The sequence below is a fragment of the Ursus americanus genome, chromosome 19 (assembly GCF_024610735.1).
Source record: "Ursus americanus isolate L20-20 chromosome 19, mUrsAme1.1.p, whole genome shotgun sequence".
In the NCBI taxonomy this organism is placed as follows: Eukaryota; Metazoa; Chordata; class Mammalia; order Carnivora; family Ursidae; genus Ursus; species Ursus americanus.
In genome coordinates this window covers 15,627,834-15,880,177 of record NC_142145.1, presented here as the reverse complement: position 1 = coordinate 15,880,177, position 252,344 = coordinate 15,627,834, and the positions used below count along the sequence as shown (strand labels likewise).

General features: G+C 46.0%; 1 protein-coding gene and 1 pseudogene across 1 annotated transcript; one reads left to right on the top strand and one right to left on the bottom strand.

Moving 5' to 3' along the window:
• Positions 1–23,008: 23,008 nt before the first annotated feature.
• On the bottom strand, positions 23,009–249,341 carry CCBE1 (collagen and calcium binding EGF domains 1). The gene is made up of 11 exons (XM_045790202.2): positions 248,061–249,341; positions 247,582–247,662; positions 58,128–58,180; positions 53,391–53,525; positions 51,001–51,153; positions 41,049–41,152; positions 34,758–34,878; positions 29,528–29,667; positions 29,393–29,428; positions 28,644–28,679; positions 23,009–26,950 (listed from the first exon to the last, which is right to left on the bottom strand). Exons 1-11 carry the CDS (start codon positions 248,189–248,191, stop codon positions 26,717–26,719), a joined length of 1,224 nt encoding a protein of 407 aa, XP_045646158.2. The 5' UTR covers positions 248,192–249,341; the 3' UTR covers positions 23,009–26,716.
• Positions 94,809–95,858, top strand: LOC123787545 (glyceraldehyde-3-phosphate dehydrogenase pseudogene; annotated as a pseudogene).
• Positions 249,342–252,344: the final 3,003 nt, after the last annotated feature.

The window sequence follows — 252,344 nt, the reverse complement described above, 5'->3', positions numbered from 1 at the left end:
AATTTACTGGGCTTGGTCATTGTTGAAATGGCCATGGTGTGTTTTGGATCAAGACCCTTATTTTCTTGCCGTGGAAACATGAAACGCACTCAGGTTTGGAATAGCTGGAAACACCAGATCTTCACAGGGAAAGCATCCTTCATGTTGGCTGCTGTGAAATCATCACAGCTTCCTGTTCCTTCCCTATTTATGGTCGCTGTGTGTGTGTGTGTGTGTGTGTGTGTGTTACTGAAAAAGGTTAAAATCTCAACTGGCTTGGACTGTGAGCTTTCCTATCTTCCTGACATGTCGAGCACAGTGATGTGGACAACACACCTCATTAAATGTTGTTATACACAAGGGCATGTACAGGATGGCCGCTCCCCTCTCCCTTACTCCATTAGTGCAGTTTTTAGACATGACCTCAGGCTTTTTATACTAAAAGAGAAGGATTTGCAAAGTATCTTTTTGCGTATTTCCTCTTCATTTAGGACTTTCTGTGGGCACATTGCTAATATCAATAAATAATTACAAACCAGTGTGATTTAGTTCCAGAATTAGAAACATATTGTATTATATTGGCAATGTATTCCACATAAGATACCAAATTGCTTAAAGGCCATTGGAAAATAGGTGCTGTTGGGGCACCAAAGATAGCTGGTCACGCCTGAAGCCAGGACAGACGCCTGGGGCAGATCCTCTCCCAGAGCCTTCAGAGGGAGTGTGGCCCTGCCAACAACTTGATTTTGGATTTTGAGGCTCCAGAACTATGAGATAATGAGTTTCTGCATTTTAAGCCACCCATTTTAGGGTATTTTGTTTTGGCAGCCCTAAGAAATGAACACAGGTGCAATACAAATGTTCTTAGAAATGATTATTTAACCTCATTTTAAGTAATGAGGCTTACTCTTCTGTCATCACGATTATGACTAATACAGTGATTTACTATATAAATCAGGTTCATATGTTCTTATATGAACATAAATATGTTAGTATAATATTTATGTATTTTTTTGTTCATATAATCCTTTTCTTCAAAGATCTTCGAGCAGTAACAGTTCAATCACTGGTGGATATTTATCGGAAAACAAATTTTCCTGAGGCACTTCTCTGACATTCTCCCTTCCCCACCCCCCAAATAAAATATCCTACGTATAGGCCTCTTCAACGTCTTGCCTTTACTCTGTGGTGTTTTCAACCATAGGGAAACACCAGATGTCAAGGTAACCTTCTCATTAAGGAAAGTCATTTTCATCTCTCATTGTTAAAATGAAGATAATATGTACATTTCAAAAATTTTAAGAGAAATTACATACTTACAGCATCGACAGAATCAAGAACCATGGAGTAAGTGAAAATCTTTTCCACAAATAAATGAGAAACAAAGTTGAAAGTGTCTAGTTCAATGGCTGTTATATAGTAAGAGCTTAATAGATATCTCTTTCTGTCCTCCCACTAAGGGCATTAGTGTAATAGAAACAGGGAAGTTAGGCAGCAAATCCACTTTTTGGAAAAAAGATTTATTTATTTATTTATTTTAGAGAGAGCGCGCGTATGCACGCACACGTGAGGGGGGGAGGGGCGGAGGGAGAGAATCCCAAGCAGAGTCCGTGCTGAGAGTAGAGCCTGATGTAGGGCTTGATCTCATGACCCATGAGATCATAACCTGACCTGAAACCAAGAGTGGGACGTTTAACCGACCGAGCCACCCAGGTGCCCCAGGAAATCCACTTTTAATCAAAGAGCTATGTGGGAGATACTCAGAGACTTTTGTAAACTCTTAAGACATTTGAAATATGCATGGTGTGAGCTTTATAGGTGCATCAGAGCCATGAGCTTGAAGCAAGGCTTTAAAAACATAGATTAGACATACCCAGCGTCCTTGGATGTGACTGTCCCAGCTCTGAATATCCATGTTGGCTTGTTTTTTTAAGCACAGTCTGCCTTGGAAGTTGTTTGTCTGTGAACGATCTCATCTAACAGACTCCTGGAGGAAAGGAGCCCTTTTATTCAACATTTTGTTTTGGCCCACAATGACTTTACTTTGCATGTTGCCCCAAGGATCGTCATTCCTATCTTTTCTACACTGTTTACATGTCTGCCTTCTCCAGTAAGCTATGAACTCAAGGGCAAGTGCCAACACACAGACACATTCTTACCACCACTTCCTGCTCCAGGGTGCTGGCCAAATTCACGTCTGTTTCAAAGCCACTCTTGTTTCTGACAAAATCCTCTTGGACCTGAGCCGGTTTCCTCCCTTGGGTCCAGGCCAAGAATTTTAACTCCGTGATCTTATTCCACACAGCGTGTTTCTACAACAGGACTCAGTATGGTGCGCATTGTAGGTCCATACGTAACTGTAAGAATAATGCTTTAGCATATTATAGTTATAAATTGTGCCGTCCCGTGACATCGGATCTTCATTAAAGGTCAGCTTGGAGATGGAGACAAATGCCATTCTTGTACGGCAGTGGAGAGACCAGTAGTGATTGAAGGCCGGTGATGTGTAAAGCTTTATTTCATTCTTTGGGTCCTCATCTGAACAATGGAAACACGAATGCCAGTCACCGTTAAAAATACCGTATTCATTTTACAGGGGGTAATTTTCCAATGAGCAAATAAAATTGTGAGCCTTCAGGAGTATTCATCTCCTTTGATTGCGGGCTCATTTAATTCATGCTAGACTAAGAGTCTGTTTTGAAGAACATAGAGACAGTTTGTAATTATGCCCTGGAAAGTACACAATTTCATTTTCTTCGCCGCGGTTGTGCTGGAAGGAAAACTGAACACAAACCCCTTCTTCTCTCTCCTTCTTTCCTTGTTGCATCTGGTCAATTCTAACAAACACGACTAATGACCAGGCTATATCAGCATCACCTAGTCAAGTAGCCCATTCAGTCTGCTCAAAAGAGCACAGACATCATCAAGCATTTGGCTGAATGCACAATTCGTGCTGAATAGGGCAAATATTTGGATTCAAGTATAGGTCAGCAGCAACCAATTGAAATATTGATAAAGGAAGCCTGTGGGAACTAAATGTACATAAAAGAAGGAAAGAAGGTAAGGGAAAAAAGGAGGTTCTCAAGGGGCGAGCCAGGGCACCGAGACCGCAGGGGTGATTTGTCTCTCCCACAAGTAGGTTGGTGGCTTAGCTCAGAGGCGAGCAGAGCCAGCACTGGACGCCTGTTTTCCGAGCTTCAGAAAGCGCTATGTTCAAACTGTGCCGTTTGGTTCCAACGTGGAATTCATAGCTTACCACGAAAGTACCACGCAGCTTTCCAATAGGAACCCTCTGCCCCCACTCACCCAATTTTATTTAAAAAGTGAATGAGTCCGGAGTCTCTTTGAGGTTTGTTTTTTTTCTTTTTAATTGTCCTATTTAGCCTCCAGATCACACTGGGGTAGGTTTTATTGACTCGAAAACACTCCAGAGCAGGGAGGAGCCCCGGTAACCTCCTGGCTCCGACCCCCATCGTGCGCTCACCCGTGTCGCTTAGCGAATCCAGACCTCTGCGGCTCAAGTAAATGTTTGAGGCCGTCACAGCCCATTTATAACGCTTCGCTTTATGGGTGGTTTAATTCTCAAACATCCACTCTGCATGGGGGCATTAACGTGTCCCAGCCCCACACTCAGCCACATCCTTTTCCTCATACAGGGGTCAGAAATCCCCATCTCCCGCTTCACCAGAACACTCAGCTTTCCTGCATTGTCCGACCTGCTAGCCCCAGACTCTGCTGCTGGGCTAGCCTAATTCCCCCAAGCTTTGAAATCCCCTGGTGAGCGCGGCGATTGGGACAAGAGCCCCCAGTCCCCGTGTTCCAGGCCTTCTCCCCTGCTCTTGGAACTGCGGTGGCCAACAGGAACACGGGGCAGCAGCTTGATCCCCAGCACCAAGGCAGCTCGGCTGAATTTGGAGGGGGGGGGTGTGGTTAGGTATCCAGGGGTCAGGCCTTGGAAATGAAGGTTCTACCTGCACCCCATACCCCCGGAGATGGTACTGTGCTTCAGAGAGGAGGGAAATGCGGGTATTCTCAGCTCGTTCAGCCTCACGAAGAGATTAAGGGAAATGACTTTTGTACTTTTGTCCTCACCATTTTTAGAGGAGATACCAAACTTGAAACCAATGAAAGGCACAACTAACTTCTCAGCAATTTCTTCCAAAACCCAGAGAGGAAATGTTGGTTTATTTAACCTTCTATGGATGAGGCTTCCTTATCAAACCTGGAGTTTTAACTCTATAGGATAAAGACAATTGATATAACAAAGAACCGTAACATCTTGCAATGTTAAATTGTGCTCAGAATAAAGTGTTCTCGTATAGTTCTTTGTATTTTTATTTGTTTATGGAGCGTATGATATTTATCTAATAATCAGAATGTTTATCTAAATAGACCACGCCACACTCAGTCACTTCTGATCATTTTTTGGTGTGTCTTATATTAAATGGTTATTTAAATGCTACTTGGAACTTTCTCACCCCAAACCATAGGCCAACCAATGAGGAGGGCCAGGGTGGTCGTGGATAGTGTGTGCACACTGATCTCTCATGCAGAAGATTCTCACCCCCTCTGGACCGCCACCTGTGTATCTTGGGCTGTTAGAAGCTTGGACAAGGAAGTGGGTGAGTCAGTAAAACTCATGATTGCTCTTTAAGAAAGAGGCTAAGTCCGAACTGGAGACGTAGACTGGTGGGTGAGGGTATGTAGGCAGCACTCAGGCCTCAGCAAGACTTTTACCATTGTAAGAGCAGAATCCAATCAATGAGGAAAGTAAAAAAGGTAGGGTGAGTAAAGGGTGCCTCAAAGTTGGGAGAGCAGTGGGCCTTGCAAGCAAGAGGGATCGTGAAAGGCAAAGCCATCAGGAGGGAAGGCAGAGGTCCCTCCTCTGCCCCCCACTCCTTCTGGGGCAGGGTGGTCTACTACTTCGCCTCTCATGTGATCGCTGGATATGAGAGCAACTCCAGAATAGAGACAATACTCACATTATGCTGATTTCACTCATTTTCTTTAAAAAAGGGAAAGTACCATGCCTTATCAATTCTAAGATGCCTTAGATTATAAGACCCATCATTAGCTGAAGTATCTCTAAAAGAGAAAATCCACCGCCCACTAAACCCTGACACCATCTTAACAATAGTCCTTTGCAATGCACAAATTGATGTCACTGGTCTGTCATTGCTTTGACGTTTCTTTCATCCATTCTGCGGGATTGGGCCCTTTCTTCTGCCTTCTGCTGCATTTCTGGGTAAGCAATCCTTATCCCAGTAAACAAAAGGTGACACAGCTTCACTGGCTCGTGGGTATCTACATCTCTTAGACCTTTTGAAATGATTTGCAAGAAAATATAGAACTGTGGTTTACTTCCACCGAAGAATATTTGCTTTACTAACAGTAAATTCACACCCCCTTGTTCTAGTTCTGTGCCTCTTGGTGGACACAATAACGTTTTGTTTCCATGTTGAATCAGAGAGGAATTTTCTTGAAGCCATCTTAAAGGCAGCGTGAGTACCAAAAATGCTCGTAACTCAATGGAAGGGATGATAACATGGTCAGCTACGGGTAATGGGAAGACGCACAGGTGATGGCAGGTACATGGAGACTGTCGGCTGGTTGACAGCGATTATAAAATGCCTCTGACTTCTAAGATGCATTTGATTTGTAGATGTTAAAGTGGGAAACACTGTGCATGTCATTACAGAGGTCATGACATTTGGTATTTATTCGCAGGGTGGGTGTTGAGAATAGAGGTCGTCAAAGGGGGTAACGACCAACGTTCTTTCCAAAGAGAACTTTCCAGGGCTGTGAGGGTGTAGCTAGCTAGGACGCAGCATCCACTCCTGGTGTCCATGTAACTCAGGAGCTTTAAAAACCTGTCTCCTGTGAGCCTCATGACAGGACCTAGGAGTAGGCATTAGATCTTGATTTAGTGGCGAGGAACGGGAGCCGCAGGGAGGCAAAGCGCCTGCTCCCGTCACCCCGTCTGGGTGGCAGGGAGAGGGGACGTGGAGATCCTTGTGGCTCCAGAGCGGGTGCTTTCCTCATACCAGGGGGTGCGGCTGGGGCAGGTAAGCGTTTGTAGGCAATTCTGCATGGATGGCAGAACCGCATGGAACGGCCTGGATTGGAGATGGGCCTGGACAAATCCAATTTTAAAACCAATGCTTCTGGGGCGCCTGGGTGTCTCAGTGGGTTAAGTGTCTGCCTTTGGCTCAGGTCATGATCCTGGGGTCTTGGGATGGAGCCCCATATCAGGGCTCCCTGCTCAGCGGGGAGTCTGCCTCTCCTTCTCCCTCTGCCCCTGCCCCCCCATGCTGTCTTGCATGCACTCTCTCTCTCTCAAATAAATAAATAAAACCTTTAAAACAAAAAACCAATGCTTCCTTCAGCAGAGAGCTGAATTACAATGTAGGTGAGGGCTCAATATTCCCTAGCATGTCTTGGACAGAAAATATATGGGACAATAGAGAAACGCTTTGGCTGATTTTTTTCCCTTTGGGGCCTAAAAACTTATGCCGTATATATATAAAATGTCATAAAATATATGTATACTATATTGATATCTGTGCCAAATACAGATGTGAAATCAAAGTAGGCCATTAATGATTTCAGCAAGGTTCTAACACCCTTCTTAACAAACATTTATGAAATGAAAGGACCTAACCGTGACGCTAAATTGGCCTTCACAAACTCGCTCCAGCCCAGGCACAGCTTGTTCTTTTCATTATTATCCCACATGTAAAACTTCGTGGCAAAGGCAGCTGTATTGTATTTAACACATGTAGAAGCCTCCCGTGGTCAGGAGTGGTTGCTTGGTTCATTGAGAAAGTCCATCAAACCAGACTTTAAAAAAGTAAACATTTTCATTTAGCTTAAAGCACAGAAATGTATACTCACACCGATCTGAAGACATAAGCCTCTTGCCTTCTCTTTGCACAGGGTCCGCTGGTAAGCGCTCTCATTTGTTTTGCACAAATCACACCCTTAACACATTGACTCTAATTTCCAGTTTTGGATTCTTTACATTGCAGAGACACTGTAACACAATACAAGTGTAGAATTCTACCAAGCGTTAATAAATTTCCCCTAAAGTTCTTTTTTTTTTTTTAAATGATCTCTATACCCGGCATGGGGCTCAAACTCATGACCCCAAAATCAAGAGTCGCATGCTCTACCGACTGAGCCAGCCAGGCGCCCCTTCCCCTAAGCTTTTAAAGCAATCTCACCCATACCTGATTGGATAAAAAAATATATGCTTCAATGATTATTTGTTTTTACCAAGTCTCTTCAAAGTATCCAATTTCATTTTCTTTTTGTGTGTACTCTCTTGTTCATAGATCTAGCCAATATTTTATCAGCTACGTAAGTACCCTAACGGGCACTTGGCGTGCCTTGCATTCTGGCCTGACAGCTTCCAGCCAGGCCTGGCTCCTTCCCACCGTCTCATACAGGCCTTTCCTCTAATACAACCCACGCACATCGGAGTCTATCTGCAGCTGCTTCTCGGAAGACCCCAACAGACACGGCACACATTACATTTATTATAGGAAAAATTCACTGTAGTAGAAAAATATATAACAACTGAAACAAAAAATGAATTAAGCGTTCAGATTTCCTGAGATCTGAATCTACGTGAAACACAATCTTTGATGCCGGCCTAGGCACCATCAGTGGTGAGGAGAGAGGGGCCCCGAATAGTGCAGTAATCTTAAAGGCTCAGTTCTCTAGTTTGTACGTTTAATAAGCTAGGAAACAGGACTTGTGTGTTTACTAAATGCATTTCTATTGATACAGAAATATTATAATTCCATTATGGGAAATTGGAAAAGAGATGAAAGAAGGCATCTCGCCTGCTAGCAAAGCCATTGCTGTTTTGATGAAGGGTGAATTCATGAATTTTAGAACATTTTCACAGGCATCGAAGCAAATAGGGTTGTGAATTAACTATCAAGTAACCAGAACATTCAATTAACTAGAGCCCAAACCAGGAACTTCTCGACACCCCAGATTGCCAAATAATCCCAGAGGTGGTCCAGAGCTGGGCCAGCCTTGTTCTGTGAGGATCTGCTGTGGGCTTAGCTTCCAGGCCTTTCCTCAGTAGCCTGACAAGGTGCATGGGATGGAAGTTGGCTCAGGAGAATGAACCAGGCGTCACTTTTCGCCTGCATCTCTCAGGCTGATTGTGGTGGGTTGTTCCATCAGAGGTCAGAACTAATAGTCACATCGTCTCGCAGGAACCTAGCCACCTGCGATAGGTCTCTACCTTGTGATCAAATCTGGTACCAGGTGGGCAAGGCTTGGATTTTGCGGTTGAGAGAGGCGTTAGGTAATTACCCGGAGAGCCTGATGCTTTCTAGGCGTGCTGGAAGGCAGCTAAAGGCACTACCCACGCTTTGGGGGCCCTCCCTGGTCTCCACACCAATAGTTCTCAACAGTGGCAATACTGCCTCCTAGGGGTTGTTTAGGAAATGATGTGTGGTGTATGGTGTGTGTGCGTGCGCGCGCACGAGAGTAGAGAGGGCTTGCTGTCGCCACGAGTGAAGACCCTACAGCCTCACTCTGCTTTCCACAGCAACACAATTTGTCTTTTAAAACTTTATAATTATACATAAATTAAGGAAAGATTATACTTACACTTGATTGGAATTTTGCTGAGAGTTATTCCCCAATACAATGCAGCACGGGGTATTTAGTCGCCAGCACTTCCTGGGCTCTGCAGCTGTCATATTTGGGTGAGTGTGTGAACAGGTCCAAGCATCAGACTACTCCCTTATGTCTTCTGGCTGCTGGAATACATATTAGTTTATGATGACAACTTCTCTTTTATTTATTCTTTATATATTGTTAGGACTTTAGAGCGAGGAAAATAATATCTGTGTCGATAATTATGCAGTTCATTTTAGGAAACAATAGGCACGAACTGCAGGATATTTGCTATGAAAGGGGAGGGCGTTGGGTCTCATAGGATTGGGAAGTGCTGCTCGAATTGAATCTACAACGCCCCGTTATTCCGCTGCGCGGCAATATATGGAAGTCAACTGTGTTCTGGAATATGACTGCTATGGGCTCTGCCTGACACACTGCAGTGACTGTTCACGGGCTAGACACTCTGATGCTGAAACACAGGTGCCCCCGACTCAGTCCTCCCCACATTGTGTTGGTGCAGCCCTAACCTAGCCTCTTGGAGCTAGGCCAGACCAGGCCATATGTGTCCGATCCTGGACAGTCAGGTGCTGGCGTGAAAGGCATGAACTCCTGAGCGCTTCCTCTGCATGGCTATTCCAGTCTCATATCCCACCGAGAACATCGGCTTCTCTTCACCCAAGCAGACAGAACAATGGAGAGCCAACACATTCTCCTTGATTCCAAAACCAAAAAAAAAAAAAAAAAAAAAAATCTTCCTTAAATCCAGGCAATGAACAGTCTTCCTCACAGACAGAATATTAATGTGATCAGGAGTTGGCCCCTTACGAAGCTCCTCTGGAGCTCACCTGCAGGAAAACAACAGACACCTGGCTTAACCGCCCTTGGCATGAAAAACAGCAGTTTGCATCTCCCGGGGGTTGGGGGGTGGGGGCTGCTCCAGGCAGCTCGGCTGGGTGTTTCCGTGAAACCTCAGACCGGATAGCGACACTGCTGTTTCAGCCTCCCGCCAGGACCGCTGCCCTCCACTGAGGAACGTTCAAGAAGGAATGTAGGTCCGTCTCCAATGAAAGCAGCGCGGGGTTAGCTCCTTCGGGAGACGTGACTCCGGCTCGCTGTGCGGTTCAACTGCTCCCCCTGCCGAGCGAGCTGGGAAATGCAGGAGGGTGTGCGGAGGGAGCTCTGGACAGGAGGGATGCGAGGGGTGACCTGACGGCTTTGCGGTCCTCAGACTGAGCCGGAAAGCTAATTTCACGTTCGATGCTTATAGTCTCCATGCACGTGCTAATTTCCCAAGTGCTGCATATGACAGAGGATTTGTATCTGTTTCTGCTCAAACATCGTTTCACAGCTCTGTTCTTTAAGGAACTGATTTCTTTCTTTCCTACCCGCTCTTTCACATCAGCAGAGCTAAACCTTAGCATTGTACCCAAATTCCTCCTTCCCCTCCCAGCCTCACTGGGCAGCCTCTACCAGGGCTGCCTGGTCTCTTGGGCCATGCCTATGCAGAGCCTCCTCCAAAAGACCCTTTGCCTCCTGTTCCCCTTGCTTTTACAGAGATGGCTTCGGAAGGAGTTTTTCTCTTTTCATTCATCCCTCTCTTCTTCAGTTCTGCTTTTGGGTAGAGTACCTTGACACCTGTTAATTATTTTTTGTCTGGTTACACTTCCCCTGGTCAAAGAGAAGACCAATATCGAAAGGATATTCTATGTATTTCTATATATAATCTAATGTAGGGGGTTCTGAAAGTGTGGTTCACAGAACTTGTTAGAAATGCAGGTGTTCCACCCCACCGCAGACCTGCTGAATCACAAGGTCTGGGCATGTGGGTGCAGCAAGCTGCTTTCACAAACCCTCCAGTGGTTCTGAGGCCCACGCAGGCATGAGAACCACAGGGCAAATGTCTTTCTTCTCTAGTTCCCCCTCTCTTCTTGAGCAGGCGTACTCCCCCTCCGATGGCCCTGGAGGTCCTGACGAGCACTGGGGTCTCTTCTAACAAATGCTGGGGCTGGGAAAGCAGATTGCCAAAGAGCAAGCACGCAAACACTTACACTGTAGTATTTAACCACCTCCCTTCCAAGGTGAGAGTCTGGGTGGGAAGTCTGCGAGCAAGCAGCCTCTCAAAGCTACTCAGTGCCCCAGCCAGAGAAAGTAGGACAGTCCCCATCACTTCAGAGTTAATGTCACGAACCCTGGGGCGAGGGGCTCTCATTTCCTCTGAAACATGTTATATCATGGGGTCCATTCCCGACCTGAGGCAGAGTTGAGTTTTGGAGGGTCTTCTATTTTTTCTTTTTTTATTTAAATGCAATTAGCCAACATATAGTACATCATTAGTTTCAGATGTAGAGTTCAGTGATTCATCAGTTGTGTATAACACCCAGCGCTCATCACGTCACGTGCCCTCCTTTGTGCCCATCCCCCCGCTACCCCACTCCCCCACCCACCTCCCCTTGGAGGGTCTTCTAATTGGGTTTGAGGATTTGCTAATTTTCACTCTCAGGGAATTTGTTTGTTGAGGGTTTTACCAGATCAGATTGAGTTTGACTGCATATTACAGAAAACTAAAAACTACCCATAATGTCAGTGGTTAAAAGAGGCAGAAGTTCATTTTTCTCTCACATGCAAGGCCAGAGGCAGGCAGCCAAGCATTAGTGTAATGGCTCCATGATCATTAGGAACCCTGGCTCCATCTGTTTCTGCTTTACCCTCCTTAATGGTTCAATTCGTGGTACACAATAGCTGCTTACGTTCTCAACATCACATCTAAATTCCAGGCAGCGGGAAGGAGGAAAAGAGCACATGCCCTTTCTTTGAGGACACGTTCTGGAAGTTAAACACACCATTTTGCTTACATTTGTTGATTGGCACCTAGTCACATGGCATCTCTAGTTGCAATGTTGATTGGCACCTAGTCACATGGCATCTCTAGTTGCAATGTTGATTGGCACCTAGTCACATGGCATCTCTAGTTGCAATGTTGATTGGCACCTAGTCACATGGCATCTCTAGTTGCAATGTTGATTGGTACCTAGTCACATGGCATCTCTAGTTGCAATGTTGATTGGTACCTAGTCACATGGCATCTCTGGTTGCAATGTTGATTGGTACCTAGTCACATGGCATCTCTAGTTGCAATGTTGATTGGCACCTAGTCACATGGCATCTCTAGTTGCAATGTTGATTGGCACCTAGTCACATGGCATCTCTAGTTGCAATGTTGATTGGTACCTAGTCACATGGCATCTCTAGTTGCAATGTTGATTGGCACCTAGTCACATGGCATCTCTAGTTGCAATGTTGATTGGTACCTAGTCACATGGCATCTCTAGTTGCAAGGGAGGCTGAGAAATGCAGCCTTTATTTTGGATGGTCACAAGCTCAGTGAAAAACCGGAATTGTTATTATTACTAAGGGGGAAGGTTGAGTGCAATTAGCGAACTGCCTCAGAGGTTCAATTTTAAGGGCTGTGGGTCACACCTACGTCATTTCTAGCCTCCTGGGCTACCCCAGAGTCTCTTGCCTGAGTTTTTGGGGCCAGTTCTGCTGAAGGATTAACTCTCTGTTTTTCTCACTCCCTTTCCCCTCTTTTTAAAAGCTTTTCTTTCTTTATTTGACAGAGAGAGAGAGAGAGAGAGAGCGCACCAGCAGGGGTAGGGGCAGGGAAGAGGGAGAAGCCGACTCCCGGCCAAGCAGGGAGCCCAACGTGGGGCTTGATCCCAGGAGCCTGGGATCATGACCTGAGCTGAAGGCAGACGCTTAACCGACTGAGCCACCCAGGTGCCCCCCACATTCATTTAGAATTAGAATTTACTGAGTAGTCCAGTGGAACAGAAAAAAAGAAAAAAAGAAAAAAAAAAGTCTTTGGTATCTTTTCCCATGAGACCCAGAGTCCCATGCCACTCCTATCTCTTTTGTCCAGGGCGAGAGGAAGTGGAGAGAAGCTGGTACAAATTTGTGGGGCCAGGTATTGTGGAAGGAGGCCTGAAGGGAATTCCATGTAAAGATTTTTAGCTTGTTGGGGCTTGGAGAACTCTTCCCCCTGGGGACCAAACCTAATCCTAGCACTTTTGCCTGTGGCCAGGGGGATGGTCAGGAAAGGACTGTGACAAATCCCCAAATTGATGAGCCCGCTAGAAAATTTTAGAAGAAAAACCTGGCTCAGAAATGGCAGCGGAGGGCGTATGACTCAGCTTCTTCCACGGACTTTGGGCCCATTTTGTCGGGAAGGAACAGCAAGAGTAGAAAACAGAGAAATGGGATTTCATTCCATCCAAAGTGTATGGCTATGATTTCTCTGGGCCAGAGCCAGTTCTGTACAACGGGGACTGCTCCAGGGAGGCAGGCTCAGAGCTTCCGCTCAAGGTGGACACTGGACTGTGATCTTGACCTTAGGATAGTAATGCTTCCATTTGAAAACCAGCCAATTATTTTTCCAAGCTACTAAATCTTCATGCAATTTTGAAAGGCTTTTAAAAAAAGACATTTTCATGGGAACATTGTAATGAACATCCATGTACCCATCAGTCAGCTTTCAGTTACCAACCCATGGACATCTTGTTTTATCTTTTTTTTTAATTGTTAAAATTTTTAAAAAAGATTTTACTTATTCATTTGTCAGAGAGACAGAGAGAGAGAGAGAGAGAGCGAGTGTGCACAAGCAGGGGGAGCAGCAGGCAGAGGGAGGAGAAGCAGGCTCGCTGCTGAGCAAAGAGCCCAATGCAGAGCTTGACCCCAGGCCCCTGGGATCATGACCAGAGCCAAAGGCAGACGCTTAACCAACTGAGCCACCCAGGTGTTCCTCTCTTGTTTTATCTATACTCCCACCCATTCCCTCTACCCCATGGGATTATTTTAAAGCTATCATTTAACACATCATAAGATTTTAGGTAACTATTTTTTTAAAGATTTTCAAAAATCATAAAACGCATATAAAATATTTTAATGGTGTCATGGGCTGACTTCCACAAAGTCAAAAACCAAAATTAGATAAACATGCCCCCCCATTCTGTTTTTATCCTTCCCACCCAGCCATCTGCCCTCCCCCAAGTGAGTCACTGCAATCAAGACTAATTATGGAGCTATTTGGACATCCTTATGCCAATAGCATTGTCTCAATTATGTGCCCCAGGTCCCAGAACTGGGAATCTTTGCAGGCGAATCTGCACATGCTTGTGTTTCTCCCTCCCGTTTGGAAACCAAATGACCTCAATGTTTGGTTTGCCATGCACGTCTTTCATTTTTCGCCTCCCTCGGTATTTGAAGGAAATCTCTGCCTAGGCCTGGATTTCCTCACATGCATTCCCCGAGGCAGCAGGAGTTGTGAAATGCCAGAATGGCTACAGCGGAGATGTCTCCCGAAGACAGAGTGCAGAGTTCTTCCTGGGGACGGCGCTGGTGGAGGCGGGGGGCTGTACCTCACGGAGATGAAGGCTCATGCCTCCATTTCCAGATCCACAGCTCCTCGGGCACTTGCCTTGGATTGGGATCGGACCCATGCAGATTTAAAAGATGGAAAGAAAAGACGATCTTTGGGCATAAATAAAAATAAATGAAGTAGAGCCCAGAGTAAATAACTCTATAAAGTGAATTTGGAAGTGCTAAGTAAAGAATGCGTCTCATCTGTAACTGGTTTATTGGAAAGTCTCAATTTGTTGAGGATAAAAAGTGGTCTTTAACTTTTGTTGAACTGTGTCCCCCCCCCCCCCTTTTTCGGTTGTGGTTCCTTTCATGAAATTTTGGCCAAATTCGAACTTTCTAGTCACCTTTGGGATTTAAGACCAAGTCCTGTTCATTTAAAATACCTTAACCTTGAACTTGATTTAAATCTTGGCTCTTCCCTGCTCCCCAACTGCAGTGGGGGCTAGGGCTGTGGGCCTGGCTGTTTGGAAAGGAGCTGGGGTCTGGAGCTGCGGGTCCTCCTCTCCTGGCCTCTACCAGTTCAGGCTTGGGGGCGGGGGGGCTGGAGAGAGGCAGCAGGGGTGAGGACCAAAACTGGTGATGGCTCATGTCTGAGTGGGGAGGGGTCCCTCGCTCTCCTCTTACTTCTGTGCACCTTCTCACGCAGGTTGCCCTCCTTGCAAACTCCTGTACGGTCTGGCCCCATCTTCTTCCCAGGGACAAGAAACCATGGTTCCTCAGGCTCCAAGGGAGAGGCTACTCTCACCGAGTCTCTGACTTTACCAACACAGGTGTTCCTTTTTAGGTGGAAGTATTTCCCCTGTCTTCCGGGCATGCATGCCAAGCACCCCGTCTTCTTCCGCATGGGGGTGGGGGGTGTAGGTGGAAAAGGAAAGCAACTCCTACTCCTGGACTCTCAGAGCATCCTCCCAAGGGTGCCCGTACCTTGGTCTTGTGGCAGTAACCACGCACACCTGCGAGTCCTGCGGCTCAGCACGCACCCAGCGAGGGAACAGCTGCCCTATTGCTGTGAGCACCCCACATTGTCATAGGCATTCCTTTTGGAGCTCCCTCTCACTTGGCTTTCGGATGGGGAGCTCCTCTCCTCATCCCTGCACTTAGGGAATCATCCAGAACTCCGTCTTCTCTACTGGCTCTCTGTGCCTCCCTTCCCCCAGCCCAGTTTTCCCATAGCCCGCGTTGGGTAGGGAGTGCGGGGCAGGCACCGTTCTGAGCAGGAGCTGCTCATGAGGCCCCGTGGGGAGGTGGCTGCTGTCTAAGGACTTGAAGCTGCTCACTTTAGGGGCATGTGGGCGGCTCAGTCAATTAAGCGTCTGACTCTTGATTTTGGCTCAGGTCATGATCTCAGGGTTGTGAGATCGAGCCCCATGTCGGGCTCTGTGCTCAGCACGGAGTCTGCTTGTCCCTCTCCCTCTGCTCCTGGCCCCCCCCCCCCGCTCTCCCTCGCCCTCTCTCTTAAATAAATAAATAAATAAATAAATAAATAAATAAATAAATAAAATCTTAAAAAAAAAAAAAGATGCTTACTTTAGAATGAGGGGGTTCCTGATGCATTCTGTTCAGCTTTGGGCCAGAACACGATTTTGGCTTAACAGGAAAATTCCATCTCCTGGCCAGGCCTTGCGGCTTGCGAAAGCCACCTGTAAATACAAGCTTCGTGCAGAAGAGGCAGCAGAAAGTTTGTAAGAGGCCTGTTTTATTGGCTTGTGTGGGGTGGTTAAAAGGGGTGAGAGTCAAAGTAAACAGGTGGTGTTATCCAGCATGAAATTTCATCAGCTTGACCACAATCCCGGACACCGACCAGGACCGGTCTTGAGATCTGTTCTATTTGCAGTGCTCACCACAGTGTACGTCACAGAGGGAGCAGTCGATACAGATTTTTTGAAGAATTGAATGAACAGAAGTGATTGGGGCCCCCCAGTGGCTGTATCCTTAGAGACCGGCTGCTTCCTGCAAATGTTTCTGAACTCTACGCCCCAAGCACTGTTGTAGGTTCCCCAGGAGCTATGAAGATGGTTAAAATTCCTGTCCCCAAGCAGTTTTTGACAAAGGGTGGGAAAGAGAGTGGCACAACTCCCTACCTTATAAAGCCTCTGGATTCTATTTGGGAGAAAGCTCGCACCCTGTCTTTGAAGCCAGCAAGGAGTCGGGGGGGGGACCCCCTGGCATGACTCCTACGATCCGAACTGTGTCAAGTGAAGCCGGGTCCTTCATGTTCCCTCAGTATGACATGGGGGGGTCACCCAGCTAGTAATGGCAGTGACTCAGAAACCCTCGTCGTCACGTTGACGGTTAGCGGAGACCACATTCACCGAACTGGGAGACACGTTTCATTTGAGATCACAAATGGGTTCTCTTGACTTCTCATAACCTGCCCTTCTTCCCGGAGGACTCCCGTCATGCCTACCTTTGGCTCGCAGGTTAGATTTGTTGTGGTTTGTTTCCCCCTCGTTATATCTCACCAATTCCCTCAAAATTGTTTTCTGTTGCATCTTCACGTGGAATCAGGTGATTAATTTCTCCACGCACCTGCTGGTTAATGAAGACTCCAGCTCTCACAACTGGAAGCTGTAGCCTGAGGCAATGGTCCTTAGGAAGGGAAATTAGTGGTGAGGATTTCAGAGTTGAGGCAGACCCGTGGGGGTGGGCGGCTTGACATTTTGGGTTGTCAGTCGCCTATCCCCACTCTCTCAGAGGGTGGCCCTTCACTCCTCAGAGGTCCTATCCACACACCCAGAACCTCCTCCTCCCGCCAGCCCCTTAGCCTTGAGTGAGCCTGGGGCAATTCTCCCCTGAGAACAGTAACCAGATGCCTTGGTCTGGGAGGGGGGTGCTTTGGGAATCAAGTAAAAGGCACAAAAGAGCCTGAATTGCCTGAAGAAGGGGTGCCTGGGAGTTGCTTATGCACCTTTCTGCAAACTGGGTGTAGCCCTCCAGTCCCATCTGACCCCGGACAGGCCACTGAGAGCAACTTCAAGTCCAAGAGTCAGGGAACCGAGCAGAGCAAGACCCAGGTGCCCCCAATGGGTCAGTTACCCAAGAAAGACTAAGAGACAATTCTCCCCTACACCAAGCACGGATCTTATCTTTGGTAGAAGGACGCGGAAAGCCAATCCCCTGGGGCTACTTTTGTTTCCTAGGAGCAACCAAATCAAATCGTATCAGTCCAGAGGCTTTCCTTCTCCCTTGCATGAATATTTATACATAAAGCGTGTACCAATGGGGCGAGCGGCCCCGGATCTCCGCAGCCGACAGTGCCATAGACGCAGCCCTGGAAGAAAAATGTACTTGGCAGCTGCCCTTGGAAGGCTCTTTTTGAAATGTTTTCCAGCTGTTATTTCCTTTCTGAATAATCTGAGCCTAATTCAATTTGTGGCACCTCTCTCTTTTCCAGATTTTTGCAGAAGGCAAATGACCCACATCTGGCTCTCTATAACCATGTATATGTTCTGCTGGGTTTGGCTGAGACTTTTACGGAGTTGTAACTGAATGACCTCGCTGGAACACTGGAGAAGGACTCCACGTTGCCTGGCATGATGGCAGCCCAGCAAGATGTTGTGCATTATCTCCGGAATGCTGCGAGTAAAAAGGTCCACAGCCTTCTCTGAGCTGACTCAGGGCAAATGCAGCACATGACTTTGTTCCTGTTGGGGGGGAAGGCAAAGCAGAGAGAGCCAAGAACGCCCATGGATTCTAGTTGAAAACCAAACCAAACCAAACACCCAAACAACAGAACTTGACTTTGGAAACAGTCCCATCCTCCTATATCATAAAAACTATTTATAAAGCAAAATATGACTCCCTAGATAGGACTTCTCTTCTGGTTTAATAATTTCCCCACCCAGCTCCCATTCCCAGTGTGGTGGGCAGTGATATTGGAGACAGATGATGAGATAAAGCCACAGGAAAGCAGACGTGAAAATATCATCCCCTTGCTGGAAATGGACGAGAACTGGAGTCCCTGAATCATGTGGGGATGCTGGTGCAGACCACCCCGTGTGGCGCGGGAGCCCAATCACACTTACCCGGGTTGACGAGCTAAGTGGTTCATTATTTCCCTCCCACATCTGGGAACCAGCCTTCCAAATATTAGCGACCCGTGCCAAGGCCTGGGCCCACGGAGGGAGGGAGGCAATAAAATGGGCAAAGCTTGTGTCTGCTGCCCTCCCGTATTCTCTGCCAGGGCATCCCCTCCCTCCCTCCAGACGTTTGCTTTCCCCCTCAGCTGGCCATCGACTTGATTCCTGATAAACCGTTGATGCAGAGATCAGTTTTAGTTGACACTATCTCGGGCTGTGCCAGTTTCCAGGGAAACCACATCTATGTGTATTTAAAAAGTATCAGGCACAAAGGATTGGATAATTGAACTCTACAAGCCATATCTGTGCTCCCGATTGTCGCTGGAGTTCTCAATGGCTGATTCTCTGCTGCTCCCACCCAGAGTCCAGAGCAGATCCTCCCGCGTGACAAATGAGAGTCTTTGCTGGCCACGCTGCGGTTCGCGGATCGGCAGCAGCGACCTCCCCCAGGAGTGTGTCAGAACGCAAACCCAGACCCCACATTGCCCACGGGCGCTGAATGAGAATCCTCACTTTCATGAAGTTCCCGGATGATTCTTGGGCACAGTCACGTTTGAGAAGCATTGGTTAAGCAAGTGGGTTTGCAATGGTGGGCTGCCACCTGTTAGTAAGTCATGGAATCAACCTCGTGTTTGTGACCAGGATTTTAAAAAAAAGAAGACATCCTACAGAGAAGGTACAAGAGTGCATCATACGTAGGGAGGGTAAATATCGTGAAATGGGTTCCAGTTGTAAATATCGGGCCACTGTGTAACATGTATGGTGCCTGTCCTCCCTCACCCCCATGGATCATCGTCAAAAGCACATCTGGTCTCACGGTCTGGTTGGCTACCTGTGCAGGCTAAGCTTTACCTTTCCATCAAGTTCGTGCCCCAGACAGATACCTGCAGCTCACGAACTTACTCCCTCTGCAGACACGCCTTAATGGAAACGTGCTTCCCTGTGTTCCCTTTTACCATGAACTTATATAAGAAATGGTCATGTATGTTGATCAGTGACTATTGAATAAGGACTCATTGGATATATTCCTTCTAGAAAAAAAATCTCTCCTGAACAACAGTGTTTCCTTTTATTAATGTATTATTTAATTGATTATATATAATTTTTGAATCTTGACTCCTAGTTTTCTTTGGGCCGTATCTAGCACTAACTATCATAACTTTGTTATCCTTTCATCATTTCCTTGAGAATATATCATATCTACATCTTATGTATATAGTCTGTGCACATTTGCCAGTCACCTCCTATCGGAAGGTCAGAAAGGTCAATCCAGTATAGATTACACACAGCCCCGGCCTTCTGTACCACGGAGGCCGATTCTGTGAAGTCGTGTGTGATTCCAACATGAGGGGAGAACGTGGGGCTGGGCGGCTGTGTGTATCCTACAGGGTTAACCTGACAGTGAACTGATGTTTGTTTTGACCTATGCCTCTGTTTGTTATGAATGTTTTAGCTTTGTGACCTCGGGCAAGCTCTTTTACCTCACAGCGGATGCATAAAATAGGGATAATATAAGTACCCACCCTGTAGGGTTTTGTGAAGACAAAATGTGTGAATTTTATCAAATTTGCTATAAAAAAATATTGGACTCCCACCATCTACTGGGCATGGTGGGAGATGCTGGGAATACAGTCGACAGAGACAAAAAGTTCCTGCCCCCGAGGGGTTTCCAGTCTCTCCAGAAGAAGACAACAGACGGGCAGCAAGTTCTCACAGAGGCAGTCAAGAAACAAGGTGCTTGATTCTACAGCCTCCCAGGGAGTTTCCCTTCCTCCATTCTTGCCTCTTCCAGAACATTCCACGGGTCCAGAAGGAAATACTGAGTCCTAACGGAGGGCCTTAAGGTTCTACCCAGACTGTGGCTGCCTCTCCAAGGCATTTCCTACCACTTCCTGGCTTGCGTATTTTGTTCCCACCACGATGAGCTCCTTGGTACTTTCTGAGGACACCAGGTAGGTCCGCCTCAGGGTCTCACTCAGATCTCTGTGTGGACCATTTCCCCCAACATCTCCCTATGGCTCACCTCTCCCTTCATTCTGCTCACAACCCCTTTGTTGGTGAGATCTTTCCAGAAGAGCACGTCTAAAGTATAGCTTCCCACCCTCCACCACTCTCTAGTCCTCTACCCTACTTTGTTTTCCCCCATAGCTCTTTCTAACATAGACATACCTTGTAATGGTAGATTTTATGTGTCTACTTGGCGAGGCCCCAGGACCCAGATATTTGGTCAAACATTATCCTAGATGGTTGCTGCAAAGGTATTTTTTTTTCTTAGATGAGATTAACATGTAAATTGGTAGATTGCACAAAGCAGATTGTCCTCCATAATGTGGGTGGGCCTCATCCAATCAGTTGAAGGCCTTAACAGAAAAACACTGACCTACCCCAAAGAAGAAATTCAGCGAGCAGACTCTTTGGAACTGAACTGCAACATCAATTCTTTCTGGGGTCTCCAGCCCGCCAGCTTACCCTACCGACTTTGGACTTGCCAGCCTCTCCAGTCCCATAAGCCAATTTTTAAAGTAACTCAGTAGAAATTCATACACATTTATACTTCTATACACACACACACACACAATCAATATCTACCTATCTCTACACATACATTCATCCTATTGTTTCTGTTTCCTTGAAGAACTTGGACTAATACCTACTATTTATTTGTCTTCCTGAACCTAAAGGCATCTCAATGAGAGAAGGTACTTTCATCACTACTCTGTCCTTGACCCTCAACAAATTTTTGTTGACGTGGGCAAGAATTTCAGATTTGAAAAGAGGCTATTAAGGAAATAAGCAGGGTGATAAAAGCCAGAGATTAAGTTGAAAATTTCCTTCTTGTACTCAGCTGAGTGGTATTCCTCCCCACTTCCCGAACTTCACATGTACCCGGGACCTGAGAATGTGACCTTATTTGGAAATAGGGTCTTTGCAGATATAATTGAAATGAGGCCATTGGACGGTGGGCCCTCATCTAATAAGTAGTGTCTTTACAAGAAGAGAAAACAGGGGTGCCTGTGTGGCTCAGTCGGTTAAGGGTCGGACTCTTGATTTCAGCTCAGGTCATGATCGATTGCAGCGTTGTGAGATCGAGCCCCACATCGGGCTCCGTGGGAAATCTGCTTGAGATTCTCTCCTCTCCCTCTGCACCCCCCCCAACTTGCACTCTCATGCACTCAAAGAAAAGAAAATACAGACACAAAATGCATGGACAGGAAAATAGCACGTGAAGACAGAGACGTGAAGGGAGAGCAGCATGTGATGCTCGAAGCAGGAGCACCAAGGACGGCCAGCAGCTGTCAGCACCTGCGGAGAAGTGTGCATGGCCGGTCTCGCACAGCCTCCAGGAGGTACTGGCCCTGCTGACACCTCTTGGAAGCCCCACCTCCAGAGGGGCGAGAAGAGCAATCATTGGTGGTTCAGCCCCCGGGTTCAGTGCTCTGCTTCAGCAGCCCGAGCAAGTGACCACGTCCCCACCTCCCATCTCCACCAGCTCCCCAGAACCCTACCGGTCAACTGCAGCTGCCCCCACATCCCCTCGCAGAGGTGCCTTTCCCTGTGCCCACCCCGGCCCCCCAGCTGCTAAGTTTAGGTGCCCGGCTGGCCATCCTGTAACCATGTAGGTGCCCGTGAACAGGTGATGAAAGTCTGCTCACGGAGCCAGGTTGGGGGATAGGGGTGGGGGCGGGGGTGGGGGAGGGGGCGGTGTTCCAAAAACACAGCAAGCCTCTTCAAAACTTAAGGGTCTGGGTCCGGAGGCAACTAGCTTCCAGCTGTGCCGGCACCAAGACCCGAGCGCACAGGGTGACCAGCTAATCGTATGGATGGGCTGTCCAGAGGCAGTGAGGGGGAGCGGTCACCCAGCTCTTGGTTCACAAGCTGCTGTTTAAATTAAGAAGGCTGGAGAAATCGTATATGAGCAGTCTCCCAGATTGCCCTGGGTTTGTTTCCCCTGGAGGATTCGTGAAGTTTCTCTCCGCGGGGGCTGGAGGGCGGCCGTGGTGTGGGTGCTGCTGGGTGCAGAGCGCTGCTCCGGGAGGGAGGCAGCTCCGCTGGCACGGGCTGGGGCTGGCTCTTGAAGCCCTTTTCCTTCCCAGGGCTTATCACAGTTTGTAATTGCATATTTTCGTGATTAATTGATTGTGCCTGGGAGGATCCTTGTCTGTGTTGCCAGAGATTCCCCGGAGGGAGGAGATTAGGGCTTTTCGCTGCCTGTTGTGTCTGCAGAGCCTAGCACAGCGTGCAGCTTACAAGCAATTGATAAGTATTTGCTGCAGGAAAAGGAGACGTATAAATACAGGCCAACTTCTGGATGTTAAAAGCATCCTGCTAATGAGTGCTAAAAATCTCTTAGAGGCATCCTCCCTTTTGATTACGGAACCCACCTCCCCTAGGGCCTAACTGATGACAATTCCCTTTTTCTTGTCTTCACATAGAGGAACTTAGCAACCAACTCAAGAAGATTCCTCCCCACTCTCTCTCTCTTTTGTAGGTAGTCAACTTTTTTTCTTTTTCAGAGGCAACCTTATGTAGAATTCTAATCCAGAACCAACCAAAACCAGAGTTGCTCACAGTACAATAGGAGTAGGGGGCTGGTCCCTCACAGACCTCCCCTTTGTGAGTTCCTAAGGCCTCTCCGATGATCCCCAGAGAGTTCTGGTTTGAAAAGCCCACCCCGGGGCAGGGGGTGTCCCAGAGAATCCTCCCCAGCTGGAGACACGGGCCTCTGGGACTCAGATTCTAATGTTGGGTCCACACTCGGACCCCAAGAGGTGGCCTCCCCAGAATGTAGGTTCCAGCTCTTGGGAGAAATGTCTCCATCACCTCGTCTTCACCTCGTAAAAAGATAGCTTGTTCCCCAAGACCAGGAATCAGGACACAGTACAACCACATAAGAAAAATAACTTTATTATTAAGCATATATAATCTTATTAAAAGTACTTCATAGTATCACATCCATATTTGTTTGAATCTTAGCTCAACTGTGATATGGTCCTGTTATAAATAATGAACCCAGCTACTGAAGTATAGGACTAATCACTGCGAAATAAAAACAGTTGTGACACACAGAGAATCCTCCAGGGCACGTGCTTTCAGGGTCTTGTAAAGAATGCCGAGGGTCTCTGGGGGATGCGTTGAAGGGTCTTTCTTCTATGCTTTCCCTAAAGTAGTAATATATTTTTTTAAAGGAGCCCATGAAGTCCAAGATTTTATGCTTTAACAATTACAGTCACGGGGTTTTTTTTTTTTTCCTTCAAATGGAAAATTATTTTTTGATTTGTTGGGAAATACACATGCTGACCGTGCCAGGAAAAACTTCATCTATTTCCCTGAATTCATTATTAATAACTTGAGATGGCTCTATTCTATTAGTCGTTTGGCCTGGATTCCTACAAATAAATTTCCTTTTCAGGAAGGTTATCTGAAAGATGTCAAGGTTGCACAATGAGGCTGCTGTCTCTCTGTGACAGGCCGGCCTTGGGGGAGAGGGGGAGGGACTGTGATACCCAGAGTATGATGAGGGACTTACTCTCAGTGCAAAGAGATGCCTGGTGCCTTGTCATGGCGACGTCTCCCCCTGTCTGCCTGGAAAAAGCCATCACAAGGCAAACAGTAGTGTGAATCCTGGAGAGGGAGCATGACCAGAACCCGGGTGCCCTTCACCTGGTATTTGGTGGGGTAATACTCCTGCCCCCGTGCCAGTCTGGCTATGGACCCGCCTGTCTGGGTTTATACAGTAGAAATGACTTCAGTTGGTCAGTTCACTCAGTGGCGGGTGCTGGAATTAACACAGGACAGAGAAGACAGCTTGGCCTTTGTACCCCCATGCTCTTTGGCATAGTAAAGCTTATAATTTCTCCTTCCGGAATTGGGGAGGGAGGGAGGATTTTCCTAAACGAAAATGGATGCCCCTCCTTGCACTATTTTCAGCAGCGTACTTTTATTTCCACAGCTTTCCAAAAACAAAAGCAATGATTAGGTCCTACTCTAAATTCTAGTTATCAGGGTGCAAAAACCAAAAGTCAACATTTCTACAAAGGTCTTTTTCCGCCGTGAGACACGGAGTGGCTTAGCTAAACTGTGGCGAATTTTATCCCCCGCTAGGTTTTGAGAAGCCCTGTTAGGCAGTGAGATTTGACTTTCTAACTTAAAGCTACGATAGGATTAACAGTGATTGTGTCTTATCTTGGAAAAGTAACTGGGCACACAGAGTACCTATTTGGTCCTGGGTAGCAGTCCAAGTTTCGAAAATCGGAGGATGAACAATTATACACTGCCCTCCTCTAGCCGACTGAAGCTAGACAATTCAGGCTATTGGGGGTTTTGCTGGAGAATATGGTAGAGAATAGGCTCATGAACCCCAGATATTACTGCTTTCAGTTCCTTTTTAACATATGATCCTAGCCTCTGGTCAAACATGCCGTTAGATTACATTTTAGGAGCATTTGATAATAAAGAAGTTTATATTTCTAAACAAAAATCCTCATTAAAAAAAAAATCAAAGATGGACCTAATCATTTTTCATGAGGCCTGGAAATGACTTGCCTTAGCACTCATCCATCCACACCCTTTAAATATTGTGTTCTGCAAACAGGCAACGTTAAATGCATTCCAGATGGGAATCAACGGCTGCTTAGCTCAGCTCTCGGTGAAACTGAGGTTGGTGAGGCCCCCGGCTGCGAAGGTGGGACTCTGGAGAGACTGATGGGGGCGGGAAAATGCTAGAAAAGGAGCACTGAGAACACGGTTGCTTGCTGCTGTGACCTTCTGGCGGGCTGGCACCGGGGATTTTGCACGAGGAAGAAACAGCGGGGCAAAGGGTCCGTGAAAAACCCAGCCAGCGGTTGCCCGACTGGAGTCCGTGCTTGTACCTTGATGGCAACAAGGGAAGGCAGGCCGTTGTCACGGGGGACTCGCAGGTGGAAGCCCTTCCTAGGCTTCTGGAGAGAGATGGTTGCGAGGTGGTGGGAACCCACGCACCAACAGTGCTCTCTTAACCAAGCTTTCCCAGGACGAGAGTTAATTGGCGGGCAAAAAGGAAAAAGAGAAGTAAACACATACCTCCCAGAAATACAGGGAGAAATCGCAGGGAAGGGAGACCCCACCATGAGCAAGCATGTGACCGTGATTGTCTGTGAGGCTCAACATGGGGGGGGGGCGCCCCCGAACAGGTGGTTGCCTTTCTGGGTGGCAGATGCCAATGTGGACTTTAGGAAAACTGTGCGCACCCCACCAAAACCAAGAGGTTCCCCGACGATACTGTTGGTCTCTCCAGGGTTACTCTTGCTCCCGCTTCCATGGAACCAGAGGAAGTCTTTTCTGGAATATGCTTCCTTCTGGGACCCAGAGGTGTATGGGTGACCACAGACTCAATGGCAGGTTTGAGAATACAACCCTTTCCCAGCTGCTTCCCACCTCTGCTGAGGAAGGAGGATCGAGAAGAAGGCCTGTGAGAACTAGAACTTGGACTAAATGATGGAAAATTAAGGAAAAATGGGAATAGTGGGAAGGAAATTTCTGCCAAACAAGAAAAATTGTTATTTCCCTCTACGTCCAAGAGAACTTCCAATAGCGTATTACTCTCTGTGTTGGCAAGCAGTGCTGGCCCCAGACAAGGACTTCCAATTCCTAAGGAGAGCAAACTGACCTGTCTCTACAGATTCCGTGGGGACCCTCCCTGCCTGAGGCTCTCCTTCTCCCGCCCCAACGACCCAAGCTAGTGACCTCCTTCCAGCCTCCAGCTCCAGTGCCCACTGAACTAACCAGGATCATGGCGTAATGGCCCCTCCTGGGCACCCAGTCAGAGCCAAGCCATTCAGCACGTCTTCCTAAGGGTCAGCCACCCTTATTTAACAATCCGTGATTTGCTGAGCAAGCCCATTCATTTGATCAAGTAGCTTTAAAATGTCTTGGCAAAGCAGGAGCCCATTATTCTAACGGGAATCCGGGTACTTCATTCATTTACTTTGAGAAGAGGATTTACTCCTACAGCTAGCGTAACAATCTTCTCTGAATAGGAAACGTACAGATATGCATTATACAAACCCTTAATAGTCATATTTGAATTTAGAATGTGGCAATGTATAGGACAGGAAATACAGGACCCTAATTTTCCTCCATCTTCCCTAACCTCCTTCCTTTAATCAAAATTGGGAAACAAGATTGGACAAGAGGATAGACTATTTAAAATATATTAGATCGACAAGGAAAAAGAACTATCCGCCAAGGTGAATATACATTGTTGTTTCCCCCTTTTAATTAAAGAAGGCTAATTTTGATATTGAGTAATAGTCTATTTTGGACACATACTTTTTTTTTTTTTAAATAAGTAACCTCACATCTTCTCAGAGCTCACCTTGCCACTTTTCCCTTTTGGATACTCTGCCAAACTTTAAGACACTGTGAGAGCACTTAACTCCGAAATTTGTGACGAAGAAGTGAATAAGAAAGCAGGAAAGAGTTAAAGAAATTAAAGATGTATCTTTTCTAGGTCTCCAGTGGGTTGTTGTTGTTGTTTTTTCTTCCTTTTTCTATATATGATTTAACTGCAGGTGAAAACTCTCTTTTCTCCTCCTCTGGCATGACGGTGATGGGATGTGCTAAGGATAAAAGTCTCGGGCGGGTCCCAAGTCTCTCATCTCGGTTCTTTTTGGGTACTCGTCTCCAGAGCCAAAGTCCATGGTTTCCGGATAGCTGGAAAATTCCTGAGGTGAAGGGAACTCCTCTGCTGAAGAGTGTGTCCGGTGCCCAAACACCTTCTCCTGCAGCTCGGCGATGTCATTGCGGATGTCAGCCAGCATAAGCAGCAGGAAGTCGAAAGACCCAGGGGGTCCCTGTGCACAGGAGAGGAATCAAAGCTAGAGGACCACAGACTCGATCCCGCGCAAAGCCATGGCTTCCACGGGCGCCATCACTTGCTACTCCCCCTGCTTGGTGGCAACTACTTAGTTGATAACTCTGTGTCCCCAAAAATGGAGTAAACAGAACAACTACTACAGTAGCCAGGTCGGGGGGGGGGGATATTCTTAAGATTGCCTTCTAATTCCTTCCTCTTCCGTATGAGCTAAGGTGACACCTTCTCTCTCCTCCCTCCTAATTCTCAGCTACATCAAATCTGGTAGAATGAAAGCTTAGAAGAACCCTCCCACGTTACTTTCCAAAGAAAACGGGGAGGTGCTCATGGAGGTGAAGAGTAGGGGCTAAGGGGTTGGGATTCTGTTGGGTTCGAATCTCAGCTCCATCACCTACTAGGTGCTCTTGGGCAAGTTGCTGTTTTTTTGGGTTTCCATCTCCCTATCTGTAAAATGGAGATAATAACAGCCTCGACATCATAGGGTTTCATAAGTGAGGATTTAAATGAGTTAATATATATAAAGGGCTTAGTGCATCATAAATCCTCTAAATATTATCTTTTAAAAAAAGTAAAGGATTAAAATGTTTATAAGGATCATTGACTATAACCACGACCTGAATGCAGTTCAACGTATGTTGTGAAGACATCCATTCCCCGTTGACCGGGAAAGGTCCAAGGCCTTCCTCATTTTTCTATGGATTGAACATTTAAAAAAAATCATTGTATGGTATTTGGTAAGCCTTAATTTCTCTGTAGGGCTGTGTGGGGCACGTCAAAATAACGCGTGAACGGGCAAGGTCTGGGCTTGTTAGAGGCTTGCAGGAACATCCTTACCACCCCCCAGCCTCCGATGCCGTAGCTACCGCCTCTGAAACCACAACTCGGTCTGCAAAGCACTTAGTGGTGGATCGTGCTTTGATAGTAACTGATACTTATTTGGAGAGGGACAGCTCAGATGCCATTGGCCACTGCCCAGGTGAGTGGACAAACACCCAGGGGTGCTAAGGATGGCCAGGATCAGATGGCTAATTGGTGGAAGCGTTGAGATGAGAACCCAGACCTCCTACCGCTAAGCCGAGGCCGTCTGTCTGTCTTCAGAAATGACACTGATCTTTTCAAAAGCAATGGAGTTGCTTGAATTTTCTGTGGTTTGGATACTACTAATTTTCATTTTTTAATCTCCCAGACACCAACATATATCCAAGCCAATTTATTCTCAACGGTCCCAAGCAGCCATGCACGTCTCTGCAGTTTTTTGGGACGGGCTGGCCGTCTTATCTGCTAGAGTCGCAGCCGTGCTAAACTCGTAAGTGTTCAGAGTTACGACAGTCCCGTTGGATGTTTTAGGGCATACTTGGAAATAGACTCACGGCATACTGGTGGTTTTTTGTTTTGTTTTTTTTTTAGTCTTAAGAGAAGACCTTCCACATAAAGATTAGCCATGATAAAAGAAAAAAAAAAAAAGCAAACCAGAAAACAGATTTAAAAAACAAATCCCAACAGGTCTTAAAGTCTCCCACGATTCTCCTCCTAACCACTGAGTCCCCCTCGGGTAGGCTGAACAATGGCTAGAAGGGGCTGGCTGCTGCTGGTAAGATCAACTTACAGGCTCATCAGACCTATATCCCCGAGAACATTCCCCCCGAGGGAGCGGGGCAGAGAGTGCTACTCACTGGCGACCCTCTGGGTCCAGGGGCTCCTCTCTCTCCCTGTAAGCAGAAAGGTCAGATTAGCTGGGTGGACCACGTGGGATGCCACCATCAGTCTCTATGCAGACCGCCCCCCCCCCATCATCACTGCCCTGCACAAACAAGTATTTTCTATCCGAAACAAATAGAAGCTTGAAGCTGGATTCAAGAGACCATTTGTTTGGACAGAACTGCTGGGGTCAAGTGTCTCTCATTCCGATTTCCCCCTGGGGCCGTGTATTTTCAAACCAGATCTGACAAGAGGAATGCCTGTATTTCCAGGCAACGTGTGCAGTAACTTACCAACTTTCTAAAGTAACGCACATGGACTTATTTGCAGGGCGAGCAGCTCTGGAAGTGAAAGCACTCACTTGCAGAGATTGGAGCTTTTCCTGTTCTTGACGTAAACACGTCAAAGGAGTGGGGACACACCACACAGCCCTGCAGAAGAACACTGGCCCCAAGAGAAAAAGCCCTGCTACACAGGGGCTTGTTTAAAATGTACAAGGGTGCTTATTCTTAGGGGTGGTTTTGGTGGTTTTTTGTTTTTGTTTTTTTAATTACAGTTGTTTGCATCTTAGATTTTTTTTCCAGCTTGGTGGGGGGCGGGGAAAGTATCTCAATTTTGCTACGTGCAAAACGAGGAGGAAACAGAGCTTGGGCTTTACTTGATGCCTGCCCAGTAGGCTGCAACTGGGAAAACTTGGGCTGTGAGGACGACTCATAACACTGACCTTAGAGCCGTCTCTTCCTGGCGCACCTGGCGGACCCTACAAGACAAAGGGATTTAGTTCAACAGAAGGAAAACACACGGGACAAGAACACACTGTCCCCAACGACAGTAAGTGGATCTCTGATAAAATACTGACCACAGGGCCCCTCCGGCCTTGTTTAATGTGGGACAGATCAGGAGATGGTCCCATGGGTCCCATTGAGCCCCTTGGGCCGGGCTGCCCGGGAGGGCCTGGCATACCGGGGAAGCCTGGGCTCCCCTTTGGTCCCGGTGAGCCTGTAATCAAAGAACAGCTCATTAGCTCCACATCCCGTGAGGAAGATAAGGGTTCTGGCTGACTAGAGAGTCTGGGAGCCCTTTGCAGCCATTTCTCTTTGCAATCTGCCATTCGCCTTCTGATATCTCTACTAAGATGCCCCACAGGCATTTTAAACATGATCAGAATTCTCCATCCTTATGTAATCATTGTAGACCACACTTTTCCAAAAACATCTCAACAGCCCTTCTCTGTAAGAGAATTAACAGTTTACTTCACTGTGTACCATAATACTATATAGTGTGTGTGTATGTGTTTATTATAAATATATATTATACATTAGTTATATATCAAATATAGATTTGATATATAAACCCACTCCATATGGGTTTATGTAGTTGTTTCTGGAGACTGTTGTCTTCTGAATATCCTAACATTTAAAAATTGGGAGATTCCCTACAGAAATCTGGATTTCTGGCATCTGTTTGAAGACAGGAAGAGCTAAAGCCTGGACTGCTACTTTCCCATTGGCACAATGGCTTAGTTTACTCCCCACTGCTCACACCCTGCCCCTTTATTCACTCTGCCACCTGCCTGGTCCCTGTAGACATCGTGGGTTTTCTTTCTTTCCTGAGGCCTAATGTGACAGAGCACTGGGAGTATACGGAGTTTAAGTACAAGCTCTAGGACTGCTTTTGTGCCCGCTTGTTAATAACTGTATGCATGTCAGCATTGGCCATATTTGTCATGGCAGCTGATGGGGAGTGACCGACAGGCCTCATCTCCCTTGAACTACACACACAGAGAGCTGGAAACAGTCACTCTGGCTCGGGCTGGGCTCTCGGTGCAGGGTAGCGTCTGTCACACAGGGAAGGAATGCCCCACTGGCTCCTGGGGAGCGTAGCTGCTAAGTTGTGGGGCAGCACCTTGGTGCAGACCTCAGGATATTCGCCTCTGCCTTAGACCCTGAATGTCAGCCGGGGCAGGGGGATGAGGGAGAAGGGGGTGAGCGCTAGGACAGTATTTTTGTTAATTGTAGTAAATGACATATAATATAAAAGTCCCCATTTTAACTACTTTAAGATGTACAGTTTATTGGCGTTAAGTACATTCACCTTGCTGTGCAACAGATTTCTAGAATGTTTTCATCTTGCAAAGCTAAAACTCTATACCTACTGAACAGCAAGTCCTCATTTCCCTTCCCCCAGCCACTGGCAACCACCATTCTACTTCCTGTCTCTATGAACGTGACTGCTTCGGCTACTTCCTATTAGTAGAATAATATGGCATTTGTCTTTTGTGACTGGCTTATTTCACTTGGCATAATGTCCTCAAAGTTCACCCGTGTTATAGCCTGCAATAGGATTTCTTTCCTTTTACAGCTGAATAGTATTCCATGGCTGTATATACCAGCTTTTGTTTATCCATTCATCCACCGATGGACGCGGGTAGCTTGGCTCTTGTGAATAGTGCTGTCATGTATGCAGGTATGCAAGCATCTCTTTCAGATTTGCTTTTGATTCTTTTGAATATTATACCCATATGTGGAATGGCTAGATCATATTAGTTCCACTTTTAATTTTTGAGGAACCTTCCATCCTGTTTTCCATAGTGGCTGCACCAGTTTGCATCCCGCCAACATGGCGCAAGGGACCCCTTTTCTCCACATCCTTGCCAACACTTGCTCTGCTCTGTTCTTGATAGTGGCTATCCTAATGGATACGCAGGGATACCCTGCTAGTTTGCATCTCTGATGAGTGATGTTGAGCATCTTTCCATGTGCTTGTTGGCCATTTGTTTACCATCTTTGGAGAAATGTCCATTCAAGCCCTTTGCCTATTTTTATACTGAGTTGATTTTTTTATTGTTGGGCTGTAGTTTTTTTTCTTTCTTATTCTGGATATTAACCCCTTTCAGAAAAATGATTTGCAAATATTTTCTCCCCTTTGTAGACTGCCTTTCGCTTTGCTGATTGTGCTCCTTGATGCAGTTTTTAAGTTTGATGTCGTCCCCTTTGTCTATTTTTGCTTTTGTCATCTGTGCATTGGTGTCATACCCAAGAAATCTTTGTCAAATCCAACATCACGAAGCTTTTCTCCTATGTCTTCTTCTAGGAATGCTGTAGTTTCAGATCTAACGTGTAGATCTTTAATCTATCTTGAGTTAATTTTTGTATGTGGTGAGAGAGAAGGGTCCAACTTCTTTCTTTTGCATATGGAACAACATGAGTTTTTAACCTGCTTTCAGCTGTTGACTTCGTGAGGGTATGGGCTACGTCCTAAATGTCCACACACTCGCAGAGTCCCAGGTACATACAGGCTCTTTAGGAAAGCGAGCACACTGAAGATGGTGGGCTGAGTGCTGTGCTAGAATTATTTGCCAGTGATGTCTGTTTCAAATGCACACAGTAATACTTGTTGAAAATACCTAGCTAGCACTAGTGACAGAACACAGCGACCGGATGGAATAATTTTCAGGCACCGGAAAACAGAACAAATCAAATCAAAGAAACAAAGACTTCAGATTTTTGATATTTGGCGGAGTCTTTTCTAGCTCGCAGAATAATTAGGCCAAAGTTAAAGGCAGTCAATGTTCTCTCGAAACGTGTTTCACACCCTTACTCTCAATGCTGCTTCCAGCCATATCCTGAAAGAGTTTATCTGGGAAGGGGACCAGATTCCTCCTGTAACTAAATACTTCACCTCCAGTAGCAAAAGGACAGGCCAGAGATAACATTTTGCCTTCATTTACACAATCAATGAACTTCAGAGATCACTGTATGTCAAGTGTCCTTAGAATGTGGGGCTTTGATGTGCGAATGGCAACATCTTATACACAACACTGGGGGGTCGGGGAGCAGCAGCCACCCCTCACCACCAAAGCCAAAGGATTCCAGCCCAGTGTAGTTTCCTGTGCTGACATCTCAGTCTGTGATTCATCATAAGCCCTGGGACTGGACTTCCAGTTATGGATAAGAGAAACCTTAGTATCTAGCTGCCCCAATACAGCTCAATGGAGGACATTACAAACTGATGCTGGAATTAAGGAGAGAGAAAGGAAGGATTAGAGGACAAAGTAAGGGCACAGTCCTTTGCTAAAGTTAGTCCTCTGTTACTATCTGCTCCGTCAAGGACCCTGGACAGCTCAAACTCTGTTAGAAACCAGATGGCAGAATTGGAAAGGAAAGCTAGCAAGTCATTCATTAAGAAGAGAGACAGCCAGTGGTACCCTTGTTTCTACTTCACTTGTCCTTGTTGGAGTGATCTGTAGACTGGCCTGGAGATGACCTTCCTCCAGGGAAGCAGAGCAAGAACACACTCTTTAGAGAAGGGTGGGGAACTCTGAGTTGGGAATCAATTTGCAAGGAGACCTACATCTACTTAGAAGCAGCAAGAGGCTGCCTGTGGGAGGATCTGGAGAAAATTCCACCATGGCCCAGAGGACCTCGGGCCAAGGGAATGAACAAGAGGATAAATCAGGCCCTAAACCAGTTCTTGTTCCCGGTACAGACTGAGACCCAGTTTGGTATGTTTGGTAGAAACCAGTAGATTAAGATATAAGTGAAAAAGAGAATAAATAATCTGGAAGGAATTTGGGGCCTCTGTTGTTGTTGAACTTCCAACCTCAAATCTGCCCATATTCTTCCTGCTTGAACAAATCCGCCTACTCCTCCACGTGCCGGTCAAACCCAAGTCCTGGGATCACGGCAGACCATCACCACGGTCTCTCCTGTAAGCCCCCACAGCAAGAAACGCCTGCTCACTTACTTAAGGGGCATGCGGATACTGTTTTCTTCTATTTGCCTTTCCTCTCTGTCTTGTCTTTCTCATTATATGGCCAGGAGGTCCTTCATAACACCTAGCACCTACTAAGCAATGATAATCAGGGAGAAGACACTCATGTTTTAGAATCATCCGCTAACACTAATATCATTTCCTTTACGGGTGTGGATAAGATTCTGTTGATCTATCTTATCTATGGAAGGACATATAATAAAACATAAAACATCATGGAACTATTTTTTACAGTTCTCATTGTGGGGCGCCTGGGTGGCTCCATCGGTTAAGTGTCTGCTTTCAGCTCAGGTCATGACCCCAGGGTCCTGGGTTTGAGTTCCACACTGGGTTCCCTGCTCAGCAGGGAGTCTGCTTCTCCCTCTGCCTGCCACACACCCTGCTTGTGCTCTCTCTCTCTCTCATAAAAATAAAAATCTTAAAAAAAAAAAAACCCTTCCAAACATTTGTTAAAAAGAAAAATAAAGTTCTCATTGTCTATTTCCTGACAGAATGATAGGACACTTGGGATTTTCTTCAAGCGATGAGGGTGGATCTCTAAAGCAAAATGCTGAATTCAGGAAGCCAGACAAAAACCACACCCATGGTGAGATTCCATTGCTCTGAAGTTCTAGAACAGACAAAACTAGTGATAGAAAGGTCAGTGGTTGCCTACAGTTCGGACAGGGGAGTAGACTGCAAAGGGGCACAAGGGAACTTTTTGGGGTGATGGAATATTCTATATCTTGATACAGGGTAGTGGTAAGTAAGAGCTTGATGTAGGATATACACATTCGTCAGAACTTGTTGAACTGGATTAAAGGGGTACATTTTACTGTATATAATTGTATCTCAGTAAAGTCAACTTCAAAGAAAAATATACAGATCTATATATATAAAGAAATATAGATGTGAGTGTGTTCACAAACAATAGGGGAAGGAGGAAGTAAGGCTGAGGAATGGTGGAAACGAGGCTGGCCACGGGTGGTTACGGCCAGCTGATGGGACCCCACGGGTTCCTCACCCAATTCTATTTTTGTGTGTTCACATTAAAAGTAAGTCTTCATTTTGTTTCTCTGTAAAATGATCTCTAAGAATCTTACCCAAGTCCAGGACAATGACCTTCTTCTTCCAGATTTCCCCCAGTTATAAGGGTTTCTCAGGCTCAAGGACCCAACGCTCCCAAGCTTCTCATGACACGGGTGTGGGAGCTCCCCGGACTCCTGCAGCTCCCCTCAACCACGGAGTGTGAACCCGGTCGAGCCTGCACCCATGCGAGCTTCCGGCAGGCTGTGGCTGGTGGCTCCGTTCCCCTCCGCTGCCCCTCCCCCACTCACCAGGAGGGCCCTGGCCCCCAGGCAGCCCAGGAGGTCCCGGAAGGTAGGCGTTTGAGGCCAGCACCTTGTTGCCAGTGATGTACTTGCCCAGGTCGGCAGCACTGTTGGGGAGCAGGGCAATCTGGAAGGAGAAGAGGACCCCCGGTCAGGAAGTGATGACGCCACGGCCAGGGAGATGGTGCACATTTGTGCGTTTGCAGAGGCTGCAAATCCTTCTCGTGGTCATTCCCCTCTATCTGAGCCAGTTAGAGCTCCAAGGGGCTGCAGAGATCCCCTTCCAGATCCAGAAGCCTTTCAGTGAGAATTACTTGTATGTGATCACTTGGCTGGTTAGTGGACAAACCTGGACAGTCTAGATATCATTAGACTCATTATTACCATAATTGATAGAATCTACCTGTTTCAGACTTTCAATTTGTTAATTACTTTATTTAGTACCTACTAGGTGCCAGGTCCTGTGCTTGGTTCTAAGGTGACAATGGTGATCAAGACATGGCCCCTTGGCCTTGGGAGCCAAGGCCAAGCATGTGGCCTATGGTTCACCTACACACTCATGTGTTCGGGAACTACTGGCAAACAGTAACTGAGGGAAAATATGTCTGCAAAGTTTTGGACACTCCTACCTTCAAAAGGTAGAGGCTACCTTCGGCCCGCTGAGTGTGGGCTGTACTTAGAGACTCCTCTCCAGTAACTGGAAAATGGCGGAAGTGATGGTGTGTAACTTCTGAAACTAGGGCATAAAAGACACCACTGCTTCCTCTTCGCTTTCCCTCCTGGGTTGCAGGCAGCTCACTCTAGAGGAAGCCAGAGGGGCTGCCCAGACAAATGACCTTCGCATTCCTTGAGGTCAGGTAAGCTGTGTGAATCAGACCTTCCAGGAGAACCGAACGCTATGAACTTCCATTTCCTCACCAATAAAGGGACCACCACCACCCACCTTTAGGGCTGTGGGGATTTAATGGGAAATGTAGGTTAGGTGCCCAGCACAGGACCTGGAACATAGTAAGTGGCTTGATAAATGGTAGTTCTAGTCTCTTTCTTTCAAGAAGCTAATTTGGGGGTGCAAAGTCAGGTGGAGAAAGGCACGTTTATGAGGGTCAGAGCTAACCTCTCCAGAAGGCTTACTCTGGGTCTTGGAGTCCCATAGAAACCAGGCATCTCTGAGATTTTCTGGAACATGTTATATCTGTCCCTACATCCTCTTGGAGGAGGCCCTGCTTAGAAACCCTGTGCCCAGAGAGCAACGGAGGTCAGGAAAAGGTGCATGGCAGCGCTCCTCTGTAGCCTTGGAATGCTCTGATGCCCTCCACCCATCTTTGGATCTGAGAGATCAAGCCTGGAGGATGAGACCAGCTCTCTTTGCTCCCTTGTAAAAGTCATGAGGTGATCCAGTAAACATCAACCTCTGGTTCCCGGCTGACCTCCCGCTGGGTAATTACATCCCCGCTCCCCTCAGTTCATCGATGCATTGGCAGGATGTGTGGGAGGTAAAGGCGCTAGTGCTTTGGAGGCAGATGTCTAGGGTCCTTGGCTGGACTTGCACACACACAGCAGAGGATGGGTTTGTGGGATGCAAGTGTTTGTGATGGTCATAGTAATATAGGAAGAATCTATGTTATCCTGGATTCCAATTGCTGGAAATATGAATATCATTATCTCATATTAGCTTTTGTAATAAGGAATCTACTTCAGAGAGCTGTTGGTACGAATCAGGTAGGTCCTGTCTATAAAGCACTTTGTAAGGACATATAATTAACGTTATTTAAGGGTTCCTGGGCGGCTCAGTCACTTAAGCCTCTGACTCTTGTTTTTGGCTCAGGTCATGATCTCAGGGTTGTGAGATTGAGCCCTGCATCAGACTCTGAGCTCAGTGGGGTGGCTGCTTGAGATTCTCTCCCTCTGCCTCTCCCCCCATGCTTTCTCTCTCTCAAATATTTATTTTTAAAGATTTATTTGTGAGGGAGAGAAAGAAAGAGATGGGGGGGAGAGAAAGAGTGGGGGGGGAGTGCTTTCCCAGGGAGAGCAGGAGGCAGAGGGAGAAGCAGCCCAATGCAGAACTCGATCCCAGGACCCTGGGATCATGACCTGAGCCGAAGGCAGACGCTTAACCAACTGAGCCACCCAGGCATCCCTCAGATAAATCCTTAAAAAAATGTTACTTGGTAAACATTTACAAAGCTCTAAGTAGCAAATATTAAGTCCTTTATAAAAGTTAATATTTGATCATCATGAAAACAAAAATAGTATTATCATCCCCTTTTAATAGAAGGGAGGCACAGAGATGTTAAGTCACTTCCCTAGGGTCATACATCGAGCATGTAGCAGGGCTACATTTAAACTTAGTCTGTACAGTTCTGGAATCTTTGCTCCTAACACTACACCAAGCTGCCTCTCTCAACATCACCAGTGATCCTCGGCAAATCATTTCCAGCCACTTTAGTATGGATCAGTCCTCCCAAAGTCCTGAGAAGGCCCCTTCTGCAGAGCCACTAGGTCAAGGTAGAAAGGAAGTCACAAACGATTGAGAAGCCATCTATCTGCCTGGTACTAACGACGGCGCTAGAATGTGCCAACGCAGACTGCGGCCACAGATGTGCGCACGCCTCTGAAACCGCCCTGACCTCCCCCTTCAGAGGCTCTGTCTGCTCCCTTCTGTGTGGTAACTGTTGGTGGACTCACACTACTGGCTTGACCGCCCAGAGAAGACAGTTTATGAAGGCAGGACTTGATTCCACACTGTCTGAATGCCCGCATCTCCCAGCCCACTGTAAGGCACAGCAGGTGCTCAACGGAACACTTCCCAAGTCGTCATCCATGCTCTGCAGCAGCACCCAGCTCAAAGCAAACAGTCCACGCAGCAGGAACACAAGGGGCTTCAGGAAACTGGCTCGTTGCCTCAGACTGTCCCTCAGTGCTGACAGGCCTGGCAGCCTCCATCCCAGTTAAATGATGGATATCTTACCTATTCCCAAATCTCCCTCTTCAGCCAAATCACTCCCCCACCCCCAAACCAAAGAAGAAGTTATGGAGCCAGAGGCACTGGGGTCTGCATACAATTTTTAAAAAATTTTTATTGGAAAATAAAAGCACAGAATCTGGAAACTCCACAAATCTATATATCCTCGCAACTGAGTATAAGGCAAGTACCTTTTTAATGAAACCTAAGTCAAAGAATGGAACTTAGGCCCTCACCAGAAGTCACCCTTCATGTGCTCTGCCCCAATCGTCTCATCCTTCCGTCCCCAAAAGTAACCACTGTCCTGATTTTAATCTCTTCCTGCGTTTTAAAAATAATTCAAAAATAACCTAACTATGCATGCCTACACACTATGGTTTAGTCTTGTTCATTTTAAAAAATGATAGGCCTTTCAAGTTTCTTTTAATCAGCAGGTCGTTGTACTACCTCTTTCTTTTCCTGACCATTTATCCACCGAAGAACCCAGGACGCTTACCCTGCCGAGTTCCCCACAGCTGGGGCTTTGCTGACTACACTCACAGGGCAATTCAGCAAGTCTGCATACCATTTTCTACCATGGGGTTGGCCATGGTCCAGGACACCCAGTACCTACTTCCTGGCCATAGTGTATTTGGGTAGATGCCCTACATTCTTTCTGAAAGAACAGATGGCATCTATCGTAGTGAGATCAAGTTAAAATCCAACAGGCAAACCTGCCACGAGCGCAGGAGTGGAAGTCCAGCCCACCTCTTGGGCAGTGACTTTACTTCTCTGAGGATACCTGCATCTTTCTTAGAGGGTCACCGTGGGAATTAAATGAGATCCTGGATGTAAGACTGCTTCATCAACTACAGAATGTAACACATGCTTACAGGTGCCTTTAAAAATGAGTTGCTTCTCATAATGTTCTTTAAATGCCAGCAGTAGCTCAGACTTGCCATAACGCGTTTGTAGAACTCGGTATGAGGTGGGCCAATGCCAGTCCAACCAACCGCATGAGAGTTGCCACATGAGTTACTGGAGTACTAAGTGTGTGAGTTACTGCATGAGTTACTGGACTACCAAGTGCCCGAGAGTTACCGCATGAGTTATCGGGGTACTAAGTGCGTGAGTTACTGTATGAGTTACCGGAGTACTAAGTGCGTGAGTTACTGTATGAGTTACCAGAGTACTAAGTGTGTGAGTTACTGCATGAGTTACTGGACTACTAAGTGCCTGAGAGTTACCTCATGAGTTACCGGAGTACTAAGTGCGTGAGTTACTGCATGAGTTACCGGAGTACTAAGTGCGTGAGTTACTGTATGAGTTACCGGAGTACTAAGTGTGTGAGTTACTGCATGAGTTATTGGACTACTAAGTGCCTGAGAGTTACCTCATGAGTTACCGGAGTACTAAGTGCGTGAGTTACTGCATGAGTTACCGGAGTACTAAGTGCGTGAGTTACTGTATGAGTTACCAGAGTACTAAGTGTGTGAGTTACTGCATGAGTTACTGGACTACTAAGTGCCTGAGAGTTACCTCATGAGTTACCGGAGTACTAAGTGCGTGAGTTACTGCATGAGTTACCGGAGTACTAAGTGCGTGAGTTACTGTATGAGTTACCAGAGTACTAAGTGTGTGAGTTACTGCATGAGTTACTGGACTACTAAGTGCCTGAGAGTTACCTCATGAGTTACCGGAGTACTAAGTGCGTGAGTTACCTCATGAGTTACCGGAGTACTAAGTGCGTGAGTTACCGCATGAGTTACCGGAGTACTAAGTGCGTGAGTTACCGCATGAGTTACCGGAGTACTAAGTGCGTGAGTTACCAGAGTACTAAGTGCGTGAGAGTTACCGCATGAGTTACCGGAGTACTAAGAAGTACTTGCTAGTGGATTGTACAGAGCACTACAGCAAGCTCTTTAAAGGTGATGGGTACTATGACACAAAATTTTCAACTCTTTAAACACTTCTCTCACAGAATGTCCACTCTGTGGATGGAGGGGAAGGGAGGCTAAGGGAAAGCCAGATACTGACTTAGCAACTGCATTTCCGAACAACTTGGGGGATTTAGTGGCACTATTCTAACAATCCTCCAGGCTGGAGAAAGCTTCCCTATCGCTCCTGGATTCTTAACTATCCAGGAGAGGAAGCAGAGAGCAGCTTTAGGTCTTGAAATATCGAGCAACTGCCTCCCCCAAGCCCTAATCCTCTGGCCGACGAAACACGAACTTCCTTCTTCCGTGAACACTTTTTTTGGATTTGCTCAATAAATATGATCATCAGTCCAAGTTTAACCTGGGGGTATGTGTAGGATGTGTTTATGTGTTCCGCCTGTTCTCCCTATTACTGGATCACAGGCTCCTTAGGATCGTGATTACAGGATACATATATAGATCTTCGCCAACAACGTATGAAAGATCAGCAAAGCCATTCTTCTTCTCTGCCTGTTGATCTCCCTGTTTCGCTGGCAGCTGTGGTTCTCATTAGGGCTGCCTGAAGGTTTGTTGAACATGGAAAAGCAATGTTGTCTTATGCTTACCCTTTGCCCTTTAGAATAACAAAGTTAAACAGATTATATGCACTTCTTTGATGTGCTAAGAGCCTTGGGCAGAAGCAATTAAATAAACAAACGAGTATGTATATGTTTTACCAGCGTAAGAGCAATTTCTGAGTCTCTGACAAACTGGCGGACTGACTGAGCCAGGACTGACTGGATGATAAATACCGTGGACCTGGGTCCAGGACAGTTGTTCAAGAAATCAGGTCCCTAGATCCATCACGGGGGCATTACTCACGGCATAACGATGTTACTAGAAATCTGATATTCTCTGAGGCTTGCGTGGGAGCCTTTTATAAAGTGAGTCAGTCCTCATTCATGTTGACACGAGGCACCCAAACGGCTGCTTTCCGATGTGGAAAATAAAGCTGCTACAGAAATTCATCATCGGCTTATGGATGTTTACGGACAGGACATTCTCGGTCGTAAAACGTAACCAAAATGTTGGATAAAACAGAACCGTGTACGTCCGCCCCAGGACCATGTGTCTGGACGTTCATTTTACTAAACCCTAGCTCATCCTCCTTACAGCTTTGCCACGTGCCCCTCGCTTTTAATGGCCTGTTTTAATAGTTACCTCATCAATCCCCTTCGTGTCTTCATCGTTCCGTTGCCCTTGCGACGGCAGCTCTGAGGGTGGGTGGGCAAAGCAGAGTCCGAGTCCCAACCCAGGTGGCACCAACCTCTGTGAACGCTCGTGAGGTCGTGGGTGACAACTCATTTGCTTGTTTCTAAACCTTCTCCCCTTTTCCGTGTGCCGAGCCTCTCCTACGGGACCAACAGCGTGGGCACGTACCTTCTGCTTCAGCTGCAGCACGGTCTGCTTCATCTGGTGGAACTCCTTGCACGTGGCGCAGCAGGCTGCCGCCTCCACCGCGTTCTCGGCCTTCTCGTCATGCCCTGCGGGAGGGGATGGGCTCCAGTGGGTGTGGAGGCTGGAGGCCACCCAGACCCAGAAAGACCGCCTCGCGAATGGCAGTCCCCGGAGGACCCACTGGCCGCGGGACGAGTGGGGGAGAGGGGCTGGCGATTTTACAGTTCTCAGGTCATTGACCGCACGACCGGATCAGGGGAGAGACAGAGGCACCCCCACCCTCTGGCCCCCACTACACTCTGTCTCCAGCTCTTCCCACTCAGGCACCCCGGTATCCTCCTCTTTCACGCATGAACATGGGAACCACGGCCCCTTCGTCAGTGCTTTTCAGGAGGTGGGATCCACCCACCTCACACGATTTACACTCCCATCCCAGGGCCAACATTCACTTGCTGTACATTATTCCCGGAGTTCAGGCAATGGGACTCCAGGGCGGGGCTCACAAAGCTGGTCCTTGACGGCTTTGATAATCCAGTTGTTTAAATTGAACACCTCAGGCCAGGTGGGGTCCCAGATCGGGGCTGAGCATGGACCCCAGGGAGATGTGACGTCACGTGGGAAGTGTCCAGGTACTCTGGACATACCTGCCTGGGGTACAAGGGGACAGGCACCAGGAGAGGCCCTCGGCCGTCCACTGTGAAGGGTCCCAATGCTACCTTGTATAGCACTGGAAACTCCAAGAGTTTTTTGTGAAATCATACCTTGCTAAACAATGGGTGATCTTAACGGTAACAGTCAAGAATTCGCACAACTCTCGGCTTACGGTCACGGAAATGGACTACACAAGCCTATGTGTTGGGGAGACTGGACACAGATGTCAGCTTGCCGCGATAAGCAGGTGCAAACCACCGAGCTGTGTGTGAACGAGGTCAGTGGTGTGAGAGGGAGGAGGTGTGAATGTTTGGGGGAGGAGGTTGGCAAGAACAGTCTGACACTCAGGGAAATATAACCATGCCTAGCCCAGAAAGCTTCTGGGGTTAGTCTGGGTGTGCAGAAAACCACCACGGCTGTCTGGAACATAGCTGGGGACAGCTGAGCAATGTCCCTTTAAGCCATTTCTTGTTCTTTAAGCCTGGCTCACTGGCTTTTCTTATTTCCCCTCTTCCTGGAAGCCCTTTGTGCTGTCTCCATTCGTGGAAACCTATCAACTATCAAGACCCAGGTCAGATGTTCCACGAAGCCTGTCCTCTCTCTACAGCGATACCACAGTCTTGACATCGGGCAGCATTCACTGCATGTCCACGCATAAGCTTCCCTGCAGAGTGGCCACCAGCACCACAGCGTGAGCCTCCTGAGCCCTGGAGCTGCTGGCAGCTCACATAGCAGACACACAACACGTGTGAAGCAGAGGGTCCCAGGCTGACCGGTTTTCCTGCCAAAATCCGTACGTGGAAGCCCTAACCCCTAGCACCTCAGAATGTGACCTTATTCAGAAACAGGGTCATTGCTGATGTGATTAAGATGAAGTCCTACTACCGTGGGGTGGGACCCAAATCAACGTGACTAGTGTTCTTATAAAAAGGAGACCTTGGGACACAGATGCACACCCAGAGAGACCACCACGTGAAGACAAGGCAGAGATCAGGTAATAGGGCAGGAGCCAAGGAATGCCAAAGACAGCTGGCAAAGCCCCCAGAAGCAAGGAGGGGGGCATGGGACAGATTCTCCCGCACCGCCCTCAGAAGGGACCAACCTCGGCAACACCTTGATCTCAGACTTGTAGCCTCCAGAATGGACAGGATACATTTCTGTCCTTCAAGCCACCTAGCTGGTGGCAGTCTGTGGCAGACCCAGCAAACGAATAGATGTGCTGGGCATCAGGAGAGCCCCATGCTCACATGAAACTTCCTCATGCAGCCCGGCTGATTTCTCCAACGGCGTCAGTCCCCTGCTTGGTGATCTACAAGGTGACTGGTGTTTCTGCCCTTCAGGACGGGAGGGGGTCTGGGGGCAACTTGGCAACTGAGATCTCTAGCTATTCACCTGCAGGACAGGCGCAGAGCTCACCTGCCACACCCCATCCCTGCACGTCACAGGAGGGCTGAGGCTTGGAGTAACCATGTTGGGAACACACGTGTCAAGCCAGCAGGTTCACGTGAAGCAGGGCTCCATCTCTAAGTTACCAGAGCAACAGGGTCAACCTCTAGCTCAGGTTTTGAATGGCTGGGAAAAGCACCTGGATCTGTGGGACAGTGGCAATCTCTAAATCCAGCCATGTGCAGGCAGCGTAACGACCACCTGGTTCATTCCCACCTCCTAGACTAGCTGTCCTAGCGGTGGCTTCCCACTGATAGCACGTTCAGTCGGTAGACTTGGGGAGTGACGTTGACTCACTGCAGTTGTGTAACATTGAGCTGAACTGTGAGGCTAGGGAAGCTCTCTGCTTGGAGGAGGTAAAGTGGATTGGTTAACAGTGTGGTCTCCTGAGTGCTATGGTCCTGTCTATACAGCCCAGCTGTGTCACTGACTAGCTCAGGAATCTTGGGCAAGTTCTCTGACCTCGATAGGTCCCAATTTCCTCAACCATGACAATGGAAGAGTAATTCCTATGGCACAGGGCCACTCTGAGGATAAACGAAGGTAATACCTGTGAAAGAGTGGGCGTGCCACCTGCCAGTAATAAATGGGAGAGGTGCCTGGCCCGGTCCTCAGACCCACCAAGCCCTTTGCATTGCTTTTGCCTGAGAACCCCAGAATTCTTGAAGGATAGTCTTAACATGAACAGAATGAGGTAAAACTGACGTTTGGTATCTGAAAGTCATCGCGCAAGTTTACTGATGTGGGTTTAGAATTGAGGTTTCCTGAATCTGAGTGCAACACCTTCTCTACAAATCAGGCAATTTCCTCTGGGCTCTTCATCCCTGTTTAATGTACCAATTTACAGTCCTACTTGCCTGCAGAGCTTGGGCTCCTGTGAGGACGACCAGAGTTATTTAGACCAGTCTCCAACATAACCGAGTGACTCAAGGACATTTCCACGCACAGTATACTCGGTGAAGAACGGCAGCCTTTCCAACCCCGGCTGGAAATGCCTTTAAAAAGCAAATGCCTTTAAAATGCACAAAAGAGCAAGGAGCCTACTGAATTGGCGATTATTCCTGTTCTTTTTCAGTAAAGGAGGCTGATGGCCGGGAACGGCAGACCCCTGCATAAACAGAGGACCCCAGCTCCAGGTTTAGTTAGGTCTGTCAGCACTGAAGGACAGTTGGAGGGCATCCATCTCTGCCAACCTAGCATTCATCCGTTCCATCCCACCTACTGGTCGATTTATACAAGGCTGTCCCGTAACCCATCTCTCTCGCTCATCCATCCATTCCTCTATCCCTCCCCATTCTCCCTCTTGTCCACCCATTTGCCAGGCCACGTGAGGCAGAGAATGCAAAACAGATGAGGACACCTGTTTAATAATTTGCGACTGGCCTTTGTAAGGAACTAGCCCTATTGGCAGAGCCAGGCCACCATGAACAAGAGTCAGAAGTCCATCTTCCCATTTCTGCTTCTATATACTTGGTTGAATTTTCCAAGTGTTGGTGTGATGAAGGCAACTTGATATTTTCACGATAAGAATAAACCTCCCTACTGGGTTCTAGACTCTACAGCAGTCAGATCATGGAGTGTTAAAACTGATGTATTCTGGGTTCAATCTCCTTTAAGACAAGGAAAGTAACTTGCTCTAGGTCCTCCAGAGTGCTGTGTACACAGGCAAGGGGCTTGCATGTCCTGGATCTGGCGTCATGGGGGTGCAGTGAACCGGCTATTGGGAGTTCTGTTCAGGACCCCCGAGTGCTCTCTGGCAGGCAGACTCCGGGGCAGTGGCTCTCCAGTGTGACTGCCGGACCAGCAGCAGCACCATCACTGCCTGGGCACCTGTTCTCAAAAGTCTGAAATTCTGGGAGTGGAACCTGGTGCACAATTCTGTCAAAGCCCCCCAGGGTACTCTGAAGCACACACGCGCTCAGCCATCCCTGCTCCGGGGAGTAAGTGGAGGGACTTTGACCTGAAAATGCCTGGTCTGTTCTCTGTCCCTTTGTATCATTAGAACACAGACATCAAGATGAACTGTGTCCATTCCACAGACCTGGAGTAAAAGAGCAGCAGAGGCTCTGGCGGAGTCAGATGATCAGAATTTAAATCCTGACGCCGCCACTTAGTATCCTTTAGCTTGGAAGCCACGGCTTCCGGGCGTGTTCCTCCAACAGTAAAATGACAAAGGCATTTATCACCTGGGTAACTGCCACGGGAGCAATAAGACCTGTAAGTTCCTAGAACAGTGCCCAGTACATGGCAAGTGCTCCATACATGTTATTATAGTGGGTATTTAGTTCCCTACAAAATAACAGATGTGGAATAGTGCTCTTTACATCATCCTTTGGAAAGAGCGCTCAGACAGTTGGAAGAGAAATTGTGTGTGCAGGCCTGGAACATGCAATCTGTTCTGAATTGGGGCTCATCTATCCTGCAATTTGTCTACAGTCCTGTTGAACGTGGAGCAAAAAGAATCTTGTGTATGCTACGTAGTAATTCATTTAGAAATCTGGGGAGACATCTCTGATTTTGCATGTTTTCAGTCCACTCAATTCACGCTGTATCAGTGAGTGGGTCGAACTGTGACCGTGCAAACGTTAAGTGAAGGATTACTCAACATTCTGCTCCAACCAGTTGATTTTAAAGGTGCATTATTATTCATTAGCCACATGGGGGCATAGAGCTCTAATTTTTACTAATCGAGCAGGCTATGCATCCCAAAGCATTAGGAATAGAATTCCTTAGATACCATTAGTAATATTTCAATAAACTCAGAAGCCAAAGGATGTTCCCGACACATTGTACGGGCAATGTTACCAAGAGAGCATGTTTATTTTTAAAAATTGACTGTGTAGGTTTGCGCTCTGGGAAGCAGTTCTCAATGCTGTTGGCACATCATTACCACTTAACAGGGGGTGTTAAAAAAAAATCCCATTATGGTGCACCCCACCCATCTGGGGGTTGCAGTTTTTAAAGCTCCTCAGGTTGAGAACTACTGATCTATGGATTAGTGGAACTTGAAAGTTACATGAAACACCTGGCCGTCCCTGACACTTTGAACTGTAGTGAGGGATGCCGGAGGTCATGGTCGCTCTATCAGAAAATAAACAAAAGTTGAAAAATAGAGCAGTAAGCTCATTACTACGGAGCCAACATGTCCTTAATTTGTCTCCCCATCCGTGCTTCACAGACTCCCTGGAGTGTCTAAACTGGCTCCAGGGACATATTTTCAAAGACAGCAAGTGGCTGAGCGCGCCATACTTGCCGAGCAGCCAGACGGCTCGCCCCACTTTGCCCTTGGCCGTGTGTGTGGGTGCGCACGTGCGGGGGCGGTTTCGCAGCCGGGCCCCCCTGCTCTCCACACGCTCTTCTAACAGTGAGCTGAGGCTGTGTTTGATTTTAAATTCCTCTGACTATAACGTCACAGGTATTGGACAACGCAAACAAAGGGGGGGAAGGAGATTTTATTTTTTTTTAAAGATTTTATTTATTTATTTGACAGAGAGAGACAGTCATCGAGAGAGGGAACACAAGCAGGGGGAGTGGGGAGAGGAAGAAGCAGGCTCATAGCAGAGGAGCCTGATGTGGGGCTCGATCCCATAACGCCGGGATCACTCCCTGAGCCGAAAACAGACACTTAACGACTGTGCCACCCAGGCGCCCCGGGAAGGAGATTTTAGATCACATGTGTTTATACTCAATCATCATTATCTCTTCACCAAAAAAATAACCACGATGAAATATTAGGTTTAATAATTAGTCCAAAGCAGAAAAAGCTGCTTAACTGGCTCGCCTGGGCCCTCACTTTTCTGGTTGCTGAGCTGAACACCTGGATGTTCATGACTCATCATCTAGATACTGTAAGGAAAGTTCTCGGCTAGGGGCTGAAGCTGGGCATGTCTTGGAGCCCTGGCATTCTCTTAGACGGAGGACAAAGAAATGAGGCCTGCACTGGGACTCGCAGGGCTGGTCAGGCTAAGGTTACTCACGCTACATCCCACCACATTGCGGAAGAGATACGGGAGGGCCAGAGGGTCTTCAGAGCTCATCCAGTCCAACACTCCTGCCGCTCCTTTGGAGCAGGAAGCTGGGGCCCCGAACCTGCCCAGGGACACTCAACGGTTAATACCCCAGCAGCTCCCGCGGCCGGCTCTCCTAGCCTCAAGCCAAGGAACTTTCCACGGCATTGCCTCAGCATTGAGGTTGTCAGAGAAACGCCTCCAGGGGACTTGCTTTTTGTTGCCAGCGCTGTCCAAGCCATCCCCTCACCTTCTCGGTGGCCCATCGCTTGAGTTACGACTCTCACATTCAGGGCCTACGACATGCCTGTCCTTGCTCCTAATTTTAATTACGGGTCTAGATTCCTCCTCTCTGTCCCTTACCCTCCTGACGGCCTGGGTTACTGGTGGTGGAATGTTTTTCTTAGCAAGATACTAAAACCAAATGCTCGTCCTGTGTGCATGTGTGGTGAATTCAATAGATACCGGTAACTGAAAAACACTGAGAAACTCCTTCTCTAATGCTGCTGCTGGCGGCAGGGGCGTGTGATTCAACAGACTGTGCTGCTCGGCTTTTGTGTTGTGTTTTGTTTAAACTAGTGGTAGCTGTTCTATGAGGAGGAGGATGGGGAGAGAGGAGAAAGGGAATTTGCGGTCTAGGCTCATCTGTAAATGAGTTTTGGGTGACAATAAAGCTCGATGGTGGAACCGCCAGACAGTTCTTACTAATTAGGCAGAAAGACCTCTCCCAGCGAAGTCACTGTAATGAGGACAAACTGTCTCTCGGTATGGCAGGACCGAGAAAGCCTGTCCTGCTTTTGTTCGTCAGATGCTCCGCCATCCGCAGCAAATGGCTTCCCTCTGGACTGTGGGCTGTTTCATCTGGCGAAGAAGATGCCTTTGCCTGAAAGCCTACCAGACGACCTACCGAGTTCAGCCCCAGAGCTCAGGCCTTTGATGTTATTAAGTTAGCATTTTCCAGATTCTATTTTTCAGGACTCTCTTGTCTGTGAGATGCTTATAAGGCCTTTCTTAAGAAAATAATTTGGGGAGATTCAGGCTTAATCAAAATCAACATTTTTGAAAAAGGCAATCTCTCCGAGCCGTTCATGCCCTTGGCCTGCGAACCCTTAAGTGGATGCAGTAATGTGTTCTTCCCCAAACATCTGAACGCAGATGCTTCTAAAGAGAGAAAGGCTTACTAGCAGCTCACAAGACCCCAAAGCTCTGCAGAACACAATGAGGGGAAATGCCGTCATAAATGGTCGCGAGAAAATAGGTCATCTTTAAATGAAAGGACCATGAGAGAAGGTGCAAAAGAAAGTTGCATATCTATGTCCCTTATCATTACAACCACATCAGTTTTTCCCGGAATTCTCAGCCAGAGAAGTCAAACTGCTCATCATGGAAGTAAAATTCCTGATCTCTTGGACTTGCTCTCTCACACGAAAACGTCCTGTGTGTTACACTACGAACATTTTAGAATTCATTTCTCAGGGAAGGAAGCAGAGGACTACGGTCTCAAGACTGGCTTAACACAACACACTGCTCACTTCAGAGACGCAAGGGGAACTTCTCCCGCCCCAGCTCTGCTGCTGGGCCCCCGGCTGGGTCTACGCGTCCAAAGCACAAGGCAGGAAGTGAGTGCCTCCCACCAGGCCCACCTGATCACTGTGCTCTGACAAGAGCCCTCCCTCCAATACCACACAGGGAGGCCATCTGAGACCAAAGAACACGTACGTTTCAGTGGAAAACTCTTCCACTGTCTCTGAAAGTTCCAACCAGCTTCTCTGGCTCTGAGGTAAAGGCCAGGTCTTGGGCAGACCACTCACCACTCCCCCCTCCCCCATCCCCTTCCCCTGGCCAGGAGGGAACTGCTCATTTGGGGATTCCCTCCTATCTAATCCCACCCTGACACTGGAGCAGTAAGCGTCGCTGGTTGCGGATTCTGCTCGACGCTGCCCTTCATGCCTAAGTAAACAGGTTGCGCCTGAGCAGAAATGTAAGGCACAGAGACAATTGGGTTGCCAGGCTGAGTGGCTCGCACAGCCCCTGGGCTTCCTGGCTCAGAGCAAGGCTGCAAATTCAATTCCAAGATGAAAACTTAGAAAGCTGCTTTGTTGTGGCTAATGTTCAAGTTGGCCCACGAATTAATGTCAGTAGCTGAAAGGCTGCACCTCATTTTTCAAAGGATTATCTCCTTTTAATAAAGGAGACGATCAAATAGGTAAGTCACACTGTCCGGCCCCTCCCCCACCTTCTCCACCAGGGGACAAAGATGAAGTGATTTTAACTCTGAATTAAAAAAAAAAAAAAAAAGGCCTGCAAACATTTTTCCTCAATCAACCCTTCTGCCCAAAAGACTGTTCACCCCTGTTTGGGCACACAGGCCTCCCATGCTTTAGACTTTAAGAAGTGTCACCAAGCCCTCTGATTCATGTACGTTCTTCCAGATTGCCAATCCTGAGCTGGCTCCAAACACATTTTGCATCTACTGCTAATACGTGGTGGCTTCCTCATGATTCAACCTGGTTGTTCTCAGAATTTTGCTTTGTAGTTTTTCCATGTGAGGCAGCTTGTCCCCCGGCTATTTGCAGTCCTCAGCTGAGGGCAACTGTCTTCCACTCCTTTTGAAATTTCAGGCTACACCCAAGGAATCACCATCTCCCGAGTGCCCAGACCGTGTGGCCTTCTCAACTCCCTGCCTTCTTGGTACAGGTGATTTGCCCAGGACCCCCTTCCCCACTCAGAAATGCCCAAGGCCCCCAGCCAGCCTCTCCAGACAGACAGCATCCTGGCCCCTCCCAAGGAGGGGCAGGGAGGAGCTGTGCTCCGAGCACAGTAAGACGGGAGCAGCTTCCTGGCCTATGAGTGTTGGATACAGGAGCGCAAGGGCTCCTTCCTCCAAGTTTAAAGGAGTGACCCAACATTCAGGCTGATCGTATCCCTGAGTGACAGACATATCACTTGAATCCAGTTGACGTCACGTAGCTCAAACTCTGTGAAGGCCAGCTTTGCACCCTGCTGCATTTCACTGTGGACTGTGTTTGCAAAACACAATGAAAGCCAATGATAAAATACAAGCATTGATCTTTGGATTTAGACAAAATGTCTAACAAATGGGTATAAAAACGCCTGAAGACTCAACTTCTGTTTTTATGCAATCATAAACCAAGTAAATCGTTCTGGGCAGGCACAGGGCACGGACTACGTTAAGCAGCACTGATGTACGCGGTTACCTGACGCGGACATGTTTCCCATCGATATTCAACCCATTCCCTGGGAGAACACAGGATTTCTGGCCCCTTCTCTGCTCATCTGAGTGTGGTCCAAGCACATAGCTAAGTTCTACTGGTTTCTGCTTGAGCACACCACCTCCACTTGGTGGAGAGCTTCCTCAAATACGCACCAGCTCACAACCCTCACTGCTCCACTGGGGCTCGACCTTATGTCCCACCCCTCTCCTTTTTTTTTTTTTTTAAAGATTTTATTTATTTATTTGACAGAGAGACAGCCAGTGAGAGAGGGAGCACAAGCAGGGGGAGTGGGAGAGGAAGAAGCAGTCTCCCAGCGGAAGAGCCCAATGTGGGACTCGATCCCATAACGCCGGGATCACGCCCTGAGCCGAAGGCAGACGCTTAACGACTGAGCCACCCAGGCGCCCCAGTGTCCTACCCCTCTCTTAACCCAGATTCCACCTGCCCTTCGTGCAAACGTCTCTTCCTGCCCACTGCTCCCGTTCTTGCTGCTCATTTTCAGGTTGGCCCACGAATTAATGTCAGCGGCTGAAAGCCCCGGCGGGCTCCCAAGGGCCTGCCTATCTACGGGGTAACGTCGCTTGCCCTACTCACCAGTGTCGTTGGGGTATTTGTCTCCCCTGGTGCACGTCCTCCCGTCGTCCTCCTGGATATAACCCTCCCGGCATTCACAGCGGTAGCTGCCCACGGTGTTGATGCACGTGTGCGCACACAGCGTCTCGTTGCTGGTGGCACACTCGTCGATATCTGGGTTTGGACCAAAGGCAGAGAATGCTCCGTTTTAGAGAACTCTCTCCCCACACAACAGGTGACATTCAGCGTGGCCCTCCCATGAATGTGTGCAAAGGACCCTTTGCCAGCCTCGATCAGAGAAGGCTGGAACAGCGCAGGATGCTAAAAACAGGAGCCAGCATGCCCAAAGTGCCTCAGGCTGTGTCACCACCGCGGCAAGCTGATTAGTGATGGGGTTTCCGGTTGGGGCTCTGCCACAGCCAGGTCATGTGGCCTGGTGCAGGCGCTGCCAGCCCTCCAAATTCCCATCTACAAAGCATGATAACGATGCCGGCCCGAAATACTTGGCTGGGCTCCTCAGAAGAAGAAATGAGTTGACAGCAACACACTTTGAAAATCAAGCATCAGAGCCATGATTTTCTGCAAGGACCCGAGTGGGCCAAGGGTTTTTATGTCCCCCCACCCCGTGGTTACAGCTCTAGGCTCTGAGCAGCAGGATGGTGACCCAAGGTCGGTTAGGAGTGGCTCCTTCCCAGTTGAGAGAGATAATGAAACCTGAGAAAAGCCACTTCTGGCGAAAGAAAATAGTCACGATGGGTCTCATGGAGAGTTTTCCCCAGGAAATTTCGGTGTCATCAATGACCCAGACAGACTGCCCATGAGCTGTGGAAACGAGCCATGAGACCATCAAACAAGTCACCAGTCGGAGTCCACATGAACTGTGCACATCACAGACTCGCTCCCCTGCGGAGTGGGGCGGAAACAAAACCGTTTCCCACCAGGGGAAGAGAGGGAGGCTCCGGTCTGTTTCCTGCTCACTGGCTGAAGACATCAGGTGGCAGTGGGGGGTGGGGGGGACATGACACTCAGTCCTGACTGTGACCATGTGGGAGGCAGACAGAGCTCAGCCCTGCACTTTGGGACGCTGACAACGTCCCAGCCACTCCCTGGACCGGCTGCCCGGGACCCACCTCTGGCAGGCCCGTGTGTGTGGTCATTTGGACATTACCCTGGCAGTATGTACTACGTCATCCGCGGAATAAGTGTCACAGCGGCATTCACCTGTGCAATCGTTCAGGCTGAACACCTTTCTTCACAGGCCTCTGCCCTACACCTAAGTGTGAAGCTGCGTCTCCTGTCTGGAGGGAGGATGAGGTTGAAAGGAGAGAAAGAGAATTCTTAGCAGAACACTAGTTTTGTGGAGCCCCAAATGGGAAGCAGAGTACCGTGGCTTCCATAAACTGAAAGAAGAGCCCCTGCGCCTGGACCTCAGAGAGACAGAGTGGTGCGCCATGTTCTCTGCAGGAGGCGCCATTGGTCCCGACCCCAGTCACTTAGTGGTTTCAATCCTCTTCTTTGTCAGTGTGGAGTGCCACCACAGGTGCCACTGGGGAGCAGCTAGGAGGCTAATATCTAGACCTTCTCTTCAACTAGAGCCCCTGTTGGGGCAGAGAAGGAGGGGCCACTCATCACAGCTCGCTTATTCTCCCCTTGGGACCATGTGTCTGGCTCCTCGCTTCATCCTCCAGCTGATTCTCAAACTTGCCTGTGCATGGGAGTCACTGGAAACATTTGTGTAAATGCAGATTTCTGGACCCACCCTCAGGCTCTGGAAGCGAGGCCAGGAATCTTTTTGAAAAACAAGAACCTCAGATGTTTCTGAGTCAGGTTAGCCACGGCCTGACCACACTTGGGGACACATGGCTCCAGGCGACAATTACCATCACCCTGTCTTAGAAACGTGAAGAGGGCATGGCTGGCCAGTGAGGGAAGGACCCTGCCGGTGGCGAGGGACGGGGCGAGCTCGCTCAGCTGCAGTCCAGGTGGCTGGCTTCAGCTCCCTCTGACTCACTTCCAATCTGCCTGCCACATGGGCCCGTCCTCCTTCCCGCCTCGCTGCCTAGCCTTCCCCGAGGAGGGGGGGTCTCGTCTGTGTTTTGACGTTTCTGCCCACTTATATTCTGTTTGACGTGGTTCTCGTTTCCGTTTGACAATGCTCCCCTTCTCCCGCTCTCGTCTCTCACTGCCTGGTGGACCCTGACTGGCACCAGCTCCCTGAAGAACTCCTCGGCCACGGCTGCTTTGATCAGGGCACTGACGGCTGGCATACTATCATCTGAGCGTCGGGACAGAAAGGAAGCGGCAAAGATCAAAGCAGCCCCGGGGAGCTGGCCCCACGGGTGGAGAGCAGCCAGCAAAGGCCAGCACCGCCGCCCCCGGAGCCGGAACACGAGCGCGTGACGCCCACACACCCAGGCAGTAGGGCTTCTCGCGCTTCCGGTGTCGCTCCCGGTCGTAGCGGAACCCCGGGTAGCAGGTACACAGCACCCGGCCGAAGTTATCGGTGCACTGCTGCTCACACGGCGCCTCGGCGCACACGTCGTAATCTGAAAGAGACAAGGGTGCGCGCGCATCAGCCACAGTCGCCCGGCACATGGGGGCGGAGACGCTGCGCCTGGGTCTGAGACGCGCCTCCTGCGCTCTGCCCGGAGCCAAGACACGTTGCTGGCGACATTTACGGGGGGGGGGGGGGATAACTCCTGGGGCCACGGGCGGCCGCCGCATGCCCTGTGGTCTGCCACTCATCTGGAAAGCAAAGGTGCTCTGGATGGCCGGGCCCTGCAGCGGCACCCGGGGGCCTGTTCGGGCTTTTCCACCAGCTACGGTCAAGACAGGCAATTCCTTCCAGATGAACACTAAACAACAGTCGGCCCTAGTGAGGGGCGAGGGCACCATCGCGTGAGGGCTGGAAGTCACGCAGGCCAGGAGGAGCGTGAGGGAGGCTTTGGAACAGAGCTGGTGTGAGGGATGCAGGGCTGGAGCGCGCGAGCGTGCGTGCTTGTGTGTGTATCCTGCCTGCTGAGGAGGGGCTGGGAAGGACTGGAGATCTCTGGACTCCCTCTTACTTGAAAAGAATGAAAGCATCTCCTCCTCCCAGTCCTTACAAACTGATGTTTAACAAGCCTCTGAAGGGACTCTGGCTCTAAGTCAGGAGCTCCGGCTGCACATTTACCTCCAGACTAGATCCAGCATCTCGATCTCTGCGCTATCTTCCCTAGGTGCTCACAGATCAACGATCCTCGGGCACGGAGTAAGCCCGGCTTTGCTCCGCCGCATAGGAAGGTGGAATGGGTGGGTCTGTCAGCCTCCGATGCAGGCGGGGTCCGTGTGACAAGGATCGTGCCTTTCTCGTGAGGACCTGGAAAGCTGCCCCTGCTAAATCCTCTCCCCTGCAACTGTGATGCCAGGTCTGCTTTTCCTGCCAGTGTTTCCTGCCAGTCAAACATGGTTTCCTCAGCTACATATCACCTCTGGACAGCCAATGTTGTTTTTTTTTTTCTTTAAGATTTTATTTACTTATGGGGTGCCTGGGTGGCTCAGTCATTAACCGTCTGCCTTCGGCTCAGGTCATGATCCCACCGTCCTGGGATTGAGCCCCACATCAGGCTCCCTGCTCAGCGGGAAGCCTGGTTCCTCCCTTTCCCACTCACCCTGCTGGTGTTTCCTCTCTCACTGTGTCTCCCTCTGTCCAATAAATAAATAAAATCTTAAAAAAAAAAGATTTTATTTACTTAAGAGAGGGAGAGCAAGAGGGAGAAGGAGACTCCCCACTGAGCAGAGAGCTCGATCCCAGGACCCTGAGATCATAATCTGAGCCAAAGGCAGATGCTTAACTGAGCCACCCAGGTGCCCCTACGCAGCCATCGTTTTGTGCTCTGTACTTCTTCTCTTGCTCCCGTGCTTTGCCCTATTTGCGGAATTCTATACTCTGTCCCAGGCCCTAGGCTAGGAGGCATGCAGCAGTATGCTGAAGAGTATGGGTTCCGGAACCAGCCCTCCCAACTCTGCTACTATCTCTGTAACCTCAGGTCCTTTAGGCTTCATCCTCTTACCTATGAAATAGGGGTGACAGTAATACTGCCTTTATGGTGCTTTTATGAAGGTTAACTTGGATGATGCCTTAAGCACAGTGCCCGACACACAGTAAAAGCTTAACCTGCTCTTCTGCTGCCTTCATTACTAGCTCTTACTATTGTTTGGTTATCTGGCAAGGACTGTGTCCCCTGGAGTAACTGGCACTACTCTCTTCCTACAGTTTATGCTCAATTAATAATTGTTGAGCTAGAACAAATCACATTATTCTATCCCCTGGCCAATCACAATAATACAGCAGGGCTTAGCAAAATAGATCTGGTTGGCAACCACTACTCTGCTCTGCGGTGGTAGGGCAAACGCAGCCACAGATAATACTTAGGTGAATGAGTATGGTTGTGTTTCAATAAAACTTTACAAAAATAGGCAGAGGGTCAGATGTGGCCATGTGTGTGTGACTTTTGACTTAGAACAAATACGAGGTAACCACACTCTTTTAAATTGTACCTTCTCAGCACATGTGTTTAGAAATTCTAGTCTCTTTATTATTTGCCAATGTGGGTAGGCCACAGTACCCAGATATTTGGTCAAGCATATTCTAAATGTTTCGGTAGAGATATTTGTTAGGTGGGATCAGCATTTAATTCGGTAGAGTCTGAATAAAGCAGATTCCCCTCCAAAATATTTGGTGGGCCCATTCAATCAGTCGAAGGCCTTAGTAGAAAAAAGACTTCCCCTAAGGAAGAGGGAATTAAAGTGGCAGACGGCCTTCTGACTCAAATTGTAACTTTCTTCTGGGTCTCCAGCCTATCTTACAGACTTTTGATTTGCTAGCCTCCACAATCTTGTCAACTAATTCCTTTAAATAAAATAAAATAAACCTGTTCCTCTGAACAATACACTATCTGTTCCGAAATTCTACATTTATACTTTGCATTCTTGCTAATGGGAATCTTTATGACTAAAGAGATCTTTAGTAAGAAGCCCACGCACGCAGACTTATTCCCACAGATTAAAACACTTAAGTGTTCTAGCGACAGCAACAGAGCAGAAAGTTAGTTACGGCAAGGCTATGATAATCGCAGGTGTCTCAGGCTCCACTGAGGGTGAGGGGAGACTACTTTCAGGCTCTGATGTTTGAAACCACAACACCTAACACATTTCAAGAAACCCTAAGTATGTGGTATCCATGTAATGTGTTTTTATTTAGGCTGTGCAATGTCTTTAGCTGGAATCTTAAATTGACTGGCCTAAACTTAGTTTTCTTAGTATCTGCCAAATTGAAATATAAAGGACACAGCTGCAGACTGAGGAAAACTGGCTTAGAAAAGAATGCAATTATTTTGACCTTTGTGGGGTTTTTTCCCACCACGCTCTAACCAACAGAATTGGCTGGCAGTGAGAAATTCAGTCTCAGAGACGCCCAAGGCCACATAAACCATCTTATGTAAAGTGATTTCCTAACCAACCTTCCTAAAGCAGCTTTTTCAAAGGTCCCAGCTTGGTTTAATGAACTCTTCCACCCTTTCACCGAAGACAGAAATATGCAGGGGGGATTCATTTATTTCTGAGACGAAGAAACTGCTCTCGATGAGATAAAGCAACTGATTTGGCTTGGCTGGGCTTCTCATCCTTCACAGAGCCCAGGCTTCTTGGGTGACAGGGAAGAAACCTATTTCTCATTACCCACCCACCTCTCCCCGGCCCCAGGCAAACGAATCTCCCGCTCTCTAAACAGTTCTTAGTTTCTCTGGACCAGCGTGGGATCTTTCGCAGCTCTCTTCCTCCTACTTGTCCATGTCCTGGGCAGCCCTCCTTGATCAGCCAGCTGCCCCTCCTTCCTGAGACCACCTCGGACTGCCCTGGTCCTCTGTGCTCCGTGCCTCCTCCAGACACTTGCTGCCCTGAATGCCTCTACCACACATGTTGTGGTTATTATTAAAAACAACAGCAGGAACCACCATTTATCAAGCACTTAATAAGAGCCAGCTTCTGTTCCAAGTACCTTACATGTGGTAATACTCTGAAAACCACCATGAGTCAAGTACTAATACCTGCCCACAAAAACTAAGGTAGGATGTATGTTATGGACTGAATCCATGTGTCCTCTTGAAATTCACATCTTGAAATCCTAACCTCCAAGGTGATGGTATGGGGGGGGGGGGCTCTGGGGGGCAGGGCTTAGATCATGAGGGTAGAGTCCTCATGAAGGGGCTTGGTGCTTCTATACAAGAAACCCCAGAAAGCTCCCTCGCCTCTTCTGCCATGTAAGGACACAGCAAGAAGGTGGCTATCTGTGAACCAGGAAGCTCTCACCAGACATGGAGTTTTCTAGGATCTTGGTCTTGGACTTAGCCTCCAGAACTATAAAAGAAATAAACATTTGTTGTTTAAGCCACCAGACTATGGTATTTCTGTTACAGCAGCCAGAATGAACTAAGGCAATACGGAAACTGTAATTAAAATTCAGGTCTCTCTGGGACGCCTGAGTGGCTCAGTTGGTTAAGCAGCTGTCTTTGGGTCAGCTCATGATCCCAGGGTCCTGGGATCGAGTCCTGAATCGAGAGCCTTGCTCAGTGAGGAGTCTGCTTCTCCCTCTGTCTGCCGCTCTTCTGCTTGTGCCCCCTCTCTTTCTCTCTGACAAATAAGAATAAAAATAAAATCTTTAAAAAAAAAATTCATGTCTCTCTGATTCCATGCTGTCCATACCCTGTCTCCCCGGCTTGAGGGTGTGGGCCTTGAATGAGGGCTGGGCCAAGGTCTGACACTGCTCTGTCTCCCCAGTGCTGGCTGAGCACAGGGCTTGAAGGGGCTATGAGTTTAACATATGAAAAGCACAGAGAGAGGTCCGGAAGGTGCTTGTGTTCTAACTGTGTATGAAATGCTGATTAGGGAAAGACAGCCTCTTTACCTTAAAACCCGAAATACAAGAATTGCTCAAAATATGTGTATAAGTTGTGTAATGATTTAGTGATCAAACTGGAAGAACTTAATGCCAGAAAAAATGAAATTACATACAGATAACCCGCATACATTCTATGTACATCTGAACTTTATAGACACCTAATGACTAGTCACAAACAAGGTAAGAAGACATAATCTTTTATATTACATACCTTCTGGGATGCATTGTCCAAGAACAAATTTATACCCTTTGCAGCATTTTTTCCTAAGAGACAAACAAAAACGTATTTTAAATGGGATGTTAGATTAAAAATATAATTCTTCTCAGTTACTGAAAGACTTGTGCCCAGGAAAAAGGTCTAAGGGAAAGAAGGGGAAGTGTAGTTTTAAGGGAAGCAGAGATAAAAGGGGAAATATCAGTAGCACACGGCCACATCCTCCTTATAGCAGGATGCCTCTTTCACCACATAATATATGAAATTAATCCCTTGAATCCTATGAAGTGGATTAACACAAAGACATCAAGATACTTAGATGATCAGAGGCCTACGGGACATAAAGGAAGTTTGAAGCTGGCCAGGCCCCTCAGCCTACAAGCCAGGGATTCACATAACTTACTAATTATAAAAATTAGCTAATAAGTAATTATAACATAATGATGGCTAATTAAAATAATAATTAGTTCCCTAATTATTATTAAGACTGAGGCTGGAACCCAAGCATTCTGACTCCCATTTGAGTGCTTGCTTTATACCTGTACCACATATGGTACTGAAAGGTGTCTAAATTATCTGAATTAAAAAAACATCAAACAGGCAATTCATTCACTCATTTTGAGAGAGAGCACGTGGGAGCGGGGCAGAGGGGGGAGAGAGAGAATCTCAAGCAGACTCAACGTTGAGCATGAAGCCTGATGTGGGGCTCCATCTCACGACCCTGAGATCATGACCTGAGCCAAAATCAAGAGTTGGACACTTCGGGGCGCCTCGGTGGCGCAGTCATTAAGCGTCTGCCTTCGGCTCCGGGCGTGATCCCAGCGTTACGGGATCGAGCCCCACATCAGGCTCCTCCGCTATGAGCCTGCTTCTTTCTCTCCCACTCCCCCTGCTTCTGTTCCCTCTCTCGCTGGCTGTCTGTCAAATACATAAATAAAATCTTAAAAAAAAAAAAGAGTTGGACACTTAACTGACTGAGTCACCCAGGTGCCCCAACAAACAGGCAATTCTAACAACAATTTCCAAGACTTGTATCTCTGCCTGAGGCAGAGAAATGGTGTCATCAGTTCAAAATGTAAATCTCCACTGGAAAGATTATGTCTCTGGGATGGAGTTGTAAGCTCCTAACAGACCAACCCCCTGTAGATAACTATAAACTCTGGACAAAACAGAAGCAAATCACCACCGGTAGGTTATGGTGAGTAAAGAGAGGCAGGCAGGATTTAAGAGGAGAGTTGAAATTTTGAACAAGGGACCAACCCAGGCTAAGTTTCCTATTTTTTAAGGCTTTAGCCTATCACTGTTGCTATGTTGTGTGGAAAGCTAAAACACAGGGGACCCATGGTGTGTTTTGGCTTGATCCAATGGAGGACAAACCTGGGGCAACCAGAGGAATGAAAAATTGAGGGAAACCCTGGAAAGGAGAGTGCTAGAAAGGGGAGCCTTAAATTCTGCATATAAATTCTTCCCAAGCTCTGGTAAGCCCTGAACCACACCTGTGAGGAGCAGACTCAAAACATCCCGGCTAATTACAACGCAGGCTTGAGCTGTAGCCTACCATGAGACGGTTTTCATATTACATCCCACCAAGTTACTTGCCTGCTAAAGGAAAAATACCAACACTTCTTGGATGACTAGAACAGGATCCAGGGTCTCCACAACGTAACTTGTACGTTGAATGTGACCCATTGTCAAGGGAAAGACAATCAATGATGCCAACTCCAATTCCAGATGTTGGAATTATCAGACACAACGTTAAAGCAGCCGTTACAACTATGTTTGATGATATAAAGGAAAATACACTCGTAATAAATGAAAAAGTAAGAAATCTAAGAGAAATAGAAACTATGAAAAGAACAAAATAGAAAAGCTGGGAAATATATCAAATTAAAAAAAAAACCATCTTGCTGGACGGGTTTAACAACTGAGTGGTGACAGGAAGTGGGAAAGAATTAGTGAATTTGAAGATATAGGCACAGGAAATTACCTAATTTAAAGAGAAAAAAAATGATTTAAAAAAAATGCACCATACCTCAGGGACTGGTGGGACAATTTCAAAAGCTCTAATGTATGGTATTTGTCTATGTGCTCCGGAAGGTGAGGAGAGAGAAAATGGAGCCAAAACCAAATTTGAAAAATGGTTGAAATATCCCAAGTTGATGGGGCGCTTGGGTGGCTCAGGTGGTTAAGCGTCTGCCTTTGGCCCAGGTCATGATCCCAGGGTCCTGGGATTGAGCCCTGTGTCAGGCTCTCTGCTCAGCGGGGAGCCTGCTTCTTCCTCTGCCTCCCTCCCTCCCTGCCCCACTCACGCTTGTGCTCTCTCTCTCTGAAATGAGTTAAAATCTTAAAAAACCCTCAAGTTTAGTGAAAAACATAAATTTACAGACTAAAGATGTTTAGCAAACCTGAAACAGGTTAAATATGTACAAAAAATGTACAAAAAAAATGTCTAGAGACATCATAGTCCTCCTGCTGAAAACTAAAGAGACAATCTTGAAAGCAGGCGGAGAGAAAGTGCACGTCTATAAGCGTGTGGCCATGCACTGCTCATCAAAAGCGATGGTAACCAGAAACAGTGGTAGGACATCTTTTACATGCTGAGAAAACAAACCAGCCTGTCAATCCAGAATCCTATACCTGGTGAAAACACACTTCAAGAATGAAGATGAAATAAAGACGTTTCAGATTAAAGAAAACCAAGCATTCATCACCAGCAGAGCTGGGTGATGAGAAACGATAAAGGGAATTCTTCAGAATAAAAAGGGTACCGGGGAAAACTTGGATCTTTAGGAAGGAACGAAATGCCTCATGCATGGTAAGTGTCTGCGTACATATAATAGGCTATTTTTTTCATGCGTAATTATTTTAAAGCAAAAATTATACTACTGTCTTGTGGGATTCATAATGCAAGTAAATTTAACAAAGAGAACTACAGAATTAAAAATGGCAGGGTTGTAAATGGATCTACATGGTCACAAAGTGTCTACACTGGGTGTGAAAGTGTACAACACTGACATTTCCACTGTAGCAGACATTCCCTTTGTTCTCCATCTCTCTAGCCTCATTACTCTTCCCTTTCCTCCCATTCTCGCCCAGCTGGGCTCCTGGGAAGCTTCCCTTGACCACTTCCAAAATCAGTATGTTAATTCAGAGGCTAAGAATTAACCTGGGTGCGGTGAATTTGCAAATATCCAGAATATAGCCCAAGATCTTCTGCATTGACTATAAAGGTTAAACTATCATTATAAAAAAAAAATCAAACGATTTCTTTGTAACCATAAGAGCAATCACATTCAAGTTTATTCCCATTGAAATACTGCTCTCAATCATTTGTATTTGGACATGCTTTCTAGGTGGACGGGAAAGGGAGTTAAATATGGCCCAACGACTGGGAAGTGCACATTGCCTGCATTCTATCGATGCTTCCGTGTGGGTATGTGAGCACATGATTTGTATGTTGTAGTGAATATGGGGGCATGAGCCACAGATTTGGGAAATTAGGCATTATCCGGGTCCCAAAGCAAACTCCCACCTTTGTCAAATGGTCCAAACCTTCCACGAGGTAAACAAGGCCTTCTAAGAAGAATCTGATACACTTAAATGTATTTTTCCATCACATTTTAGTAAGACAATAATTTAACATTACTTTCTACATTTACAAATTAGTATACTCTAGTTATATTATTGGTCAAACCAATTTTATTCTTTTTAAGATTTTACTTTAAGTAATCTCTACACCCAACATGGGGCTCGAACTCACAACCCTAAGATCAAGAGTTTCGTGCTCTCCCACTGAGCTAGCCAGGTGCCCCTGTCAAATCAGTCTTTGTAGACTGGTCTGCTAGGCGGGTTACCACTCACAGGAGAAACTTCAGCAATCTCTTCCTAAACCTTTTTTTTTAAAGATTTTATTTATATATTTGAGACAGAGAGAGAGAACACGTGAGAAAGAGAGAGCATGAGTGGGGCGGGGTGGGGGGGAGCAGGGGCAGAGGGAGAAGCAGACTCCACGCTGAGAGGGAGCCTGATGCTGGGCTCGATCCCAGGACTTTGGGATCATGACCTGAGCCGAAGGCAGATGCTTAACCAGCTGAGCCACGCAGGTGCCCCTCTTTCCAAAACTTTAAAAATTTATAAGAATTTTATTAAATCCATGTATAAACTCTATATAAAATGTATTAAAATGTATAAATGTATACAACTTACAAACATGTCTGGTAAGAACATTCTGAAGTCGCCTGGGTACAGCAGCACAGCCTCATTTCTCCCTGCAACACTTCTCATGTGCAATCCGACTGCGGTGGACAATCTTACTTCAAAAACATAATAAGTGGGCTTCCATCATAAAAACCAGTGGTATGTGGGATGCTCCCGAATCGGACTTGAGTGAAATAACGAAGGGTCCCCTCCCCCGCAAAGGACGCATTTGCCAATCTGTATCTGTACACTCTATATAGATTATTTTGAATCTTTCCTCAGCATATTTTGTTTTATGTGTGTATGTGTGTGTGTGAGAGAGAGAGAGAGAGAGAGATTGATTTACCGCTATGAAGGATGTGTGGCAATATCCAGAGTTTTCCAATTAGGCATAATTTCCCAACATCTCCAACTGATTCATAATTTTACATGACAAGGGAAGCCCCTGGGGTAGAAATTTATGATTATTGTTATTTTTAACAGAGGTAGAGGATCTACCTTTACATTCCATGAAACTTACACTCTGTCTAGTTTTCCATGGCGTAAGAAAGTCCAAGTTCCTAACCACCAGAAAGAAAACTGCTTAATAGCATGTTCATTAACATTTTACAGCTCTTACTGTATTACTTGAAGCTGTCCTACAGAAAACCGTGAGGAGGAAGAACAGTACCCCAGATTATCTGAAACCCAAGGCAATCACAGGAAAGTTGGATGGAGGGGAAACACGTGTTTTTGATACATCTTAAGTACAGCAGCACATTGAAACATATGGTTCTATTTGTCTCCTTCTATTTAAATAGCGCACCTAACATACAGCTGCTGAAAAGTTCGATGGCATTTCAAAGTTCATGCACAAGGATGTAACTCTTACAACAATCTCTCTTTCCACGTCCAAGACAGCATACTTGGGCACTCTGATCTTGCTGAGCATTGCAAAGGCTTGGGATTATCCATTTAGGGGAGCCCAAAGTAATCTGTCATTTGCCTTTTTATGAAATCAAATAACAGTGATTGGATATGCTTTCAAAAGCCTACGGAGCTCTATCAGGAGATCTAAGCTTCAGAATGGCCATGCTTCATTTAAATACCTGCTCAGTTAAGAATTAACTTCCCCTTGGCCATTTTTTTCTTAATTGCATACCTAACACCATCTCTCTGCTTGAGAGAAGGAATTCTGAGACTCCAGGGTACCTTCCTGCTTTTGCAGAGTTCCAGGGAAGACTGCATTATGTTGCATGTTAAACACCCATTCAACATAAACCACCATTTAAAATAAACAATGAAATATTCCGAAGTATAAAAAAAAAAACAAACCACTGGCCGCACATGTCATGCCATTTCGAAGATTGATTACAACATCATTTGTGTATAACGAAGTCAAGAGAGCCAAAGTGAAATCTCCCGCTCATTATGCAAGCACAGACACTTCTTAGACCGAGCTACGAACATGGTGGTGTGGTTTTTATCTTTAAGAAAAACAAACGAAGATGGGAAAAGCTCATGTGGATTCTGGGGAGACGGTCCTTCTTAATCCGCTTCATGTGTCATAGCTGGGTTTTCCAAATGCGAATGCTTTTCTCGTTTCTTGGCGAGGGGAAGTGGTGATCAGAGGTGGCTGTTACATAGAAAGGGCAGCATCCACTAATCAGGAAAGTCTGTGGAGGCTTCCCCTGGGTGCCCCGGGGCATTAACACACATACAAAGTCATAAATAAAAACAGTGCATCAGAGATCTATCCCAGCAACCAAGTGTGTGTGAGAGCTTTTGGAAGGAAAAATGGAATCAGGAAAACGATGATAGAGATACCATCATCGGACTGGGTGCTGTTAGCAGGTTCTAGAAGAGCATTAAAAACAAAACAAAACAAAACAAAACAAAACAAAACAAAACAAAACTGCCTATAGAATTAGAGGACAAGAAGGGGGCTTGAAAAGTCAAGTGAGTTATAAGGCAAGAAATATTTCAACACTTGCTCCACTGCAATCGTAAATTTTCCTAAGATTTATTTGGGGTGTCCTTTGCATAGCTGTCTAGATATGCACGAGACGGAGAATTTTTTTTTTTTAAACGAGAGAAAGAACTGCACTGTTTAGAGTATTTTAGGGTTCTCTGGGCCAAGCTACATGCAGCAGATGGAGCAATGGCTTTGGGGTCAAGCAAATTTGGTTTACAATCCTGGCTCTGTCATTTAAAGAGCTTGCGATGTGACCTTGGGCTCATTTCTTAAAAAACTCGCTGAGTTTCAGATTCCTCATGGATAAAAGATGAATAATAATATTTGCTTGCAGAATTATCCCAGGGATTACAGATAATAAAGGTACCTAGCACAGGGCCTGGCTTAGGGCCGGACAGTGTTCTAGCTGCAGCTTTATAAACACAGCAAGGAAACAGCAAGAGCCACTCTTAGATGCCTTCGTGTTACCGCTCATCTCTTCCTTCCACTTCTTATTCAATGGCCGGTATCTTCTTCCAAAAACAAAAGAGGGGGAGGGGAGAAAGGAAGGAGGGAGAAAAGTTTTGCTTTCAAGATGTTGCAAAAGTAGTATTTTTGGCCTCTTCTTTCACATCCCAAATAATGGGACTAAGAAAAACACAAGGTCAAAATCCATGGATTAAGAACATGATTCTAATATGGAGTCTAATAGGAATATGGCCAGTAGATGGGAGAATGGGAAGTTAATTTTTTTAAAAGATTTTGTCAGAATGAGAGGGGGAGAGCGAGCCTGCAAGTGTGCATGGGCAGGGGGAGGGGCAGAGGGAGAAGCAGGCTCTCCGCTGAGCAAGGAGCCCATGTGGGACTTGATCCCGAGCCCCTGGGATCATGACCTGAGCCGAAGGCAGAGGCTTAACCGACTGAGCCACCCAGGTGCCCCTGGGAAGTGATTTTGCAGAGTGGAGTAGCTTCAAATCTACGAGCATCCAGAGGAGGTTACCATGGAGAAGCCAACACCCTGCAGAACCCCAGCCTGACTTAGGAATCGTACACACCAGGTCCCGAGGAAAGGGCAGGCCAGAAGAGAGCAAGACATTCTGCAAGCGTGGTGAGAAGCTGGACTTCCCGTTCCCTCCCCGCCCCCAGGCACCCTCTGTCAGCTACCCTGCATCCGCCACTGCAAGGGGCAGAAGGTACAGTCTTCGGGGAAACGCGTACCCGAGAAGCTCAACGAGCAGATAATCCTGCCCAGGCACACAGAATTTCCAAACGTTTTTTTTTTTTTTTTAAAGATTTTATTTATTTATTTATTTGACAGAGATAGAGATAGCCAGCGAGAGAGGGAACACAAGCAGGGGGAGTGGAGAGGAAGAAGCAGGCTCATAGCGGAGGAGCCTGATGTGGGGCTCGATGCCATAACGCCGGGATCACGCCCCGAGCCGAAGGCAGATGCCGAACCGCTGTGCCACCCAGGCGCCACCCAAACGTTTTTAAAGAACCCCTTCAACAGAACATCTCATTCCAACACCACGAAAGCCTCCTGCTGATGGCTTCTGAAGGCCAGCCAATGGCAGCTTCCCCACCCCCCAACCAGCCAGTCCTCAGCGGAGAGAGGCAAGGCTGGGAAAATGCAGACACCAGTATGCATGGTCTCTTTCCACCCCCTAATCCTGCCGTGGCGTGCCAGACATGGGGCCATGAGCGCCTCCTGCCAGGAACAACACAGCCCACCAAACGCTTGGGACCACATTAACGGCCTGAGGATGGATGGATGAATTGATTGATTTTTAAAGATTGTATTCATTTATTTTTTAGACAGAGACAGAGAGAGAGAGAGAGAAAGCACGAGCGGGGGGAGGAGCAGAGGGAGAAGGACAAGCAGACTCTGTACTGACCCCAGAGCCCAACTTGGGGCTTGATCTCACGACCCTGAGATCATGCCCTGAGCTGAAATCAAGAGTCAGTTGCTTAACTGCCTGAGCCACTCAGGCGCCCCTAAAGTCCTGAGGATTTAAAAATGGTCCTGAATTTCTTCGTAAAACTCCTGTAAGAAAGCTTTCCTCTTTCTTTCAGCCTTCTTCTTTTGCCAAAACTTTTATTGAGCTTTGCATGACTTCACATGAACTACTAGAATTCCTTTTATACCAGATGCCCTGAGAACAAAACCCAGTAAAATGACTCATCTCCCATCTAGGCATGCATGGTTCCAGCCCTTTCACCAGAAAGTGCTTCTCCCAGGCAAATCGAGTTAAGATCATGTTTACTCTGGCAATCAATTAAGGTAGAAAGAAAAAAAAAAAAAGAAGCAAACAAACCTACCTATTTATTCATCTACAAAGCATCTTGTTCCTGCCAAATCTCAGTGAAAACATGAAGAGAATCATAAGGAGTATGTTACATATAACACGCTCTCATATGCACCATTACTGTTGGTCAAGATCAAATGTGGAAAACAGCGTGGCAGTTCCTCAACAAATTAGACACAGAGTAACCACCTGACCCCACAAGTCTACGTCTGAGCACATACCCGAAAGAAATGAGAGCAAACTCAAAACAGGTATTTGTCCACAGCAACATCGTTCACAACAGCCAAAGGCACAAACACCCCAGATGTCCCTTGACAGATGAATGAATAAAACGTGATACACACAATGGAGTATTACTCATCCTTTACAGGATGTTCTGACACGTGCTACAATACGGATGGAACTTGAAAACATTAAGCGAAGTGCAATCACTCAAAGGAACGAATATTGTACGACTCCATGTACAGGGGGTACCTCAAGTGGTCAAAGTCATAGGCAGAAAGTCAAAAGATGGTGGCGGGGGGCTGAGTGGGGAGGGAATGGGGCGTTGTGGGTAAACGGGTACACAGTGTGAGTTCAGGAGGATGAGCAAGTTCTGGAGATGGATGGAGACAGTTGCACAACAGTGTGAATGTGCTTCATGCTACTACTACACCTAAAAATGGTTAATATGGTAAATTTTATGTGTATTTTACCACACACACACACACACACACACACACACAAATCAAATGAGGCGAGAATGCTGTTGAAGTCACTCCTCTAGCCAGTAACCCCCTGGGCTTACCTGATACCTAGATGGTATCATCTAGGTTTTAGTTCTGTGAATTACAGAACTTTTTTTTTTTTTGGCATGTGAAGATTATTCTTAGATGGGGCTGAGCTAACAAGCAGAAAGCATTTATCCCTACAGGCTGCAAGGGGTAATAATCTATTCATTCCACAAACGTTCATCATGTACTTCCCAGGAAGACAGAAGAGCTGGTGGTGAAGGTCCTGGCCCTGGGGGATGACCTCCCACGTTTGAATCCAGGCTCTGCTGCTTTCCAGCCGTGGGACTCTCGACAAATGACTTAAAGTCCCCTTAGCTTGATGTCCTCGTCTGTAAGATGCGATAGTAACGGTACCCACCTCCCTGGCTTGGTATGAGGGGTCAAGGAGTGAAGAAGCCTGCCGAACTCAGTACGGTGCTGGCATACATCAAACACAAAACCTAGAAAGAAATGGGCTGGTTTTCCTGTTGTGTCCCCACTCCAATGCTCGCCTTCAAGGACGCTGGGGTATTTTAGGGGCGGCGGCCCCAGGAAGTGAGCAGCTTGCCCCAGTCTGACTGCCCACTGGCTTGGCTTTCAGGGAGACGCAGCCTCTGTGACTGCAGTTCAAAAGCCAGTGTCTTGGCCGTTTCGTTTCCACGGTCACTCCAGCACAAAGATGATCTTATCGGAACGCAGGAGAAGTGAAACCCTCTCGGGCCGCTAACACGTTCCATTCCCCTCTCTCTGACCAGCGTAATCTCTGTTCTCAACGATGAAATGCATGCACATGACCCGATCTTGTACGGTTTGCTCAAAGCTGGCCCAGGAACTCCTGGGAGGTGCAGACAACAGCCCAGGGCTGAGAACACGTGTGGCCACCTTTGTACGTTTCTGCCAGCACCTCCCTGTCTCCCTGCCCTGTCAGGGTTCTCAGACGCACATGGTCAGCGACCTCCGCAGAGAGCTGCCCGGAGTCTGCTCGGTTCCTGGAGACGAGAACCCAGGACTGAGCCACTGCCTCCTTGCCACGTTGCCAGTGCTCTCACCCAGCTCTCTTCTCCCTGGTCCCTCCTTCCTTGTCTCCCCCGAGTGAGTTCTCTGCCCCATCAACCCTCATCATCTTGCTTGCTGGCTGCCTCTTCCCTAATTCATTTGAGAAGTTGATCATTTCTAAAACATAAGAAAAAATAACAAATTGAGAGAGGTAGTTTGGCACTATCTTTGTATAAGAAACAATAAAATTGTGTCTGTGAGTGTGTACACACACACACAGGTTGTGAGATCTCTTCTCATTAAAAAAAGAAAGGTTGGGTTGGGTATTCACAGCTCTCTCTATGTGGGTAAGATGAAAGCTGTTCCTTGTGGGGTTTTTCTGGAGATAAAACTGACATAACTTCAGAGCAGTTTCAGACGCACAACATATGGATTTGATATTTGTAGACACTGTGAAATGATCACCACAGTAAGTCAGGTTCTTTTTTATGAGTTTTCTCACTTTCCTGCGATGAGCAGCTACTGATTTTTTAATAAGAGAAAATAAAGGAAATAATAATAAAAAGGGATCTTTAGGGATTTTTCAAGGGCGCTTTGGTACATTTCTAATGCCAGGCTTGGCAACGGTTTTGGAAGCTGCTGGTTTTGAAAGCTGGTGAAGGAGTCACATCTGCGAGCACGCGTCAGGATTTACGTCACCCAGAGACTCCTCAGGATTGACATTCTGGACAAACTTGACCAACTAGGTTTCAACCAAACTGCTCTTGGCCAAGTCACCGGGAACCAATATATGGCATTTATTAAGAAATGCCTTCTGGGATCTAGTGTATCGTTTAGAAGGATGTTCATTCTTTTTCTCACATCAGAAAACTGGTTTAATAGAGGTTTGCCTTAGAGAGGATTTTAATACAACCATTTCCCCCATTCATGAGGCACATTTAAGCAAACGCATCTCTGCTGATGTTTATTACCATGGCTGCTAATTTTTAGAAGTGCCGGGAACCGTGAGTCGTGTCTCACTCTGGGTCATCATCCGTGGACAGCGCGTGGAGTGTGGAGGCTGTTCCTTGCAGCAATACAGTTCACCCTATGCAGTGACACCGTGGGGCCCTGGGCCCTAGTTGCTGCTGTGTTTTTATTCTATCAACCCTCTAACCATCATCCCAGGAACACCTGAATGGTTATTTATTTATTTATTTATTTTTAAGATTTTATTTATTTGAGAGACAGCATGAGCGGGGTCGGGTCGGGGAGGAGGAGTGGAGAGAGAGGGAGAGGCAGGCTCCCTGCTGAGCAGGGAGCCTGACGTGGGGCTTGATCCCAGGACCCTGGGATCATGACCTGAGCCGAAGGCAGACACTTAACTGAGTTACCCAGGTGCCCCTGCCTGGATATTAATAATCTGCTACAATGGCATTCATCAAGAAAATCATATCTTCAAGCACTGAATTATTCACGATAAACCAAACAATACAAGAAGTCATCCCTGGTTACCAAAACATCCTGAAGTTTCCTGACTGGTCCTCCGCCTTCTCCCACCGTGGGCTTTCTCTGCAGCTCGGCCAGCCTTTCCTCCTGCTCTCTCTCCTTCAAAAGGTGGATTCAGCTCCAGGATTTCAATTCTGACCTCTCTTTAGGACTCCTAAACTGCGAACTCCTGGGCAACCTAGTTGCATTCATTTTGCTTGCCTGTATTTTCCAGATTTCCTGCAATGATTGGGTGTTAACTTCCTTAGTGAGAATGTGTTATATCTTAAAACTAATAGAAGAGAATTAACTTCTCACTGCGAAACTGGAATAGAAGAGCGTCCTCGATGGGGCTAGAGCTCAAAGGCAAAGAATCCACAAGCCTGTTTTTAAACAGCGCCTTCTATCTTTCTCCCTAGTAAGAGACCCAGATGGCCCATGACAGCTGCACTTCCAGAGGCCATGACTGCAGCAGAGATAGAGGTTTCTCCTTACCTACTTCTTGTCTACTGTAACAAGAGCCCAAATTATAGCTGGGTCCATAACCATCCAGAATAGAAGGAAACATTTCCCCGCCTCTCACCCACCAGGTACTGCCTTGGGGATAAATTGGGCCGCAGGAGTGAGCAGCAGCTGTGACGTGTGCAATGTTCAGGAATTACCTTTACACGGGAGGGGCGCATTCTCTCTCCCTCTCACCTTCCCACGTGTAGAGCACGAACACGGGAGGGCACCATATTGGACCTTAGCTCAACACTGGAGCAGCTCAAGGATGCTGTCCAGCCACCATATGAATGAAGGACTCGGGACGGTTTTGTGTAAGAGAAACTTCTACCTCGTTTAAGCTATTATTTTTGGTTTCAGCTTTAGGAGCCTAATATGCCCCGAAAGCTAAAACAACGGAAGGAAATGAATCTCTGGGAGCAAGGCTGCTGAAATGCAGGGTTAGTAAAGCCATGGAGAACACCCAGCCTTTTATTCCGCTCCAGGAACAACTGTGCATGGAGCCCTCAAGCCCTGTGAAATGCTGACCCTTGAAATATAGATGTCTGGAGCCTTCATCGTAAATTAACCAAAGCTAGAGACCTCTCTGCTTTGACAGGGCTACGACCCTCCTTTCTGCACGGCGGGCAGATTTCACTGGCACTGGGCCCCCTTCCCTGCGCTTCACGTCGTAAATGAGGCATCTCCAGGGAGCTCTCAGCCCAAGAAACATGTAGCTACAATTTCCCAATTCAGATTTCTGCCCACGGCTCTGTCCCCTGGGAATTAAATGAGGAAGTCTTAAAGCGGAGGGCTTTCCTTGTAAAGGCTTTCAAAGACGGAGGGGACCCAACCGGAGATCTTCTTTCTTAATTCCTCACGTGACCTATTCCTCACCTGCATCAAAGTCTTACGGAAAATGAAATACAATGGATGTTGATTCAGGTCTCACTTCATACATTACCGAAATGGGATTTCTACCTCTAAATCTAATTTACGGATGAGAGCAGGAAGCTTCTACTTTAGACACCCAGCTACACATGACCCGGGATCGCGGTAAAAACTTCAGATTAGCTAACAACTGGAAGCATTCAATTTGACTTAATTCAACCAACGCTTAATGGAGAGCTTCCCATATGCCAAGCCAAGCATTTTCCATAGATTGATTAAATTCGCATAACCACGCTTTTCACAGACAGGAAAACTAGAGCACAGAATGCTTAAGTAACTTGTTCAAATTAGTAGCTGAGCTGGACACGAATCCTAGCTGCAGGATTCACCGCTTCCTGGAATGGGGTGTGACAGGAGGTACAGCACGTGGCCCTTGAGGACAATCAGTGTGCCAGAAATACACCTTCGTAGCTCCCGAGAACACAAGACGGGGCATTAACAGCATCGTGACAGAAGTACACTGTGTTTTCCCAGCACGGATGAGAAGAGTCGCAACTCAACGTCAGAGGCTGCAGAAATGTGTCGCCCACGGGAGCTGCTCCTGCCCCAGAAAAATATACCAGGGCCCAGACAAAGGGACACTCACCCTCACCATATACCAGCCTCATCTCTAGCTTGGCCCCAAATCCAGTTTCTCTGTCCTGCAATCTCAGTTTCCCTCTGCGGAAAAATTCCATGTCCTTGACTGAGGATGGAGACCACTTTCCAGATGTCTCCCCCAAGCCCGAAACTCATGGAATCCGTGAGTCAGAGAGTCACAGGACAGGCCCAGAGGGAGCGCCACCGAAATATTTCAGGCAAGAGATTAAGACAGTGTCAATAGGGTAGCGGGAACTACAATGAGGACAGAGTTTAAAGAAATTTTGGAGGCAGAGTGTACAGGAGTTCTTAACACACAGGATGTAGAGAATAAGAAAAACAGAGAAGTCCGAGACCAGAGACTTCCCTCAGTGGAGCTGTCTGGAGGATGAGGTCACCATTAACTAGGGCAGGTTAAATGGGAAAAAAGCTAAATACAAGAGACTTTTATGGCGCAAATTTTGGGATGACAGAAGGTCTTATTTACCCTCGGTTTGGACATAGTGTTTAGGATGTTTGAGGCCTCAGGCAACTCCAGGGTGAGGCAGGGTCTTCGGAGGAACCGGTAAAGCTGAGCATCGGATAAAAACACCCAGGGAAGGTGTGGGCCAAGGACGGGATTTGGGGAGACATCCTCCTGCAAGAACTGGGCCCGGGAGGGAAGCCGGAGAGAGAAAGAGGACTAGTCAGAGAAGCGATATCGAGGAAGCCACAAAAAGCCCACGTGAGCTTGAACAAATCACTGTCCTGCTCTGGGTCTCTGTTTCCCATTCTGGGAAGAAAGGGTCTTGGACTAGGGCGATCTTTATGATCTCCCCCAAACTCCAAATAGCCAGGCTCTCGAGGTGATGAAAATGTTCTATATCTTCACCGTGGTGGTAGTTATACGGGCGTAAACTTTGTCAAAACTCACTGTACACTTAGAATTGGTGCATTTTATTGGATGTAAATCAGGGCGCCTGGGGGGCTCAGTCGGTTAAGCGACCAACTCTTGATTTCAGCTCAGGGCAACATCTCAGGGTCGTGCGATCGAGCCCTGTGTTAGGCTCCACGCTCAGTGGGGAGTCTGCCAGAGATTCTCCCTCCCTCCCTCTGCCCGTCTCAGGCACGTGCGCCCTAGAATAAATATTTAAAAGAGGATGTAAATTATACTTAAGTTGGTTTTAAAAATTCCCAAAAAAATAATTTCTGGCTCCAAGTAATTACCATTCCATGCAAAATTATTAATGATAGCATGAAATACTCCATTTATGAGTATTTTTTCATTGGAAAAAAATACAGGTCAAAAGACATATATCCTCAGGCCCCGGGGTGGGTGGGGTGGGGGTGGGGGAACAGGCATGAATTAGAAGGAGCTGCTGTAAGAACTTAGTTTCTGACCATTCCAGACATTGGTATGAGTGAGCTGAGGTCTGGAGAATGCTTTACAAACACATGGGAAGGTAACGAGAGCCTCTGGGCGGCTCTCAGACATGGCTCGTGCCCTAGGTGCTTCAGGACAGCTCTGGCCCCCTGGGACCTGCTGCTTACGGGTGCAGATGACCTCTAGACAAATCCGCTCAAGTGACGGCTCTCAGGAGCTCAGCCCGCGTCAGTCACTACACGGATAAACTCGGTAAGGGCTCCTGAGGCGCAGGAACGGATGTTCCTGATACAACATATACCCATTTTTTTTTTTAAAGATTTTATTTATTTATTCGACAGAGATAGAGACAGCCAGAGAGAGAGGGAACACAAGCAGGGGGAGTGGGAGAGGAAGAAGCAGGCTCATAGCAGAGGAGCCTGACGTGGGGCTCGATCCCACAACGCCGGGATCACGCCCTGAGCCGAAGGCAGACGCTTAACCGCTGTGCCCCCCAGGCGCCCCAACATATACCCATTTTTAAAACAACTTGGGCCCCTTGGTATCTGAAGTACCAGTTAGGAGGGAGAGGCTGCCACCTCTCTATATGGAGTCTACTGAGCAGTCTGTCACTTCCCATGGTATTTTTTTCCTTTTTGCTAATTTTGAGAGAGTTTCTTAGGGTAGCAAGTCTGATCCCCTACAACAAAGTATAATTTGGGGCTCTATGATAAAGGCAGCTCTGCAAAGAATCTTATGGGCTACGGGAAGATATGTGAATCTCTACCATTGTACGTGCTGCAATCAGGTTCTGCTAACTGACCATGAACTCCTCCAGAACAGGGATCAGGTCTCAGTTATCCTGAGGACCTAGCCTAGTGTCTGAGAGGTCACGGATGCTTGGCACATCCCGACTGAAGTGCACTTGGCTAGAACTCCTTTCTTAGGGAGAATGTATCCAAGATGGTATTTACATGATAAGAGTAAGAGCCTTATCTTCTTTTTTTCCCCTCTTGGTTTATCTTTTCTGGCCTCCTGTGAGCTCTTCTTCCTTCCTTCCTCCTTTTCTGTATTACAAGGTGCAGAAGGAATTAGGGGCTGGCAGGAATAGGGATAGAGATTAAGGAGAGTGTAACCCTCATAATGTTTCCTGCACTGAATAATGACGAATTGCCTTTACCATCTTCTGCTTCCTGGGACTAAAAATATCCAGCTTTATCTGGAGTAAACAGTATGTGCTCTCTGTCTGAGATGAGGAACTGGGAGGCCAGCTAGTCTAGGCAAGTTGTCCAAGACTGCTCAGTAGTGCAGCTGGAACCGCAATCCAGAGGCCGCTGGCGACTCGGCCACCCTGTCCAGGCTACGAAGCCGTGTCGGGATGCTAATTTTGGATCTTCGCTCAGTGGCGACATAAGCCCCTGTGTTTAGGAGGCCCGAATGAATCAAAACAGTTAAACACAAAAATGTGGATGGTATCACTTTATGGACATCTGTTTTAAAGTCTGGCAGACCTGAGTTTGAAACCCAATTCCCCCACTTAGTGGTTTGAAGAATTGATGTAAGTTACGTATAAATTCACTTCACAGTTTCTTCTTCTGAGAAATGCAGTACTGATAACGTACTTCGTTAAGGTTTCAATGGGATGGATAACGCACTTGGTATAGTTCTTTTTATATAAGAAATGTCCAATAAAGAGAGAGTAATGATAACAGGAGGAACAGTCGTGGTTACTGTTATTCTCTGTCCTCTTCCTCGAGTGCAGGGGTTACAGTGTGTATTCAATGAATATTCAGAACAGTGATGACAAACCGCTGTGAAACACCAGAAGGCATGAAGATAAACACACATTAACTTACACTGAATCAATGAATAATAATTGAATGCTGGCCCTGAGCAAGTCACTAATAGATGTCCTGGGAAATGGAAAGAATCCTAGAATAAAAAGACCTGGTATAATCATTGAGGATTCAGGGGTGCCTGGGTGGCTCAGTCAGTTAAGCGTCTGCCTTCGGCTCAGTTCATGATCCCGGGGTTCTGGGATGGAGCCCGAGTCCGGCTCCCTGCTCAGCAGGGAGCCTGCTTCTCCCTCTGTACCTCCCCCAGCTTGTTCTCCTTCTCTCTCAAAAATACATACATAAAATCTAAAAAAAAAAAACAACCATAAGAACAGTTCAACTACAGCTTCACCTTTGAAAAAAATCTGATAGTCAAGATATCAAAAGATACTCAGTCCATCAAAAATGACCACAGAATAGGGCAGGCCCAGACCAGTGCGGTCTGAGAATTCTCCGTGGATTAGATTTGGATTTTATGGGAGGGATAAGATCTATCTAGACAGTGAAGAGAGTGGAAGGCCACTCAGGGCAGAGACAGGACATTCAAAAGAGCATGACGAGGTGCTGTTTATCCTGGCCCGCGGGACACAGCACTGTTTGGTTTTTGTTACGTGGTAAGAGATAACAGTGCCTTACTAGCTAGAGCCTCAAATTACCCAGAGAGGTCAGTCTCTGTGCCTGCCCGCCCACGGCCCCTTCCTAGGGAAAACTGCCCAGCCCGTTGTTGCTTCTGACTGGGTAGCCCGGACGGTCCTCCTTTGTACCAAGAGGCAACGCTCCCGCCCCTCTAGGTTGAGAAGACAGGGAAGGGGCATCTGGAGCAAGGGTGTCCAATGTAGCCATCTCCCTCAGGACAAAACAGCGAGCCAGACCCATCTCCTGCTCCTGGCCAGGGCTCTACACTAAGACACCCCGTGAGGAGGCTAGCTGGCCATAGTGGTACAGCGGAGTCTCCCACGGTCGAGAAGGGTCTGGAGAGACCAGGGGGCTGAAACCCGGAGTCGAGGGAGGAAGCTGGGTATTGGTCAGATTCCTGAGGGCAGCGGAGACTTCATGAGGGAGACGCGGGCAGGGCCACCCCCAAGGAGTCCCAGTTTTCTGACCCTGCGCCTCCCCCACCCCACTCCACCCCATCCAACACCAACCATCCTAACCACAGCCCCCTTTGTTGAGATTCAAGTGGCACTTCTGTTCTTTGCAACCGAGATCTTGATCTTTTCCAGTTACCTGGTAACATATGGACGGTCCAGTTTGGGGAAGTAGTAGTACAAAAGGCTTTTGATTTGGGGGTTAATTGCAAATAGGGTCTCCATGACTGCTGTGTGTTTTATCAAAAGCACAAATATTTGTTTCATGTACAGAAACCACTCATGGATGGTTCAAATATTTTTTTTTCACCTGCAGATACAGCCCTTACTACACTGAGAGTTGGATTCTGTCAGTAACAGATGAATATTCACGTGCTTTTAGCAGTTAGTAAATTATTTACTGGTAACCTTGAGAAAGAGTTGTAGCTTCACCTTAAACAAGAAGCCAGCGGTACCAGGCTGAGCAAAGGAAGCCGAGGAGGAAATGTGTTTCTTAACTGTGAGCTTGCTTTAAAAAACAAAGGAAGTTCTAGTGTCTCTGGCAACGTACGTGTGTAAGTCCCTGGCAGTGCCTTGGTGCTGTCTTCTGAATGGCTTTCCCTGGGGTCTGGTTCCTTATTCCCGGCCAAATGACACGTGTCTATGGGTTCCATTAGGAGGAAGTGATAAGACTGACAGATGCAGTGCTGTTTCGTGCAAGTGACCGCTCCTTGCTGTTGTCAATTAAATGATGCCCCTCCTCCAGATCTTTGAAATTCTTTCTAATCTGGTCTCCTGATGGAACCTCAGGCCACGCGGCTCTCAGAAGTTGGAGAGAGCTGTTTTCTTCTCTCCCCCGAGTATAGCATCTGTGATAATGAGCAAATAGCGCCCTATGATTAAGTGATAACTATAACCTTGAAAATGTGCCCTACTGGCTTCAGTATCATTTAGTATCGTTCAGTATCGTTTACTCACACATCCGAAGCTATGCTATGGACACTAGGAGACACCACTATCCTGGGGCATCAACTGTTTAAAAAAAAAAAAGGATGGTGTTCAACTCAGAGGAGTTAGTCTGTGATGGACTTTTGGGCACTGTGACAAAGTGAAGAATCCCCAGATACCATGTGGGGTGGGGGGGGGGGTGGCAGTGAGGGGTGATGGACACCTTGTGGCAAGGGATGGACTGGGGTCTGATAAATGACACTAGGGAAGCAATGGTCTTCTTATGCTCAACAGTGGCCCACGGAGCCTGAGGTACCATTTCAACACTGCGGTGATCTGCACATCTCTGCAGGGACTGAAGTGTATTTTTATGTGGGTGGCAAGACGGAGCAATGGTTGGGGAGCAGGGGTCAACAGGAAGGACCTTCCCACACAGCCACAGTTGCTCTAGGCATTTCCGGTTTGGGTCAATATCTTCCAGGGATTGGCATTCTGGGGGCTCTGGATGCATATGAGGAAGGCTATCTCAGGTACATCTCATGGAATGAAGGTCCACTTCTAAAAAGCCCAGTTCTACAAGGCAGGACGTTGCCCTCCAGCAGGGGTTTCCCTGAGTCAAGAGAGATCCCCCAGGAAAATGGGGCAAAACTATGCTGGGTGCCACCAAGACCACCCTCTGGCCCAAGGATGCCCTGGTCAGTACCGGCCTGAGCATAGCCCTTGCCCACAACGGTGCTGACCGGCTGGACCCGGAGCACAGGGCTTTCTCACAGATCCCAGGAGACCACCTCAAGTGCCTGTGTGGCTCACTCTGGGGGACAACCACAGCAGCGCCCCTCCCCCTCCTTTATTTCCACTGTGGCAGCTGTGACAGCAGTGGGGACCTTCCGAAGAGGGTCAGGCAGGTCCCACGTACGTCATTTCCCTTTGGTTTGTTGGCTTCTTTCTTCTGAAAGAGACCACAGTCTCCTGAATGTCTTTCTAGAAGCCTCCCAGCAGGTGTAGGCCCAGAGACAACAGCTGGCTCCATCCAGCAACCTGCCAACATACCCTTCGAAGTCCTCATCCCCCCTTTCTAATGAGGCTGCTTGGCCTGGACCCCACCATCTGATTAAACCTGGAAGTCAGGCAAGGGGGCCTTACCTTGGAGAGAAGGGGCAGTGGGGAGCGCACACAGTGCTCCCTCCTTGGGCACGGCTTTGTGCCATCCCACCCTCTAGCAGAAGCTGATGAGCCAAGGGCAATACTCAGGACCTGCTCCCCACTCTTCCACAGACCGTATTCTCACCGCTGTCGGGGGCTCCTTGCCTGGGGCAGTGGAAATCCATAAAGGGTAGAGAAGGGCCTCCCAGAATGAGTCAGGGTAAGAAGCTGCTGTCTTAAGGAGTCCCAGTGAGTCCTCACAAGGAAGGACAAGACAGTCCGCGATCATGCCCATCTCCCAGGTGAACAAACTGAGTGCCAGACAGCTCAAGAATCCTGGCCAAGGTCATAATGTGAAGAAGGGTTAGAGCCAGGATTTCGGTCCCCAAACTACAAAGCATAGTGCCTGGCTCAGAACAGTCACTCATTAAAAAATCTGAGGGCAAAATAATGCAGATGTGGAAAAACCCACGCCCTCGCGAGCAGAGCCTCGTCTGAGCCCAGGGATGGCACGGCTGCTTGGCAGGAGTGTTGGCCTGACGGTGATGTGGGAACTGCATGCTGGGGCTGCCCCCTCTCCCCTGGGGACAACACCTCTCCTTCCACCTCCTGGCTCTAGAGCGTAGCTCTGGACCCATGGTCACTAAAGGAGGACAGAAGGTGGGTAAAGCCCATTTATCCTTCCTGAGACCTGGGCCCCGAGTGTGGGCAGTCAGCAAGACCGAGCGCGTACCAGCTAGAGCTGAATCCTAGAAAATCCACTGAGGTGTAGAGGAAACCCCTTCCCGAAGTCTCAACGCAAAGGGTGACTAGTCTTCCCCGCCTGACCCCAAACACACCTAACCTACCCTTTGAGGTCCAGCTCATCTTCCTCGGCTTCTGGAAGCTTTCTCTGAACTCCTCCCCACCAGGAGGGCTTTCCAGTTCCTGTGAAATCCCCGTACTATCTGTGCTCATCTCAGGATATCTAGAAAAAAAGCCGAACAACGGTGGGTCGCAATCCTGGCGGCATGCTAGATTCTACTTGAGATTTTTTTTCTTTTTAAACGATGAACATACTTACGCCCAGGATGAACCCCTGAAAAACTGAATCAGAACTTCTGGGGTTGGCACCAGGGGATCAGCATTTAAAAAAAAATCAGCCAGGATTGAGAACCAGGGCTTTGGATGTGTCCTTTTTTGCCATCTAGCTGGGAGCTGCTCAGGGCAAAGCCCCAGCCTCCTGCACTGCGGTCGGGAACACCAAGCCCAGGCTTGCCCATCGCCCGTGCTCACCGAATGCTGGCTGCGTGATTGCAGCCTCCACTGAAAATCAAAACAGTCCCCAGGTGGGCTACACGGCATGTTTTGTGCCTTTGTTTTTTTTCCCCCTGGTAAGAAAAGAGTCATATGTTTTCATCCTCTGATACGGGCAACCTAAGAATATGAATTCCAAAAACAACACATCTCCCCCAACCCCATTAACATCCCGAGGGAGGAACAGGCTGTGTTGTCGGTTATCTCCTGCTTTCAATTATGGAGCCTTCAGCCAGATTCCTTTGTGTGCCTCTGAGGCCCCAGCCTTGTAAATGGCACACTTTCAATTATTTATCTAAACAAAGGTGAGCCAGAGGGCAGCGCTAAACACTTGTCTGGTGAACTTGAACCCAATTCTGCGCCCTTGGAATTCTCAGGCTTACAGGACTTGGCTTTGTGGCTCCAATTTCCTTACCCCCCAAAAAAAGGAAAAAAAAAAAAAGAAAGGAAAAAAGGCACATTGGATTCAAAGCCATAAATTCCATTTCAGAAGTGAGAGGCGGGCCAGAGGGGAGCAAGGACCTGTGTTTTGTGGCTGGCGGCTCTTCTGTTGCTAGGCTGCTCAAATCCAACAGTCATAACTCACGGGCAAGGACATGGACCGCTGGCTCCCTTCCAAGTTTGCGCCCTGTCTCCTGTCAGAGGACGCACTGCATTCTATGTCACCAATGAACAATAAATCCCCTTGAAAAAGAACAGACGGACCAACAGCGATCTGCAGATATAAGGAGAGGAAAAGCCCCCTCTTGCTTGTGGAGACAGGCTCCTGGCTCGTTGTCAGCAAGAGTTCTGACCTGTTCTTTGTGAGGATGGGTTCGTGCCCATCGCCCCGAGGACCAGCCTGTGGCAATGCCCATGACACGGTATGCGGTGCTGTGGGTACACTGGCTGCCGCGGAATGAGTGGTGAGCATGACCCGTGGAGATCAAGCACCCCTTCACGTGCCATCGACTGTCAGCTGCAGAGAAAGAGTAATTTGGGAACAACCGACCAGCCGGAGGTCAGGATTCCTAGGTGTCAGAGGAGCAGGTAGTAATGACAGCTAACGTTTACCGGGTGCCCCAGTGTCTTCCGGGCGCTCTGCACTACACAGCACCGTGGAGAGGCGGAATCCCGCCGCACAGAGGTCCAGAGAGGTGAGAGAATTGCTCTGGCCACACAAGTGATGGGGCTGGAATCGGTACCAAGATCCGCCTGACTCAGAAGCCTGGGTTCCTCATCATGCCGTTCTACAACCTTCCCTTGTCCTAGGACGGACTCTCGAAAATGTTTCTGGAATCCACCTCTCCTCTCCATCCCTGCTGCCAGCTACCTTAGTCCAGGCCTAAAAATCTCTCAATCCTTTTTTTTTTTTTTATAGCCTCTTAATTCATCTTCCTGCCTCCCATCTTTCCCACATCCCATCGAGCGCAAATATTTTAAAGCATATCTGTTTTAGGGCCCTGGGTAAGAACGTTCCTTGGCTCCAAGTGCCTACAACTCCAGTCCAATCCTTTGTGAAGCACAAGTGGCCTCACCTCACCTTGTCCTTATCATTCCCCACCGGGATCCGGCCACATCAAATGTCCAGCTCACAAGATCCCTCTGTCAAACATTTCCTATCCCCTTCAGCTCTCACTTGTTTAAGTGTTTGTCCTGCCTCCCCCCAGACCGTGAGCTCCTAGGAGGCAAGGGGCTTGTCTTGTTCGTCTTTGTAATTTCCCCAGGATCTGGCAGAAGGGAAATGCTGATAAATATTACAAAGCTGAGTCACTGACTGAATGAACAGAATCACAAATTAGGGACGTGGGGAAGCAAAGATCACTGAATTTTTGACAACTGACCATATACGCATACGGGTTTCAGTCTAATCAATCTCAACAATTCCTGTGTTATCGTGTTATCGATTTTACTCATTTCCAGAATAACCACAAGACATTAAAAAATTAAATTCTAACTAAAAATATACTTCCTTGACATTTTAGTCTAGAGTTATTCCATTCAAAAGTGTTTTCCTCAGGAACAGCTATTATTAGTAGTATCTGATCCTAGAATGTCCACCTTTTTCTTTCTTAGCCAAAGTGCAATTTTCTTGACTAATCAAAAATTCTCATTGACCATTACTATTCTTACTTGTTTGGATAAAGAGTCAGCACCCAGTTAAGTTGATGGGCGTATTAAATTGAGTCTTTGACGTCTTCTTGCCCTCCCCATGAGAGCTGGAAGTTAGCGTCGGCAGAGGTCGGCATTGAGCTTTATCTCAACAACTTCTTCTTTGACATCATCCCTGGTTTTCTGTGCCAACCAGGAAGTGACTTCCTCTCCCCTTGAACTTCCATAGTCCTTGCTGTGTGTGTCACAGTAGCAAATCGCAGTGGAAAGGGTGCTGTGCGGGGAGCACCATCCCTGCTAAAATACAAGTGCATCACGGGGGACTGGGGGGTGGATTCACCTCTCTGGACCTTTGTTTACTCATTGCAAAATGAGGGACTCACATGAGTTGGGTTACATGGCCTCTTTCCAGCTTCTTCCCAGCTCTACAACTCAATGAAAAATTGAGTTGTATCAATTTTTGAGTTGTATCAGCTATCTTGATACTATTTGAAAGCTCCCTTGTGGGGCGGAAGGTGAAGTGTAAGAATACAGAACTTTGGGTCACACTCAAACTATTAAGAGTTGAAAACAATGATTTGAATGTAACGTTCCCCTTCATTTTCCAAAGGGCCACAGGATGGCATCCTCAACTCAACACACAACAAGGAGATGGCCCTGCAGGGTGAGAGTGACCGTCACTGGGCCTGATGCTGTAGGTTGTGTTAACGATGCCGTGACACGTTCATCATGACAAAGATGGGTGATCGCAACTATGAGCAAACTCAGAAGCACATACATGGGAAAAACGACTTAAACATTCCTCTCAGGCTCAACGACTGTGAATTCAAAACATAATGCTTTAGATGAGCCAAATGTACACCCCCCGAAATGTGAGAATTAGACGTGCAGATGGATTCCTCTAAGGATGAGCTTTAAGTTCCAAGTGACCTGGCCGGAGAAAGGGAGACTTGGAGAACCAGCATTTTCTAAGTTCTATAATTTCATATCTTAAAAGGAGAACAAAATAATAGTCATTCATGGGGAAAGATAAATATAGTAGAAATTTGGGCAAAAGAGAGCTTCTACAGTTGAACACTATGTTTAGGGCTAACTTTCCGGGCAACTGAGCCCAAAAAGGGAGCGACGACAAGTTAGTTCTAATATGTATAGGTCTGTACAAAAGGTAAGAAATTTACCAAAAGGATGTTCATCACTCAGAGTCCCAAGTGGGAACAGAAGGTGCATTAAAATTAGGATAATCCAAGGAGGGGCTGTTCACGAAGGCTCTAAGGTACAAATATGTGGGCGGGGTGTAGGGAAACCACAAGTGCAAGTGCAGGAACTCAGGGCTGACCACATAGGAGCCATTGCCACCTGCGGAGGACTGAACACTGCCCTCCACCCGGAACCTCAGAACATGATCTTATTTGGGAATAAGGTCTATTACAGATGTAAAGATGGTAAGGATGGAGAGATCATACTGGACTGTGGTGGGTCCTCAATCCAATGTAAGAGACAGAAAAGGATACACAGAGACAGAGAAGGCGACCACTTAAAGACAGAGGCAGAGAGTGCAGTGATAGGTTTGCAAACATTGTCGGCAGCCAGCAGAAGCTATCAGAAGAGCACGGGCTTGTTTCTCCTTAAGAACCTGCAGAAGGAACCGATCCTGACGACACCTTGATATCAGACTTCTGGCTCCCTGAACTGTAGGAGAGCACGAGGATATCACCCAGCTTGTGGTAATTTGTCATGGCAGCCCCAGGAGATGAATACAGCACCGCACTTCCCAAAGGGATGAAAAGAGGGCGAGGAACTGAGTGCAGGGGGAGAGTGTGTGCTAAGGGGGCCCCGGGGTGGGGCAGTGAGCTTCAGCGGCAGGCGAGCAGCAGGCTGAGGCAGAAGGGAGCAGAGGAATTAATGTCCCGACCTCAAACCTCTTTCCTCCATCCCTCCCATCTCCCCCGGGGTCTCCCACTGGTTATACCCAACAGGGAGCCAGAGGGGGTGGGAGGCCCGCAGACATGGGCCACACAAGGGCCAGCCCCTGGGCACAGAGCAGGAGGTCAAAGGGTGGACAGTGTATCTGGAGGGGTGGACAAAAGCTACCAGCATGAGATACAACGTCCCAATGATCACTTACTTCTGGGATGAAAAAGCTGGGAAGTATCAACCTAAGTCTTCCCTTCCCATAAAGGAAGGGGCCATTACTCCCCCCCGAAATAAGAGAGGTTGGGCTTCCTTCTTCTATACCGGGTCCTTTTTGGCTGAGGTTTCTCTGACTCAAACTCTCTTTGCCCCCCCTCCTTTGTTTCTTCTGTCTCCATCCCCAGCCTTCATCGTGGCTTTCACTGCAACAGAGATCCCCACATCTGCATCGTTAGCCCAACCTCTCACTCCAGCTCCAGCCCCACTTACCAACGATCCTGGGAAACCTTCACCCAGATAGCTCAACTGTTCAGAGTCAAACATTTGAAAATCAACCATATCATCTTTCCAAAACCAACATCCCTTTGGAATTCCTCATCTCATTTCTCTAACCCAGACAGGTTTAAACTCTCCAATTCATTCCTTTTGCCCAAACAGCAAGGCTGTTGGTTTTAATAAAGACACTGTGTTTCCATTCACTCTTTCTCTTCATTTCAACAACTGCCCCCACTTATGTCAAAGCCACATCCGTCTACACTGGGTAACGGCTAACAGGCTCTGAGCTGGTTTCCACAATGCCGGGTTCCCAGGTCTTCCAAGTTTGCCATAGCCAAGCAATACTGCCTTCCTTACGCCACGCCCATGTTAAAAAACTCAAGGACCCTTTCTGCTGCAGGCCTTGTCAGATCCATGCTCCCCCCCCCCCCCCATGGGCTGCTGATGGTCTTCACGTTCCAGCTCCATCTTCCTCTTCCGACCTTATTCCACATCATCTGTCAAAGGAGAACCTTGCTGTGGCCAAGCTGCTTCCTTTGCGGTCCTCCCGTCATGCAGTGCTCACGCTCGTCCCTTTATGACCTGATGAGAACAGTCACCTACATTCTGTATGCGAATCTGCCACGAGTCCAACTGAACTGAAAGCATTTGTCAAAAATCCTACAGATCTTACATGCAGTGAATACTTTCTTGGCGATCAGTACTAAGTATATACCTGACCATAACCCTGTGCATCTGTCCCTATATTCTTATTTTCCAGATTAATGTACAAGCCACATGTGGTGGGAGTTCATGTTTCTCTGGGTCACGGAAGATATTGCAGCACAGTAATTAAGAGCTTGATCTTTGGCGTCAGACAGATGTGAGTCAGAGTTCAAGCCCATTCACTACTATTCTTGGGACCTGGGACAAGCTCCCTACCTCCTCTTTGTGACTCAGGTTTTGCATCTATTAAATGGCAATTTGACACTCTCCTCATAGAGTCACTGCGGAGGTGAGAAGAGCTAGCTAGCTTATGTGAAGCACTTAGTACAGGACAGGCATAAAATTAGCCTCTTAACCATATAAACAGCGAACAGCACCGTCACACAACTTCTACTCGAGGCCAGTGAGTGTCATTTCTGCAGCCCAGACATGGACAGTTGGTTGCTGGGTCACATCACGTGGTCCCCATTCTCATTATCCTTGTCTCTTAAAGCCAGCAATTTTGTTCCACCATGCTAGGTCTAAGAAAAAGCAGAAATAAGCTTCCAGACCACAGTTTTTCCAAACAACCAAACCTATAATCAGTGCTTCTGAGGATCCCAAACTGTCTTGTATCCTCAGCAGACTCTGTGAGAAATTGGCCATGTAGGCAAATGCCTGTCGTGCCCACATTATCGACAGTTAGCTTCCTTTCGGGCATTGCTTAAGGTCAAAATCAAAAGCTAATCAAAAGGTTATCTATGTAAAGATGCACACATGAATGAAAAATTATATGCACATCGCAGTAGCTGCAATGGATAGTAATCTAGTATGATCAAGAATTTTAATGATCTTATCTATAAATTATTTGCTATCATTTAATACATATAGCAAAATCCAGCAATTTTATTTTTATTGTTGTGCATTCATAGATGCATGGTAAATACCAAGAAAATGCTAACAGTTTAAATTGTGAATGTAATTAATATAAGGGGATGAAAAAGGAAAAACAAAGAACTCGGTCCTTACCCAGAACCCCTCATGGGCACACACTGAAACCATGTGATTTTGGACACATTTGGAATCTAGCACATTTCTTAGGTTTGCAGAAGCACACCACACAAAGGAGGAACTTCAGTACCCAGTGGAAACAAGCCAGATTCATATAGAAGGGGATTAGGAAAAACTCTTTCATGTATACTTTCTAACGACCTTTAGGGAATCCAGATGGTTCCTTTGCTCTGAACATATTCTTAGATAGGGTTGATTTACTGAATGTCATTGTTAATGAGCTGGGTGAGAAAAGAAATAATTGTTTCAGTGCCCCTACTTGTTTTCCAAGCAGTGGAATGGTGATTTTCTAAGGGGGCAGGTGGGGGAAGGGAGTCACTGTGTGAACCATGCTGTTCAAGGGTGCTGGGCTGCCAGAGGCAGGAGAGGCAACAGAAAAGTCCATGAACCCAAACCCCAGGCCACCGCGCTGCTGGAGCTGATGCTGTGAAATGTGAGCCTCTGTCACCGCGGACTTCTTGGGCAAGACAGACAGAAACACCTGGGGAGCAACGGCACCTGTGCTGTGAAGGGACAACCAAGTATTCTGAGTGACCGTCGGTTCTCGCTGCTGGGTGAAGGGCAGGGAATGCTGGGGTCATTTGCCATACTGTGTGCACAGTGCGACATACTTATTAGGATTTAATTATATTTTCTCCATCTTTGCTCCAACACCCTGCCCCCCACCCCATCTTTAGTCTCAAACCCTCAACAACCTCTGCTCTCTGCTTTCTTTCTTTACTACCTGTAGGACATTGTTTTCCTAATAACCAGGATGACCTTTAAAAAATGTCAGTAGTCCCTCTGCTCAGACTGCGCCACTGGCATCCCACTGTACACAGAATAAAAATTCAAACTCCCTGCTCTGGTCCATAGAGTCCTATGTGATCAAATCCCTGGCTTCCTCCCCTAATGAAGGTCCTCCCTCGTTCCCGGGGCTGGAGCTACACGGGCCTGCTTCTGTCCCCTCCCTTCACATCACGGCACGCCCCGTCACTCCTGGTGTTCTTCGCAGACCCAGATGGCTGACGTTTTGGCACGCTTATATGAAGCACGAATATGGGGATTCCTCAAGAACATTGCTGTATTTACGGACTGGTCATGTGCAATTTATGTGAAGATATGTTTGCTGTGCAAACCCTGCCACAAGACAAGTTCCCAAGATTTCTCCCCGCACAACCGGACCCCTACCCTCCTCTAAGCTTCTGCTGGTTGGAGTTCTGCACCCCCTGCTGTTCACGACGTTACCGTATTTCACTGAATGCAAGGCATTATCAATTGTAAGATGCGCCATTATTTCATGCAACAAATGGTTTTCTAAGTTGCCAATTAAAATCCGACACAATGTTTTATCACTGAAATTCTATGCTTGCTAAGATAGTTCTTTTCATCCTAATTAGACACAGATTGTCACATGTCATGTGTGTGGAGATACACAAACGATAAGAGATTGGTTAAGATGGTCTTAAAACATCCTCACATATGAAGTCTGACTCCTCAGAATCCATTAGCTGAGCGTCACCAATTCCTGTGCTTTACCGTAAAACATCCTTTGTACCACGGGAACATTGGTGATGGAGCTTTTTTAATAGCTATTTATTTTTGGGGGGGGGGAGGGCGGAGGGAGAGGATCTCAAGCAGACTCCCCACTGAGCGCGGAGACCAACAGGGGGCTCGATCTCATGACCCTGAGATCATGACCTGAGCCAAAATCAGGAGTCAGATGCCCAACTGAACCACCCAGGCACCCCTGGTGACGCAGCACCTGTAAATTAGTACCCTGAGTACCAAGAGCCGACTTCTGACTTCTGCTCCAGGAATGCTGAAGATCTCGGATTCGCTACCACCCACCACCTTTTTGTTCTACGGAGTTAAAATTCAACTGTGTACACCGAACTATTACTTTACTGTGTCCCCGGGACTTTTTCCCAAGCAGCTCAAACCCGTGACGCACATTGTGATGCTGGCACGTTTGCAAGTAGAGTGCTCTCAGATGTTACAAAAATATCCCCACAGCTGCCCAGACACAAGTGAGCGGAAGATACCCCCATATCTTCAAATTTATGACAGTTGGTCATCACCACCATCGTCACGACAAACATTATTACATTCTAATTCTGGGAATTGACCTTGTCCTAGCTCCTGCAAGGGGCCCCCAGTGCATCACAGTTCAGAACCCCTCACTGCCCTCACCAGTGGACACTGGCTTTGCAGAGTGACCATAAACTGGGCTGGGCCAAATTTGGGCAGGAGTTTCAACTCAGAGACAAGAGATCCATGTCAGCAGTCAGCTGTGGGGTGCAGAGCAGAGTATCCACGGACTCTAAGGTCGGGGTAGCCCTTTGCGGGGGTGCTGTGAAGACAGTCAAACGAAAGAGGCAAAATGAGTGGACTGAAACCCGAATGAGAGTGAACAGACGTTTCATGAGACAGAGAAAATAACGTTAGCCTTTGACTTTCCAATCTTGATCATGCAAGGCTCACACATACGTCATTTTGTTCTTGGGTTTGGTGGTTCCTCTGTAGCCTTATAACTTATTCCCATTCTCCCCTGAGGTAGAGTTCTGCTTCTGGCAGCCAGAGGAGCTACGGCTATAAGAGCTGGAAACTCCCCTGCCCTGAAATCATCCACCACAGAGATGGGACTAAAGAACGTGTGGGGATGGTGATGTCCCCTCTGAGACAGGCAGAGGGGGTGTCCTTGTGTGATTCTGGCAGCCCAGGGCAGGAGAGAGCCCACAGCTCCTCAGCCCACATGGGGATCCCCCTTCCCAGGGACCTACTCCTAGGAACAGCATCCTTTCTGCTGGATGAGATACGGACGTGCTGTGGATGAGGAAAAAATCAGTATTATCAGGAGAGGTGCTTAAAGAACAAGCTCCCTGGTAAGCAGCAGAGGTTCACGGGCCTCACTGGAGGGGTGAAGGAGCGAGAACACAAGCACTCATCTCCTCTCCATCACCTGCCCTGGGTCCCACCTGCCTCCCAGCCCAGGCAGGGCAGACAGCAGGGCTCTGCTCTTCCACGCTGAAGCCAGGGCACCCCCTGATGACAGAAGACTCAGGGAGACGGGGGAAGTGAGACTTCTTTGGAGAGTGCATCATTTTCTTGAAGCAGAGGGTGCGGTTTTTCAGTGGAAGAGAGCCGGAGAGTGACATGGGTATAGGAACCAGGGAGAATTTGAAGGGACGCACCAGTTCAGTCAGGAGGGAAAGTAAAACACAGATAATGAAGCACCTTTCCTGTCTGGCTCTTGGCCAAAGTTCAGCTGGATTCTTCCTTCTGAGGCTTTCTTTCTAGGACTGCCCAACCCTGGCATCAGTCAACAACACCCTAGTCAGGTACGTGGAGTCTGGTGGCAGGTGGGGGACAGGTGGCCAGCGTGCGGTTCCATCAGGGACACGGAGGGCAGTGGTCTTCCGGGTGGGCTGAGCACGGAGCCAGTGGGAGCTGCTGGGGGCAGAAGCAAGCCTGTGAGTCTGGAGGTGGTAGATAAGATAGCCCTGGCTACCCTGCACGTTGGCAAAGGCTATCCTTTGAGAGGAAAAAAAAAAAAAAAGTGGGGGAGGACCAGGCGACACTTACATGAAAGAGCCTCCTCTTGAAAACTTATGAGGCCTGAGTTACAGGTAAAGAAACGGAGGCTCAGAGCTGAAATCCAGTCCCAGGTCTGACTGGCTCCAACCATGCATGCTTCTGCCATCCACACCGTTTCAGGAAGCGAGGAAGGGGAAAACCCCTCCTGCTCTGGGGTAGCCTGTGTGCCACGCTAGGACCACCGTGGGCTGGCTGCACAAGGCACAAGGGACTTGAATGGCCCTCTTGACCTCCACGGCTGGCCGCAGCTGGGAGCTCTGGGACGCTAGAAACCATCCCAAGAACAGCAGTATGACCACCACCTGGCATGAGGCTGTTGCTTTATTATCCTTTCAAAGAACTTCCCCACCCATGTCACCCCACTTGCTTATCCCAGATCTATGAGATCAATGAGGGAGCACTTCTGCACCTTGCACACCATCTAGCAGACTGCTGCTAGGTAGTACAGTATCCAGTGGCACTTAATAAGTGATTACCATGCCCGGACTTTGGGGGGAGCTCCCCTTGCTTGGCTCCTCCACAGACACATGGCCCTCCCACGAAGTCGACTTGAGAGCAGCGCTCTCACGGCTTTGATCTGCTACTTTGTTTTCCCGAAGCTCAGCCTTCAGCGCAGCCAAGACCAGCGACCTGAAGGGCTCGTCTAACTTGGAAAGCCACGGGTGACATTTTCAGTTGGCTCAGATGCTGAGGTTGAAGCCCTGTGCGTGTAAGGGTAGCTTCTGGCTGGGGCTTTGTTTGCTATGTAATACAGACTTCCCTTGGGGAATTCAGGCATGTTTTCTTTTTTTTTTTTTTTTTTTTCTTAAAAAAAAAATGTTGCAGCCCTAATCTAAGTGGCATCTGTTGACTTTAAAGAACACACACTTAATCCTTACCCCGGAGCACCCTTGCCACGACATAGAATGCCTTTTGGTTTTCAATCACTGAAACACAAGGGACAAGCCATCTACTATTTTAGTAGATACATTTTAAGTTGTTTTGGCCACAGCTCCCTAGGCTTTTCAGTGGCTGTTGATAAATTTCTATAATTTCAATTTCTGACCCTCCTGATCCTAGCTCAAGGGTACTTCTGGATGACACCTGGAATTACAATAACCAGGGGGCCAGGGTCAGATACACATGGTTTTAATGTTTGCAAAGCTGAGAAGCAGGAAGTTCGGATATTTATTTTACTTTTTAAATGTATGCATGTCATAGTTTTCTCCAAAGAGGATATAAAGTAGTGTAAAGTGATATGTGAACAAGGGCAAAATGTGCGGGGGGCTCAAGGAAAAGAAGGGTGGGAAGATGAAGCAGAACTACAAGTTCCCCAAGGGAAAGCAGCACAGCTATCGCGACCGGCCTGCTGGCCTCCATGAGCCACACGTTTGTTTCTCAAGTTTTCGAGCTGGTATTGTAGTCATGCGAATAACAGCTATGTTTTATTTAAAGACCAATTATTCGGGAATCAATATAATAGATCTTCCCAAGAAGGGCCCTGAGCTTCAATTTGTCCATAAATGGTATCATTTCCAAAACTGGGCTGTTAAGATTCTCCTCCGCCCATGTCTTTTGAGATCTTCTCAGAGCTACTGTGTTCCGAGTTTCTGAGCCCAGAAAACTCACGGTGTCTGATTCTCTGAGCAGTAGTTCGTTTGGGCTGTCAACACAGACCCTCCAGGAAGCCTATCTTGGACACAATTTCAGGTTAGAAGGCCAAGGTAATCTTTGAGTTTGGCGAAAATTAATTAAATAGTAGGAAAAATGATCCTTTGGGAAAATATTACCTTAACAATTGGGCTGGCTCTACACTGCTCCTCTGCAGGCCTTGAAAAATCCGCTCTGGAGGGAGGCAGGAGTAAAGAGGCTGAGGTGTCAGGCTTTCGGAGTTCAAATCCTGACTCTGCCACTTTCCAGCTGTGCCTTGGACTAGCTAATATCACTGAGCCTCAGTTTCCTCATCTGCAACACGGGCACAACAGGAAGCTCTATTTGATAGGGTTGAGGGGAGACTGAGGAGACCGTGCGAGTCCTGCTCAAGCATGGTGCTCGCCTTATCCTGGTGCTCGAGAAACCTTTGTGTTTCTTCTTCTAATTTACTTTGCAGAGCACAACTGCTCTTCTTCATGGAACCATGTTGCTAAGGAAAGGGAACAAGGACAAAAAATTTTCTTCAGAAAGACCTCTACTTTTTTCTCTCTTTGGCTAGGAATGCAAACATCTACAACTCTTCGTTAAGGCTGAGGGATAAGAGTGAGCCAATGAAAATGAGAAAGGCCAGCAAACATGTCAAGTGGCCGATAGTGGCTGCCAGTGTTTGTTGTTGCAACAGGACCGTGTGTGGATGGATGTGAGTCATTAACATTCCACTGATAGGGGGTAAAAACCGATCCCGTACTGAAAAGGAAAGTTGGGTGGGGGGGTCGCCAAGGTTTATCTTTGTTTACTCTCCTGTTATGACTCATCTTGAGGGTTTGTTTCTCTTCATAGGAGATGATTTGGCTCATTAGCACAGACATTCCCGGCTTGCTTACCAAATTTCCACTTAATTGGTTTCCATGTTGTGACCTGGCTCTTGAGACTCCAGATGCTTTGGAGTCCAGTCCTCAGTCCTCGTGGGCAAGGTCATAGTGAAACACAGTGGGGGTGCATAGCAACACGCACGGTGGTTGCCAGAATTATCACGGCAAACACGGAGAATGTACTGGTAAGTGTCCGCAATGGCTGTCCACACTCCTCTGCCAAGAGAGTCCAGAGTTTGGACTTGGTCCAGACTCAACTTTTTCACTGGGGTCTTCCTTAGAAAGCATTGTCTGACCTTTTTTCCAACCGTAGCTCACATTCAGGGCATCTTGAAATAAACCAAATATCAATTAAGCTTTTTAGTGCCAGCCAGCTCGCCTGACCACCACTGCTTCCCTGGCACTTCTGTCCATAACATAAACTTTAACTATGTAAGACAGCAGTGTCTACACCAAGAATGCACATTTTTTCTCATGGAAGGTGGGACACTGGCTAGGAGCTGCTGATGCTACACATGTCCTTGAACATCTATGCTTCTATTTCCTTGTTTTTACAAAAACGGGAGGTGAGATTGCTAGGGCCCTTCTGAGCACAGGATGTGGAGAACAGGGCATCCAACTGAACTGTGTCACTACGAACAATTCATTGGCTCACTCATAAACAAGTCGTGTTTTACATTGTTGATTACAAGGAACCCCAGGTATTTGACATTCTTGGATCACTCAATTTGGCTTCATTAGGGGCAGGGTTTCCTTCTGTTGGGGTAAGAAGAATTTTCACCTGTTTGTGTTCAGAAGGATATGCATTCATGATGACCCTCTGGGCTCTACTTCAGGTAAAAAGTCATTTACTCACCTATAGAGAATATAGTGCCATACAGGCATTATGTATAAGCTATATACCCCTTAAACCAAAGCTCACTGCCTCCTCTACAATGCACATCGTCTTATTCTTGACCTGTCAAGTATCATTGGACCCCAGAGCCCCTGGACATATGGAAGCCCCATTTTAAGACTGAGTATGTGTGCACCGATTAGGTGAAAACATCTGATAATTTTTGTTCCTTTCTTCCTAGAGTCATTTACACTGAACTTAAAACCAGATGCTCCTAACAGCAGGCATGCAAAGAAGTGGGGTTTCTTTCTACTGAGCCATTAGCAGTGGGGTTGGCAGGGGGTTAGAGCCACAGTCACTCAACAGCCCATGTCTTGACTTTGGAAGAGAGACCCATTTTCTTGACCACACAACATACATGGTCCAGGAGGTGGGGGAGTTTCAAAGATTATAAAAAAGATGTGTCACAGGATCAGCACGTCCAAGATTGTTGGGTTGGCAGGGGAATGCTGCCTTCCACAACACTGTCCATGGTTCTGAACCAGGCAGGGCACTTCTCTGGGGAAGGTGGGGCAGAGGGAACGTGTACTCTTGTTGCTAGGCCTGTGATCAGCATCATGAGAAAGAAGATGTTGTTCTACTGGTTTGAATATAAAACGGTAGGTTCAAAAAAGCCTCGGGACCTCCTGGTGGTTCCCAACATTTTTCCAAGGATACGAGTCTAAAGAACACAAATTCCTCAATGGTAATGATAAACTTCCCCTTTGGGGGACTTCTCAGGATCTTGGATGGGAGTCAGCTTGCAGTAACACAATAATAATAAACACATTTAGCACTTACTCTGTTCTAATCATTCTCTCTCACACACGTGTGTGTGTATATATATATATTTCTGTCAAGAACTTAAAGAGCCTTGACATGAATAACTCCTAGGAAAATCAGATTTCAAAATATCAGATATATTTAAAAAGGTTCTTCCTTCAGAATCATTACCAAATCTTTGGTGGATATCTTCCAAAGTTTGTTTGCGTGACTTAAGTGTTTAATTTGAATATGTTTGTATGTCATAAAGCCTGAACCCCATAAAACTCCTAGAACATAGTAATTTCTTTAACATCAGCAGTAGCAGTACTTGCTTAGATAGGTCTTCTAAGGCAAGGGAAATCAAAGCAAAAATACACTACTGGGACTATATCAAAATAAAATGTTTCTGCACAGTGAAGGAAACTATCAACAAAACAAAAAGACAACTTACTGTATGGGAGAAGATATTTGCAAATGATATATCCAATTAGGGGTTAATACCCAAAATATATACAGAACTTCTTACAACTCCACACCCAAAAAACCAATAATCTGATTAATATGGGCAGAGGCTAGACAGACATTTTTCCAAAGACATACAGACACATGGAAAGATGCTTATCATCACGAATTCCCAGGGAAACGCAAATCAAAACCACAATGAGATATTGACCTTACACCTGTCAAAATGCCTAGAATCAAAAAGACAGGAAATAACAAGTGTTGCTAAGGATGTGGAGAAAAAGGAACCCTCATACACTGTTGGTGGGAATGTAAATGGGTACCGCCACTGTGGAAAATGGTACGGAGATGCCTCAAAAAATTAAAAAACAGAAATACAGTATAATCCAATAATTTCACTACTGAGCATTTACAAAGAAATTTTCAAAGAAAATGAAAACGTTAATGCAAAAAGATACAAGTGCCCCATGTTCATTGAAACATTTACAATAGCTGAGATATGGAAGCGAGTGTCCATTGATAGATGAAGAAGATGTGGTACATACATGTGTGTACACACACACACACACACACTACAATATCATGCAGCCATAAAAAGGCCTGAGTTTTTGCCATTTGCAACAACATGGATAAACTTACAGGACATTATGCTAAGTGAAAGAGGTCAGACAAAAGCAAACACCATATGATTTCGCTTACATGTGGAAGCTAAAATACAAATGAATAAACAAAAAGCAGAATCAGACCTATAAATACAGAGAATAAACTGATGATTGTCAGAAGGGAGAGGGACAGGGGGATGGGCAAGATGGGTGAAGAAGAGTGGGAGAAACGGGCTTACAGTATGGAATAAGTCACAGGAGGCTCTCTGCTCCTCCCCTTTGGACAGCTGCATCTTCTGGCACAGTGCCAGCTGTGTCTCTGAGACACTAGGGTAAAGGCTGGAGTAAACGGATTTGACTATAACGGGGGCCTGATCACCAGGACTGCTTTTAACTCAAACAAAGTGGATACAGTCTTCATCAATGACCCCTTCTTTGACCTCAGCTACATGGTCTACATGTTCTAGTCTGATTCCACCCACAGCAAATTCAATGGCACAGTCAAGGCTGAGAACGAGAAACTTGTCCTCAATGAAAAGCCCATTCCCATCTTCCAGGAGTGAGATCCCACCAATATCAAAAGGGGTGATGCTGGTGCTGAGTATCTTGTGGAGTCCACTGAAGTCTTCACCACCATGGAGAAAGCTGGGGCTCACTTGAAGGGTAGGGCCAAGAGGGTCATCATCTCTGCCCCTTCTGCCGATGCACCCATGTTTGTGATGGGCATGGACTATGAGAAGTACAAAAACCTGCTCAAGATTATCAGCAATGCCTCCTGCATCACCAACTGCTTGGCCCCTCTGGCCACGGTCATCTGTGACATGGCAGAGGGACTGAGGACCACAGTCCATGACATCATTGCCACCCACAAGACTGTGGACGGGGCCACTGGGAAGTTCTGGTGTGATGGCCGAGGGGCTGCCCAGAACATTATCCCTGCTTCTACTGGTGCCGCCAAGGCTGTAGGCAAAATCACCCGAGCTGAACGGGCAGCTCACTGGCATGAGCTTCCATGTTTCCATCCCCAGTGTGTCAGTTGTGGATCTGACCTGCCGCCTAGAGAAAGCTGCCAAATACAACATCATCAAAAAGATGGCGAAGCATGCTTTGGAGGGCCCCCTCAGGGGTATACTGGGCTACACTGAGGACCAGGTTGTCTCCTGCTACTTCAACAGTGACACCCACTCTTCCACCTTCAATGCTGGGGCTGGGATTGCCCTCAATGACCACTGTGCCAAGCTCATTTCCTGGTATGAGAATGAATTTGGTTATGGCAACCAGGTGGCAGACCTTCTGGTCCATTTGGCCTCCAAGGAGCAAGAGCCCCTGGACCACCAGGGTCCCGCGAGAGCAAGAGGAAGAGAAAGGTCCTCAGCTGCTGGGGAGCCCTCACCCTAACTCACCCCCCAACACACTGAGAATCTCCCGACCTCTACACAGTTTCCATCTCAGACTCCCTGAAGAAAGGGAGGGGCTTGGGGAGCCCAACTTTGTCACAAACCATAAATAAAGTATACTGTACCCAGCCAAAAAGAAAAAAAGTCACAGGAATAAAATGAGTATGATTGTATGTGTTTGGATGTCATGAGACCTGAACCCACAGAACTCCTAGAAGAGAACCCAGGCAGTAATCTCTTTGACATTAGCTATAGCATCATTTTTCTAGATATGTCTCCTAAGGAAAGGGAAAGCAAAGTACATAGGGGCATACAACACAGGGAGTATAGTCAATGCCGTGGTAATCGCGTTGCACGGTGACAGAAGCTACACTCGGGGTGAGCACAGCACAAGGTACAGAGTTGTGGAATTGCTATGCTGTACACCTATAATTAGTGTCACATTGTCAACTATACTAAAAAAAAAAGTATGTCACACAGGCTGGGAGGAAGAAAAAAATAGTGTCTTAGCTGCCAGCTACCCCCCTCCCTGCAAACTTACAGATTAGGAGAGGAAAAAAAAAAAAAAAAGCTCCACTCTGATGAGTTGCTGATAGGCTGGGACTCCAGCAGCTGACCAGATCCCTGTCTGGGAGTCCTCCTCTATTTATCATCGCTCAGTTCTCAACCAGTAGCAGGCACATTATTCAGTTAGTGCTTACGCACATTTGGTTATAGGGTCATGATTAAGAAAACAAACCATTCATAACACGACTATAAACAGAACTCTAACTCACTCATTTGCTAATGGATCTTCTCTGTTTGGCCATCACATTCACCGCTGTCTTTATTCTTCCCGTAATTTAAGGCCCATGTGTGAAACTTGCCTACTTGCCAGTGGGATGACCGGGATGAGGGGGGTCGTAACTCCCCCGCAAACAGCACAGAAAGTAGCATTCGTGGCATACGTGTGGTGTGGCCATGAAGTTACAGGGAGACACACGCAGCACTTACCATCAGGGACCCAGCCGGCGTCTGTCTCACTTTGCCTCAGCGCCTTGTCCGGCTACGAGAACCCGCGTGCCGACTGGCAGGGCCACCCAAAGGGAGGAGATGGTGCTGGGGAATTAACGGCTCCCTGGGAGCAGCTCTCAACCAAGGACTGGATCTACCTCTGACTTTATACTATTCCCAGGGTTCCCGGCAGGATGAAGCCCCAGGGCCCCAGAGCACTGACTTACTTGACGCACACCCTCTATTGGCTGCCTTCCCCCACAAGTGTCCCGTGGGATCAGCTCCCAAGTATACCACAGACCTATAAATCCTGGTCTCCGGGTCAGCTTCTGGGGGAACCCACAGCATGTCCACCTGTGTTGTTACAAAACCATCCTCCAAGCAGGCCAGTGAGCCACAAATTGACACCGATCAGGCAGCCTGCTCTGAAAGCGGCTCCGCCCCGGGTCTCGGCCACCGTCCGGCTCTTGGTCCCTCCACCAAGAGCCTCGCTGCAGATCAATGCCAGCTCGGAGGTCCTCGGACATACTTGAAAAGGAGCACAGGAAGAGGAATGAAGCAAAAGAAAAAGACACCATGAAGTTGCAGACTATTCTTATGAAATAGGAGAATGACTGCGTCCTCTGGATGCACAATGGTCTCCGTGAACAGCTCTGAATAAGCTGGAAAAGGTATGGCTTCCCAGAGTCTTTGTTTCGAATTAAAATCTATTTTAAAAACGTTTAAAAAAGCACTCTTTCAGTTGTAGAATTGTTAGCATGGTGTGGCAGGGAGAGAAGGGGACCCAAGAAAGTAGACTCGGTACTTGATAATCAGACCTGGTTTTAATGCTCAGCAAATCTGAGCGATTAAAACAAGAACAGTCTAGCACCCCTGAGCAACGTACGTGATGCGTGATTGAGATGGGATCACTTTTAGTTTTATGTAGGCAGTCCTCCGAAGCTTCTGGAGTTTATCCACAGCGCAAAGTTTCAGGCTCATTGCAATGCACATCAGAAGTGACCCCCACACATGCATATATACACACATATATGTATGCAAACATTTCTATCCCTCTGTCCATAAACGATGTACTGAGAGTAAATTCGCTGAGGTTTACTGCTGTGTGGGAGGCACTGGGGAAGGTACTGGCAGGAGAGGCTGGGTCTGTCCTCAGAGAGCTTACAGTCCAGTGTGGGAGAATGATGGTCAATCCTCACACATGTAACACTGCAAGTGTGAAAGAGGAATTTTTTCTCCCCCCAAATGGTAAGAGAGCAAGAGTGTGAAGAAAGAAACCTTGTCATACGATGCTGCTGGAAAGGTCCATTGCTATAAACTTTCTGGAGGACAACTTAAGAGAAAAGCCCTTAATATTTGGTTCTCCCTCTGACCCAGAGAACTCCAGTATCTAAGAACTTGTTCTAATAAAATGATCATGAACACACACACATTCGAGGATGTTCTTTGTACTGTCCTAGACAGGAATGAAAGCATAAGCAGAAACCTAAATATCTAACAATGGGACATTGTTTACATAAGTGATAGAATCCATAGAATGGAGTACCAGGATTTTTAAAATGTAGTTGGAAAATATGTAATGAGTTGGGAAGAGGTCAATTTAGTAATGAAAAAAAAGACTAAGAAATTACCACATAATCCTATTTTTAAATATCCGTAACATTTCCCAGTCTAAATGTTAAATGATGTTGTCTTTGTGTGACAGAACTATGGTGGTTTTCATTTTTAAATTTTGGATTATCAGTGTTTCCTGATTCTGTACCAAGAAAATCTCTGTACCAAGAGAATCTCTTACTTGATAAGAAAAAAGGAACAATTACCTAAAGACGAGGCTTTTTAGGTCAGCGCAGAGTAGTGAAGGATCAAGGATGAAATTTCCACACATGCACGGTTCCCACACTTTAAATACAGACCAGCCTTGACAAATAGGAGGTCAAGTGAAATGGCTCGTGCCAGCTGATCTGACAGAAGAACAAGAATGCAGGAAGGCTTTTTGCTTAGAAATGGTGAATATTGGCTCTTTAACGCCTGTGGTGCCGTAACACAGATTTTAACAGGCAGGGGAACCCACAAACTAGATCTCCCGGGAGCCCCGTTCCCAGAACTCATGTCGCACAGGAAAGCATACTCAGAAGTTGTCTCCTCAGCCCTGCTTTCCAACATCCACGTTCTCTAAACACTTCCCGGTGAAGGTGTGCCTCACCCTGCGAGGGTAAGGGCAACAGGACAAGAAAGAGGAGGACTATAGGTTGTGCAACACAGCAGGGGACCAGCGCAAACGTCACAGTGTATCTGATCACCCTACTTTCCTACATGGTTTCTGTACCAGTTGGTATTCATGCAGTTGAAGGAGAATTTAACCCAGATGAGACTAGGGTGGAGGGGAACTTACTGGCTCAGACGACTGGAAAGATTTAAAGGGTGGCCTCATTCCAGGGTGTGAGAAGTGCCATCGGGATCCATCTCCCAGCACTGCAGCTCCTGGGTCTGCTCCATTCTTAGATCGGCTGGACACCTCCCTGCAGCTCTAGGCACACGTCTTCACAACATCACGTCCAAAGGTCTGATGTTTCATAGGATAACATCATTGCCATACAAGTCCTAGGACTCCCTCTCTCCCACCAGCCCAGACTGGATCCCGTGCCCAACGCCGCGCCAAGCAATGCGACTTTGGGGCTCACACTCTGGCTCGCACCTCAGCCCCAGGCTCTGACCAGCGTGGGAGGTCTACTCCATGCTGCACTCAGAGTGAGAAAGAATGATTTCTCCGAAACAAAATGCGGACGGCATTACTAGGAAGACAAAGTGGATGCCACACAGTGAAAAACAATGTGTTCACTAAACTGATATGTTTTAGAGGGAAAAATATATGTACTGGGTGAAAAAGGATTCTCTTTGGTTACTTCTGAATTGATAGGCATTTGAATCAATCCAGGGATACCTAATTTATGTTTTTATATTTTTATCACTATTTGGAAATGGTTAAGATTGGTAATTTATATTACCATTTTATGATAAGTTAATATGCCCATATATCTAAATATATAAATCCTAGAGATTATAGAAAGATACAAAGAACAAGATAATCACCCATAATTCTACAACCCAGAGTATCAAGTATTTGGTAACTCTTTCACTTTTTTATATGTATTTGGTAAATAGCTGAGATCATACGGATATGCTATTGTGTATACTGCTTCTCTCACTTCATTTCACCGAATAAGCATTTTACCTCAAACTTTAATTTCTAATGGCTGCAAAATTTTGTCCTTTTTAGACAGCATTATACGACCATGGTCTATGCTATAGTCAACAGAGCTTTTAATAACCTTTGGCCTCATCTTTAAGATTTCCTTAAATTCAATTACTTGATCTGAGTTTTTGGATATATTTTTTTAAAAATTTACTTGATTGAGAGAGAGGAGAGCACATGCACGCAAGTGAGTGGAGGGGCAGAGGGCGAGAATCTCCAACAGACTCCCTTGGAGGCAAGGAGCCTGATGTGGGGCTCGATCTCACATCTCACGAGATCCTGATCTGAGCTGAAATCAAGAGTTAGATGCTTAACTGACTGAGGCACCCAGGTGCTCCAATTTTCAGATATTTTTAAGGCTCTCTTATTACAGCAGAATAATTTGAATAATTAGAAAAACAGCTTATTCTCCCCATTTCAACTTGCTTCTTCAAAGGAAACATGTCCCAAATTACTTAGGACTTGTACCACTACCAAAATTTAGATGTTCAATGTAAACTTTGGTCCACTAATGAGTTTGGGATTAACCAGAATTCAACACAGGCTATGTTTACCTGTTTGGGTAATGAATCAATGACAGCTTTCATGGGAGAAACATATGTTTGAACTTTCTCCAAGTAACTTGTTGCAATGGGGACTTTTCAGATAAACGTCAAAACACCCATACAGGGAGGGTCAACATGTTGCAATTTTGCAGGCTCCTGCACACAAAGGAGCAGACAAAACCCATCGAAGGAAACAAGGTTGACTCCAAGATTCAGAATAATGATGGATTTCATTTTCCCTGACAGGGCAGCATCCACCGGAACCACATGTCTCCAATTTTCCATAATGATTTTCAGTTGAGTTGGATTTGGCTGATTGCCAAAAGGAGCATCCTGCTTTCCACCAACCTCCTTCTCTAAAAAATGTTCGTTCAAAGCCTCAAGATCCAGACATGCTAAACACAAATACGAATTAATCCAACCTGGCACAATGCCTCTGAACTGTAGCAGTGTAGGCAGTTGGGTGTTTTGTTGAAATAGTGTTTTCAAAAGTAATAGATTTTTGCTGGTTTTCATCAGTCACAAAAGGACCATAAAGCTATTTTTCTGGAACAATATTCTCTGAATGCTGAACTTCTCCCGTTACTCCATCCATCTGTCTTCATCTCTCAGCCAGAAGTGCAGATTTTACAGTCCAAAGTGGAATCTTGAACCCTCCCTGCCAGCAACATCTAAATCCCATGTGTCAGACTCACATTCAAATGTTGCTTCATAAGAGCTGAGATGACTATTTTAAGCAAACAAAAATTTTCACTAAGTTGAAAATTAAGAGCCAAATTCCAAAAAGCATTACACACATAAAAATCCCCCAGCTCTGCCTTTCTTACCCATCATGAACTGTGATTTTTTGGGTTTCATGATTTCAACACAACTGTTTCCCACCCCTCACCCCCAATACGGATTTCCCTGGCTCTTGGTTATGGTGACGAGAAATGTATTCATGAGTAATGTGGAGGAGTCTGAGTGAACACATCTTCTAGAGAAAAAATTCCTTTGTTTTTTCGGGAAGCATTTCCCCAAAATATACAGATCAGCAAGGAATTTGGGGAATGGCACATAGCTTTTACAATCAGCAGTGGACCCAAGGGCTCTGCCGTAGTGTCTTCCGGCTTTCTACCCCACACCTGTGGGTGCTGCCATCAGTCAAGGATTTCCTTTCTCTGTTTCTCTCACTCTAGACTCAGGTGGAGAAATAAGGGATTTAACTAAGAGTTCGATGTCACCATCGGCCTGTGATTACAAGTCATCATGCCACTTGATCTCACTTTATTTTTCAATGTGGACAAAGTGCTACAGGAAATCTGTAGGCTTTGCAGAATGAAAAAATTGTTAGAAATTCTATTCTTAAAAGACTAAATTCATTGGACTTAGTGAACACTGAGAAAAGATTTTAAAGTAATGCTTTTCTAAAAAATAACAAAATCCTACATGGTGATAACATAAAGTTGGAAAATATAAAGCATGAATAAAAATGTTCCATAACCCTACTTCTCATGTATAAACACTGAGCACATCTTATTGTATCATACATATATATTATACATATTAAAATAAGGACTGTACACTATATGGTTATGTTCTTGGCTTTAATTTGAAAGTCCCATATTTTCTGTCATCAAACACTTTGTGAACACAAGATATTTATTGGCTACATTATATTCTACATGATGGATAAACTATGGTTGAACTTTTTCTTTCCACTGTATTTAGAGAGTCTGAAGTTCTATGCTAAGATACATAATCCTTTAATAGACACCTTTTACGTGAACCTTGGTTATTTCCTTATCACAAATTCTTAAACAGGACTTCAAGGCTCTTGATCGCCAAATCCCTCTCCAGAAAGTTCTATCGATGAACACTCCTGTTAACATGAAGTAAAAGTGTCCACCCTGTCACCCTCATCAGCATTGAGGACTGAGTTTAAAATCTCGTTTGCCAGTTGAAGAGGCATGTACTGAGATTCACTGCGGGGCAGAAATAGTGGTCGGAATCAGAGGGATCAAGACATTCCCAGCTGAGACACAAGCTTGCGCAGAGACCACCAGCAGGCAGGCTACTTTGGCAAAAAAGCCGCATGCACACCGATAAAGTGCAGAATCCTGAGGTCAGACATTCCAGATTCAAAACCTGGCTTTGTTACTTACCAGCTGGGTGGTCTTAGGTAAGATACTTACTAATCTTTCTGTGTCTTCATTTCATCAACTGTATCATGGGAACTGTAACAACCTCTATCTCAAGGGTTGTGCAGTTTAAATTAGATACTGCATATAGAAGGTGCCTGGCTACCATTCTGTTACAGTTACAAGACTATGAACTGTAATAATTAGAACATCATTTTGTAACTAATTAACACATTAGGGTTGTCAAGGTGCTTTCATGCACATTTACTAAATTTTGTTTTAAAGACCACAGTGGATGGTAGTCAGGGCTGGGTAGTGCTAAACCCTTTTTAGAGATGAGAGATGAAGAAACATCGAAGCTGAAAGAGGTCAAGTGTCCATGGCCCATGATGGGCAGGACCAGGATAGTCCTGGACCCCACGTCTCCTGTGCCTGGACTCTGCACAGTGCCATGCCTTCCATTCATACAGGACGGCCTTCAGCATCATTGATGTCATCCCAAGATAGGTTAATTTAAATCAAATCCATGTAGAAGTTCCACTTTCTGTGACTGAAGTTTTCCACCTTGGGTAACAACAGTCCACCTCCTGCATCAAAGCAGAGTCATTTGATTGCTTACCACGTGCCTTCAGGCTGGCCCACTATAAAGCCCCAAGAACCCTGGGTTGTGAGACGCCCTACGCACAGAAAGCCAGGATATAGGCTCTGCAAAAAGTCTGCTGATTAGACAAATAGTTAAGGGAGCACAGGATACGGTGACCAAAGGCCCAACTCCCCAAGTCCTGACCAGCTCTGCAGCTTCGTTTGCCTACAAAGTATGTGCGTACATAGTGTGTCTTCCAGAGAACCTCGCCCTCTGCTCAGGTCTCCTAGACGCACTTTTCAGGGCTCAAGCTCCTCTCCTTACCTGGCGAAGCTGTTTGGAAAAGGAAATCTGCTTGAGAGATGATGGAAGGCCAGCGTTAGCAACTGCTTTACAAGTTAGTAAATCAAGGCAAAGAGGTTAAACCAACTGTCCTGGCCTCTGGATAGAGAACCGACCTCTCAGGTCTCCAACAGAGACAGGGTCCTTAGCTTCTGACTCTATCTAGCCATCTAGACTGCTTCTTGGGTCAAGGGGAAAAGTCAGGGTCCTGCATGTCATGTTGAAGAATCCAGACTTAATGCTGTGTTCTCGGGGGAGGGGAAATGCCATGACCATATATGCCATCTGTGGAAAGGGGACTCCAACTGGAACCGAGCAGTAGGATCCGACGATGACAAGACTGAAGTCTGAGGGACCAGCTAGGAGGAGAGGCTGTCACAGAAGCCCAGAGAGGGAAGATAAGGGAAAAACATCAGGGAATGGATACGAGAAATAATTACTCAGAAATTTAACCCAAAGGCATGCTGATAGATTGGACATGGGAGATGAGAACGAATCAAAGACAACTTCTGTGCTTCTTTTTTTTTTTTTTTTAAAGATTTTATTTTATTTATTTGACAGAGATAGAGACAGCCAGCGAGAGAGGGAACACAGCAGGGGGAGTGGGAGAGGAAGAAGCAGGCTCATAGTGGAGGAGCCTGATGTGGGGCTCGATCCCAGAACGCCTGGATCACGCCCTGAGCCGAAGGCAGACGCTTAACCGCTGTGCCACCGAGGCGCCCCAACTTCTGTGCTTCTAACAGAGCTGTGGGAGGCACTTCCACAAACACTGGAAACACCACATGAAGAGGAAGTAGGTGGGGGCAGAACACTGAATCCGAAGTTCTTCTGGAATATCGAGTACATGAGTTCAGCCGTCGCAGAGCCCAGAGCGGAGGGAAAATTTGGGAGCCCTCGGCCGCAGAGGTAATGTGAACGTTGAAATCTTATGTGCCATGAGGGAGCCAAGAAAAGAGTGGTGGGCCACAGATGAAACCCTGGGGAACCCCAGTGAGTGTACTGGGGGAACTGGTCAGAGAGATAGAGAGAGAGAACGAACCAGGGAGACCATGTTTAAGAAATCTGAAAGGGTAAAGAGCTTAAAAAAGGCCGGGGTGGGGGGGGGATAAAGAGCTTTAAGGAGAAACAAGTGCCTCAGTAAGAGTGGGAAAATGAACACCGCACACAAGAGGGTCTTCTGTTTATCTGAAGAACAATTTCAGAAGAGCAGTGTAGGCAAAAGGCTTAATACTGTGGGCTACTTGAGGGAAAAAGGGTAAAAATGAAACAATGGAGAGAGTGAACATGGATGATTCTTTTAAGAACTCTGGATGCTGAGTGGGAAGAGAGACTGACCATAGCCAGCACCAGTGTTGGAGTATTTATTTTTAGGTGAGAAGCCAGAAAATAACGGAGTGAGGATGACTAATAGGACAAGTTCTTTCAGGAAATAGGAGGGATTGGGATCAAGGTTAGGTTGGCCTTGACTAGTAGGCTGGACGTCCCACTCTCTGAGGCTACTTTTCAATTCCTCTATCAGCTGGCATTCTTAAAAGTGACATGGCTTCTGTAATTTTCTGGAAAACCTGGCTTGAGCTGTGGTTCATGGCACAAAACAGAGGATGAGAATAGTGACATATACTTTGCATAAGTAACACTTCCCCATTGTTCTAAAAACAGTCTTCTTCTCAAATACCGTGGTGATCAAAAGCACTTTTACTGTTGTTATTATAGATACAGATTTCCCAATTATTTTGACATTGTCTTGTTCTAGTACTGGATCTATAGTTTCTCTAATTAATGATATTTTTCTTAAACAATATTTTAATCAAATGCTTTATTACAATGAGAAAAGTCTTCCATTCTATGTCAGCTAACTGATGGCCGTGAATGGATGGGTTCAAGACTGTTCAAGCAAATACCAAAGAGCCCAGGTGGACCGTCCTCTAGAGAGGGCTGTCTCGTGAAATACATCACAGTAGTCAGTGTTCTTCCAAAATAATAAGGGATCACAGGGTAAGCTGAATGATTTGATACCCCTCAGATCAACTTGCTGGCCACACAACCCCTGAATAAAAAGAACTCCCGACTTTAAAAAAGAAATGACCCAGACTCATGAAATACTGCCTCATCAGTGCCCCCGTCCCCAGAATGAAAAAAAGAGACACATTCAAGATAAAAGACCACATTCACTTTCAACCACACGTGATCTTCCTCTTTCTCCTGCCCAAGAATCTCGTATGCTATCAAATCAGGCCTCTTATTAGACAGAAAAAATGAAGGAGGGGAGCAAAAAAAGATGTTCTCAGGAATGGAAAAAATTATGAAGTACCTACTATGCATTTAAGGGACTATGTTTAAGATAGGAAGGTGACACCCTCAAATGGCATTTCATCTGGGGAGCCAAAACACACAAACATAAAATAAAGCCATTCGAGTCAGCGTACAGCTGGGACAAGTAAGCAGCAGAGATCTGAGAGGGGCAGGCTTGCCAACAATGGGGACATAACTGCGAGCAGCAGCCCAGGAAGGATTCTCAGATGACGGGAGATCAGAACCTTGGTTATTATAAGTCGTGTCTTTGACATTTCATCGAAAGGATAGCAGATGAGCAAAGGGATAGTTCAAGACCGTAAAGAATTTCTCCAGGGCATGGCAAGAGCAGAAAATGCCTACAGAATGGCAGAGATACACCTCCAGGCAGGAGAGAAGGGGCTCCAGGGTAGAAGGGCCTTGGGCACAACACGTGGGAGCTCTGACGTGAGGAGCATGTGGGTACAGTAGCTGTAGTTAATAAGCATACTCACTTTAGCGTGGGATGAAAGCCCATTTTGTTCTAAAGAGGGTCCCGGAAACATATTATAATAAGTCAACTAAGGAGAGATAGAACCCAAAAGAGGATCATAAGGAAAATACAGTGTAACAGAAAGAACACTGGAGTTCAAGGTAGGATATGTGAAGCCCAGCCCCAACTCCATCAGTTGACCCTCCTGACTTCAGACAACTCACTCTGGCCATCTGCCCATTGATTTCTTCATTAAGGTGGTGTGGAGTCAGACGACACAAAGTCTTTACCTTATAGTTCTAACCTCTGGCTTTCATGTAACAGCCTTTACCTCACAGGGTTGTTCTGATATACAGCAACATAAAACATGTAAAATGCTGGGGCGCCTGGGTGGCACAGCGGTTAAGCGTCTGCCTTCAGCTCAGGGCGTGATCCTGGCATTATAGGATCGAGCCCCACATCAGGCTCCTCCGCTATGAGCCTGCTTCTTCCTCTCCCACTCCCCCTGCTTGTGTTCCCTCTCTCGCTGGCTGTCTCTATCTCTGTTGAATAAATAAATAAAATCTTTAAAAAAAAAACATGTAAAATGCTTATCATGATGCCTGGTACAGAAATAGCACTCCGAGAAATGTCAGTTGCTTTTGACGTCAGATTACTAAGAATTATTTAGGATTTGGATGCTTCATACACTCACGTGTGACTCAGATTAACACGGAATTCACTTGACTACTTGTCCATTTTGGCAACTGAGTAATACAGATTCCTGGTTAACAGTCCACCTACAAAGATCTCGGGATAATACACGGGTCACCTTAAAACTAGACTACATTGATTATAGGATATCCTGTCATACACATGCTAAATTTTCACCGTAATCCTTAATCCCTGAAAAACGTCCACACGCTTAAAAAATGCGAGGTGCTCAGAAGCACGCCTGGCGGGGCAGCAAGAATTCCTGCAGTAGGGACACCTGGGTGGCTCAGTCGTTAAGCGTCTGCCTTTGGCTCAGGTCATGATCCCAGCATTCTGGGATCGAGCCCCGCGTTGGGCTCCCTGCTCAGCGGGAAGCCTGCTTCTCCCTCTCCCACTCCCCCTCTCTCGCTGACTCCCTCTCTCTGACAAATAAATAAATAAAATTAAAAAAAAAATACTGCAGTATTCACTATTATCCCTGCACAGCCACCGCTTTGAAAGGATGGTCCCTCCAGGTCATCACAAAGATGCGGCCCATCTACAGTCACGAGATAACCCATGAGTCCTTGTATTCTAATTCAAAACACACACACACACACACCTCAGCAAATTAAAAACGAAGTAGGCAAGGACCCTGAACACTGTTCTGCAGAGCTCCAGTCCTGGACTCAGCCTCCAGAAACCTGACCCTCCTGAGAGTATCATGACAACATCACCACGGCAACACACATGCTGGGGCAAACCTAGAGGTCCTCTGTTCAAATGCTGAGGATTCATTCATCCAATGGACAGGTGCTGGGCCAGGTGCCGGAGTGCTGAGCATGAGTGAGTTCTGGGCTCTTGGGAGGAGCGGGCACCCAAGAGGGAAAGACACAGACCCATCAGTTACTGCACTGGCCAGTTCCCGATGGCCCCTGAGAGGGACCCAGTGGAAGTGGCATCACTTTTCCCTTTGGCCCCCAATATGACCATGTGCCACGCTAATTGAATTTGCTTTACAAACCTACTTCCGTGTCATTTTCATCTACTAGGCACCAAATACACACACTTGAGGCCTTCTATACATCTCTCCGTTTTATGTTCTTATATTGTGGTCTTTTTAGGTGAAGGTCCAGAAGGCAGGACCCGTGTCCAGAAACATGGTTAACAGCCCATTCAATTCCTCTCTTCCAAAATCGGGGCCAGGCAGGTGGACCTGGCCCCACAGCCTGTTTAACCTACAAAGCAGCCAGTGCTATGATTCGCTGGGCAGGGACAAGCGGGAAGTAATATTTACTAAGTACGAGTAATCCGCCTCTCCTTTTTTCATAGGTTGTCTCGTGTCATGTTCAAAATCCTGTGAAAGATCAGGATACCAGGTCCATGGACTGAAGAAACATTCTCACAGATCTATGGTTAATTAACTCAGATTAATTATAACAGCCAGAAATGGGAGGGAGTGTGAATTCCCGGTTGCAAAGTTCATGTTCTTTCTACCATGTTAAGCCACTTCAGAACTTGGAATAGAAAGATTTCTCATTAAACTTTCCTCTGGAGACAACAGTTATATAAAATGAAAAGTTACCCTGGCCTCGCCCATTCTCCTTACAGCTAGGCCTTGTCCACTTCCACCAAATCCCATCAGTGGAGCCCAGGACTGCTGCGTGTGCTGGTAATTGCAACCTTCTGTCTGGTGGGTCACCAGTGCCTACAGGCTTCAGAGGACTTTACTCAGTGTGGAGGGCGAGGAACCAGGATGAGAGGATCAACATAAAAGGGAAGTATTGCGTTTGATTATTTCCTTTTCATAATATTTTGAAACCTTGGTCCTAGTTCTTTTTTCCCCCCTCCCCATGCTATTCTTGGTTTTCATTCCATTATGTTAAATAGATGTTCAAAAAAATCTTCAGAAATAAGAAAACAAAGACTACAATTAGAAATGACATTTTATTCTGAGCATGGTAGTTCAAAAGAAATGGACCGTGAGAATTGTCAGGGGACAGTGAGGTGTTAGTGATATCCGAAGTACATACATACAACTTTCCATTGCTTCGATTATGAATCTAAAATTTGTCTTCTGAAATAGAAAATAAGAACTGAAACTTACACCCAGGAAAACTTGGTTAGAACACTTAAAATAACTAAATCCTCCCACAGAAGACCAGTTATAAAGACAGATATTATATGTAGAATAACACTTTCTTATTTTGCTTTTAGTCCATACTTTTCCAACTTTACATACACACACACACACACACAAATATACGAACTCTAATTACCATGCTTAACTTTTTTAAAGAAATGTAATAAGCACTATGGAAAGAAAATTATTTGGTTTTCACGTTATTCATATTTAAAGCATTTTAGTGTGAAACCTACACAGAGATCAACATGAAAATTATATATTCGGTTGAAACATATGTTTATCAAATAAAGACCTGTATAAATATCATCCAGGTTAAAACACAGACCTTGACCAACACACTAAAATTCTGGAGCGCCTGGGTGGCTCAGTCGTTAAGCGTCTGCCTTCGGCTCAGGGCGTGATCCCAGGGTCCTGGGATCGAGCCCGCATCGGGCTCCCTGCTCTGCTGGGAGCCTGCTTCTTCCTCTCCCACTCCCCCTGCTTGTGTTCCCTCTCTCGCTGGCTGTCTCTCTCTCTGTCAAATAAATAAATAAAATCTTTAAAAAGAAAAAAAAAACACTAAAATTCCTCTTTCATGCCATGTGTCTGCTCCTAATTGTTATTTTTTTAAAAGTTATTTTGCTTTTCCATGCACAGAAACGTTAGATCACGTTGGTTACAATAACCAAGTTATTCAGGTGATTCATTTCACATATGGCTTATAGATATGTGCATGTGTCCATGTATATACATAAGGGCAAAAATACATCAATCCATTTACCTAAGTAGGTCATAACTTCAGTTTCTAATGACAATCATCACATGACTATCATCACATGTCCTGGGCATCCACAATCTTGGGCTGATTCATGTCGTTGGGAGATCTCAAACAACAGGAAAAAAACCAACCCCAAAACCGATTTGGAAAATCATCATCGTGACTGTTTCTTTTAAAAATTGTGTGATTCATTCTTCATAACCTGGCACAAGGCAGAGGATTACTAAAGGTGGGATAATGATAAATAAATGCATGACTACTATGAGCATAGTTTTCCTAGCCATACATTCCTAAAAGTCTATTGACCTAAAATAACACACTTGCAACATTCAGATCATGTACTAAAACTTTTGCTTGAATTTTAAAAATTCAAATTCAGAATGAGAACCATCTGTTATTTATTGAATCCCTAATCTGTGAGGCCCTGCAGCTTCACTTGCTTTTACTTAGTCTCGTCCTTAATATTTAAAAACACATGCTTACTTTAAAATATGTAGGCTACGCCTAAAAGCACCAAGAAGAAAACAGAAATCACTCATACACCTAACCAGCCAGACCTTTGCACTATACTATCACATATTACCTGTGTGTGGATGTGACCCTGAGTCCCACCAGGAGCTCCATCCTGGTGCAGTACCACCCCTACTTTGGGGTAAATTGCTCTAAAGCGGTGATTCTCAAAGTGTGGTCCCCAGCATCAGGGAAACTTGTTAGAAAGGTCAATTTTCAGCTCTAGTCCAGACCTACTGAATCAGGACCTCTGAGGATGGAGCCAGGCCACCTGCATTTCAACAAGCCCACCAGTTGATTCTGATGCTGACATCTGAGAACCACTGCTTTAAAGAATGGGTTCTCCCCAGATTCTGTTTGGTTCCAGAAACCTCTCTGCACTCCTTTGGAAATGTCTCCTGGAACTTTGTGGCCTGGGACCTAGACCTGTGTAACCTGGAGTTCATAGCCTGTTCATCTTGGAAGTCACCAAACTGACCCTGCACATCAAAGTCGAGTACTCACTGGGCAAATGGGAAGGAGAAAAGTGATAAGTTATGGTGCTAAGATCTAGAAAGGAAAAAAATCCCATTTTATCCATTTTTATTCTGAAACTGAAAAATTATTCCTAATTTTTAGAGAGGTGAATAAAATGTTACACCACAGTTTCTACAAATGATTTCTTAAGTCTATATAACAGACTTATGAAAATTGTACTACAATTTCTTGGATCTTAGGGAAAGCAATTCAGAATGTTGTAGTTCTGCCTTCAGCAATAATGAAATCAATGGCATAATTAAATCTTGATGCTGGAAAGGTACTAAGAAATGTTGAGACTCTCAAAGTTGGTGAATGGAGACTTGAGATTTGTCAAGATGAGGGTACTCATTAAGCACTGGCCCTCTTTTGTAAAAGGAAGAGATTCATCAATAGTAATTACAGCTATCCAAATTAAATTTATTTCACACTCACCAGAATAGCAGAAACCCAAAAGTGTGATATAACCAAATGTTGATAAGCATGGAGAGCAACAGGAACTCTCAAATACTACTGTCGTAAGTGAAAATTAGCACATTTTGGAGAGTGATGTGCACGCCTGGGGAAGTTGGAAATGTGCGTATTGCTAAGCAGCTCCAGTCCTAAGTGCACGGAGGACTGGGACACTGAGAAATTCAGGCACGTGTGTACAAGGGTGTATATATATAGGTATGTTCAGTGTGGCACTGTTTTTCATAACTAAAAATTTTGGAAATAACCCAAAAGTGCATCAACAAGAGAATGGATACATAAACTGTGGTTTAACACACAGAAAAGTATCACATATTTGGACACAGTAAAGTACAAAAAGCAAGCTGAAAGGATAGGTCATGATACCATTTCTATCAAAGTTTACATACTTGAAAATATTAGTATTTATTGTTAAGGAATACATACATATATCAGCAAGAAGACATTTCAGAGAAATAGAACAATCCAGATTTGGGATAGTGTGTACTTCTTCCACGGGGAGAAGGATACATGGATTTCAATTGTTTGTCATGTTTTATTTTTTTCCAGGTGAATACAAGATGTTTTCATGGTATTCTCTAACATTTGTGAAGTCCAAATATTTCATCTAAAAGATACTTTCTGAATCTAGTAGGAAGACTTTGGTCAAAAGAACCTCTATGAGCCTTCATTTTCTTATCTGGTACGGGAGAATTTTGAGGGTCCAATGACATGCCATCTTTGAGGTTCTTTACATTGTAGAAATACATATTACATTTACTATGTTCCATACAATCTTCAAGGTATTTTAAAATAACTCATTTAGTCCCCATAATACCCCTATGAAACAAGCACACAGCAAGTACTCAAGAAATCTTTGTGTCCCTTCATTGGGCTCACCATCTTCCTCCTTCCTTCTCATTCTCTCCCTGCAACATGATACCACTTCTAGAGCTCACTTCTCTTGTCAACCAAACTCCTTTGAATGTTTCAGCATATGCAAGAAAGAGGTCTGTATTTGAAAATATCCAAAAAATTGCAAGAGGGAGATCTTTATGTACAAAGTTAAGGTTATCTTGGGCTGGGAAAATATCGACTTTCCCAGAGAAAAGGAGGGGAAAAGAAGTCCAGGAGAACCACAACATGGTAATGACGACAGTAGAGAAACAAATGAGAAGAATGAGAGACGCAAACTTGTGGAGCAAAATTGTTTTAAATGGACATCCTCATTTCTTGATGCTAAACAAAATAAAAGAACATTTTGTGTTCTTCTTGTTTTTGCTATCTTATAAACTAGAAAAAAAGGAAATTCTCAGTGCATAGTTTCTGGGAACATTTGTGAGACCTCTGATGTCATCAGCTAAGATTTAAAAACTATTTTGGGCTGGGGTTTGTCAACTGTTAATGTCACCCATTTTATACTGGCTCTGATCCATTTTCAAGGCTGCCATTTTCTAATCTTGTCCCTAAATTTCAAATTCAGATTCTAGAGTTCCCTATATGGTATTTATAGTCTCTGCAGGACAAGGCAAGCCAAGCCAATGTGACATATACTGAGTGCGGCTGCCAAGTTTATCAAGCTAATAAAGTACACGGCATTCAATGTGTATATTCATTAGGAACCTGGCTAATCCTTCTGTTCTCAGTATGTTTTCCATCTCATCCATCAAAACGGAAGTTGAACTACATGATGTACCTTAATGGGATCTGATTCACAGTTCCACCCCTTCCCATGTGCCATAGGGCAAGTCACAAGCTCTTCGATGGTACTTTCGCCATCTAGAAGATGGAGATGATATTAGTGCTTACTTTATAGTGGCATTATGGGGACTAAATGAGCTATTTTATACAGTAAATTCAATATGTATTTCTAAATGAATATGGTTATAGGGGCACCTGGGTGCCTTAGTTTGTTGAGCATCTGACTCTTGATTTTGGCTCACATCATGATCTCAGGGTCATGGGATCAGCCCTGTGTCAGGCTCTGTGCTCAGGGGGGGTCTGCTTCTCTCCCTCTTCCCCTCCCCCCACTCTGATGTGCAGGCGCTTTCTAAATGAATTTTTTAAAAAAATAAGTGAATATGGTTATAAATAAGCTACACTTGCAAGACAAGGTGATATCTAACAAAACATCTTGCTTTTCATTAAGTATGTCTTATAGATAATACATCTGAAGATTTATGGTCCCATATAACAAGGATGAAAGGAATGATATGAACACATTTTAATATAGTACAGAATAGCTAGAGTAAAAGCTATGAAATGGATGAGTTCATTCTAAAAAACTCCACAGTAAATTTCAGATAATCCCCAAATTTCAAAGAACTTCAGAACAATGTTCATCTTCAGTTGCCAAAATATACATGCGTATTTGTTTTCTCTTCATTTCCATCCATAAATATCTCTGATAAAGCCATTATTTTTCAGTACAACTTAGCTCCATTAAATATAATCATAAACAGGTTTGTATCTATTATTGAGATGCTTTCAAAAAGGAACAATGGTAAAAAACAAAGAGTTCAGCGGACATCTCCCAAACTGTCACTCCTTCCTTCCCTCTATAGAACACAGACATCTTCTTGGCTATCCTATTAAGTAATACAAATTCTCAAAAGGATAATTTAAGGGCATTGAAATATTTGTTCTTAATTATGGGAACTATTAGCCAAAGGTGCGACCCATGACAACTCAAAGATCAATACCTAACATGAGGGAACAAGAGAAAACAGCCAAGAGTCAATCACATATTGCAGACACTAGTGACACAGGCTCTCTCTCTCTAGTCAACAATTAGGTTGGCCTGGCAGGAAAGAACTTAGGAGTCTGAGCAGACTTCTACAATGACCCCAATGACACCTGTCTCCTGGCATTTATCCCCTTTGTCATCCCCTCCCCTTGTGGGTAGGCTGAATGTAGTGACTTGTTTCTAACCAATAGATATGGCAAAGGTGATAGGATGCCACTTCTGATTAGGTTATGAAAGACCGACCTCCATCTTGCAGGCTGGCTCTAATGCCGCCTTGGTTTGTATGCTCGATAGAGCACACTGAAGAGGCCCATTTGCAAGGAATGGAGGATGGCCTCTGGCCAACAGTCAGTGAAGAACTGAGGCCCTCCATCCAATATCCCATGAGTAACCGAATCCTGCTACCAACCACATGATCTTGGGAGCAAATTCTTCCCCAGTTGAACTTCAAACAGACCACAGTCCACGGATGTTTTATTACAGCCTGTGAGAGGTGATGAAAGAAAGCACCCAGCTCAGCAGTGCCTGAGTAAGTCACCAACGGAAACTAAGATGATAAACAAGTATTAAGCTGCTAAGTTATTTTGTTATACGGCAACTAATACAAGGTCTGTGAACCAGTAAAAATCAGACAAGGCATAAAGCCATTCGCATTAATATTATCCTAATTCTCCGGAGCTCCAAGAATCTGACTAGATTTTTTAAGATTTTATTTTTTGAGAGAGAGAGAGAGTGTGTATGAGTGCACGTGCACACGCACGTGCACGCGTGTGTGAGCATGGGGTGGGAGTGGCAAAGGGCAAGGGAGAAGCAGACTCCCTGGTGAGCGTGTGACGCTCTACCCAGCATTCCAGGATCACAACCTGAGCCAAAGGCCGATGCTTAACCGACTGAGCCACCCAGGAGCCCCCTGACTATCTCTTCTGGTTCCTCAAGATCTCTAAACTTCCATTAAGCAGTTTGGAAACTAAAATGAGAAATTCTCCGAAGTTTCTCCCAAAGGTTGTATTGCCAGATTTGCTTTATAACCCACATAATAGTAAAATAACATGATTTTCAGCTTCTTTTAAATCATGTGATATCAGACAGGGTTCTATTAATTTTACTTCTATAGTCTTTTTGTTTTTGAAAGATTAGTTTGTAATCATCAACAGGCTTTTTCAAATTCTACATGCCCTTGCACCATGGGGAATTCTGTTTGGTAAATTCTCCCTAGGGGTCATGCCTCACTCCCCACCTCTAGCATCCTCTTTGATGCACCTGGTTGACTTCAAGATCAATGCATAATCTTGAGTCCATAAAATTCTGAAATTTTACATAGTCTTCTCATTTCCCATGATGAATAAAAGAATGGAACTAGGAGGCATTTATAAACAACGTACACTTAATCCATTGCTATCTTTGAGAAATTAATGAAGTTACTATAAACACTCCTTAACATTTCCTCCATAGAGGAAGGTAGTTAAACATTAGGATTGTATTTATTTATTTGTCTTGGGGTTTTGGTTTCTTCATCTTGCCTCTAATCCAAAGGCGTCCACAGCTCAATCTTTATCCATTATCTGAGAAAATTATAGACAGGATCCAGAAAGGCAATACAATTTAGGTCTCTTATAAATGTACTGGAATAATCAGGGTCAAGTAATGTTTCAGTGAAGTCGAATGCCAATTTTGGCCATGTTATATTTGGATTCTGGCCAACCCCGGTATTAGGTGGGTTGTAATGGAGAGGAGGGTAAAGGGTGCTGTCATTCTATGATTGTGGTTGGTGGGGTGGGGGAGGTTCCTTTTTGAGTTCTTACAGTTTCAAACTGCAGTGGTTTAGGTTAAAGTGCCAATATAATCAATTTTCTTAACATCACTGCTTCTAAAAAACGACCCTATCTAGGTTGCGAGGTTTTATTTCTAAATGAATTCAAGTTCTAAGAGAGCTGTCAGCAAACAATGGCCCTCTGTTTTTGTAAATAAAGTCTTATTGGGGCATAGCCACACCCTTTATTTGCATATTGTCTATGGCTACTTTCGCCCTACAAGAGCAGGATTAAGTAAGTTATGACAGACCACAAAGCCCTTAAAGCCTAGAGTATTTAATATCTGGCTCTTTGCAGAAAAGGATCACAGACTCCTGTTCTAGAAAATCATGATAGAAATTAAGGAATGGTGTTTGTCCAGCCAGTACTTCACAGTAAATTAGGCAGAACTGTCAGAAAAATAACAAATCAAAGACAGGCTAGTTACCTCTTCCCTTGAGGCACTGAATTTGGAGTCCAAAGAATCATATTTGAATCTTTACATCATCCCTACGGACATGGCAATCCTGAACAACTCATTTAAGTTCTTTGAGACTGTTCCTCATTACACATGAGATTAATATCTGACCCGTTTCTCAGGGTTGTTTACGGACATGGAACAATTTATATGGGGTAACTTCGTGAAGAACGCATCTTTTTTTCACTGTTTATCAGTATTATGTCTACTATTCAATTTGAGGAATTAAGTAGGCTTATCTTAAAAATGTATTCACTTAAATTCTGTTCAGTGTTCTTTAAAAGTAAGAAAATCATGAAAAATGTGATGACTGGAAACCAAAAATAAGGAGATGATGATGTCTATAACCATAGGACAAACCACAGGCAAAATTCCAGATTAATTTAAATGAAGCTTTGCAATACTAAGAGAGATGTAGGGATCATTTGGAATCAAGATGGATTTACTAAGTATATGCACTTTCAAATATTCTCATTACTTTCCTGGAGAAGGGCAAGGGGAAGTGCATGCAATGGGCATATCTGAATTTCAACAAGATATTTAGCGATCTCTTATAATCTCATTGAGGTCAAGCTGGACAAACGTGTTGTGGATGGAAGGTACTACTAAGTCAATTGTTCTAAGAAAGACCAATGGATTGGTATCTACCCTTGGCCTGGAATTATTCTACAGTCTTATTAATGACTTGGATAAGAATTTTGACAAAAACGTGCTTAAATATGTAGGTGACCTGAAAATGGGATGGAGGGCAAATGCAGAATATAAAATTTTCCATAGTATTTCACTGTCTAAATAAAGTTTCATATCCATTTTGTGTGCTCTGCATCTCAGTAAACCACCTGTTAAATAATCTAGGCTTTACAAAACTTGGTTAAGTGGGTACCGTTACCATCTTCATTTTACAAGGGAGGAAATGAATTCAGCTGATGGGGGAAAAAATTAGGACTTAATCCTGTGTTCTAGTGACATGTCTATTTTCTCTCCACCATGCATGAGCTGAGGCAGGACCCCAAAGGTTCAACAAGCTGTAAAGAATAAGCCAGCTCTAATAAGATAGTAAGTATAAAAAAAGTCTAAAAACCAATTTCAGAAGATTAGAATGGGAAAGAAGGGGCTTAAAAGCAGTCAATCTGCAAAAGGCTGAATTTCTTAGTGAACCAGAAGTTAAATGTGGGTTGCTCTATGGTACAGCTGCTATTAAGAGGTGAGAATACTATTCAGCCATAAAAAAGGAGGAAGTCCTGCCATTGGCAACAACGTGATGGACCTTGAGGGCACTATGCTAAGTGGAATAAGTCAGACCTAAAAAGACAAATCCTACATGATCCCACTTATATGTGGAATCTACAAAAACCCAAACTCATAGCAACAGATCAGATTGGTGGTTGCTAAAGGCAGGGGGTGGGGGTGGGGTGGGGATTGGGAGGTGGTGGTCAAAAAGCACAAAATCCCAGTAAAGATGAATAAATTCTAGGGATGTAATGTACAGCATAGTGACTATAGCTAAATGCTGAACTGTGTATTTGAAAGTTGTGAAGAAACTAGATCTTAAAAGCTCTTGGCCCAAGAAAAAAAATAATTTATAACTAGGTGAGGTGATAGATGTTAACTTCCTGTGATTATCGTTTCTCAATATATACATACATCAAATCATTAGGTTATGCACCTTAAACTTGTCCGATGCTATACCTCAACTGTAACTCCATAAAACTGGGGAAAAAGATAAGACTTCCAGACACGTGGTATCCAGAAGATCCCGCTGAATGCTGTCGTTCAAACTAGCTAAAGGACAGGAGTTGAGGCCCAGGTGTCCATATTTAAGGGTCACTGGTAACAGGATCCATCCAACAGAGATCAGCAGGTGCAGCGAGTGGCCATGATACTGGCCATGGGAGGAAGCCCTGAAGGAAAAGTACCTTGAGAAGCAAGACATAGGATGATACACCCACTGTATTCAAACAGGTGACGGGATGTGACGGAGAAGACCTTGGACTTCTTCCAGCTCTTCTCACCAAGCAAGGTCAGAATGAAAGAGTCAAGATACCAGGAGACATATCTGCTCAATTAAAAAATCTTACAAACTAGAGTTGTCTCTAAGAGAATTATACTTTCTTGGTGAAGTCTGCATCTCCTATTGCTGACCAGTAGCTTGTATGTGCTCCTACTGAAAGCCTTGAAGAATTTAGGGGGTATTTGTACAGCACGAGGTGTAACAACCTCTCCAAACTTGAGATTTTAGAATGTTTATGAACAAGTTGTTCACGTGACATGATAAATTATTCGTTCTCATACAAAGACAGAACTCTCAGTGCAAACCTAAAGCACTACAGAGAAATGGCAGAAACTGAAAATGATATTTTAAAAATTCTATACATATGTATGTTTAAAAAGAATACCATAAAGGATCAGGAGAGATGATACTATCACTTTAATGGACTGGTAAGTCATTCTTAATGTTCTTGAGTTCTGTGCTCATCTCAAAAGTGAAATACACGAAAAGAGACACGCACTGTTCTTAAAAATTCATGTAATATTGCTGGGAAACTAGTAGCACTGCTATAAAGTGTCTTGGCCAAGACAGTCCAAGAAAGGCAGAACCGAAGAATGCTTTGGAGTGGTGAAGCACCACTGACCGCATATCCCTTCTTGCCCTCGGGTAGGAATTCCAGCTCATTCTCCTCCTGGTGCCCTGAAGGCCCACTGTGGAAGTGCTCCATGTAACTGAACCTCCTCTGAAGCTCTGACCCATCAGCGTCCCTCTCATCTTGGCCACAGTTGGCTTCCCCATCCCCGCTAACCTCTTGAACCCCACCAGGGAGGAAGACTGATTCTTCCAAGATCCAGCCAAACCCAGGCCACCCAGAAGTGACCTCTTCCCTCTTTTTGAAAAGTTCTTCTAAATTTTTTATGGAACAAGCCAACAAGCATAATTAGAATCCTCCTTAGAATTTTGGCTTCCTTCTCAGGATAGTCCTAGACTCTTCTAGCTCAATTCTAAACGTTTCATACTTCACTATATATTAAAAACTACCTGGGGAGTATTTAAAACGTAGGGGCCATGACTCTGTCCTTGACTCAGTGTGGGGGAAATACTGGGATCCTGCACAAGTTCTTCTCTCCCCTAGAGCCTATGGGTCACACCTGGAGAAACCCTACTACAGAATCTAGAACTCCATGCCAATATTCATTAAACATTATTTAGGGAGTCTTACAAGAAGGATGCAATAAAGTATATTTATTTTTATTTTCTACCCAGAGACAGACAATTTTTTCTATGACAAGTATTTTAGGTTGTAAGAAGGAAACTGTTTCGTTATGGATGTATGATTTTCAGGTAAGTTAGGCAACATATCTTAAAAAAACCTTAGCCATCATCACGTTTACCTAAGACTCAATAGTATAAGGATTCTATCCATGAAACCAGTATGTGAGAAGCTAAAAGCAAGTTCAGATTTCTCAGTTCTGGGATTCTCAGTTTGTGTTTCAATGAGTGCCACATGTCCTGCAAGATGCTGAAAATGGAACACAGGTATTCTGGAAGGAGCACATTTTTTTCTTTTCATTCTAAAAATACTCTTAGAAAATAACACATTGCCTGCTCTATTTAAATTTTACACTGTCTAACGTTCAAAAACTAAATTATAAAATATCTAGCACAATAAAGATAATATATAAACAGCTGACCAAAGCATAACAGAAACAGCCACTTTAATAAATTGTATCAGTGACGTACTAGGTGCTTTTCCTAAATGCCGGAAAGAAGTGTAAATGATTATCTGGTGCTACCTTTGTCTTCCTTAGACTTAATGGATCCCCCTCCACGTAATTATAAACCAAGATATAATAGTCCCAAACATATTTGTCTGTTAAAAAACATGTTGCCTTCAGATGCTTTTTATTATTAAACACATTTCAAGGAAATGAACCCCTCTGTTATGAAATAAAAGTGCTCAGTATATTTCTACACCATTGCTTTATCCTTGCAAAAAATTGCCAGATCTGATATCATCTTGCAAATGATCTCCTCAAATTAAATGAAGCTTTGTCTTGGGTCTCACACACGCCTGACCTTGCAGGAGCTCTGAACTAGAAGAGAACAAGGCTTCCTCTGGGCGGGTTCTCTTCCACTGGTGTGGCGAAAAGTGCTTCACGGCACCGAAGCTGGTGGCATTGTTTTTTCGTTTTTTTTTTTTTTTTTTAATAATAATTTTTTATTATGTTATGTTAGTCACCATACAGTACATCCCTAGTTTTTGATGTAAAGTTCCATGATTCATTACTTGTGTATAACACCCAGTGCACCATGCAATACGTGCCCTCCTTAAGACCATCAGCATTGTTCTTTTACTTGCAAAGGAGAGGAGGCTGAGAGACAAAGAGGGGAGAAAGGAGGCAGGGATTTGTTCAGGTATCCGGAGGAAACACGTACAATAAATCCCGGCTCTGACTTACTCCCCCGGAAGTGAGTTCAGACACTAATTAAAGGGTCCATTTGTCCAAGACACCTTCCATGAAGCAGCCCTGGGGTTGAACTGTACACATTTCACACTGCTGTCCCTGAGTAGTTTATGCTGCACTGGACATCTAACGGAACAGGTACACTGAGTCACATTTTCTAACCACCCCTCATTCCTAATATGAAGTTTAGATCCAGGCAGTGAAAAAACAATTTATATATTTTTTTATTAATATCTATTCAAAAAGCTTAATATAAAATCATTAAAAAATATGCCTTTTATTAGGAATTACAAGGGACTCACAGACCTCTGTTTTTCTAGAAGAGAGAATAAACTTGAGGGCCCTGAAGAGAACAAGAGGTCAACAGAGAGGCTCTAGTGGCAGAGCTTCAGGTATCCATGGAACCTTCTCCTGCATCTTTTTTTTTTTTAAAGATCTGTCAGAGAGTGAGCGAGAGAGCGAGCGAGCGAGCACAAGCAGGGGAGCAACAGGCAGAGGGAGAAGCAGGCTCCCCGCTGAGCAAGGAGCCCAATATGGGACTTGATCCCAGGCACACGCTTAACCCACCAAGCCACCCAGCCATCCCTTCTCCATCTTCTACTGCACCTTTACATACACCTGCACATGCGTGTATATGTCCATACATGGACACGCTTGTTTTAAGGAGGCTCCACTCTTCCCTATCATGAGTGCAAAGAGTATGCATCAGAAAAGATTCCAAATAATCAAAAGTTAATACAAAACTAAAAAGTAAAAATACACTCCTCAACCCAGTTCCACTCCTTACTCCAGATCCTCTTCTCCCTCTGGTATGCATTTACCCAAAATTTTGTTTTCATGAAAATGGTGACACACAATGCCTATTTTTCCACTCAACAACGTATCTGGATGTCATTCTACATCGGCATACTCTTAACTAATCTTAATAAGGCTGCTGGATATTCCATAGTATATAGATTTATTACAATTCATGCATTCTCTTACTGATAGGCTCCTATGTTCTAGTTCATCGGCATTACAAGTAACGATATGTAAACATCCCTCTGTAATATTCTGGGGAACTTACAGAAATATTTTTACACATATAAGTATTTTTACATGCAGAAGTGGAATGTGCTGAATCATGCACATTTCACATTTGGATACACGCTGCCAAATAACCTTCTAAAAGGGCCACACTAATTTATACTCCCACCCAAATGTAGAAGATTCTCCCACAAGCTTATTAACACTAGATATTAACTAGCTACCGCAGATTTGTCAATTTCCTAGTGAAAACAGCCTCTTACCATTTTCATTTGCATTACCTCGACTGCTAACAAAATTGTGCATTTTTCATGTTTATTACTTACATTCCTATTTCTTTAAGTCAATGACCTGTCAAATAGGCTGTTACACTGGTGTTCTATAGTGAATCATAGCTCATGTTCATGCTCTCGTGTTATCACCACCTACACTGGCACTGGACTTGGCCAAGTGACTTGCTCTGATCAAAATGTTATTAGCAAGCATGAACCACACAGAGGCTCTTGGAGAAATGCTTATGCATTTCCCTTTGGAAAGCTCACTCTTAGAACCCTAAGTCACCACCTAAAGGTCCAGCTTCTTTGCAAGAAGGATCTCATGGAGAAAGATGCCTGATTGTTCTACTCACCCCAGCTGAGGCTCCAGACGTGCCAGTGAAGAAGCCACCTTGGACATTCCAGCCCCGATGGACACCATATGGAGGAGAGGCACCCAGCTGAGCCAGGCCCAGCGTACAGAACCATGAGGCTTACTGAACTGGTGTTGACTCAACCCGGTGCATTTTGGGTAGTTTGTTCAACAGCAATAGAGAACAAAATCCTTCATCCATTTTTATACTTCTGATTTGTAGAAACCTGTTCCATTTGAGGAATATTAATCCTTTATAATATCCCAGAATATTACATATTCTGTAACTATTTCTCTCAGTCCACATTTTAAACATGCTGATCTTCTGTATGGCAAAGGTTATGTAGTCAAATCTGTTAATCTTCCAGATGTTGTCTATAGAAATTTTAAGGCAATTTATTATCTGAATTGCTAGAACTCTGAGTTTTCCACAGTAATCTCACTTTGTCTAATCTCTAGAGCTTCTCCTTTCCTCCTCTTCTCAGAAGGAAAAGATCTGGATAGGATTTACTTTATACTCACTGAGGGTGGGGGGAAACTGTTGTGCTGTTCTTAAGTTATTTTGAACTCTTGCATTTATATTTTTTGGCTCACACCAATACTTTGTTAATTTGTGGGCAGTTCTAGACAGAGGAGTACCTATAAGAGGCATAAAAGACTTTTAATGCCCATTTAAGATAATTTTTACTGAATAAAACACAACCTAAGTTCATTAATTGATCAACTATGAATTGGATGCTTATGTGGGGATGATGCTTTGGGGTAGCTAGATTCACAAAGCGATAAAGCATGGTCTGTGGCCACAGGATGTTTACAATGTAGATGGGCCGGGATGTGAGGACAAAAGATCATTACTCAAAGGTTGGAAGTGTGGGTGGTCAAAGAAGAAATCAGGCTAAAAAGTGGGAGGAGCAGAAAGATCCAGGTGCCTGGAGGTGGTGCCATGTGGGCTCTCTAGCACTGACGGAATTCGGATATGAAGTGTACATACGTGAGACATCAGAGGGAATTGCAGGCACATGGCCCCCCAGTGAAGGTGTGTGTGTGACAACAAGCTGCTTACTTGGAACCTTGGAAAGGTCATCGTGGGCCAGGTCAAGGGTGACAGCCAATGCCAAGTTAGAGTGGGACTCCAGTAGCCGGGAGTAGCCTAATGAGATCTGGTTTGCAAAGATTATTCTGGGAGTAAAATGGATTAAGGGAAAGTAAACGTAGTGTAAATGCCCAGGTGAGAAATAAGTGGAGTTTGAAGTAGGACCACTCAGGTGTGGTTAGAAGAATGGAAAAGGCAAGAGGGAGGGAGGGGAGGGGCATTTCCAGGACAGAATCAAAAGGACTTGGTAATGACTAACTACTCCTGACCTCTAAGATATCTGAAAGAACAGCAGACAGATATCTCAGGAATTTCCATCCGTGATAAGAAATCACACATCTTGCTTAGCCCACGGCTTACAAACCTGCAGGAAACCGGGAGGTTGTGATTCCTGAAACTTGGCAACAGGAGACACTTCGCGCTCTTCTAAAATTCTGGCACCAAAATGTTACCTTTGGGGTTTATCTACATATGCAGACCCTCTGCGTAGGCAATTCTCTCATTTCCTTCAGTTCCCTGAGGAGGTGAGCCGGGATGCCTCACAGAGGAAACCTTGGGAAAGCAGGATCTGTGCATGGGGACACCCTGGAAACCCAGCCATCGAGTTCAGGCCAACCCGTGTGGATTGAGGCCAAGAATCCGGCTGGGATGCGAACAGACCGTCCTCGCTGGTCTCACGCTGCAGGAAACGACTTCATCTGTGGAGGACTGAATAAGCAAAGGAGATAGCTTTTCCTTCCAGTGCCTCGTGTGACAGCATACCCGCAGGAGGCTTCTTCCTCTGATACTGAGGCATTTCCTGATCATAAAAAACCTACATCTTTCTCCCTCGTATGTAGCCCTGTCCTCCTACCAACCTCTCCCTGATAAATATTTAGGTCAAAAAGGTCAGCTAGGTCCACAGGAGACAGCCACACGCAAGAGCAGGTGGTCCATATGTGGACTTGAAATCTCCAGATGGGGACACACACGAAGCGCCCCCCCTATGGAGCTTTTCTTATGAACATTTGCTTCAGCCAAGAAATGGCCAAGACTCTTTGATCAGCTCTTCTTGTCCCAAGGGAACGATGTGCTCATCGGTTCATGTTCACCTCCAAGAGACCTTTCAGGATGAAGTGCCTTAACTGGCAGCTGGTGGGCAGACCCCTTTGGATATACTCTAAGCCGAAGACACAGAAGGGACTTGGGGTATCAGCATCAAAGACAACAGAAAGAGGCCATCTGGAGACCTCTAACCAGCAGAAAATCTATGGTTCTGTGCCTCGTAGCAAAGTAGAGTATAATCCAGTTTAAGGCTTCCTTCAGGCCAAGAGAGAATTGTTGTGCAGGTGAGGGGAAGAATGGCATTCTTGAAGGAGAGAAACAGGCTGGAACCTCCGTGTGAAGGAACAGCCACAGAGCTCAGCTCCTGCAGCAACCAGCAGGTCACTGGCCAGTCCATTCGCGGACAGTCTGCTGCGGCTGCGGGTTGTAGTGTGTAGACCAAATGCCTGACAACTAGGTTTTCGGATTGTTAAATAAGTGCCCGACATTAAGCTTTTGTTTGCTGAGGGACCCATTTCAAAGACATTCGTTCCAAAAAACATATTGCCAGCTACGCAACCAGACGAAGAGCCAGGCCACCCCACCCATGAAGTTCTCCTTTTAGAAAATGCTGGGTAACCTGGACTACTGACTGCTTGAGTGACCCCGCTTTTCCCTTCCCATGCTTTAATTCCCACTGTTATGTTTTAAAGTCACCAATAAAGAGTGACCCCGTGAAACCCTAGGCCCCCACCATCGACTCCAGTAAAGGCAGAATGCCAGGTCTGCGCTTCCTCTCCTGCTGTGTGGCCCTGGGCTTGCCTTATACCCTCCAGGACGCGTCATAAGCCTTGTTTTATTCAAAGTTGCCTGATGGCTGTTGCTGAGCTATGCCTTGAAATCCTAAGAACCACAGGGGCCAGTGCAGTCACAACATTGGACTGGGGTGGGGACATGTCTGCAAGGCTCACCACAAGCAGCACAGACCCAGGTCAGGGCCCCGGAGGCATTCCTAGCCAATGGCATCAACTCTGGATAGGCGGAGACCAACACACAACAGTGTTGCCATGACAACTACTGGATTACAACCTAGCAAGGGAGAGAACACTCATCCATGCGAACATGGCTAGTAACGGGACCAGACAATGCAGGATTTATACTAGATGACGAGAAGAAATTCAAAGAACAGCGAAGTTAGGGAGGACTTGAGAGAGTGAAATTCAAGTGAAGGGTGGGGGAGGCCACCCTGGAGGGTATTTTGGATGAAGGGTCCCCACGGTTCAAGGCACAGAAGCAACAATGAAAGGTATGGTTTGGCGACGGGCCAGAGCAGAACCAATCACGTTTCCATACGAGGCCACAAGAACGAAAGCATCCAGGACTCTGGAAACCAAGCGCAGAGGTTCAGATTTCAACTGGAAATGAGAAAACCACGCAGAGTTTTTGGGCGGGAAGGCTGGGGACTACGTTGGCTAAGTGGAGCCGAGGACCACTGCCGTCCTGCAGGCATGTGGTAACAAGATGGTGGAAGAGAGATGAATGGCATATTCTGTAGGAAAATGAGAACAGCTTGGGCTGGAAATGGTGGTAGTGGGAGGGAGGTGGGATAACTAAGATTGCAACACAGAGCTGAAGCTTAGGGTTCACCTTGAGAGAATGGCAGAGCCCCTGGGAGAGCAAGTTGATTTGGGAGAGAAGAAGAGCTGATTCAAGATGTCAACCGAAACTCCCAATTGACATGTCCAGCAGGCAACACTAGAAGGTATGGCCCCAGCGGGAAGGACAGGTGTGAAGGGGATGCTAGGGCATCACCAGCAGAGCCACAAGAACAGAGTTGCTTAAATTAGCATGAAAGCCAAAAGGTACATCAGAAGGGCCTCACCTCACAGCTCATTAGAAGCACTAATAGGACGTGGGTCACACACCTGATAAACATTTCAATACAGGAAAGGTATTTGCTTCCAAATGAAGACAAGTTTGGTCTACATGCTGGAAATACTTGTGGCTATTCTTCACAACATGGCTGAGACTGAGATAGTGCACACGTACGAGATATCCAGGGACCCCTAAGGCCCTCCTCCAACGGCATGGGCTGTGTGTGGAGTGTCCAGGAACATGCCAACAGTGCTCCCGGGCCCCTAGGAGGACTCTCCCTGGTCGCAGAAGAGAGCTCTGATCATTCTGCTCCTGCAGGGAAGGATAACCTGACTGAAATACAAGCAGCGGACATCTCAGCTGAGAGTCTGAAGATTTACACACTGTACTTTCGTCTTCCCTGAGAATGAAGAAAGATGGCTGCCTTCTCGCTGTGCCCTCACACGGCAGAGAGCAGTGTGCCAGTGAGCTCTCTTGTCTCTTCTCATGAGGGCATCAACCTCATTCATGAGGGCTCTATCTTAATACCACCTATAGCCATCCCACTGGGGGCTAGGTTTCAACACATCAATTCTGGGGAGAACACAGACATCCAGTCCATAACAACATCTAGAAAACATACAAGCTTCCGGTTATGGAACAAGTCACAGGAATAAAAGGCACACAATGTAATCAATGATATCCTAGTAGTCTCTTGGGACAGATGGTAGCTACACTTGTGGAGAACACAGCATAACATATAAACTTGTTGAGTCATTATGTTGAACGCCTGAAACTATTGTGATGTTGTATGTTAGCTCCACTCAAAAGAAAACCAAGCAGGGGCGCCTGGGTGGCACAGCGGTTAAGCATCTGCCTTTAGCTCAGGGCATGATCCCGGCGTTATGGGATCGAGCCCCACATCAGGCTCCTCTGCTATGAGCCTGCTTCTTCCTCTCCCACTCCCCCTGCTTGTGTTCCCTCTCTCGCTGGCTGTCTCTATCTCTGTCAAATAAATAAATAAAATCTTAAAAAAAAAAAAAAAAAGAAAACCAAGCAAAACAATAAAAAAAACTTAGGAAGAATGCTTTGATTTTTCCGGTCTATGAAGGAGGAAGGGTAGGGACTGCAGGGCCTGGCTCGGTAACCACTAAGATTCCTTTCAGATCTGGCAACGAACAACTACATAAGAAAAACCCCCAGGAAACTCTTCAGATTAACCCCAAAGAGGGCACATGGGCTGCTGCCACGCCAAATGAAATCATGGACCAACAAAACCTAAAATACTCCACACTTCAAAATGGCAGCATCTGATTCAAGTGTAGTATCCAGAAGTGTAACACTGGTGAACATAGACTTTTAACTCAGCTATTCTTACTATTCTACCATCTTCAAATGAATTCCAGCACAATCAGTCGGACAAACTGCAGTTTGCAGGAGCGAACAGTACCAACGGGCATCCAGGGAGGGAACAAGAGCAAACTGATTTAAGAGCAGGGACTATTTGATCTCAAGGATTGAGGCTGACTTTAGAAATAAACTCCATCTGGTGCACCTGGGCCCCAGGTAACCTCTGCCCATCAGCTTCGTAAGCCCTTGGGAAGATGAGGCACCAAACCCCCCATCGGCCCTGCGCCGTCTGTCACCAATTAAGCGAAAAGCAGTGATGGAGATGGGAAATCTCAGACCGGGGGACGAACGAACAAGGCCAGCAGCCAGCAGCACTGCGGCCATACGGTGTCGGGCAATTAGCAGGGCCCTAGCACAGCTCGTGGACGGTAATTACTTTAACGACCTACAGCTGCTCTCCACACCTGGCGAGGCTCGCACAGGACTTGCTTCCTCCCCGGGAGCATGGGGGAAAGACACGACCAGCGTGGCACAGAGACCTCACTCATTCTGCAGAGTCTGCTCGCGATCATCCTCCCCGGTGTAGATAAGCTCGCTACGTCTCAAGGATAATTTGCCCAAGGACGTAACTGAGGAACTTCCCTGGGCCACACGGCTGTCAGCCAGCCACCTGGCTTCCTAAGGAGTCCACGGGGATGATGACCATTGGAAGGTGTGCTTCCGTGAATCCTTAAAAGCATCTTTTGCTCTGATCCTGTTGGCTTATCTACTCCCAGCTTTAGCTTGTCTACACAACAGCTACCTGGAAGCTATGGACTCACTCAAACCAGATGGACACCCAGGCCAGCAGCACAGTGTCAGGTGGCCTCTTGGTGGGCAGGGTTCCCCTAATTCGGAGGTCAGCACACTACGATCCATGGACCCATGGACCCATTCTGGCCTGCCACCCGTTTTGTAAATAAAATGTTACTGCAACACAGCTACGCTCACTTGTTTACATATTCCTCTAACTGATTTCAAGTTACGAGGGCAGAATAGAGTAGTTGTGACAGAGACTGTATGGGCTGCAAAGCCTAAAATACTATCTGGCCCTTTACAGAGAAAAAGGTCTCCTGACCCCTTGTTGGTGGCCTCTTTAGAAGGGCCCTCACCCGTAAGACTTCACAAGCTTCAGACCACCAAGTTCTGCGGTGGGCTGACCCCTTGGTAAATCTTTTGGGTCCTTCTCTGAAATTGTGTCTGCCTGCGCCCCAGCCCAGAACATGAGCTCAAGAATCCTGCTCCTAAAACACAGGGGACACATTCTCCAACAGTGTTTTGGAAAACACTTCCTAACGAATAAAAACAAACATACTAAAAAATTACACTTTAGTCTTTATCATCTGTTTGTAAAAGCCTAGGTCCTTACCACTTCCTGAAATTAAGGACGTGTTCACTTCAGGGGTACAGTTTTGACACAGACAAGCAATGGAGAATTTGAGATCACAAAGACTTAGTTCAAATCCTGACTCCACCACCCCTCACCTCTACAAGTGTTGGACAAGTTCTTTAACATTCCTGATCCTCGACGTCTTCATCTGCAATGTAGAGCTCCGCAGTCGTTCTCAATTGCTATGTAACAATTCACCCCGAAACTCAGTGGCTTCCAACAATCACCACATGTCCAACCATCGTTCTCAACGGGAGCTGGGCTCTGCTGGGCACTCTTGCCTTGGCTCACTCCTACGGCTACAGTCATTCGGCAACTGGAGCTGCAAGGTACAAGAAAGCCTCACTCGTGCAGCTCGTGCCTCGGCACCGACTATCATGCGGGCCCCTCTCTTGCCAGGGGCCTGTCATCATTTAGGCAGGAAGACCGGAGCTCCTTACGTGGAGGCAAGAACATTCCAAGAGAAAGGCAGGAGCTGTATCGCCTTTGCCAGTGAAGGCTGCGGAATTGCACGTTATCACTCTCTCACATCCTATTGGCCAGGGGATGCCACGAAAGGCGGAGAAATGGACTCCACCTCTTGATGAAAAGAGCTGCAAATTACCATAGCCACGTGTCCCCCAGGATGTGCAGGCCTTTGTATCTGTTGAGATCCTGAGGTAACACATGTAGAATGTGTCGTCAGAACATAAGAGAAAGAACGTCTCTCCATACAGTTTTTGGCAAGACGGTCTTGAAGACATTCCTCCCGTTAATGTGCATTCTGATGCTGTCAGTGCCTGGAGCCAATGTGACAACTCCTTCTGCTTCAGCTTTCCTAAGGATCCATTTGCTCACTTAATTCAAAAGAAATGTATGTCAAAGTTGGCAATAGTTCTAACGTAGTTTTTCCATCAGGAAAAAATGAAAAATGAAAGGGGAAAAAAATGAAAGATGATTTCATCCTGGGAAGTTGTCTATATCAAAAAGGAAAATACCTGGTCAAACTCCTTTAGTAACACAATAAATAATGCTAAGTGGCAGCCTATGGAAAATAGGGAGTATTGTCATTTGCCTCTTTAGTGAAAGGACCCATGTAATCACTTTGGGGGGAAAAAACACTGTATATGCTGGGTTTGTTAAGAGAGGGGTTGGGGAGAGAGAATCCCAAGCAGACTCCACACCTGGTATGGAGCCCGACATGGGGCTCGATCTCATGACCCTGAGATCATGACTTGAGTTGAAATCAAGAATCTGACGCTTAACTGAGCCACCCAGGTGCCCCACTGTATATGCTCTTAAAATGTTTAGGCTTGGTTAAAGTGTTTAGGCTTGGTTAAAGATGGAGTTTTTCTTCCCTTGAGCTGAAGCTGGCCTTCCTCTGATCATGTAATTGACCCATGCGTCCAGCCATACAAGGATAAAATAGTAACATCGGGAAGATACGGTGGAGACAGAACAATGATCTCCCAACTACATGACTACACTCACACAGTCTCTTGAAGGAGACCGTCTCCATGCGCTGGGGGATATCCCCACTAGCCAAAGCTGGCTGCAGCCTATGTACCATCAGAGGGTTGACCAGCCTAACCCTGGAGTCGATAAAAGACAGCAAAGTCCCGATTTCAAGTTCCTCCTGTTCTCACCTGAAGCCAAAGAGTCTATCTGCGGGGACAGAGTCTCTAATGACAGGCATGACTCTGAGAAGGGGTGACGGGGCACTGTGGCTCAGCTGATGTACTCAGTCTCCCCTGACGCCACCAGAGACCTCAGAGGCACAGGGGACCTGCTTACTTGACAGAGGAGTAAACTGAGGCCCAGAGAGGCCCTTACACTCAACTAGAGCGACTGCCACACACATGGCTATGGCACAGACCAGCCATATGCAGCCCAGACGCACCTCGGAACTGGCAGATGGGCTGCGGGGCCCTGGGTGGGTATAGAGTCACAGCTGCTGAGAAATGCTGTCAGGCCATTTCAGTCGCACACTTAACCCACTCAAATCCTTTCCGTCCTCGTGGCAAAGGAAAGGGGAGAAAGTTTGGGGCCAACTACAAACCAGCCACGGTACTTTCTACTTGGGAAAAGCATTTTTTTTTTTAGGTAAGCATGTAGGGCCTTGTAAAGTCCCCTGCTATGGAGCCAGGAACCCTGAGAAGTGGAGGTGAAACGCCACAGCTCTGATTTCAGTAACCTGGGTCAGCCCCAGACGCCAAGCTGCTCTCTAGCACCGTGGCCCGCCGCCACCGCGGTGACTTGGAGGCCTGAGAAGGGGTCATCCCTCTGGTCCTAGAAATGGGAATAAAATACGTCTGTGGTGTTGCAAAGCACAGCCAAGGATGGAGGGGCCTTCTACTCCCTTCCAGACTTCAGATGAGGCGCTGCTGTGGACAACTAGCATCTACAAGAGAACCTGGTTATTTTTTTTTTTTAATAATGATTTTTTATTATATTATGTTAGTCACCATACAGTACATCCCCGGTTTTCGATGTAAGGCTCGATGATTCATTAGTTGTGTATAACACCCAGTGCACCATGCAATATGTGCCCTCCCTACTACCCATCACCGGTCTATCCCATTCCCCCACCCCCCTCCCCTCTGTAGCCCTCAGTTTGTTTCTCATAGTCCATAGAGAGAACCCGGTTATTGATCAATGTTCAAGGAGAAGAGAGTTCACTTCTTTCCAGACTGGAAGCTTGATCTGGAATAAAGGACTTAGGGAGGGATGCTGGCTTATAATTCTCTGCTTGCATCTGATTTTAAAAATGTAAATCCAGTTCATCACATTTGATCATACCTCTGTGTGTGTGTGTGTGTGTGTGTGCACGCACGTGTGTGTGGACCCATTAATATGATCTGTCTACGTGATTGGCTTAAAACACATCCTCTGGCACAAAGAACTTCATGATTTCACTGTGGACCACAGGTCTTTCAAGAAACCAAAATACCTTTATTGTACTGATCAAGTTTAGGTCTTTGTCACTTTCCTTTGGGTCACCAGAATGACAGGCCAAGGCGGTCAACTCGTAAGCTCTTCAAAGTTAGGCCTGCCAGATATCCACAGACTACTAGAATCTCTTCTCTCCCTAGCACACTGGAGACTTTATGTGAGAAGGTGTGTCATAGACCATTAGGGATGACAGTCTCATGGAGGCAGATGAGGACAGCGGCTCGTGGCTCTTCTGCCCTGGCCCAGCCACCACCTGGAAATGCACTCACAATAAAGTGGGACCACAGATCTCCAACCAAATGCCCCACTGTCTGGAGAGAATAAAGCAACTTTAAGGTATCGTGGAAAAAGGCTGGAATGGGAAATCAGTGTGTCAAATTCTAGTCCTCTGTCAGGAACCAGCAGAGACCTTAATTAAGCCAGGCATTGATTTAAAGTTATTTGTATAATTAAACAGTTGGAGGACACAATTTCTTAGATTCCCCCGGTTTTTGACATTCATTTTATCCGCTCAGAGCCAACTTAACAGACGCATGTGTATTCTTCATACACACATATGAATGGAAAATCGTACCCATCTGCTCCAATGGGAACTATAGCAAGAAGTGGTTTTGGAATCTAAAACTTTTTCTTGGGGCGCCTGGGTGGCTCAGTCGTTAAGCATCTACCTTCAGCTCAGGGCATGATCCCGGCGTTATGGGATCGAGCCCCGCATCGGGCTCCTCCGCTGGAAGTCTGCTTCTTCCTCTCCCACTCCCCCTGCTTGTGCTCCCTCTCTCTCTGGCTGTCTGTCAAATAAATAAAATCTTTAAAAAATAATAAAAAATAAATAAAAAATAAAACTTTTTCTTGAAATGGTTCATTTTAAAATCCTTCCAGAACTGTTGATTGCCCAATATCCAAAGGTAAAAGACTAAGTTTCAACCAACATATGGATCCTTGGCTTTTTTCTCTTGGGGGAATGAGCTGAATTCGATGGTAAATTTTAATAGGTATGTTACAGTCGATCAAAACCGTGCCAAGTAGCCCAGGACTGACATCCTCCACTCTGCGGTCTCTCCTGTTATGTTTGCCAAAACAGGTGACGTTCGGCTTCTGCTCTGAAAGTCCAGGTCAATATCATAATTCAAGAGTCTGGTTCTTGGGCCAGCTCCTTGCATTTGTTTCAGAAAAACCAAAGTGACTGAAGTCACTGTATTTGCCTTAAGAGGAGTTACGGTCGGTGCTTACAGTAGAAGTCTTCGGTTACACTCAGAATGTTCCACAGTTGAAAGAAATGTTGCTGGATCACGCACAAACGCCAATGACCTGGAGTCATTCTTTATATTCTATTCTACGAAGGGAAGTCAGTGTCACAGTCACAGCTCACACTTCCTGAAGAAACAGGCCCACTCCATCTGTTATAAATGAAGGAAGTCCTGTCTTGGCAGTGAAACCACAGCTCAGGAGTTTGGCGGTGTCACAGTGTGTGCCCGAGGGAAGCTTTGCTGCCTGCAGCCTTGATGATGAAATGTACTTTCTACACATGTCAGGATATTCAGATGTTCATCATTTTCAGGGCTTGCTCAGAATAAGGGTACCCAGGTCTCAGTTACGCCAGCTCCCCGGGAGGCTATTCTGTCCCAGGACCTCCCCCCCTCCTTCTCTCATACCCAGCCTCCTACCTCGTGACCACCTTGAATGATATCTCAGTGGACCTACCTGCTACGGCTTCGGTGGGGGGGCTGCTTTGGGAAATGCATAAGACAAGTCGTCTTGTCCTCAGAGCCCCTGAGATCTCAGCAGGGCCAAATCCCAGCTGTGGACAAGTCCCAGGAGGGTTCAGGGCCCAGCTGGGTTCTGTCTTCCAGGAACGATTAATGTGGAGGACGTGATGGAGTGCAGAGCACGAGGCGTCCTCAGAGCAGTAGGACAGGAGAAAGCGACCTGCAAGAACATCGCCTCCCCAGCATTCCTTCCTGCAGATGATTAATGAAAGCCCCGGGAGTGACCTTAATCAGATGTACTGTAATTACTTATTGAATGTGACCCAGCTGCAGAAGACAAAGGTTTATACAACATTAAAGGCAGCTGGAGAAAGAGCCATGACAATGACCTTGTGTGCTGGAATTTAATTAAAAGGCTCCTTCTGCTCAGAGAACCAGCCATTTTTTTTTTAGCAGAATATAAGGATATAATCAGTTCTAAAATTATTTGATCAAATACCTCATAGCAACCTCAACCCACACTGAGGTTTTTTCCCCCCTGCTTTTTGTTTGTTTCACTGAAGTAGTAGCATTCAAGGGAAGAGGTATTCCATGTAAGTCCATTTTATGGTTAGGTTAAAACAAAGATAAAATTGTTTGTATTGTTTATGGGAATATTTATACATTTTCAAACCCTGCTGCATTCACTCACGCTGCATCAGCTGAGCTAAGCTGGGACTGCGTTTCTTAGAATTCCTGGCCCTGCACGGTTTTACATGAACACTGGTCACCAGTAACAGTGAGCCATGGAGAAGGTGAAGCGCAGCAGCAACCGTGCTTCGCATGCTCCAAGGTCACTGGAGGGCATCAGATGCTGTTGCAGCTTGCAGGGCAGCAGCTGGGCACCCATTTCCTTCGACCTCTATGTATCCCAGACCAGCTCCTCCCACAGGTTGCCGACATCCTGCTAGCTGGAGGCCTGGAGGCAGCAGGAGACAGACTCTAGCTCATCCTTGCTCTCCTCCACTTCATTCCCATCTTTCCTTGTGATGCCAGCCCCCCAGACTTCAAGTTCAGCACCAGATATAGAAGTGACAGCTTAACAGAGACCGTCTAACCAGCACCCACAAGGGTGGACAGTTAAACACCTGTGCTTCTCTAATTCCCTCATACACATTTTTACTAAACTGTATATGGGTACGTAACTGAAGGTTTTTTTTTTTTTTTTTTTAATGACTCTGTCATTATCACGACCACTCCATGTCAAAGATGAGAAGGTATTGGGAAGAAAAACCCTCAAAACTCTCCAAAGGAAGAGTGGAAAGCAGCTCTATATTTGGTGACTCAGGTGTGTCTGTGTTCCACCTTCTAGGTGACTTAAAATATACCGGTTAAAACTTTTTATAGTGTATTTATGTATATATTATGCATGTAGTTATTGTAGGAGGACTGTGAACACCTGACCCACAGGAAATGAATGCATGGGTAAGCCAGGAACCAATCTGAATCTCCCTTTTTAGAGATGTAAATATGATAGAATTGGGGAGGAGAGTAGCCTTTTCCCACCACGGGCAAATTCACACATTTTCAGACAGGCAAGAGAATCAACCACATACAGAGAGAAGCAGGGACAAGACCCTGTGGCCCCAGAGAGATGGAGAAAAGGACCCAGTGTGGGCCTGAAGACTTGCCACTTTCCAAGGGACCTAGAGCACTTGCTGCACCTCATTTCCAAGATAGCCCCCTGATCTTTGCAATAAAACTGCTTTCTACTTGAGCTACCCAGAGATCTGTTTCCTACAGCCGGATGAGTGCTGACCAGAACCCAGGTGTGGTTTCCCCATCCACCCCGTGTGCGCTTGTGTTACCTATCAGCCCCTGGCCCACGCCAGCTCTGGCTCCCGGCACCGCAGAGAGCTCAGCACTTCCTCTGTAGCCTTCATAGTGTAGCTATGACCAACTGTCTTGCATTTTATCAGTGGTCTCACCGACTACATCATGACATCTTTGGAACCTGTCTGAAAGCACTCAGCTTCCTGCACAGTGAGCATGTTCAAATCCTGTAGTCGGAATGAAGGGCAACGTACACAAGGCCATTCGAGGTTGATGGAGAGGAGAAACGTGGGACCATCAGAAAGGCTTTGCCTTCAAGAATCCAAGAACGAAGTGATAAGCACCCGGGCTAGGTCCATGGTGCTGAAAGTAGGAAGCATAGAACAGACCTAGGAGTGATTTAAAGGCAGATAACAAGGGGACTTCAACATAGGAGTTCAGTGTCCGTCACATGAACCACAGCTAAAACCAGCATACATGATGGCTTCAGTAATCCAGGATGACCACAACAGAACTGAAAACTTAGCTTTGGTTCCCCGTGTTCATGTCTGGGCTGGCTGCCTGGCCTCCACAGAGAAAGCAGAGCCAGGTGGGGGGCTAGGGAGAGCCACCAGGGGGAGAAGCAGGGGTCTAGCGGGTTGAGGTAGTGGCCTTCTTGGGCTGACTCTGCCTGTCAAAATGCAGGGAGGCAGGAGGAGGAGGAGGGGAGTAGGCAAGAGGAGGGGGGAGGTCGAGATTTAATCAGGTACGAGGTAGGTCAGATTTCCAGGAAGTCTGTCTGCTTTATTCTGAATAGGATCCCAGCCAGTGGTGCAGGCTGGGGGCGGGGGGGGGGGGGAAGGGGACGGGCGTGAGATCCAGCCCCCATGGAGAACACCCGAGAAGGACAGTCAAGGGCTGTGTCAGGGGAGGCTGGAGCACAGCATTTAGAATGCATTCTATGCTCCTGACCAGAACCGGGCGACCACAGGCCAACTTCAGCGCCTGAAGGCAGGGTGAGACTGAGACTGGAGGCAGGCCGGCCACATCGTCTACCAGACTCAGCGAAGTTGAAAATGTGGGGCCCTTGTTCAGACATCATGAAGCCTTCTCCGGATGGTGACAGCAGAGCACTCAACTACACACCGGGCCCCGTGCGTGCGTAGAGGCCGTGTGGCCGGGAAGCCCGCCCTGACTGTCCAGGGAGACAAGCCCACACCCTGCAGCACAGAGGGCAAGATGGGCCGCCAACACTTTAACACCACAACATCCTGTGAGCACAGGATTTTTTAACAGCACAAATTAACTGTTTGCTCCCCCAAGTCGAATGCAAAACCCAGCTTAATGTATAAAACAGTGGAAGGCAGAGCTCTTCGGGCTGCTACTTCAGGACTCGTGTCCACAGCTCCCCGGCCCCAGCCAGTCGTCACGCCACCAAGGACTCCGAAGTGCCCACCTCCGACCTGGACACACCAGCAGGCACAGCTCTCAGCCCACGGGAGGCTCTACTGGACGCCCGGAAAGACGGCACCCAAGCCAAGGATGCCGAGAGCAAAATGCCCAGGACACATGACAAGGAGCCCCAGAAACAGCAAAGCCAAGCGTTCCATCCAGAGTGTCTCTTCCCGCCCACGTGGCAGCACAAACCGCCTCTTCCAGGACCACTCACAGCACATCTGTTTTCATTATACAAAATTACTCACTTGACTCTTAGGACCATTCTGAGAACAAATTTCTGGGACCAGGGTGTGTGGGGGGGAGCAGGGGGACACTTTCATAGTGGACATGTTTGCTTAAAGCTCAGATACATAACTGACTAGCATTCCCTAATTAAACCTGTCTTTGGAAATGTAAAATTTCAGCATAGGCACAGAAAATTAACCTAAAAGGATGGAAGTACCGTCATTAAACAAGGTAACTTTTTACAGGGGGTTAAATCCTTAGTATGGGCTCTTCAGACACGTGCTTGGAGGAAGCCCCCATAACACAGGAGGAAAGGGGCGCCGGTGCTGGGAAAGGAGTGTCCTGCTCTTCCTTGCACTGCCAAAGACCCTGTTTGCTGATGGCGTCCATCTCATTTGAACGTATTAATAAAATCCTTAAATTTCCTTATTAAGAAACACCACCACTGACGTGACGACTGGTGAGCATTTGCCTCTTAAGAAAGATCACTCCCCACCACTTTTTTTTTCCTCCAAGAAAAATCATGAGGGCTGCTTCCTGGAATGTCTAGCTACCAAAAAAGCCTCTAAAGCCTAAGACATTAAGAATAAAGATGAAAATCAGGGTGATATGAGCAATTAAGATAAACTAACAGGATTTTCCCCCCGTTTCAGACAAGCTTCCTAGGCCTACCACGTCACCACCGCCAAATACGCTGCAAATGGTCCCCTCGCTTATCTGTGATGTGGAGTCGCTCTCCCTGTTCGAGGGCTCTGGCTTTGCTGAGAGATAGGAGACACAGCTTCTGTCCTTTGCTACTTTATTTTGTGTGACATTCCTTGCTCGCGTGAAGCTTTGAGGACACGACTCTTCCGTTAGCTAATGGGAAACGCAGGAGGCGGCGGTGGGGAAGCAAGTGGAGACGATGCTTTTTCCTGGACTTTACCCTCAGACCGTTCTAAGCTGCTGAGTGGATCCTGCGATCCTGTAGTGATTCTGCTGGTCACTGATACTCTTTCTTGGTGTATTCAGGGCTGATGTCCTGCTCCGCCTAGGACGGTCTGAACCGTATCCAGGACTGGCCAACAACGGGACCTTGTACAACAACAAAACCGTTCCGCCGCGGATAAAAGTCCTTGTCAATTATGTGCAGCTTTAAAGCAGGCCCCACTCCGGGTTTGAGCAGTAGACTCATATTTCATGCACTAGAGCATGGATCCAAGACATCCCTTTCCTGATGCTATTTTTAAATTGCACAGTTTTCAAAAATTTTTAACTTGTTTTGAACTTTTAATTTTGTCTATTTATTCACAGGCTATTCAAATATTGCTGTTGCGGCTCTTTTTCTAATTTTTGAAATCTGAATTCACACAGAAAGAGAACCACAGCGAAGAAAATCCTTCCTGGGGGGCAAAAGGGAGTCCCTCCAGGGATCCTTCCAGCACTTTCCAAACTTGAACCTTCCTGTATTAGCTCAGGCAGCCATAACAAAATTCCACAGGCTGGGTGGCTTAAGCAACAGATTTATCTTCTGGAAGTCCAAGATCAAGGTGCCAGCTGGGTTGGTGTCTGGGGAGAACTCTGTCCTTGGGTTGCAGACAGCAGCCTTGTGTGTCCTCACATGGCTTTTCTTTGTGCCCTTGGGTGCAGAGAGCGAGCACACACAATGGAGCTCTCTGGGGTCTCTTCCTACAAAGACCCTACCTAATCCTGTTGCTCAGAATTTCACCTTTATGACTTCACGTACCCTTAATTATCCCCACAGAAGCCCTTTCTCCAAATATGGCCACAGTGGGGGGTTGGGACTTCAACATATGAATTTGCGGGGGTGGGGGCCATAATTAGTCCTCAGAACACCTCCCAATCCTGACATCTCAATTAAATTATCTGGTAGGAACAAAAGGCCAAGATTTTCTGCAGAACCATGTTAAATTCTGCTCTGCTGTCAAAGTGCTGTCTGCTCACAGCTATTCAGCTGGCTTATAAAAAGAGATCTAATCCAAAATTCTGCCTCGACTCTGTCCAGTGACAGATTACTGAAGGCTGTGCAAGTGGAACAGGACAGCCAGAGGGGGGGGGTATTTCAACAGAGGTGTGACTAGAAGTAAACAGTGTTACTTGTCCCCCAAAAGGCTTCTTGAAAGGAACTAGCACAGAGGGTCCGCGAACTGTCTTTTGAGCTCCTCTTTTTCCTGGCTGGCATCCCACAAAATCAGTCAACTGATGAATGACTTTTCTTCTCAGAAGGGTTTCAAGAGAGTCTCTAGTAATGAAGGACTTCCAACTGCTCCCTTTCCTGACCATGAGAATGAAGGAGAAGATGGCTAACCTGAAGTGACCAAAGCTAGTCTTCCAGAAGCCAGGCAGCATCTGGTTGGTTTACCTGCACAGAAAAATTAAGTAGCAAGCAGTGCGCTACTGACCGTCACCACAGTCGGGCACGACCCATGAGGGAGAGGAACCCTAGAATGTGCTGGGGGACACAGGCCCACACAAAGGAGGGACAAATTGTTATCCGAGGCCAAGCAGGGCTGCTATCTGAAACATGTACTGGGTGGGGGAGCGCTTTGAAAAGTCAGGCTTCTAGGCCAGACCTTAAAACAGGCCGCAGTGAGTTTTGATCAGGAGAGCACAGCGGCGTTGAAGAAAGATGCATCCGGTCCCGGGTCTGCTGGCTCTAGCACTCCCGGCTTCTCCGGGCTTTGCATATATTCTCTTGGATCTGACTTAAGCTCCGAGTGAGCAAGAATAGTTGCTAGGGCAGGGACCCGGAGATCACAGCCGAGGAAGAAGAGTCCTGTGTGACGTGGTCAGGGCAACGACCTCACAGAAAATGAAAGGAAAGTTGCCTTCAGGGACGTGCTAGGGAGCCACGACCTCCCAGGGGCCCAGGGCAGCTCACCAACAGCGATGTTCAAAGGGCTCTGTGTGTGAGGCTTCTGGAAAGGATAAAGGGCAGAACTGCTGAGGGGCAGAGGAATCAGCAGAATCCTAGCACACCAGTCCCGAGAGAGCTGGATGCCCCCTAGGCTGCCCACCAACCAGGACGAAAACTGAGGCCTCAGAGCCGCGGTCAATCATGTGGTCCTCAGCGGTGCTGTGGGCCCAGATCCCACGAAGCAGGTCCTTCAGCTGGGGGCCATATTGCTTCAATTTCATGCTCCATCAGAAGGGTAAGTTGACCATTGGGTTGGAATGTATGAGCTTGAGTCAGAAATCCACCCTACCATTTCTGATTGTAATAATAGTCATCAATCCCCAAAAGTAAAACTTGCTTTTTTTGCTCAACAGTGGAGCCAGTCAAGGTTATTTCCTTTCAGAGGTCGACTTCCTAAGGGCAGGAAGAAAGGCTGAGGCATGTGGCACATTATATAATGCTTTGCTATATCATCACATGACTCCTATGTGGTTTTTAAAAAATAGATTATATGGTCTCTGGTGACGGTGTTTTTTCTTTATTCATACAGCAGTCTCACTAAATAGTAAAATAAATGAATAGATGGATATAGATGGATAACATGGACAATAGGTAGAAATACCTGCGTCTTATAACAAGATTGATTTAATCTATTATCTCTGACACAGAAGAGTGATTCTCAATGTCTGGTCCGAACCTGGGAATTTGCTGGGAATGCCCTCTCTCAGACCCCACCCCAGACCTACTGAAACAAAGTCTCGGGGAGGGGGCCAGCGATCTAAGTCAGTTTTCAACGTTGTCCAGACACAGGACAGAGCTTACTCTTTAGGCTACTGGAGAGTCTAGTCTAGTCCAGTGGCCCCCTGCGTACTTTTCAGAAAGATCTAAGATTGACACCGAAATGGGTCTTTGTGGTACTAGTTTTGGCAGAGATGGGATCTGGGGGAAGAAAACAAAAAATGAAATCATATTACTTGGTATCACTTTAAGATTCACTGGCATTTTCATCGTTACTGAGCGTAAGAAGAAATAAACCTTGCAGCCCATTAACAGTGAGTGTGTTTTTCAGAAAACGTCTTGTGGCATCAAATCAATTCCCTGATCAGCTTGCTCTCGAGTTTCATCTAGCCAAGCCGGTATTATTGTAGCTGTCACAGATTTTGTTTTTTCCCTTTGCCCTGTGAGGCTGGAACCAATTGTTGTTATAAGGAGACTAAATAAAAGAGGTCCCGGATTTCCTGTTATTACGGATCGATTTTTTGAGATGTTAAGATAGTATCACATGGGTGTTTGGGGGGCTTTTTTTTTTTAAACATAATTAAACCCACATGAAGTGGCACCACACAGACCTTGTCACGGATTGTTTTGACAATGTTTCCAAATGAAATACTTCAAGGAAGAAAAATGACTATATAACATTTTTTTCCTTGCTCTTATAACATTCTCATGATTTTATAATACATTGTTTAAAAAAAAATACCCTAACTTTATGTGGAATGTCAAAATATGTAAATCAGTCAAGATATTTATATTGCTTGGGCAAGCTTGGCTGGATTAACTTCATTTACTTTCAAACTTCAGCAAATACAGATAAGCAGGGTGAGCTAGAGTTCCTGAGACGGCCTTTCAATGGCAGCAAGCAGAAGCTGAATCCCAGCACAATGTTCAAGAGGACGATCGATCTACAACCCCTTGCACATTTGGGCTCCGTTTAGGATGCAAGGTCTGGAGACCACGAAGACAGTACACATGCGTGCCACTGAGATGGTTAATTTTATGTGTCAACTTAGACTCTGCTGACTGTTCGAATGCTCATCTAGATGTTACTGTAAAGTTATTTTTTGGATGTTATGAACATTGGAATCAGGAGACTTTGAATAAGGCAGATTAACCTTCATAATGTGAGTAGGCCTCCTGCAAGCATTTGAAGACCTCAGACGTGGGGGTACGGGAAAGAGGGCTCTGCCTCCAGACACCCCACCCAAAATCTGCCTGAGCTTTCCACCACTGGACCCAAGATTGCTACAGCACCTCTTACCCGAATCTCTAGCCCTCTGGCCGGTCCTACAGATCTCAGACTTTCTGCCCCCACAACTGCATGAGTCAATCCCTTGAAATCAACCAATCTCTAGATATAGATCCTACTGGTTCTGTTTATCTGCAGAACTCTAACACAGCCCCCCAAACCCTAACTTTAGATCCATTATCTCCATAACATTTTTACCATTCTTCCGTTCTCATTTCAGTTGACATAATTTGGTCAAAACAGCAGAGGAAAAAAAAAAATCAAAGAAATTTTCAAGAGTTTATATTAAACCTGAATGTCACAAACTCTCCAGGCAGAGAATGAAGTTCTTGCTGTACTGGGTTATTACAAATTGGAGTAACCACCATAAAACATCGGAAATCCTACAGAACCGTGTCTACACTTCATTATTTCATTTCCTGTATAATTTCACGCTAGCGTCATGCTTAGCTTCCCCCATCCATTGGGAGCCTCTTGAGGACAAAACGCCTGAAATTTCGCAGGATGTACAGAGTTGTTGAATCACCATGTTGTATACCTGTAACTAATGTAACATTGTGGGTCAACTATATTAAAAAAAAAAAGTCTTCATGCAACAGGTGTTAAATATATTCTTTGCTAAATAGACGAGTTGTTGAAATCTTCAGAGTAAATGCCATTCTTGGGCCCTTCTGCTCCTTCACAGCTTCCCCCTCCCTTCAGGTGGCACATGTTCTATCTTTGCCAAGCCCAACAGGAACAGCTGCTGGCTTAAAAAAAAAAAAAAAAACTACACAGGTGCCAAATAATTTCTGAATGACCTCCGTTTAATCCCTGCTGGTTCACACCAATGTCGCCCCGGCGATCTGATTAAGTGAGACGGCATTTCATGGTGTTTGCGACCAAACCCAGGTTTTACCTTTGTGAGTTTATAGCATGGTGATTTGGCCAGACTCTCTTCGCTTCAGTACTTCCAGAACTTCAGCTGAAGGCAACGGATGATCTAAAATTGAAGCTCACGCTCATACCACCACATATTTCCTCACTCAATAAATCCCACTTACAGGAAATGACTTGGTAACACTGTGCATTAGAGAAATGGGGTCTACGTTTAAAACATCATAGTAGGAATGTCACTGCCCATGAAGTGCTTGTTAAAAACTGGGTCAAAACCGCTAATAGATTTCACAAACTCCCTCACATACGGTATTCTGGTTGAGCTCCACATAGAAATTCCATGAAAATGTACCTTTAATGTTCTAGTCTCTATTTTGGAAGAAAGGTTAAATTAAAAGTCTGCTTCTTGATGTAGCTTTCATGAAATAAATTTATAGGGAGAGTTTGTTTTACTGCAGCCCGGCAGGGTGTTTAACTGTTACACAGGTCTTGGGGCATCCGGGGATCGGCCAAATTTGGGGTGAGGACAGACTTTTATCTCCAGATAGTTGCTTCCTTCCCCGGTGAAAAAAGCAGCTGATACACTGTTATGCGTTGAACAGTGTCTCCCCCCAACCCCCACCAAATTCGTATGTTGGAGTCCTAACTTCCAGTACCTCCAAAATGTGACCTTAGAAATAAGGTCATTGTAGATATAATTAGGTTACATGAGGTCATACTGAAGAAAGGGGAGCCCCTAACCCAACACATTGGTGTTATAAAAAGACAAATATCAGACATAGATGCACACCCAGGGAGAACGCTGTGTGACGATGAAGGCATTCAATCATTCTGCTGTAGCACGAGCTAAGGAATGCCAAAGGCTGCCTGCAAACCTCCAGAAGGTATGAGAGAGGCATGGAACAGATTCTCCTCACATCCCTCAGGAAGCACCAACCCTGCTGATACCTTCAGCTCAGGCTTCTAGCTCTGAGAACTGAGACGCAAATCTTTTATGAGCCACCTCATTTGTGGGACCTTGTTGTGGCAGCTCGAGCAAACTGATCCCCACCAATCCATGCAAAACCACAAAGGGGCAACTGTACAAATTACAAGCCAAGAGATACAGCACAATGGAGTCAGAGTGTGCACACCCACCCTGGGTTATCCGTAAAGCCAGCAGCCAGTCTCTTACTGAATTCATTTATGACAACAAACCTATAGGAGTAATGAGTGTACATTTTCATAAAAGTGACCTCAGACTGAGAATGTTCAAATTGTAATTAAGGTTTTAATACTAGGAATGAATATCTAATATAGATGAGCACAATATGATCAAAGTGGACAAAACCTGAAAGCAAAGAGAATGGGACTGGAGATCAGACAACCCTGGTAGAGTTTTGCCTATGTCACCCCTAACGGCATAGTTTGCATTTCATTCTCGGGCCTTCAGTCTGGATGAATGCTGCTTTGCCAATCACTCATAAAGTCCTAATTTAAAAGGAGACTGGACCCAATCCACTTTGGCCACCACAGTTCTGATGCTCCAGGTGGGCAATCATGGGTAAGAACCCACCATTCTACATGGGTGATTTCGTCTCCCTCTACCTTTTTCTTTTCATATATATTAAGGCATGATTCACATACAGTAAAATTCACCTTTTCAAGTGTATAGTGCTGCAAGATTTGATACATGTAGAGTCAGTAACTGCCTTCACCATCAAGATACAGAACAGTTCCATGTCCCTCAAATCCTGCCCCCAATGCCTCTTTAGTTAATCCCTCTCCTCCAGCCCTAGGCAAACATTGACCTGTTTCCTGTTCCTGTAACTCTTCTCTGCAAGAATGTCACATAAAAGAGAAATCACACAGGAGGTCACAGTCTTTTTGTTTTTTTCCACTTAGCCTAAGGCATTCGAAATCCATTCACCCCCCTACATGAATGAGCAGTTCATGCCCGTTTATTGCCGAGTAGTAGTCCACGGCAGGGAGGCACCACGGCTGTCACATTCCCCCAGATTAAATGTAGTGGGCTTGTTTCCAGGGTTTGGAGATTACACACAAAAGCCACTATAAATATTTGCATGCACATTTTTGTGTGAACATAGGTTTTCATCTCGCTTGGATTTCAATACTCAGCAGTAGAACTGCTCGGTCATAAGATGAATGTATGTTTAACTTTATAAGAACGTGTCAAACTGTTTTCCAAAACAGCTATACCATTCAGACAGTTGTTTTTAAAGTAGCTTCCCCCTCCGTCTACTCCATGGGCTCTGTATTACACTCAAACATTCAGGAAAAGATTAGTCAGTCAGTAAATGTTTTTGTTAGTGAGCAGTTTCATTACAAATGTCAATGTTATTTTAAATGGAAAGATGTCTAACACTTGTCAGAAACCTCAGTATTTATAATTAAGCCAACAAACAAAGGGAGCAAGGCTGTAAGGGAACAGGGGCCTAAGACTAAAAGCCACGTCTTTCTGCTTTTATTTTTGCTTCTGATTGAATGCGGGATTAAATTGCTTTTGCCATCCCCCGACATCCCCCTCAACCCGCAGTGATGAGCTGTGAGTGGAACCAGGCCTTGCTTTTGACCCCGCCATTAGCCGTCTGCTCGCCCTCCTGCCTACAGCTCCCACCACGGCATTTCTGGGCCGGATGACCGGGCACCTCAAAAGCACGGAGGATTTGTGCAGGGCCCGCCCAGAGTGCGTCTCCTCCAGAGATCTGTCTGCCATCGTTGGAGGGGGGGATGCCTGCAGGTCTGTAGAGTGGGGTTTACTTACCGAGAGAGGTTTTTCTGACTACGCCGCTCTCTAATCCCTTCCTTCGGACTTCAGGCCAGTCATGGATGTGCCTCTCTGCACGTAAGTCTAAAGACTAGCTCATTCACGGTTCATTAAAAAAAAAAAAAAATCCAATACCCCAGTTTCTTCTCTGAAGGGTCTTCACACGAACCTGTGTTTGTGGGGAAACGGAGTGCCTGAGAGGATACGGCTACCCTGGATCTGGACATGGATGGGAAAGGGGTGGCAGAGTCTGAGAAAGGCATGAGCATCAACTACACACTCGGGCAAATGCACACTTCGGGAGAGAGGGGTTGACGGGGTCACCAGGGGCGGCAGCTCTCTGAGGCTGCTGTAAGTCTCCAGGCAAGAGCTCCAGCTGGAGCTGGTTTTCTAACCAAAGCCAAGTGTGGCAGTGCAGCGGAGGTTCCAAGATTAATTTAATAAAGGAAAGCCCCCTGGAAAGACACAAGGGACCCGCTTAAGCTGCCCTTGATTGACACTACTTCTGCTATTCCCCAAGTTCTAAACTTAAGTCATCAGAAAGTATACCCCACATGTCTTAGATCATATTTGATAAAAAAAAAAAATAGGCTCAAATTCATTTGCCACTTAGAAAGAAGTGTTAACAGGCTTCGTGGGTTTTTTAAGAATCCTATAGATATCTATGAATAAATCAGCACGTAAGTTACATAGAATGCAGCCTGTACCCACGCACATATATGGGAAAACCCACAAAGGAGTTGTGGTGGAACTGTATCAAATTAATTTTAAACAGATGTAAAGAAAAAAAATAATCGATGTGATTTATTTGACCAAAGCGAATTGGTCACACGGGGAAAGGGCCCATCTACAGAGCTGACACAGTTTAAAGAGAAGATAGGACCAACGTGGAGGTCACTTTGCCTCATTGACTGAAGCCTAATCCCTGGTGCTCAGACAGAATAGAAGAGAATTTCTCTCCAATTTCTCTCAAAGCACAAGAATCCCCTTGAAAAAAAAGCCTGACAGGGGATTCATCATTTTGACCACTTTTGAATCCTTTTTGACAACCGGTGTAGCTGCATATTTGGCAAATGTGATTATTGGCTTCTTGATGTGTTAAAATTTGTTGGAAAAGCAAGAGTAACTATAGCAGGAAGAGGAAACGAGCAACAGCTGACAGCTCCATAGATGTGCACGCAGGACAGATCACACACCTGATCCCCACTTCCCAAGAGGAGATCCCTCAATCTCGCCCGCACACCTGAATCCCATGGGATCTTAAAAAAAAAGGGGGGGGGGGCAGGGGACTCCTGGGTGGCTCAGTTGGTGAAGCACCTGCCTTCGGCTCAGGTCATGATCCCAGGGTTCTGGGATCGAGTCCCACATTGGGCTCCTTGCGGAGCAGGGAGCCTGCTTCTCCCTCTGCCTGCCGCTCCCCCACTCTCTGACAAATAAAACCTTTACAATAAATATTAAAAATTTTTTTTAAAAAGCAGATTCCTTGGTCCCACACGCTGAGATGCTACTTGAAATGCTTGAGGAGGGGGCAGCCTCCGGGTACTGAGTGCTTCAAAACGCCCCACTCACTGTTCAGCAGAGGTTGAACACTACGGCCGTGCTTCCAGGGGGGACGGTGTTAATGGACTCACCTTCATAACACTCTGTCTACACTGTGACCCATCAACTCTGAACAGAATTCCAGAGGACCTTCGTTACTCCCCACGCGGTGTGTGGCGGTGCCAGTAGAAGGAAGTGTTTGGGTTCTTGCTGCATGAGTGTCCCTAGGGGACAGCCGCTGGGGACTGGCCCCGAGCAGCAGCATTTCAGTCACCGTTCCAGGATTTCTACTGACCGCACCAGCACACGCGGACCTGACTTGGCCCCGATACGACAGACACGCCTTGAGTATGCTGAGCTACCAGCATCTGCATTCACGGTCTTCTCTAGAGCAACGGGTATGCTGAACCACCAGAGAAAGACGCCTCTGGGATCTGGAAACAGGAGAACAACAGTGTAAGAGAACCTTCCTGAAGCTCCTCTCTTTTCTGTAATTCAAGGAGAGCAAGTCACGTCTGGTTTATAGGGCATTTCTTTTCTAGAGAGAACAAAGAAAGCAACCCGGATTGAGAGTCTGAGAGGGTGAAGCCAGCTGTCCGTCTGCTACAGAAAGCCTGAGGGTTCGGGCAACTGTGGGTATAGTTTAGTCCAACATTCTCACCTGTGATATGAGGCCATGGAGTCCTCACCATAGCAGGGACCTACCCAAGGGTAAACAGTCCTCAATACTAGGCAATACTCGGGGACCCAAGAACACTGAAGTGTTGACTATGTGCTGGCCACACTCAGAGCCTGTGATTTTTTTTTTTTGAAGATTTATTTAAGAGCGTGCACATGCTGGGGGGAACAAGGAGGAGAGGGAGAGAAGGATCTCAAGCAGACACCACGCTGAGTGTGGAGCCCCCCACAGGGCTCGATCTCATGACCCTGAGATCATGACCTGCGCCAAAATCAAGAGTCAGATGCTTAACCAACTGTGCCTCCCGCTCCCCCTGGCATCCCTAAGGACCTGCGATTTTAATCCATCTTTACACACTTCTCGTTGGAAGCTGCCTTAGAGTGGATGGGAACGGCACCAGGGCTGTGCACTATTTCCTTCGGTTAGTTTTCTTTATTTCCTTTACCTTGAGCAACAGTTGCCAACACATTTGAAACCGAAGTGACAACTTTTCATACTGTGTTTAACACTGAGGAGAAGCCAAGCAGAATAGACATTGACAGGCGAAATATAAACTCACCCGACAGGCTTTCTAGTTCTTGCAGAAAACATTCAAGGCACTCCTACTCCTGTCTCTTCAACTTTGGAAAGAAAAGCCCCAGAGTAACAGACATCGGATACTAGGAGTAAGAGTTATGCCCAAGGGTAGGAGACCCCGTCTTGGGAGTGCCCAGATTCATGGGGGCACAAAGCTCGCTCTTGGCTCCCAATGCATAGAAACGTGCCAAGGTTGCTACCATTTCCGGTACCCTAAGGAAAAGAGGAGTGGAAGGGGACTTCTCGGTCCCTCCCAGTACACCAACCACAAGTGCATTCCGCACTTCGGTACTACCGACGTTTGGGGCTGGACACTTCTTTGTTGGCCGGCAGGAAGGGGAGCAGGCCCGCACTTTGCAGGACGTGCAGCAGCATCCCTGGCCTCTACCCATTAAGATACCGACAGCGCCCACCTTCCACTGGGACAACCGGAAAGGTCTGCAGATATTGCTGAAGGTCCCCACCCCACACAGTTGGCAACCACTGCACTCCAGTGTCTTTACCCCATCTGCGGTTCCATTAGACGTTTTGGGTCTTCTCCCCTTGTCTTATTGCTAATAATAACCCTTCCTGTCACAGGAGCTAAACGTGAAGATGAAAGGAGAGGGTGAGCAAAACCAGGGGTCACCATCTGACTTCAATGCATCTTTGAGGTTCAGGGTTCCTGTTCCTACCACAGAACTCCGGTACCACTTACCCGGCCTGCCTCTGTTTATTTTCTTTCCGCTGAACTTATTCTTGCGAAGAACAGTAAAGAGATTAGACTGCACTGTGACCCAATACAGTGCAGGCTCCATTGATTTTGTTTTAAGACCTCGGGGTGTCAGAACTCAGGTTATGTTGTCCAAGCCCGAGGCTTTATTCAGCTGAGCAGGTACCAGGCGTATTTTAACCACCAGACAGACGAGTACTAATGCCAAGTACTTGATAAGAAAAGGCTGGAATCTGAATGTGCTATGGGCAAACAGACCTTGCGAGTCACTCAGGGGAGGCGATCAGTGGAGACTGGGGCAAGAGGGACTCTTGGCTTAAGAAGTCATGCTCTTCCCCTCAGCACCACGTGCGCCCTGGGGTGGTGAGCAAGGGAGGCGCACCTGCTGAGCCGTGGTGGGGACCATCAGCCCTTGTCCACCAAGGGTGGCCACCAGCCCTGTAGCCCGATGCCTTGGCACCCACGCCCTGGACCAGGACTCTCCTCAGGCTCACAGAGAAAATGAATGCCCTTTTACAACCTGGTAAAAATATATATATATATGTGTGTGTGTGTGTGTGTGTGTGTGTGTGTGTGTGTGTGTGTGTGTGTGTGTGTGTGTTGAACTTTCTAGCTGTAAAGTGGTTATGTGCTTTTATAAAGGAAAAAAGTCAAGCTTGAAGGAGCATATTAACCATTATTAGACTAAATTCTAACCCTGTGTGGGGTTCAACACCTCCACTCAGCACGTGGGTGAGTTCTCCCAATTAAATACTTTTCCTAAACGGAAATGTATGTTTTCAGCTTTAAGTTCATGTGAAAAAATAAAACATTCCCATGGAGGAAAAGGAACTTCAAGGCAACTTTCTAGCTTTCCATTTTAATGCTTACTCTTTCTGAATTTTCTTCCATATATAACCAAAACTTGTCTCCTGGGGGGCGGGCAAAACTGCCACCAGATGGACAGCTCATGATGACAAGAACACGCTCTGTTCTTTGATTTGGTTTTTCATTATCCAAACAGCCAACGTCCTTTTCCTAAAGCGCCATGTGACAGCTTTCCCTTAGGATTTATTGCTAGGGGAAAAAAGTTTCCCCCCTATAGATAACAGCCAAAAGCTTTATTCCCGCACCGTGCTTCCTGGGTCTTGGACTATGGAGTCGAAGTGGAGATCTTTCCACACAAGGGCAATTCTTTGGTCCTAAGGGTGTGTGACTAGTGCCATCCTCCTTTGGAACCTTTAAACAAACTCCAGGCCTTCTGTGTGTAGCCTGAGAGAATGTGCTCAAAAGACAACTTTGATTCGGTCGCTTGAGACCAGCAAAAGTTAGCAGCTTCCTATCACTGCAAAGGATCAAAATCGCGCACACGGCCTGCCCTCAGCCTGTCTCAATGCACCGTGGACCACGTCTCTCCTGGAGGTCCAAGCGGAAGCCACACTGGCCTTCCTTCAGCTTCTCCAGAAGGCCACATTCCTTCCTACCACATGGCATTTCAACACGTCCCCTGCACATGGAGTACCCCTACTCACCCTTCATATCTCCTAAATGTTACCTCCTCCCGAAGCCTTCTCTGATGCCTACTTCACTCCCAAGGTACCCAGGTCTTTCTCATTAACACACTCCCCCTCTCCCCCGATGTAATCACCTTCCTAGCACCTCCCACAGCAGTAACTTCACATTTACTCCATGATTACTTGGTTACTATTTGCCCCTAGCCTTCACACTCCTGAAAACAAGGAGGCACAGCAACCATGTGGAGAACAAGGACCGTGCTGGGTTTTGCTACTACCAAGCCCCCAACACTAAGGCTACTACTAAACTCAACACCAAGGTCAGAGCCCGACACATCAAAGAAGCTCAGGAAGGACCTGGTGGGTGAGTGAACCCTGAATCAAATCCATTACAATTCGCAGAGCGCCACTCTCAGACACCCCCAATTCTAGCTTCTCCTCTCAGAGGTAGAAATGTGGCAAAACGTCTTACATTGTTAAGTATCAGCAAAACAACTTTGTTAAGCTGTCACAAGCCGCCATGGAGGTGAAACTATAGACCCTGAAGATGCCCAGCACCCTAATGTCCTCGGCACCCAGGACTCCATTCCTCGTGTGTGTCAGGCTCACCCCTTTCTCTTCAGTCTGTGCAAGCAGCTGACACCACACGTGTAGGCACGGACACTCCAAACATCGAGGCAAGCGGAGCCACTTAGTAAGAGCGGCATATACTATGTAATTCCATCTTGTAATCGCATACCTGTATTTCAACTACTACTTTCTAAGTCCACTGCTGCATTTTGACGTGTGTAAATTATTTTAAATAAAAATTTTAATAAACATGATTTCAAGTGTGTGAGATTTTTGAGTGAGATCTTAAGTGTGAAATCAAATTTTAGGTAAAAGTAGTAAATGTCGGGTCTTAAAAATATTTGCTACAAAATTGATACCAAAATGGAAGAAAGTCTCTCAATATTGACCTTTCAGTAATAATCTGACTTAAAATTTGATGTGCTATTTTATATCTCAAAGGGGCACACAAAAACTAATTTCATGGAAAAGGAAGGACATGATTCAACTTTGGGGTAATGTCCTACTTCAATCCTAAGAGGTTTCTCACCCATTTTGAGTCAACAAAGAAACAGGAAGTTTAAAAGTTTAAAAAGAAAAGTCACGTGATAACCACTGGTAAGAGGGAGGGAGCTCTGAACTACTTTGTTCCTTTTATTTCAAACCCACAGGGAGGCTAGAGAGCACATAAATATTTGGGCGGTGGGGGAAGCCAATCTACAGAGGCACCCTTGGAAACAAGAAAAATCTCCATGTCTGGAAAGGGAAAAAGCAGTGCTGAGTGGCTGAAACCCTCTGGATCTGGGAAGTGGTCTCCACTGGATTTAGGAATTGTAGCCAAACGGCCCTCACGAGCACGCTTTGGGACAAAACAGAACCAAGTTCTCTGGCAAAGTAGTGGAGCGAGGATCTGGCTGCCACTAGGCCTAAGATGCTTCTGCACCGGCTCCTAGACAGGTTCAGGAACATTCTGCTCTCCGAACGGTCAAGGAGGAAAGCGCATCATCAGCCACGTGAAAGAGAGCTTGCCGGACCTGCAAGCAAGCACAGCATCCAGAAGGGATTGCTGTGGATGACAAACCCACACTTCAGTTTAAGACCCCTCCGTTGCTTCGCAACCTTAGCTGAGACACACATGGAAGCACAGGAGAGGAGCTCACAGGACAAGTACGGAGCTCAGTAGGAAACTCTGTAACAAACATGTGGCAGACCCACAACTGGGAGAATTCAGCGGATAAACCACCTGATGAAAAAGAAATAGGGAAGCAGCCTAAAAAGGACTTCAAAAAATATTCTTTAAAGAGAATGAGGGGCTCAGGTCATGATCTCAGGGTCCTGGATTGAGCCCCATGTCAGATTCCTGCTCAGTGAGGAGTCTGCTTCTCCCTCTGCTCCTCCCCCCAACCTTGTGGCCGCCCCCCCCCCCCCGCACCTCAAAATCTTTAAAATAAAAAGGAATAGCAAATTTCCAATGAGTCTGGAGATTAGGGGAAAAAAGCAGGTATGAGACGAAGCCAAGTGCAAACCGTGAACACTAAAATCTTAAAAAAAAAAAAAAAAGATTATTTCATCAAATAAAAACTGGTGAATCTGAATGAAGAATTGAAAACAGCTTCACTGGCAGATTCTACCAAATATGGACTGAATAATTCCAATTTCATGAACTCCTACAGAGACAAGAAGATATAAACTTTAAAGCCCAGGTTAAAAAAAAATAGGAGAAAGGATGCTAATCTCAATCATGAACCTCAATGTGAAAATCTTAAACAAAATATTAGCATTCCCAACCTAGCAACAAATATAAAATAATGCATTATGACCAGTTTGGGTTTATTTCAGGAAAAGGAGTTCGTCTTCACACTGATAAAAATGAATATAGTTTGCTACATAAAGAAAAAAAAATCAGGATCATCACAGTGGATGCCAAGAAAGCAATTGCTAGGACTGAATACTCGTGTATGATAAAACCTTTCAGCAAAGTAGAAATTGAAAAGAATTGCTTTTACTAATCTGATTGTTTTAGTCAGGACAGGATACACTTTAGTAACAAGCTCCAACTTTTCAATACTCTAATATATAAAAGTATTATTAAGTATACAGTCTATAGGCAGCATCTCAAGGTAGCTCTCTTCCCCGTGAGATTTATAAATAAAAAATGTGAAGATTCAAAAAGAAATAAAACTTGTATTAATCATTGATAAGATTACAAAACAAAATCCAAAAAAACCTTCAGATAAATGTCTAGCCTAGGAATTTATTAAGTTTGCTGGATACAAGTTTATAATTGAAAGCAATTTTAATTTATAAAGAGACCACAAAAATGTTTTTAAAAGATACCATTTTAACAGCATGAAAATGTCAAGTGACTAGCAGTAAATTGAAGAACTCTACAAATACAAAACTTTGAGATATAGTTAAAAAGGCCAAGGAAACAGACTCATAGTAATGAACTGGAAGACTTATAAAGACATCAGTTCTTAAATTCATCTATAGACTTAATGAAATCCTAACAGATTTTTTTTGGTGAAATGTGACACTGGTTCTAAAATTTACACAGACTACCAAAGGGCCACGAATAGCCAAGATGAACTTCTGAGGTATGCCATACATAGTAAATTCTGCAACTTGCATTTATCTACGTGTACAGCCTGATTATCTTCCAAGTAGGTAGGGTTTGTGTAACTACCACTCACATTAAGATGTACGTATTTCCAGCCCCACTCAATAAGGCTCCCTCATGCCCTTTCCAGGTTATAACCCCCCCTTAAGAGACAACCACCATTCTGACTTCTAGCACTCCCAATTAGCTTAGTCTCATCTTGTTCACATAATTGGAACCAAACAGAACATTCCCTTTTTAACTGGCTTAAAACATGTGAAGAACAACAGGCGATTATTCTATCAGAGAGCAAGAAGGACTCCTCTGCTCAGTTCTGGGTGCACTTGTTGCTAAGCTTCAGCAGAACATGGCACCTCTCAGGATGGGTAGCAACGGCAGCATGTGACTTCTCAGCACCAAGCTCTGGAGGCGCTAAGCGGTCAGCAGTGCCCAGCATCCATTAGCCTCCTGCAGCATCCCTTCGAGCAGATGCTCAGGGAAGGCCACCTACGAGGCGCCTCGAAATGCCTCCCTGACACCTCAGGAGACCTTGCAGCAGTGTTGCTGGCAAGGAACATCTCCGTGAATGGCTTCCCCACCACGTCCTTGGGTAGTTTTACGGTGCTTTTCAAGGTAACCAGTGCTTCCTGATAGATGACTTCTGCCAGCATCCTAGAGGGAGTATTGCCAGCAAGTTCCATTGGCACAGGATCTTAGCAACTCCTGCCGCCATACACAGTGATGCCCTTTTCATCAAGGTCTGGGTCTCACCACAGAGAAGCCCTGGAGATTGGGGGGGGGGCTCTCTTCCAGGGGCTTTATCGCAGCCTTAGGGGTAGGTAGTAGCTACTCCCTATATTATCAATTCACAAACCTACGTGAAAGGTCTAATTTCCTAGAAAAGTACAGTTCATCAATATGGACCACCTTACCGATAGAAAGTGGAAATGGACTAATTTCATGTAAGAAATAGAGAAAGTTACCCCTCAAAAAAATGAGGGTTTTTTTTTTTTACTAAACCATTAGAGACCAGATAGGTCCAATATTAGATAAATAGCCCATCATTCATAGCACCAAGAAAAAAAAAAAGTATTACAACCAACATCACATAAGAACATGGATATAAATTCCAAAGGACAATAGCAAATAGAATCTAATATCTCATTAAAAAAATAATGGACCACAACCAACTATTTTTAAGAAATCCCAACTGGGATATACTCAAGCGATGCATGTTAGGTTCAATAGAAAATGCACCAACAAACATATCTTATTACGAGATCTAGGAAAACCATAAAATTATTTCAATAGCACAAAAAGTTGACAAAATTCAACACCTATTCTTGTTTTAAACACACACACATTCTCAAGAAAATATTAATTTGTGGATAGATAACCTTAGTCCTAAAAGCAGCACCTTACTTATTAACTTATTCACCTTTCTAAATGGAGTAACATTAGAGGCATTTCCACTATGGTCAGGAACAAAATACAGATGCTAGCTGCACTATTTAACGTTAGCATTGTTCTATTTAGCCAACTCAATTAGACAAGTCAGTTAGAGGCCTAAAAATTGGAAAATAAATAAAACTACCCCTATGTGCAGATGACAGGATAGTACACCTAGAAAAAATAAAACAATTTTAAAGATCTCCACAGTAAAAGAATTTAATAAGGAGGCATATGACCTAGCAACATAGACGATAAAATACTTGGGAATCAGCATGACAAGAAATTTTAAAGCCTAAAGAATATTTTTAAACACTCTTGGAAGATAAAGAAGTATACTAGGATAAAAAGACACCCCTTGCTCTGGGATAGGATGGCTCAACACCATAAATCTGTCAGTTCCCCTAAATTAATTTGTAAATTCTAATAAAATTACCAACTTCAATAAAAATATCAACAAACTTTTTGGTTTTTATGGAGATAGACAAGAGGATACTAAAGTTCATATGGAAAGACAAACATGCAAGAATAGTTAAGAAAACACTAAAAAAGAAAAAAGCTAGAGCCAGGGGGAAAATGAGGCATCTTGAATCACTGGGATAAAGATGCACTTAATAATAAATTGTACTAGGACAACTGGATAGACCTTTGCAAAAAGAATCAGATCCAGACCTCAATCCATGTACTTCAAATGAATCTTGATGTAAACACAAGAACTGAAACAAAAGTGCTAGAAGAAAACACGGGGGTGGGACACCTGGATAGCTCAGTTGGTTAAGCATCTGCCTTTGGCTCAAGTCATGATCTCAGGGTCCTGGAATCAGTCAAGCACGGAGTTAGGCCTCTCCTCCTCCTTCCACCCCTCCCCCAATTATGCTCTCATGCTCTCTCAAATAAAATCTTAAACAAAAAGAAAACACGGGGGGAAGGCCCTCTATAAAGTGAGAGCAAAAAGCAGCTAATTAGAAGCAAATTCCACATGCAATTTTTAGAAAACTGATAAATTTGACTATATAAAAATAGAAAACCTTTGCATCATGAAATATACCATAAACCAAACGACAAGCTGGCAGAAAATGCTGGTCATGCATGCCACACCGAAAAGGCTGATATTTATATAATATACATTTTTCTTTATTACATGTAATTACATGTTAAATCTATTTTTTTGCATATATTTTTTAAATGGGGGATGAGGCAAAACCCAACAGAAATATACAGTTTTTTATTAAAAATGGGCACTTAAATGTATTAAAAGATGTCCAGGTTTATCTATAAGAAAAGCAATTTAAAATTACACTAAGATACCATCTTTTATCTATTAGATTAGCAAAAATTAAAGAGCTTGAAAACACTTGTCGAGGCTTGGAGAAACAGGTGCGCTCAGAAAGTGTTGGGGGGCAGGCAAAAATGGTACACACCTTGTGGAGGGGAATCTGGTAATACCTAAACAAACAGCAGATAAAAACTGACAAATGCATTTACTGCTTGACCTTAGCAATCTCGCTTTCAGGAATTTGAGTCTTGAAGTGAAAATACACAGGCCCAAGTCTATTATTCATTGTGGGATAATGTGTAACTACAAAATAATGGGGAAAGTACCCACATGAAAGAGACATGTTGAATAAACTATGGTATATCCATGTCATGGAATATTCCATAGCTAAAGAAAAATAAAATGAAGATCCCTGTAAACTGACAAGGAGGGAGACTACCACAAAATATTACTAAGTGAAGAAAGTGCCGAAGAACGTATTTAGTATGCCAACTTCAGTACAATAAAAAGCGGATACTATGTATTTTCATATATATGCCTCTATTTTTGCTAACAAACATCAGGATAAATGAAATTATTGGGTAAAAAGGGAGCCCATGGATTAGTGGAGGGAATGGTGCTTCTCAGTATTCTCTTTTGTGAAGCTTTGCCTTCTAGAATCATGTTAACGTTTCAGATCCTCAAAACCTGCCTCAGTAAGGATGAGTGCTCGGTCCAGCAAAATCTAGACCATGGAAAACTCTACAGACCAAAGGGCCCAGGATCTTCAACAAACAATTGTAACAAAAAGATTTAAGAAGATTTTAAAAGGTAGTTTGAATTAAAAATGGGCAAACCGTAGACTTCAGGGACGCCCGGTGGGCAACGGAACTATAGAGGAATGTAAGGAAGCTTTGGGACAGTGGTTATTTTTGGAGGGATGGAAGGCTTGCATTTTAGGACATGGTACGTGGATTGACTGTTGACTATTCATGAACACATGAGTACAAAAATTTCTGCCTTATACCAAACTGCACAGTTGTTCTGAGTGGTATTCTATTTCTGTATTTCATTTTATGATACAAAACTTTTTGAGAAGACACTAAATGCCTGGCCATTTCTCGATGATCTGTGTCATGCTCATCTGAAGACATCCTTACATCTTTAGAAGTTTTCTACCTGAGTCAGTACAATTCTGTAACATTCCTTCCATTAGATGCTGCATGATCAGAGAACGTATTCTAATTTTCAGATTAGCTTAAGAAAAACATAAGAGACTAAGTATTGCCAACAGTAACTTTGGTAATGCATTCCAGTACCAACTGTAAATGCTAAATTGCGTTTGTTCTATCAGCTGTTTTGGATTATCTGCATTGCTATCCTCCCTCATAGCATAGACAATAAAATGAAAATTCATTTTCTTAAAAAGAATCTAAGAAAAAGTAGAAGAGGCCTAGTGTTATTACATAAGACAAGGTCTGAAATTCTGTGAACTTGCTGGACACATTTATAAGCTTTATAATCCTGGCTGCAGGCAGTTTTGGCATGAATATTCCCAAGATTCTTGATTTATGCTGACATTTCAACATTTAAAACATTTTGTGGATCAGATGGGTGGTTCTATTTTAAATTTTTCGAGGACCTTCCATAGCGGCTGTAGCAATTAATAATTCCACCAGCAGGGCACAAAGGTTCCCTTTTCTCCATATCCTGGCCAGCTTTTGTTACCTCTTATCTTTTTGATGACGGCCATTCTAACAGGCACGAGGTGATAACTCACTGCGGCTTTAATTTGTATTTCCCTAATGACTAGCGATGCTGAGTGTCTTTTCATGCACCATATGATTGAGCAATTCCACTTTTGGGAATATATCCAAAGGAACAAAAACACTAACTTGAAAAGGTATCTTTAGCCCCATGTTCATTACAACATTATTTACAACAGGCAAGACGGGTAACCAAGCTAAGTGTCCATCGATGGGTGAATGGATAAAGTAGTTGTTTTTTATCCAGCCATAAAAATGAGGAAATCCTACCATTTGTGACCCTAATGGATGGACCCTAAAGACACAAAGCTAAGTGAAATAAATCACAGGAAGACAAAGACAAATACTGTATAAGCTCATGTATATGAAAAATCCTAAGAAGAGAGAGAGACAGAGATACCTCACAGAAAAAGAAATCAGACATGGTTACCAGAGGCAGAGGGAGAGCAGAGGGGCAACGGGAGGAAGGTGGCCAAAAGGTAATAATTTCCAGTTATAAGAAATAGAAGAACTTCCAGTTCTAAGACATTTATATAATGTACAACACAACTACAGCTAACACTGCTGTGTGATATACAGGAAAGTTGTTAAAGAGTTAATCTTAAGTTATCATGAGAAAAAAATTTACTGTATCTACAGGAGATCAACGGACATTAGCTAAACCTGGGAGATAATTATTTCACGGTATATGTAAATCAAACCATCATGCTGCATGCCTTAAACTTATGCAGTGATGTCTTCAATTATTTCTCACAACTAGAAAACACTGGGGGGACGGGGGAGCTAGGGTGAAAGGAGCATGAAGTTTCAGGTGGGGAAGACGGAGTAAGTACTGGTGATGGATGGTGGTGATGGTTGCATGAGGTGTGAACGTACTTAATGTTACGGAACTGTCCACTTACAAATGGTTAAGATGGTAAATTTTAGGTTACGTGTATTTTTCCGCCATTTTTTTTTTAAGAAGCAAAAGCCATGCAGGCTACTCTTGAGCAAAACAAAATGCTTTTGTAAAGTTAATTGCTTTGTTTAGAAAGTCTAAATTTTTCTCAAAGGGGAACAGACCTTCAAGTAGATTTGCAAAGGCTTTTTCTGAAAGGGTCTACTCCTCTCCCAATATGAAACATCACTGAACCATAAATTTTCCAAAACAACATAAGCTACACCCATCTACCCATATAGGCAATGATCCGGTTATGGGGGACAGGCACAATATTTCAATATGATTGGAAAAGAGAAAGACTTCCATTTACTACCAAGAAAATACGAACGAAATATTTCTGCGTCAATAAATATTCTTTCTCCAACTTCAGGACACTGCTACAATGGCTTATCATAAGAAAGTGAAACTGGGCTAACTACCTGGGTCAACATGGATATATCACATAATGTTAAGTGAAAAAAAATCATTTATATGAAACTTAACATGAAAAATACTATATGTCACTTAGGGGATACATACAGAAGTAATCAAAGTATAGGGAATATGCGGGAATAACAAATACTAAGTTCAGGATTGTGGCTCAGTGTGGCTGGAATAGAGGGCTGAAATCAGGGAGGGGTGACCAAAGGGTGTGTTCACTACTGAAATATTTCATACCTTAACCTGTTAGAAAGGCCGTGACTGTATGTTTTATACTTTTTGTGTATGTGTATATATATACACATACATATATATACACATATATACATATATACACATATATATGTATATATATGTGTATATATATGTATATACACACACACACACACACACACACACACATATATATATATATATATATATATATATATATATATTTAGAGCAAGAGGAAGGGGCAGAGGAAGAGAATGACAAGCAGACTCCCCACGGAGCGCAGAGCCTGGAGCAGGGCTCCATCCCCGGACCCCAGGATCATGACCTGAGCTGAAACCAAGAGTCAGAAGCTTAACCAACTGACCCACCAGGCACCCCAGGCAAGCACTGATGTTTTTAGTCTCCATAGTTTTAGCCTCTTCCAGAATGTTAGTTGGAATCATACAGTATCTCGTATTCTTTCACTTAGTAATACACATTTAAGTTTTCTCGATTTTTCATGGCTTGATAGTTTCTTTTCAGCACTGAACAATATTCTGTTGTCTGGCTGTACCATAGCTTATCTACCCGTCACCTACTGAAGAACATCTTGGTCGCTTCCAAGTTTAGGCAACTACGAATGAAGCTTCTATAAACATCTGCAAGGTCATTCCCCCCCCCCCCCCCAAGTCCTTTGGGTAAAGGCCAGGGAGCATGATTGCTGGATCTCACAGTAAGAGTACGTTCAGTTTTGTAAGAAACTACCAAACCGTCCTCCAAAGTGGCTATGCCATTTTGCATTCCCCCAGCAACGAAGGAGAGCTCCTGGCACTCCCAGTCACGGCCAGCATTTGGTGGTGTTGGTATTAGGGATGCAGCCCTTCTAATAGGTGTGTAGTGGTAGCTCGTTGCTCTTTTAATACCTTTTTTCTTTTCCTCAGTGACCTCATCTGAGAAATGGAAACAATTGTAGAACTAACCTTATGTCATTATGAGGATTAACTAAAACAAAGAAAAATCACTTAGCGCTGAGATGGCTCATTATAAATTCTCAGATGTTTTGTATTTTTTATCACCCCCTGAGTTCCTCCAGAAACTAGGGTAAGTTTCCTTGACCAAAAGTAGCTTTCCCAGTCTCATGCCTGTATTGCCTTAAATTCCTACCACTGGTGACTGCTCTTAGCTCTCAAATTCTATAGCATTAAGAAATAGTTGGAAAAGCAGATGTGTGTATAAATCTAATGTAAAACAATTCTGTTTCCCAACTGATGTATCAGTTCTTTGGCAGGGAAAACAAATGTACTGGAAAAGATGCAGGACTACTACATGTTAACACCAAGATCAAGGCATTAGGTCTTAGTGGGATCCCACATTGGCAGCCCTCCACCACAGGCTATACCCAAAGGCTCTGCCACCTCCAAGAAATGAAAAGTGAATTTAAGTGAATAAAAAGTGAAACGAAGGTGTAAAAATAATTGTTACAGATTTCCTAGAAATGTTATCCATTAAAACCAACATAATTAAAAAATGTCTACATGGAAATGGTGGTGTCTCTTCTGTGGGACTTGAAATCTATAACAAATCTCCATGTGAGGTTTTTTTGTGTTTTTTTTACATAAATGGCAAAAGAATGGGGTAAATGAAAGTTTGGAATATAGTGGCTGTTGGTCCTATAACTTTCCATTTCCATAAGGGAAGCAAACTCTCTTTCTCAAAAGTGCAACTTAAAACGTTTCAGTGGTTTATAGTAAAGAAGGGGGAGCGGGAGGAAAAGAAGCTTGGGTGGAAGATCCAAGCGTCGGGGTCCATGATCCAGGCTCCAGGCCAGCTGAGAGCAGATCATGATGACAAGACTTTTTAAAAGAATTTTAAATGTTTTCCTCATTTAAATAGTAAAAATGAGGTGTACATGGAAATGTTTATGGGAGTTGACCCTTTTTGAAATGTTTCAATATCTGCATCATTTTCAAGAGTCTCTGGTGACTAACATTTCACAAACATACTAGATCGAAGTTGACAGGAAATCACTCTTGGCTGTACTATATGACAAAATGGAAGAAAGCTCTAGTAAGTAGCAGACAATTTCGGTTTTTACAACAGAAACTAAACTCCTGTGTCTGACGACCCCTCTGAGCCCCGATTCTCACAGTTGACAGGTGGAGAGCTCACACTGCATCTCTTGTTTTATACTATTGAGACAACAGTGGTTCACAGAAGACTTTTTCATCAGTTCGGTCGTGTGTGCTGGAAGTTGGAGCCAACCACCAATTAAAGCAGTGCTGTTCATTTGGTTACAAAGGACTCCTCTGGAAACAAAGCCATGGGTCTGACATTTGAGGAGGCCACCTAGTCTCAGGTGGGTAAAACCTCTTCCATAGCAAAAGGACACACACCCTGTTAAAGCTTAGAAACATAAGCTAGTCATCACAAAGCCACAGAAGAGTGTGTGGATGCCCCCATGCAAACGGGTCAACACAGCAAGAAACAAAAATTTTGGATATGCTGATCATCTTTTAAAAGGAATAGCTGTACATTTTATCCCATTATTAAAGGCTTTAAAGTTCATTTAATGTTTTTAGTTGGCCATGGTGCTAGGAATAACGTAATACTACAGCCAGTGGTTATGAGCTTGGGTTTCGGAGTCAGACTGGGGTGTTTAAGCCTCAGACCTCTCACTAGCTGAGTAAACTGGGGTGTTTAAGCCTCAGACCTCTCACTAGCTGAGTAAATGGAGGCAAGTTACATAATCCCACAACATTTCCTCAACTGTAAACTCAGGATCGCTCATCAAAGTACCAATCTCTTGAGGTTAAGATTAGAGGCGATAATCCATATAATATGGTAGGGCACGTAAGAAGTGTTCAACTAAGATTAACTACCATTCAATGTAATGTGGAGTCAGAAAAGGAACAGATGGGGAAGAATAAGGCTTCAGGAGAAAAGAGGCATTTTCTGGAGCATTCATGGAGCAAAACATTTATACATACAGTCTACTAGGGACCCTTTGGGCAAGTCCATGAGGTCTTATTACTATCCATTAATAGACAAGAGAACTGATCTCCAGAGACAATATGTGGTTCCCAATGTCCTACAACTAGTAAGTCAAGGAGTGGGGATATGAACCCAAGTCTGACTTCCAAGTCCATAATATTTCCATTAACACAGTCTTTCATTAGGAAATGTCCAGAAGGGCACAGATATGTAAACTGAGAAGGGACTTCAAGAGCCTTCCTAGTCCATCTCCATCTCTGCATGGATTACATTCAAACACCTTAGAAATAAACTATCTACACTTTTCTTCAAGATTGTTGAGAAGGAACCTATTTGGAAACCTCTCGAGGGGCACAACTTGGAACCTCATCCTCTGAATATTAAGGGGGGAACGGAAAGAGAAGTGAAAGAAGAAACTGGAGAAAAAGATGAAGGCAGGATGGAAATGGAGGTTAGGGACCCAATGGACACACACTGTGCTGCTCGCCCAGTAATCACACCCCCATCTCCTGGCAAAAGCACTATCATGCAGGGGTAGGTGAAGACGAGCAGAAACCACGCTAGCTAGTCCCAGCAGAAAGGGATTAATTACGGGTATTAAGGGATTTACAAAGCATGGAGTAGTAGGATCTAGGTCAGGCAGTCAAAAAAAAAAAAAAAAACCCCCTACCCCACAGGACGCTGCCTCTGCCATGACAGTCACCCACCACTGCGGGACGCCACCATATTCTGAAGCTGCTGAATCACATTGCCACAGACACGGTCCGAGCCAGCCGAACGGCTGCTTATTTAACTGTTCACCCAGTTCTGAACTGTTTCACTTTAGTACCAACGACTGACCAGAATCCCAGGCGCAAGCAATGAGGGAATGCGGTTTCCAGATCTCCACCCTCTGAAGCGTGTGAAGGCGTACTGGGTGGTGGCTGGAGGGGCTGTTGAGGTAACCTCCTCCCAGGACCACCTCTGCGCTCCAGTTCTCTTTGGACGACCCCTCTTCCCGCGGTTTATCCATGTGGCGGAGGGAGGGATGGCTCCGTCTGCAGCCAAGGGCAGCATGTGATCCAGACCTGGCCAAGCAGAGTCCTACATTCCCCCCGCCTCTGGGATGGGTTCTCTAGTGGGCACATGACCCGAGCCAGGAGGGAGGCTCACTTCCACGGTGTTCTTGAATCCACTGAGACCACCTCTTTCTGATAGATCGAGAGCTACATTTGATCTATAGACATAGAGCAGACATTTCTGGAGACTGTCACACCACCATAGGGCAAAATATGCCTGAGAAAGAAGCCGATGCAGAAGTGAGCAGAAATCAAAGATGGAGAAACTCAAAGCCGGTGTCACTGACTGGGGCCCTGAGTCCAGCTGTAGTTGCTGTGAGACCCACTTTCGACATTTTACTATTACTTCTCTCTTTATTAACCAGTGTATTCTTAAGTTCTTTGACTTCCTCCTGCAACCAGCCCTGAGTCATACAGAGCATGGAAGGATGCAAGACGGGACCAGGTGGAAAGAGGGGAGGATGACAGATGAGGGCTGGTGGTGGGGGGAGTGGGGTGGTGAAGGAGGATTTATAAATTATGAAGATTTATAAATTAGACTACATGCCAGGCACCACGCATGCTATTTATGCCACTATCTCATTTAGAACTAATTTAGGAGCGGACATATGTGAAAAGTACTTAATTGAGAAAACACGCACTTGGGGACCCAGCAGGCATCTAAAACTAAGATAATTCCCACACCTGGATAGACCAGGAGCAGCGCTGAATTATACGATGACCAAAATGGAAATAACGATCTTGTTTATTCCGCTGCCGTTCATTTCCTTAATTCTCGTCACTATGGCGTAGCGCACAGAGTTAGCTAAATGTAGTTTATTCATGGAAGTCACAGGTTATCCCTGGGTGCTGCTGAAGTATCGCATGGATGGGGTTTTAGAATACAGGTGACGCTGGGTGGGGTGAGGTCTGGAGCCAACGACCAAGAAAGAATTCTTGAGACGCCTTTGACGCAAAAGGGTGCTTTTATTAAAGCAAGGGGGCAGGACCCTTGGGCAGAAAGAGCTGCTGCCCCAGGGTTGACGGGTGGCTGATTATATACTTTCGGGTTGGGGGAGGTAAGGAAAAGGGAGGTTTCAAAGGGTTTTCATATGTTAAAGAAGACTCACAGGATACCGGAGGCCTGGCGATTGTCAAGTTAAGGTGGTTTTTCCCTCTAGCAAGGAATTAACATGAAAATAGTTGGGAGCTTCCTGGAGGAACAGGACTCTCTGCCTGCTTCAAGGATCTGTTGATGGGCTGCAGGTTATAAGGACATTTAATTGTATCTATTTCTTTCTGGAAGGTAAGTTATTGATAGAAATGCTCTGTTATTGTAGATGGCTAAGACATTTGTAAATTGAGGGAGACTCGGGTTTTGCAGGATTGTGATCTCTGTAAGTTAACTATTTGTTTTTCCTTTCCTTAGCTTTAGGGCAGCCAGGATTGCCTGAGGAATGTCACATATATCCCATGGGGGGGGGGGTGGTAGTGAGGTATGAGCTTCTGCTTTGTCCTCAGCTTGCCTTCTCTTCCCTCATCAGCATCACCATGACAATATGCCTCATGGAGTTGTGGCTACAACCACAAAATGTGGAGTCAGATCTGGGTTCCAATGTCAGCTACATCTCTTCCTAAAATCCAAGCAGGTTACGCTCTGTGCCTTAACTTTTTCATCTGCACCACTAGGGTATTCATCCCCGCCTACAGAATTATTGTAAGCAACACACATAGTCTGGGGTCTACAGACAGATCCAGACACATGAAAGTCTTCCAGATGGAATAAGGCATTTCTAGAAAATGGGAACTGTAGTTAGTGGCAATTCAATTCTTATTAGAGTCATGTCACTGCATTTTATGAAAATATCACATGCCCTTGCACACCTGTTGGTTTAAAAAGAGACACCAGTGTCACTCCTGGTTTGTTCCTATTCCATCATTTGAGAGCAAAACTTTCATTGCTGAAGGTCAAAAATTCACCCTACTCCCACAGAGCTATGGTGTTTCCCAATGTAACAGGTCATTCCAGACAGAGAGCAGGGGCCCCAGTTCCCCAGCTGTTACATTTTATATGGTAGGTCAGATGCAGCATCAGGCATTTGCAAGTGAATGAGGTGGGTTTCACTGAAGGATATGCAAGGAGACCAAGCAGAGGATTACAACTCCCAGTGGGCAGAGCTCCCTCCATGCCCTAGGTGCCCCCTTTCCTCTCGCAGCCCCCCAGCTGGTTATCACCAACTCCTCCCCCCACCCAGACTCTCCCCTCTGAACAGCTCGCCCCTTTTCTTATGTAGAACCATTTCACCCTCTTCTTTTTTTTTTTTTTAATGATTTTTTATTATATTATGTTAGTCACCATACAGTACATCCCCGGTTTCCGATGTAAGGCTCGATGATTCATTAGTTGCGTATAACACCCAGTGCACCATGCAATACGTGCCCTCCTTACTACCCATCACCAGCCTATCCCATTCCCCCACCCCCTCTGCTCTGAGGCCCTCAGTTTGTTTCTCATAGTCCATAGTCTCTCATGTTTCATTCCCCCTTCTGATTACCCCCCCTTTCTTTATCCCTTTCTTCCCCTACTGATCATCCTAGTTCTTATGTTCCATAGATGAGAGAAATCATATGATAGTTGTCTTTCTCTGCTTGACTTATTTCACTTAACATTATCTCCTCCAGTGCCGTCCATGTTGCAGCAAATGTTGAGAACTCGTTCTTTCTGATAGCTGAGTAATATTCCATTGTATATATGGACCACAACTTCTTAATCCAGTCATCTGTTGAAGGGCATCTCGGCTCCTTCCACGATTTAGCTATTGTGGACATTGCTGCTATGAACATTGGGGTGCATATGGCCCTTCTCTTTACTACGTCTGTATCTTTGGGGTAAACACCCAGTAGTGCAATGGCTGGATCATAGGGTAGCTCCATTTCACCCTCTTCTGATTTCTCCAGTTGGCACCCTCATCCCTCATCCCTGAGCCTCAGGATTGATATTCTTAAAAGATCTCAAGCCTGGTGAGGGGAGGCAGAGAGGAGCATGCTATCATTTTCCCTTCCTGTAATTCACTGAGCCCATTTCTCCTGCCTGCAGGAGAGAAAAGGGGGCCTATTTTAGCTAGGTGTCAGTTATGTTTTAATTGCATTCATTATCTAACAGCAAAACTTGGACGAAGGACATATGTGGAACCCAGAACATTATGGAATTAGAGGGAGAGGACATTCTGCTCTTGTCAAACCAGATACTTAAATTCAATCTTTTGAAATTTTAGAAGAAACTGTGCCTTCTCCTCCCTCCCTGACCCTGCCACATCCACACACCCTTCATCCCCTCTGTCAGTTTTTCCAAAAGAGCTTTTCAACTGTACCCATCTTTAAATAATCAGCAAATGCAACATCTGATCTGCCTGCCTGTATGGGAATGTTAAAACATCCACAAATTTGAAACATTTAAGACTAGACCTAATACAACAAAACGGGAATGAGAAATATCAAAAAAAGGATCTATTGCAAGTCATAGGAGTGCTTGTTATTCACGAGACCACTTGTTATTACTACTGAATTCTACCCTCGGCCCTTGACTAAACACCACAGATGGGTGTTATGGGGCCCCAAGTACAAGATCTGGTACCAGGATCCTTCTTTAGGGGGACAGTGGGGGGTGGGGGGAGGTGAAGGGGCTAGGGCAAGAGAGGCTGGAGTAGCAAAACGAGCTGAATTTTTTCATGACTTTCTTACATCTGTCTTATTCTGCTTTTACCTTTGGACAAACATGTCAAGAGAGACCGCAAGGTTACAAGCATTACCATCTTCCCATGATCATTTAGTTCTCCCTTCTTCCATCAAGATTAGCATTAAAGAGTCAAACCACTGACTTCCTCAATTTTCATTTGTATCCTTAATGCTTACGCACAGAGTACAAATTCAATATAAACCCTCTGGATGGATAAACAGATTTTCCCATTGACCGTGACCTCGCAGGAAAACACCACCCCGTGAAAACAGGAAATACAGAAAGGGAATGTATGTTGAACAAGGCAGAGCAGAAAGAAAGAAATTCCTGAGTTCGAAATGGGGAGAAAGCTCAAGGAGAAGTGATCACAATAAGCTTGATAACTATGAAAGGCTTTGGGGAACCCTTGAAGCATGAGTACGACTTAGAATAGGGACAGGGACAGAAGGGAAAGGGGGATTCCACGGAGAAGCCAGGCCTGAGCGAGGGGGTAAACCCAGAGGACCTAAGAACTGTGAGCCATAAATCATCTTGCCCAATAGCAATAGGACCCTACGACCATGGTGAGGAGGATTATATGAGGGTCAGTTTCCAAACCCAACTCAGAGCAGATGGTCTGACGAAAGGAGGGACCATGCCGCCAAATGGTAAAAAGCTCAAGTTTGAAGTCAGATCGACTTGAGATCAAAACCTAGCTTCACATTTACAGGCTCTGTGTCCCTGGACAACTTGCTGAACCTCTGTCTTTTATGGTCTTGAACCATAAAGCGAAATAATACCCAGTCTGTCAGGTTGTTGTGGGAACTAATGATATCGCTTGAATTGTACTCACACGCTCCCAGGTATACAACACTCAATTTATTTGTTCTTTTGACACATTTCATTTTAAATGATCCTTGAGAAAATTCCAGAGTGTGTGTGCACCATAGCCAAATGCTAACCACTCACTCAGAAGATCCTGGAATTACCACAGGAGGCAAGGCAGCCATGCCACCCGCAGCCTCAAGTATCAGGGCACAGAATTTAGCCCCTGGGGCTTGAAAACTCTCCTTTAAAGACGCTGAAGAAATGGGAGATGCTAAATTCTGCAAGGAATCATCAATTAACGTCAGCTGGGCCCTTTGGGTCCTTGGCCAAAAGTTTCTGTAAATAAAGTTTTTATTATTATTCCTAAAACAATTTTTCTCTACCACTGTGAAGAGGCAGAATGTGGCCTTTACAGATAAGGACGGCTCATCTCTCCATAAAACATCTGATTTAAATATAGTCTTTGGCTTTCTCCAGGGAGCACCGCTCCTGACTTCAAAACCTTTCACATCCTGGGTCATTTTCAAGTTTTTGCTCATCTTTAAGTAATTATGGAATTATCTACTAATTTTATGTTCCTGCGTTGTTAAATCTAACAGGAACACAAAGTGAATTAGCTTCCCCTTCCTAACACAAAGTGGCTGTTCTTTTCTCCTCTCACCCCAGAAAACACTCACCCTTATCTTTTATAAAGAAACACACCAATTTTATCTTAGGAGAAAGAGAACCTCTTGTCCTTGTTAACATACTGGAGACTGAGCAAATAAATCACCAGATTAAAAAATATTAAAAGCGGCTCAGACATTATAAAGGGGATGGAGGTAACACCTGCAGCCTGAGGTAGACGCCGAAACTTCTACTGGGACTGCCTCAGGCTGAAAGGTCCTCAGCCGCTCTGTGCCTCAGCGTCCATGTCCGAACAGGGATGACTCCGCAGGGCCATTGTAAGGTGGAGCGGGGGCACCTGGGGGGCTCAGTCCATTAAGCGTCGGACTCTTGATTTCAGCTCAGGTCACGATCTAAGGGTCACGGGACCGAGCCCCGTGTCAGGCTCTGTGCTCAGCGGGGAGGCTGCTTGAGGATCCTCTCTCTCCACCCGCCCCTGCCCCTCCTCCATCACCCCTCTGCACACGTGCACGCAATCGCTTAAAATGGACGGTGTGAAAGCCTGATCCTCAATAGATGGGAACATGGACCTTATCGATCACCTTTTTACGACTGAAAGTGGGGGAAGGTCTCTTCTATTTCTCTGGTACTTTATCTCATCTCAGGCAGGCCAATGAGGAAGAATCCAATGGAGAAAGTTGGCAGAAGAAACCAAAAGTGTACCCGAGCGGGGCGTCTCCTCACCTGAAGAGGTTCAGTGGTACAGAGCCATGCAAGGCCAGAGTCATGGGCAGGCACGGCGCCACCAGCCAGGAGCCCGTGCGTCCTCTTCCCAGAGCGGGGGCAACGTCAGAGGGCACGCAAAACAGACACTTCGCCAGGAAAAAGCAAGATGGTCTCAACCTGACCTTCTCGACAGTCCCCTCTACCAGACAGGTGTAAAACAAAATCAGTGCATGTCCCTACTCCCTTGATACAAACCGACCCCTCTACTAAGCACCTAACCACAATCCCCTGTATTTAAAAGGCATTAATTCCTCATCGACTTTATAACAGAAAACAAATGTTAACAGGTAGGAGAGGGGTAGTAAGTAGACAATTTCCACTACTGATGATTGCTTCGATAGGTGTTTGCATCCACGGCCCATTTGAACTGCTATTCCTAATGGTCATTTTGCTATGTACGTGACCAGAACCTCGGATTCTTAAAAGCAGCACTGTGTCCTGCCTACTTTTGTCATCTTAGTAATAAGTGTATTTTTAAGATCTACTGCCTTTCAAAACATATTCACTTTTTGTTGGCTATTGTTAAGATGCTGGGTGAGGCCAGTCTGCAGACAAGACCCTTGAGTCCCACATCCAGTGACCAGCACAGATCCCGGCAGAGCCAGACCTGCCTCAAACCGGAGACATGAGCTCAGTCCCACTCTCACTGCCACCAACCCTGCATTCATCGCGGAGGATGAAAGCAGTACCTGGAGAGAAATGGGTTCTGCCCTGATTGCAAATTGCAGACAAAGTGTCCGCTCGGGGAGCCTCGCCACAATGCTGGAGCGGTGGACCCGCCCAGCAGGGGTGCTGTCCGTTGTGAGGTAAAGGGAGTAGAAACAGACAAAGGGGAGGAGTTGTTCCGCAGCAATGTGAGCTTTTGTCTTTTTGATAAGACCTCTTCTGGAACATGCTTCGGATAGAAGAAATTCTTTAAGAACGATAAAGCCTATATATGGACTCTTAAACACACGCACTATGCTCACAGATACAAAGAACAGATTGGTGGTTGCCTGAGGGATGGCGGTAGGAGAAATGGGTGAACAGGGTCAAGAGGTACAAACTTCCAGTTGTAAGTCACAGTGATGGAATGTTCAGCATGAGGCTTACAGTTCATACTGCATTGCATATTTGGAAGTTGCTAAAGGAGTAGATCTTAAGAGTTCTTACCAAGTAAAAAATTCTTTATGGTGATGGGTGTGAACTAGGACTTACTCTGGTGATCCCTTCTCAATACAAAGATTGAATCATGGTGTAGATCTTAAGTATTATACCTATGTCAACTATAGCTCGACTTTTTAAAATCCAGAAAAATTTAAAACACGAGAACAGTGAAGCCTGATCAACCCTTCATTCGCTGAGAGCCAGTTACCGTGCCAGGTACCGAGGAGCTGTAACGAAGAGGACACGTTCTTCCTTTAAAGAGAACAGATGATCAGAGGTTGGACAAGGCGTGAACAGGGCTGTATCTAGCTCAGGTCTACGGAATGCTCCTCACTGCTTCCTGCTAACGAAAAGACAGGAAGGGCTTCACAGAGGAAGCATCACTTGAGCCAAGACTTGAAGGACCAAAAAAAAAAAAAAAAAAAAAAGTGATCCAGGTGGATCCCGAGAGGATGGCAAAGGGAGGCAGCTCTGGGCAGAGGAAACCATGTCCCCTGGCCAGCTCCTCAACACCTCCATTTGCAACCACTGGGATCATGACCCAGTAGGTGTTTCCTGACTGCCTCTCGTGTGCTAAGACGTTGCTGGGAAACCAGGGACCTAAAGATGACACAGCCTCTTCAGGAAGGTACTCCCCCCGCCTCTCTCTCCTTCCAGTGAAACGTTCCCAGGTAGACGAAGCACCACATCCTCCACTCCCAGGAGACCCCAGACTGAGCGTTACAAGGCACTTGTGTTGTCAGCAGACAGGAAAAGCCGGAGGAGCCACCGGGACAACTGCCCAATGAGACAACCTTCAATAACCTGTTTTCCTCCTGGCAATTTCCATGGGAAAAGGTGAAGGAAGTGACCTGCTCCACTTGGACACTGCTTAGGCCAGGCCCCAGGAAACTGGGCTTGGGAGACGAATCTGAATGCTTGAACTTCCCAGCCATTGCTTCCTGCCCAATCGACTGTGATGATCTCGGCTCCCGCTGTGCTTCGGGACCAACTCCAAGCCAGCCAAGATTCAGAGTCTGACAAATACAGTTTTCTCAATAATACAAACTTAATCCTTAGCTGTGAACTGTTTCAGAGAAAATGCTCTGTGGAGCTCTCCGAGGGCAAGGGTCACACTCGCATGTCATTGGCATGCTCCACGACAGAGCTAAAGGCATTCAAACTCCCCCCAAGCTGTTCAGTTACTTGGGATGCAGTTCATCAGATGTGACAGAGAGGGACACAGTGACCCTTTCAGGGAAATCAGAAAGGCATCCTTGAGGAGGAGAATGTCCACACAGCAAACCACAGAATGCATGCGTGAAATGCTGACTTCCTATGTGCCTTTTTGTTTTTGTTTATAAATCAAACTTTGTTTTAATTATCTACAAACTTAGCAAGTCTGTTCGGACATCCCATTACAAATGGTCTTCAAAAAAAAGTCGTAAACATGACTTGTCTTCAAAGACAACGTCCCTGTGGGCACCCCTGCCGTCTCTGGGCCCTACCTCAGAGCCCGCTGAGCGTCTGTAAATCAACCATCTCCCACTGGCCACCGGGGGTCGTACGCCAACCTCAGATGGGTGTCAAGAACGCATCAAGAATCCTCTCTGGAGGCTGTATCTTATTTTGGATCTTCTGTCACTCTGGCTGTTTTACAATGAAAAGAGAACCCAGTGAAGTCTTTTTACCCAAGAAATCTGACTTTGAGCGTTAACTGCTTTCTTAACCAAAATGGGTTGACCTTACATTGGTAAACACAAATGCAGCTTCCCTCACTTTACATTTTACTAGCTACTAAGAGAAGCCTTTTCTTCTCCCCAGTGGATGCCCACACTCCAAATAAAAACCCATAAGCACACTCGTGCGTTAAACTGATAAAGGGGAAAAGTAGTACTCCTGAGAAGAGTTTAATCCTGGTTTAATCCAAAAATCTTGTCCAGTACATCTGGAAATGTTCAGTATTTTTTCAACTGTGGATTTGGTGCTAATTTTGCGTGGTTTTGGCTGATGTTTCTATATAAGCATGTACCAGTCAGCAGGGTAGAGGGTGGTTCATGAGCTTGTGGGTGCCATGAAGATCCTCCCGTTACTGTTCAGAGGCTGATAATCTGTGAACCAGCTAAAAAGGATGAATTATTTACACGGATGCAGATTGCTACGCTGGACACCTCCCATCATTCAGGATATTGTTCCAACTGTAGAATCATCCCAAATTTCAAACAACTGACATATAATGAACTATAGGCACAACTCACCTAGTAGTTGGTGATTGCCTACAAGGATAAAACGGAAGCATGACTGCTAAGTCCTAGAGACCATCCGAAGCAATAAAGGATTGCACAGCTGTATTTCAACATTCATTCTTGTTTCTTTTGCTGCCCTCCCTCCGTGCCCTTCAGGGGTCCTTGACAGACTCTGGTTTCATCCCAGAGCACCACATGGGGGCTTGGGAGCTAATACAACACAGTGGCTAAACACAGCTTCTAGAACCTACCTAAATTCAAACTCGAACCACGTACTGTGTGACACTAACAACGCTATTAATATCTTCAAACCTCAGGTTGTTGGTTTACCATATACAAAGCATATACGTGTGGGGCTTATATTAAAAATTAAAATGTAACGAGCTACTCAGTACAGTGTTTGACCCGCAAATACTCAATAAGCATTAGCTAATATTGTTGCTGTATTATTTACAAAACTCCTTTTCCAGGTTTTGACACCTTTTAAGTCAACACTACAGTGAATTTTCTTGTGTTCCAGATCCCCCAGAGCCCTACTTCTGGCTTGCGCTAAACGGATTGAACAAACTTCGGTCAAGGTGTTAATGGCAGACGAAATGACTTAGCCTTCACATCCTACCCAATACTATCTTCACATTCTGAAGGAGAGGAGCTGCCCTCAGTCTTTACTGCCTACTGCCAGGGGAAGCCTAAGACTAAGGCCTATTTTATATCAGCAATGGAATAATCTGGAGAAGGTTTTTGTTGTTGTCTGAAAGTCAAGTTTGTCAAGTATTCAAGGAAGTTAAAGATTTCTGAGAAACTCCGACAACAGGCCTGGGAGCACTGCAAGTTAAGCTTTGATAAAGATAAGGTGTTTATCATGAATGAACACTAATCAAATCCCTATAGAACCTCAAGCTTCACGGTCTTAAGGCCCAAAGACTTAAGGCCAACGCACCCATTCGTTCACTCTTCAGCTTGTTCGTTTGAGTTTTCAGTGGCCATTTATCCACCATTCTTTGTGAACCATACACTGACCTAGCTACTGGAATGTAAGGTTTTATATATTGTTGAATTGCCTTTTAAGTAGTTGACACTGAGGTGAATAGGTATCAATACCCTAACAGAGGAGCTCAGGGAATGAAGGTCTAATACAGCAGGCAGGCTTAGGTTTTAATGGGGGAATTTTCAGGGAGGACTCTCTAGCCCAGCACTGTCCAAAAGAACTTTCTGCACTATTGGACATATTCTGCAGCGCTGATGTTCAATATGGTGGCCACTATGTGGCTAGCGCACCTTTGAAACGTGGCTAGTATATTTAGGAATGGAATTAAAAATTTTAAAATTAAATAGCCATATGTGGCTAGTGGCTGCCATATGGGACAGTGCAGCTCTTGAGGAATGCTAATGACTCCTGTAAGATGATGAGAAGTTCCTCAGGATCAGTGATGGTGGAGCAAAGGTATTGGCAGAGGTAAAGGAGTAGAAATATCAACTCCCCAGCCTCCCAATTCCAAGTATATCCCCCTCCACCACCAGTCTCTTCCTCTTGCCATTCCTCCTCAGTGGGAAATAAATCTTTTCTCTTACCCAAGGTTGATCCTTCCCCTTTTGTTTGGGATTCCCTTCCTTCCTATTCCTCAATTACCTCCTCTCTCTCAAGTCTTCCTTCTACACTGGATCTTTCCCTTTGGGATATAAACATGTTCGAAACAAGTCTCCTCAATCCTACTGTTACTCTCTTGCTGCCATCTGTTTCTCTCAGGCCCAACCAAACCTCTTGAAACAGTATTTCAACATTGCCTCGTTGTCTTCTTTCTCTCATTACCCAGTCTTTGCTGATTCATCACCTGGTTCCTACCCCTACCCTTCCATTGACCCAGCTGTCCTGAAGATCACCCATGTCCTCTTTGATGCTAGGTCCAACGGACTTCTTGGAGCTCTTGACTAACTTGACTTTTCTGTCACATCTGGTCTGTTGACCAACTCCTCCTTGAAACTTCTCCATCTCTCTTCAGGATAGCACCTTTCTCCCTCCTTTTTTAGGCCTCTACCTTCCACACTGCTTTGCAGGCTCCTCTTCGTGTTCTGATGGGTTTGGTCTTCAGCCGTTTCCCCTTCTCATCATACACACTCCATCTTGGAGCCTCAGCTACTGCTGTGACTTCATCCACCATTCACTTGCCAGTGAATCCCAGAAGTCTATCCCCAGCTCACATCTCTCTCCCGTTCCCAGGCTCATACAGACAACTGCTTACTGGACTTCTCTCTCATATGTTACAAGCAGCACAAATTCAGCAAGTCCAAAACTAATCAATCATCATTATCCAACCTCACTGCCACTAAAATGGCTGTTTCTTAGGAATTTCACGTGCTAGAGAAAGGTTCCATTATTCACCTGATGGACCAAAGCCAGACAGAAATCATTCTCGTCTCCTCCACATCTGGTCTACCAAGTATTACAGGCTCTACCCTCTTACTAGTTCTCAGATCTTTATAGGTCTCTCAATCCCTGTCACCATGTGTAGTCAAGGACTTCATACTTCCTGGCCCAATTTATCATAAAAGTACCTTTACTTCCTATCCAGTTTCATCCTCCTCCAGTCCATTCTTCATATGATCAGATTTGATTGAGTAGATTTGCAAAGGCTTTTTCTGAAAGGGTCTGCTCCTCTCCTAACATGAATTGCTGCCAAAGCATTCGTTTTCCAAACATAAGTCACACACCACTAACCATGCAGGCAATGATCCAGTCATGGGGAACAGGCACAATATTCACAATATTTCAACTACCAAGAAAATACAAACAAAATATTTCCACATCAATATTCTTTCTCCGACTTCGGAACGCTGCTGCAATGGGATGTCATAGGAGAGTGAAACTGGGCTAGTGACAGCCATCTGGGTCAACATGGATATAGCATCTCATGTTGAGTGACCCGGTCATGGTATTTATCTTAAACTTAACATGAAATATACTGTATGTCACTTAGGGGATACATACAGAAGTAATCAAAGTATAGGGAATACATGGAAATAACAAGTACTAAGTTCAGGATTGTGGCTCAGTGTGGCTGGAAGAGGGGGCTGAAATCAGGGAGGGGTGACCAAGGAGTGTGATCACTACTGAAATTTTTCATATCTTAACCTGTTAGAAGGGCCTTGACTGTATGTTTTATACCTTTTGTATATATTAAGTATTTAATAAATTGTTTAAAAGTAATTTCTAAAAACAGACCTTTTATGCAAAGACCATCAAACATTGTTCTAGGCTCCGTGGCTCCTCACCCCTTCCTCCCCAAAAGCCACCCTGTAGCCATGTTACAGACCAATATACCACTGGAACAGAAAGGATTCCTAGACTCTGGCCATAGGAAATCTTATCCTCGAGCAATATTTGGTAAAATTCAGAATAAAAGATTGTGGAATCCCCCCGAATCGCTGTATATGGTGCTTTAACCAGATTGTTCGTGTTCCTTTTCAGAAGGGCTTTCGTTTTACGCACATTACATAACCGCACTTGTCTGACCTGCCTGTGAACGGGCAAAGCAACACCCGCGCCTGCAGCCATCTCCCGAGAGGGCTCCAGAGGTTGCTCAGAAAATAACCCACCCACCCCTAGGGGGATACATGAGCTGGGATGAGCCTCGGACGGAGCTCAAAGGTGACAAGGCTCATTCTCTCTGCAGAGCCAGCTAGAAAAGTGAATTTCCGCACACAGCTCCTCTTCCTCCCGACCAAAGTCCCTGGGGAGATTCCTGAGCTGCCAACAGGACAAGTGCTCAACACAGGCACGACCCAAAGGGCCTCTTTATGCACAACAACAACCTTTTGAGAGGCCCCCAAGCCAATATCCTTTGAATCAGATAGACTCACCTTTCTCAGTTGCTTTGCTGGGTGGGTCTCCTGCTTCGGCACAAAGGGGAGGATGTGAAGCCACGTGCAGCAGCGGGCTTTGTTTGCAAAGAACCGCAAGGTCCCCGTGCCTGGAAGTTCCAGAGACATCGACTGGTCCATCTCCCAGCTGTCTCTGGCTCTTCAACGTGAGAACAATGGAGTCTCCCAGGGGAGCCCCACCACCAATGCATGTCCTTTGTTATTTATCAGGTGTCGCTCAGCTGGTGTCCTCCGGGCAGCCCCTCCTTGCCAGCAGAGAGCTGGCAAGCACGCCCCTGAGGACTGGAGTGGTAACCCGGGAAAGGACCCCCAAGGCACCTGCTCATGGGCAGCCTCTCTCGGGCCTTTCTGGGCACAGCTCAGAAGGAAAAACAGACAACCTGAGTGTTTCAGAAAGCAGAAAAAATTCAAAACGCTTTTTAGAAGACACTTGTGCTTGGGCAAAGCAGAGAGTTGTCAAAACTCAGAGTTTCTGCGTGCAGAAAAATGGTGTCCATTACATTGAACTAAAGGCTTCAAAAGTGAGCCTGAGGCTTAAGCATAAAGTTTAGGCTGAAGCATACGCTGATTCAAGCGTACAGTCACTGAGAAGACAGAGGTCTAAGAAGTCTTGGCAGCAGGGCACGACCTACCTACTTCACTGATGGAAAGCTATTCAGGCTGCACACTTCTGAGCCTGGCTCAGGGGTGACAGATTGCTGGGCCTTTGCTGATTATTCATACCCCTGAGCCAGGGGAGTCCCCTGCTAAGAGTTCCTGGAATTCTCAGGTCAAAGCAGGAAATGGATGGTGTGGGCCTAAAGGACGGTATCTTAATGAACAAGCCTTCGCTCACCTTTGAGTAGGTGAAGAGTGATTGGGGCAGATCTCAAGTGTGGAATAAGATCTGAATCCTTTGGCAGAAGCAATGGTTCTTCACACTACACCTAACCCTCCCTCCATCCCGCACTGTGGCGGCCGCTTGGAACAATGTGTCCCAGAGCGAACCCTACCCTTCCTCCCGCCTTCTCCAGGGCAGCACGACAGGCCACAGCAAGCCCAGGGCTGTAAGAGGGTCCAAGGGCCACTCCAGCAGCTCCCCCTCCTCTCTGGCCTGGTCAGAGGCAAGGAAGAGGTCTAGTTGGAGGCGGTGCCATTCCCTTCTTCCCGAAAACACAGCAGCAATAACAACAACAATGAATATTTATGGAGCTCTACTATTTGGCAGGCACTGGGCTAAGGGGCTGCAAAAACTGAGGCTTGGAATGCCCAAATAAATTAGCCAAGTTCACACAGCTAACAAGTAATGGAGCCCAGATGGGAACCGCGGTATTCTGAAGCCTTCTCCCCTGTGCTATAGGAACCACAGATGTAGAGGATTCCGAAAATGCACCTCCCGTGACTTCCCTGCTTACGTGACCATGATTTCGGGGAAAAGAACTCCAACGCAGTCAACCCAAGAGGTGGGCTTCTCTTCTGCATGCTTTTTAAAAAGCTATTAGATAGCTGGTTGGAGGTATCATGGGAGGAAGAGAGAGAGAATTCCTGCTCTGGCTGGGAAGACAAGACTTACACACACTGAAAGAATTTGAGACTGCGACAAGAGGGCATATAATTAAGTAAAATTACACGGTATGGACTTTAAAACCCTAAAGGAAGTCAGAGCAGACAGACCTAAAGAAGCTCCCTGACCAGGGCCTGGGGGGAGGGGCAGGGCAAAGACCTGCAGAAGTGATGGGAACAAAGACTGGGGGCTGGGCACATATGCAGATCACCATATGGGGACCAGCGGGGCACAGTTGTCATTTGTCACCACCCACAGTGTTAGGACACAAACCAATGCACAGTGTCTTTCAGATTCTCCAGTGGTTTCTGTAACACTTACAAGTTCAAAAAGTACTTCTGAATTACTTTAAAAGTTAATATTCAATGTATTCAGGTTTATAAATCCAAATCCCTCCTCAAGAATTTATAAGGTTCCAGGGGTGCCCTGGTGGTGGTGAAGTGTCCAACTCTTGATTTCAGCTCAGGTCATGACCTCAGGCTTGTGAGATGGAGCCCCATGTCGGGCTCTGGGCTGGGCATGAAGTGTGCTTAAGATTCTCTCTCCCCCTCTCCCTCTGCACCAACCCTGCCCCCACTCTCTTCGTTTAGCTCTCTTTAAAAAAAAGTTCCACTTACAAATCTATATAAGCATACTTCAACAGTTTTTTTTTTTTTTAAAGATTTTATTTATTTATTCGACAGGGATAGAGACAGCCAGCGAGAGAGGGAACACAAGCAGGGGGAGTGGGAGAGGAAGAAGCAGGCTCATAGCAGAGGGGCCTGATATGGGGCTCGATCCCATAACGCCGGGATCACGCCCTGAGCTGAAGGCAGACGCTCAACCGCTGTGCCACCCAGGCGCCCCTCAACAGTTCTTTTAAAGAGGGAGTTCACAAGTTATACTCTGAATGTTTTCATTTAAAATCTCAATATAATCAGTGCTTAATGTCTCTCATGTTCCCATACTTGTTAACATAAGTCTAAACCTTTGACTCAATTACCTGTTTTAAATATAAGCATAAGGATAATATTTCTCTCTCATGGGCAACACTTTTATAATTTTAAATGCCACCAATACTTAAAATAACAAATGTACACAGATTGGTCTTTAACCAAAAAAATATGTTTGATTTACTTCTTACATAAAATACACTTAATCCACTAAAGAAATAATCATGCCTTCCCAAATAATTTAAGCTTCCTTCCACACTAGTTTTGGGGGATATTTTTCAACTGGCTGGGTTTGCACACTGGCCACAATCTGGAGGAGACAGCTGGGGCAATTTTCCTCAGCATCCCATGTTATGGTTGTTATGTCAACACAATCCCAAAGGAATGGTCTCACAGCCCACATCCCCAGCGTTAAGTACTGGTTACCAATTTCTCAATCCTCTAAGTCTGAACGCTGGGATTGTAGCTCACTTCCTTCAAGCCACGGTTGGAGTTTTCATGTCATTGGCTCTCAGCTGGTCTTTCTCAAGGCTTTGTTGGCCTCTGTGGTCACAGTTCAAAAGTTGAGCTGATGACCGTTTTCCTGACTTCCATTAACTTGGTATAAAATGGGGTGACATTACCCTACCTACACGCCTCAGGGTTGATTTCAGAACAAATATTAACATGTGAGACACGTGTCCAGATCACAACCCCAGCATATTTCTGTTCTTCCTGAATGGCACATCCAGATGTTCCAGTCGGAAACCCGTCTCCAGTGCCTCTTCCTCACTCAGCACATCCAATTCCAAACGTCTGACAGCCACGTGTCCAGTCTTCTTTGCCTCCTGCCCTCTCCTCCACCTGCCCTCTCTAGGATGGACGCCCGAACCTCATCCTGTCTTGATGAGACAACAACCCACAGCTCACAGTCCTAACCGGTCTCCCCCGTATATGTCCCTCCACACCACACTACCAAAGCAACCGCTCGCCCAACACGAAGCTCTACTGGAGTCAACCACTGAGCTCTAAAACCTCACCTGGTTTCCTATTATCTTCAGGGTCATCCCTTAGGATCTGTGAGGCTGTTCAAAGCTTTACGTCCAGTTTTATTCCAGAAACCCTGTTGTTGTTCCTAACACCATGTTCACCCATGCTCCACACTTTGGCCCTCCCAGTTCCTCCTCCTCTCTGTCCACTTATCAGAGGCCATCTCCTTGTGTGAGGGTCATTTCCAATGCCGTCTGCAACTGGTCAAGCAGATCGACCATCGGGAAAAAAAACCTGATCCCCTCTTACATGTCTTTTCATCGCACTTGCTCTGCACCTTGACTGTATTAAGCTATACTTTTATCTCCTAAATAGGTGGTAAGCATAGAGTCAGGAGGGGTTTTATTCTTTACTGGCACAACACTTAGCGCATGTATTTACCCTACCGCTTGTTCCATGGAGGAGGTTATTCTTGGCACAGAGTAGATGTCCCTCCCCGCCTCACACAGATAGCACCTTAGAAGGCAAGATCCACCCAGGAGCTTTGTCTGGTTCATCGGCATAGGTAAGGTGGTGCCCACGGTAAGCATTCAATATACGAAAAGGAAGAAAAGGAACAAAAAAGATGAAAGCAGGCAAGCAAGCAAGCTTCTTGACAAGAAGGCGAGGCTTTCTAAGGGGATTTTAATAGTAAAAGGTTAGTTACAAAGAACTACCACCAAATCAGGATCAAGAAGAAATTCTATGGAAGTCACAGAAGCCACAGCCAACCAAGCCCTGCCGTGATCCAACAAAGCAAACGTCACATGAAGGGATGGCCTGGCCTCCTCCCGGCTGGCACAGCCCAGCGCCTCCCTCCCAACCCGAGGACCCCTGTGAGGGCCAGTGAGAGACAAGCTCCCTAGAACCCTCCCGAGCTAGACAATGTGGGCAGCCTTGGTAAATGAGTGAGGGCTGCTGTGGGGTCTGTCAGGGAAGCTCGTGGTGTTGGACAGAGGAAGGGAGGGACATCGAGATGACAGATTTGAGGAAAGCTGGCCTTAAATGCAAAGCTGGCAAATATGGGGGAAAAAAAAACAGAAGGTGAGCCAGAGCAGACCCTGAGAAATGGTGAAGCAAGAGGATTTATGGGAAACCCCAAATATGGTTAACATAAACTCTGAGGTGAGGGACTGTAGGTTAAGCAGCACTATCAAAAACATTTACGAAGTTGGATCCGTTTCAAGTCTAGACATTAAGAACATGACAAAGGGAAGAGCTGCCCCTTTCCCTTCTTTGGGATTATGGCTCCTCGGGGAGGAGACAGGACCCCGGGGTTGAGGGAGGTAATGCCATCTTGGCTGGAGTCTGTCTCTTGTGAAACTCCCTCAGAGGCTCGATGCCAGACCCGTTCCTTCCGAGTCCTGGCTCTTCCGAGGGCCTGGTCGCCTTCATCCTCCTCCTCATCCCGCCTGGCACCAACGCTGGGTGCACGGGAGACAGTCCATTAAGGTTGGAGGGAGTCCAGGGTTAAACAAGTTGCATTACATTTCCCAGAAACGGATTTTTAATGTAATAACCAAAGAATTTCACACAATGGCCACAGTGTGATAAATGAATTGCCAAATTTAATTTGAAAGTCCACTTGGATAAAAGGCTTTGTTTTTCAGCCCAACTCTGCCACCGACTAATCGGGTAATGTTGGGCAGGCCGGTACCGCACCCTGGGCTGCAGCTTTCCCATGTGCTGAGTGACAGTCCTCATAGCTCCTGTCTTGCCCGCCTCTAGGGCTGACGTGAAGCCGCCGATTCTCAGACTCGGCTGCACAAATCCAGATCTCCAGTTGCACCCCAGACCAATTACGTGAGGACCTTTGCGAATGGAGCCCAAGCATCAGAATTCCTGAAAGCTTTCCAGGTGATTCTAACACACAGCCAGAGTCTGAAGTGCCGCACCACGGGATTGACACGACAGCGGTGGGACGGCCGTGATGCCCACGATCACCGATTGTCGCTTCATGTGACTGGGGGGTTGAAAGAATTATTCTGGCATCTCCCTAGAAACGGGAACTACACACATTTCTTTTGCATTTCCCATCACTCCCTGCACACTTTTGACATCCAAGGGGGAGTTGCTGAATGCCTAAGGTAACTGACAATGCTCACACGTTTTAAGATTCTTTGTGGAGCAAAACTACCTTTGAAGACAGCACGTGCTCTACCATAAGCCCAGCCTTTGGCAAGGGCACCCCCTAAACACACGCTCCTGAGACTGAAGGTCAGCAGCTGAGAAAAAACAGGAAACACGAGAAGGGTGAGTTTATTTTAAATGAAGAGAAATGCAATTTTCCATCTGAGAGTGGACTGCCTGTCTTTGGCCAAGAAGAGGTCACAGGGCAGGAGGAGGGATGGAAGCCAGACGCAAACACCATTCAAGGTCCTTCTTCCAGAGATCTTCCCTGATGAGCTGGAAGCAATGCCCATACTACCCTTGCTGGCCTATGACTCCAACCAACACCTTTTCCTAGAGAATTCTGCCATCGGGTTTTTCATTTTTAGGCTCAGAAAGCATCCATGTTAGCAGAAACACTCTTTGAGACAATACTTCTGACTTGGGGATTAACCTGAGCCATGCTGAGCTTGGGGCCCCCATGTCTGAACATACTCTTATTGGACCCATTATTCCCTGCCTGCTGAGAAGGTCCAAGGACGGTGCCTGAAGTAATCTTGTCAGGGTTACTCAGGCACAATAAATTAACAGATGGATATTCTGTCACTCGCCTCAAAGACAGATCGTGTAAGTGGATCTAAGATCCATTTATCCTTAAAATCTAAGACACCTAAAATAAGATAACCTATTTGAACTGTACTTAACTATGTGTAAAAGTCAAATGTTCCCACAACTGATTTCTTTATATTAATTTTGTGGTGGTTTGTGTGCAATTTAAAGAGGTCAAATTTGGAGCCACCAACTTTCGTTCCCCCAAGTCTAACTGTGTCACTTTCAGAAATCTAAAGCCATGATGTCTTATTAAGACATGGCTCAGTCGGTTAAGCATCTGTCTTCGGCTCATGTCATGATCCCAGAGTCCTGGGATCAAGTCCCGTGTTGGGCTCCCTGCTCAGTGGGGAGCCTGCTTTTCTCTCTCTCTCTCTCTCTCTCTCTCTCTCTCTCCCCGGAGCTCCCCCTGCTTGTGCTCTCTCCCCCACCTCTCTGTCAAATTTTTTTTTAAAAAGCCCTCCTTCGAACTAGACTTTGAGGGCTATTAAATGGTGTCTTTCATCTATTCAGGATGAAGGAAAGTGCTGAGAACCATCATGTGCCTGGGAATTAACCAGAATTTTTTTTTTTAAGCAATAGCTCAATTACTTGAGACTAAGAAACATTTTGTGTCTTTTTTACTTTATACAAAATGGAAAGATGGAATGAACATATGCTACCCCCAGCTATCCTGGGAAACAGTTACTTGATTTCAATGTTAATATTAGGACTGTCAAACATTCGTAATTACAAATCATAAGGGTTTTATGCTGGTTGTTAGCACTTAGAATTTTTTTCTAATATGAAAGTAGTTAAGAGAGATGGAAAATACTTGAAAATCTTAAATATGTGTCAGCCCCAAAGAATCTATTTCAAAAGCATAAATGATTTAAATAAATCACACTGGAAATGATACCACCATCATGTATTACGTATTTTCCTAAATCCTAAAGTTTCAAAAATTTTTTACTTTTTCTCAGTGTCCAGTATCTAGAAAAACGTTGCTACAGCCAATGCCAGAGAAATCACTGCCTGTGCTCTCTCTTCTGGGATTTTTATAGTTTCAGGTCTCACATTTAGGTCTTTAATCCCATCTGAGTACTAACCAGGCCTGACCTTGCTTAGCTTCTGAGATCAGATGAGATCAGGTGTATTTATGGTGGTATGGCCATAGACAAGATCTTTCATCCATTTGAGTTTACTTTTGGGTACAGTTAAAGTGAGCCAGTTTTCCCAACACCATTTGCTGCAGAGACTGTCTTTTTCCTACTGCTATTCTTGCCTCCTTTGTCAAAGACTGAGCATATAGTCATGGGCTTATTTCTGGCCTATTCTGTTCCATGGATCTAGGCACCTATTTTTGTGCCAGTACTATAATTTTTTATTACTACAGCTTTGTAGTACACCTTGATACCTAGGACTGCGAGGTCTCCAGCTTTGTTCTTTCTCAAGACTGCTTTGGCTATTCGGGGTCTTTGGTGGTTCCATACAAATTTTAAGATTGTTTTTCTAGTTCTGTGAAAAATGCTGTTGGTCTTCTGATAAGGATTGCACTGAATCTGTAGATTGCTTTGAGGAGTATGGACATGTTAACATTATCAATTCTTCCAGTCCACAAGCATGGAATATCTTTCCATTTGATGAAAGAAATTAAAGACAATATAAACAATGTCTTATAGTTTTCAGAGTACAACCCCTCCACCTCCTTGGTTAAGTTTATTTGTAGGTGGGGTTTTTTTTTTTTTTTTTTGGTTCAATTATAAATGGGACCGTTTTCTGTATATTGATTTTGTATCCTGCAATCTTACTGAATTCATGTATCAGTTCTAGTAGTTTTTTGGTGAAGTCTTGAGGGTTTTCTACATATAGTATAATATCATCTGCAAATAGTGAAAGTGTTACTTCTTCCTTACCTATGTGGATGACTTTTATTCCTTTTCCTTGTCTGACTTGTTGGCTAGGACTTCTAATACTATGTTGAATAAAAGTGGTGAGAACGGACATCCTTGTCTTGTTCCTGATCTTGGGAAAGTACTCAGTTTTTCACCACTGAGTGTGATGTTAGCTGTGGATTTTTCATATACGGCCTCACTATGTTGAGGTGTGTTCCCTCTAATCCTACTTTGAGGGTTTTTGTTATGAATAGATGTTGTATTTGTCTAATACTTTTTCTACATTTATTGAAATGATCATACAGTTTTTATCCTCTCTTATCACATCGACAGATTTGCAGATATTGAACCACCTCACATCCCAGGAATAATTCCCACTTGATTATGATTTTTTAAATGTATTGTTGGATTTGGCTTGCTAATATTTTGTTGAGGATTTCTGCATCTATGTTATCACAGATATTGGCCTGTACATCTCTGTAGTGCCTTTATCAGTTTTTGGTATCAGGGTAATGCGGCTGCATGGAATGAATTTGGAAGTCTTCCTTCCTGTAGTATTTTTAGGAATAGTTTGAGGAAAAATGGATATTAACTTTTCTTTAAATGTTTGGTAGAATTCACCTGTGAAGACATCTGGTCCTGGACTGTTGTTTGTTGGGAGTTTGATTACTGATTCAATTTCATCACTGGTAATTGGTCTGTTCAAATTTATTTCTGATTCCTGTTTCTAGGAATTTATCCTTTTCTTCTAGGTTGTCCAGTTTGTTGGCCAGTAATTTTTCATATTCTCTTATAATCCTGTTTCCCTGTGGTGTCAGATATTTTTCCTATTTCTGATTTTGAGTCCTTTTTTTTGACGAGTCTGACTACAGGTTTATCAATTTTCAAAGAACCAGCTCCTGGTTTCTTTCTTTTTCTTTTTTTCTTTCTTTTTTTTTTTTTTTAGTTTCTATTTTATTTCTGCTCTAATCCTTATTTTCGTCCTTCTACTAGTTAAGGTTGTTTGTTCTTTTTCTAGCTCCTCTACATGTAAGTTTAGGTTGAGATTCTTCTTGCTTCTTGAGCTTGGCCTGTATTGCTATAAACTTCCCTCTTAAAACAGCTTTTGCTGCATCCCAAAGATTTTAGACTGTTGTATTTTCATTTGTCTGCATGTATTTCCTCTGATTTCTTGGTTGACCCATTGTTTAGTAGCATATTATTTAACCTCCATGTATTTGTGTTCTTTCCAGATTTATTTCTAGTTTCATAGCATTGAGATCAGAGAAGATACATGACATGAAAATTTTTTTTTTTTTTTAATTTGAGACTCGTTTTGTGACCTAATACGTGATCTATTCTGGAGAATTTTTTTTTTTTAATTATTTTTTCTAACTTATTTGTTGTTTTGTTTTTATGTGCATAGGTTTTTTTTTTTTTTTTTTTTTTTTTAAAGATTTTATTTATTTGACAGAGAGAGAGACAGCCAGCGAGAGAGGCAACACAAGCAGGGGGAGTGAGAGAGGAAGAAGCAGGCTCATAGAGGAAGAGCCTGACGTGGGGCTCGATCCTAGAACTCCGGGATCACGCCCTGAGCCGAAGGCAGACGCTTAACCGCTGTGCCACCCAGGCGCCCCATATTCTGGAGAATTTTCTGTGTGCACTTGAAAAGAATGTATTCTGTTCTTTCAGGATGGAATGTTCTTAATATAGCTGTTAGATCAGCTGGTTCAGTGTGTCATTCTAAGCTGTTTCCTTGTTGATTTTCTGTTTGGATGACCTATGTAAGTAGGTGTTAAAGTCCCCTACTATTACTGTATTGCTGTTCATTGCTTCCCTTATGTTTGTCATTAGCTACTTTATGTATTTGGGTGCTCCCATGTTGGATGCGTAAATATTTACAATTGCTCTATCTTGATGGATTGTTTCCCTTATGATTATATAGCGTAAAGGGACACCGATTCCTTTAACAAAAACCAGCTAAGCAGGTAGGGAATTCATGGCAGAGACCTGATAAGGGAAACCACTTACTCACTGTCCCATTAAACGTTTCTACAGCTTTTGACCTTCATCCTTGTAAGCCAAGTCTAGAGGAGGAGGGGAAGGAGGGCACAATTGCAGAGATATGCACCTGCACGTGTGCACACACAGGAACACTTTTCCCCCACATTGTGAGAATCTTGGTGCCAGGCTTCCCATGTGACACCCCCCCTTTCTCCTCCAGCCTCAGTGCGCTTCTACCTTCTTTACTCTCTTCCAGTGTGTTAGAGACTCCCCTGGATCAAAAGGCGAAATCTACTTCTCCTAGGACTTTCTGGGGTTATACCTGGTTGGAGAGAAAGAACTTTTGAGTGGCTGGAAAGGGTGCAATTTGCAGTGCTAGATTCCCCCACTCCCCGCCCCCCACCCGCGGTGTGGCCAGTGTCCTGAAGCTTTCAAAAGAAAAAGCTGAACCCCTTAGGACTTTAAGTTGAGGATTTTTGATTTTTGTTTTCAATCTTCATGGGATTGTGGAAATCCTGACACTGTATTTGGCAGGATTCCAGCTTGGTTGCAAGTGGGAAGGGCTTTTAGAATAATGTTCCTGCATCGGCCAGGTCTGTCAGGGCAAACGAACTTCAGTGCACTGTGTAGGAGATCACAGAGGGGTGAAACAGGTGAAGCAGGAGGAGGAAGTGACGGAATCCACCAACTCAGCAGCTGAAGTCATGGCAAGAATGTGACGTGTATGACATGACCTGAAAGACCACACCTCCCTTAGAAGGGCATCCCAGGATTCTGGAACAAAACACATGGCACTGGGGACCCAAAGGCTGCCAAGAAATGACGCATTATTCAACAGTGCACCTATCCTCCCACTTAGCTCTGAAACAGCCAAAGACAAACTCCATACACACTCAGATCACGCCAAAGGAACAGGAGAGCAGCTTCTCAAGTCTATAGTTGGTCTGAAGGCGTAGAGATGAATAGCCTATCAGGAAAAGTCTAGTCAGCCATTCATTCTCCCGGGACTCAGGCCTGGACTAATCCCCGTCCTCTCTCTGGAGGTCTCCACCGCCTGACAACTTGCCTTGGGGCCACTGGAGTCACAGGATTGTCCTCAAACCCACTTAGTGACACCCACTTACTGAAGCGGCTCATAGAGGACATTGCTGGGCCACCCGCCCCTGCCCCCGCATATGGAGGCACATACGTGACATTATGATGTTAAGCATCCCCTGCGGAGTGCCTGGGTGGCTCAGTTAAGTGTCTGCCTTCGGCTTAGGTCATTGTCAGCTGAGCAGAGAGCCTGCTTCTCCCTCTCCCTCGGCTCCTGCCTGCCCTGCTTGCTCTCTCCCTTCCTCAAATGAATAAAATCTTGAGGCGGGGGAAAGCATCTTCTGCATGCCTCACATTATGTAGGTCATAACCCAACGCAAACTAAGAAACCTGGGATTATTTCCATCTCACAGGAGAGCAAAGAGGCTCAGAGGTAAGAAACCTGTCAAAGTCACACTGCTGGGGAGCACGCTCGGATCTCCTGGACTCCAGAGCCTACCCAACCTTCTGTCATTTGCATGGGCCAAGCCCCTGGATGAAAGGGAGGGTGCAGCCCCTGTCTCTTTATTCTTTGCCTCAACATCAGAAGTACCCGCTTACCTCCACATGGGGAACGTGCCACATACATGACCAGCAGCTGGCAACTCAGAAGTCACCCTTGGTTATAGAGTCCAGCTGTGGACTTACATTCCATGTGCACAAGCCTCCAGCACTTTCCAGAAGGCCCATAACCGCTGCGCAGAGACTTCTGCCTGATCGTGTGCCCTTGGACTCCCTGCCCCAGTGCGGAACAAACCAAAGCCCACCTTCCTCCAGCTTATTTCCACCTGCTCTGGATCCAGCCGCCCTCTTCCAGGTCAGACTTCACTGTGCGCTCTCCTCCATGGCCATCTCCACGGGTGCTTCCCGCCTGTGACCAAAGCGTTCAAGAGGGCCTTCCCACTCGAGGCCACCACAGGGCCCCCCACCTTACGCCCCGGACAGACGAGATGACGTGCACATCCTTTCATCCAATCTGCCCAAACGAGCAGCCTGCCCTTCAGAAGAGCCATAGCGAGCAACTGCGTAGTTCAACGTTCCTGCCGTTCTCCAGAACTTTGGGGGGGTTCGTCTACTGAAATCATTTTTATAGGCTGCAACATATTAAGTATTCTCATGAGTAGCAACTCTGTTTAGATTTCTGTTAAGAGTTGAGCATTATCTGGGGCCAAATCTGATGAATGAGGGAGAAAGCACCGTGTATCGTTTGGGACGGACGGACACACACACACACGCACGCGAGGAGCCGGGCTCACTGATTTTGCAGGTCACGGCTTCCACTGCCGGCTGACAGCTGCTGTCTGGCGGGCACCTGTGCTAGGCCCTTTGAAAATCGCCCCTACCCTTGAATCAACTGGGAACACTACCACTGCTCTCATTTTACAAAGGGGAAATGGAGGCGCAGCAGGTGGGGGGAGGCACAAAACTAAGACGGCAGAATATTCGAAGTCCGCTGTCTTGTGTCCCACCCGCCAAGCCCTGTCCTGCGGGGCCCCGACTCTGGAAGGCCACGCCCCCAGAACACACACATCCACCCCGCACGTACATGGCAGTGGGGTCTAAACGCCCAGGTTCACCCCGTACGTGCTAGGAGCGCACGGACCACGGAAGGCAGCACCCTGAGGCCTTTTCGTGCCGTCAAGCAGTAGGACCCTGGAAGGCTGTTTACTCATTACTGTTTACGACTCCCTCCACATCCACCAGCAGCCACACTGAGGGGCGAGTCTCAGCTCATGAAAACATGGCTGGTTTTTAAGGACACACATGAATTCAAAGGAATGCCTGATTTTGCAATAAAAAAAAAAACAAACTGAAAATAGAAGAAAGTCACGAGCAGCTCCGCACTTGGGGAGAGATGGGCCAAGGCTGTCAGGATGAATTGTGTGGTTTTCGTTAAACATGTTCCCTAGCACACACAGACCCAAACCACAGGGCCAATAGGAATGACCCGTTCCAAATGATAGAGGCTGATGGACTGAATTTAGTTGCAGAAGTACCTTTCTGTGTAAAAAGGAGGGTGGTCTGGCCAGGCCGTGGCTGGAGCCACTAGAAATGCAATTTAAGAAGATGTTTCTCAGAGCTTCTGGTAAAGAAGTGCTTTGCAACTCTAGCTGCCCTTCTTCACTGCAAGGCTGGCGGAGAACATTATTGAGATTTCCTTTTCATTGGCCAGACTTTAATATTCCAGTCCCGGATTCCCCGTGGCCTGAGCTAGAACCCTTCCAAGGCCACGACGGAACATTTGGGGCTCAGCTGCAGATGCGAGAGCCCCTTGGAGTGGAGATGGGGGTAGGAAGCGGGGGAGAAAGAATGTAGGTATCGCTTCTGAAACATGCAGATTTAAGCTGTTTTGTAAGTTTTAAAAGATTTGCGATTGTTGGAATATCAACATCTAGTGAGCACAACTTTCCAACCTCGACAGACTCCAGGGACTACGAACAAAATACAGAGTTTGGCTTCCTGATGCTTACGCAGACGGCAGAGGCGAGTTCGTAAGTACGGTTTCAGAGGCAGGGACGCAAAACAGGAGGACTGAGGACCAAGAGGTGCTTGGCTTCCCATGAGTACAAGCACACAGCCACAGGGCTTTCAAGTCAGAGGCTTTTGAACACCGCCAACAAGAACAGAACAAGGAGCCTCAGACAAGCTCAGACAGAGGAGCTACCAGCCCGAGGCAATGTTGGCCAGGTCACGCTACCTCCCCGGGCTTCATCAGTGTTTAGCGAGCCCTGGTCATTCCTGTAACCACCAGGGCTATCAGGGCTTGATTATCCACTGACCTTAAAGAAGCAAGCACATTACCGTGGATACAAAAAAAAAAAAAAAGTACATGATTCTTGACCACGGCTGTGTCATAGTATCAACTGGGCAGTTAGACAGGTGGGACACACAGCAGAATCTCTGGGGGCGGGGGCCCCGCGACCAAGGCACCCCCAGTTTCATTTCCCAGGCTGCACACCAATGTCGCACACGGAAACTGAAAGGCATGCTACAAACAGAAGTAAGATCCTCACAGCAGAGCAAAATCGTAGCCAGATCGTAATGTCTGCAGGGAGCTGTGGGGACTCACGGCTTCGCAAAGAAACGAAGCTCTGGAAAGTGAACCACACCTCACCACCTGAGCCAACATTCTTGAACGCAGAACCAGCAGGGGGGTGGCGTGGGGATTTCTAAAGCACCTTTCAACAGTCTGGTGGAGTTCTAAAATCAGTCATTATGGCTTAGGTAAAGTGAAGGAAATACTGAGGGCTGAAATGCTGTGGAAAGCGCAGAAATGGGCACCCCAAGGATGCCCGACGGACAAAGCAACAGAGGGGATGACGTTTATCCAGCCCGAGTTATCTATTCCACATCATGCAGGAAGTTCCCGAAAAGATGGCCTGTATAGAAGTGAATTTTGCAAGTGCCACCTCCTAGCACTAGTTCATTTAAAGGATCCCACAGTAGGTCCTGGAGTGAGTTAGGCCAGGTCTCCCTGCATCCGCGTTGGAAGTCCAAGCTGTCCTTGAAGGGAAATGCCCCTACAGAAGCATTTTTTCAGGACTTAGAGGAGAATGGAGAAGGTGGCTGATATTCCATTTTTAGGGGCAGGATGAGGACAACGGCTAGGACAACAACAATAGGAATAGTTGACATTTATGGAGCTTAGGCTCTCATCCTGGCACTCAAACACTTCAATATGGAAAATACCGCAAGAGCATTTATTCTGTTCCGGGCACAGTTCTAAGAATTCTACACATATCAACTCATTTACATTTCACAAGGGTGGCTATTATGCTCATTTTACAGAAGAGGCAACAGAGAGGCTGAGCACCTTGTCCGAGGTCACACAGGGAGGGAGCCCTCAGGCCACCTGACTCCGGAATCCACTCTCTCACCCGCTGCCCGACGCCACTTCCACAGGAATCTCAACTCGCAGCCTCAAAAGAACCCTGTAAGCACACTCAGTGTCTCCATTCTATAGACAGGAAAATTAAGGCCCTGAGGGGTAACGGGCTGGGGTTTGCACTGTGCTGGGCCTGAACCTGCCCTCGTAGCCACCACCTGCCTCCGCCGCTCTTCGTGCTTCCCAGCCGCGCCCCTGCTCTTGCACACACGTGCACGCTCTGTTCCTAGCTAGAGAGCAACCCCCGCACCACTTTTCTCTTGAATAATCCCCATCTCAGGGAGACACAAAGCAAACAGCCCATCATTTATTAGTTCAGCAATGCACGCTCGTTCCGGGTGTAGACGGCAGATTTCAGTCCATTCCTTTTCTCGTTAATGCGAATACGTTTCCTAGAATGCCACACACACACACACACACACACACACACACACACACACACACACACACACACCCTGAGACGCAGCGTCTCTGCTCTGAGCACATGCACATGTACCAAACCTCCGGAACTGGGAGGGGAAAAGTAAAAACTTATCTGAGGGGATCTCAGTTTTTATGAAAGAAATACAAAATCTGTGCCTAAAGCAGCTGTTTAACAGAATTCTTGTGATAAGGCACCATTTCCTTGGCTTATATTGCATTTTACAACCCATGCCTCTGTGTTCCTTCACTGACGCAGTGGGTCTCATTGCGTCCTCCCATAAGACGTGCTCAAGCCCTCATCCCCACGACCTGGAAACGTGACCTTATTTGGAAATAGGGTCTTTGTAGAGACAACAAAGTGAAGATGAGGTTACACTGGATTCAGGTGAGCTCTAATCCAATGCCTGCTACAGGAGGGACCTCTGAACTCCGAAACAAAGACACACAAGGAGAGGGCCATGTGACCAAAGAGGCAGACTGGGAACACCATAGCTGCAAGCCAGGAACACCAGGGACCCACAGCCACCGGCAGAGGCAGGAAGAGGCCGGGAAGGATTCTTCCCTGTAGACCCCTTGACTTCAACACTTCTGGTCCTCACGGAATGGGAGAATGTTCCAGAAAAACGGATACAGGTACGTTAATGCCAAATCGGGACCTCCATTTTTGGGGATCCAATTTTCAATTCATAAACATCGCACAAAGATCGGCTATGTGGAAGTCACTACTTTTCATTTGTAAAGGAGAACGGAGTAAGACCGAACAAAGTGCATCTTTTATTGGCTTCTCAGAATAAAATGGTATTTTTCTGAATAGTTTTTCTTCCACTCCCAATTCCCCTACCCCCAAGAAACGTGAAGCGATTGTTGGGGGGGGGGGTGTTCTCAGGCTCTTCGAGCTCAAGTACACACGGGACCAGAGAAGCATGCTCCGTGTCTGACCATGCCAACTGTCCAATCCATGCTCCGGGCCAACAGCGTTGTCACCCAGTCAATCCTGGGGCAGTGTCACGAGGCATCTTGTGTTTCTGTCACCACCTCAACAGCCACAACGTTGTGGAAGAGAGGGCAGTCACAAGACCTAAAGGGCTGAAGCATGTTGTAAGACTCAGGGACACAGCTGTGTGCCCGCCCTGCCCAGACACCTAATCTAACTTGAGACAACTTGTTTGGAACAGCTTTATCCTGACAGCTCGGTCCTCGCTCCGACACCCAGCCCCACATGACCAAGTGCCTACCCCTCTCCCTTAGGTATCCAACGGCCAGCCCTCCCTCTCAAACGCAACATGGCCCACGCAGGCCTGCTCTGCTTCTCCCCAACCCTGCTGCCTCAGTTGCTTCTAGTTACAGACCGAAACCTTCAGAGCCATCCTTGACTTCTCCTCCTACCCAAATCCCAATCCGTTGGCAAATACTGTGAACCCTACCTTCAAACCAGTCTCAAAATCCCACTGCTCCTCACCTCTTCCATTGTTCCCCATTCACGGGTCCAACCACCACCTCTCAGCCACGTTATTATAGGAGGCTCCTGTAGGATCTCCTTTAACACCCTTGTCCACACTCCCCTCTCCCCCCTGACTATTCCTAACCAAGCAGCCAGAACCATCTTACAAGTCGGATCCTGTCACTCCATTCAAAATTCTCCAGGGGCTCCCATGGGTCTCAGACAAGGCCCACATGGTCCTTCTGACCTCCTCTCCCGCCGGCTCGTGACACTCAGGCCGCGCTTCCAAACCTCACCCCGGTTCTCTCCCTGCCCAGTCATTAACAAGGCTCTGGGGGCAAAGGACGGGCTGTAGGTCTACAGGGATGGGGTGGGGGGGTAATAAATAAAAATTCCAGAAAGGAAGCCTACTTTCTATTTTGCAAAGCCACTGATGGTACGCACTCCACTTGCCCGCCAAGATCCATCTGCAGGAGGAAACAGAAGTTCTCCAAGTCCCTGGGGATGTGTAAGCCAGCTGCCATGCGCGGCAAAGCTGTGACAGCACATAGAACCTTGGCCTCCGCTTCTTGCTGCATTAGGCTCCCTGAGATAAAAGGAGGCAGGCCGCCAACAAGCTGCTGGCAAGAGGAAGACATTTATTCAAATTTATTATTTGAAAGCCTTTTGGGGAAAAGAACCATTTAATCTTTCTTCATAAACAGCTCTTTTTATAGCACATTTGCGTTGAGATCATAGTCAAAGTAATGAGAAATGTGTTTGGTTTTCACTTTCTCATTAAGGTTGAAGAAATGGCAATTTGTTCCAAATACGTACCGGGTAACAGGCTCCTACAGAAAGTCGTGGCTTAAAACCACCACCATTTTACCACATCTGACACTTCGGTGGGTCAGGAAGTCAGGCAGGGTTCAGCTGGGAGATTCTTCTGTTCCACGCAGCGTCAAAGGTTCCATGGTGCCCCTCAGCTGGCAGAGGAGCTGGGCGGAAGGGTCTCAGCCAGCGGCACTCTCGTGTCTGGTACTTTCACCGGAATGACTGGAATGTTGGGCTCATCCGGGTCTGTCCACCACAGCGCCCAACTGTGGCATCCCCAGCATGGTGGGCTCACACTGAACGTCTCGTGTGGGGGACGGAGGCTCCAGGGTCAAGTGTCCCAGTGAACAAGGCCGCATGGTCTTTTACGACCTCTCCCCCAGAAGCTTCACAGGGTCACTTCTGCTGTAGTCCACTGAATGATGCAGTCGGAAGCCCTTCCAGATTCAAGGAGAAGGAACACAGACCCCTCTTCCCAGCAGGAGCTTCAAAATATTTGGGACTGTCTTAGAACCACAGCAGAGTGGTTTCTGAATTCACCCACACGACAGATCCTTACTATTCTACCCTTCCCCCAGGGACCTGGTGGCTTTGTGCTGGCTCACTGGCTTCCCTTCTCCCCGACCCCTCGTTCAGCCAGTAATGATTAAGGGCATATTGGATACCTAGCAATGTGCAAACACTGGCAGGCAACCGAGCAAACGACATGCTAGCCAACAGCACAGACAGGGGTTCTTTTCACTGCTCTAGCACCCAATCCTCCTTTTGGAGATCATACTTCCATTTTCCTTTAGGAAATAATCCCCTTCCCTCTTTCAGTTCATGGGATTGGGGTGGGCAGGTGATCGAGACCTGGCCAGAGTTCGACTTTTCTCCCCCCACCCGGTACACTGTAACTGGTTCAAAGATTGATACATGGCCCCCAAAATAGTAAATCCCAGTACTTTTGCAGGATTTGGAGGGGAAAGCAAAAAGGGGAGAGGGTAATGGGTGGGTGCCCCGTGGAAAACAAGTGCCATTAAATAATGAGTAAGCTCAGTTCAGAGGAAATGTTCCCAATATGCCCGAAGCCAACCCAACCCCAGGTTTTCCAGCTACATAAGCTGATCAACTCCCTTTGCTAGCTTTAAAAAAAGAAAAAAAGAAAGAAAAGTCTGAATTGGGTTTCTTTCACTTGTAACTGAGAATCCTGCCTTACAGCCACGAAACAATGACAGAGCAACACAATATTGGGATCAATGGATAGGGTACAAAAAATAAGGCGGGTCTTATGGAATGAACCTACCTCTAACACTAGCCAGGAAAGGCCCTTGGGACAAGGACCTTGGAGCCGCAGAGCACAGACCTTTGTACGCAGCCCTGCAGAGTCCAGCCGACGGTATTGTGTGTAAGGGCGGCAGGGTTCTAGCCCTATCGCCTACTTCCTGGCCTCTTGAATTACTCGAAGAGCCTGGGGGAAAGGGCATGGCCCTGAGCAGCCTACAGTTGCCATTGCTTCCCACTAGGTGGCACCCATGTACCAGGGAGGCAGAAATCTGGGGTTTCACAAGTTAACGGATTAGAATTAAGACCCTTAAAATTAAGTATTGGATGGTTTGGATGGAAATCTTGGAGAAGATAACGGGAAATGTAAGACAGCAAATATGTGGGACAGCTACCAGTCACTTAGTACCTACTCTGTACTCAGCACACAGATGGCCATATCTTGTCCTACAGATTCCAAAGGGATCAGACATGGACATCAACCGGAACTTAAAAATACCAGCGTGAGGCCAAGGCTAACCTGTAAAAGCTTTAAGGTTCAATACAAAGGGAATGAGTAACTAAGCACTAAACGTCATGCCATCCGTTAAAAGGGCAGCAGGAATCTCCATAGACCTGAATTAGAAGAGCCGTTCCACCAAGCTATTCATGTCATCGACGAAGCAGCAGAGGTCCAAAAAAGGTTGCACAAGGACCTTGGGATCACAGGCGATAAATGAGGGCTGCTAGTCAGAAGAAGAGCCGATGGCAGATCCTGGTTCTGGGAAGGACTTGAAAATTGGGAATCATTTTACAAAAGGAGGGAACAGAGTGAACCAAGGATAGGGTCACAAGGCTGGGCGTCCACACTTGAGGCTATGTAATTTTTAAACAACTGGTTTTAAGCATTCTGTGCCTAAAGGACTTCCTAAGTAAGAGGATGATCCAAACAGTCTCCTCTCTTGCACACGCCTCTCCATTCACGCGTACTTCAGCAGCTCACAGGGAGAAGATCCTGCAAAATCCAACACAGGGCAGAAATGACCTATGGGGGTGGATGCAAACCACAGCTTCGAAGCAGTAATATTCTACAAGCATCCGTTGTTCCACAAGGATAACAATACTATTAGTAAGACTGAAACTTCCCTACTCCCTGGTGGTAGGTCAATGACCAATTAGCTGAAAATAACTACAGCGTAACTGCCCATGCTCTGCTCTCACATTTCCTCTCTGGATCCCTTCTCCTCTGTGGGATCATTGCTCTGAGAATCACTGCAGATCATTTTTCAAAAAAAATACATTAATTTTCTCTAGTCAAAATTCAAGCGTATTCTCATTTCGTTATTTATTGCCTACAGCACTAGTTTTTCCTCTGGTTACTGAGCTCCTGTCCCCACCGAGAATGGAACGCTTCCCTTAGCATCATCTGTGCATTTCATTACACCGGGTTTCCAGGCTTCTTTGGATCCCTGGTGTCCTTATGCAGGGACACTCAGCCAGCAAGAGCCCTTGAGGCAAAACACTGAAAGCATTGTCTAAATCATTAAGAGGCTGAGTAGCCAGGAGAATGACGGGCAGCCGACCTATCCAAAAACAGGCTGTTTCTTCCTGTATTACACATACACATTTATAAAATTTGTTATATGCCTAAAGTGATTTTATGCATGTAATTTTATAGTAAAATCTTGGATTTCTCTTATGGTATTAATATTCCATTTACACGGGGCCCAAACATAAATGGTAGATCTTTTAACTGGACAAACACCAACACTAAGGGTCATATCCTGACTTAACAATGAAAAACATTAATCGAGTTGTGGATGAATATCTGTAATTTCAAGGGAGACGTGGCCAACATGAGAGATAAAACCGGCCAGGCGGATGTGCCTGCAAAATTGTGAAAGCTGCAGTAAATGCAGGAAAAAGGAAAGAAGGACTTACTTGATAATTTGGGCCTCGATTCCTGCATATACTAGCGACCTGAACCCAACGAAGAAGCCCAAACTAAGACAAACAGCGTGCTAAGCCTCAAACTGCAGTCAGATATGATCATTTTACAAAATTGTAACAGAATCCCCAAGGGCTACTCCCTCAGTGAGAGGACGGGCTGCCGGGCAAGGGAAAGCAACAAGAGCGCTTCTCACCTGAGGCCCAAACAGACGAGGGGTCCCCTGCACATCGATATAGTCACAGATCTATACTCACGCAGCTTCAGAAGCCGCGTTTATCCTAGCTGCAGGATCCGGGATCCCCTGAGCTGCGTGATGAACTAAAAGTGGTCCTAATTTGAAGGTACTTCACGGTACTTGGCAGAAGCAAACCCACGTCTCATTGGAGGAGCACATCCCTACGCCAGAACTTTCAGGATTCCCGCAGATTAAGGTGGTTAAACAGGAGTGCACAAGAAAAAATTAGAGAACATTGAGGAAACAAGACTCCTTGAGCTAGAGTCAGCAAAAAACAAAAACCACCAAGAATTAGGATGCTCAAGGCTATCTGTCTGAATCTTCAGATGATAATATAAAATAACCGAATTTAAAATGCCATTTAAAGAAAGAACATGAGCAAGGAACAGAAGACCTGGAGGACCAGGGAAATCTGGGAAAAAACAGAATTTCTGAATATGCAAAATCTATAATCACTAGTATTCAAGACCCCAAAACGAGTTAAATAAGTCAGAGAGCCTGAAGACTGAATTAATTATTGGAGGGACTTCCCAGTACACAGCAACTACAAAATTGAAGAGGGATGAAGAGACAGGCAGGCTGAGAATGAGAAGGTCTAACATACATCTAATTAGATCTCCAAAAGAAAAAAGAAAAAAAATAGAACAGTCAGCATTTGAAGAGGTAACACAGCTGAGAATTCCCCAGAATTAATGAAAGACAAAATCCTCACATTCTGAAGGCCTGACAAATTCTAATTAGGGACAAGGGAAGAAAGGAAGAGAGGGAGCTAAGACAGAATAAAAATAAAGAAGGCAAAGACCGTTTATAGGCAGAGAAGAGACCAATTACTTCAAAGCAATAACAATTTGACTGACATCAGATTTTAATAGCTATAAATGGAAGCCAGATGACAGTGAAGTCATAACTTCAAAGTGCTGTTAGGAAATAACTATCAATCTAGAATTATGTGAACAGCTAATCTGGCATTCAATAAAACAAAACAGAATTTTAAGCAAACAAACAAAAAAAAAAAAAAAGGAGAAAGTATGAACAGCACATCACCAAAGGAACTGCCAAAGGATGTACTTCATTAGAAAGGAAAATTATCCTGAAAGAGAGATTGGATATGCAATAAGGATGAACAGGCAAACAGATCAACGTGATGAACTCTAAAAAAAAAATTAAAAATAAAATAAATTTTATATATATATGTATATATATATGTGTATATATATATGTATATATATGTGTGTATATATGTGTATATATATGTATATATGTGTGTATATATATATGTATATATATGTGTATATATGTATATATATGTATATATATGTGTATGTATATGTATATATATGTATATATATATGTATATATATATGTGTATATATATATATATGTATATATATCTCAGCAACTATAAAAACCAATAGCAAAATGTGTAGTGTGGGGGATTAGAGCAAAGATCTAAAATACTCCTCAGAATTTACAGAAGGTAGGATCAAAATTAATAAAATCTAACAAAAGTTTGTATTATTCAGAAGGAGAAAAAGGTACTAATGGCAGACTTCAAGGTCAGTGTGCATGCTGAACAGTTAATAAGCAACCCATTAAACAACCAGAACGGTAACTCCCCCAAAAAGTAGAGGGAAATACTTCTAAATGAAAAATACAAGATGAAATAAAAAGGAAGCAACAGCATAGAAAGGAAAAAGCACAAAATGACATGGAGGAACTAATTTTTATAATACCAGAAGTCTATATATTTTCAAAGAGTCAGATTATATTTAAAAAGTTAAACTAGCTATGTGCTCCTTAGAAAAGACACACTTAAAGACCTAGAAAAAGGGAGCAGAGTGAAGATGGGGGGAAAAAGCTGTTCAGGTAAAAAGCATTTAGGATAAAGAGTCATTTTGATCTTGTCACTATGTGGGGGAGCGGGGGGAGAAAAACACTCAGTTTTAGCCATAGACCTGTCCTCAACCAGGTTTGAGTGGAAACACACAGCAATAAACTTAGTCTTTTCGAGTGGTTGCCATCTAGGTATCTGGGGATGGGATCGCAAATTCCCCTCGGAAGGAAAACTTTATCCCAGGCCTTGAGAATTCCCACAGATAAAGATCCAAAAGGATAAGAGGTCACAGTCAAAAATTACAAAACACAAGAGGAACCCAGACAGAATAAGACTTAACCACACTCAGAAAATAAAAATATTCAAAGGCCTCTTTCAAAAATACAATATCAACACTTACAAACAAAACTCAGAATATTTACCACCAATAGATCTTCAGTAAAAGAATTTTCCGAGGATGCACCTTGGCAAGAATATCCCACGTACAAGGTCACAGACATAAGAAAGAATAGTGAGCAAGGATACTGGGTATATGTGGATATATATACTGCAAAATACAGTAATCGCTAACTTTCAGGGAAGGAGAAGAACTGAGAATTGAAATACTGGATAAGAATCACATTTTACGCTGGGAGGCCGTGATCTTAAACTTAGAGGGTAAAGGCACGCATAAGACCTTTAGAGTGTCCTACGTTCTGTGTGGACACAGATAAACCTCATTAATCTTTGTTGTGATGTCTCCTAATGATCTAATGATGTTTGGGTGCATGATCCTCAGAGTAAAATTCTACAGTGCAAAATCTTTTGGGGAAAAGAAAGAAAACCTCCAATGGATGCCAGAACTACGTAGTTATGTGCCGTGCTTCTCTTCATGCACTGTTACGGGTAAAACGATCAAGAATGGAGAATTTATTAATAATCTGCACACAAATATCAATAAAGTAAATCCCAGCAGCGTATCTGGAACAGATACATGCAATCATGAATCAAGCTCATTTTGTCTTACACAAACATGAACTAATCTTAATTTTTCATACTCTTTAGTATTTCTATCTTTGGTGCTACAAGAGGTCTTATTTCATGATTATTCTCCCACATTTTAGTGCTTAACGATTCCATAAAGCTTCACTAAAATGCACAGTGAATAGAACTAGTTAAAAAGAAAAGTTAATTGTTTATCAATTACTGGGAGGGTGTGTTAAAATCTTAGTCAATCCAAAGGTGAAAAAGAAAAAGAAGGACAAATAAATCACAAAGTTAGGCTTTGATTAACCAAAGTAGAAGGAAGGAAAACAAAAGTGCAAAGAAAGAAAAATTTAAGCAAAGTTTTTTTTGGAAAGACAATATGGGCAAACCTTCCGCAAGATTAATGAAGAAACAGAATGAAAAATGGGGCATTCTATATAATGAATAATTTCATGCCCATAAATTTAAAAATTGACAAATCATGCAAACAGAGGAATTCCTAGGGAAATTCGACTTAGTACAAGTGACTCAAGAGGAAATAGAATACCTGAATATTTCTACAACCATTCACTAAATTAAATCCAATTAATCTTCTCATAAAATAAAAACCAGGCCCCGTGGCTTTCCAAATTCTACTGCACATACAAAGAACAGATAACTTCAATTTACACGAACTCTTCTGGGGAAAAAGAGGACACAATTTCCCAGTAATCTTATGAGGTTGGCAAAACACGGATAATGAAACCACACAAGAATACCATGAGAAAAGAAAGTTACAGGAAAATTTTGCTCATGATGCAAAAATACTAACAAACGGAATCTAATAATGAACAATAAAGGGAAGGCATCATGAGCAGGATGGGTTTATTGTGGGAATGTAGGGTTTAAAATTAGAAAGTCATTTATTTTACAACCTTAACAGATTAAAGGAGAAAAATTTATCTCAAAATGAAAAGGGGCTCGACAAAATTCAACAATCTGTAATTTCAAAATACACTTTTAGCAAATGAATAGAATTGTATTTTAATAGAGAACCTTCATACACCAACAACCCTTGCAAGCAACATACTTTATGGTGAAATAGCGGAAGTATTCCATTTAAGATCAGAAGATAAGGATATCAACTGTCACCAATTACACTGCACATTGTACTAGCACCGGAATTCTTGAAGTGTAGTCCTCGTTCAACAGCATCAGCACAAAACTTGTTAGAAATACACATTCTCTGGCCTCATCCCAGACCCACTGAATCAGGAACTGATTGCCCAGCAATCTGTGTTTTAATAAGCCCTCCCAAGTGATTCTGATGCAAGGTGAAGTTTGAAAATCCAAACAAAAAGATACTGGAAAGGAAAAAGCAAAACGCATTTATAGATATGCTCACTCTTGGAAAAAAAGAAAAAAAGGTAATCTACAGATAATCCCTTGTTGCAGGACACAAAAATGCAAATCTCAAATGTATTTACAAATATCACGAAGAAACAGAAAACGCAATTTTAAAAAGAGGATTCCGTTTATAATAAAAATTTTTGGACTAAATCTAATTAAAGACCTACAAACTGTTTAATGAATTAGAACATTTTATAAAAAGATGTTAAGGAACTCCTAAAAGGATGAGTAAATATACTATGTTCATGGGATATGAAGACTCAACTTAGGAATAACCAATTTTCAAATTTTTAATATTTAGATTCCATTACTTTTAGCAGAACTTAAACGGATTCTGAAATTTAAAAGGAGAGGCGCCTGGCTGGAGAGACTCTTGATCTTGGGGTTATGAGTTCTAGCCCCACACTGGATGTACAGATCACTTAAAATCTTAAAAATAAATAAATTCAAAAGGAAATGCAAATGGCAAAGAGCCAAAATGCTTCTGAAGAACAAGGTAGGGATAACTTTCTATCAGATATCAAGATACATAAACCTACGGCAGTCAAAATACTTCAATACTGGTACAGAAATGTAATAGTTGAACAGAACGAAATCAAGAATCCAAAAACAGATATGCACATATATGAAAAACTGATTTATAAGGATGCCATGGAAGATCTGATGAAATACCAAGAAAGAGGCTTGCACAACTGGTTTTCCATAAGGGAAAAATGCAGTTGGGTTCCTATCTCACACTATACATAAAATCAATTCCAGGGGGGTTTAAGGTGGCACACTATACAACTTTAGGAGACAATTCAGGTGGATATTAAGACAAAAAGCACAAATTCCAAAAGATCAATAAACTGTTACATTAAAATTATAAGTATCTTTTCATCAGAAGACACCAGAAGTAGTTTCTGACAAAGTATTAGTATTCAGAATCCATGAAGAAGCGATCAATAAAGAAAAAAAGAACAATCCAGAGGCGAAATGGGTCAAGGGCACTTCACGGTGGAAGAAACCCAAACGGCCCGGTAACTCACGCAGAGATGCTCAAGCTCATTAGGAATCAGAAATGCAAATGCAAACCACAAAGATATTTTACATGTACGGGATGGAAATTGAGTCAGACAATGCCAATTGTTGGGAAGGTGCAGATCAGCAGGAGTCCTCTTCCACTGCTGGTGGGAGGGTAAACTGACCCCCCACTGGGGGAACCCGGCATTCGCTAGCAAAGCTGAACGTCCCCTGACCCCGTGGCTCTGCCGATCCCCTCTTGGCACGTCCACCAGAAGAGCTTGTACACGTGTACCCCAGGAGACACACCAAAGAATGTCCAGAGCAGCAGGGTCGTAAAAGCAAAAACCTGGGAACTCCAATGTTCATCAAGAGAATATGTAAATTGTGTGGTTTTCATAAAATGGAAGACTTTGCAGCAAGGAAGAATGAGCCAACCCCCTGAGGGAAGAAGGACTCAAACACCAGGTGAAAGGAAAAATGCTAGTCACAGAAGGCACCCTGAAAATTATTTAGGAGAATAGCTATCCTTTTATTAAAAAAAAAAAAAGATATGGATAGTTGGGTCGCACCAGTCTTTACATGTTTCTGTACATTTTATATATCTACTCTAAGCAATTACATCATGTTATTTACCCCACCTAGCATTATTTATCCTGTTTCTTTTCATCAGAGCTTGACCTATATGTCATTCTCTCTTCAAACTAACACTCAAGGTAAAGAAAACAAGCCACCACGGAGCCTACTCGAGCCAATGCTCCATTGTTTGAAGGCAATTTAACCAGAGCTTTAAAAGCATTTCAAGTCACAGCAGCTGATTTGGAAGCTTAGAACCTTCCAAAGCACAGGCCACTCAAAAGCCCAAATAAGGGCGCCTGGGTGGCTCAGTAGTTAAGCGGCTGCCTTCAGCTCATGATCTCTGGGTCCTGGGATCGAGCCCCGCATCAGGCTCCCTGCTCAGCGGGGAGTCTGCTTCTCCCTCTGCTTCTTCCCCTCCCCCAGCTCGTGTGTACTTGCCCGTGCGTGCTCCCACTCTTGCCCTCTCTCTCGAATAAATAATCCTAAAAAAAAAAAAAATTAGCCCAAAAGCACAAGTGGTTGGGGCAGAGGGTGTTCCTTGGCCATGCATTTTAGGGAAACGCATAATCCAGCTAAATAAGTTTCTAAACTGCAGGTCTTCCTAGAACCCTGTGGATGCCGAAGTCAGAGATGCAAACAGCGCTTCCCAAATATATTTGGCCAAAGATCCTTCCTCTCTCCTCCTCTGAAACATCCCACAGGGTTATTCTGTGGAACACAATTTGAGACACACTGACCTGGATCATCTCTCTGGGTCTCTACTGACTGTGTGTAAATTCTAGCGTTCGCAGGCTCTGTGGCTATGGAACGTATCCCTCCCAGACTACGTAAGCAAGCCATTGTAACCTGTCCTCAAAGAGGTCTGTGCTCCAAAACTTCCCCAGGCATTATTTCTAACCACCACCCTCAGAACAATCTGATGATTTAACTGAATGCCCACGTGGTTAAATCCTTTCAAGTACTATCTGCCATTTCCAAGAACGTGCTAAATAAAAATGAATCTCTAATTGGTACAATGTGTGATGAGATGTTTGTATACACATGTCTCCCTAATACCGCGTATCCCTCCCTCCATATTATAACTCCCAGCTGGAATGGGAGGGGAGAGGTTGAGGGGGAAAATAATTCTGTATCCACGCTACCTCCCCCATAAGAATAGCCTTGCCAATTCCTAACAGTATCATCCGCAAGTGAATTAAAGCCCAGAGGTTTTCCTCGCTTCCCACAAGTTATCAGTGAAAAAACTGATAGCAAATTCGTTTTGCTCTCCTCTGCTTTTTCTACTAGATATAAATAATGATGCAAAATTATGACCATCAAAATGCTGTATTAGCTCCCAGTGTAAGTCATCTGTTGGCGTACAGATCCTGGGAATGTCGCAAATCCACGTATGGCTTCTGAGAACCAGGATTTTACACCTGGATGTTTAACACATGCAGTATGAGGTCATACAAATTTCATTTGATGTTGGACAAGGCCCTCCTGCTTCTGGGGGGGGGTGGGGGAAGAACCCAGACGAGTAAGATTTAAAAACTACCTGCTTCCTTTCAGAGTCATTCTGAAGTGTTTTCTCCTAATAGAAAAGGCATTCCCTCCTATATCCCATTCCATTGAGGTCCCTACTCTTGGCCATAGAGCAATCTACGTTAAGATGTCAAAATGGAATATTGATTTCAGAGGGTCCATAAACTAGGACAAAGTAATCTGAGGCCAACATACTCCCCCCTTATTCCAAGGAAGCTGCAGACACCCCATGCAAGACATTAAGTGGTTTTGAAACAAATTAGGCTAGCCTTTGCCTAGGGTTTACAAGATAGTTTAACAGCGGTGTAGAGAATTTCTTTGAAGAAAGCTAATGAGTCCACCCTCTCCCTTTACCAAGTGGGAGGGGCTCCAGGCAGTAAGTGTCCCCTGGAGTTTGTGGGGGCATAGTGACAGGGGCTGAAATCGCGCTGTCGAAGCTTAAAAGGCTAACAAGATGGATAATCATTCTCAGAATTTGTCAGGGTCAAGTAAGGGTGAGAGTTTCCTGGCGGTCAGATACGGACTTCAAGAAGGGACCGGGGCCCCACACCCAAGAGGACTGCCCGGAAGAAGAGAGGATCCTAATGAAGAAGCGGGTGGCCAAGAACTCACTGCTAGACGGGAGGCTGCACAGTCACAACAGCTGCGGCCAGTGCTCGGGGAACGCCGGTGAGGAAGCATGGGGGTGTCAGAGCTTACAGTGTCTAACGCACGATTTCAACGTGGGAATGAGCTGGGATTTAGGGACCACAAATCCTGCGAAATCCACGCAGAATGTCATGTGTATGTGGCCAGCTAACTGACCCTTCCCCGTATCAGGCCACAGACCCATTTAGGAACAGCTGCTCTCGGGCTGCCTGGCTGGCTCAGGCAGGGGAACACGCAGCTCTTGATCTCAGGGCTGTGAGTTCGAGCCCCATGTTGAGTGTAGAGATTATTTTAAAAACAAAAACAAAACGGCTGCCTGAAAAGTGTCAATATTGCTCATAACAGCTGAGGGTTTTGATCGGTTTTATGTAGCAATGGTTTCAAAACTTTACTTCCTGATGAGGGCCTGGTGTGCAGGGAGTCTGTTACTGATGAAGTGCTGGCCCACCTGTTTCAACCACCAGCCAAGCTGTGACTGGGACCCACCAGTGCCCTATGGACACGGAAGCAGCTGAGATTAATGGCCAGGTCCCTGCCGTGCTTCCTTCCAAAAAGTCATTTTGAATCTGCGTTACCCCCTACACACACGCTAGGGACCACCAGCCTTAGAGCCTTAGCAAGACAATGCAACAGGCTTGCATCATTCTGTGGTCCTGAGGGAGGGCACATACACTCTAGAAGGAATTTGCTGCGTTGATTTTATCTACTAGAAATGGTGACTAAAGCAAAAAGTTGATGCTGATGCTAGACTTAGGGGAGAAAAAAAAAAAAGTTGGTAACAGTTTCCCAGATTTTTTCTTTAATCCCTGTTTACATTTGGCTTCATTTCTGCCTAAAAATATCTACCATGTATTCAGTAACAGAACAAATTCAGCCCTAAAACGTTCACAATAAAATGGGAGATATGAAGTCATCTTCGAATATACCTATTCTGTATTATTTTAAGAGCTGTATAATTAATGACATAGGAAATAGTCACTGTAGATGAAAAACATTCAAAACATGTATATATGAGCTCAACAAGGGTACAGTCACACATATGGGAAAAAAACTGGGAAAATATGCACTAAAACAATAATGCTACCTCTGTCAGAGGCAGTCATGCACCAACTGTTTTCCTACCTCTGTAGTTCTCTACAATGAACACTTGGCTTTGCAATCAGATTATGTAATGATCCAACTTACTCTGCAAGGTTTGCTCTTAGCAGCACTGGCAGGTAACTCCTGTCCATGCTAGTTTCAAGTCCTGGCACTTCCCGTAAGTTGAGTCGTAAAAGGGAATGCCTGTGTTGTATTATAGATCTGTCCTTCCACCTACGAAGGATGATTTAAAATATGCAGTTCAACTGGTTACTGGGGAAGAAGGATGGAATTCTCACAATTTTCTAACTGGCACACATTTCAATTTTTTTGTGAGATAAATTTTTTTCATTTCATTAACATAAAGGCACTTTATATGCTTTATTGGGGTATAATTGACGTATTCATTTCAGGTGTAAAACAGGGACTCGATATTTATATATGCTGCAAAAGGATCTAGCTTATACCCGTTACCACAGTTACAGAATTTTCTTGTGATGAGAACTCTGAAGATCTGGGGCGCCTGGGTGGCACAGTGGTTAGGCGTCTGCCTTCGGCTCAGGGCGTGATCCCGGCGTTATGGGATCGAGCCCCACATCAGGCTCCTCCACTATGAGCCTGCTTCTTCCTCTCCCACTCCCCCTGCTTGTGTTCCCTCTCTCGCTGGCTGTCTCTATCTCTATCGAATAAATAAATAAATCTTAAAAAAAAAAAAAAAAGAGAACTCTGAAGATCTACTCTTGGCAACTTTCAAATATAGAACACAGTATTATCTTTAAGTTTTTGGTTTTTGGGTTATTTAGTAATCTACGGTACCCAATGTGGACTCAAACTCATGACCCCAAGATCAAGAGTTGTACGCACTTCTGACTGAGCCAGCTGGGCACCCCTACAGAACAGTATTAATGGTAGTCGCCATGCTATAGATTACATCCCCATGACGTTTTATAACTGGAAGTCTATACTTTTCAACTCCCATTTCATCCACACCCCAATTCAAAGTGGCCATCAAAACTGTTGCTAAAAGTCTAAGCATATTTCTAAGAGTAGATAGGACGCATCCCACGAAATACAGCACACTGTTACTGTTTAGTTACTAAGACACGAGAGACTTCAGGAAACTTCCATCCCTCCCCATATCCTGTGGGGAACAGTGGCCATTGGGAAATCTGTGTGCTGCCCCCTTTGAACCTGGTGGTCGTGCCTCTGGGCTCAGCCCCTGCAGTCCCTACGAGGAGCTCCTCAGTCCGCTGTGCAAGCCCAGAGAATACACCCCACACGTTCAGCAGCCGGAGGCACCGTCTGCGTTCAAGCACTGATACGATGAAACGCAAGACAAGCCACGCTCAGCCCTACCTTACCTTCACTGAAATGAGTCACTTGGAAGTTAACACTTTACGAGAAGTAGCAGCAACTATTAATAGAGCACTTCAATAACACATGTCAGGCCTTTTACACACGCATTTGCTTCTTTCATCCTCAATCATTTTACAGATGGGAAACTGGGCCTCTGAGAGGCTGAGGGGTCCCATTGCCCCCGTAACCAGGGAGTGGCGGGGTCTGGATTCAATCTGTGTCTTGTGGATTCCAAAGTACAGTCTTTCAGCCACCTCAGCTACTGTTCAGTTTTAATGGAACAAACACCCTCCCATTCCCTGCTTACTAAAACTGGGGGTCGGGGGGGTGGGGAGGGATAAAGGGGTCATAAACCCAAGCCTTCACAGAGCACGTGCACGGGGCAGGGACTACTCCAGTCTAGGCGTGTGAGCTCCGAGATGACCAGGCCAAGGCTGCCATCAAGGAGCTCCGAGCTCCATCCGATGGTAGAGAAGGCCCAGGAAAGGGGTGGCTTTAGAGAGAACACGGGAAAGGGGAGGGGCGCGGGCAGGCTCTGTCCCCATGCTTTGGTAACAGTTTGGGAGGGGGCTGTGAGCCGGGGTTACCCCGCCGGGGAGCCACGTCGGCAATTCTCTTCCTCTGCATGGTTACCCCAGCTGCAGGACAGAAGACAGGATTTGGAATAGAGCAGAATCCACGGAACTGCATCTCAGAGAAAGGCTTCTGCCAGAGCAAAAATAACTCGCATAGAATTAGCCAAGAGAACCCGAATAAAGAACACAACAAACAGACCTCCTCTGCCTGGACCCCACGCTCAGCGGGATGGGGAGGCCCCAAGCACAGCGCACCCACCGGGCAGAGGCCAAGCTCTCCCGTCAAACAAAACAAAGGCTCCACACACCTCTGCAGGGTGACCCCTTCCCTCCCCAGGTTCCTACAAGCGAATGACATTTAACCTCCTGTTGCCTTCGACTTTCATCACGCCCTGGGAAACCTCCTGATGTGATCGGGTTCAGAAAGCCTCCGACCCATTAAAAGGTGCCTAATCCTTTTAGTGTAAGAGATAATCTTCTCAGAAAACTTGACCAGCTTACGCTAAGTGCAATTTCCTCTGAAGTTATTATCCCAGCTGGAATCTGAATGTCCCAGCATTTCTGATGCCCTGGGAAAGCTCCCCAAACATGCCAGAACCACACTTCTCCCTCTAACCAACGCTCTGCTTGGATCTTACAGTCACTCCTTTTGGTTCCTGAGCATCTTAATTCTCTCTTAGGAGTTCCTGATTCCCACTACGGGGCAGGTCCCACTTGAAAGCATGGTTCCAGCTCAGCACCCAAACCTCACCCGGGAAAGGAACTATAGTCAGAAACAGAGGTAGCCCTCAGTGGTTGACAAGCAGCAGGGACAAAGGAAATATAAGGAAACAAAGATTCCCTTCCTGTGCAGGGGGAACAGCCACAGAACCTGGAGAAAAGGGCTCTAGCATAGCCTGAGAAACTACAGCATATAAGGGGCACGGTGGATTTTCCAAGAAGCGACTATTTCCAGGCCATAAGCAGTCAGTGAATCTGAATATTGTGGGATTTCTTAACCTCACCCCAGATTGTGAGGATTTTTTTTTACCCTACTCCCTCTCTCCAGAGGCATGAACAGAAGAAGCCAAACCCAGGCTACAGAAAGAAAAGGACCTAGGATCCCACCAACTGCACTGTGTCCGAGTGAGGAAACGCTCAGGCTGCTTAGATAACTCACTTTGGACAACCAAGCAAATCTAGAAAGACGAGCTGCAAGCACTGGGGTTTGCTGCAGATATTCAAAAACCAGTGTCGGGGAGCCTGGGTGGCTCAGTCGGTTAAGCGTCTGGCTCTGGATTTCAGCTCAGGTCATGATATGAGGGTGGTGAGACCGAGCCCCAAGTAGGGCTCTGTGCTGGGCATGGAGCCTCCTTAAGATTCTCTCTCCCCCCTCCCACCCCCCCTAAAAAAACAAAAAAAACAAAAACAAACTTAGTGTACATTCTGCATTGCTAGGTAACAAAACCGAGCAATTCTAAGTGAAAACCTACCACTACCTTTTTGGGACAGGTATTGGCCAAGAGTGCAAGTGCTCTTTTTCCCTTTAGGCTGAGCTTAGAGTTTTTTCTGTAAGTGATGACTTTCTGGCAGTCATTCCTAGACCTAACTCGAGATTTCTCTGCACTGTTCATTTTTTTCTGAGAATCAAATAATCTGTTGGCTATGGCTCGGCATATCTAACAAGGATCTTTCCTGAGATGGAGTGATTGACAGGAACCAAATTAATCTTCTGCAGCTGTATGAACCGGCGTTTTTTCTAGGCAAGACCCTCAGGGAGAAAGGGAGGGGTAGGAAGTACACAATTTACACAGCACAGCTAGGGGCATCACCGTGTGCCTTCAGACTTGAGACGGAGGCATAGGACCCCTTCCTGTCATTCATGTAAATTTCAGCTCTAGGAAAACAAGGTGAAAAGCCGAGCGTATCATTTTAGAATATGCCTTTCCCAGGAGTCTCAATCTTGGAGCCCAAGAATCAAGGAAAATTCAGGCCTCTTCAATCACTGATGGGTGCACAAGTGACAAGGACCCCAGCGGAATCTGGCCACACGTGTTGCCAATCATCAGCAATGGGTCTGTTGTGTAGACTGGGGTCTAGCCTGAGCCTGAAGGACAGGCTCATTCTGCATCCTTCCAATGATAAGCAAAGGCAACACACAAACTGATTCCCTTTTGACTTTAAAATTCCAAGTCTATAGCCCAGAATAAAATGCTATGGCCCTGAATAAAGCTTAGGTCTATAGAAATAGTATTTTGTGACAATAAGGTAAAAAAAGGAAAAAGAGGAGATTGCCACTCCCATCCCACTCTGACTTGGAACCAAGTGAGAAAGCCGTTTCTCCACTTGCTGAAGGAATTTCAGTTCCAGTGTGCTCGGATGCGGTCCCACTGCAAAGGTGCTTTTATAGAAAACACTGAAAAGGAGGCGGGGTCAGACTGCTCTCACCGTTTCACTTCTCAGTCCCTCCCCCCCCACATTCCACAAAAACCATCATGTAGGTTTGTGGCATAAGCCTGGACAAAACACTCCCACTAACCTCTCACCCTTTCCTCCAGCGCGCTCAAAGAAAGACATTGTTCTTACCCTCCAAGCTCCCGCAGAGCTGGCAACCTTCCCTCCTGTCCCCAGGGAGCCCAGTAAGAACCAGACTGGGCCTTTCATAGACACCCTGAACACAGCCGAGGGTCACTCCTTCAGGGAAGGAGCGAGACACCAAAACTCTTCACACCCAATTTAGGGGAAATGCAATCTGGTCCTTTTCTTTAAGCCCACCTGCTTAATAAAGCCAATATATTTGAGGCCTCATCATTTTATCTAAACATAAAATGATTTAACAAATCACATAGCTTTAAAGCTTCTACTCGGAAGGTAAACACTATGTTAAACGCAGTACTACACTTTTCACTCATTCTGCCAATTTTCCCCTCACAGCAATCCTATTAGTACATTAGTTCTACTTCATAGGTAAGGAATCTAAAGCTCAGAGAAGTTAAGGTTGCCCAAGGTCATCCCATAAGCCCCAAAATTCATTCTCAACATCAATGCTGTTTACATTCCCAATGGAATAAGGGATCCCATGTGGACAGTGAAGGGGAAAAAATTCAGAACTCCACATAGCACTGCTCTCTACTGGGCTAATCTTAGTATAATTCAAAAATCAAAAGTGAAAATGTTAGTTACTATCTAAGAGAAAATAGGGAATCCTATCAGAAGCGGATTGAGGACCACCATGTTATTTACAAAAACTTACAAGCTTCTCATAGACACATCATAAGTAAAAACATCAGCTTCATCAGGAACATTAAGACAAAAAATTGCCGATTCCAAAGGTTATCTATGCAGCCAGAAGGCTTTCGATACCGCTAAAATAGTACAAAGAGAAAGAAGCCTAATTCGATAGTTTAAAACTAAGCTAGAAAAATGGTTAGAATTAGGACTACTGACAAAGATGCTCCATTCTATCTGACAGCCGAGCACTGATCAGACAAACAGTGAAGGAAAAGACTACGCCTATCCAGCATCAACGGGCCTGTGGCTTCTTCTTCTGAGCACAAATCATTTCTTTCTCGCCAACCTGGTATAAAGCCACATACTGCAGAAATGAAGAAAATGTCCACATGACATGAGATCACACAGCCTGTGTTTTGTTTGGGCACGTGCATGGCAGCAACACTGTATTTTCGGGAAGAGAACTGGAACAAGGACCAGGAGACCCAGGGTAGATCCCGAAAGCCACCACCTGGACGTGTGACCTCGGGCAGTCACTCAGCCTCTTGGAATCTGGACACTGTCATCCAAACAAAAAGGGAGCTTTGACCGCGAGGGGTGGGGCTCTTCTGGCTCTAAAATTCACTTTTACACTTTTAGATGATGTTTGTGACTAATATTGCTGGGCTCTATTCAACATGGAAATCTTAGGACAAAGTCTATGGCCATAGATCAGTAGGAGAGCCAGTCCCCAAGCACAGCTCCATAAGACTGTTCACCAATCGAGAGCAATGGGGGGGGGGGGGTGTGAAATCAAGGTATCAGCTGAGCCACTTGAGCACCATAAGGAGACAAGGTTCAAGGACTTGTTATATACAATTAGTTTTTTAACGTCTCTTGGCAACTTTTCAGTAAAGGGCCAGATATTAAATCTTTTAGGCTTTATAGGCCGTTCGGTCTCTCTCACAACTACTCAATTCTGCCTTTGTAGCAAGAAAGCAACCATAAACAACACGTAAAGAAATGGGCAGCGTTATGTTCCAGTAAAACTTTATTTAAAAAAACAAAAACCAAAAAAACAGCAGCCAAATTCAGCAGATGAACCGTTTGCCAACCCGAGACAGAACAGGATTCTTTGGAGTCAAAACAACCCCCAAAAGGCTCGTGGGCTGCAGAGAGCCCTCCAGCCACAGCCGTTGTCCAGAGCCGGTCTCCACAAGAGCCTGCTATGCGTGGCCCAAGGACGGCCATTCAGCCAGCAGACGTTCAAGCCCCATCTGAACACATCGAACACACACACATCATCACTCAGAAAGCAAAGAACCCACATTCGCTTTTTTTATGAAGCCTGATAGCAAGTCTGGGATATTTTCACAAACCTGTAAGCAATCTGGTCTGGCGATTTATTCCAAATGTTGACTCTACTCTGAATGTGGGGCGTGCAGGATTACAGAACATGACAGGGCGGTAGGAGGATAAGGCAGGGACAATGAGATACCCTAAATGTAATTTCTGCTTTGGAGTCTTAAAAAAAGAGAAAAAACGAAGGACCACTCCCACAGAAGTGAACTTGCACACTGTAATTTTACAATTAGATTTTCAACGAGCAGGTCCATTTCGAGTGAATCAGAGTGCTCGTCTCAATAGGATGGGGTAGGATTTCAGAGGGCACAACAGTTCACTGCAATTCTCTCCTACTTAATGAAAAAGGCAAGCCAGTTATATTTTGTACTATTTTTAAACAGTAGAGAAGAATTTTTTTTAAAGCCCTACAAAGCATTCATGGCTGTGGCTCATTTTACCGCAGCAGGTTTGAAGGAGTATTTGAAGTTACATTAAATCTTAGGAGAGCAACCACTTTAACACTGAATGATTTTCTCGGGTATTTGGTAATTGCTAGTTTGCAGCATGGGGAAGGAGGTTAATTTACCTTCCAGTGAGCCGTGGCTTTAAATTGGTTTTACAAAGGGAGAATTTAAGGACTTCGCTCAGAGGACATGAATTCCAGGCCATTAGTTTTTGTTCTTGATGGTCAGGAATGGCATCTGGGCCTAATTATTCACATGTGTATCCAGTGGGCAATTGTCTGGTTAACTAATATATTTTAAGAGGTAGGCATTTTTCTCTATACGATGGCTAAGTCTTGACTGGAGCGTAGAGAAGGCCAAGAAAGCCGCTCTCTGCACGCTTCTGCACCCGGAGGCCCCTGTAATTTGCCATTAGCCAAGCGCAGAGACCCTGGAAGGGAGGAGCAATGATTAGAGCTGGGAAGATGAATCTAGGGTCTCCTGTGGTTTGCTGGCTTCACAGAGTGCACCCTGGGGGCAGGGACTGGCCAGCGCCCCCAAAATGTCTCCACCCCTCATCTTTCAGCCTGAGATTCTACCTTGAGCCTTTCAGTTTCTCGGTCCCCTTAGCTCTGGCAGCCCTGTGTCAACCAGAAAGGACTTCCAAAAGCCACCAATCTTTTACCTATGTTGCGACACAAAGTGGTATGGATGCAGCCAAGCTACTCAGCAAAGCATCCGGGGAGCGAGACCTAAGGACAGGTTTGTAGGTGAGTGGAAGGGAAGGAGTTAAAGGTTCGAGGTGCGCCCAGGCCGGGAAAGGCAGCTCTGCAGTGAGGAGGGAACATCCAGGCAACACCAAGGGCTGAGCAGCTCTCAAAGGGAGAGGGACAGAATAGAAACCCCAAGACAAAGGTCATTCCTCCGTTTGCATCCTACCTGACCGGGGCAGGGCACTGCATCGCCACTGGCCTCCCAGATAACGGACACCAAACTCAGCATCCTCCTTAACAGAAAGGTTTGCCTTCACAGACTCTTACGGGTTATCGGTTTCAAGACTGTAAATGACACCCACCTACAGGCTTAACAATCTGTTGTAAAATTACAATTTTTTTTTAAAGTCTGTTGAAGAAATAGCTATGTTAAAGGCCATATACAGCTGGTTGTAAAAAGGCCACATCAGAGCTACTGAACACAACCCGCCAGAGAAGCTAAGCGTGGGGACTGTGAAGGTAGACGGCCCAGTTTTGAGACTACTCGGAGGCACATAAGCTATGTGACCTTGGCCAGGGCACCCGAGCTGTGTGTCACGGTTTACTCATCTGTAAAATACAGATATCCACACAACTCCTCCCATTTGGCTCCTGGGAGGATTCAGGAGGGTAAGCACACAGGGAGCCTACCAAGGCACCTGGGGTGTAGTAAGGACCCAGTACGGGCTACCTGGTACTACCTCCCCCTTATTGTAAGTCATCACGTTCCATGGAAAGGCGAGGTGATGCTCAGCGCCGTATCATCAGAAAGGCACAGCCAACTGATCTTTCCATCAGCACCAAATCGGCGCCCAGAATGCTGCGAATAATCATCTTTTAAATACGGAAAAGGAAAGCCAGCAGAGCCCGTGCGTGCCACGCATTCCTCTGCACGGCCTCCACACACATCAGAGCTGGCGGGGGTCTCGAAGTAGCCATAAGTACTCCGATCCCCTTGGAGAAAGGTTCCCTGTAAACATGGAGGATTAGGTTACTGGAGAAATTTTATAAGGAAATGGGGCCTCCCACACTGAAGTTGGAGCACATTCCATAAATGCTCTTAATATGTTAAGGTTTAAAAAATAGTGTTAAGTTCTTTTAAACAGGAGCCAATTTTGAACATGAGAAACCAGTACAGGCACTGTTAAATCTAACAACACAGATTTCTTACATGGCTTTCGAATAACCAACTAATTCTTGAAAGTAGTCTCCTTCAGGCTGTCTAGCACCACAAAAAAAAAAAAAAAAAAAAAAAAAAAAAAAGAATAATGGGGGAGGTGAGTGGTGCCTGGGTGGCTCAGTCGGCTAAGTGTCTGCCTTTGGCTCAGGTCATGATCCCAGGGTCCTGGGATGGAGCCTGCTTCTCCCTCTGCCCCTGCTCATGTGCTCACGTGCTCTCTCAAAATCTTAAAAAAAAAAGAAAAGAAAAAAAAGAAAAAAAAAGGGGTCGGGGGAGGAGTGGGCAGGGAGAAACTTACTCCCAGCATCTCAGAGAGTTTCAAGAAGTGATTTGGTTGGGGGCACCTGGGTGGCTCAGTCGTTAAGCGTCTGCCTTCGGCTCAGGGCGTGATCCCGGCGTTCTGGGATCGAGCCCTGCCTCGGGCTCCTCCACTGGGAGCCTGCTTCTTCCTCTCCCACTCCCCCTGCTTGTGTTCTCTGTCAAATAAACAAATAAAATCTTAAAAAAAAAAAAAAAGTGATTTGGTTGCACTTTTAGCAATGACTATTCATTGGGCCTGGAGATACATGATCAAACACAGATGAAAGCTGCCTAGACAGTTTGCTCATCTGTAAAATGAGAGGGTTGTAGAGACAAAACAGAGCAGAGATCTTTCCAGTCCTAAATTTCTGTGATATGGAGCCCCTTTAACCCCCAGCACCCCCCTGTGGAACATGGTCCTCTTCCCTCTTTAGCTCTGTCCTGAGCCCGTGATGGACAATGCCGCAGTTTCTTAGGGCCTATGATTATTCTCCAGATGGCCACTCTAGGACTCAGGATGCCCACGTACAGTTGTATAGCCTTGCCCTGCATATGGGCACCTAGCTGGGGGAAGCCGATCGGGGCCAAAATCCAGCCTGCATGTACCACCCCCCGCCCCATGTATCAGCCTAGAGGAAGAGATGCCTTTTCCTGATTCAAATAACAGCTTGCTACATGCCCGCCTGGAAACATGAGCTTCTTCACAAACACACGAAGTATAAACCAACCTAAACAATAAGCAAATGATCAGTCTAACACATGGGGAAAAATATGCCCTTTAGAGAGAGACTGACTGCTCATAGAGAGCTTGAATCTTCACACAGTCATCTTTTTTTGACTAAGGAAAATAGAAGTTAACATATTCTCAGGGACTGCGTTCTAATTCCTAAACATTGACACTACTTTCTTTAGCATATTCCCCTTGCAACATCCTGGGTATGTCTGGTGCAAAGGGTAAAGGCCTTTTGAGCCTAAGATTAAACATTTGGTGTATACTGTTTAAACCACACTACATAAATATCGTACAGGTTTCTCAGCTTTGACATTTCTACATGTTTTTGTTTTAAGATTTATTTATTTATTTATTCGACAGAGACAGAGACAGCCAGTAAGAGAGGGAACACAAGCAGGGGGAATGGGAGAGGAAGAAGCAGGCTCACAACGGAGGAGCCCGATGTGGGGCTCGGTCCCAGAATGCCAGGATCATGCCCTGAGCCAAAGGCAGAAGCTTAACGACTGAGCCACCAGGTGCCCCAATATTTCTATGTGTTCTTTACATGTTTTTCCTTCATAGGGAAATTTATACAGTAACGTCCACCTAAGTCAAAGATTCTGTCCCCATTTTCTGCCTCTACAAATGAGAGCCCAACCCAATTTGTTTTTCGAAAATGATATGAAGTCATCCAAAAATTCCTCCTGAAAAGCTTAGAAAATTAGACTCATGGAAATAATTGGCTGGAACTAGTCTCTCATTAGAATAACTTCATAATCCCATGGCCAAAAGGCTAACCACAGATTTACAAATGCCCTTTTTTGCCCGAGACATCTCAATACCTGGCAGACTACGAGGAAATGTATAAATAAATACATCTTTGTAAACTAATTCCTCCCATGACGACTTGATGATCGTGGAATGGGATTTTTTTTTTTTTTAAGTGTGTATTTTTCCCCCTTGACCAAAGCTATTTTCCCTGGAGATGATCCAATATACGGCTAACATACTCCCATTGTGGAATTCATCTGGAAAATTTTGCAACTTAAAAAAACAACTCGGCCATCTAATAGGCGTCTCTATGGACCTGCAGATTGGAGACCAAAAACACACAGTAAATATTTTTGGTCTAGCTCAAAAGGAGTTTGGTGATTTGTGTGACTGAGCTTATTTGTTTATAAGAATTTGCGGAAGACGTTAGGACACTTTGTTCACATCCATTTGTTTCAGGGGTTAAGGATATGGAGGGCCGAACGTACACAGTGCCTGACTCAGTAGTGTTTCAGTAAATATTTGCCGAATGAATGAAAGCTTCAGGTCTTATACTCACGAGCTATTTGCTTTGATGCCAGACACGGAAATTCTCAGAGCTTTAATTTCCCCCCAAGAAATGGGGCTCATGCAGTTTTCATTATCTGCCACAGTGAGGTTTTGTAAGGCTGCTGCAAACGCTCAATTTGCAAATCCCCTGCTCCTGGGGGAAGCACACCATCAGGTTCCTGCAAGACTCTGGTCACAACATTTTTGTCAACTGATTGCTACATAACCTTGTCTTCTGTGCCTGTTTAAAGACATCTTATTTAATAAATATTGCTGACTCGTTAACAACGAAACCACAACCAACAGCACTAACTCACGGCTGCACAACGCTGCTCTGAAGGCATGGGTTTTCTCTGTAAGGCACACCACAGCCTCGGGACACGAGAGAGCACTTCAGCACTATACTTGGGGTCCATTTTAAACAGTGAAATCACCAACAAAAAGCACAAAAACGTGGACGACTTGGCGCAAGCCGACCACATGAAAAAGCTTTGTTTACAGTAGGAGAGCGGAAAGAAAGCCGAGTGTCACCTCCATCACCCTCAGCTGGGAATGTGAGCATCGGGACAAATTTCTCACTCCTCTGCACGTGTCTGTGAATGACCACAAAAGCGCCACGAGTATTGATTTGGGGGGTACAAATAAATGTCAGCAAGCAGGTAAGTTTGCAAATACGTAATCCACAAATAGTGAGAATTGACTCTACCCGTTCCCTAAATGTTGACTGCCTCCTTAACCACCACCAATGTGGTGGGAAGGTTGTCTGAACAGACAGCTTCTTTCCTCACGGTGCGAACAGTCTAGTGGAGGAAAACAGACTAACAGTCACCCAAATACAGAATTACAAAGCGTGATAACCACGTGATGTAGAAGATACGGGATACGGGAAGTGAGACCATAATTCCACAGTAGGTTCAGGAGGACCAGAGCTTTTTAGCCCAGGACCGAAGGACGGGTTGAAGGCTAGAAGACAGAATAAATCCAAGAGCCCCGAGGCAAGCTTGGGCATAATTAAATCCGGTCACGAATATTGAAGGTATGCAACAGAAGGAAGCCTACAGACTGGTTCCAAGTTCAATGTGTTTAATTTCTTTAAAATGATTTTAATTCAACAAAGATTGACTATTTCCCAAGTGCCAGGCACCAGGCATGATACTAGGGATACAGGGGAGAAATACTTTTTGTTTTTTTTAAGATTTTATTTGACAGAGACAGCCAGCAAGAGAGGGACCACAAGCAGGGAGAGCAGGAGAGGAAGAAGCAGGCTCCCAGCAGAGGAGCCCGATGCGGGGCTCGATCCCAGAATGCCAGGATCACGCCCTGAGCCGAAGGTAGACACCCAACGACGGAGCCACCCGGGCGCCCCAAGAAATACTGTTCTTATGGTCATGGAGCTCACAGTCATGGGGAAGGGGAAGATACTTTGAGGGATAGAGAGCATACACATAGTTTAAGAACAGCATGAAAAAGCAACATCAAGCCCAAAAGAGAAAACTAGTCTTTTTCTCTGGTTATGGAAGGGTGCACAGAGCAGGTAGTATCTGAGTTGTAAGGATAGTGGGAACTTGCTGGAAGAATGGGAAGTCCTCCCAAGGGAAGAGGCAACATCGAGTGAACAGGTATCCTGATTCTCCCAAAACAATCTCCCTGTTTGCCTAGGATATCAGGATAACCATTAAGGCATTTTCATCCTCAAAAGTGTCATTTGGATGACAGCATCCTCCCCGATGCGGCAGAGTTCAGTGAGGCGGGGACTTGAGAATGGGGAGGTGGAAGAAGGGGCGATTACGGATGGGCCTCGGTGGGTCAGCCAAGCCAAGAAGTGGTTTCCACGCAAGGCCACCAGAGCTGGACTTCAGATTGGCTGTCTTAGGAAAGTGACATGGGCAACACGAAATCAGTCCAGGGGGAAGACAGTTCAGAGGCCAAGGCCAGAGGATGTTATTTAGGGTAAGAAATAGTAAGCTCAGCAGCACTGGAGATGGACTGAAAGAACTCATTCGTGAGACACTCGTGAGGAGGAGGGACGGGCCTTGGTATCAAATGAGTGAGCCCGGAGATCTTTGAAAGGCAGAGAAGAATAGATAACTCCCGTGGCTGCAGTCTGGGAGACTGGAAAGTTGGAGGAGCCAATAATCGAGATCTAGAACACAAGGCGGAGGGGGAAGAGTGGCCGGAGAAAGGAGTTCCGCTTCGGACACACTATGTGGCACCTGCAGGGCCTCCAGAGAAGTGCCATAGGCATCTAGAACTTTGAAGAACTGCCCATGTGCATTTGGCAGTTGAGGGTAAACACGAACAGATGAGATCACTCTGGGTGGTGACAGGGCCGTAAACCGAGAGGAGACCCACCGTAAGAACCCTGAGTGTGAACCCACCTCCTGTAAGACACACCCAAGAAACACACAACTCAACCGAAAAAATGGGCCTTCTACTCAAACACTGCTCCAACATACATCCTCCACCCGCCTCCACTCCCGGCCTTCAAACGAGGCGGCCACAATTAAGTCCCGTCTCCTATTTAAGAGCTACCCACCAGCAATCTGAAAAACAGTCTCAAAGGTGAGCTGAGGCAGAAACGAAATGCAAAGACTGGTACGAAACAAGGGGAATAGAGTCTGAATTCTTAAACGTACTCCCATTGGCTTCCTCTCTTGGGAATTACATTTACTTATAGAAGTCCGGTAGCCAAAGTTAGCCTGGACTTCAAATAGATTCCACGGTCATTTTCTCATGATTTGATGGGAGAAATCCTACAGAGCTAAAGGGGTTGTATGCATTAGCTGGCATTCCCCCCTTCACGCACACGCAACCACTGGGCCCATCGACCAGGGTGCTCCCTCCAACATGGAAGCTCACTCATAAGGACACAGGCAAGTATCCCTATTCGCAGCCAGTAACCATCTTCAAGAGACAGAGGACATTCCCGGTCTCAGCATTTTAAACCTGGTTTTATTGGTTGTGGGACAGAAGATGTGCTGACTTCTTGGTTCATTAGCTTAATTAAAGGCTCCCAATGGTTAACAGCAACCAAAACATCACACTAGATGGCTGGTAATTATAGAGGGAATCCACGGGAATTTTTTTTTAATCCCATTCTAAGTAAATGTTGGATAATCATTATTAAGCCTACCAGATGAAGCAACCTAATGTGTAAACTCTTCGAAAAGTAGGAGTATATCAAGGCACCTGGGTGGCTCAGCTGGTTAAGCACCTGCTTTCGGCTCAGGTCATCATCTCAGGGTCCTGGGATCGAGCCCCGTGTTGGGCTCTCTGCTCATTGGGGAGTCTGCTGTCCCTCTCCCTCTGCCCCTCCCCCAACTCATGCATGCTCTAACAAAATCTTAAAAAAAAAAAAATTAGTATATCACACCATTTTAACCAACAATGTATCTGGCTATGCTTATTTTATAGATCCAACTGCAAACAGCTCAGTCTCATGGAACTACCTGGGTGCGTCACTTCACTGTGATCTTCTTCCGAAGGCAAAATAACAGCAAACCTCTACGTGTCAGGGAGTGTTGCACTCGAGAGCAGCCGAGCTTAGAGGTCTGAGTGCACAGGTATACAGGCCGGGGCAGCTCTTGCTGGTTAGGGGCTTCCCACTGGGGAGCGTCCTGCTCACCAGGAGACAGAGCACATGGGCCTGGAGAACATCTGCTCTGCGGCTGGTAGTGTCAGCCGAGGAACGTGGCTCCACCTGAGCAAGGACACCGGGGGGCGGGACTCAACCCGTCAAGCTCACCGACACGTGAAGGATACAACGTGCAAAACACAGTAGTGAACCCCTGGGGGCGGTGCCCAAGGACCAGGGAGCAAAGGCTGCAAACCACTCGGAGATTCACCTCTTTGGAGAGCAAAAGTGCCACTATTTTACCGGCCTGCTGGGAAAGCTCCCTCTTTCTGTGAAGGCTGAGAGCAAAGGACATTCTGCTTGAAGGTACAGCCACGTGACAGGAACCAGCGACTGCGATCCCTCAGGAGGAGCCAGGGCCTGTGGAAGCGGCCACATCACACCCACGGGACAGGGTTTGCTCTCATCATACAAGTGACAACAAAGCTACGAGGCCCCCTTTGCTCCTCTGTGAGGAGGGCATGCTCGCTGCAGGTGCATGAGGACTGGCTCGGGTACGCCTCCCCGGCCCAGGAAGAAAGGTCTGTTTGGCAACTATTTACAAAGACGCACACAGGGTTAGGGGAAACCACGCCAGGGCGTGAGGTACCACGGAGCTAGCAACCCCCTTTCCAGCCGCAGTTTTCTCTGTTTTCTGACGTAGTACTGTCCATCTCCATGCACACAATGTGGACAAACGTTAAAGACGGAGGGCCTCGACCACACTCTTGGTCGGTGCCAAGTGCCCTTCTCCTGGCTGACACCGCCCGGGCCCGATGCACTTGGCTCCCGTTAGCCATCCTGTGCTCCCCGAGGGGTTTCTGGCTAACAGCTGCCTGCTCCCCTCAGGTCGCGACCCCTGAATCCCCACGAGGCAATGGCAGGACCATAGCACTTGAAGATGCAGTCACAAGGGGGTGTCCTGCGGCTCAGAGGACAGTTAGGGAGGGGAGGTTTGGGATCATCGCCCCTCAGGGCCCGTGGGCGTGGTGGCAGCTCAGGCAGGCCCCTGCGGCTAGGAGCAGCTCCTTCGAACCCGGCTCCCTAGCAGAGGCTCCTGTACCCAAAGGCTTAGACCCCAGAAGACCACGGTGACCTCGTCGCCCGTCTCCCCCAAGTACCAGGAAGGGCCAGAAATGACCAGTCCGGGCATCACTTTGGGTTACTCTGGTCTCTCCACAAACTTCTGGGCAGACATGGGTGCCAGGGTGATACTCGGGGAAGCACCTGAGCCCAGGGTCAGGCCGACCTGGATAACCTGGATGGAAGCCCAGCGGCAGGCACACCCCTCGGGCTGGTTTACGAGTCACATCCAGCTTCTGCTGGCTCGGGGCGGGGGCGGGGTGGGGGGGGACGGAGGAGTAGCTGCCTCGTGAGATCATCCTGTAAAACGCACGCACAGCGTAGGCACCTAATGATTGGTAGTCGTAAGGATCATTCCCGATGTAATACGAACTTGAATATCTGTTTGGCAGCTACAAAGTCAAACAAGGACCTGAAGATAGAGATTTCTCTCGCTCATATGATGTGCATAAACAGCACAGGCTGATAAGATACTGGGCTGCTGCTTCTTGCTTTCCGATCTCCAACATGCGCTTCTATTTTCGCTCCCACACCATGTCTGGGCTCCAGGCAGCAGCAAAGGAAGACACAGATAAGAGGGCACTGCTTTTGTGGGTTTTTTTCAGATTTTAAGGCAAGACCCCCAAGTATTAGGTTGATGATTACAGCATTACTGTTAAATTTTTTTTTTTTAATCTTACAACTAAAGAAATGGACACTTTCATAGGAATGATTTCTGTCTCCGTCCAGATCGCTATGCCCGAGTACCACAGGTTGGGTGGTTTAAATCACATATGCTATTTCTCACAGTTCTGGAGCCTGGGCAGTCCAAGATCAGGGGCCAGCAGACCCATAAGTGTCTGAGGACAGCCTGCTTCCTGGCCTACGGACAGCTGTCTTCTCATGGTGTCCTCACACGGCAGAAAGAACTTTCTGGCCCCTTTCCCGTGGGCATGAATCCCATTCCTGGAGGCTCCACTCTCATGACCTAATCAATTACCTCCCCCAAGAGCCCACCTCCTAATAGCATTGCATTGGGGATGCAGTACAACAATATGAATTCAGAGGGGGGACCCCAGTCATTCGGTCCATTGTAACTTTCAATCAACATAAGTGTTAACAGATTCTTTCTTCCTCAAAGGGGGATAAAGTACAAGAAAGGGAAACATGAACACGTCTGAGATGATGAGACATGAGCTCAGGATGGAAAGAATGATCCTACGGGAGGATGTATGAAGATGGAGAGGTTATCTGTCTCCTTTAATAATTAGGACCTGCCTTGTTGTCACGCATGTGTGTTCACAGGCTTGGGATGGCTTACATCCTACACAACTCCTGTATGGCTGACATCTTCGACAACTCCAGCTAGGTATCCACTTCCATAATGCTACTGCCTCGAAGCTGACCTGTCTCTTCCTGAGCAAAACATTCTATCCGCTACCACGCACCCCGCCCGCCCCCACCAGTCCTCCCAAATCTTCAATCCTGTCCCTCCATTGTACAAAAGCTTTTCAGAAACCCTTCAAAATAGAATCTAAACCAAAGACATTCAAAGCTATGCCACAATTTGGCCTTGAGCAGAGGTCTACAGAAAGCAGCTGAATAAGTTTTAATGATCGTACTAGGGGAAAATTCTCACCTAAATATTTACTGAGTTGGAGGCGGGGGTGGGGTTGAGGGGTGGGGGCAGGCCTAGCCGCTGACAGGTCCAGGACATAGGAAAGCAGTTCAAGGCGCCAGCAATAGGGGACTGGTGGGAGGGAAGGGACAGGATGTAGGTTTCATCAATAGCACTCCCGAAGACCAGCAGCTGTGGGAAGAACAGAGGGGAGATCAGGAGGGAGGGTGATCCTGGAACACTGTCAAGTGAGGGATGAGGTGACAGAAGGCTGAGCAGCTGTTTCCAAGGCTGTTATTTGGTGGGTGAGATAGAGCAGGAGAGGAGGTAAGAAACGGATCAATACTCCAAGAGAGCAGGTCTACTGAGCCAGGAAAATGTTGGCTCCATCAGCCATAATGAGAAGGTTGGCAGGATGCTCGTTTGGAGATAACAAATTCAAGAGTGAAATCTGCTCAACATTCAAAAGGATGGGAGAAGAAAGCGGCAAGGCCTTTAGCCGCGGCAGTGGGGATGCCCTTCATTCGCACAGACTAGTAAGGGCACTAACGCAGCCATAAGCAAACCAGAACTTGGGGCCAAGAGCTCTAAACTGCTATTGTGTACAGAAACAGAAAGGGAATATAAAATATAGCAAAGAGATGGTTGGAGCAGCTGTCTGGAAAGTCCGAGTAGCCACAGGAGACTCTAAGTCAACAGAAAAAAAAAAAAAAAGACGTCAAGAGAAGGAGGATTCTGGTCTGCAGGGTGGTGGTTGGAGACCTACAGCAAAGCTTCCCTGCAGTAACGGCCTCCAACAAGCCTCCCATTCCTCTGCAGGGGCCACCTCCCTCTGATCTGGGCTGGCCCGGTCCTTGGTTTGATGAAGAGTATACGGAGACTTCCGGGGAAGATGGCAGAGGAGGAAGACCAGGCTCACCTCGTCCCACAGGGACCGCTGGTAGCATCACAACAGTGGAAATGGCCCAGAAAATGACTTGGAGACTGGCAGATCAGACTCCACGACCAAATGTAGAGCAGAGGCCACATGGAAGAGGGTAGGAAGGGAGGAGACAGCTGGGAGCTACATGGACCTGCTGGTGCAAAGAAGGGAGAGCAGCAGACCCCCACACTGGAGAGCCCATGCAGGGACGGTGAACCCCATCACATTTGGTTTTGAAAGCCAGAGGGGCCAACTTCGGGAGTTCTTACAATCAGCAGGACTTAAAACCTGGAATTTTAAAAATCAGCGGGCTCGGCTCTGGGAGAGCCAGGAGGGCAAGAGGAAACTGAGTCCTTGCCCATAAAGAGATAGTGTAACGGCCCGTGCAGACACAGCACAGAAGGAGCAGTATGAAAAACTCTGGAAGCATCCAGGAGGGACAAGTTGTTGGGAGATTCCTGCAGGAACAAAGGAATTAGCAGGCGCCATGTCCCTCCCCGACTCCCCAGCATAAACGCACAGCACCCACATACACGACTCAACTTATTCCTCATCTCCTGCCCCCTCCAATACCTCTTGGCCAGAGCCCTTATGTTTAGTGCAGCATTATTTACAGTGTAAATAGCCATATTACGGGAGTAGCCCAAGTGTCCAATAGATGAATGGATAAAGAACAAGTGGTATACACATACACACAATAGAATCATTTAGCCTAAAAAAATGAAAGCTTGCCATTTGCAAGGACAACAAATATAATGCTAAGTGAAATAACTCAATCAGAGAAACACAAATACCATATGATTTCACTCATGTGGAATTTAAGAAAAACAAATTTAAAAAAACCCAAAAAAGAGACTCTTAACTATACAGAAATTGATGCTTACCCGGGTGGGGGATGGGTGAAATAGGTGAAGGGGATGAAGAGCTCACTTATTATGATGAGCACTGAGTAATGAGTTGCTGAATCACTCTTTGTACACCTGAACATCGTATAACACTGTAGGTTAACTATAGAATTTAATACAAAAAATAGACAACACACCAGGCTATGGCAACAGTGACCTACACTACTTCCGGTCTTAGTAATTTAGACCTGAAAAGCTCACCTCCAACAGTTTTCATCCTCGTACCTCTGGGAAAGGAAGCCCTACCTAGACTCCTGATAAAGGCCCAGGTAGAGATGTCACTTGGAGAGGAGAGGCATTCCCACTGGCAGCCAGCACAAGGCTGGGACCACCATGGTTCCTCCAGCCCCCGCTGAGTCTCCCCAGCCAACACCATATGGAGAAGATCCGAACCGCTGAGCCCTGCCCAAAATGCAAACCCAGGGAAAATCACTGTTTCAGGTCACAGAGATCTGAGGCGGTTTGTTACGTGGCAGTAAAGGACTGAGAACAAAATCCTGTTGAAATTAAGGAATGAATAATCAAAATTGGAAACACTACTCCACCACAGCTCCATCACTTCTAAGCTCCAGGACTCTGTGCAAGCTGCTTGAGAGACCTAAGCCTTATCTCATCTGCAAAGTTAAGAACAAAAATTGTTAGGTCAATATTTCTGAACATAACCAAAATTCATGTTAAGTGTGTATTTGGCAATGTCCAGAAAAATTAAACACAATCTCTTCGGTTACACAATATTCGCATTCTTCTAAGAAATCTTGTCTAATCAACAATTGTGTTATAAAAATGACTGTTCCCATAGGGAAAAGGGGTTTAGGATCTCCAAAGGTTCAGATTTACAATAAGTTATTTTCTGTAAGAATGTAATAAATAACAATAGTTTATGGCTCTAAAACCTAAACCTCCCTGAGCAAATCCAACATTTAATCATATCCAGGTTCTGCTCAAAAGGCCTTTCACGTACTATCTCCACCAAGACTGTCAGTCACACTTCCCTGTACATGTTCCTATCTGTGTCACCTGTGGCCTTTCATAAAGCACAAGATGGAAAGAGAGTTAATACAGCCACCACCCCCACCCCCCGTTAAATCACCACTTGGATAAGAATGTTGAAGGAAAGAACCCAGAGCCGGCCAGCTGAGCAAATCAAGTGTCACCAACTTTGGCTGCCAGGAACACCCAGTTTACAGTCAGAAAAGTTCCATTATAGCCTGGGTAGCAAACGGAGTTCTAGGATCTGCTGCATTAGATCGCATTTTGGTGTTATAGCCGTGCCTGCGGGAGGACAGTCTGTCCTGTAGCCCACCCGTGAGGCAGTAAAATCCGTTAACTCCGCTTACCTTTTATAATAACGACTGCTATGTTCAATGGCTAGTTGACTGAGCTATTTATGGAGAAAACAAAGCCGTATTAACTAAAATCGACAGCAACTTCACCTGCGCCCCCCCCATGCACGCAGGATTATGGAACCATGAAAGCATGTGCTCCTCACAGCACAGTTTTGCTCCGAGCAGCCTAAGTGGACAGCTCCCCCATTACAAGACTTGCTTTACTCTTCCACCAAGCTAAGGAAAATAACATCCTATCTTATATTTCCATTTTCTTCTCTAGAATCTTAGTGACTGTGTGAACACATACAGCACTGAAAAGCCCCACCGCATCCAGGAGATAAAGAGAAAACCGGTCCATCTAGAGTAGAAGACACCATGGCACGTGTGAAGACAGAAAAGGTTCACGACATCCTCGGAATATGGTCTTGGAGACCAGCAGTGTTTAAGCCAGAAGATGCTGCTAGAGGGGAAGTGTACATCAGACCTACAGATGGGATAGAAGGAAAGGACAGAAAAGCCTGGGAGGAAAGCAACAGGATTTCTAAGATGTTTAAACAGGAGCCAGTAAGAGAAATCACGTCATCGTAAGTAAAAGCCAGCAGCATCTGCTTAGGACAAAGAGGATGTTACAAATAGTAAAAGCCAAGAAATGTACCCCCCTGTCGGCACCCACGGCGGTCATCTCCGGAAGCAGGCAGCCGCATACAGCACAGCGGCCGCGAGAATCCGCACACGGCACAGGCTGCAGTCGGCATACTGCACGTATAGCCTGGACATCGTCACAGGGACCCTTCCGTGGGTCTTAACCAGAATGGACCGGGCAGGACAGCAGCAATCTACACTTGAAGGTCATGGTAAGAGTTATTCCTGTGAAACTGACCACATCCATTATAGGGACGATTTCATCGCATTACATGCTGTTCTTTTTACAGTGGCCCTCGGGCGAAATTTCTTTTTGGTCTCGATATGAAGAACAGTTAGTTGTAGTTCTCCTGGGCATTGTTCAGTTTTTACCATACAGACTTGTGTAGCGTTTTCTCATGGGCTACTGGAGAGCACAGAGCCAACTGACCCAGCCATAGTAAGTCTGTCTTTGTGGTATACACTCTTACCCTCAATTCTGGCTCCATTTCTTAAGCCCCAGCTTTTTTTTTTTCTTTTTGTCTTTTTAATTTATGCTATCTTCTCATATTTTATGTATTATAAACGGCCCTACATATCTGGAATAGATCCAAGTACAAGTTTAAATCCACAGAGTGTAAACATGGCTCCGTTTCAGGGGATGATCTTACCGCAGAGTGACCATGTGTGTTCATTCACCTTTCCCCAAACATGCACTCTCCGTGGAGAATGGGCGGGGCATGGTGCTAGGCACAGGGGATTCAGAAATCAGACAGACATAGCCCTGCCTTTACATCTGGTCAGAAAGAGACAAGATAAGCTACGAACTGCTTTAAGTACGTAACAGAATAAAACAAGGACCTGATAAAGAGAACCGAACGGACTGGGAATAGACCACGGTAACACTGTAAATTCTGAAGGATTGGGAGCTGGGGTTGGGGAGGGTGGGGGTTGTTTTTAAGTGGGGGAAGACCTTTTATCCAGACAAATGGAAGAGAATGGGCAATGGCTTGAGACAAGGAAGAGTCTGCCATTTAAAGAAATGAGAGAGAGCTGAACTGAGGAAAGAGCATAGGATGAAGGTAGACAGGCAGAGGTCAGATCACTGAGGCCTCTCAGGCAGGGGACGGAGTACAGATTTTGTTTCCAGGGCAACAGGAAACCACTGAAGGATTTCTGGGTCAGGATCTCACTTTCCACCGCAAGGGAATGAACTTCGAGAGGCAGGGCAGAAGCAAAGACAACAGCTGCAACAGTCTGGACCAAAGGTATGGGTGGCCCGGACTAGGTGGGTGGCAGTAAGGAGCCCAAGTTTGGATATATTTGATGAAATACTGGATCCAGGGGATATGTGAAAAGGTAGGATCTAAAATTGCTTCTGGATCTGTCTAGAGCAACTCATCACGTATTAGTGGAACGAGTGAGGGCAAGAGGCTTTGTATTGTGAGTGGGGAGTAGAAATTACCATCTCTATTTGGATGTATCATCTTAAATGTCTTAAAGACATCCAGTGGAATTCAAGTGGACAACCGGATATGTGAATTGCTGAAACTCAAAAAATATATATCCCTCCCAAGACCCTGTCCCAGGAAAGTACTAGACTGTACGTACCACCAAAACAGAGTAAATCAGAAAAGGGGGGAAATATGGGATCCAGAAAATCCAGAATCTGACACCAGGAAGATTTCCCAGGCTGACAGTAAGGGAGATCCCAAGGCCACAGCTGGGTTAGCGAGAAGCCAGTTCAGACCAGGGCAGGCCTCAAGTTCTGGAAGGAATTTCTCCAAGAAGTTCAAAATGACAGAACACTTAAGTTTAAATATGCTGAGAGGAATTTTATACAAACAAGGGTGATGTGGGGGGTTGGATTCAAAGATTTTTTTTTTAAGGCAAAAAAAATTATGAGCTACAGGAAAGGCAAAATAAAGGAAAAGCACTGAGCGCTCAGCAGGGCTCAGAGATCGATAGTATTTCCACAATCATCCCACAGACAATGAAAACGGTCTATCCCAAACCGTAAGTACACTGGAGGCAGAGACAGGCAGTGTGTGGACGGTGGCTTAGGACAGCAGAATGCTCTCCTCCCACAGGAGGAATTCAAGAGACAACACCAAAAATTGGTGGTGGGGGGGTGTAATATAAGTTACTTAGAGCTACAGATGTAAAAAATCAAAAAAACAAGTTTTAAATATTGGAACATCATTGCTGGGGTGGGATAGGAGGGCCTGGGAAGGGATGAGGGTCTGCTGTTTGTCTTCTCAGCTGTGGAGTCACTGGACTCTAAGCTAATTTAGATAACATTTAAACCTATGGTAAGACGTTAACTAGAAAAGTACCACTGATTTCACTTTACTATGTAACCCTGGAAATGCACACGAATAGGGCATCAGACCATTAAAAACAGGACTACAGTTAGGGCTACCTTCACTTCAGAATATCTACGCTGCTTTCTGATAATAGTGAGGCTAATGCATTTATTGTTAATATAATTTTGCTACCAAGAAATAGTCGAAAGAAAGTCTTGTTCACTTAGCTTAAAAAAGATCCTAAATAGGGGCACCTGGGTGGCTCAGTCAGTTAGGCGTCTGCCTTCAGCTCAGGTCATGATCCCGGGGTCCTGGGATCGAGCCCTACATGAGCTCCCTGTTGGGCAGGGTGCCTGCTTCTCCCTCTGCCTGCTGCTCCCCCTGCCTATGCACACACACTCTACTAAAATCTTAAAAAAGAGATCCTAAATACAATAAAACAAATACAAGTACAAAAATAAATGAAATATTAGCATTCCTTTTGAAACTACATTTTCATCTGCTAAGAACACACTCCATTCATCGTATGGTATTATCTTGGTGGTCAAACCCATGGAAATGCCTTTGAGAAAAAATGATCTTTTTCTTATGAGATGTAAGTAACTGTCCCTGGTCCACTGCCTCATACAGAGCTCTGCTCCGCTCCACGCGGGCATCCCAGGTACAGTACTCAACTTCCCCCTCTAGAAAAATTCTCAGAATTAAGCACACCTGTGAAAATAGGAGATCACACATTAGCGATGGAAGTACCACTCATCCACGATTTCATTCAAGGGAAATAACTCCACAAAACCAACCTCCATTTTCTTTGGGGGGAAAATGGTTAAAAACATGCATACTGGGTTTTGGTTTTGTTTTGGTTTTTTGGTGTGATGACATTTTGATACTACATGAAGACTGCACTTCTCAGAGACGAATACTGAAATATATGACAGTAAAAGGACGTGCCTGGGATTTGCTTTAAAATACCCTAGCAAAGAAAAAAGGGAAAGACAGAGCAAATGGTGAGGAACCTTGATAATCACGGATGCTGGTAGTGAGCCTACGGGACTCGATTTTCCCACTATAGATTTCATATTTTCATAATTAAAAAAATGCACCCCGAGGGAAAATACAGTCAGTTTTTCACTTTCAAAAAAGAGGTGAATTTGTACTTTTTCCTCTTCATGTTTATGACGCAAGTATACTGAAAAGCCAAGGCTGCAGTTGAAGGCCGTCCGATCACACCCGCAGCCTGGTAGAAGTGCTCTCAGAGCTCAGAGGGAACCTGGGTTGAGATGCAGACCAAGCAGGGTAGAGTATGAGAGATGAACAGAATCAAGCTTCAAGTTAATGAGGAGCCTGTCGATGTAATGACAAACTCTAGTGGCCTACCATCTTGTTAAAGCAGGACTGCTAACCATGGAAAAAGGATGTTGAGAGAATTATCTGCTCTAGGTATTTGGGGGGGGTCCTTTTTTTATTTAAATTCAATTAACATCATGTATTAGTTTCAGAAGTAGAGTTCAGTGATTCATCAGTTGCCTATAACACCCATATTATATCAAGTGCCCTCCTTAATGCCCATCACCCAGCTACCTCATCCCCCCACCCTTCTCCCCTCCAGCAACCCTCAGTTTGTTTCCTACAGTTGAGAGTCTCTTTTGGTTTGTCTCCCTCTCTGATTTCATCTTTTTCCCCGGGTTTGTTTCTTTTACCAACCAGAATCACGCTGTATTATTCTTTGATGTGCTTGTTGGAGATGTTCTCAGCCTCACACACTCCTTTTATCCATTATGTATTCCACATAGTGTCTCTGTTCATATTGCTTTATTCTATTATGCTCACTTTTATGCACAAACCTGAGCACAGGGGCTGGAATTTGAGGGGAAGTGTGTCAGTTTGGGCCCTTGTCAATCTGAGGAGGAGGTGTGTTGACTTGGCATTGACCAAATAGCAGGCCGTGCACACTGACTTGGGCAGGAGGGCAGCTGGACTGTGAATTTGGGACCCACAGGCCAATGGCATCATGACAGGGACGTGGCTGGTTTTGCTTTTAACTTCTGTTTTTCTGGGAAACTCTCTCCTTCTATTCTAAATGAAAGCCTTGCTGGATAGAGTATTCTTGGCTGTAGATTTTTTTTCTTTTAGCACTTGGAATTTATCATGCCACTCCCTTCTGGCCTGCATAGTTTCTGCTGAAAAACCCACTGCTAGCCGTCTGGGGTTTCCCTTGTATGTCACTGCTTTCCTTTTTCTTGCTGTTTTTAAAATTCTCTCTTTATCACTACTTTTGGCCATCTTACTGTCTAGATATACCCAAAGGATATAGTGATCCAAAAGGGCACCTGCACCCCAATGTTTATAGTAGCAATGTCCACAATAGCCAAAATATGGGAAGAGCCCAGATGTTCATTGGCAGATGGATAAAGATGTGGTGTATATATATATACAATGGAATAGTACTCAGCCATCAAAAAAATGAAATCTTACCACTTGCAATGAAATGGATGGAACTAGAGGGCATTATGTGAAGTGAAATAATTCAGAGAAAGAGTTATAGGATTTCATGCATATGTGGAATTTAAGAACCAAATCCGAGGATCCTAGGGGAAGGGAGGGAAAAAGACGAAACCAGAGAGGGAGACAAACCATAAGAGACTCTTAACTGTAGGAAACAAACAGGGTTGCTGGAGGGGAGGTTGAGGGTGGGGGCGGGGGGAGTAACTGGGTGATGAGCATTAAGGCAGGCATGTGATGTGACAAGCACTGGGTGTTATTTGCAACTGATGACTCCCTGAACTCTACATCTGAAAACAGTATTACACTATAGGTTAATTTAAATTTTTAAAAGGTAGAAAAAAATTATCTGGTAATTCAAGAGAAGCCTCCTACTCTTATGTGGGTAATTTGGCTGAAAACGAAGTTCTTGGTTCATCCCTTATTTCACCACGTCCCTCCCGCTCTTGGCAGCTCTAAACAGAGCCAAATATGGAACCAGAAGCAGGGCTGCAGCAGGCCAAATAGCACTCGAAGTCCTCACAAGGGCCCTTAGATAAATAAACTCAGAAGGACACACAGTGAAATGTAAATTTGCAATAAAAGTTTTTGTAAATCTAAGACACAAGGATTAAGCCCAGTATGTTAGGATAAAAGAGGTGAAGGAAATTTTATGAGAAAGCCTTCTCATCTGAGGTCATTGTTCCTTCCCCCTTTATCAGCATGAGTCACCCCCAAATGGGACAATCTCTCCTTTCTCGAGGTCGCCATGGAAGTCGCCACGGAAGTCACCATGGAAGTACAGCTCCTTCCTACGTGAGGAAACACATACTCCTTAGCTTAGTCTGGGGGACAGCATGTCTTGAAGGCCAGCGGACAGGAGCCAGCCGGTGGCGCAGGGTGTGAGGGGTGGGGGTGGCCTTGCCACTTGTGCGAGGTAAGGTGGGCTCCCGTGCTCACGTGGCGCATGCTTGAGCAAAGAGGAGCTTTTTGTTTTGTTTTTAATGCTCCCTTTCAAGAGTATATATACCTGGGGAGTAAACAGACCTTCTCTTTAATAATGGGGTAAGAAAAACTACCCAAGGCATGCACTCCACAGCTCAAGGGTGACTGTTTATAAAGCTGATTAGAGAGAATTATCCAGAACACCCCACAGTATCTTCAGTTTAGATGTTCTTTATGTCAAGCAAATCCCCTGGGCTGAAAACTAAGCCCATTTCCGTCTGTTCTGCTCTCTGTGAACGAGTCATCAGTCAGACTGCCCAGACCTAGAAGGAACGCAATCAAAGCCCCGACCTCCTGCGGCCAAGGATCAGGGAGCACCAGAGGGCTGTGGGGACCAGCACCCGTACGCTCGGTTAGAAGGGCAGTGACAGGTCGTAGAGGTCTTGCTGTTCCAGGCCAAAGTGCAATCCGGTGTCACTAGGTTGGGTTTCTTCTGATTTAGATAAAACTTTATCTATTTGAAATTTGCATCTCCAGTTTAAAACCTGAACCCGTCAAAGCATCAGGAAGGCGTGCTTAGCATCTGCTGCCTTAGAAGACGTGCTCCCCGGGGAAGAGTTACATTAAGGCGTCTCCATACAATGGACTAGTGCCCTAGGTGATAAGTGTTCCTTACCTATGATGTGAAAAAAGCAATTGCAGACCAAACCCATTTCTGTGCGTAGCAACTATAAATATCCCATTCTACAGGCATAGAAAAGAGCAAGAAAACCACACGCTAGTCCCTTGGCAGCCGTTACCCTGGAGAGGGGAATTACAGGACCCCAGTTCTAAGTCCTGCATCACTATGATGTAAATGTGCAAAGAGCGAGTGTTGCGATCATTCAAAAAAAGATTACCTTTTGTGATGTCCCCTTCCCTGCAGGAACTTCAAAGCATGATTCCCCTTCCCGTACTTTAAAAGAAAAGCAGCGCCTTCTCCTCATCATTATGGTAATTTCCTTTTGTAAAGTCCCCAGAAGTGTGGATGAAACCCTGTTCTCTTCGGGGCACAGCGTGTTCAGTGTGGCCCCTGCAGCACCGGGGGCTGCACAGGACGGCATACATCACGTCAAAGATACACGTACGAGCACACACCGAACAGGTCAGGACAACCCAATAGTCAAGGTGTATATAAGTGAACGGGTAAGCAGACACCCAAGGAGGATACCAGTCATTTTAAAGGACGGACAGGGGAAATGAGGTTTTTATAAACAGCCAAGAAAGGATTCACCGACGAGGCAGGACTTGGTGGGGCAGCCTGCACAGAGCTCGGTGGCTAAGAGCCACAGGGTTGGGGGCGGGGTCTACATGAGAGATGCACGCAGGCCCCCTCCCTGCTCCCACGACCCAGAAGTGGCTCCAGGTGTGCGAAGACGGCCTCCTCCTGCCCTAGGACAGCAGGTGGCAGCCGGACTGCCAGAGCCCCCTGCGCTAGGCATCTCCAGCCTTGAGCAGCCTTTGTTACTGACCTCGACGTGCCCTCCACAAATCACTTTCATCTGTGCTGCAACCTGAAAATGTGGTTCCCAGACACTAGGGGTCTCTGGGAAAGGACTTGAAGATGGTGGGGTGACAGAGGCGCTGGGGCACTTGTTAGGATCATTTTGTGCCTTTTACTTGAGGTTTTAAGTATCCGTTTCTGTTCCATCCTAATAGGGTGCCACACATTATGCTGTCAAACTCTGAAAGCAGATTTCAAATGCAGAGGTCGCTTATGAACCACTCCGTCTTAACAGCCTCCAATTCAAAGAAATCCCTCTGTAAAGAACCTCGGGAGCATATCCGTCCATGTAACGCAATTGCCCTTCCTCGCTCAGTTTAATGTCTATTTCTATGATACAATCCACATAAGTGCTGTTTCTCCAAAAAGCAACCCATGCACATACCTATGCATTCTATCTGGACACACTCGGGGATTGCCTGGTTTAAGGCCATATGGTAAATACGGGGCTCAGGTGATAACCACGCAGGCAAACTAGAGCGTATTACCTCGTTAATTACAAACCTGCGACAAGCTCCGTGTTTGCTAGGGATTGAGACGTTCTTTGAGTTATCAGAGGAGAGAACTGCAGAGACCTCTAAAGCTGGAATGGGAAGAGACTCCGCCAGCACACACATTGCCTGTCACACTATGCAGGGGGAAAAAGCCATTTGCGTTTGATGCTCGCAAGGAAAGAAAAACACAGCTTGACACTGAAAAGCTTTCATTTATAATACACTGAGCCATGTTTATATCTTGGGAGAAGGTTCATGCGGCGCGGCAACAAAGCAAAATATTTTGGGAAAAAAGAAAAAATGCACCAAGGGTCACTAAGTAGCTCCAGACATCAAGCGGAGCGCCTGCCATAGGAAATGAAAAGTGACGGAATCTGCACGTGGGACTTCGCGCTGCTCAGCTTGTGAAACACGGAAGAACCCACGAGGCCCAGTCCACCCATCCTGAACCCCCCCCCTCCGCCCACACCATCACTCCCGACTGCCCTGGAACCATCCACACAGAGCGGAGGGAGATGCCAAGACTAAGACCTAACAGACAAGGGATGGAGACACCAGGCTGATGGACGGTTCACCGACACAAACCTCAACTAGAAGCTTCCCTGTTGAGGGGCATGAGGACCCAGGCTTAGCGACCACAGAAGCAAGCAACCACTTGTTCCCTAGGCAAAGAGCCAGGCTGCTCAGCCCCGTTTTGCCCTTCGCGCCAAGGTTTTCAGCCTTGGGTGCAAGGTGGAATCATGTGTGCAGCTTTAAAGATTCCTGGTACCGGGTGCCCACCTCCAGAGTTTGACGTAACTGGTCTAGTGTGCTATGGGGACACTAGGTTTGTTTTCTTTAAACACATGCACCCCAATGTTTATAGCAGCAATGTCCACAGCCAAACAATGGAAAGAGCACAGATGTTCATGGACAGAGGACTGGATAAAGATGATGTGGTGTGTGTATACAAACACACACACACACAGGAATATTACTCAGCCATCAGAAAGAATGAAATCTTGCCATCTGCAGTGATGTGGATGGAACTGGAGGGTATTCCGCTAGGCAAAATAAGTCAGAAAAACCAGTATCATAGGATTTCACTCACGTGTGGAATTTAAACAAAACAGATGAACACAGGGGAAGGGAAGGAAAAAGATGAAAACAGAGAGGGAGGCAAACCATAAGAGACTCCTAACTCTAAGGAAACAAACCGGGTTGCTGGAGGGAATGTGGGTGGGAGGGATGGGGCAAGTGGGGGATGGGCATTAAGGAGGGCATTTGTTGTGATGAGCACAGGGTGTTATATGCAACTGATGAATCACTAAACTCTAGCCCTGAAAAATAGTACAGCTGTTAAATTGAACTTAAAAATTACAAAAACTTCCTAGCGGAGTCCGACGTGCGGTCCAAACCACGCATCACAGCCCAGGGCTCCACACAGCGAGCAAACGAGCAAACGGGGAGTGCTGCGAGTGAGCGGGACCGTGCTCCTTCACGTGCACGGGACGTACCTAGGGACGGGGTCCAATAGCAGCTTCTGCTTCCGAAGATCTGGAGCGGGGCCTCAGCGTCTGTGTTCCTAACGGGCGTCTCGAGGTAAGGGCTAGAACGGCCTGTGGCCCCGTCACACATCCCGGAGGGGTTCCACAGACGACAGCACGGTTTATGCTTCTTTCGGTGGTTTAACCCTTTCTCTCCTTCCGTGGCACTGCTACAGGCACTTTAGTTTCATTGGCTCCCTCAGGATCACCCTGGCGGACAGGGGAACCCACGGGAAGTACGGGGTCTATAAAACCTCCCCTTTCCGTGGCCCAGTGTGTGCTGGGTTTTACTGGGGAGGGGAGGGGAGGATATGGGCTGAACGGTGAGCTCCCGAAGTCAAAGGCCTAACCCCAGTACCTCCTAATGTGACTGGATGTAGAGACAGGAGCCCTGAAGAGGTCACGGAGTTAAAATGAGGTCCTGAGAATGGGCCCGAACCCAATAGGAAGTGCGGCCCTTGCAAGAGAAGATCAGACACAGAGGTACAGAGGGAAGACCCGGGGAAGACACAGGCAGGAGACCGCTGTCCGGAAGCCCAGGACACCCAATGGAAGGGGTCAACCCTTCCAACAGCTTCACCTCAGACTTCTGGCCTCCGGGAACTGAGGAAATAGCTTAAGCCACCCTATGCTGTTTAGGTAGTCCTAGCAAACGGGGGAAACGGGGGGACAGAGGGAGAGAGAGAAAGAGAGAGACTCTCTCAAGCCAACTCCGAGCTGAGCACAGAGACGGACTTGGGGCTCAATCCCCTGACCCTGAGATCATGACTTAAACCTGAAACCAAGAGTCAGACACTTAACCAACTGAGCCACCCAGGTGCCCCTGTGTGTCTACTTTTGAACCCTGGCTCTGCCACACCTGCTCTGAGACCTTGAGTGAGAACTTGCATGAAGACTCCCACACGAGAAAAGTAGCCACCCTGCTTTTCGCTGTGATCTCAGTTTTTGGTATTCAAAACTTGCTCCCCGTCTCCTTTTTCTACTGTGTTCCACATAGAAACCGGTGCCTGGTTAGGTGACCTCCACATAAGCACCGGGTTCTGGCAAAGAACTTCTTTCCCTAAGTCCACCCAGCTAGGCCAGAATGGGCACGAGTCATCACCAGCAAACATATGTAAATCAGTATTAAATTCAATTTTCGCAGAATTCGGAAAAAAAAAAAAAAAAGAAAAAAAGGAATCCTCCAAGTTTTCTCAGAGATAAAATCTCGCTGATGTTGTGTTCTAAGTTCTTCTAACCTTTCAGGGACTGCCAGAACTACATTTCAGTGTTTTGGGAACAACCGTGCTTCCAAGGAACAGTCTTTGTGATCTTGGTGGGCTCCTAGGAAGGCAATATCTGTGTGGCCACGCACATTTTCCACCATAAAAATCATGAGAAATTTCAATATAGAAAAATTCCAAAACGAAACACGGACACATTACCAAGAGCAATGCCAAGTAAAAGCACAGCAAGGGAAGAGCTGGCGGGAAAGCCATGGCGCCCTCTCTGCCCTGGCTTTAGACAGCCTGACCTCCAAGGAAGTAGTGCTGGGCACACAGGAGAGGTCACAAAAGTTGCATCTGTACACTGGTCAACCTAAGCTTAGATGGCCTCTTAACCTCCATTTGGTTGAATCTGTGAAAAACAGCTGCTCCCAAGGTCAGAAGCTCCCACATGGATTTATATGTCTTAATATGAACTTTTTCTCCACCCAACTTCATCTCCATAGGATGTTCCCTGTTCCTTATCAAGTTTTTATACCTTTTTCCTCTTTACCACACCCCATAGCATTTCTCCTCCTAATAGGTCAGGTGGTGTTTCCTCTCTCCAAAATGCCATTGGATTTTGCTCTGGTTCCCTCAAAATATTTGTGCTTTCCTTTACCACTTCCCCCCTCCCCGAGCTCAGTGTCAGAAGGCATCACTGAGAGTTTTCATGAGCTTTATGGAACAAAAGAGCTGCCATTGTTAAGGACACTTGAGATTAAACTCAAAAGCTTAACATTGGACACTGCTTAGAGGAACGGAGAAATGGTAGAATACTCTTCAGCCATAGAAGGAAAAACGTAATGTTGCAATTCTGATTGAAAGGGACTTTGAGGCATGTTCCTCAAACAGGCACCCTGATTTGATTTTTGAATGTGAAGTTTTCCACCGTAGAAATTCAAAACAAATTCATGGAGAGGCAGCTCTGAGTCGACAAAGCATGGAATGATCAATACGCAAGTCCGGAACTAAAGAAGTATGGAATTAGGGGTGGGGGGAGGGTAAGGTCAGCCGAGGCAAACCAGAGTACTCAACCCGCACACGAAGCCTGGTCTTGGGAACATGAAGAAAAGCAGAAGTTAGTACTTAACTACTTGCAAATAGTCCTGTTAGAACACTGACAAGTTACATTCATTTATAGTGCCATTTGGGGAAGAGGATTGTGGTGGGGGGATGGAAATTCCAGCTCAGTAACTGATTCCCCAAGACCAGGAAACCAAGTCACAATCAAAGATGCTCAGGCCAGGAGATCCAAATACAATAAGGCAACATGAAGGCAAGGGCCTAAAGATGAAGCTACGTGCCCCCCAAGTCACCTGCCTGAGAACTTAGATCTGTGGACAAGGTTACATACGGAGAACCCGACTCCTGATCTTTATGTTAAGATGGAGCTCTAGACGGTGGCTCAGTTGGTTAAGTGTCCAACTCTTGATCTCGGCTCGGGTCTTGATCTCAGGGTTGTAAGGTCCAGCCACACACTGGGCATGGAGCCTACCTGGGGCGGGGGGGGGGGGGGGCCGGGGGCACGGTGGCGGGGGAAGATGGCTCTCTAGAAATTGGCAAACTTTCTAGAAACGGCCCGATGGTAAAGATCTGAGGCTTCGGGGGCCAAATGAGGTCTCTCTTGCAGTTTTTGTTTAACAACCCGTTAAAGATGTGAAAAACATTCCTAGATCACGAGTTGTATAAAAACATGCCATGGGCCCTACTTCGTCAATTCCTGCTCTGTACCAAACTCCCAGAGCCAGATCCTAGAGCAGAGGGCCCTCCTGGCCTCCCACCCGTTCTCTACCAGCAGCTGCTGGGCTGACAGCTGCCCCCACCGCTCCCAGAAGATGGAGGCTGGAGGGCTTCACCCCAGCGGGGCAACAGCAGCACATCCCCCAGGCGTAGCCAAGAAAGGAAGGTTGAGAACAGAGATGAAGGCTGCACACAGATGTGATCCACGTTTCTGAAAGCCTAAGGAGCATGAGAAGGTGATCTAGTCCCTTTCTGCTACACTGAACAAGGCAGGGTATCCAAGCTCTCACACCTGCTTCTGACTTGAAGCTAGGTGCGCTGCTTTGCTCAAACGGGATTAAATATGTAGACCTCATACCACCACCCCATCCCCCCACCCAGGTCTCAGGATGGAAACTATCCAGAAGGTTCAGATACAACTACAATGATCTATAATGGATTAGGAGACGGAAGGAATGTGGAGCGGCAGGCCTTCTTACAACAGTCTGCTTAAAGAGACTGTTGGAAAACAGGAGGCTGGCATGAGCAGAGGTGAACTCGGTGTTCCTAGTGGGCCCGTTCTGAGGCTGCCATCCACCTCACAGGGCAAGCAGCCTGGCAATTCACTTCTTTGTAATACTTTCACATTCCAGTAATTCTTGAAAGAGACTTGGGGCACACGCTAATTTCTCGCTGACACTTCTGCAGAACAAAACTTCAGTTAGCACCAGCCCGGGGCTCCCGTGTCCCCGGCCTGGTCGGTTTCTTTTGCTGAAAGGAGACAGCTGGTCCATAAGAAATTTCAAGCTCTTAGGCCCCAAACGGGACTCTAATCGGATGTGTGCCAAAAAGAACTCTTAAAAATGTCCCCAAAAGACAGCTTGGACTCAAAATTCCTTTACTGAAAGATGAATTAAGACCTGTAAGTTCTAGGAGGGCAGAGGTTGGAGTTTTTCTGCCTTTAGCAGATGTACTGTAAGTTCCTAAAACCGTGCTTGGCACATCGTCACCCAAGTATTTGCTGTATAAGTGAACCAAAGTTGTTGGTAAAGTTTAAAACTCAGAAATGGCTTCATGGAAAAGAACCCAGCCTGAAGCTGATGCTACAGTTGTTTGTTTTCAGCCCCAGAGAAAAGCAATACACAGAAGGGGTGGGGGGAGACCTCTGCTCTCTGGATATTCCGCGGTGCGCCAAACGCAGGCAGGCCCCCTCACTCACAAAAGCAGGGAGGGTCCTGCTGAGCAGGGGGTAGGGGGTTTGGAGAAGCTGAACTCACTGACATGTGAACACTGATTGAAATGCAAACTTCCTCCCGAGGAGACAGGGTATTCCAGAATAAAAGAGGGCATTTACTTTCTCCGGGGGCACCCACACAGCTTCACTTAGAAAAGATGAAGTTAATACGGGAAAGTGAGGCATCAATGACTTCGGGGACAATGAGCGAAGCCACTGGACCTACCTCAAAGGACGCTGTAGTGAAAGCACAGCCTTTGTGGGGAATTCAGTTGTTGTTTCCTATCACTTTGTGCTGTTTCTCTGAGAATGAGTGAAAAGTGATACGGAACCCCCGCCCTGGCCAACACCTTCCACCTCCCGCCCCCCTCCAACACCTGTTCTTCAGCTGAAGATAAATGCGGGAGGGGGCGGGAGCCCCTTTAAAACTGCAATCCCCCCACTTCAAAGCCAGGGTCTACAGGGCAATTAACACAGGCAGGAACACCTGTGTCCTCTTCTGGTGCTACGTAAAGTAGCAAGTTCAGGGTATTAGCTGTAACTGCTAGAATCAGCACCTGTGACACGTTAGCAGTTCAAGCAGGTCAAGCCGAGAGCTGAGAAAGACAACGACAGCATCTCAGGGCAGTGCAGGGAACCTGGTTTCCAAAAAGGCCTCTCTCTCAGCTAGAAAAGGAGGTATACTTGGATAGGATAGCAACCGCAGTTCTAGAAAGCCTAAGAGATTGAAGTCAACTTTCATCTACTTGTTACGGGTGTGAACAATGGTGCATAAACACCCTTTTCTGGATGTGGAATGAGTGTGCTTTTTAAAAAATTTCTACCGTACCGTCTAAAACTCTGTCTAGTGAGCACCTACTGTGTGCACTCAACATGCCAGACTCGGGGGGATTCGACAGTGATCATGGGGGGTAAAGCTCATCCAGCACTTTCTACGCGTATCAGCTCTTTTAATCCTTCACCGTAACCCTGTAACTCCTGTACTAATGGGATCTTCATTTTACAGAGGAGACCATTAAGGTAGATTAAGAAACCGTGCAGTCACGAAACACGTTAGTCAAGCTGGGATTCCAACTGGCACAGTTTATCACTGCGCAGGTTTTGACCTCCGAGGCCTCTGTAGGAACTCTGTGACCTACCAGATAGCGCATTCTCCGGTCTTCCCTCCGATGTGGCCTCAGCTAGAGTCCAGTGCTCTCAAGCTGTTAGCACTGTTCTAAGGGACTCTGTTCTCCAAATCCCACGTAAACCCATTTGCCGAAATAGCACAGTAACTTCCAAGTTTTAACAGGATTTGGCAACCCTTATATTATGGAAAAGTGGGAGTTTTTGCATCCCTGGGTCATCATGTCCTGCAGGAACAGGATCCTAAGAACAGTACCTAATGAGATCCAGAGGGACAAATACGGAGGGAAGCTACGGGCCACGGCAGTCCATGAACCACAAGACAGGGCCACAGCCAATGCAATTTAAACACCTAACACACTGGGTTAAAGAATGTATTTTCTCTTGCCCAGAAAGCCATTCCTGGCTGCTTCTAATCTCTTCTCCATCACTGATAGTACAGTATGAACTCCAGGACTTTGAACTGGATCATCTACCCTTGTGTATCGGTTAGTTTCAAAGGCCTTAGTCTAAAAAATCAGGTCTATAAACAGACCAGAAACAGTAACTTATTCTATGTGCATTTTGTAAGGCTGTTTTAAGCTCATAGTAGATGCTCAATAAATCCTTACTGGGTCAGAAAAGTTGAGATGCTTGTTAGATACCGCTTCCCTCAAAAATTGGATTTTCTAGACATTTCCTACACAACGTATTCTTTCATTTTTAAAAAGCCTTTAACAGGTCATTTTACTGATAGACCCAATAAATGAAAGGTAACCGTGAACCTCTTCTTCAAAACTACATGGTCTGGGAGGAAAAAAGTAAACTTGGGGGGGGGGGACTAACAGCCACAAGAGGGTAACACCCTGATCAATGTATATGCTTAGTTTGGCTATAATAGAGTCTTAGATAAATCAGGCCCAACTGTGAAATCTTAACTACTAATAAAGGAGTACACCCTGCGTCAGATTATAACGCTGAGCAGTCCCTGCTCTAAGCTTGTTAAGCGGCCACTGGCATTCACTCAAGTGAGTGTTAAAGTTTGGGCACTCGGCCCAATGCACATTGGGGTAGAGTCTCAAGAGACAGGCCCTGTGATGAAGAAATCCTTCAATACACATATGAACCAATATTGTGTCTGACAGAATAGGAAGCCTCACAGAGCACAAGGATAGTGGTAACTGAAAAACCACTAGTCGTGGTGAGTGTTAGAGTTTTCCATCAAACGGTCTTTTGAATTTACAGCCATCTGAATTTATAGTCTTCCTTAGACCCCAGGATCTTGAAAGTTCTGCCCCCTCTGTAGACGCCTCTGGGATGATGAAAGGGCCTGGGCCCAGACTTTGAAGTCAGACAAACCTGGGTTTGAATCTTGGCTCCCATGTGTATTAGCTTTGTGACCCTGACCAAGTTTACTTAATCCCGGAGCTTCGATTCTTCCCCTGTAAAACTGAAAGAGGGGCGCAAGCTTGGCTTTGAGGATTAGAGATAATGTATGTGAAGGACCTAGAACGGTGCTGAGTACAAAGTCCTCAGGCTGTCATTTCATATACAGAAGGCGAATGTGGAAAGGTGCTTGGGTGAAACCATGGGAAGCGAGTGTACAAAGGCGGTGGGGGAGGAGCCCAGAACAAGGATTCCCTCTCCATAGCATTTACATCTCTATACTTTCAGAAATAACGGACCAGATTAGTACTCCCATGAATGTGGTAGGAGTAAACTCATCCTCCGTGATTTTTTTTTTTTTTTAGGTCCCATAAAATCATTAAGTTCAAAAAGGACTTCTGTGGTTCTCACTTGTGCTAAAAAAAAAAAAAAAAAAAAAAAAAAACTGTTCAAAGGACCAGTGGTAAAACTGGGGCCATCTGTCACCATTCCCTAAGCAGCAGCTCGGCTACTGTACTTAAGCTTAATTAAGGGTCACCCAAGAGTTAAGGAGTCTGATCTCCTAGAAGGCTGGTTCTTTAGTTTTGGGTTGATACGGTAGGAGTAACAACTCGGGCACTTGAAGCCTCTGAATCCCTTGAAGGATTTAAATGGGTTTGCAGTGACCAGAGTGAGGACAGTGGTTTCTGTTTAAGTGCTTAGGCTTTAATGCATGTTGCATTAACACACAGGCTCTGACTCGGGAGGTATGGGATGGGCCTGGAGACTAACAAGCTCTTAGAGGATACTGATGCTGGTTTCCAGATCCCACCTGGAACAGCAAGGGTCTATAGGAGCCGGGACAATGGATTCCCAAACCAAGCACAAGTCCCTCTATTCTTGGGGTTCAAAAGCAAACAGGGGCAGCAACTGCCAACCAACTTTATCTTTAGGAAATTACTGTTATGGGAATAGAATAAAACCAGTGGAGTATACACAGAACTCTGGATATCCGTAAAGGAAGTAACAAAACCAGAAAAAAATATTCACAGAGACCATTTCTCATTTCCCCCAGCTGAAAACCCCCTCCTCCCATTCCACTCACTCCCCAAAACAAAGTTCCTTACTTTCCTGTAAAATCGCCTTTTTGTTAGTTCTCATAAGCTGTTCTTTTGGAGCCCTGTTAATGAGAACCCTTATCAGGACCCTGATCTCGTCTCTTGTTCAGTCTTAGTGTAAAAAGAAAAACCAATTTTTAAAAAACCAGGGAAGAGGAGTAACAGTATAACAGTCAACTTAGAACCCTAATCAAGCACCAGTGGTTTCTGAAAATTGGACATGCATTCTGCAAGTACCATGATTTATGGGCAGTCTGACCTTCAGGAACTGAACAAATGAGTAAACCATCTCAGGGACACTTTCCCTGTTAAGTTAGAGGCTTTGTGCTAAGATGATAGGAAAACAACATGTCCTAACACTGCGGTCATGTGGACGACGCACGGGGCTAGCACCAGGCAAGCGATCCTGGTGCCAGCACCCTCGGGTCATCTCCCCAGCTGGATGACCTTGGTCACCCAGTTAACCTCTTCAAGCCTTTACCTGCAAACTGAACATACTCGCCCCACCCCGCCCCAGCCCATTTGATTGTGTTGGCCACCCAGGTCCTGGAGAACACAACACTTCCCAAGCCCAGGGAGTATTGCCTCACTTAAAGGATGGTGGACATTCCACTGCCCACAACAGATTTTAAAGCACAGTACACGAAGTAACGGATTACTGGTTTTTCTACCAAACTCACCAGCCTTGGAACCACTTCTCTGAATTTTTGAGCATGTGAACTAACATTTCTGCGGCTCCAAAAGCATTGTGTTTGATTCATCTGTTACAACATTATGAAGAGTAAAGCTTTTTTCCAAATTCACTTCTGGGGATTGCTGTGTTCCCTTGTACCACCCAGGATTTATCCTGGCACCCCAGAGAGTAGGACTCTCAAATAGTCTGGCGTGAGCGTGTGATTCCCAGTATCTTGCACGGTACCTTTAAAAAGCAATTCGTGTTTATGGGTTTATGCCTCCCATCCAGTGAAAGCACTGGACCAGAAGCCAAGAACTCCATGGTGCAAACAAATCAGCCCTCACCTCCAAAAGGCTGCAAGCAGGGAACAGTAATTTTTTGTGGAGAATGAGAGCCCCCTGGGAAACACTTTCCAATCTATATAGATTTTCTAGCCCTAGTTAGGAATAATTTTAACAAGCACCCAGGTGATCTGTGGACTGCACTGTAAGCACTCTCCTTGTGGCTCAACAAGCTCGACGCTCTCCCCCCACCCCCGCTCAACACAAGCACGTCCGCAAACCTCCATCCTTTTGCCCACAGAGGCCGTTAGAGTGTTACGCTCTGTCCCGGCAGAAGGTCAAAAGACAGTCAAGGACCAAGTATTTACTTGTCAACTTCGTTTTTGAAACGAAACGCAAACGCAGCCCTCCGTCATTGCTATGGCGCACAGTTTACACCCACAGTCCAATCCACTTTCCTTAGGAACTTTCAGCCTCTTCCTCTCCACCACGCAAAGTATTCCAGGAAGCGGCAAACACCTCAGGGTCCCAGGGTGCAAACTCTACGTGCACACTTGGTTGCCCGTCATTGCTCTGGCCCCAAAACCCCCACCAAGCACGTCCCGGCGCAACTGTGGCCCCCAGTCACCAAGCGCGCCTCCAAACCCCTCCTCCGCCGAGCCGCGTGCCCAGCTAGCCCGGGGGCGCCGTGGCGGACTCGGCAGAGCCCGGAGGCTTACCTGAAACACGTGGTGAGCTCACCCGAAGGCTTCAGGCACGGGTATTTCGTCGTGGCGATCTTGTTTTCCGAGCAGATCTCTCTAGGAAAACAGTTGGAGCAGCCACTTCGCTGACTGTCCACGGGAGAGTGGAGGGCAGGGCGCGCGAGGGTTGCAGGGAACGGCGTCCGGGCGCGCCGAGCAGGCTCTGGTCGCCGAGCGCGGACGCGGAGCGGACTCGGGGGCTGGGCTGGGCCGGGCGGGGGTCCGCCGGCGCGAACGCAGCCCCGGGGTGGCCGTACCAGGGAGCCCCGACCCACTGACGGGGGAGCCCGGGCAGGGCGCGAAGTTTAATGCCGCCCAGGGTAGTGGAGCACCCAGCCCGTGCCAGCGGAGCCAGGGCCTTGGGGGTGGGCGGCGTGCGGGTGCCTGGAGGGCCCGGGGTACCGCCCCCACCCCACGAGCCAGGCGCGCACGCAGCCGGGGCTAGCAGCGCTTACCTGTCGCCGTCCTCGGGCTCCTCTCGGTAACTCCACGTGTGTCCCAGCGCCAGGAGCAGCAGCAGCGGACCCAGGCTCCTGCCCAGCTGCCCCCTCGCCGCTGCTCCCCGACTCGGAGGCGGCGGCACCATCAGGGAAGCTCCCGGCTTCTTCCCGGTGCTGGAGCTCTCTCCCCGCCTGTGCTCGGCTTCTCCGCGGCCGCAGCCTTCCCTCTTCCCGGCAGGGGGCGCCGGAGGGCAGGGGCGTCTGCGCCACCTGCGCGATGCACCGGGGCTGGGGGTGTCGTGGAGCTGAGGGGTCAGACCTGGAGTCGGGTGTCGGTGCAGATGCGGCGGAGGAGCAGGGAGACGGGTCGCCTGCGGTGCTAGGGCGGCGCGGCGGTTGCGGGGTCCCCGCGGTCTCGCTCGGGATGTTCACTGGGGATCCACGGACTCGCCGGGCTTGGCTTTGGGCTGCGCCCTCCCCTCTCGCGTCTTCCTGGGCTGGGAGGGACGGGCAGGGCGCGCGAAGCCGGAGGCTGTGTGCATCTTGCCCCAGGCTAGCTCGCCCGGGAGGAGGAGGAGCCGGCTCACACCCCGGGGAGAGGGCGGAGGAGCCCAGGGGTTAATAAGCTTCCTTCCCGGCGTCAGGTCACTTCTGAAGGCCAGGGCAGGCCTCTGGTCGCCTTTCGCCCTCCAGCGCCCACGCCGTGCTTTCCCGCCACCCCGGGCTCCTCTCCGCAGGATTCGCAAGGAGGGAGTCGGGAGGACACGGCGCTTCCCCCCAGCTGCCTTTCCACGCCCGGGTCAGCACAGCTTACAGGGCGTAGCAGTCTGGCTTTCTTAAAACCTTAGAAGAAAGTTCTTTGGTCCTTTACCTTTGTTTGTAAAGCCGCTATTTTCTTCCTCACTGGAGCCGGGGACAAGTGAGGAGCGCGCTTTCTTCTCTCCCCCCACCGTGGGCGGGGGGGTCTTATATGCTCTTGCCCTGGGCGGCTTTCACGCGGTTTCCACGCCACGTGAGCCACCACACGTGAGCGCAGGAAACTCCTCGAACACCAGGTGAGACGCCGAGGGGCCCTTAGTCACCGGCCGCGCCCGCTGCTAGTTAACAGCCGGCTGTTCACCGGGAGCCCGCAAACCCCGGGGCGGCGCCGTCAGTCCGCTCGTTTGGTGCTGACCCCACTGTAATTCGTTATACCTCTGCATCTTAACGCTTTGTTGCACATCAGGAGTTTCTGTGCCTGGTAAGGAGGACCTTGTGACACAGACGTGCCCCACCGAGCCAGGCAAGTGGTCGTGGCCCAGAAAGAAATTGGAAGAGCAGGAGGTTGTAATGCCTAAGGTCTAAGGAACGCGTGGTTCTGCAGCTGCCGGACGGGGCGAAAGGTAGCTTGTTCACAAGTTACCGGTGTAAGCAGGTGCTTGGGTTCAGAATATTCTGGTCAACAGAGAATTACGTCACATACACCTTGACATTTTTAAGAGCAGTGGCAGCCTCCTCCTTCTGTAGAATGCTTTTATATTTTCCAAAGGTTTTCCACATGCATGATTTTATTTGATAAGCTACCCCTTGCAAGTAGAAATCCGATTTCTTAGTTCAGTAAGGTGGGTTTTTTCCCCTACAAATCTAACACAGACTTGGCAGACCATAAAACAGACTTGATATTAAAGTATGGTGCTACAGAGAAGGAAATTTCCACGTGGTAATTAGAAGACACTTCAGAAGCTTGCAACACCTGAGAATGAGGATCACAGGGTCAGGAAAAAAAACAAACTCAGATTCGAATCCAGGCTGTGTGGCTTACTAGCTATGTGACTTTGGGCAAATTACTTAACCTTTCTGAAACGTATTTTTCTCATCTGCAAAATGGGGAAACCTCCCTCATAAATGTTTATGAGTATTAAATGAGGCAGTGCATATAAAGTATTTTTCACAGGGCCCTCCATGTGTTGAGTGCTCAATAGACTTACTATTATTTTTAATGTAATTATTGCACAGAATTTTCAGTTGTAACTTTCTAGCTTTGGGCTTTCTAGATAAATACAGGTTTATTTCACAATAGTTGTTTGGGCCTCTAAAGAGATACCTCTCTAAGCACATTGAAAAAGAAAGGCATCCTGGAACTTGTAAAAATTCTATCACTTTAGATTGTACCACAAACCTGTTTAGTCTCCATCCTGCAGGGAAGACGCTATCCTGTAGAAGTTCTGTTTTTATTTTACTACCAATTACTCTATTTTGATATCTTGCTATCTTTTTTTCTCATTTTTACTATGTTTTGCTTTTCTACTCTTGCACTGTGGATGTTAGTTCTACAAGTAATAGAATGGTGGAGATTAGTTATCACTTTCGTTAATTAGTTAATAAGCCACATATGGAGGCACGCTGCTTGGCAGAGAAAGTAATTCAGGCTGCAAAATGGTAAAAGCAATACCATGCCCATTAGGCACAGCTGTGTAGCAGAAGACTGGGGACAAAGCCAACGTTGCCGCCACCTTATTTTCAGCCCCCCATACCCTGAGCGTGCACGACAAAGAGGCATCAGAGAAGGTGCTGGGGCCACACAATCAGCCCAGGTTTGCCTGGGGAGGAAATCCCAGGAGTGGGTGGTCAGAGCATTTCTGGAAGAGGTGAGCTGGAGCAGAGACCTGGAGAAAACCTTTGCCCTGAGGCCTGGAATTTAAACTCCTTGGCAGCTACTGACAGCAGGACATTTAAGTGTCAGGCTTGGGGTGGGGGCTGGGCTGGAGAACGCAACCGAGCAGAAGATGTGAAGGCCTTGTATGGATACCAGTCCCCCGAACAGTTAAACACTCTGCAAAAGACGAAACCTGCATTTGCTCAGGCTGCAGCCTGTATGGGAGACGTCGCAAGGGGGCTGAGTGTGGTAGGGACCTCTAGGGTCATAGGTTTTCTTTCCTGGCACCCTCACTCTCTCCCCCACCGGGCACGAGCTCCCCAGTCCCCGGCTTGCCCCCACCGATCTACCCCATTCCCTCGATCTACCCCATTCCCTCGTTTATAAAACAGCGGATGAGAGGCCTCACCTACTGCCTCTTTCATAGGAGTGCGGCAAAGATTAATGATATGGCCCTAAATGCTCCTCGGGGGAGGCTCTGTAGGATTATTTCTTTTCAGCATACCACTCTCTGTGATGTTTTCCATATAGACCTGTCAGCTTCCCTGAAACAAACCAGAGTGGACTGTAACAGAATTACCATGTCCTCAGGACACGGGGCTGTGCCTAGGGCATGAATGCGCACTCTCAGCTCTAGGTTAGACTCCCTGGTGGACCGGATATTGAGTGTAGGGGGCAGCGCCGAGTGAGATTGGCTGACCTGAGAATCCAGAGGCCAGCATACAAAAGCAAAGCAAAAGGAAGAAAGAAAAGTGAGACTAGGCCATAGGGCAGACAGAGCATGCCCTTCTAATGAGACCAAAGGCCCCTTCCACTCATTTTTAAGGGACAATAACTTATTTGTACAAAATCAACTTAGTACTAGAAAAAAGAGACCCATAAAAAAGATAAATTACTATAAGAAACAGAACATCACGGGCTGAGGGCACAATTCATTTCATTCGTTCGTTCACATCCTTTTCATGAAAAAAGGATTTGTGGCGGCAAAAACATACTATTTTACAGTGTGTCTATTTCTCTATATTATATACATTATGTATAGTATATATTCTATATAGAATAGAGCAAGGTCAGATAAAGCAATTCAGGCAAAGGAAAGTCAGGATGAATAATAAAAAAGCTGAAGTGAAGTTAGCCGGCAGGATCATTACACGGAAAGTCCGATGCTGAGCTGAAAGCGCATCACAGACCCGTTCACAGATTCTCAGACATCCGTTCAAGGTACGTCTATGATCAGCTACAAAATCAGGTAACTGTAAAGGAAAAGCCTGTAAATTGCTAAAAAAATCCACAGATTTTTCCTGTTGGTCTCCCTGAAATACAGCCGCAGTCGTCTGTCAGGTAAAGGTCTTTTCATAGAAACAAGACTCAACAAGTGTGGGTAGAGTTCCTACGGAATTTGAGTGATAGCCATACGATATAATATCCCTAAAATAAACAGGTTGCCTTGATACCTTTCCTTCAGTTTCAGTTTTCATTGCCATACGGCCAGGCTGGCTTAGAGAAACAGGGTTACACCTTGAAAAGTGTTCCCGTGTGCCCGTCTCCAAGCCATTGTGAGGAAATGCTCCAGGCAAGAAGACTCAAACTTGTTAACCCAGTAAAAGGATTTTAAAGTCCTAGTTTTGGGGTGTGTACGCTGTCTTTGCCCTTCGTCTGCCTTT

Bases quoted from the DNA above. Each gene is read 5' to 3' on its own strand.
- CCBE1 (XM_045790202.2), bottom strand. From the start codon at position 248,191: ATGGTGCCGCCGCCTCCGAGTCGGGGAGCAGCGGCGAGGGGGCAGCTG. The intron at 247,663-248,060 runs GTAAGCGCTGCT...CTGTTTTCCTAG, and splicing joins GAGCCCGAGGACGGCGACAG to AGAGATCTGCTCGGAAAACA. The intron at 34,879-41,048 runs GTACGTGCCCAC...TTCTCCTTCCAG, and splicing joins TGCTGCAGCTGAAGCAGAAG to ATTGCCCTGCTCCCCAACAG.